Genomic DNA, 243,025 nt, shown 5'->3' with positions numbered 1-243,025 from the left:
TGACTTGAAGAATTCTCCCATAGAATTTTTCAGTGTGTTACTAAAATAGTATGCATTTGAAACAGATAAATGTAAGCTTACTGAAAACTGCAGGAAAGACATCTACCACCATTCTCGTAGTACACAATCTGGCACTCCTATATTTATTACAAATGTTCCTGAAACTCAGTGTTTACACTTGAGTGTTCTATAAAATCATTTTTGGATTTCTTGACAACCTCATGTTAGTAGTTTGCTGAAAATTGTTGAATACACATGATATTGTTTAATCAAAATAGAATGTTGGTCAAATGTCTATAATATGGAAGAGTTTGAAATTGCTTTCGAAGGAGAAAGAAATCGGGGAGGAGAAAGTGTAAGGTAGATGGTCATTCAAAGGAAAATACGTAATGATGAAGTATCAATATTTTTTATAGTTATGCAATTTTGAAAATAGTTGCTAAATTGGCTTAAGAGACTGCAGTATGTAACTAATTGATAAAATGGAAAACAAGGCTTATGATATTCATTTCACTCCTCATAAAATGTTCAAGAATTTCTGTGATACGTGAATTGTGATTTATATTTGACAAAACATTAATGTGAAGTTATCCAATTGATTAGTGAAAAGCAATATTAAATGGATTTGGAATTCATTTCATTGAGACTGTTACATAGAATGGTGCAGATGGTAAACTGATTGGTTGTGAAAAACCCAATCTGCTAACTGTATTACATGTTATCATAGGCCGAACATGAGGACTGTCCCGACATTGTACTGAACTTGCTCTTGAAGTTACATCTTCCCCTTTAGATGCACATGTAACATCATATTCCCAAAGGTTTGAACACTGGTCTGGGCAACAGTAGTGCTTGAAAGTTGTGACTAATATTCAGATACCTGGACAACTTAATTGTTGTTGGTAGCTTGAAGAGTAAAACAGGTGTGGGATAAAGAGGTAATTAGATGTCTTTCATAATAAATGTAGCCTAATCTTGATTCATGTAATACAACAAACATTACTATGAAAGACAAAGAATTTTTGGGGGAAGCGGCAAACTTTAGTTGTCTAGTCTCTCTCTCTCTCTCTCTCTCTCTCTCTCTCTCTCTCTCTCTCTCTCTCTCTCTGTGTGTGTGTGTGTGTGTGTGTGTGTGTGTGTGTGTGTGTTTTTTTGGGCGATAGTTGTTAGTATAAGTATTATTTTCTCGTCATGAAGTGTGTTTTTCTCACTGATGTTTCAAGGAGCGTGTTTCTTTTGAGTTCCTTGAACTCCCCACGAATAAACATTTCACTGTTTTCTTGAAGGAAAGCTATTTGTCTGTCTTTCTTCTTGTTGAGTTCCTCTGCTGGATCTTAAAGATGTGAATCTAGAAAGAAAAATTTTGTGTGGTCTTTGTGGTGCTTACGTGTTGCATTTATCTATATTACGTGGAGTTCCGTTCACTTCCACATTTTTTATGAATAGGAAAAGAAATTAAAATATGTGTCGGTTTCTGTTCCTCAACACACAGCTTCAATATCCTTTCGGTATTAATTTTCAGAAATAGATATGTACAACATAATTTTACAGTTGGACTATGCAGTACTTGCTGATGCACATACAAAGTAGATTAATACTCATTTTTAAAAATATTTTGATCATTTTTCTATTCTGGCACACTTTGAGTACACCTTATAAGTGACAGCATGTAACCCAGCCAGCAGTGTCACTGCCATAAGAGTTCATCAGTATTTTGAAACTGACATCTGAATACCTTGAGTTTAAGACATTAATAATGGTCCAGTGCCCTTTGCATAATCCAGAGAAATTTTAACATATTCAAAAGACTTTGGAATAAATTCCTTTTGATACCCACTGGGAGAGAGTGGTTTTATTACTGTTTCCTTTTTCTAATTTTGAAAAGTGAAAAAACTGTAGGACAGTTGCTTGATCCACAATCTTTTATTGTGTACATGACCGGTTTTGGAACACTTGAAATTCCATCATCTGGCATAAAAGGTAAAACGTCATCCTCACCCCAAATGTTGTCATTGAACCATCAAAAGGTAAAAGGCACAGAAATTCCATAACAACTGTTTCCTTGTGTTGCGCGACTGGGAACACAAACGGGAATACTAAAATTTGAGTGTAGCTGAAGGTGTCCACAGTTTCCACAATTGGCTGCTGCATCGAAGAATACCTCTCCACCTCCAAGAAAGAACATCATCCGCATTAGAATTCCTCTCCACCATCAATAAAGAACAACATACTGCATTCAGCAACCCCCCCCCCCCCCCCCCCCCCACACACACACACACGCACAGACAAATATCTGCATTTGTGCTGTGAGTGATTGATACTGGCTTTTAAACTTTTTTAAGAAAATATTGTTTTATCATTATAAGCCCTTGTGAATACAGATTTTTAAATTGAAGCGGAAAAGTGTTATTTTGATGGTGATTTTGAAAAATAAATTAGTTCTGAAAAACAATGAATAAATGAAATATTACATTGTTTACAGCTATTACTGTGTAGTAATGAAATTATTTGTAATTTTTTGTTGCATAAATTTATTTGATCATGTTACAAAAGCATAATTGGTTCTAAAATAAGGTGAAACAAGTGTTAACTAATCACAGTCGTGTTTGCAGTTCTTACGTTTGTACAAGTGCCATCAAATGTACAAATATACAACACTAGAAAATACTGTTTGTTGGAATATTCATTTTATGTTATTGAAGTTGATTTGAAGCAATGATAAAAGTGCAACACTCTTTGATACACAGCCCTGTTTGAATTGTTTCTAATAAAAAGGCAGCTGTGGAGAAATTGGAAGGGGGAGAATATGGAATTAACTATGTCATATAGTCTTCTAGATTGTCGCATCATGCTGAGATTGAGAGGGGCAGCTATTTGATATCGAAAATTCCTTCTTTAGAGTTAGCTTCCCCCACCTCCAGAAGTAACACAAAATTTATAAAGTGGCTAGACTGAATGTTTCAGAAATCCAAATAAAGATTTCTGCAAAACCATGTACACATCTAAATGCGGTACAGTAAACAAAACAGAACAATTATATTAATTTCAATGGAATATAAGTAAAGTTTTGTATTCCTGTTAGAGTTCTGCAGATTGGAGATTATGCTCACTTTTACTGGTCAGAGTAGGAAGGCTGTGGTTGAATGTGGTGGTGGTGGTGGTGGTGGTGCGGGGGTGGGGGGGGGGGGAGGGGGCGATGCATGGTTGGGTGAGGCCACCCAGTCTAGTGTGACTATTATACAGTAGTACAGTGGATCCTTGCATACCGAGCATAATTCGTTGCAGACTTGCTCTCATAGTCTCATAGTACAAAACACTTGTTAAGTGAAACAATTTAACCCATATAAATTAATTTAAAATACAAGAATGCATTCCATGCAGAAAAAGTATTAAAAGTTTTATCTTACTCATGCCATTTATTCAAAGAAAATTATACATACAGTATTATGTATTAGTCACGATACATAATTCGTTTTTACTAGGAAGCTATCTATATCCATTTGTTTCTGCCGATACTTCAACACTTGGCAAAAATAAGACACAGCATTATCGTCAATTAAATTTGTAGTGCGCCTAGCCACTGCTTTATTGGGGTGGTGATTTTCAATGAACAATGCAACCAATTCCCATGTTTTCAAAACTTCTATTATTGTGCCAGAAGATTGCTGCTTTGCTGTACCGCTTCCACCTCCTCCTCCTCCTCCTCCTCCTCCTCCTCCTCTGAATTCCTCTGCCCAACTTCCTGCAGTGGAATATGCAGCAACTCCCCGGTAGTCATTTCTTGGCTGTGATATTCCATAAGCTCATCGATATCATTGTTATCCACCTCTAGTCCCGTGCTCTTGGCCAAAGACACGATCTCGTTGACTACAGGCACAACAGGTACTGTCTCAAATGCCTCAGTCATATTCAACAATACACTCCAGTGAAAGGTTTCTTCCAAGCAGCAGTAAGAGTTCTCTTGATAACCCCTTCTCACACCTTTTCAATCATCTGACGCAGGCAACAGTGTTGAAGTGTTATTCCTAAAACCCTCTGAGAGTGAGGTTGGTAGCTTTAGCCAACTCAGCTGGCCAGAGTGGCCGAGCGGTTCCAGGCGCTACAGTCTGGAACCGCGCAACAGCTACGGTCGCAGGTTTGAATCCTGCCTCGGGCATGGATGTGTGTGATGTCCTTAGGTTAGTTAGGTTTAAGTAGTTCTAGGTTCTAGGGGACTGATGACCTCAGATGTTAAGTCCCATAGTGCTCAGAGCCATTTTGAACTTTAGCCAACTCAAAGCAATGCTTGAAGAGTGCTTTAGTGTAGAGCTTCTTAAAGTTAGAAATAATCTGCTGTCCCATAAGCTGGGGTAAAAGGGGGGTTGGGAAGCGGAAATTGGATCTTGATGAATTGAAATTTGGGGAGGAGGCCTTGTAGGCCTGGAGAATGGCCAGGATCGTTGTCCATAACAAGCTAGACATGGAATAGCAGATTCATCTTGGGCAAATATTTTTTCGCCGAAGGACCAAACACTTCATTGATCTAATCGCAAAAATGATCATGTGTCACCCAAGCCTTGTTGTTGGATCTCCATATCACATTTAATCTGCTCTTCTGGACCTTACATTTCTTGAAAGCTTGTGGAGTTTCTGAATGGCAAACAAGTAACAGTTTAATTTTCAAATCTCCACTTTCACTGCCACCAAATAGCAGTGTGAGATGGTCTTTCATTGCAATGCATCCTCCTCTGCTGTGATAAAGGTACTCTTTGGTATCTTTTTCCAGAATAGACCGTCTCATTGCAATTAAAAAGCCGCTGTGGCAGATAACCCTCAGAATGAGCATCGTGAAGCTGCTGATGAAGTTCTCTACTGTCTTTGTGTTGGAGTTGGCTGCTTCACCGTGCCTTACAATACTGTGGATGCCAGTTCTCCTCTTAAACTTCTCAAACCACTCATGGCTTCCCTTAAACAATTCTTCAGCCGCTGATGATCCTGATGTCATCTTCATGAGGTTGGCAAAAATCATTCTCGCCTTCTCACAAAGGATGCTCTCATTACTAATGTCACCTTGCAAATGCTTTTCATTTATCCATGTAAGGAGCAACCTTTTGTCATCATCCAGAATATGAAACCGTTTTTTAGATATTCTTGTCACTCCCTTTGAAGGATCTATGCCCTTAATCTTGTCCTTGTTCTTGAGGACATTGCAAATAGTTGATGTAGATAAATTATATGTGCTTGCTAAATCAGCAATGTTCACACCAAGTTCATGTTTTTCAATGATTTGTTGTTTCATTTCTAAGATAATTTTCTTTCTCTTATGGTCTTCTTCTTGAGGCTTTATCTTTAGGGAGATTTCTGTGAGGGATATTAAAATTTGCGCACACAAAAACACTGTGTGCATATGAGTTAAGAAAAATGTGCGATCACAAGCTGCACTAAGATGGTAGCAGAAAGAGTGCTAAACCCAGACTGCAGTACATACTATAGACATTGTTAAAATGGCAATGCCAACATTGAAAAGTGTCCATATTGTTGAATGTTTCCCCCTCTGAGCATGAATGGCTGGTGATGTCACACTAAATCATTGCCACTCATCATGCGGAACATTACTTGCTAAGCAAGTCATTTTTTACAATTTGTTTTGCTCATTATTCGAATTGCACATTATGGGAGGTGCTCATTAAGTGAGGTTCCGCTGTAGCTCTTTATGTCTCCAGGCTCGTGTTGCTTCTGATATACTAACAGCTGATGGGACTACCCTCACATCAGTTTAGTTACACTGTAGGAGTATATTCCATCATGGCGCATTTAATCATAACATCTTAATGATCCGTAAGAAAAGAAAGCTTTTTTAAACAGCAATGAGAATTAGAAATAGTTAAAAAAAAAAAAAAATCAGAAAAAGTAACTAACTAGAAAATTTTGTGAAGTGACTACCAACTTTTATAACAACGTTTGTTCATGTAATGATGTTTTTTTTTTTTTTATGACATCATCTACTTCATTGATTAAAATTTACTTACATGAAAGTTGCCACCTAACAAATTAGAAAATCAACAGAAATAAAATTGTCTCCAAATTTAGAATTGTAATTATAATTAATTACAATATATCATTGACTAACGTGTAGACCAACGTAAGGAACACACTTAGATTTTTGATCGGCTATTAATATGTTGTAGTGTAGACCAGATGTACGTGCCCATACAGCTGTTAAGGGGGTGACACAACCCCTTGAAAAAAAAAAAAAGACTCTTATATATCTGAATGAATACTGTTGAAACAGTAAATATATAACAGAAAACTTCAAATAAAAGTTCTTTGGTTAATAAAGTGCTTTACAACAGTACTCCTACATTTGTTGAAAAAGTCATTCTTTTCAAAATCCCATCACCACACCATTTTGTTTCTCATTTTGACATTTGACTAATAGCAAAACATATAGCATTGTTAACACCAAATTTTTATATATATATATATATATATATATATATATATATATATATATATATATATATATATATATATATATGAAAAAAAACCAAGATGAGGTGACTTACCGAACGAAAGCGCTGGAAGGTCAATAGACACACAAACATACACACAAAATTCAAGCTTTCGCAACAAACTGTTGCCTCATCAGGAAAGGGACTATGAGGCAACAGTTTGTTGCGAAAGCTTGAATTTTGTGTGTATGTTTGTGTTTGTTTGTGTCTCTATCGACCTGCCAGCGCTTTCGTTCGGTCTCATCTTTGTTTTTATATATAATTTTTCCCACATGGAATGTTTCCCTCTATATATATATAATAGAAGGAAACATTCCACGTGGGAAAAAGTATATATAAAAACAAAGATGAGGTGACATACCGAACGAAAGCGCTGGCAGGTCGATAGACTCTCAAACATACACACAAAATTCAAGCTTTCGCAACAAACTGTTGCCTCATCAGGAAAGAGGGAAGGAAAGGGAAAGACGAAAGGAAGTGGGTTTTAAGGGAGAGGGTAAGGAGTCATTCCAATCCCGAGAGCAGAAAGACTTACCTTAGGTACACACACACATATCCATCCACACATACAGACACAAGCAGACATATTTAAAGACAAAGAGTTTGGGCGGAGATGTCAGTCGAGGCGGAAGTGTAGAGGCAAAGAATTTTTTGAAAGACAGGTGAGGTATGAGTGGCGGCAACTTGAAATTAGTGGAGATTGAGGCCTGGCGGATAACGAGAAGAGAGGATATACTGAAGGGCAAGTTCCCATCTCCGGAGTTCGGATAGGTTGGTGTTGGTGGGAAGTATCCAGATAACCCGGACGGTGTAACACTGTGCCAAGATGTGCTGGCTGTGCACCAAGGCATGTTTAGCCAAAGGGTGATCCTCATTACCAACAAACACTGTATGCCTGTGTCCATTCATGCAAATGGACAGTTTGTTGCTGGTCATTCCCACATAGAATGCATCACAGTGTAGGCAGGTCAGTTGGTAAATCACGTGGCTGCTTTCACACGTGGCTCTGCCTTTGATCGTGTACACCTTCCGGGTTACAGGACTGGAGTAGGTGGTGGTGGGAGGGTGCATGGGACAGGTTTTGCACCGGGGGCGGTTACAAGGATGGGAGCCAGAGGGTAGGGAAGGTGGTTTGGGGATTTCATAGGGATGAACTAACAGGTTACGAAGGTTAGGTGGACGGCGGAAAGATACTCTTGGCGGAGTGGGGAGGATTTCATGAAGGATGGATCTCATTTCAGGGCAGGATTTGAGGAAGTCGTATCCCTGCTGGAGAGCCACATTCAGAGTCTGGTCCAGTCCCGGAAAGTATCCTGTCACAAGTGGGGCACTTTTGTGGTTCTTCTGTGGGGGATTCTGGGTTTGAGGGGATGAGGAAGTGGCTCTGGTTATTTGCTTCTGTACCAGGTCTGGAGGGTAGTTGCGGGATGCGACAGCTGTTGTCAGGTTGTTGGTGTAATGATTCAGGGATTCCGGACTGGAGCAGATTCGTTTGCCACGAAGACCTAGGCTGTAGGGAAGGGACCGTTTGATGTGGAATGGGTGGCAGCTGTCATAATGGAGGTACTGTTGCTTGTTGGTGGGTTTGATGTGGACGGCCGTGTGAAGTTGGCCATTGGACAGGTGGAAGTCAACGTCAAGGAAAGTGGCATGGGATTTGGAGTAGGACCAGGTGAATCTGATGGAACCAAAGGAGTTGAGGTTGGAGAGGAAATTCTGGAGTTGTTCTTCACTGTGAGTCCAGATCATGAAGATGTAATCAATAAATCTGTACCAAACATTGAGTTGCCAGACGTGGGTAACCAAGAAGGCTTCCTCTAAGCGACCCATGAGTAGGTTGGCGTACGAGGGGGCCATCCTGGTACCCATGACTGTTCCCTATAATTGTTGGTACGTCTGGCCTTCAAAAGTGAAGAAGTTGTGGGTCAGGATGAAGCTGGCTAAGGTAATGAGGAAAGAGGTTTTAGGTAGGGTGGCAGGTGATCGGCGTGAAAGGAAATGCTCCATCGCAGCGAGGCCCTGGACGTGCGGAATATTTGTGTATAAGGAAGTGGCATCAATGGTTACAAGGATGGTTTCCAGGGGTAACAGATTGGGTAAGGATTCCAGGCGTTCAAGGAAGTGGTTGGTGTCTTTGATGAAGGATGGGAGGCATGTAATGGATTGACGGTGTTGATCTACGTAGGCAGAGATACGTTCTGTGGGGGCTTGGTAACCAGCTACAATGGGGCGGCCGGGATGATTGGGTTTGTGGATTGTAGGAAGAAGGTAGGGGTGCGCGGTGTCGGTGGGGTCAGGAGGTTGATGGAGTTAGGTGAAAGGTTTTGCAGGGGGCCTAAGGTTCTGAGGATTCCTTGAAGCTCCGCCTGGACATCGGGAATGGGGTCACCTTGGCAAACTTTGTATGTGGTGTTGTCTGAAAGCTGACGCAATCCCTCAGCCACACACTCCCAACGATCAAGTACCACGGTCGTGGAACACTTGTCCAAACCACTCCTTTTAATATACTACACGCAGTTTTTTCGAAATTTTCCCTAATTTCTCCGTCCTCTAACGTGTTTTGCCGGCAACACAACCACCTAACCTCTTTCCTCATTACCTTAGCCAGCTTCATCCTGACCCACAACTTCTTCACTTTTGAAGGCCAGACATACCAACAATTAAAGGGAATAGCCATGGGTACCAGGATGGCCCCCTCGTACGCTAACCTATTCATGGGTCGCTTAGAGGAATCTGCCAACCCAAAGTTTGGTACAGATTTATTGATGACATCTTCATGATCTGGACTCACAGTGAAGAACAACTCCAGAATTTCCTCTCCAACCTCAACTCCTTTGGTTCCATCAGATTCACCTGGTCCTACTCCAAATCCCATGCCACTTTCCTTGACGTTGACTTCCACCTGTCCAATGGCCAACTTCACACATCCGTCCACATCAAACCCACCAACAAGCAACAGTACCTCCATTATGACAGCTGCCACCCATTCCACATCAAACGGTCCCTTCCCTACAGCCTAGGTCTTCGTGGCAAACGAATCTGCTCCAGTCCGGAATCCCTGAATCATTACACCAACAACCTGACAACAGCTTTCGCATCCCGCAACTACCCTCCCGACCTGGTACCGAAGCAAATAACCAGAGCCACTTCCTCATCCCCTCAAACCCAGAATCCCCCACAGAAGAACCACAAAAGTGCCCCACTTGTGACAGGATACTTTCCGGGACTGGACCAGACTCTGAATGTGGCTCTCCAGCAGGGATACGACTTCCTCAAATCCTGCCCTGAAATGAGATCCATCCTTCATGAAATCCTCCCCACTCCACCAAGAGTGTCTTTCCGCCGTCCACCTAACCTTCGTAACCTGTTAGTTCATCCCTATGAAATCCCCAAACCACCTTCCCTACCCTCTGGCTCCTATCCTTGTAACCGCCCCCGGTGCAAAACCTGTCCCATGCACCCTCCCACCACCACCTACTCCAGTCCTGTAACCCGGAAGGTGTACACGATCAAAGGCAGAGCCACGTGTGAAAGCAGCCACGTGATTTACCAACTGGCCTGCCTACACTGTGATGCATTCTATGTGGGAATGACCAGCAACAAACTGTCCATTTGCATGAATGGACACAGGCAGACAGTGTTTGTTGGTAATGAGGGTCACCCTGTGGCTAAACATGCCTTTGTGCACAGCCAGCACATCTTGGCACAGTGTTACACCGTCCGGGTTATCTGGATACTTCCCACCAACACCAACCTATCCGAACTCCGGAGATGGGAACTTGCCCTTCAGTATATCCTCTCTTCTCGTTATCCGCCAGGCCTCAATCTCCGCTAATTTCAAGTTGCCGCCACTCATACCTCACCTGTCTTTCAAAAACTTCTTTGCCTCTACACTTCCGCCTCGACTGACATCTCTGCTCAAACTCTTTGTCTTTAAATATGTCTGCTTGTGTCTGTATGTGTGGATGGATATGTGTGTGTGTGTGTGCGAGTGTATACCTGTCCTTTTTTCCCCGTAAGGTAAGTCTTTCCGCTCCCGGGATTGGAATGACTCCTTACCCTCTCCCTTAAAACCTACTTCCTTTCGTCTTTCCCTTTCCGTCCCTCTTTCCCGATGAGGCAACAGTTTGTTGCGAAAGCTTGAATTTTGTGTGTATGTTTGTGTTTGTTTGTGTGTCTATCGACCTGCCAGCGCTTTCGTTCGGTAAGTCACCTCATCTTTGTTTAGGGAAACATTCCACGCGGGAAAAATATATTTAAAAACAAAGATGATGTGACTTACCATACGAAAGCGCTGGCAGGTCGATAGAAACACAAACAGACACATACATACACACAAAATTCTAGCTTTCGCAACCAATGGTTGCTTCGTCAGGAAAGAGGGAAGGAGAGGGAAAGATGAAAGGATGTGGGTTTTAAGGGAGAGGGTAAGGAGTCATTCCAATCCCGGGAGCGGAAAGACTTACCTTAGGGGGAAAAAAGGACGGGTATACACTCGCTCACACACACACATATCCATCTGAACATACACGGACTTTAGTTCATTGTTGGTGTGCTGTTGTTTGTGTCTTAAAGCACGATACAATGAGTGTGGTGTTCACTTTTATGTGCTTAGTCTATTTGATTGTTCTTTCAGTTCTTCTGTTGATGGAGGCTATGCTCCAACCTCTCCTTGAGCAGCAGCAGCAGAGCAGGCACTTATGGTTGCCATCATGAACTTGTCAGCCACAATGACTATGCAGGCTTCTATACTGTCAGCTTACCCATTATCCTGTCCCCCTTATGATGATGCAGCAGAAGACTGGACGGCTTATGGGAAGTGACTTCAGCAACACATTATCGCTTTTGGTGTCACTGAGCAAACATGTATGAGGCTTTGTTCCTTTCTCGAATTTCTCCTTGGATGTGTTCCCATGTTTAAAATTTTGTTTGGGCTGTTACAACACATGAACTTGCTTTTGACTTTCAATTAGATAAGAAGCTTATTAACTTTTTTGACCATTTGATATGATAATGCAGCGTGCTAAACTCATTCCAAACTGATATGTATTTTGAGCATTTTTAATTGCACTCCCTTTTCCTTCCGTAGAGCTGTCTGAAAAAATAATTGATAAGAATTTAGGAAATACTTGGTTGTTATAATTGAAGTGTAGCTATTCACAGTGGTCCAGTGTGGACTGTATTCATCATATGGCAGCAAAACTTCACAGATATTCTAACATGTTAATGGGGAAGCGGTTTACACAGGAGGGGAGTTTCAATTTTGGCCACCAGGTGATAATATGAGGCTGTGAATGCAAGAAAGATAGGAATGGGACATGTGCAGAAAAGGTCAAATTAGTTAGAAAGGCATAATGCTGATTTTATTATTAACTGCTGCTTATGCAATTTGTTCATTGTGAGCATCGGAGACATTGACAAGATGCTGTATAGTGCCAGATTTGCACCTAGTTGCCAATATTGAAACAAATTTTTAGTCCAGTGTAAATGAGCTCTGCATTAATGCATTAGCGTATCTACCAAGTTTCGCTACCATATGATAACAGCCCACATTGGATCTCTGAGAGTAGCTGCACTTTAATTACAACCACCTTATAGACGTAATGGAACAAAAAATTGAAACTAGGTATATAATCAGAAATGTGACTGGAACAAGCTGGTAAACACAAGCAGGCACTTTATGTGCACCAGCCTAATTAGTTTTGTATCATTTTGCCAAATACTACACTTCTGCTGGATGCGAAAAAGTCATGCCAACAAGCTTCATCTCAAGTTAAGTGATACAATGAGAATTATCACTGTCATGCTAAAACCCCTTACTTTGTCTGTTATCTAATATAGCGTCAGCAGATTTCAGACAACAATCAGTAGAGGACCAAGAATAGGATAATAAATTCAAAAGAGTAGTTCTTGAACATTCTCTGATTCAAAAAACTTTCTTGTATTCTACATACCAGGCTTAAATCCAAGAAGTCCTATGTAGTATCATAACAGTATACCTGCTTTGTGTCCTTTAGAAGACCACTGAGGAGCTAAATGGACAGCCGGCCACTGTGGCCGAGCGGTTCTAGGCACTTCAGTCCAGAACCACACGGCTGCTACGGTCGCAGGTTTGAATCCTGACTTGGGCATGGATGTGTGTGATGTCCTTAGGTTAGTTAGGTTTAAGTAGTTCTAAGTCTAGGGGACTGATGACCTCACATGACTGAACACAAATTGTTATAACAGTTTAACAATAATCAAAAATAAATATTGAACAATAGAGTTTCTAACTACAGCCTTGCTTTTTTTAATGTGTTCCTTGACTCATTCCACATTGCTGTAAATTATCCTTAAGTTACCTGAGAGTCTACAACCTTCTTGATGTAGTGATTTCTGTTGGATATCTGAAGTTCAGGACAGTTGAGATTACCTTGCATAGTTAGTGGCATCCCAGACTGTCACAATAGGTGTTTTTCGATTTTTGTGCTGGATGGATCACTTTGGGAGATATCTCCACTTCTACCACGCAGCATACTCAGTCCAGAATGTGGTCAAAACTAAAGTAAGACTCTTGGAAAAGCAGATCCATTCCAGAAAGATCCATACTATGTATTTCTGTATGTACTTGCATGCATCGTGCTGATAAAGAATTATTTCAATGACTACTTCATTGTGTCACAGGGACCCGAGGACAGTCATACTAAGTTTGTGGAATGATTTTCCAGAATTAAAATATTTGGCTACTGTTCTTTCAAACCCCATTTACTTTATGAACAACATTTTTAAAATGAAGATGTTGTTGTTGTTGTGGTCTTCAGTCCTGAGACTGGTTTGATGCAGCTCTCCATGCTACTCTATCCTGTGCAAGCTTTTTCATCTCCTAGTACCTACTGCAACCTATATCCTTCTGAATCTGCTTAGTGTATTCATCTCTTGGTCTCCCTCTACGATTTTTACCCTCCACGCTGCCCTCCAATACTAAATTGGTGATCCCTTGATGCCTCAGAACATGTCCTACCAACCGATCCCTTCTTCTGGTCAAGTTGTGCCACAAACTTCTCTTGTCCCCAATCCTATTCAATACTTCCTCATTAGTTATGTGATCTATCCATCTAATCTTCAGCATTCTTCTGTAGCACCACATTTCGAAAGCTTCTATTCTCTTCTTGTCTAAACTATTTATCATCCATGTTTCACTTCCATACATGGCTACACTCCATACAAATACTTTCAGAAATGACTTCCTGACACTTAAATCTATACTCGATGTTAACAAATTTCTCTTCTTCAGAAATGCTTTCCTTGCCATTGCCAGTCTACATTTTATATCCTCTCCACTTCGACCATCATCAGTTATTTTGCTCCCCAAATAGCAAAACTCCTTTACTACTTTAAGTGTCTCATTTCCTAATCTAATTCCCTCAGCATCACCCGACTTAATTAGACTACATTCCATTATCCTTGTTTTGCTTTTGTTGATGTTCATCTTATATCCTCCTTTCAAGACACTGTCCATTCCATTTAACTGCTCTTCCAAGTCCTTTGCTGTCTCTGACAGAATTACAATGTCATCGGCGAACCTCAAAGTTTTTATTTCTTCTCCATGAATTTTAATACCTACTCCGAATTTTTCTTTTGTTTCCTTTACTGCTTGCTCAATATACAGATTTAACAACATCGGGGAGAGGCTACAACCCTGTCTTACTCCGTTCCCAACCACTGCTTCCCTTTCATGTCCCTCGACTCTTATAACTGCCATCTGGTTTCTGTACAAATCGTAAATAGCCTTTCGCTCCCTGTATTTTACCCCTGCGACCTTTAAAATTTGAAAGAGATTATTCCAGTCAACATTGTGAAAAGCTTTCTCTAAGTCTACAAATGCTAGAAACGTAGGTTTGCCTTTCCTTAATCTTTCTTCTAAGATAAGTCGTAAGGTCAGTATTGTCTCACGTGTTCCAGTGTTTCTACGGAATCCAAACTGATCTTCCCCGAGGTTGGCTTCTACTAGTTTTTCCATTCGTCTGTAAAGAATTCGTGTTAGTATTTTGCAGCTGTGAGTTATTAAACTGATAGTTCGGTAATTTTCACATCTGTCAACACCTGCTTTCTTTGGGATTGGAATTATTATATTCTTCTTGAAGTCTGAGGGTATTTCTCCCATTTCATCTTCATCTACATCCTCTTCCATTTCCATAATATTGTCCTCAAGTACATCGCCCTTATATAGACCCTCTATATACTCCTTCCACCTTTCTGCTTTCCCTTCTTTGCTTAGAACTGGGTTTCCATCTGAGCTCTTGATATTCATACAAGTCGTTCTCTTATCTCCAAAGGTCTCTTTAATTTTCCTGTAGGCAGTATCTATCTTACCCCTAGTGAGATAGGCCTCTACATCCTTACATTTGTCCTCTAGCCATCCCTGGTTAGCCATTTTGCACTTCCTGTCGATCTCATTTTTGAGACGTTTGTATTCCTTTTTGCCTGCTTCATTTACTGCATTTTTATATTTTCTCCTTTCATCAATTAAATTCAATATTTCTTCTGTTACCCAAGGATTTCTACTAGCCCTCGTCTTTTTACCTACTTGATCCTCTGCTGCCTTCGCTACTTTATCCCTCAAAGCTATCCATTCTTCTTCTACTGTATTTCTTTCCCCAATTCCTGTCAATTGTTCCCTTATGCTCTCCCTGAAACTCTGTACAACCTCTGGTTCTTTCAGTTTATCCAGGTCCCATCTCCTTAAATTCCCACCTTTCTGCAGTTTCTTCAGTTTTAATCTACATGTCATAACCAATAGATTGTGGTCAGAGTCCACATTTGCCCCTGGAAATGTCTTACAATTTAAAACCTGGTTCCTAAATCTCTGTCTTACCATTATATAATCTATCTGATACCTTTTAGTATGTCCAGGGTTCTTCCATGTATACAACCTTCTTTCATGATTCTTAAACCAAGTGTTAGCTATGATTATGTTGTGCTCTGTGCAAAATTCTACAAGGCGGCTTCCTCTTTCATTTCTTAGCCCCAATCCATATTAACCTACTATGTTTCCTTCTCTCCCTTTTCCTACACTCGAATTCCAGTCACCCATGACTATTAAATTTTCGTCTCCCTTCAGAATCTGAATAATTTCTTTTATTTCATCATACATTTCTTCAATTTCTTCGTCATCTGCAGAGCTAGTTGGCATATAAACTTGTACTACTGTAGTAGGTGTGGGCTTCGTATCTATCTTGGCCACAATAATGCATTCACTATGCTGTTTGTAGTAGCTTACCCGCATTCCTATTTTCCTATTCATTATTAAACCTACTCCTGCATTACCCCTATTTGATTTTGTGTTTATAACCCTGTAGTCACCTGACCAGAAGTCTTGTTCCTCCTGCCACCGAACTTCACTAATTCCCACTATATCTAACTTCAACCTATCCATTTCCCTTTTTAAATTTTCTAACCTACCTGCCCGATTAAGGGATCTGACATTCCACGCTCCGATCCATAGAACGCCAGTTTTCTTTCTCCTGATAATGACATCCTCTTGAGTAGTCCCCACCCGGAGATCCGAAGGGGGGACTATTTTACCTCCGGAATATTTTACCCAAGAGGACGCCATCATCATGTAATCATACAGTAAAGCTGCATGCCCTCGGGAAAAATTACGGCTGTAGTTTCCCCTTGCTTTCAGCCGTTCGCAGTACCAGCACAGCAAGGCCATTTTGGTTATTGTTACAAGGCCAGATCAGTCCATCATCCAGACTGTTGCCCTTGCAACTCCTGAAAAGGCTGCTGCCCCTCTTCAGGAACCACACGTTTGTCTGGCCTCTCAACAGATACCCCTCCATTGTGGTTGCACCTACGGTAGGGCTATCTGTATCGCTGAGGCACGCAAGCCTCCCCACCAATGGCAAGGTCCGTGGTTCAGATATCTGACAGAAATCTCATTCTGACATACAGATTTAATTTGTTGGAAGTGGTGTTTCAGAGCACACTTCACTGGTGAGTGAAAGCTTAATTTTGAAACTTCTAAGTTGTAGCTGAGTCACACCCAACTATATACTTCCTCACAGAATGGGGTGTATGGAGAGTTCTGCAGTGTTTGATAAAGTAGAGAGAGGTACAGAAAGTCTGAAGCTTCGAGAGATGGAACATTACGCAGGCTTGCATGACCAAATTTGTAGATTATTTCGTGTCAAAGGCAAAGTTGCAGATTTATTCCACCTGCCACACAGTTTTTATTCATCAAGGCACTGATAAAATTTCATGCTGTTTGGAAAATATGTTACAGACTTTTTGCCTGAATTTATGTCTTCTTTCCAAACTGAGAACAATGATAAAATTAATGTAAAAAGTGTATTTGCAGTTTGGATCATTAGTGTATAATTCCCTTAAATGTTTTGTTAGTTATGAACTTTGGGGAATATGTTTACTGCTAAGAGTCTGAGAGATGACTCAGCTGATGTTTAGTTATCTGAATACCATAAGATTTTCACACCTTACCTCTGTAGAATAGATACTGACTTTGCCTACATTGTGAAGATTAAGAAGCCAGTGGCAGTTCCTGCTAAGTTTGTTGTTAAATCCAGGGCAACATGCTATCTCCATCGTCTCTTAACAAGTAAATATAATATATTTTGAATAAGAAAAACAAACTAGGTTTCTGCTTTTCCTTCACTAGCTCTTAAGTTTTCACTTTATTTCACTTGTCATGTGCCTACTACATATTTAATTACTTCTGAATTATATACAAAATCCTCTTCTGACTAAATTTGTATGCTCATGGTCTGTTTCATAACTTTAACATTATTTATTATTAAATACAAATAAATACCAGACCAACTAATGAAACTGCTACAAGTAGAGCTTGCCACTGCTTGCCTTAAGGTGGCAACATTCCCAGTGCTGCCAAGAGTGTGCACTGTGTCAGCCTCTATCAATAGATAATGCAAGGTATTAAGTGAAAAGTAAAGATGGATGGAAGAGAGAGAAATGAAAATGGGATCCAAATGATATCCCATTTCTTTGAATCCTCATCATCTCTTTAGTCTATCTCTATTCTTGATCTTTGCAATCATGTAACAATGATCATTGTCTGATACTTCTATCTTCAGAGACAGTATCCAATACCAGGCTTTACCTAATGTATGCCCTCTCTCTTTTTCTCTCTCACTAATGGTGGAAAATCCATGATGGAATGATGACAGTATTATGAAAAGGATAGATTGCTAATCATCATATTGCAGAGTTGTTGATTCACAGATAGGCACAACAAAAAGATTGTTAAATGAGTAAGCTTTCAGAGCCAAGAAACCTTCTGTTGAATTAAACAAAACACTCTCTCTCTCTCTCTCTCTCTCTCTCTCTCTCTCTCTCTCTCTCTCTCTCTCTCTCTCTCTCTCTCCCCCCCCCCCCCCCCCCCGCCCCCCATGTAAACACAACTCACCCACACACGACCAGTCTCTGACTGCCGAGGCCAGACTGTGAGCAGCTGTGCATGGTGGGAGAAATTATCTGGGTGATGGGTAGGGAACAGGCTAGGGTGGGTATATGAATTGTGGTTTACTTGTCTCATAATGTACATTATCTAAAGCATTTGGTTCAGGTGCAGGAGAGACGTCAAAATTGAGGTACAATTTCACCATTAATATAGAACAGCTGATGTTAACATACAGCATCATGATAATGATACAATTTTGTTATGTATACGCATAATAAAATCTAACATATAATTACCCATTTCATCCTCTATTAATTCTTCTACTGAATAGTAGCATCTCTCCCACAGAATCTGCTGTAGCATTGTTTTTAAAACGTCTGGCTTCATATTAAATGTATTTTTGCCCATTAACTTGATACATATTGTCATCCCCAAATACTGGACTCGCATTTGGGAGGACGACAGTTCAATCCCGCGTCTGGCCATCCTGATTTAGGTTTTCCGTGATTTCCCTAAATCGCTACAGGCAAATGCCGGATCGTTCCTTTCAAAGGGCACAGCCGACTTCTATTCCGATCCTTCCCTAATCCGATGAGACCGATGACCTCGCTGTCTGGTCTCCTTCCCCAAAACAGCCCAACCCCAACCCCAATACTGTGGAGTCCGTGCATATAATTTCAACTGATTTGTGGGTAGCACAAAATTATTTTTAGTCTGCTGTGTAGGAAGATTATAATTTCATAAATGTATGTGGAGGAGACAGTTAGGACTTGCAGTTTCCAAAATAATGGGCTACAAGACTCTGCTTGCTGTGCAGTACAGATGTATCTGACAATTTTCTTTTGCAGTTTCAGTATTCAAAATACATTACTGGAACTTCCCTAGAAAATTATACCATATCTAATAACAGATTCAAAATAACTATGATAAGCAATTTTTTGTGTACTTAAGTCAGTGGAAATTGCTAGTATTTGCATTGCATATGCAAAACTGCTTAGTTTATTTGTTAGGAAGTCAATATGTGTATTCCAGCTTAAGTTCTTGTCTACATTTCGTCCCAGGAATTTGACCATGTTCTGGTTTTGAAATGAACCATTCACTTTCAACTCATTTAACTGGAACCAGTTTTCTAAGGTATCTAGTCTGCTTATGATGGAGCTCGGAATTTTTTCTACATTGTCATCTTCAGTTAAAACAGAAGTATCATCTGCAAACAGAACTGATGGGAATTTGTATTTCAAGGGTAAGTCATTTACATAGAATTGGAACTGGACTGACCTCAAAATGGAGCCTGGAGACTGCACTCCATTTACAATAATAATTCACTGCATTTGGGGTGATAGTTACCCTTTGTTTTCTTTTGTGTAAATGTGGTGTGAGCCAATTTAGAGCATTGTACTTAATCTCATATTTGTCTAATTTGTAGATAACCAAGTCATTGCTCACAGAGTCAAATGCTTTTGTGAGATCACAGAAAGTACCTGCAACTTTACTCCTCTGAGCCAATGAATTGCATATCTTTTCATTAAAGTCCAGAGTGTTTCCTGGTTGAAATACAATTTGGTTACTTATAATAGTATCATTTTTTACAATAAAATTTTTGATCTGGTTTGCAGCTATTTCCTCTAACACTTTTGACAGAACTGGAAGAACAGAAATAGGACAATAGTTGCCCATGTCTTCCCTCGACATTTTCTTGAACATAGGTCTGACTTCAGTATACTTTAAAATACCAGGAAAGCATCCCTGTTAAAAAAATTGGTTGAATATTTTAGTTAGGGGAGGTGCTTTGTCACACACTGCTTTAATAACTTTAGTGGGTATCCCATCCCACCCAGCAGAGCTCTTACTTTTTAATGATAGTATAACATTTTCCACATCCTTTAGTGTGACTTTTTTACAATCCGTAAAATACTCAGATTCTTGGTGGAGTCCAAAGGAATTTACATTACTCTGCTACATCACCATCTGACTTTGCCACATTTATGAATAATTCATTTGAACACACTGATATTTGAGCTGGGTTTACAATAAAGCTATTGTCTATTTTAAACCTAAATATTTCATCGCTGCTAACTCTAACATGTAATGCTGATTTGACAATGGACCACACAGCTTTTGTTTTATGTTTTACAATGAACTTATTGTTTGCCACTTGTTTGGCTACCTTCACAACTTTTTTTAAAACATAACTTTATAATGACAAACATACTCAGTAAAATGTCTGTTTTGTTATTATATTTTAGTTCACTGTGGAGTTCCGTCTTCCTGGCAATAGAAATTTTTATTCCCTGTGTTATCCATTTAAGTTTATTAATCATTTTGTTAAATGTGATTCTAAGTGGAAAAGTTTCATTAAAAATTTCAAGAAAGCTACTAAAAAATTGTTAAAGTTATTACTAATTGAAATACAGCTGTTATAGGGCCACTCAACCTCCCAACTTATTTCTAAATGTAATTGAATTTTTTTCATTGAAGTTCCTTTTTGTATGGCTTTCGTTACATGAAACTTCTTTGTTAATTATATAATTAATATTATCAACATAAGTAGCTGACTGTACATTTAATCTAGTGGGTTGCATGAAGATTATTTTGAAGCTAATGTTTTCTTTTTCAGTCAGTGAATTTGGACACGCCATTGCTTTCAAGTATGATATTAATTACTGAAGTCAGCAGCTATTGCTACCTTTTTCCTTTTTTCTTTACTGAGCTTTTCAAGCAGGCAATGAAATTTCACCAGAAAAGCTTCACTTGTAGCCTTCTCTGGTACTCTATAAATAGAAACTACTATAATTTTTAGTTCCCTCAACTCAATACAGCACTTTCAAATATACACTCTTCATTCAAATGATTAAAATAATTTCTTATTTCATATTTTATATCAGGATGAGTAATTATGCAAGAACCCCTACGTGATTTCTCTCACCTACAAAAGCTGTTGCTAATTCAAAACTTTCAATTTTATTAAGAATTTTAATATTGTCACATGTAAGCCAATGTTCATTGAGGCAAATACTTTTGATATTTCTACATTCAGATAGAATAATTTGTAATTTGTCCACTTTACAACTTTTGTTTGAAAAGTCAGCACTTACACTATTTATATTCAAGCACATTATGTAGGGACATTCTTTGCTATTTATGGTCTCAAGCATACTCTTTCTTCCGTACCATTCTGGACTTGCTGTTTTCATTATGTTCCTGACATTTCTTAAAAGTTTCCCCCATTTTTCAGAATTTTACATACATCAACAAAGATTTTTCTATGAATTTTGGATCCTACCCTACTTAAATGAAGACCATCTTTACCCAACCATTTAGTGCTTAAGAAATTATTTGTATTCATGAACACAGCTTCTAGATTGTTACAGTTTTCATTTACATCATTATATATTCTCTCTATATTCGATTACTGACTGATGTTCTGTAGATAATAACACTCACTATGATTCTAGACTTTTGTACAGGTTACTGGCAGATCAAATTAAATTTCTTGGGGAGGGATAGCAGGGCAGGGATGGGGGACGGTAAAGTACTGCTTGTGGGAGCACACAGGGACAAAGTGGAGAGAGGGTAGGGCAGTTAGATGCATTCAGTTGATTAAATATATATGGCACTGAGAGTTCCCTCCTGCGCAATTCAGAAAAGCTGCACTTTACTGTCCCCCTACACCTAGCCTGCTATCTCCCTCCTCCACACCCCAGCCTCCCCCCCCCCCCCCCCCCCCCCCCCATCCGTCCCCCAGATTACTTCTTACCATGCATAGCTGCTTGTTGCAGTCTGGCCTTGGCACCCAAGGGCTGTGGTCATGTGTGTGTGTGAATGTGTGTATGTATGTTGTCTACCTTGGAAGAAAGTCCTTTGGCTGAATGCTTACTCATTTTACAGTCTATTTGCTGTGCCTGTCTGCAACTCAACATCTCCGCTATATGGTGAGAAGCAATCTATCCTTTTCATAATGTTGTCTCTCTCTCTAATTGCGTGCACTTATCATGATGCCAACTGAGGAGCTACTAGAGTGAGAAGTAGAGGCTCAAAGGATTAAATAACTGACAATGAACAGGATAGTGGTGTGCTGACCCCATGGCCCTTCATACCACATCTAAATGATACCACTGGTAGGCAAAGAAACAGTAGCCAATCAGTATTGAAAGGCCTGTAAGGGCCAGTATGTGGAGCTGGTTATGTCATGAGACTATCAGATAACTAAGTGTTGGAACAGCCTGCAATTCATTTTGTTGAATGCCACTGTAAAATCCCTCTCTAATGTCGTCTACTCCAGTGTAGAACTCTGCATATTAGATTACATACGTCATGCACAAAGTAGAAAGAACTGAAATGAAATAAATTGTTTTTCTGTGGCTTACTACAATTTCTTGAGAGTTAAAATGATTCACTTGCTTCTCACATATTCTAAATTTAATTAGCACTTTCACCAATATTCTTTGAGTAATCATTGATCATTTGAAAAATTTTCATTACGACCAACAAGAACACCTGAAAAATATTGCCATCTGGTTTGTTTACCACAGGCAAACAAATGATTATGTATAAGTATTATTTTATTGTGGTTCTATCCATGTTTATTAAATAAACTTAGAATTAATGTCTTCATCGGATCTGATAAATAGAACTATTCCAAACAAGGTGTGAGTACGTCTCCAAATCAGAATTAGATAACTGAACTAAGGAAATGTTTTACAGCCAAGTTAACCAATGATTTAAAATAAGACAAATGCCCTATATTGCCAGTACAGTATTTCAGATCTTCACTTATATTACCGAGAATCCAGTGTAGGCTTTCGTGACCCATGTGTATTTTCATTAAAAGTTTTGGACTTGTTGTGGCTGATGTATAAAACAATTCACTGACATTTCATCCCCCTCTGTGGCAGACATCTACAGGGAGAATGGTAGCTATTTGCTGATTAATTTCTGAAGATGCCTCTCATACATGGAGACCAAATTTCAATGAATAGTTTTACACATCAACCATGGCCTCTCAGCTCAGAAGTACTGAAGTGCTTAGAATCATTGTAGTAAATTTGTTCTCCTTTCAAGAAATCATTAGAAAGTTGACAGTTAGGCAAAAAGCATAAAAACTAAAACATCTGTTTGACTTTTTATTTGTTTTTCTCTTGTCATGTATAAAATCACTTATTACAATACTCTTCCATATTTGTAAAATGACAAAATAATTACAGTGAGGAATTTTATTAAAATGTATTGTGAACTGTTCAGCATAAACTGTTGTAATAATAAAAATGCAGCAATTCACCAGGCAAGTAATTCCTGGGTATATCTCTCAAAATTGATAACATTGTTTCTTTCTTATACACTTTCTTAAAATACAGGTGTTCACATTTGGTATATTACTTAATTTTTTATATAGACATATATCATTTGCTTATTTAAATATAATAAATACTGATAGGTGCCAAATAAAATTCATTTTAAAAAGTCTCTTGCGAAGGAAAAATCATATTTACTGTCATATAGGCCTACATGCTGTGTTTTATCCTGACAGTACAAGTGTAAGTTTGATGTAACAGAAAGACACACCCATGATCCACAAGTCACCGGGAAAAAATTAAGTGAAAATCAAGAACACTTTTGTTTTTTGCTAAGCTAACTAAAGATATCTTACAAAAGCTTGAATTCTCATTTTACTCTATTTGACACTTCATTGTAAATCACATTTTGAAATGAAATGTGTTTGATTTTCCCATGTTCAGGTGAAGGCAACTGCAAGTGAAGTGGAAGACTGTGCACATCTGTCAGGTGCATTCATTTAGAAACAAAATAATACGAAACTTATTTAAAGTTATATTCAGTAGCACTGGTTGCATTTGTGGGTTACACTATAATATGTAACAGTGTTTGTCCCCATTTTAAAATCTGCTTAAGAAATTTTTCAACAATAGCTGTCACACCATAGTAGGCGTCCAGAATGGTAGGCAAAAGGGATCACTCATCCCCTCCTGGAATCGGGGGTACTGATTTCTCACACAGGCTGTTCATGGGAAAGCATGCCTATTCTTTGTCACAGTGGTGATTTCAGCATTGTCCTACATTCAAGTGAATGTAAAGTTTTACAGAACATTGCCTAAGAAGTCCCCAAGATGTCCTGTCCCTTCCAAGATATAGCCATTATTGGTCTCCAGAAATATATCATTCCAATATGCTGGCACACTAATTTCGGTGCCTATACCTAGCATAAAATTAACATAGCTGCAATGTACATGCACAACATTCATACCCAATTACCACAAAGCTGACCCCTTCTCCTACTGCCCATCTTAAACACAACAGTAGTTTATCATTTGACTGTGGTCAAGAAAGACCTGTCATTAGATGCTGATACCACATTCAGTCACACAATCACAGAGCAACTGTAGTAGACACTCAACGTTACGGTCTTGTTGTCTGTTGCTGTGTTTATCTTTAACTCGTCTGTGGACTGAAACGCACCATTTGGAAGGAGAAAATCCCATTTTCTGCAGCATAAGAGGGGAAACATTGAGGAAAGTCAAGATCAAAAAGATCTTCACTTTAAGAAGTGGGACCTTCTCAACCTTCCTAGTTTTGGAACACAGCATAACAGGTAGTCATAGTGCTACAAATTCAGAAGTCCAGTTGTGAATTAGCACAATACTGCATCAAGCTAGGGGACAAAGGTTATCTTGGTTCAGTCCTAAGCTGCTTAAAGTAGACTGTACTGGGAAATTTGTGACTGTTTTGGGAGGTTTCCTACATTCACTTCATCGAATGCTGGAACTGGGTTACACTTCATTCAAACCCACAGCTTTTAAAACATGTTTCATTAGACGTTTATTACATCAGTCGACTTCAAAAAATGAAAGGTATGAAAGTAATGCAGTAAATGCATTAACATGGCCAGATGTGAAGTTTTGTAAGCAAACAAAGGTTCCTAAATTGAATAAACAAGGCAGTTTTTTGGTTATTTTTGCTAATAGTCAGCAGGAGTTTCTCAAGTTTTCTGATATAAAACAATGGCCATCTTGCCCCCTCTTGCATAAATTTCTGTGGACGCCCACGCACACAATACACTTTAGACCATATAGTATTTGTTACAGTTTACTTCACAGAAGTTATCTTTCTACCTATATGAGCTAAGTTTTAAGAAAATATGGCACATCTTTTGTAAATGTTAAAAGATGTTTCTTGTTTTCATTTTTAGAGAGAAGCGGTGGGCACTGAAAGAAGGCTGGTGAAAAAGTGAGACTTAAGTGGAGAAGACAGTTATATATCACCAATAAAGTACGGGAGAATTAATAAAACTGAGTTAGTTTACACAAAATTAGCGTAATCTTAGAGAGATTCTAAAATCTCAGTACATATTTTTTGTGAGAGGTAAGCAGTTTCTGAATTAACAGTGTCTGTAATTCAGTGATCCCTATGCTATCTGGATGAAGATTATTAGTCCTGCAGCATATAACTTACATGTGCTTGGAAATTCATGTCATCTGCAATGCCCTCTATGTTGTAGTTGGGCGGAAAGTTTCCATCAGGCTGTAGGTGATTAAGGATTATTTACTTATTTCTGGTTACAAGCCTTATGTCTAGAACTCTAACAGGTACTTATTAGATCAGTACAAGATCACAATACTTCATTAGAAGATGGCTATATAACTAGAATAATTCCTTTATTCACATTGGCTACAAATTTAATACTCTCTTGTTGATTTTGTTGCTGCAAATGGTAGCACAAAATTTAGTGCTACAAACATATTTCATGACCATTTTATCTTTACTGTGCATAATCTGCAAGAAATTAACAAGTGCTTTCAACACTATTCCCAAAACTCATTATCTAAGTGAGTACATGTAGCTTTGTTGCTAAATTAAATCACAGGTACTCTTGCCAAAATGTCAAAATTTAGTATCCTGTTGTGCAAAATAAGTTGTCACACTTATAGTATGTAACAACACAAATGATTGGGGGTAAAGGATCACTTCAGGTGCCAAGTTAAGTAAAAATATATTTCACTTTAGACTGAGAAGTAGCTGTGATGCATATTTTAATATCACTTTATACCTAATGGGTACCTACTGTGTTCTTAGCAATTTTTATAATCAATGTTGGCATATCTCAGCAAAGAATGCCAACTTTGTTCAAGAGGTGTCTACATTGCTTATGACCCATGATTTTATGAATTACAGATATTTAAAAGTTTGGCTCATACAGCACCAAATGCTTTGATTTCTATTGCATCTCATGCCATTGTTTTATATGATGATATATGAGTATAGCATAAGTGAAATAGAGGGAATTTTTTAATCAGCTTGACAATTTATAGATTACCATAAAGTTTTGAAATGATACAGCAAAACTACCATCATTTTTGCACTAGTTTTGAAACAGTTAATTTTGTTCTTCTCCAGGAACCTGAAACATCTGCTTTACTAGGTTCATGTGATCGCAAAATTGGAAAGAGTTTTCTTTTACATTTTGTAACACTTGGTGGCTGCCTTGTTGTAGTTAGCCACAAAACTAAGTACAACTGTGTTACACCAGCCTGCTCAGATGGCTGCAGTTCAACATCCAGCTTAGGGAGAGATCACTGCTGTAATTACAAAGAGGCATAATGACATCCAGAAATTAAGATACAGCAGATTATCAAACAATAAAACTTCAGTAGTAATGACAGTGAAGGTGTATAAAAATAAATATTTGTTATGTATTTTAATTAAGGCTGTTTTGGGAAACTGCAGAAAATATTTCAGCTATGCTGATTTCATCACTTAGCACATTTCTGTTATGATGATTACTTCATTAACCACCGTTTGTTACAAATCTCCTTGTGCTTTTGTCCATATGTGGAACATCAGCTACTCATGTTTATTAGGCTTCCCTGTAAAATTTTACATCTGGTGTTACCTGCAACACACAACCATTTCTGTTATGCTGTTATTTCTTTCTAGTAGAATTTACATATCATAAAACACATTATATGACCTGCTATTTAAAATGTACACACTTCTTAGTCTGCAGGTATGACACAGCAAATATAATCCAAAAAACTATATTGAAGTCTTTAGTATAAACTTTCTTCAAATATAATAATATTTCTGCCAAGATTGTGTATTTTTGTTGTTAAACCACTATTGTCATATTTTGGCTATACATACATTTTCCTGAGCATAAACTGGTGAATATCTAACATGTTACATCCAAATGACTGGCATCAATTCATGTTGATGTATCACACAATTGGTAAACAAATAATCATGAGCTCTACACAACTGAGCACAGTACATGTCCTAACTCATGCCGAGACAGGATGTGTGTCAGATCAACTCATCCTTTCTTTTAGCCAAGTTGTGCCATAAATTTCTTATCTCCCAATCAATTCAGAACATCTTCAATAGTTATCTGATCTATATACCTAATCTTCGTCATTCTTCTATAGTACCACATTTCAAGCAATTTATTCTGTTCGTGTCAAACTGTTTATCATCCTTTTATTTTATACATGGATAAACTCCAGACTTGTATGTTCTGAAAAAGACTTTCATTGTATTTTTGACCCAATACACTTTTGTTGAATATTTATGTAATTTACTTAAGCTTTCCAAAATGTATAGATACTCAAACTCTGCTAAATATGAAGTTGCTTGACTATAATTTCTCTCTTCATTCAATGTAAATTTCTTCTCATAAAATTATTTTTTTCAGCATTCAAAGAGGAAACTATACAATAATATATTAGACCCACCAAGCGGTGGTAGGAGAACACATGTATGAAAATGGTTTTACATATGCAAGCTTTTGTTGCCAGTGGCTTCTTCTTCCAGCAGAAAGGACTGGAGAGGTTTGGAAGGGGCAGAGTGTAGAAAAATCACCCTGAACCCCAGGTCAGGGGAGACTTACCGTTCAGGATGAGAGTGAAAGACTAATCGTTGGGGACTGCAGTGGATGAGATTTGAAAACCTGAGAGCTTAAAGATGGAAGACAGGGTAATAAGCAAGCCAGAGATTACTGTTAAAACTTTGTGCATGAGTTAGTAAGAGTGAAAAGCTAAGTGCACTGTGTGTAACAGAGGTGGGAGAGGAATGGTGAAAAATAGACAGATCAGAAAATGAAGCACATAGAAAACTAAAATAGAGTGAAGAAAGGAGTAGTTACTGTGAAGAAATGCAGAGATGGAAGAAATTAATATAAATTAAGGCCAGGTGTGTGGTGAAAACCAAGGATGTGGTGTAGTGCTGGTTCCCACCTGCGGAGTTGTGAGAAAGTGGTGTCTGGGGGAAGAATCCAGATGGCATGTGTGGCAAAATAGGCACTGAGGTCATGACTGTCATGTTCTGGAGCATGCTCTGCAACAGGATATTGTGAATTGCTGGTATACACCCTCTGCCTATGCCCATTCACCCTAACTGATAACTTGGTGATAGTCATGCCAACGAGGTCACACAAAATTGAAGAGTTTACAAAAAGTGTTGGCTAATGAGAAGTGAAGGGAGAGTGTATTTGTTGGAGTAGATAACAAACTCAAATCCACTGAGATAGTAATGTAGCTTCCGTCAAGATAATGAGTATCAGGGATGGGCACAGACTTCTTATTAGATCCTGCTGTCAACCAGCAGAATTACCCTTAGACTTAACGGAAAACATCAGTTCACTGGTACATAGCCTCCCCAATCATACTGCCATTGTCAGAAGAGAGACTAGTCTTCCAACAACCAATTGAGATAGTTAGTTTTGTTAATGGTGCATGCGACAAGACACCCTGTGAAACATTACTAAATGCCTTCTCTGAAAGCTATCGAGATCAAATAGTTTAAAATCCTGCTATATAGACTCTGTTGGCAACAAATAGATCTTACTTCTTTGAGAATATCCATAATGAAACTGGTTTCAGTGATCTTGAGGTAGTTGTAGCTATAATGATCACTAAAGTACAAAGGGCAAGTAAAACAAGTAGAAAAATTTATATATTCAGCAGCAATGTAGAGAAGGATAGTTTGCTACTTACTGTACTGACGAGGGCTAGTAGAAATCCTTGGGTAACAGAAGAAATATTGAATTTAATTGATGAAAGGAGAAAATATAAAAATGCAGTAAGTGAAACAGGCAAAAAGGAATACAAACGTCTCAAAAATGAGATCGACAGGAAGTGCAAAATGGCTAAGCAGGGATGGCTAGAGGACAAATGCAAGGATATAGAGGCCTATCTCACTAGGGGTAAGATAGATACCGCCTACAGGAAAATTAAAGAGACCTTTGGAGATAAGAGAACGACTTGTATGAATATCAAGAGCTCAGATGGAAACCCAGTTCTAAGCAAAGAAGGGAAAGCAGAAAGGTGGAAGGAGTATATAGAGGGTCTATACAAGGGCGAGGTACTTGAGGACAATATTATGGAAATGGAAGAGGATGTAGATGAAGATGAAATGGGAGATATGATACTGCGTGAAGAGTTTGACAGAGCACTGAAAGACCTGAGTCGAAACAAAGCCCCCGGAGTAGACAATATTCCATTGGAACTACTGATGGCCGTAGGAGAGCCAGTCCTGACAAAACTCTACCATCTGGTGAGGAAGATGTATGAGACAGGCGAAATACCCTCAGACTTCAAGAAGAATATAATAATTCCAATCCCAAAGAAAGCAGGTGTTGACAGATGTGAAAATTACCGAACTATCAGCTTAATAAGTCACAGCTGCACAATACTAACACGAATTCTTTACGGACGAATGGAAAAACTAGTAGAAGCCAACCTCGGGGAAGATCAGTTTGGATTCCGTAGAAACACTGGAACACGTGAGGCAATACTGACCTTACGACTTATCTTAGAAGAAAGATTAAGGAAAGGCAAACCTACGTTTCTAGCATTTGTAGACTTAGAGAAAGCTTTTGACAATGTTGACTGGAATACTCTCTTTCAAATTATAAAGGTGGCAGGGGTAAAATACAGGGAGCGAAAGGCTATTTACAATTTGTACAGAAACCAGATGGCAGTTATAAGAGTCGAGGGACATGAAAGGGAAGCAGTGGTTGGGAAGGGAGTAAGACAGGGTTGTAGCCTCTCCCCGATGTTGTTCAATCTGTATATTGAGCAAGCAGTAAAGGAAACAAAAGAAAAATTTGGAGTAGGTATTAAAATTCATGGAGAAGAAATAAAAACTTTGAGGTTCGCCGATGACATTGTAATTCTGTCAGAGACAGCAAAGGACTTGGAAGAGCAGTTGAATGGAATGGACAGGGTCTTGAAAGGAGGATATAAGATGAAAATCAACAAAAGCAAAACAAGGATAATGGAATTTAGTCTAATTAAATCGGGTGATGCTGAGGGAATTAGATTAGGAAATGAGGCACTTAAAGTAGTAAAGGAGTTTTGCTATTTGGGAAGCAAAATAACTGATGATGGTCGAAGTAGAGAGGATATAAAATGTAGACTGGCAATGGCAAGGAAAGCGTTTCTGAAGAAGAGAAATTTGTTAACATCCAGTATTGATTTAAGTGTCAGGAAGTCATATCTGAAAGTATTTGTATGGAGTGTAGCCATGTATGGAAGTGAAACATGGACGATAAATAGTTTGGACAAGAAGAGAATAGAAGCTTTCGAAATGTGGTCCTACAGAAGAATGCTGAAGATTAGATGGATAGATCACATAACTAATGAGGAAGTATTGAATAGGATTGGGGAGAAGAGAAGTTTGTGGCGCAACTTAACCAGAAGAAGGGATCGGTTGGTAGGACATGTTCTGAGGCATCAAGGGATCACCAATTTAGTATTGGAGGGCAGCGTGGAGGGTAAAAATCGTAGAGGGAGACCAAGAGATGAATACACTAAGCAGATTCAGAAGGATGTAGGTTGCAGTAGGTACTGGGAGATGAAAAAGCTTGCACAGGATAGAGTAGCATGGAGAGCTGCATCAAACCAGTCTCAGGACTGAAGACCACAACAACAACAACTGTAAGGATGACATCTTAAATGGCAGACAGGCACAATTAAAAGACACTTACACACAAGACTTTGCCCATCATCATAAAAAGAAAGAGGAACACTCCAGCAGCTCAGATCAAAATACATTTCGGTTCGAGCTTCTGGAGCTGGTGGTCATGTGTGCATGAGGTGCATTTGCCTGTATGAATGAACGGTGTGTGTTTCTTTTCCTTTTTCTGATGAAGGCTGTGGCTGAAAGCTTTTGTTTAAGTTTCTTTTAATTGTGCCTATCTACAACTTAATGTGTCATCTTTACATAAGCTGCAATCTATCTTTTCCTACGTTGTTGATAACCCAACCTGGAGTTTACATTTCAAAACACTAGATAAAAGAGGCAGTAGTGTCATATCTCAATGAGGAACTTAAAGCATTTAGCTCTGCATGCAGAAGAACTGTGGCTCAAGTTCAAACGAATAGTTGACCGTGCACTGCCTACATATGTAGCTAGTAGAACAGTTCATGTTGGGGGGCCCTTCCATCATAATGCAGTTACTGTACAGAAACCTCTAAGGAAACAGAGACTACTGTATAATAGGTGTAAAACAAACCATAGGGCTACAGATAAAGAAATGTTGAATTAAACACGTTTAGCTGTCAAGAGGGCAATGCGTAAAGCCTTCAATGGCTATTCTAGCAGAATATCATCAAAAGACCTCTCACAAAATTTTAAGAAATTCTGCTCTTATGTAAATGACTGTTAGAGGTACCACAGTCAGTACCCAGACACTCATGCATGAGAAAATAATTAAAATTGAGGATAGCAAAGCCAAACTCAATTATCAAATATTCATTTACAGATGAACATTCAGGAATATTGCCCCAATTTAATTCTTGTACCGTTGAGAAGATGAGAGAAATTGATACTTGTGTCAGTGGCATTGAGAAACAGTTGAATCCATTAAAACTGAATGAACCCCAGAATCTGATGTCTGACATGTCATCCTGAAAGCCATGGATCAATGCAGTCTGGTAGATGCAGTATTTCTGATAATCATTTGACTCTAACAATGGAAAATCCAGAATGGAATCATGACAAAACTATGAAAAAGATAGATTGCTACTCACCATATAGTGGAGACACTGAGTTGCAGACAGGCACAATGAAAGAACTACTAAAAACATAAGCTTTTGTCAGAAGGCCTTTTTCTGAAATAGACAACACACACACATGCACACACGCGGTCACGCACGCGTGCGCGTCCACACACACACACACACACACACACACACACACACACACACACACACACACACACACACACACACACACACACACATATATTCATGCAAACACAGCTCTCACACTCATGACCATCTCTGGCAGCCAAGGCCATCCAGAAACAGTGGTCACGTGTGAGTGAGCTGCATTTGCATGAATGTGTGTGTATCTGTATTGTCTACTTCCGAAGAAGACGTTCTGGCCAAAAGCTTATGTGTCCAGTAGTCTTTTAGTTGTGCCTGTCTATGACTCAACATTTTCACTGTATGCTGAGCAGCAATTTGTCCTTTTCATATTATAATCATTTGACTCAGTAACACAATACAATTATTATCAAAAGATGATTGAATTCTGTATCTAGGGAAAGTGTATTGAGTATTTCTTGGTGTGGAAAACACAGTATGTTATCTTGTATGGAGGATCATCAACAGATGTTGAAGTAGATATAAGAGTGCCCCACAGAAGAGTGCTGGAACCTCTGCAGTTCATGTTGTACATCAATGACCTTGCAGACAATAGTAGTAATAACCTCAGATTTTTCACAGATGATGCAGTTATCTATAATGAAATACCACCTGAAAAGTTCTGAACAAAGATTGACTCAGATCGTTATAAATTTCAGATTTGTGAAAAAATTTGCGACCTCTTCTAAGTTCCCATAAATGTAAATTTGTGGACTTCACAAAATGAAAGGTTGTAGTATCTATGACTGCAGTATCAATGAGTCACAATTAGAATCAATACCTTCATAAAAATTCCTGGGTGTAACAGTTTGTTGGGACATGAAATAAACAGATCACTTAGGTTTAAGTGTGGGTAAAGCTGACAGCAGACTTCAGTTCAGTAATAGAATATTGGGAAAATGGAATCGTCTACAAAGGAGATAGCTTACGAGACACTTTATCACCCCATCCTGGAATACTGCTCAGGTGTGTGGGACTTGTACCAAGTACAACTAACAAGGTATATTGAGCATATATGGAGACTGGTAGGATTAATGGTCAAAGGTTTGTTTTATCCATGGGAGAGCATCACTGTGATGCTGAAGAAACTAAACAGACAGACACCTGAAGACATAACAGATTATGCAGAAAAAGCTTACATACAAAGTTACAAGACCCAGCTTTAAATGATGAATCTAGAAATATACTACAACCTTCCATTCATCACTCCCATAAGGGTCATGAGGATGAGATGAGATTAAATACAGTGTACACAGAGGTGTTTAAACAGTCTTTCTTCCTCTACTCCATACATAAATGGTACTCTGAGAAGCCATGATAACTTGCATAATGGGAAGTGCCCTCTGGCTTGCATTTACAGTTGTTTTCAGAGTAGATATAATCTCATGAATCACTTCTAATGGAAAAGTCAAGAAATATTAATTATAGTCTATAGCCAGTTACAAATAGACCTCAGGAAGGAAATAGAAAATTTTCACGTATTAAAAAACAAAGTAAAAGAGTGTCTTAATAGCCACTCCTCCTACAAATGATGACAATATTTGGACTCAAGAACATAAATTCTGTATACTTCTAGTCTTGTGTGTGTGTGTGTGTGTGTGTGTGTGTTTTGTTGGGGCTTACGGGCACTCAACATCAAGGTCATCAGTGCCCTGACACACATAAGAAACAAATGTGGACAAATTTAGTAAAATGGAAGCATACACGCAAAGAAAGCGGGGAAAAGATGAAAAATAAAACATACAAAAAATGAGAAAGGAGCATCTAGTATGCCACAGGAAATTGTCACTGGCTGGCCACTTCTATAAAATATGGGCGAGCCGGTCACCCTCTGAACAAATTAAGACCCTCTCCCTAAAATCTTTGTAAAAACATTGGACAAGTTACAGAACTTTAAAACTTTAACACATTCATTTGAGTATTTCCTAAAAGAGATGGCAGATCCACCAGCAAGTCAGCCGCAGCCCGCTGGTCAGAAAATAAAACACAGTCCAATGAAACATGGTGCAACAGGTGTTGATGTGGTCAGCAAATAGTGGGCTGTGTTACATTATATAAATGCTTCGTTTGAAGTATTAGATAAAAACAGCAACTGGGTAGTGTAAGAGAGGGTGCAGTGACTTTTCAAAGCGGCTGTTTATTCTTATTATACATGAACACACATAAAATAATATATAAGCAATTCCCATAATTATCAGTGTAACAAGATTATCATTAATCATAATTTGTTACTAGTGGCACTTACAGAAGTGGCTGCTTCTGCTGCTGTTGTTGTTATTTCAGTCCAAAGATTGATTTGATGCAGCTCTCCACTCTAGTCTGTCCTATTGAAGTCTCTTCATATCTGTATGATTAGTGAACCCTACATCCTTTTAAACCTGCTTACTGTAGATGGTTTTTGGAGAACTTTATGGCTTGGCCAAATATAAGTGCTATGATGGGGCCGGAGAGCTACAGCAATGACCTCAAGAGAACTTAAGGTAACTCAGTCTTGTGTTGCTCTGTAGTAACTAGTTTGACAGGCACCCAGCTTTCCGTCACTGGATCAGATGGATTTTCCTGCATTTAAAAGCTCCTGTGTTACAGTCTCTTTTTTTCCCTTTCTAGTGACTTAAGAGAGTCTGCTTTTCGGCTCTGATGGAGCATTAGTTGTTAAATGGCTTTCCGTGCAATTAATACCTCATGTGTTGCAGTCTCTTTTTGCCTTTGCTAGTCAGTTTGGAGAGTTCGCTTTTCATCTCTGATGAATCCTATGTTATTAAATTTACAATGCCACAGACCAGCACAATAATCAATATATTTTCCCATGCAAAAATCCTAGTTGTTAGCAAACAAAGTCAAAATAGCATTGCACTATGCATTTCTGTAGGTACTAACTGTCGGTTGTAATCACTACCAGACAGCATTTAGCAAACTGTTTTTCATGCATGAAATGAGCTGCATTTTGCATTCATGTTAGGTTTAGCATGTCTTCTATGCACAGCACCAGCCTATGTTAACATTACAAGCATCCATGTGGGCTAAACAGTTGAATTTAAACACTTTATTCAAGGTATTTATTAAGCATGGTTTGTGCCACATTTTGTATGCATGTTAGGTTTGGTATGTTTTCAATGCACTGCACCAGCCACATTTCATATTTGTGTGTATTATGAGGATCCATGTGCACTAACCAGATGAGTTTAAATGCTTTGTTCGAACTGTTTTTCATACACAGCATGGGTCACATTTTGTATTCATTTTGGGTTTAGTATGTTTTCTATGCTCAGCCTAGCTGCATTTGGTGAATGTGTTAGCATTATAAGCATCCACATGAACTAACCAGCTGAGACCAAACACTATGTTTAAATTGTTTTCATGCAAGGTATGCACTGAATTCTTGTATCCACGTTAATTTCTATGAGCTCACAAGGACTGAAAATAGTATTTTGACTTTCATTTATATTGTTTTTGTATTTTCACATTGTGTAAGACTTATTTTTCATTTTTGAAGCTCCGCGACCCAGGTATTTCATTGTTATTTATTTCAAGTTGCATTTACTGTTTGGACAACAAAGAATTAACTATTAAATGTTGGATCTACAAGTTATGCTTATTGTATCTAATCATATATGGTTGCTTGTAATAGTAAGTTGAACTCAATAAATTGTCTGTGCTTTTTATTGAACCGAAGTCAACATCCCTGTAATTCCATGTTGGAACATGCATCCCCATCTCGCTTTCTGTCGTCACCTTGTTTAAAGTTAATATTTTTTGTGTCTGCATGAGCCACATCTCAGCCACTTAGCTATTTATCTTTTCATTTTATTTTCCCTTTTAAGTACAGCTGCACACTGCCTCTCAGGCAAGGACAGAGTCATTCAGTGTAATCTGTCTTAAGTAAGTTAAGTACTCCTTATAAGCATTGGAAGTTTTGAGAGATGTACAGCAGTGTTCAAGCAACAGGTAATCCCTTTCGCATGCATTGGGACGACGTGATCCAATTCTACCAGGCGGCAGCTAGCCATCAGATTTCAATGCTAGTTAGGTCAATTTCATTCAGAGTCAGATTAGGGGTCAGGTTAGTTTTCTTAAGAGTCAAGTCACAGTCAATAATATTCACTTAATTCTAAACTTAGCAGGGAAATATCTCCTACAGCAGTTCATTTCCACAAAAGAAAATCAGATGTATTTTGTGGAATGGACTCCTCAAGCCTTGATGTGAACCTCACTGTACGACTGTGGTATGTACTGTTAGAGCATAAGTTGTGTGCCTGATAAATTTATCCAAAAACTTCATAATGACCACTCATAATGCTTCAAGAAGAAAAGAAACAAATTTCACCTTCACACTTGACTCTAACAGAGATTACCTTGTACCCTAACAGAGATTATATTGTAAATTGATAGAAAAAGAATATTTTAGATACATGCTGACAGCTTTGAAATGTACAGCAGTTGGTGTTCAGAAGCTTTTGGCATAGTGTGTGTTTAATCTAAGAATAGTACCTGCAAAGCAAATGATGTTCTTCAACATAACTGTATAAAGGCACCTACATTCCATTCCATATTATGTGTATACAAACAGTCGTCACTGGTAAGCCACACTTATTGATATATTGTGGTGTGATTTATGCATAGTAATAAGTAGAGCAAACAGTGTTACATGCTATGCTTAAATCAATGACACAAAATTTGATTTCCTCAGATGTATAATGATATAGCTAGACAAATGGGGAAAAAAATTATGAGATGTTGCTATGAAATTGTAGCATCAAGAAACCCTTACCACATTGTATGCCATCTTTGGAGTAGTATCAGTAATTGCTCATAATTCATCCTGCAGCTGCACCTGCATCAGTGGCAGGCAGGTCAGAAGTAGTCTGAATATCAGTATCCATGCTGTGCCTTTGGCATCCTCCTTTTGCCATCCACATGAGGTCACTGATACTTGACTTGTGCATTGAATACACTGCTGTGAGCACAAGAATGTGCATAATGTTGTGAGAATTCAGGCACATATCAACAGCTCCAGGAAACCACTTTTCTGGTATTTGCAGGGCACCAATAATCCCTCCAATTGCAGAAACTAAGTCCTGTAGAAGTGATCAGTTTGAATAGTATTATCTTCTGACAGAACAAGAAGAAGAGAAACAAAGGTATACCTAGAACTTAATACAAACTGAAGGCGTAAAATCAACATGACATGAATAATGCAAGAAATCTGTTTAAGAATTTGATAATTGTTGTAAAATAGTGTGCATATTAAAGTATGCAAAAATAAAAAACAAATAAAAATAATCTGGTCAAAATGCAGCGAAAGCTATGCACATCATGTGAACCAATTTAAAGATTCAACACCAGACTGATAGAGAGAAGACGGAAAACAAGGGAGGTCATATGCAAAATTTACTTTCTAATAGATGCAGAGAAAGGCAGGACAGGTTGAGATGCTATGAAAATGTTAATTGGACAGGAACTGTCAAGTTTTGAAAATTTTAAAAGTTGGAAGTGATGGTGCAATCAAGAAATAGTATATAATATAAGGAGTGCCTGAGGAAAAACATGTCCAACAAAGACATGAAACACATAAGTAAATAAATAAATAAAATAAACAAAACTGATGAGAGGAAAAGTAGAAATAAACAGAAACAATGTAATTTGTAAAATAAAAAAGAAGGAAAAAGAGATAGAATAATAATGGAAAATAGAAACAATCCGGATATTGTATACAAAATGAGGGGAAAGATATTGTGCATAACTACTTACTCCTGATTGGCGTACACCTTGTCACACAACATGGACAAGACTGCTCACATGAAAAAGGAACATTGCAGGAGGGGCTGTAACCTCTCCCCCCCCCCCCCCCCCCCCCTACACACACACACCTACACACACACACACACACACACACACACACACACACACACACACACACACACACACACACACACACTTCAAATGGGAGTTTTATTTGATCTATTGACAGAGCAAGTGAAAAAACTATGCTGGTGTCAAGAAATATGGGATCAGTTCTTTTGTCGGCAGAGATTTTTGCTTTTGACTGAAGCATCTTATAACTCCTGCTACACTCTGTCCTCTCCCTTCATCCCATTTTTCACTCTGCGACTCCTAATGGGGGAAAGCCTGCGGATGCATATGTAACAAATACTGCGTAGCACTTTTGATCAGTAGTTGAGATTGATTGGGCCCTCAGGGCCAGCTATGTCATATAGGCAAATTACAGAGTGGACAGTGCGCTGAAATTGGGGGAGGAGCACCAGATTTAAGGCGAAATCTTCGACTATAAAAAATTGGTTTTTCTGTCCCGTTACAGTGTTATTACAGTTACCCCCTGCACCTGCATAATAATATACTGTTCAAAACACGTATTGCCACCACTCTCATTACTTACTGTTTGGTTCCCCTTGAATCTAAGTCTACACACTTTGGCAGATCAGCAGGTGGTGCAAAACTTTTTTTGATCAGTTTAGTCTCAAGGTCATGCAGGCACAAGCCATGCACGGTCCTATCGAAAATGACAAACACCAGCCAACAATGCCCAAACAGCAGTCAATACGCCTTGACCAGGCTCGTCATTACAACAATGTCTGCTGCACTCTATAAAAAATCCAACATTTAAGAAAATAAAAACAATGTGATAGTCTCAATGTGAGGAGAGGCAGTATTCTAACATTCACCCTCTTTTCCCTCCCTAGACAACCACCATGCCTTCATGCCTTAGCTACATCACTATGCATTGTTGCTCTGGTAATGAAAGTGAAACGTGTACAGTGTAGCCAGTGATTTTTCTCCAGTTCTGTATACAGAGGTAAAGACACACAAATTTTATTTGCAGTTTCGAGGTGATATGAGTAAACCTTAGTGGTGAAGGGTATGCAATTATTTTATGTCATTTTTCTCTCATAAATCTCCTAGTTCAATACTAATTGTTCTCAGTAGTTCATTGAAGAACATAAATGTAATTATATTCCCACACTTCCCAGTGAGACTTTTATGGGAAGGGTGGAGGGAGGGGTGGGGCAGGAGCTATGGCATATCTGGAAGTATTTGCAAAAAGATGTCAGTCATTTCCAGTACAGTGGAAATACTTTTGAGTTAAAGGAGGTCACCAAATCTCAATACAAAAGCAACAAAACAGTACCTGGACCTACACTGGAATACTCAGAACTCACTTGACTATCCGTATCAGTAGCAGACAGATCAGCCACAGGGACTCAAGCAGGAAAAATGGAAGAAATGTTCCAGATATAATTAACAACGTTCGGTGAACAAACATTCCCTACCACTACAACAAAACAAGTAGAGGTTCAGTCAACAGTCAACAAAGGTGTCGGTAATCACTAAGTAACAATGTAAGTTAAACTCACACAGAAAAGCTCAAACTATGTACATATCACTTCGTATCGAGAACTAAGATGGAATAACTCTTGTAAGTTGCAAGAAAACTAGTGTTTGGATGCATGCATTTGAGCTAGGTGTAGACTGCAATAAAATCTCTCCATAATCCACTGCAGCTTGTCCTGAAATTAGGCATCATTTCAGTGTCCTCAGATCATAATTTTATTACACAGCAAGAGAAAGTCCACTGCTGTTGCAGTATCAGAAAAGTGAGACATATCTTACGAAATATTAGTATATAGCAAATTGTTATGAAGTTCTTAGTTCATAACATATACTACGTTCACATTTCAGTCTGAAAATTTTAATTAATTTGACTAGTGCGGTACAGATGTATTCACTGTGTAAGATACTCAACCAGTGACATGATATTGCAGCCCTGCATGTGGCCAACACATTACTACAGGCACTGATCAACAACACTTCCACAGACCACGCACTTTCAGTGGCTACCACTACAATGCCAGCCACTGCTCTGGTGTCCCTCTCTATGGACAGTGTCCACTGCAACTATCCTACTGCTCCTATAGCGAGCAACCCACTCCTCCACATCAGTAGACTGCACTCATTCTACAGCTGTCAAACCAACAAGCAAAGCAGCTACTACAATTGACACTGTCCCGCATGCTCACATCGAGCCCACACACCCTCATGCCATCTCGTCTGCTGCTGACACAGACCATGCCCCTCTCACCATCTCACTGCATGCAACAGCTTGCCTGGACTCCACACCTGCAGCTGCTAGCACAGTACCTGATGGCAGAGAATTTTCACCACCTTTGCCTTCCTATTCTACAGGTCAGTTCGCAGTTTCACAGTGCTGTATGTGATGTTTTCTGTTCTGGAGTGCCTTCCGCCTGAGTAGGCCCAGTGAGGTTCGCCATTAAAGTTATTACAAATGGTACATGTCATACGCTACAAACTACAGGAGGACTCCCTGTCAATGCAAAAGCATGCCATATGTCAACTAGGAAAATTCATGCTGCAAAAGAATGCATTCAGGAACTTTTCCAATTATGAATCAAACATTCTTCTGACAGTAATTGGTCATCATCTATTCATCTTGTCCCCAAAAAGGACTCAACCCTCAGACTTTGCAGAGACTACCGTAGACTCAATGCCCGCACCATTTTAGACAACTACCCCATTCCCCACATTCAAGATTTTGCGTTGCAGTTACAAGATGCTCGGCATTTTAGCATCATTGACTGCCATAAGGCATATCATCAGATTCCAATGCAGAAAGACGACATCCCTAAGATCGCCATTATAACCCCCTTTGGCTTGTTCGAGTATTGCTATATGCCTTATGGACTTAAAAATGCAGCTCATATTTGGCAACATTTTGTAGACTCATTATTTTGCCAGTTCCCATTTTTTTTATGCTTACCTTGATGACATTTTAATTTTCTCCACCTCTGCTAATAAACATGAGCAATATCTAAACAAAGACAAATCCCAGCTGCACCAGCCAGAAGTTACATTTCTGGGCCACACAGTGAACTCTGAATGCATATGCCCCATATCTGAATGTATCGCTCACATTACCAGTTTACCACCACCTGTCACTATTCGTGAGTTATGTCGCTTCATGCGCATGATCAATTTTTTCAAATGCCACATCCCTCATGCTGCCTTCCTACAGTATCCTCTAACTGATGCCTTGCAAGGCAGACATACCTCAGGCGATCGCAAAGTTATGTGGGTCCAGGACATGACTTCCACTTTCAGCAACCTAAACCCGGCCCTGGTAATAAAATCACACTACCCTATCCCAGCGCCGATGTGCCTATCTCAATCACTACAGACACTTGTGACACCATGATCAGCGCCGTGCTGCAGCAACACATTCACAAGACTCTCAACCATTTTGTTTCTTTTCAAAAAACTATCTGCCTCTCATGTAAATGGTCAGCATTTGGCAGGGAGCTACTGGCTATTTATGAAGCCACACGCTATTTCTGAGAGGATAAAGAAGGCACTTGATGTCACCGTTTACACAGATCACCGTCCACTGGTTGATGTGCTGCGTAACCCTGCTAGTGATCTCCCTCAACGTCACTTCAGGCATATTGATTCATCAGCCAAATATACAACAGACATACATTTTATCAGAGGCTGGGTAACATCATAGCCAACTACATGTCATGCATTAATGACATTATGAGCCTGTTCGATCCCACAGAGCTCGTGCGACTACAAACTATTGATCTGTAGGTACAGTCGTTAGCTACTAACAGTTCCGACTCTCTCCACATTCAACCATGCCCTTTCTCTGGCACCACAAACTAATTCTGTGTGATACTTCGACTAACATACCAAGACCACTTGTACTCCTTCCCCTTCGGCAGGCCATTTTCTCTTCGCTGCACAGTCTAGCTCATCCAAGCATCAGAGTGATGGTATGCCTAGTAACTGAACGTTTCATTTATCCACATATCAAGAAAGGCTGTCATGACTGTCATGAGTGGGCAAGAGCCTGCGTATCTGACAGTTGTGCCAAAGTTGGTCAAAATGCACATCCCCCTTGGTGACACTTTGAAATACCAAAGGGACACTTCAGACACATTCATATGGACCTTGTCGGCCCCCTGCTCTCTTCTAACAGCCACCATTACATTTGTCAGTCACTTACTGTATTATATGGTGGGTAGAGGCAGCTCCTTTGAACAGTACCTCAGCAATTACCATGGTTTGAGCATTCATTACCTGCTGGCCCTCCCGTTTCCGCTTGCCCTGCAATCATCACCATAGATCAGGGCAAGCAATTCGAATCTCTACTCTTCAAATGACTGTGTGTCCTATGAAGTGCCAAGCATTTCCATACAACAGCCTACCACCCCCAAAGTAACAGATTAGTGGAGCGCTGGCTCTGCACACTAAAGGCAGCATTTATGTGCCACTCCAACTCTTAGTCTGATGCACTTCCGTGGGTACTGATAGGCATTCACACGGCATATAAAGATGATTTAAAAGCCTCTCTGGCAGAGATCCTTTACTACAAACCCCTGGTAATCCCAGCAGAATCTGTTGAGGACACTACTTCTCTTCATGAAGAGAGGCTTCCCTCCTTAGTCGAGCAAGTTTGCTCTCATATCTTGCATACACGCATACTACGACCATGAGCACATACTCGCCCACCTGTCTTTTTACACAAGGAACTTGCAGACTGTGACTTTATCATGCTGCAAGATGACACCATTCACCCTGCTCTTACTCCACCGTATTCAGCACCTCACTGGGTTCTCAACAATTCTAAGAACACTATGACCATCCTGCTAAGTAGTATACCACAAATGGTCTCTCTTCGTAGAGTGAAACCAGCATGGGTCCTCACTGAACACATCTCAAATGATGAGGCCTCAGTGCTTCCTCCAACTGTCAACACAACAAGTGAACTGGTTTCTAGTGATTGTTCAGCAGGCACTTCCCTCCCACCCTCCTTTATATCTTGTGAAACCAGTGTTAGTGATCATGTCTCCCCCCAGTGACAGTGATGCGTCTGATGAACTTCCCATACCCTTCTCTTCACCGCCAACACCGCACTCAACTATGACCGCAGGGACCATGTTTACTGTTGACGTCTCAGCATTCTCAGTGAATAACATCTCAGTGTGACATCACAATGACTATTTGTTTGTTTTTTGCACACCTTCTCACGTGTGTAAATCTAAGTATGTTACCTTCACGCTCATCCTAGCTATTCACTTACCCAAAGATTTTGTCAACAGTTCCCTTCGAGATTTTATCAACAAGGATGACATAATGTCAATTGTAATTCTATGCGACCATACACAGTCCCTCCCTTCCCCTCCTATTCAGATCCCGTGACCCCGCACCCCTACACCAATCAATGTGGATGAAAGATTATGTTATGTCTTCTCTGATTGCCATCCCAATACAATTCCCTTCTCCTTTTACTCCTAAACCATGACACCATGCTCCGCACTCCCAGGGGAGAGGTGGGGGGTGGGGGTCTCTGTGGCAGTTGATGATGCTGTAGTATACAGAGAAGTTGCAGCATTAGAAAATTGTAGCGAAATGCAGGAAGATCTGCAGCGGATAGGCACTTGGTGCAGGGAGTGGCAACTGACCCTCAACATAGACAAATGTAATGTATTGCGAATACATAGAAAGAAGGATCCTTTATTGTATGATTATATGATAGCGGAACAAACACTGGCAGCAGTTACTTCTGTAAAATATCTGGGAGTATGCGTGCGGAACGATTTGAAGTGGAATGATCAAATAAAATTAATTGTTGGTAAGGCGGGTACCAGGTTGAGATTCATTGGGAGAGTGCTTAGAAAATGTAGTCCATCAACAAAGGAGGTGGCTTACAAAACACTCGTTCGACCTATACTTGAGTATTGCTCATCAGTGTGGGATCCGTACCAGATCGGTCTGACGGAGGAGATAGAGAAGATCCAAAGAAGAGCGGCGCGTTTCATCACAGGGTTATTTGGTAACCGTGATAGCGTTACGGAGATGTTTAATAAACTCAAGTGGCAGACTCTGCAAGAGAGGCGCTCTGCATCGTGGTGTAGCTTGCTCGCCAGGTTTCGAAAGGGTGCGTTTCTGGATGAGGTATCGAATATATTGCTTCCACCCTACTTATACCTCCCGAGGAGATCACGAATGTAAAATTAGAGAGATTAGAGCGCGCACGGAGGCTTTCAGACAGTCGTTCTTCCCGCGAACCATACGCGACTGGAACAGGAAAGGGAGGTAATGACAGTGGCACGTAAAGTGCCCTCCGCCACACACCGTTGGGTGGTTTGCGGAGTATAGATGTAGATGTAGATGTAGATCCATGTGATCTCTCTTTATGATGATCTCTGACCTCATTTGATGTCTGCTTTTGTTCTGTGTTGTTGCGTTTTGTGATCACGAAGTGAATAACTTATACCATTACAATGAAGTGGTGTTAAATGTTATTATTTCACCATAATATCACTACTCACCACATAGTAATACTAGTCAAAGATACTTACAAGAAATAATAAGCATTGATACTGGTAAATTAAATATTTTTGGTCAATTGTGTGTGTTTCTTCATATGCTTGTGCAGTTATACTATGTGCTCACCATTAACATACTTTGCTTGTTGAAAGCTATTTTTATATTAATGTGATGTGTGCGAGATATGTCATGTTGTACGGCTTTATCCTTAACAATTTAAGGTTGAGGTAATGAACATAAAAGTTGTGGCAAAAGAGTGTCAAAGCATGCTGAAACACCATTCTCACATAAAAACAAAATGGGCTCTACTTCAGGTACACCTATTTTTGAAACAAATTTCATCCATCAGAGAAGCATAAGCTTCCATGAAGGAAAGGGAGATCTTGTAAATCAGAACGTTTTGTGGCTTATCTGTGACTACATTATGAAGAAAAGAGTGGCAGTGTTTCTGCTTTGACTGCATTTGGTCCGTCCACTTAATGAACAATAGAAAGCCGCAGAAAGAGACAAATTTTCTTAAAGAAGGTTTCCGTAAATGGAAAAAAAAAAACTACAGAAAAGTTCAAGATACATGTGAAGAGTCTTTTTCATTGAGGGTCTCTCATAATTACTCAGCAACATGAAAATAGCATGCCTGTAATTGACTGAGTTGCGCGATGTCTGCTGACCAATCAGGAAAAAGCTAGAACTGCTTTACTAGTAATTTTCAGTTCACTCAGATTCCTTGGTCAAACAGGAAATGCACTGAGAGGTCATGAAATGGTCTCTGGTAACCTCATGACACTTCTCAATGAGAGGAAGAATGATGTGATAGAACTGAAGATATCGCTGACACACAGTGACACTTGGTTTGGGCCTGCAATATGAAACAAAGTACTGGAAATTATGGCTCATGTGATCCAGTGAGAAATTGTGCAGAAAATAAAAAATTCCCTATTTTATGGAACTATGGCAGGTTCAATGACAGACATGGCTGGCCAGTAGCGGTTCACTCTTTGTGTCTGTTGTCTTGACCCTTAGCTGTTCGAAATAAAAGAACTTTTACTGGGTTTATACAGTCTGCAGGACTCCAAGGCACAAATGCTAGGACTACCATTAAAGACTTCCTTCTAAAACTGTAACTGGAAATAGAGTTCATACACACCCTCTATTTTGATGGTGAAGTTAATATGCCTGGGGAGAACAAAGGTTTAAGGAAATCCTTCTTCAAGACCAGTCAAAGAGTTGTTACATCCACTGCAGGAATCATTGTTTGGATCTGGCACAGGAAGTTTCAAGAAGCTGTGATCCATTGGGTGATGTAATGGTAACTGTGAAAGATGTCTTGACTATAATTCTAGAATCCGCAAAAAGAAAGATGCGTATGCAGGTGCTGTGCTACCATCTGGTGATGATGAGATGAATCCAAACCAAAAGTTCAATGACTGATTCCAGTGTGTCCCACCCGATGAGCCTTTTAGAGTGAAATCTTTGACTTGTTTCAGGGAAAACTATGAGCAAGTCCACAAAATGGTGACTGAAATAGTGAATGTACCGAGCTCAGTTAGAGATGAAAGAAGTTCAGACCTGCGGGGCTATGCGAAGTGGCTCGAAAAGTTTGAAACTATATTTATATAACAGTTTGGACGGTGTGAGGAAGCATTTAATATGCTGTAAGAGAAATCCAGAGATTATTCTAAAAATCTAAATATGAATGACCCAAATATCCCATGTCTTAGAAAAATACCAGCAAAACTGCAACACATAGAAATACCATCTGTTCCCAAAGAATTGTCTCAAGAACGTAAATTCAGGAAAGATTTGTTTTAAATTCTTGCAGCTGATTCTTGGGGGGTAGTGTGAGGATTGAATCACCTACAAAGGAGTGCCTACCTTGTCACTCATTATTATCCTACACTGAAACAACTGAAACATAATCTTTGCCGGACTTTAGTTATCTATCATCATGCCCAGGAAAGAAGGAAATCCTATCCAAGATAATTGCCATCCCCATAAAGTGGCATTCCATTCCTCACACAACTTACACAACACCCTGTTCTGTCCCTTTGCCACTCCCACCCCCTACCCCATTGCCATAGGGACCATAACCAGAGAAGGTTCAAGACCTTTTCAATCCACCCACCCAGCACAACCTAAAATATAAAATGTCAAAACAAAAACACCTTCAGCTGTCTATATTTCAAATTTTATTCTATTTTTGTGATAAGTTTTGTCATTTCACTATGCCATCTCCAGGCCTCTCGACCAATGTGTAGGAAGAATACAATCTCACATGCAGTCTAAATAGAGGCCAACATTCAGTAACTGGTATCCATAGACTTCTTTATTACCAAAGCAATCCCTTGTTTCAGTGTCTTGTTGCAGGTCTTTCTGTGGATGTAAACTCAGTTTCCATGTTGAGGGATTTGGTGAGGCAAGGTTTGAGGTTAAGAAAGATGAACAGGGAGCAGGGTTTTCTGAGGTGGCATTGTGCATGCTGCTTTATTTACTAGAGGACAAGAACTTCAATGTGAGAGAAGAGATGCAGGAATTTGAGATTGTAGAGCAGGAGAATTTTGCAAATGGAGAAGAGGTATTCAAGGAGGTTTGGGCCTGCAGGACTAGGTTGGTGAGGACTATGGACTGGCAGAATTTGAACAGATGGAAGCCATTGTGAAAGGAGGGATTGCAGCTAGGAATGGGTCATTTGATGGGAAGTCCAACTGGGGGGATTCCATGAGCTAGGTGACAATGCAAGAGCAGAATGTGAGACCAGGTTCTGGATAGGGATAGGGAAACTTTTCTGTATTGGCACAGATGGAAGAAGCAAAGATCCATGGTGGAGGATAAAAATGCGTAAAAATACATAAATTACTTAAGGATACATGTGAAAAATAGGAAAAATTTTTGGGAAAAATCGTAAAAAGAAGGGAACAGATGAAGTGTGGGATAAAAAGGTGAAACCTGAGGGAGTAGAGCCAGTAGTGAAAGTCAAACATGAACTGAAATTGATGTGAAAACACAATGACATAAAAGAAAAAATAAATTAAAAGACAATAACGTGGGATGTATGGGGGGGGGGGGGGGGGGGTTATGTATGAAGAGGAAGTGAATGGATTAGGTGAATTTAGTATGTGTAAGTTGAAATAAGAGAAAAGAAAGAGAGATGGTTGAAGGTGTGTATTAGGTCGAAGTCCAACAAGTTTGTGAAAATATGTTAGAGTGAGGCAGGAAGAATGGTCAATTTGAAGGTCAAGGTTTAATTGTGTTAGTGAGAATAATGTGGAAGGCCTTCACACACTGAAATTACCCTCTGAACCTTATACAGGAACAGATCTCCTGTGCCTTGTCTCTCCCGTCACTTACCACCTCTCACATTCCTACCATTTGGCCACAAAGGAGCATTCACCTCCTGACTCAGTGCCACCCTAGACTGGAGAAAATGAGACATACTCTGTGCCAGGACTGTTACTACCTCCTGTTGTGCTCTGAAACAAGGAATGTCCCACCCACTATCCTCTCCACCCCTCTGACAGTGATATTCTGCCACCCACTGATCCTACACAATATCCTTCTCCATCCCTAATACACCTCTGCTCCCATCCCCTTGCTTCATGGTTCATATCCCTGCAGTAAATGTAGATGCAAGACCTGTCGCATATATCTTCCCACCACCACCTACTCCAGTCCGATCATAGGCATCACCTATTCCATCATAGGCAAGGCTACTTGGAAAGCAGTCATGTGGTCTACGGACTAAGCTGCTATCACTGTGCTGGTTTCTACTCGAAAATGACAACCAACAACCAATCTCTCCACATGAATGACCACCAGAAAACTGTTGCCAAGAGACAAATGGACCTCCCAGTTGCTGAGCATGCTGCCCAACACAATGTGCCGCACTTCAGTGACTGCTTCACAGCCTATGTCATCTGGATCTTTCCTACCAACACCAGCTTTCCTTAATTACACAGGTGGAAACTCTCCCTGCAATATATCCTACACTCCCTGTAACCCTCCTGGCCTCAAGCTGCTAATGTGCTTTCCCCAGTCTGTCACCTATGGACACACTCTCTAGGATTCAGGTTCCCCTTAGAATTTTCTAATAAATAACATAATTATTTCAGTTACCAACATTTACACATGCTATACCTCAAGAATTACACTTTTAGTTGAGCAATTTGCTTTGTGCTTTATATTACACATTACTAAACTGCTTTGATATTTTTATGCTGATGTTCTGAAGCCTTCAAAATGATAATGTTATATGACAGTAAAAAGACGAGGGCTAGTAGAAATCCTTGGGTAACAGAAGAAATATTGAATTTAATTGATGAAAGGAGAAAATATAAAAATGCAGTAAGTGAAACAGGCAAAAAGGAATACAAACGTCTCAAAAATGAGATCGACAGGAAGTGCAAAATGGCTAAGCAGGGATGGCTAGAGGACAAATGTAAGGATGTAGAGGCCTGTCTCACTAGGGGTAAGATAGATACCGCCTACAGGAAAATTAAAGAGACCTTTGGAGATAAGAGAACGACTTGTATGAATATCAAGAGCTCAGATGGAAACCCAGTTCTAAGCAAAGAAGGGAAAGCAGAAAGGTGGAAGGAGTATATAGAGGGTCTATACAAGGGCGATGTACTTGACAATATTATGGAAATGGAAGAGGATGTAGATGAAGATGAAATGGGAGATACGATACTGCGTGAAGAGTTTGACAGAGCACTGAAAGACCTGAGTCGAAACAAGGCCCCCGGAGTAGACAATATTCCATTGGAACTACTGACGGCCGTAGGAGAGCCAGTCCTGACAAAACTCTACCATCTGGTGAGCAAGATGTATGAAACAGGCGAAATACCCTCAGACTTCAAGAAGAATATAATAATTCCAATCCCAAAGAAAGCAGGTGTTGACAGATGTGAAAATTACCGAACTATCAGCTTAATAAGTCACAGCTGCACAATACTAACACGAATTCTTTACGGACGAATGGAAAAACTAGTAGAAGCCAACCTCGGGGAAGATCAGTTTGGATTCCGTAGAAACACTGGAACACGTGAGGCAATACTGACCTTATGACTTATCTTAGAAGAAAGATTAAGGAAAGGCAAACCTACGTTTCTAGCATTTGTAGACTTAGAGAAAGCTTTTGACAATGTTGACTGGAATACTCTCTTTCAAATTATAAAGGTGGCAGGGGTAAAATACAGGGAGCGAAAGGCTATTTACAATTTGTACAGAAACCAGATGGCAGTTATAAGAGTCGAGGGACATGAAAGGGAAGCAGTGGTTGGGAAGGGAGTAAGACAGGGTTGTAGCCTCTCCCCGATGTTGTTCAATCTGTATATTGAGCAAGCAGTAAAGGAAACAAAAGAAAAATTTGGAGTAGGTATTAAAATTCATGGAGAAGAAATAAAAACTTTGAGGTTCGCCGATGACATTGTAATTCTGTCAGAGACAGCAAAGGACTTGGAAGAGCAGTTGAATGGAATGGACAGTGTCTTGAAAGGAGGATATAAGATGAACATCAACAAAAGGAAAACAAGGATAATGGAATGTAGTCTAATTAAGTCGGGTGATGCTGAGGGAATTAGATTAGGAAATGAGGCACTTAAAGTAGTAAAGGAGTTTTGCTATTTGGGGAGCAAAATAACTGATGATGGTCGAAGTAGAGAGGATATAAAATGTAGACTGGCAATGGCAAGGAAAGCGTTTCTGAAGAAGAGAAATTTGTTAACATCCAGTATTGATTTAAGTGTCAGGAAGTCATTTCTGAAAGTATTCGTATGGAGTGTAGCCATGTATGGAAGTGAAACATGGACGATAAATAGTTTGGACAAGAAGAGAATAGAAGCTTTCGAAATGTGGTGCTACAGAAGAATGCTGAAGATTAGATGGGTAGATCACATAACTAATGAGGAAGTATTGAATAGGATTGGGGAGAAGAGAAGTTTGTGGCACAACTTGACCAGAAGAAGGGATCGGTTGGTAGGACATGTTCTGAGGCATCAAGGGATCACCAATTTAGTATTGGAGGGCAGCGTGGAGGGTAAAAATCGTAGAGGGAGACCAAGAGATGAATACACTAAGCAGATTCAGAAGGATGTAGGTTGCAGTAGGTACTGGGAGATGAAAAAGCTTGCACAGGATAGAGTAGCATGGGGAGCTGCATCAAACCAGTCTCAGGACTGAAGACCACAACAACAACAACATATGACAGTAACTGTGCTACAGAATGGAGTTATTATTCCTTTAGATTTAACAATTTTGTATTAACAAATTATAAACTCAGAAATATGTTATTACTGAGTCAGTGTGGCTCACTGTTTAAATTTATTTTTTGTTTTTAAAATCACCTGCCTTCTAGTACTCACCATGATGTCAATACCGAGATCAGATTGGAATCTCTGATCACCGCATATCTTTGGCAAGGTGGCTTCCCATGTTTTTCGAGGTGACAGAACGAGGAAGAAGGCAGTTGCTGGGAGTTTGCTCTGGACTGTGTGTGAGGAGCGACGTCGGTGTCAGAGGGCAAGGCTGCTTGGTCAGTGGGCCCCGCAGAAGCAGTTGGTTGGGGACGGAATGCCATGGGCTCAAAGATCCTAGTGTGGAGGGCCAGTGTTGTCCAGATGGCGGTCATTCAAGCACTGAGAAGTGATTTCTTGGTTCTGCCTTGCATTCTGATGAAGAATTACGGCAAGTTTAGTGTATGAGGTGAACATAAGCATTCTAAAAAGGTGCACATTGGTGGTGCGTAGGTCAGACTTGCGAGTGGTGTAAGCTTTGCTTCAGTACTGCAGTCTCCAGTTAGAGTGCTGGTTGGGAGGAGAGCACTGGTATCGGCATTGTCATCTAATTACATGCTTTAACGTAAATGACTGTTTCGGATCGAAGGTGGATCCAAGTGAGAGACCAAATCATTGCTTGTTCAAATGGCTCTGAGCACTATGGGACTCAACATCTGAGATCATCAGTCCCCTAGAACTTAGAACTACTTAAATCTAACTAACCTAAGGACATCACACACATCCATGTCCAAGGCAGGATTTGAACCTGTGAACATGGCAGTCGCGCAGTTCCAGACTGAAGTGCCTAGAACCACTTGGCCACAATGGCCGGCAGTGCTTGTCTTATTAAGAAACTTCAGTTGGCCCCCGGCTTGTTAAACTCTGTTATCTGCAGTTATAATGAGTAATTTGACACTCTGGTAGTGTCCACAAGTGAACTTTGGAGGTACTCTTAAGTGTTTGTAGTAATGGAAAGATTGACTTGAATAACCAGAAAAGACACCTTGGACAGATGTAGCTTCCAGTGTTTCTGTGTATATCACTGAAAACCATCTCCTGTGGAAAGACAACAGTTGTACGTGCATCTACCCCTGGCATATCTTACACCACAAAACTGCCATACATATCTCTTTTACTGATATGAATAGGTCAAATAGAGTATCCTCTCAGAAGAAAAGAAGTGGTTATGCCCATATGTGTATGATAACCAAATCTGTGTAAATTTTTAAAAACTGTCAAAATATTATACAGAAGAAAATCTCTTTATTAGTCTGCAACTACAGAAGGGAAAAAAAATCATAAGGTTAATCAGAGCACATTTTACTAATGGTTAAACTGCACACCAAAGTTTTGTATTAAATAAAAATAATAATAAAAAATATTAGAAAAATTGGGGAAGGAAAGAGCTAAAAGACAAACTTGTCCTGATCAAAAGCAAAATTTAAAGCAGTGAATATAGTAGTTGCATTTGACACATATGTTTCCACATTACGCTTAACACTTTGGAGAACAGGCCCAAGTATAATGTGCACACCACCTGTCACTTGAAATCTGCATTCATTTCATATGAAAGCAAGGAACAGACATCCTGCTACCTGTCACTTGACAGGTTCTGTCTTCCGTAGTCTGTTTATAGAATTACTTTCAAAGAAGCAGTAGCAAACATTAGAGCTATTTGGAATTAGACTTGGAGAAGATGAGACCATTCATTGGCAAAACAAGCAGGAAAGAAGCAAAGTGGTATTACTATGATTGAAAAATATCTATCTGCATGCCAGGGCACTTCAACCTTTCCATAGGAAAGCCAATTAATTGTGAAATTCCTCAAGAACTCACCTCACACTTTTTTAAGGATGATTGTACTTTTTGCCACTGTTATTGCATCATTTGAAATCTATGAAAGAACTAAAATAAGAATGAAAAACTAATGTTGAAGGTTGGCCTTTCCTAGTGTGTGTTACCCTTTAAGATTGACATATCAAAAACAAACGTATCATTAAGATTCTTAATAATGGCGTAAATGGTTGGTCTTCTAGGCCCAAAAATTTTCTAATTGGCTTGTCCTCAAAGTGTTAAATTTTGATTGAGAGTGAAATGCTCCATGACTTAAGAAATTCATCACACATTCTCAGACATAACGTAATTCATCTTGCATAAAAGGAAACTTACTTTGAAAGTAATGCTTCTCACACCCCCATTCTCAATATTTTCCTGAAACCTGTTAGAAATATAAACATTTTTGATGTCACACTCATTGAAAGCAGTTTGTCATTTCAAAGCATTGCATAGTCTTCAGCCTAAAGCCTTTGACACATTTTGTCAGCAGACACTTGTGTGAGCACTGTCTTTTTGTTGTTGTAAATGGCTCATTTTCTTTGCAACTAAAGTTTTGTGTTGGTTTTATTGCCTTGTTTATGTCTTATTGCTGCAGTGTTATTCTGCAATAGTAGGTTAAAGTAAAATTCTTTCTTAGATTATCAGTTCTTACCAGTCAAAATTACAATATTTAACTAAAAACTAAAACAACAAAAAATTCCCAGAATTCTAAAAAACTTCTTTTCTTCTCCTGTATTTTTGCAGAATGAAAAAATTCCCAAATTTTTCCAATATTTCCTGGTTGTCTCATGAATATACACGCTGAAAAAGATCCACAGCTCTCTGCCCCACTAAGCCTATATGGGTACTGAAACTGGTCTCCTTATTCAACTAAAACCATTACTAAACTGCAATATGATTGTTACTGTGTATCAAAGGTTGCTATTTACACTTGTGAGATCATCAGTAAGTGAGAATTAAAGTCTGAGTCATTGAACTGTGTACTATACTGTAACAGGCCAAGATTTACCACTGAGCAACACAATACAAACAATAAATATGCGTCACAATACACCTGTACATTTCACTTTTTTAAAGTTAATATTTCAATTCTTATATTGCTGCATAGTATTACATTAGTATTATTCATGTATGTTCACTTTTCTGTGATTTTTCTTTTATTTGCATTCATCACTGTCTAAATGAAATAACTGACTGGATGAAATAATGATAGCATTATGCAAGAAACTGAATTGTTAAATCTACATAATTTACGTAATTTTCACAAAAGTACATTAATTTTGAAAAGTGACAATTATTGGAAGAATGTGCATGCTAATTAATATCATAATTCTTGCAGGTGAATCCTAAAGCCCAACATAAATATGAAAAAATATTGAAATATGTTTTATGTGAAAAGTCCTATTTCATTAAAAAAAAAAGTAAAATTTTGATAAAAAGTTGTCATTGTAATCATATTAAAACAAGAAAAAATAAAGCAAATCTTGTAGCAAAATCATTTTAATTGTAAAACTATAATTATATTGTAAACCCTAACTTTCCATTGATTGTCAAGAAGTTTAAAAAATGATTGCAGCTGCAAATACAAGAATCTAGCGAAGTTTTCTCTGTCTTGCAGTCAGAGGCAGGGTCATATTGTCAAAAAATTTAGTTTGTGTGTTAAAAAGGGTTATGATGAATACATGAAGAACATTAAGAGATTTGCCATAAGAATTTGTAATTAATCAAAATCTTCCAAATCAAATAGGAATATAGAATAATCAAAAAAATTCTTCTGTAATGGACAAGAATGATATAGAAATTTGACAAACGTCTCTCAACACTCCTTTTCAACAAGATAAGTAACCAATTACTTACATAACAATTTCCTGCTCCAAAAATTTTTATCATATTACAAGAAACTCAGTATTATGGTGTGGATATCGCACATAATTAATTTTTAATTGAAATTTTGACTGAATTTTTCTCTACATTGTGAGCAGGAGTGTTTCAGTATCAATATGACTGTTGGAAAATCCCTTGCTGTGAAACATTTGCTACAATTGCTTAGGTTTATTCTCCTATAATGTGTCCACAATATACGTGGTCCAGTCACATTGATGCAACCACTGCCTGTGTTTGATATCAACAATCAATAACCACTCACTGACAGCAAGTAACAGCACTAACAGTGGAGGGTACATAAAGCGTGTTGGGGAGATGTGGAAAACAGTGCAGTCTTTGTCATAATGAAGAAATGGAGCAATTTACCTGGTGCCTAAAAGCACATCATCATAGTCTTTCAGGCCAATGCTGGAAGCTTTCCAAAAGGACTAAGTTTTTAAATTGCTTGATGCTGTGGCTAAAGTGTCCCATGCACGACAAAACAGCACTAAACAAAACTGGTGCCAAGGCAATTGTTGTGCATCATGCGCCATAGATGACAGGGGTGAACAACAGCTATGGAGATTGTGTATGGGTGAATAGATGTGCAGATGTTGGAGAACTGACTGCTCAGATGAATCAAGGGGCTACCAACAGTCTCTCCTCAATGACCATTCAGTGAACATTTCTGCGTATGGGTCTCAGCAGTAGGTGCCTCATTCATGTACTCTTGCTCATTACTGTTCATCTGCAATGAAAGCTGGATTTTGCATACCAGTAGGACAACTGGATGTGCACTGAGTGGTGACAGGTGGGCTTTCCAGACGAATCACATTTTATGCTTTATCAGTCAGATGGCAAATACCTTGCAACAATCATCCAGGCTAGATGAGGGAGCAGTATTGTCTGGGGATCATTATCATGGCATTCTCTGGGTGGTCTGATTATCCTGGAAGGCCCAATGGATGAACAGAAGTACACATATTTCCTTGGGGACCATGTCAACCCCTATATGCCATTTTTTTTTTTTTTTTTTTTTTTTTCTCTCTCGGCATGATGGCATATACCAGCAGGACAATTCAATGTGTCACACAGCTTGCAGTGTATAAACTGTTCATGCTATGGATCTTCACCAAGAAACCTAGTGCAGCTAACCATGGCACAGGAGTTGGCATGGCTCTACATCCCTGTCGTTATCTTACAAAACCTCACTGACACACTTCCTGCACATCTGCATAGCAAAAGGTGGATATTCTGGCTTTTGACAGGTGCTCATTAATGCGACTATGCCATGTACTACCAAATATAACTCTTCATTACACTGAAATGATCCTTGTATGTGATTCAATTTTTTCCTTGTAGTGTACTAGCAAGAAATGTGGCAAGATTTCTTAGAGAGGTAGCGGTAGAAGACTGTTTTCACAGTTACAATACTGCATTTAGAACACTATTTCATGATCATTTAAGCTCATTTGCAGTTAAAGCATTGACACATTTTGGCTCATGGGTAGGATACTAAGAAAATACAATCCATTTACAAAGGAGATTGCTTACAAAACGGTTGTACAACCCATCCTAAAATAGTGCTAATGTTGGTTGGGGCTCATACCAAATAGGATTACCAGTGGATGTAACATATATACAAAGAAAAGCAGCAGGAATGGTTACAAATTTGTCTGATGCATGAGGAGAGCATTGTTGAGAAGCTGAAAGGACTGAACTGGCCAACTTTCAAATAGAGACCCAAACTATCACATGAAAGCCAGCTTCAAGAACCAGCTTTAAGCAAGCAATCTGGTAATATATACTGATCCACATGTACAACTCCCATGCACATTGTGAAAATGAGATTATGATAATTACAGAGGACAGAAGTGAATGTAATGGCAAGAAACCCTAATAACAGTTACAATGAGAAGTGCCCTCTGCCATGCACTTACCATTGATATCCATAGTAATCATGAAGTGTACAAGGATGAGTGCATATTGATGCTGTATATCTACAGTCTGTTGATGTTGACTGCTATGTACAGTCTTACAATAGTAATACAGTATGGAAATAAATGTACTTTACCTGTAGTATAACATGTATCAATGTTGCTGGATCTCCTCCCCCTATAGGTGACATTCGTAACAGGCACAGAAACTGGCGCATCACAAAGGGGAGCAGAAAACAGAGCCTTCGTTCCCATGGAGACCAAGCAGTAAGTGCCTTCATATGAAATAAACAAAATTGCTTATAAACTGAATTTTCAACAAAACTATACATTGAAAATTTCTAGGGTTTACTTTATATATTTTAATGAAGATGATAATGTCGTAGTCTTGCAGCTCTTGGGGTTTGATGCAGCTCTCCACTCTAATCTCCCTTGTGTGGCTCTTTGTCTCTGCATAACTACTGCAACCTACTTCCATTTCAACCTGGTTATTGAATTCGACCCTTGGGCTATCAAATTACTGGGTATCTACCTCAACACAAAACTGAACTGGAGACCATAGACAGATAATCTACATAGCAAACTATTTCATGTGTTGTATCTAATCAGGAACTAAAAACCTGTGTTAGTGTGAAACAATTGCTCCTTGCCTATACACAATAACTATGGATAATGATGTGGGGTAACTGTATTGGAGCTAGAAGAGCTTTTCTTTGGTAAAAACGTATGGTCTGAGAGCCAACAATCCATGCAAAATGTATTTCATCAATAACAAAACAACGGCTATCCCAATTCTATACATATTTCACATACTTATACTCACCCAATGACAACTGGGATAAACACGAGACAAGAACAAATGTTCACTTTTACAGAACTAGGAACAGGAACTCTTTGAATATTCCCTGGACTAGACTGACAAATATGTGAGGTGGCACAGTGGTTAACACACTGGACTTGTAGTTGGGAGGATGATGGTTCAAACCCGTGTCTGGCCACGCAGATTTAGATTTTCTGTGATTACCTTAAATTCCTTCAGATAAACCCCAGGATGGTTCCTTTGAATGGGCCAGGCCATTTTCCTTCCCCATCCTTCCCTCTTCCAAGCTTGTCCTTCATCTCTAATGACCTCGTTGTTGATGAGATGCTAAACTCTAACCACCATCTCCCTCCTTTGGACTAACAACAACTCAAAAATACTTTCTGCATGCAGGTAGGTCTCTTTTTAACAAATTAACAAGTGGAATGAAGCAGTTAAATACTAATAAGTCCAGAAATATTATAGAATCCAGTCTGAGAGAAAAATATTTCTACACTGTTGACGAATTTGTCAATAGCAATGTAAGTAATCTACCAATTTAATTATAAAATAATAGCTTTTATCCTTATCATTCTTAAGAGTGTGTGTAGAACAACTTTGTATAAGTAGTGTAACTAAATTTAGCATAGTGTGATTATAAAATTGTACAACTGCACATTGCGCAATACAATCTGTATTTTAAAACACCTGACATATATTTTTGTAATTATGGAGGGCACCTTATGCAGCTTGAGGGCTGTCTTATGGTTGAGTGAGTAAATGAATAAATGGATCTACAAGGCCAAGATAATATTGAAACATTATGAGTGTTATGAAATACTGCTGATTTCTGGGAATATTTTGTTAGATTGGTTGTAATCAAGTGAAACACATCCTATAAACTGCTATGGGAGTGTATTTTAAATATATATGAGATCAAACCTCCTATAGGTAGGCGGCAGACTTCATTTCATTGATAGTCTAATGGCAAAATCCTGGCAAGTTTACAAAAAGAGACTGCTTAAAAATCACTTGTGCATTCCATCTCAGAATATTGTTCAAATGTGATGGACCCACACCAAATAGGTCTAACAGAGGATAGCTGAATGTATATAAAGAAAGGAGCACAAATGATCATAGGTTTGTTTCAATCATGGGAGAGTGTCATGGAACTGTTGGAAAACCTGAAATGCTAGAGGTCTGGAGAAAGACATAAGTTATTCTGTGAAAGTCTGCTTACAAAATTTCAAGGGCCAGTGTTTAATGAAGAATCTAGAGATGTTTTGTAACCTGCAACATATCACTCCCATAGGGACTGTCAAAACAAGATTAGATTACTTAAAGCACACACAGAGGCATTTAAGCAATCATTTATCAAATGGGTCAAACACGTTTGGAATGGGAAGGAATCGTGACATGTATCACTATGCTAAGTGCCTTCTGTCAAACACTTCACAATGGTTTGCAGACTATGGTTATAGAGGGAATTTTTTGTCTTACCAGCATTTTGTAACGGTATTCATCCTGTTAGACAGCTGTTTAATAGTCATACCAATATAAAAAGCTGGGCAATGATTGCAGCAGAGCTGGTATATGATGGGGCTGCTATCACAGGTGGCCTGGCCTCTGAGGGGGTAAGATAAGCCTGTGGCAGGACTGGAATAGAAAGTGCTGTTGGGTGGATTGGGCAGGTCTTTCACCAGATCTTCCACAGGGATATAATCTCTGTGGCATAGGATTGGGTTTGAGAGTGGCATAGGGATGGACTAAGGATGCACTAGGATGTAGTAGAGGTCAGAGTGTGGTGGAACACCAATTTAGGAGAGGTAGGAAAGATCTTGGTAAGATGTCCCTAATTTAAGGGTTTGGTGATAGATTATCAAAGCCCTGATGAAGGATGTGGTTCAGTTGTTCCGGCCCAGGGTGGTACTGGGTGCCGAAGGGGGTGCTTCATAGCTGGTTCTTGAGGGCAGTGGGAGGATTGCAAATGTGTGAGGACTTGGCATGGGCAATCTATTTCCAGACTAGGTGTGGGGATATTGCCTGTCTGTGTGCCACAACCAAACTGTGGTCAAGAGCAAAGTGGACCACCCTGTGGTACAACATGCAGGTGAACATAACATGCTTGTTTTCAATGGCTGTTTCACAGACTGGGCCATCTGGATACTCATCTCTAACATCAGATTTTCTGAATTTGTGTTATCACACCTACCAGTCTATTTCCCTTCTCTGCTCCTCTCCTTTCCTCCCCCCCCCTCCCCCCCCCCCCCCCCAACACATACACACCTCTCAACAGCCTCCCACTCCAATGCTGCACCTGGCTGTCTGGTGTCCTAATGCCATTTAAATCCTGCATGCCCCGACAGACAGCATTCTTCTCTCCATTTATCTGTGGACTGCTAACCCTTCCCTTTCCTTACCCTACTCTGGAGTCCTGCTTTTGTTCAACATGACATTTGCATTCTGGCTAGAGTGGCCAGCAAAAGCGGTCATGTGTGCATGAGGTGTGCTTGCTTGTGTGAATGTGTGTGTGTGTGTCTTTTCTTTTCTGAAGAAGACTTTCACTGAAATATTAATGTGTAACTGTCTTTTTGTTGTGTGTGTCCATATCTCAACATGTCATCTTTACAGTGAGATGGAATCTAACCTTTTCATAATATGTTGAAAAATGGGTCAAATGGATCTGAGCACTTTGGGACTTAACATCTGAGGTCATCAGTCCCCTAGAACTTAGAACTACTTAAACCTAACTAACCTAAGGACATCACACACATCCATGCCCGAGGCAGGATTCGAACCTGCGACCGTAGTGGTCACACGGTTCCATACTGAAGCGCGTAGAACCGTAATATGTTGAACTATGTATTCTACCAAAAATATAGTACTTCTAATTTTATGGTTATTACATCTCGGATTGGGAAATAATGGAAATGAAGGACAGACAACCATTCACTAGCTTTCAACTTTCTTTCAGTTTCCCAATTTAGCATATGCGCGTACACACACACACACACACACACACACACACACACCTTCCTCACTGTCTCTCTCTCTTACCGAACGAGGTGGCGCAGTAGTTAGCACACTGGACTCGCATTCGGGAGGACGACGGTTCAATCCCCTCTCCTGCCATCCTGATTTAGGTTTCCCGTGATTTCCCTAAATCGTTTCAGGCAAATGCCAGGATGGTTCCTTTGAAAGGGCACGGCCGATTTCCTTCCCACTCTTTCCCTAACCCGAGCTTGCGCTCCGTCTCTAATGACCTCGTTGTCGACGGGACGTTAAACACTAACCACCACCACCACCACCACCACTGTCTCTCTTTCTCCATCTCCCTTCCAGCAATCTAATCAGTTTTCATTTCTGAATAATAGTAGAAACACTCTCTCCAACACAATTACAAATCTCCAGTATCACCCACATGGTAAAATGTTGATAGATGGTTCTAGTATCTTCCGCCGCGGAAGTCGAACACGCGCCAGAGCAAATGGACGTGGTCAGCCCATAGAGGGCTCCATCTCTGCGGCGGCTATTCTGCTCAGCGGCACTCGCACAGCGAGGGCACCACCGCTATGCCTCGTGCAGACAGCGGCCAATAGCCGCTACCTCCGGTTTCGTATATAGGGACCCGCTCTGCCCTAGTCCAGCCAGTCTGGTACTCGCTTTGGATTTCATTTCTATCTTGGCGGTACTGCGTTCTGGTCATTGCTCGTTGTCGACATTTGCCTGGCTCTGGTTCTGAGTGGATTTACTGTTGGTGTTTGGTGTTGTGATTTCCACAAGCCTCCGTTGTTTATCTCTTCCTTGTTGTGTCGGTCGTGGTCGGGTGTTGTCAGTTGTCATTGGTCTGTTGTCCGACTCGTCCTGTGTTTACCCGGTGGTGCGTGCTCCACCGCCGGCAGCTTCCCTGCCTGGCGGCTCCGATCCGCAGCCCAAGGCATTCCTGCAGTTGGTTTTGGTTACTACATTGGCGACGAGGTAAACGGAACATAGGAGTATGGAAGAGAAATTGTTCATCTCTTAGAGCAACAGCAGCAGCTCATGCAACAGCAGCAGCAGTTGGAGGTCTTACAGACGTCACTGCAGTTGCTCTCGGACAGGGTCAATAAGCGAGATTCTCTCCAACCTCTTCTCCCAGGTGCCCCACTTTCAGACACATTCCCACCTCCGCCGTCGTTCCCACCGTTCAACGACGCAAAAGAGGATTTGGAAACGTACCTGAATTGTCTGAAGCAAAATTTCACGGCCTTTCAGGTGTCAGATGACTCTCTGCAGCAGTCGTTATTCTTGTCTTGGGCCTCACTGGACACGTTTTTCTTGCTCCGCAAGTTGGCACCATTGGCCGACCCCATGGCTCTCTCCTTTCACGAGATCTGTGTGTTGCTAACTAACTATTATTCCCAGCGATACCACATGGTTGCATCTTGCTTGGAATTCCATCAATACCATAAGCAGCCGGGTCAGTCCTACCATTCCTGGGTGACAGATTTGCAAGGCCTCAGCCGCAAATGCAACTTCACGTGCACCAATCAGCAGTGCAAGGCGTCATATGCAGATTCGTTAATTCGGGATGTGGTCGTTCAACTGGCGCCCGACCTGGAGGTCCGCACTGTGGCGTTGAAGTTGGACAACCCCTCATTGGAAGACATTCTGACATTCTGCGTACTGCCCATTCCTTCGAAATTGCTCAGGTGGCGAACAAGCGTCTCATGGCACGGCCGCAGGTGGCAGCGGTCGAGTCCACTTCCTGATTCACTCCTTCCCGCCGTCGACGGGGCGCAGTCTCCAGAGGGCACCGCCGTTGAGATTCCTCACTGTCTGACATCTCTATGGCGTCCAAACTGCCGGTCGCCCCTCGACGTTGGCCGCGTGGCCCCCTCCCGTCATGCCCCCAGTGCTTCTCGGCCCATATTTGAGCTGACTGTCCCCATTGCTGGAAGACCTGTTCGCTCTGTGAGAAAGAAGGCCACCTTCGATCAGTCTGTCGTAGCCGCTTGACCCGCCCCCGTCCCGCCCCTGCAGGCCAACAGGAAGCCGTCCATGCTTTACACACAGTCGCCCCTCAGACCGACACATTGGCTCAAAAGTTATTCCTCACCCTACGCATCTTTAACGAGGACGTCCGTTTCCAGGTCGATACGGGGGCCACAGTTTATTTGGTCAATCTGACGACATATGCACGTCTCGGGTCTCCAGAATTGTCCCCACCCTCTCGGAGGTTGGTCGCCTACGGCGACGGTTCCATCCCTCTGTTATGGCCTTCTACAAAAATGTTCCCCGGCCCCTTACCCTATTTGTGGTGGACCACCCGTCAGCTTCAGACATTTTTGGACTAGATGCGTTTACATGGTTTGGCTTTTCCATTCAAGACGAAGTGCAGTTCGTCTCAACTATGGTTCCATTTCAGGACCTAGACGATCTGTGCGCGTCCTTTTCCTCCCTGTTTTCGGCAGACCTGGGCTGCGCTTTCGATTTCCAGGCACACATCACTTTACTGCCGAACACACAGCCTCGCTTTTGTTGGGCTCAGCCTATTCCGGTGGCTTTGCATGCGGCCATCAAGCAGGAACTCGATCAGCTCCAGGCTGTGGGGGTTATCGAGCCAGTACAATCGAGTGCCTGGGCAACGCCCTTAGTGGTCATCAAGAAACCCAATGGATCACTTCGTCTTTGTGGGGATTTTGGGGCTACGGTTAACGCTCAGTCTTTGTTCGAAACTTATCCCATCCCTCGACAGGAAGACCTTCTCCCTAAACTGGCAGGTGGCGAGTACTTTTCTAAGATTGATCTGGCAGAAGCCTAACACCAATTGCCATTGGATGAGGAATCACAGGCCATCGTCGTCATCAACACGCCTTTCGGTCTCTATAAATACAAGTGTCTTCCATTTGGCATTTTCTCTGCCTCTGCAATTTTCCAGCGGTATCTCGAGCAACTTACGCAACCAATACTGGCTTGTGTCAATTACCTCGATGATATCTTAGTCACGGGGCACACGCGCCAGGAACATCTGGACAACCTCAATACCTTATTTCACTCCCTGCAGTCTGCGGGTTTACATTGTTGGCTGGAGAAGTGCAGTTTTTTTCAACCGGCAGTGGAGTACTTAGGCCATTGGCTCAGTAAAGATGGCATTCGCCCTTCAGACCACAATATCGCAGCCATTGATGCCCTTCCACGTCCACAAAACTTATCTGAACTCCAGGTATTTTTGGGGAAAGTCAATTATTACTTAAAGTTCTTACCCCAAGCCACCCACGTCGCGCATCCCCTAAATCGCCTGCATCGCAAAGGGGTACCTTACACGTGGACTTCTGCTGCGATCAGGCTTTCACCTGCCTGAAGACGATGCTGAAATCTGCCCCTCGCCTTATGCCTTTCTCTCCGGATCGTCCCTTGGTGGTGGTGGCCGATGCCTCAGCGTACGGGATTGGGGCAGTCCTGGCGCACAGGAATGAGGATGGGTCGGAACAACCTGTGGCATATGCATCCAAGACATTAACCCCTGCACAAAGGAATTACTCTCAGATCGAAAAGGAGGCTCTTGCCATTATTTTTGCAGTTCAGAAATTTCACATTTAGCTGTTTGGGGCGCAGTTCACCCTCCTCATGGATCACAAGTCCTTAGTGTCACTTTTCAGGCCCCATTCGCACCTCCCAGAACGGACGGCTCAGCGTCTTCAGCGTTGGGTGTTGTTCTTGCGTAATTACACTTACACCATCCGCTATAAGCCCACCAGTCAACACACTAATGCAGATGCCTTGTTGCGTCTCCCAGCAGGACCCAATCCGGCGTTCGACCAGCAGGAAGTCCTGTGCTTCCACATCGACTCTGCCCACCATGAGACTCTCGATGGATTTCCTCTGACGGCTACGCAAATCGCCGCTTCCATGTGCAGGGACCCCATTCTGCGGCAAGTCCTCCACTATGTGACCCATGGTTGGCCTCCCTACCTTACCCAACGTTTGAAAACTGACTTCAGCCCGTGGCATCACGTCTCACACAAACTTTCGGTGATGGAGGACATCTTCCTGTTGTCCACGGGCTCGGACGCCCATCGGGTGGTCATCCCTCCAGACTTACGCCATCACGTCTTGCACTTATTACACCGCGGACACTGGGGGATGTCTCGCATGAAGGCGTTGGCTCAACGACATGTCTATTGGCCAGGGATCGATTGCAACATTGAGCACCTGGTCCGTGGTTGCACAGTGTTTGCGTGTCATCAGGTTAGTCCTCCACAATCTTTCGCGCCCTGGCCAACACCCAGCCAACCCTGGGACAGGATCCATCTCGATTTTGCAGGCCCCTTCTTAGGCTCCATGTGGCTCCTCATCATTGATGCCTATTCCAAATACCCATATGTGGTCTGCATGGCGTCCACCACCACTGACGCCACCCTCACCACCTTGGCCCAGGTGTTGGCCACTGAAGGCCTTCCTCAGACGTTGGTCATGGATAACGGGCCCCAATTCACGGCGTCATCGTTCCAGGCCTTCTGCTCCGCTAATGGTATCAAACACATTCGCTCTCCCCCCTTCCATCCTTCATCCAATGGCGTGGCAGAACGCCTGGTCCGCACTTTCAAACAGCAGCTGATGAAATCAGTGGAGCCGTCAGCCACCACCTCGGCCCTCAACTTGTTTCTCAGCATCTACCGCACTACGCCAGTGGCCGGTCATAGTCCTGCCGAACTCCTTCACGGGCCTCGGACCCTCCTCCATCTGCTGGCACCATCCCCTTCTGGGCCCCACTCCAGCCCCTCCCGGCGCTACGCCCCGGGCATGGCTGTGTGGGCCCGCTCCTATGGCAGCACACCTGCATCGATGCCCGCTACAGTGACGGCAGCTCATGGGCGGCGAGTGACGACCGCACAGACACACAGAGGGCTCGAGCATCGCCACCATAACCAACTCCGACCTCGGGCCCCTGCCTTGATTCCTCCCCCACCGCCTTTCCTGCTTCCTGGTGCAGACACGTCCCTCGAGGTGGAGCCCTTCCCTTCAACCTCCATCTCCTCGCTGGCTCTGCAGACACCCCTTCCATCTCGCTGGGGTATAGAGATGCCCTTTGACCCCCTGCCCTCTGGTGACACTTTGATGGATGCCGCAAACAGTCTGCCCTCCCCTCCCCCACTGGTCCCTCTGGACGTCTCACAAACCGTGCCCTCATTCCACCCACCTCGGCACTGTCCGGGGCATTTCCGCCCCTATGCACCAATTTCGGGGGGGACAGATCTAGTACCTTCCGCCGCGGAAGTCGAACACGCATCAGAACAAATGGACGTGGTCAGCCCATAGAGGGCTCCGCCTCCACGGTGGCTATTCCGCGCAGCGGCACTCGCGCGGTATGCCACGTGCAGACAGCCGCCAAGAGCCGCTCCCTCCAGTTTCGTATATAGGGATCTGCTCTGCCCTATTCCAGCCAGTCTGGTACTCGCTTTGGATTTCGTTTCTATCTCAGCGGTACTGCGTTCTGGTCGTTGCTCATTGTTGACATTTGCCTGGCTCTGGTTCTGAGTGGATTTACTGTTAGTGTTTGGTGTTGTGGTTTCCACAAGCCTCCATTGTTTATCTCTTCCTTGTTGTGTCGGTCATTGTCGGTCGTGGTCGGTTGTTGTCAGTTGTCGTTGGTCTGTCGTCCGACTCGTCCTGTGTTTACCTGGTGGTGTGTGCTCCACCGCCGGCAGCTTCCCTGCCTGGCGGCTCTGATCCACAGCCCAAGGCGTTCCCGCAGTTGGTTTTTGTTTGGTTACTACAATGGTTGCCAACACAGACACGTGTGTGCACGAGCGCTAGGAAAGGATTGTGGCAACTGGGAGGCAATTTGAAGTATTTGGCAAGGAAGGGAAAGGGTACAGTGGAAGCAGAAGAGGGCAAGACAGATGGCTCTCATGGAAGTGGTAAAATGAGGATTAAGTATTATAAATGATAAACACAAAACTGATGAAATGGAGTGTGAGAGAAAGAGATAGATAGATAATTAGAGAGAGGGGGGAGGGAGGGGGGGAGGAACTGGAGAAATGGGGAATAAAAGTTGAGACAGGAAAGGAAATGGTTAGGGTGAGGGAGCTAGAATGAGTCAACTGAAGGTGGGACAGCATAAGTTAAGGTCAGAGGGATTTTGAGAATTGAGAAAATGTTGAAGTGACAATTCTGACTTGTGCAATCCAAAGGAGCTGGTCCTTGTGGACAGGATCCACTGATGTCAATGGCACTGCCTCATGCAGTATTTTGTGCCACCATATGGTTGAGTTTGCAATTTGGTGGTTGCCATTTGCCTGGAGACAGCTAATTAAGCGTCACACAAGGCAGAATGCTGCACAGTAAACAAAGCACAGCTAGTATGTGATGTGGCTGCTTTCACATGTGACCTTATCTTTGTTTGAGTAGTAAATAAATGTGATTGAGCTGCAAAAAGAGGGGGTGAATATGTGAAATGGAGAGGTATTGTATCTGGGTAATCACTAAGGAAGCCAGGGGATTGGGAGTAGGAGTGACTTAGGGTTATGTTATTATTTGGATGTGAGACAGACTACTACTTTTTGGAGTTTTGGTAATATTTTAGGCAGAAGTTTACTCTACTCATGTCTCCTGATGTAGATGAGTTCCTCAGTGCAGAGAAACAGCTATCAGTTTTTGGGATGAGTACTAGCTGTCTAAAAGGGACGGGATCATATATGAAAGCTGAGCTGCAAATACTGTCCAGTGTTTATGTGGGTGTGAAACCTAAACAGCTACCAGTGTGAATGGCCACTGCCAGATCACAGCAAACTGTTAATGGCATACTTATGAGTGTTTAGCTGAGTTGTTGTTTCCATTTCATGACAATATTTTGACGTCTGACCAAGGTGTTTCCTCTAGGTGCTGCGAGTTGTGCTGTTATACATACTTGCTGCCTGGACTGAAACTAGTCTGTAAACTATCATTGGTTTCATGCCAATATTTACAGCTGATTGTAGGTTCATCTTCAGATGTCCACTATGCCCTTTAATGCTCTGTGAAACATCCAGGAATGGAACAGCGAAGGGCAGAAAAGATAGTGATACTTTTAGTATCTTCCGTCATATACTATAAGGTGGATTAGCTGTTACATTTTTGTCATTTAAAATTTTACTCATGTACATAATACTTGTATAAATCACTGTCCTTTTCAAATACAAACTACATGTATCTCATTTTGTGCAGATGAGTGACAATGCTGGAATACATTGACTTCTCATAAATATAGAAATAATATGTAAGATTAGATCCTGGCTGTTGGTTGTTGACATCTCTGACATTAATCTACTTACTGAGAAGTCTAACACTGTCACATTTTAATCTATCTGTAATTTGGTTTGGTTTTTATTGATCTCGGAAATACTGCTGTGTGTTATTACACACAGACCTGGGTTAATTCATAAGAGAGCTATAGGCTGTTTATACTTAAGTGCCATGAATACAAACAGTTTTGAATTATCCAACAAAATAAGACACATTATTAACAGTAAATTATTACTTTTAAAATACGACGTCTGTTCAAAAAATTCTGGAAAATTCGTAATTTTGCACAAATAGTGTGTTGGAGTGAAATGCGGTTGGCATCCCTGCCTGTGTTTAATGTGTAACGCTGGAAGTTTCATTGCTGTATGTCTGTCAGTTATTGTTCAGTGCTGTATTGAGTAGAATGTTGTGTGACATAGTTTGTGAATACTGAGATGGCAGAGTTAGAGGAGCAGGATGTCTGCATTAAATTTTGCATGAAACTCAAGAAATCCTTTACAGAGACACACCAAATTATGAAGGAAGCCTACAGTGATGAATGATTCAGCCACAATTGATGTTATGAATGTTTCACATGGTTTGAAAATGGCAAGATGGAAGTTAAGGATGATCCTAGTTTAGGACGTCCTTCAACATCTACCGACAACGCTCATGTCAGGAATGCCAACAAAACTGTGCATGCCGATTGAAGACTGACAGTACAAGAGATTTGAGAAGAAGGTAAAATGTCAGATGGATCATGTCAAGAAATCCTGACACAGCATCTTGGAATGCATCACGTTGCCTCCCAGATCGTTCCACGGCTCATGAGTCAAGACAAGAAAGATCTTCGCCTCGCATTCTGTGAATAGCTTTTGGATCATGCAAATGAGAACAAGATATTCATTGAAAGAATCATAACTGTTGATGAGATGTGGGTCTATGGTTATGATGTTGAGACCAAGGTTCAGTCTTCCCAATAGTGGGAGAAGGTTCTCCAAGACGAAAAAAGCTTGTCACATAAGGCCAAATTTCAAAGCCATGCAGATAGTTTTCTTTGACTTTGAAGGATTAGTTCATTATGAATTTGTGTCACAGGGATAAACTGTTAATTGATGGTACTATTGTGTTGTGTTGTGACACCTGTGAAAAAATGTGAGAAGGAAACGACCTGAATGTGCTAAGACAATTCGTGGTTCTTGCATCACGATAATGCCCCTGCACATTCATCCCTGTTGGTGTGTGACTATTGGACAAAAAACGAAACCACTATGTTGCTTCATGCTCTGTACTCTCCAGCCCTGGCCCCTGCAGACTTATTTTTATTTCTAAAGTTGAAAGCTCCATTGAAACAATGAAGATCTGCAATGATATATGAGATAAAAGAAAATTCCGAGAAGATGCTTTGTGCAGTCCAGCTAGAGGCACAGCAAGACTGCTTCTGGAAGTGGAAACAGCATTAGGAGTGGTGTATCAATTGTGGAGGCGAGTATTTTGAAGGACACCATGCACAATAAGTAAAGGGTAAGCATAGAAAAAATTTGTGCACAGAGTTCCAAAATTTTTTGAACAGACCTTGTGTGATATTTTTATGAAGCCATCAGATAAGGCAGATAAATAATTACAACTTGACATTCTATTTGCAGACACTGAGTGAGACTTAATTATGTACCACACACGTGACTAAGAACCTTGTGTATTATAGGGACACTGTCTCATATTGAAAGTATTAGCATTGTCAAATGAATTTTTATTTTGATGGCTGTTCATGTATTAGCAGTAATGATAATCAGTTCACCAGGTCAAAGAAGATAGAAAAGGATATAGCAAGAAGTTAGAGAACAAGAAGAGATTGACAATCCATTCAATATTTTCAGAAATGTGTTGCCTAATTAATTTCCTTACACTTCTTAATGTATGACCTTTGACATTTCTATATAGTTAATATTTATTCTGTATTATTTGTGAGTCTCTCAATGGTACAAGAAATCTGGATAAATTTCAATGATTGACAAACATTTCTTGGTATCCTTTTTGCCATAAAGTTAACAGATTAAACAATATTCACTAGAAACTTTCCAAATTTTAATGGCTGCAGATATTTAACAAAGTTTCCTCTTCATTGTACATCTCCATATTATTATCTTCTTAAGAGGGAACAATAGTATGAAAATTGTGTTTGGAATTAAAACGTATTATATTTTGACATACCTTGTAGAGGCCCCATATGGAAAGAACACAGTAGAAACAAACTATGACATATCGACAGAGTCGTGGCAAACAATATGTGGATGCAGAAATAGCTGGAAGGGCACCTGAAACATATTCAGTGAAAATAGTTTAAGTTAGTTGTGATGAATACAGTATAATAAGTATGTAAATTACCTATTCATACTCTCGATTAATTAGAATACTTTAAGTTTTAGCACACATTTGTAACACATTTATGCTCATGATACACATACCAGCAGACTGATATACAGAGGGAGGGAAATTCAATTACTACAACAAGTAACAAATTTTAATTTTTTACATGATGACTACTGATCAGTGATTACATGAAATCATAAAACTCAAAAGAACACCAAAACAAAATATTAGCCACAACACATACAATGAAACATCATGTTGCATCATTCATCTCTAAATTATTGGAAGGAAGCCCTGTTTATCTCTAAGATTTTTCAGACCATGGAAGCCAGTTGAAAATAGAGCCTGTAGTGCAGTGCATATTTATCTGTACAACAGTTGTGGAAGTAATAACCAAATGCAAATGGTTTTCTGTTGAGTGTTCAAAGAGTGAATTCTGTACTTCCTTTTGAATGAGTCCATGTTGTTAACTACAAATACTATATGTACATGGACGACAGAGAGAGAATTACAAAAATGATTTAACAATGGGCTACATAAGTTTGGGAACTGAAATCAACATTTGTATTGACTACTCTTTTTTTGGTTAAGAATAATTTTGGTTAATGCCTGTAGTAGTTTTAAAATATGATACCACCATTAAATTTCTGTCCTAGTACCTGAATGTGATATTTCCAAGAAAGCTCTCTATTTACCTTGAGTCTTAAGAATCTTAAGTGTCCAGTTTCACATATTATTTGATCGTCCCATGTACGGTATCCTGCTACTAGGTCACGTGAGTGTGAGTGCGGCAAGAGTAGTGTCAGTGTGAGTGTGCATGTAAATCGACTGCCAACTGTATTACCACTGGCTTGCCACTAGAGACCATATGTAAGAAGCATGCACACAGGACAGTCTCCACCATATCACTTAATGGTGACTCGCTCCTGTATACACACTGAGCAGTGCTGGCTCACTCTCACTGTGTTCTTTTAGTTCATACTACTCATGTCAGTTGTTTTGTGTATCACTTATCTTACATCTTCTGTATGACGCTTTTTGTCTTCTTGTGTGTGTAGAATGAGAGGCTTACTTCCATTATTGTTCTGAGGTTTACAAATAAAGTCATTTTGTGTTATTTGGATTGGTTTTGTGTATTACTTTGTTGCTAACTGATTGGTGATAACTTTGGAATTTTGTCAGGATTAGTCATTATAGATGCTGTGTTACCAGCCCTGATTGAACAGCTTACTTCTGCAGTGCCCACTTTGGTGGTGTCCATTAACAGACAGGGTAGTGCTCCACCAGTCTATCCAGCCTCTTTTCTCTGGTATGTTGATTCAGTAGAGGATTGGGAAACTTATGAAAAAAGTCAGACAGCACTTTTTGGGTTTTGGTGATGACAGACTCCAATTTGTGCAAAGCCTTATTCCTCTCAAGGTTCCCACCTAAGGCATATCAATTATTGCATCAGCTTATGCCTTTACAAGAACTGGCAGCTCTCACTTTTGATCACATGTGCAGTTTATTGGCCAACTACCATCGCAACAGAATGCATTAAAGGAACAAGTTGAATTCTACTGGCGCCACAAGAAATCAAATCAGTCATACAGGGACCAGATAGCTGAACTTCAAGGCCTAAGCTGTAAGTGTCAATTCATTACTGGTGTCCATGGTGATTCTTATTCAGACTATGTTAAACCCCACTGACAGAATTTTTGCAAATAGCACAATTTTTTGAAGTTTCTCAGGCAGCAGGTGACAAAACTGAAGCATGGGGTGATGTGTCAGTAGTGTTGAAAGAAGTGCCCACTAGGACGACAGATAGCTTGCACGAGGAAGCGGGAGTGATGAGAGTAAACATAGGGGCTCAGCATTGAGCAGACCAAGGGTGGCCCAAGCAGCTGTGACTGCCACAGCACCAGCATCTGCATTCTCTGTCTACACCTTGTCCTTTCTGTTTTCTTCAGCACAGATGTTCGGTGTGCCCTAAGTGCTGGGCTACTCATGATACTCGCCAAAAGAAAGGCCGCAATGCCTCTGTGTGTCATTCACCAAAGGTTGCTCAGGATGTGGATGTGAATGTAAACTGTGTGACTTCAGTACTTGTGACTTCTCCCAGGTTGTTTGTCAAGTTAAATGTATTTGCCAAGTGCTCCAGCTATAGGTCAACGCAGCTGCTGCAATGAAATTATTGAATGGTCAAACCTATGATAGTTTTGGCTCACCACTGTAGAGACTGGTCACACAGAAGCTGGTCAGTTATAACAAACAGAACATTGAACTTTTGGGACAATTTAGGCATCTGTCTCTTCCAAGTCAGTGGTTTGTTCCATTACATTTTTGGTGGTTGCTGATGCCAGTGTTGAGAACTTGTTTGAGATGGACGCATTTCTGACATTTGGATCTTCTATCACCAATGCATTTCACCTTGTTTCCAATCAGATATCATATTCTCAACTGAAAATACTGTGTGATGAGTTTTCAGACCTGTTTTTGGAAAGTATAGAGTATGCTATGAATTTTTCTGCTGATATTTCTTTGAAATCCATGGCTGAGCTTCATTTTTGTCATGTGCATCCTATTCCTGTTGCCCTGAAAAATCAATTGAAAGCAGAATCAGACAGACTTCAATCTCTAGGGGTGGTGCAACCTGTTACTGCTTGTGAGCAGTGTGCCCAAAAACAAGTGGCTCCCAGGGCATATCTGTCCCCTTGGCCAGGTCCATTTCAGCCATGGGAAAGCATTCATGTAGAATTTGTGGGTCCCTTCTTGAAATGCTATTGGCTCTTGGTTGTGGATGCATTATCCCAGTTTCTTCAGATTCTCTGGATTGTGTTGATGCTGGCTGAGGTCACAATTCGTTTGCTTTTAAGACTTTTGTCTATTGAGGGGTTGCCTTATATGTTAGTTTACAATAATGAGCACCAGTTGATTTATCATACCTTGCAAATGTTTTGTTTCTGTTTCTGTCATGACATTCATCATGTTATGGCTCCACCATTTCACTCTCAGTCAAATGGCAAGGCGGAATGACAAGTGCATTGTGGATTCTTTGCCGGATGATGCCCTTCTCCATTTTTTGAGCAACTGTTGCTTCATGACTGTAAGTGAGCAGGGCCCAGGTGAGTTGCTTCATGGACAACAGCCACACATGCTCTTCCACCTTCTGTTGCCTGCAGTGCAACCACCGTGGTCAGGTTCGTGTAGCTGGCAGTGGGCGCGGCGATTTGGTCACTGGCCTAAGTGGATATTGGTGGCCACTGTTGTCCACCACTGGGGATGCCATCTTTGTGAAATCCATATGGCTGATGGGCTGGTCGATGGGCTCGTGGCATGCCTCTTTGACCAGTTGTGCCACCACTCACTGCCAGAAGCTAATGGGTTGTGGGTGTGGCTAAGGTCTCCCCTGCCCATCCAACACCCACCGTCTCAAGCCTGTTTTCATTTGCTGTGGAGGTGCCACCATCTCACTGGTTGCTTCCTCCACATGCCATGGAGATCCAGCTTCTCAGCACTGGCACCGATCCATCTTTGGCCTAGGGTCCATTGCCACAGCCTGCTGTTCTGGTCAGGCTGCCTCCACCTGCACACTCGGCATCGTTGCCTCAGCCATCATTGCTAGTGGGTCCAGCCCAGGTGATGTTGAGGGAATGAGATTAGGAAATGAGACACTTAAAGAAGATGATTTTTGCTATTTGTGGAGCAGAAGTAAAGAAGATAGAAAATACAGGCTGGCAATGGCAAAATGGCTCTGAGCACTAAGCGAGTTAACTTCTGAGGTCATCAGTCGCCTAGAACTTTGAACTAATTAAACCTAACTAACCTAAGGACATCACACACATCCATGCCCGAGGCAGGATTCAAACCTGCGACCATAGTGGTCGGGCAACAGCAAGGAAAGTGTTTCTGAAGAAGAGAAACTTGTTAACATCAAGTATAGATTTAAGTGTCAGGAAGTTTTTCTGAAACTATCTGTATGGAGTGTAGCCATGTATGGAAGTGAAATATGGATGATAAACAGTTTAGACAAGAAAAGAATAGAAGCTTTCAAAATATGCTGCTACAGAAGAATGCTGAAGATTAGATGAATAAGATCATGCAGCTAATCAGGAGGAGAGAAATTTTTGGCACAACTCGGCTAGAAGAAGGGATTGGTTGGTAGGACATATTCTGAGGCATCACAGGATCACCGATTTAGTATTCGAGGGAAGTGTGGAGGGTGAAAATCGTAGAGGGAGACCAAGACATGAATACACTAAGCAGTTTCAGAAGGATGTAGGTTGCAGTATATATTTTGAGATGAAGAGGGTTGCACAGGATAGAGTAGCACAGAGAGCTGCATCAAACCAGTCTCTGCACTGAAGACCACCACCAACAACAACATAAAACATATTATTGCTCTATCTACAGCTGTGCCTTAAAGGACAGCCAGTTTCATGACAAACTCCATGATGGACTGTTCTGCATTCAGCTTCATGCCATCACATCCCAACAGTTCACATCACCCCATTACACCAATATGATTCTATATGTATTCTCAAGCAAAGGAAAATCCAGGATAGAATAATAACAGTATTATGAAGAGGTTAGATTGCTACTCACCATACAGTGGAAATGCTGAGTTGCAGACAGGTACAACAAAAAGGCTACTAAACATGTACCATTTTGCACAGAAGCCCTTCTCCTGAAATAGACAACATACACACACATTCATGCAAGCACAGCTCACACACACATGGCCACTGTCTTGGACTGTTGAGGCCAGAATGTGCAGCCCTGCCTTGGTAGCCAGAGACAGTGGTCATGTGGGTGTGAGCTTCATTTACATGAATGTGTGTTTGTAAGTTACCTATTTCAGAAGAAGGCATTCTGGCTGAAAGCTTACTTGTTTAGTAGTCTTTTTGTTATGCCTGTCTGTGACTCGAAACCTCTGCCATATTGTGAGTAGCAATCTATCCTTTCCACATGTGTTCTTTCAAGAGTGGATCCACAGCTGAACATCCATCATGGGTTATAACTATCAAGGAGTTTGCCTTTGATCTTGATGGTGCAAAGCTTTGTGACCACTGTGGTGTGCCATTTTACATTTGGTGTTCATGTTGCAAGTTAATGGTTTGTTTTGATATTTCTTGAATGCTGATGATGTCCATTTTGTGAAGTGGAATATATACATCCCACAGAAGGTTGCTCTCTATACCTCCCAGACATCCATTTTCTGTCATTCTCATGATGCACATGGTGAGTCATTAACAGCTAGTATTTTTCGTATCATAATTGTTAACACAACACTTTTCAAATGAGTCTTACTAAACACCGAACTAGTGACCTCACCCTCAAGAGGTTCCTTGTGAGCCCTTAGATGTGTTTAATCTTCCCAGGTATAATATGTGGAGTAACTTTTCCTTAATTCCTCTGCATATTTCCAACCTTTTCTTAGCCCCTTTCCCAGCCAATAATCTCCTGGATTTGATAATTGTTCTGTTGATTATGTGTATGCCCTGTTTTAATTGCTTTTGCTTTAGAGTGGTTAAGTTGGCATCACCACATCAAGGAGTACATATATTGTTAGTGTGTTTCTTTATTACAACACACACAGTGTTTAAATTTTACTTCTGTTCCTCAATTCTTTGCCACTGTAAAGCTTATTACCACATTGTGTGTGTATGCGTGTGTGTGTGTGTGTGTGTGTGTGTGTGTGTGTGTGTGTGTGTGTGTGTGTGTGTGTGTGTGTGTTTTTTAGGAATTATTTGTGCTACTTGCTATAAAGTATATTTACAAGGACATACCAATGCTCTGGCTAATCCAGATACCAAGCATATCAAGTTGTAGTAGCCGGTAATATATTTTCTCCCCATGTTCCAGGTTCATGAACAGATGATAAATAAAGCTGCCAATCCATGGACAGCCAGCTCCCAAAAGGTGACACCAAGACAAAAAGTATGAGTCCACTTCATTCCATGGGATAAGATCTGGCCATGACATGATAATGTACAGGATTGGTGCACCTGAAAAAATGCATTATTGAATGAATTTCATGGACTTCTTATATGCCTTTAAATCCAACATTAAGTTTATACAACACTGACAAATTCAGAAATGCTTTGCAACTGCTAAATACATATGGGAATTGGATATATATCCTAATCTGGGGGATTCTTGGGAATTACGTCAGCACACAAATTATGACTCCCCACTGTGACTCTGTCCACTTTAACAGTTTGGAGCTAGGTTATAGTAAATCATACAGAGTGTGAATGAAAATAATCTCAGAACATTCTTGACTGATTTATTTCAAATTTTTACATGATACTATAATAATTTGGATGGAAATTGGCTATGTATTTTCTTACACAACACTGTATAAGTTTTCTGTTAAAACCAATTGGGAAAAAGAAAATCTGTGCTACACTGTGCAAATGATATATGGTATTGTATTATTTCCCATAGCTAGTTGTAACTATTAAAGCAGAACATTTAAACCATTAGACAAATTGTTTCTCCCATATAAATTGTTTCTCCATTTATATTATTTCAAACAAAAATTGTATACACAACAATGTACTGTTAATTTTCTGATTTGCAACCAGCTTTAATAGGAAGTGTGTACATTAGGGAAGTTGTATTTATGGATTATTGACTTATGATTAGAATACTACTGCACAATTTGAACCATCCAAAACTTTATAATGTTACCTATTCATAAATTAAAACTAGGAAAAATAATGTAATTGAAGCTACTGTCCTCACAGATCCAGTTTGGTGATATCCATAATATATTGTCAAGAAATATCTGTGAAACACGTAGCATAATGGGTAAAACAGCTGTATGAGGAAAATTGGTTAATTCTGAATTTCAAGGGCTTTTTGGTTGTATGTCAAGTTACGAAACAAATTATGAGACAGGATTCCTAGCGTGTATTTACCTTCTGGAGCCAACATGTGTTGTACTACCAATAGATATCTGTGTAAAAGTAATGCATACACGTTACCTATCTTCCACAAGTAATACTATGTTGAGTCACATTAGTGTGACCACTGCCTATGTTTGATGTCAGTGTGCAACAACCACTCACAGATGGCAGGTGATAGCACTACAGTGGACAGTATATCAAACGGGGTCCTGGAAAACAGTGCAGTCATTGTCATATTGCAAACTGCGACTTATCTGACATCCAAGAGCACGTGATCATTGGCTTGTGGGCTAACATTGGAAGCATTTCTAAAAGAATTAAGTTTGCAGACTATTTGCTTGTCATCATAGTTAAAGCATATCATGCATAACAAAATGGTGCTATCCAAAACTGGTGGCAATGTAACTGCGGTGCACCATGGGTCATGCCCTTCCTTTTTAATCTTCCCCAACATACTACTTTCTTCTCCCTGAAGAAGGAATTATTAGTTCTGAGTGCTAGGTAGCATGTCGGTCTACTATGCAATTTTCCTCCTGAAGTTACATATTGCCTAGGAATCCTGTCTCACAATGGTCTGGGGAATGTTTTTTATGGCATTACGTGGATGATCTTGTCATTCTGGAAGGCTTGGTGGATCAACACAAGACTGCATCTATCCTTGGCAACATGTCCATGCTTACATGCAGTTTGCTTTTCCTCAGCAAAATGGCACCTATCAGCAGGACAATGCAAAGTATCACACAGCTTGTAGTGTTAGTACATGGTTTGAACAGCACCAGGATGTGTTTACCATACTGCCCTGGTCACCAGACACCCAAGATTTAAAACGAATCAAGAATCTGTGGGACCACATTGATCAGAATTTTTGTCACATGGAAATCTAGCATAGCTGGTCATGCAATGGAGTCAACATGGCTCCACATCCCTGTTGGAACCTTTCAGAACCTCAGCAACTATCTTCCTGCATGTCTCACTACATGCACGTCTACCTCCCCCTGTGGTCTTTAACTGATCTGCCCTTCCTTTTTAATCTTCCCCAACATACTACTTTCTTCTCCCTGAAGAAGGAATTATTAGTTTTGAGTGCTAGGTAGCATGTCGGTCTACTATGCAATTTTCCTCCTGAAGTTACATATTGCCTAGGAATCCTGTCTCACAAGTTATTAGTTTTCTCAACTGAATTTTCCTCTGTTTCATTATGAAGTTGTGTATGTTATTACATGAAAATCTTCCCTGAAAAGAAATCATACAATGACAATATGAGCACTCAATTCAAAGATGATCAGCACACCTTATATTTTCTTTTAACTCTGCTCCTCTCAGATAGGTTATGGCATACCGTTTCTGTACCAGAGATGATGGAGCTTCTGGGTACTATTATACTGTGTGGCTTCTTCCACACTATACCTAATGAGTTACTATAATACAAACAATTTCCAAAATTTGGTGTTAGCTCCACTAGTTTGGATTATCCCAAGATTGTAATGAGGAATGTTAAATTTACAACTATGGAAAAAAATGTTTTACAACTATAGAATGATTATTTTTCAGGTAATAATACTATCAGTGCTGTGGTACTCAAAATCTTCCAACACAATTATGTTTTCATATCCACAAATGATTATAGGTAGTCTGTTGCAAACATCCCTGTGATACACATGTATGATTAATCCCAATTCTGAAAATGACATTCTATTGTGTACACGTACACTCCCCAGGTTAATATGCACTCTGAATCCTTGAATAACCAGTAAGATCCATGATGTGAGATAAATTTTAATCTATATATGTATTTTTACTCCTAAAGCAACAATGCAATGTATGTTGTAGATGTAAAAGGATCATTTTCTCCTTTCTGTTTTATTCAAGATGGAGTGCAGTAAAAGTAACTGTTAGCAATCTTCTGTATAAGACCCAATTTTGTGATTTTACTCAGACACAAAGAAGATAACTAGAAGTCAGTTTATATACACAAATATAGGTAAATACACTTAGGTGGTTTCAAGACGAACGTTTACACTAGCGTACCAAATATGAACACTGTAGTGCCAGTGTATCTCACAAAGACAATGTAAAATATGGAGCACAACAAAGAACATCTTCCACTTAAGGCAAACAGTGCATTTTAATAACTATTTATAAATACAGAATCACAAATACGTCCGCCCCCGGTAGCTGAGTGGTCAGCGCGACAGAATGTCAATCCTAAGGGCTCACATTCGATTTCCAGCTGGGTCAGAGATTTTCTCTGCTCAGGGACTGGGTGTTGTATTGTACTACTCATCATCATTTCATCCTCATTGATGTGCAAGTCGCCAAAGTGGAGTGAAATCTTAAGACTTGCACCCGGCGAACAATCTACCTGACAGGAGGCGCTAGTCACATCACAGATATCTTTGACCCTGGCCTCCATTTCTCCTTCGCATAGCTGCTTACTTTTTTGTGAAACCAGTGATAAGTCAATGCTACATCAAGAGTAGCACTCTTAAGTATTGTCCAATTTTATTTATAAAATATATCATATCTCTAAAAGGCATACAAATTCGAAATCAGTACTTTCAGAAGTGTCTTATCACTTACTCCTGTTTCAGTGGTCCTTATGTCTTTTTGGTCATATCATATCCTGTAGCAGCAAAATTACTGGCTTCAGATTCAAGTAAATTACATATCCCATTCGCCTGTTGCTAGCTTCCTTCAATGCTGGGTCTTGCCAGATGCTCAGTAAAAAAGAATTCTTTGGTTAAATACTTTGTTAATTGTTGCCACATACCTCGCCACCTCTTAAGTTTCTACAATACCACAGCAAAGTAGCAGCAAGAGCTTCATTATTGAATATGAACGAATTGGTAGGTGGAAGTTGTGTGGCTGAAGTGCAGACTCTGACCAAATGACATTGTAGAAATGACACTGTGACAACAATGTACGTCACTGGCCAAAGGTAAGGCTTCCTCTCATAGGCGGAAGATAGGAATAGGAGGGTTGGGAGAAATCACCTACCTCTCCCGGTAAATTATGAAACAGTCTCCCTTTCTTTTCACTTACTTTTTGTGCCCCCTCTGTGCCTGTGTCCTTGGCGGACATCAATCTTGCCACCCACTTGGTACAGCCCTGACCATGATTGGATTGATGGAAAACAGTTGCCACCAAAGTCAGCTTCCAATGGAAAGAACGTGTTGTTACAAGGTCGACATCAACTAATAGGGTTTGTAACAATGGGTAGATCATTTACAGAGCACCAAATCAGTCGCCATTTCAGTGTTGCACAACAGTTGGTGAGCAGGCATAGCATACTGAACCATCATCTTTCAGAACACACCACCAACTGTACTTGCCATCTATTACAGTGCACATCAGGGGTGACTGCAGGATTTTGTATCAGTAGTGGCTAGACATTTTCCCCATACATGTGGTTTAGGAATTCTGAGGACCAAGCTACCAGTATATAATTATATTAAAACCTGTTTTTACAATCCCAGATTTTACATTTTCCCGCCATTTGCGTAATTTTCAGTTTTTCCCATCATAAGTCCTAGTCTCTCAATTAACTGTTTTCCTCCCATTAAAAATTTCATGTGGATTACATTATCTACATTTTGTGCTAATTCATCTCTACCACAAGCTTCAACATTTCAGTTCCAACTTCATTTAAAGTTTCTCAAGACTTGTACAATTTATGACTCACTTTACACATGTTTTGTACAATTTTTACATCATGCTGTTGGTGTTTTGGGTCACAAAAATTGGAACCCTGCAGTTACAGATCCCTTTTCATGTTCATAAACAAAATGACTTCTCATTAGCAACTGCCACCACCACCACCACCTCTTCCCACCTTCTGCAGGCACCCCTGGAGCACAGAGAATGTAATGGGGGCAGGAATACCACCATGGAACAAGGTTGTCTAATCCTTGGTACCCTGTGATGGGAGGATATGAGTATGTCAGAAACGACATGAGGACATTGTTCACGTTGGTGGTGGGAATTTACTTTCGATGAAAATTAATGAGGGCTCTGATAAATCCGCCATCTCACCTGCAAAGAATATACGATGTACCATATGGTACCGTTCATTCATCAACAGAGCATCATAGTGTTGTAGGCAACTTGAAGATACAGGAAACTAATGCACCACTTTTTCACTCCCAAAAATTGTGAGTGGCAGAAAGGCTTAAGGGTCACTTAACAGTCTTACGCATGCATCCTCCTCCCCCTCCTCCATGAAAATGTCACTTGGCCTTAGTTGTATTGAACACGTCTGTGCCACAATCAAGTGGAATATGTGTAATACAGAATGAGTTCTAGCCAATCTCCATGCATAGTGTGTGGCAGTTGTATAGTCACAGAATAAAATGGATCACCAATGCTATCGCTGTCTCCTGAAGATCAAGCTATGACTTGTCACTATATTCAAGGCGAAAGTGGGTGCTGCACACTGCTAGGTATGTGTGTCCAAAATTACCAGCTAATGGGTGTACTGAAAGGTGAAGGTGTTAGGGAAAGAAAACATTAAAGGAGGACTAAGGATTAATTGATTAGTTTCACTAAATATGGTATAATGTTAAATAATTATTTCTTTGTTTGTTTGACAGTATGAGTGGAGTATCATGTGGCAGTTCACTTTCAGCAGCAATAGAAATGTTGCAACTATCCAGCTGATTTCTTTAGCATTGACTGTAACCACATTGTCCACCATCAAACACAGAAAATGAATTAGTGTATGATATTCCACTTTATTACTTCTTGGTTTTGGCTACCCTAGCAATGTGCCATGGTACTGTGGCACTGGGAATTAAATGTGTATCATGACTACAGACGAAAGGGGTGGTTATAATTAAAGTGCAACTACTCACGGAGGTCCTGGGCAGGCTGTAATTACAGTGTCCAGTGGAGGCTGTAATTATAGTATGGCAATGAAACTTGATAGATGTGCTGATGCATTAATGTGGAACCACCAATTTACCCTGGAAAAAATTGGTTCCACTTTTGGCCAATAGGTGAAAATCTGGCTCTATAAACCATCTCATTGATGTCTGCAGTACTCCTACTGAACAAACTGTGTAATGCTTTCTCACTTGTTTGTCCTTTTCTGTCCATCTCTTTTCCTAATCCAATATACAGGGTGATTATCATTCAAGTTAAATTTTCAAAACACTGTAGAAATAACAACACTGGTCAGAATGATGTCAAATTGCAAGGGAATATTATCAGAGAAGGGGGAAAACGTATGGCAGAAGAAAAAAAATAATGTGAAAATTGATCAATAGGTGGCACTGCATGTGTCAGAATACATAAATGAAAACACATGACATGCACATGACCACTGAAGTTGGCATAAATATGCCAGGTGCTTCTGGTCCTGCTACCTGTACTGTCACTGGTTAAGTGCTATGAGTGTCTTTTGCACAACCATGTCATTACAGTTCTCCAACAGCATGGATGTGTGGATGGTATCATTTTTCCTCTTCCTCCTTTCATACCTGCAACATTCACCATGACTTTCTCAATGCAGGATTGCACTCTACTTGTAAAGCTGTATTACAAGAATGATGACAGCGCACATGTCACTTGCAGAAGTTTCGAACAGTGAAGGGTTTGAAAAAAAGGCATTGGTCTGATGATTGCCATGGGTCTGGAGAAAATGATTTGGAAATTCAAAAATATGGGTTCTTTTGGTGAGCAACATGGTAGAGGGAGGAAACAAATTGATTTGACATCAGTGGAAGCAGTGGCCATAGCAATGCAGGGAGGAGAAGAGTGGTAGTGTGCAAATGTGTAGTGCATGGAGAATTGTCCAAACATTGGACATAAGCATGAGCATTGTGCATAAAATCCAATGAAACATCCTTCTTTCCTATTCATTCAAAATTAGCCATTTGCACAAGTTGCTTCCTGTTGACCTGCTTCAGAATTTCTTGCTCACGTGGAAGTGGACAACGATTCGCCATGGAAGATTTTGTGGGCAGACAAATCCCACTTCCATATTACAGGATATGTCAATACACAGAATTGTCAAGTATGGGCAACGGAAAATCCACATGCAAATCAACCAGAACCAGTTTATCCTGAAAAAGTCACTGTGTGATGTGGGTTTATGGCATCATTTATCATAGTGCCAAATTTTTCTAAGAGACATGTGCTTCCAGTCCTGTTACCTGTACTGTCACTGGTGAGTGCTATGAGTGTCTTTTGCACAACCATGTCATTCCAGTTCTCCAACAGCGTGGATGTGTAGATGGTACCATTTTTGTGCAAGATGGCACACCTCCGCACATTGCAAATCCAGTTAAGCAGCTGCTGAAGCGCCATTTCAAAAATGCTAGAATTATCAGCCACCATTTCCCTGCAGTGTGGCTGTCCTGATCACCTGATCTTAATCCATGTGACTTCTGGCTGTGGGGCTATCTGAAAGATGTTGTGTTCAGTGTTCCAACTGCAAACATAGCTACATTGAAGGCATGTATTGCACAACACATTCTGAATGTGACCCCGGAAACACTTTGATCAGTTGTGGAACATACTGTTTCTCAATTTCAACTTGTTGCGGAAAACGGTGGACAGCATATTGAACATGTTTTGAGCCAGTGTATTTACTTATATTTGTGTATATAAATCGACTTCTAGTTATCTTCTTTGTGTCTGAATAAATTCACATGTGTTTGATAAATTCCCATCCAAAACCTACGTGCAGAAACTTAATGTAAAATTTAAATATATTTCTTGTGTTAATTGTATCAAACCTCGGGTGTGAATCATGATATATTATTTTCATTAGCTGCGTGCTGAAAAAACATATTTCCTGCTGTAGCAGCAGTTGTAATCAACATTTGCACTTTACACTATTTCAATAGTAGTACCGGTATGTTGCTTCAAAAAAAATGTTTCATTCAAAATTTAAATGTATATTTATGCAAATAAATGTATACTTTCAGAGAATTTTCAAGTGTTGTGTATATCATATTTCCTACTAAATCGGTGCTTGTAATTTACAGTTACTGTAGCACACATTATAACTAACATGTCAAGTCAAACCCAGTTTTGAGTTTCAACAAGGGTGTACAGTGCCTGCATTTTCGTGAATTTTCAAGTTTGTTAGATACCATAATCACAAGAAAGTTTCAGGAAATCAGTAGCTTTCAGATTAGGTCTTTCTGTTGCCTTAACAGAAACTTTTTTATGCATATGAATTGCTTCAGTCCTTCGACAGAATTAGTAACAGTTCTAGTTTAACAGGTTTAGTTTATTTTAAAATTGTTGTTTACTGTTGTGTAAAACCCCACATCAGCCACAATGCAGACCCGCTGTGAATGCCATTCTTAACCACAGGATGAATTGGTTGATGTATGTAAGCAGCTATATATCGCCCTGACTACTGTCAACAATTGGAAGTAGCTCTGACTGAGTGTTTGAGGTTCCAGCGAGTCATTTATCACAAATACTGAAAGTATCTCAAGTATTGTCCTCTCCTACAGATACTGTTCTCTCTGCAGGAAGTAATGGACCTACCACTACTTATCTACTTGATCATGGGCAGTTTGTCAGTGACAGGGCTAGGTGCCTTGAACAAGGGAGCCAGGGACCCTAACCAACAAGTTTGAGATGTCATCTTCCAATGAAACTGAAAATGAGCCAGTGCAATTCCCCTCACTTGTTAGGAAATCCACTTTACCCATGTCAAGGGGAGGCAAAGGCAAAAGAGTAGATGTTTAAAACTGTGAGCTTTCAGTATCCTCACATGTCCAATTATGGCAATTTTGATACCATTTTATTTATCTTTCCAGTTATTCACATTTCTGGTGAGTGGCACTTTATATCTGACAGACATGTGTCCAACAATGAATGCTGGCAGCCCTGGCGCAGACCACACAGTCTGAATATTGAGTTCATGGAGTTAAGTAGTTAATTCTATAATAACTGTCAATTAAGTTAATATTACACCACAAGGAAATTAATTTGAGTCTATTTGATATTATCTATTGAAGGTTTCACTCGTTTCAAAGTAGTTCTGGGGAAAAAAAACGAAAAAAAAAGTAACCTAAGGGCCAGTTTCCACGTACTTTAGACATAGGTTCACATACAAATTTAAGACATTTGCGTAAGTATTAAATGAAGAATTTAGATTGTTTTCATTACAAATATATTTAGTAATGCCACATCTACTCGGGAATTAAAGGTTTTAATCTCTATCTTTTAATTTCTTTCAGAACACATAAAGTTTCATATCGCGCATATGTGATCTTAGTACTAATTTTTTGGTGTGTATAAATTTTGAATTTTAATGCTAGTTTAAGTGCATTATATTAATAGTATACACATATATTAGCATTCCACATAACGTGAGTGCCTCTTGTGATCTGTAGTTAACAGAATATTACTATAATATGTATATAATATTGTAAACAACCATGAGTGAGAAGTATTTGTGCTGCCATAGGAAAATTACATCTGGGGTTCTATACCACTATTGTGAAAGATGAAAGATGGTTACAATGGGGGGGGGGGGGGTGTAGTGGCATGGGAATTGGGGAAGTAAATGAGTCTCTTCCATGGTATTGCAGAATGTGTCCAAATGATAGAAAATAGCTGAACAGGAAGGGAACATTAGAGGCCTTTAGGCTGAACTGGATAGTGCTAGGGAGGACCTGATGAGGTTAAGAGGGGAGAATGGTGAAGGCAGGTGGGAAGTGGTGGCAAGGAACAGGGTCTACAGAAAGAGAACATTATCTGTCACCTTCATCATTGGGTTAACCAATAAATTTGCCTTGCTACCTCAGTTAACTAAGGAAGAGGCTCAGGTAGATGTAAGTGTAGTCATTACTCAACAGACTTTCACTAGGAAACCAACTGTTTCAAAAAAATAGAAAAGTGGAGAAAGTTCTGTTGTTAGGTAGTAGCCATGGAAGAGGTGTGGGCCAGATCTTTCAGAAAAAATTAGGTGACAGGTACCAAGTCACAATTTTTTTCAAGCCCAGTGCGTGTCTTAGCCAAGTGACAGAGGATGTAGGATCATTATGCAAGGGTTTTAAGAAGCAGGAGTATGTTGTAGTAGTGGGTGGAGTGGGAAACAGTACTGACAGGGATCAGGGCTACAATATTGAGTTTGACCTGGTAAAAATAACACCTGCAATGAACCATACAAATGTTGGCTTGGTTCCTGCTTTCATGCAGTATGACTGGCACCAACTGAACAGCTCTGTCAGGAGGGTCAATATGGAGCTCGATCCTCTGCTTTGGGTGGCTACTTTGTCAGGCATAGGTTTGATTCCTGTTGATGATATTTGTAGGTGGGACTTCACAAGACATGGCCTGCCTCAAACTGGAAAAGGGAGGGTAAATTGGCTGATTGATAGCAAAATCCTTAAAGGGAGCACTGAAACTCTTGAGAGGTCCTCCTTTTTAGGATAAGATCAGTGTACAATGATTCAACAGACAGGCAGGTACTAGAAATGTTCAACTATCACAAGATTTTCATAAAAGTATGAAAAATAATGTTAGTGTCACAAGACTCTGTAAAAGCACAGTGAAAAATGTTAGTACATTGTACCACAATATCAGGGGATTAAAAAACAAAGTAGATGAGGTTCTTGTTTGTTAGGAGATTTAGAAACTCAGGGTGAAACAGATGTACTATGCCTGTCTGAACATCATACAATCACAGATATGGGAAAGGTAAGTGTAGGTGGATATAAGCTTTTTTTGCACATGTAAGTAGACACACCATGGAGAGAGGAGGAGTTGCCATATTTCTTAAAAGCTACCATAATGTGAAAAATTTAGAAACTAAAATTTTTTTGTGTAGAGCAGCATATGGATCCATGTATGTGTGATCTTAAACTAAATAATTGTACTTTTATAATTCTAGCCATGTATAAGTCTCCATTGGCAACTTTTCAGCTATTTTTTAACAGCTTGGATTCTTTGTTGTGTTATCTGTCAGACAGAGGGAAGCAAATCATTGTTTATGGGGATTTCAATGTAGATTTTCTGAAAGTGTCTGATAGCTTGCCCTTGAAGTATTACTTGGTTCTTTCAATTTGATGTCAGTTATTGATTTTCCTGCCCAAGTGGTACAGGAAAGCAGCACCCTGATAGATAATGTTTTCATAGACCAAGATAAATTTAATCAAATAAAAAAAATTCATGCTAAGAATGGTCTGTCTGATCATGATGCACAGGTAGTTACAGTATATAACATAGCTCCATATAGTAATGTAAAACAGTTCTCCAAAATAGTATATTCAATTAACAATTCAACAATTTAAAATTTTATGGAAAGCTTGCAACAGTTAAATTGGCATGAGGTGTACTGGGAACCTGATCCTAATTTAAAATTTAACCTGTTTCATGATACCTTTGTGAGTATATTTGAAAGCAGTTTGCCTAAGTAAACAGTGGAATATAATTGTAAAAAAAAAAACATCTAAAAAGCCAGGGCCTACTAAAGGCATAAAAATATCCTGTAAACAGATTTGGTATATTGAAGATGCAATACCTATGCAATTTGATAAAATTGAAATTCAACCCACCTCTCCTACTGAAATTAGGAAAATAATAAATTCACTCAAAAGTAAAAGCTGACATGCAATTGACGATATTTCGAACAGAGTACAAAAAACTTGTTTCCAACAGATAAATAGGATTCTCAGTCACATATGCAGTAGCTCATTGAAGCAGGACTTTTTCCAGATAGGCTGAAATATGTTATTGTTAAACCATTGCATAAAGAAGGGGATAGGTCTGATGCTAACAACTACAACCCAATCTCACTTCTCACAGCTTTATCAAAAATATCTGGAAAGGTAATGTATTGAAGAATATTATCAAATATTTATAAAAATAAAATACTAACAAAATGTCAAATTGGTTTTCAGGAAGGCTCTTCAACAGAAAATGCTATACATGCTTTCACTGATCAAATATTAAATGCTTTGAATAACTGAACTTTATCCATTGGGATATTCTGTGACCTCTCAAAGGCTTTTGACAGTGCTAATCATGAATTTCTTCTAGATAACCTTTAATATTGTGGAACGAGTGGGACAGTGCACAAATGGTTTATCTCATATTTAACTGGAAGAATGCAGAAGGTAGAAATGAACAGTACAGGTAGTCTGTCAAAATCGCCAGAGTCCTCTAACTGGGGAGATATCAAGAATGGGTCTCTTATTATCCTTAATATATATTAATGACTTGCTACTCTATATTCATGAAGATTGCAAAGCTAGTTCTTTTTGCTGATGATACAAGTATAGAAATCACAACCAACAAACAAGAATCAGCTGACAAAATTGTATTTAACGTCTTTCAGAAAATTATTAAGCTGTTCTGTGTAAATGGACTCTCACAAAGTTTTGAGAAAACACAGCATATACTATTCTGTACAGCAAATGACGTAACACCATTGATAAATATAGACTATGAACAGAAGTCTGTTGCTAAGGAAGAATATTCAAAATTTCTGGGTGAATGCACTGATCAGAAATTGAGCTGGAAGAAAGACATTGATGATTTGCTGAAACTGTTAGGTTCAAATACTTATGCTATCAGGGTTATTGCAAATTTTGGTGATAAACATGACGGTAAATTAGCCTACTATGCCTATTTTCATTCACTGTTTTCATATGGCATCATATTTTGGGGTAATTGATCATCAAGAGAAAAAGTATTCATTGCACAAAAGTGTGCAATCAGAATAATAACTGGAGCACACTCATGATCACTTTGCAGACATTTATTTAAGGAATTCAGGCTATTCACAGTATCTTCATAATAAAAATATTCACGTATGAAATTTGTTATTAATAACCAATCCCAATTCAAAAATAATAGCGACTTGCATGGCTACAACACTAGAAGAAAGAATGATCTTCACTATTCTGGGTTAAATCTGATTTTGGCACAGAAAGGGGTGAATTATGCTGCCACAAAAATCTTTGGTCATTTGCCAAATAGCATTAAAAGTCTGACAGATAGCCAACCAAGATTTAAAAACAAATAAAAAGAATTTCTGAATGACAACTCCTTCTACTCAATAGAGGGATTTTTGGATATGAAGCAGTAACTGTAAAAGAAGAAAAAAAAGTTATTTTGTATAAAGAAAACTTGTGTTAAAATGGCATGTTCCACATAGTTAAGAAATGTCTTCTTCATGATCTATGGAACAAGTATTAACGTAGTGTAACATTACCACATGGGTAGCGAGAGAGTTGTAGCATCTCGCAGTTCATTACAGCAGGGATTTCCGAAATTTTCCTGTGATGGAACACTTTGAGAATATTGGTAATTTGAAAAAACATCTTGTTAACAAAATTAACAAAATATTAACAACTGAGAAAGACTTTGTTTTATTCAGTGATTACTTACATTTTAAATCATAACTAATAATATAGAAAAATATAATAACATTTTCAAAAAATCAGGCAAAATGTTGCAAATAATGACATGTTATTAATAGTTTTTTTGTGGAGCACTTATTTATTTCCCAGTGTTCAGTGGAACACAATATGAGATTTTGGAATGGAATGTCAATGATTATTGCTTTGTCACCAATGAAATTTATGTATCTGCTGTAATGTACTACAGTCTTTATGGCAAATACATTCAGTATGCATCACTTGTAAAACTGACTTTAAATTCAAAGAATACAAATCCAGTTCTTGCCCGATCCTAAATATGAATAGTCACAATAATGAATGGTAAATGGAGTCATATTCGTTGGCTGTGTAGCGAAGGGAATTAATGTGGCGCTATTCAGCTCACAATAGAGGCAAGTAGCATTTTATATGGTGGAATCAAGAAAAGGGCTACAAGATCTGCAAATACATCTCTGGAGGCGCTGTTCAATTGCCAACAGCAGACTTACAGAGACTACTATTCAGATTTTACTATGGCACAGCAAACATTAGAGAAGAACAACTTTGAATATGAGCAAACAATGAATTTTCATCACTGTAAATTAAAATTCATTATTAACTGTGCATGCAGAGTCTAAACTTAAAAATGGAAATCAGTAATCAAATTTCAACAATTTATGGAGACAAGTCTAGTCCAGAACCCTATCAGAATTAACCCAAATGCCAAAATGAAGACTGACAATGAGAACAAACATTTTAATTCTGGAGAAATTGAAAATTGCAAGGTAGCTTCCACAGTGTCAGTGCAGAAAAATTAAACAACGAATGGTGTAAGGCGTCATGAGTACCTATTAATTGAATTGCTGCAAAGTATAAAGAAGGGCTACGAGCAAAAAGAAGCTGATAAAAACAAACAAAGGAAAAGACTCAGCAAATAAAGAAATTAACATTCAGCAGCTTAAGAAATTGTTCCAACAAATGCACAGTGATGGACTTAAAATGAGTAGCTACACAAAACAAGAGTTTCACAACCTCATGATTGACATGAATCAAGTTAAAAGCTCTCAGACCACTTGCAAAGGAAATAAAAATACTGTAGAGAAGCTTCTATCGGCCACACAACAACAATGTGCTAAGCTCGATACGAAAGTCAATGAACTGTATGGAGCTGTCAAGGCAAAGCATGTTCTTAATATGCCAACAGACAAAAATCTGATTTGTAAGGAAGTCAGTAGACTTATTCATAAAGATTGTTGAATGAATTTGTGTACAAATACTTTTCTGGTTAGTAGAAATAGAAATGATCAATTCAAAGAATTCAAAGATTTCATGAAACAATTCAAAATTAATTTAGTTTCATTACAGTGGCAATGTAAAAGAAAAACTGTGCACATAGTTGGGTCAACTGTGTAGTAGCTAGTCAGTATCAGTGTTTGGTGAGTTGTAGGTGGCTTTTTGCAGGAAATATTTGTCACACGAGAATAAGCAAAGTGTTAAGAGAGATTGTTTTTGCGCCACAATTATAACAGAGGTTGGGGAAGTACGCCAGACATTTTGCAGAAACACTGGGAGATGAATAGCATTTGCATGACTGAACTGAAGCTGATTTCTTCAAGGCATTTTTAACCAAATACCTACCATGGAACAATCATGACAGATCGGCTTCCAGAACATTTGACAATTTTTACGAACTGTTATGCATCATGGGTCACTTGGAAGGATTAGAAAATGAAAGGAATGTGTAAAAATAAAGATTTCAATCCTCGGGATAAGGGTAGGCAAGGAGACAATGGATGACAACCTTGCTGCCAGTGGGATTCCGTCCGTCCCCATAGCTGAGTGGTCAGCACGACGGAATGCCATGCAAAGGGGACTGGCTTCGATTCCCGGCTGGGAGTTGTGTTGTCTTCATCATCTTCATCTCTTCCCCATCGACGCGCAACTAGGCAAAGTGGCGTCAACTCAAAAGGAGTGGAATTTCGGACAATCCTTTCTTAAACGACGCCTACAGTATAGGATCCACACTCTCTCCAAATTTCAGTTTTCTATCCTCAGCAGTTTGGCCGGGGTGATGATGAGTCAGTGACTCAGTCTGGACCTATCTATAACCGCATAGACAAACACAAATTTTCAAAGATTTAGCTTCAAAAATGCTTGTACAATGAAATATTTCCATGAACACCTTCATCTCCCGTTCACCCCCACGTTCAAAAACAGTGAAACATATATTTTTTATTTCTAACTGAGAAGCCAAATATAAATTTTTATACATTTAGCTTTAAAAATGCTTACATTATAAAATATTTTCATAAAAAAATCTTATCCCCTATTTCACCCCCTTTGGGTTCAGTTTCCAAAAAAACTGAAACACGCATTTTTTTATTTGTAACCGTGAAGTCAAACACCAACGTTCATAGATGTAGCCTTAAAAATACTTTGGTAGTTCTTTAATAATGATATATTTATATAAAAAAATCACCTTTCGTCCTCTTTTTCACTCCCTTAGGGTTCGAGTTTCGAAAAAGCGCGGGTATTTTACTGCAGTCTATTGACATTAGCATAGCGATGTGGAGCTGTGATGCATTTCCAGATACTATGTTATCTGTTGTAGCATTAGAACAACGCCTAAGAGAGAAATCGATAACATCGCGAACAAAACAATCGCGTTAACTGTTTCCGTTTGTCTGTGGTCTCAATACGTATTCTAATCTTTTAGGGGACATGACTGGAAGTGACGTCATGATTACTTCATCAACTTATAATACATATACGGCGGTTTGTAAGGCTAGAGTAAAAGTTGGTGCATTAGTCTTATCTTGCAAGTCCTTAAACTTCCTGAACTTCGATCTCCCAATAGATTTATCTTCCACCAAGCCACGAGAATCATGGAATCCTTTACACGTCCCCTCTTGAGAATAATTATGTTTATTCTTGGTACACGGTTATTGACCAGGGACCTGCAAATCCGAATCAGTTCCCGAAACGTCGTATGCAAGTGACAAATAATTGTAGATAAGATTGACATAGACGGCCGCGCGGGATTAGCCGAGCGGTCTTGGGCGCTGCAGTCATGGACTGTGCGGCTGGTCCCGGCGGAGGTTCGAGTCCTCCCTCGGGCATGGGTGTGTGTGTTTGTCCTTACGATACTTCAGGTTAAGTAGTGTGTAAGCTTAGGGACTGATGACCTTAGCAGTTAAGTACCATAAGATTTCACACACATTTGAACATTTTTTTGACATAGACGGGTAAACATCAGGTTATGCACCATTTCCAGTGTGAAGTACATACTATAGAACATCTCTATAAGTACCAAGAATCGTTCCATGATATTTTCCATGGTTTACCTTGTTATTTCGTACTGGCAGCTCCGATTTTCGGTGCCCTTCTTCACTTAACACGGGAGGAAATTGAGCAGAGTAATATATTATTTCAACCATAGTAAACATTATGAAGCAAGTGATGTGTGGTCTGCATCAGTTGGAAACATGTTTATGTATGTGTAAATATTATCCATTATTTCCTACGTAGCTCACACTTCTGTTTTATATTGCTTTAATCTTTAACCAACGCATTGAGTAGCTTCAACAAATCGGAGAGGTATTTCCCGTGTTTTTAAGTTTCTTGATCGTTGTTAGACTGGTGGTGAAAGGGACTCCTTTGATCACTCCCCTTTACCGAGGTTGTTTGTTGGTAATCAAGTGTGCATGGGACGAGTGACTCGAAATCGAGTGTATGGCACTCGGCTGAAATTTGAAAGCGGTCACGAGACACCCCTCGCGCGCTAATTCTGCGCCACTATATTGGATTCATCATATTTCGGTTGTTTCTGCATTATAACATGCGTGTAGTGACATACTGACATTTTAAGGCAAAGGCGCAATGGAAGTGTATCACTCTAGGTCGATTTATTATAATTAAATGCCAATTAATGGTGCATCATTTGAAAACGTTCTAAGAAAATTTAGCATAACTAGTTTTAAAGGAGTAATTTTCGTGTGTTTCCTGCGGTCGTGTGATTAAAGACGGGCTATTGTAGAGCGCAAGACAGGGTTTGAAACCACGTAGACGCTGTGTTTTCTTTTTTCTCATCTTCGCATTTGTAACACATTCTGGGAGTTTCTTATTAATGTAGCAGAAGTATGTTCTGCAATATTCGATGTTAATTGTGCATAAGAGTGTGCTCTTTCAGCAATGAGTTCCTTCCATTTTGTGATTTCATTCTGATTAGAAAACGAAAGATGGAATCGCTGTGAGTGAAACGACCAGCAGTGACATTTATATTCCTTCTTGTCACAAATATCTGACTGTCTTTTTCAATTATACCGCGGTATCTAGTGGTGTAGTTGACCTGGAACCTAAGAGAACAGCTTAAATTGCTGCACGTAAAACGAGGGGCAATAATTTTTATAGACTTGCTCGCCAATAGTACTTTGCCGTTTATTCGGAATATGTGGCGATTTTCGGGTGTGATTAGCGAGGAACCTAAGAGCACAACTTAAACTGCTGCGAATGAAACGAGCAGCAATCACGTTTATACCCATGCTCATCACAAATATTTAGCAGCGATCGAATACTTAATCGTAAATTTCTGTCAAGAGCGAGAGCCGTCACGTGATCCCTTCTCGATTTCAGCCGATTGCCAGAAGTATTTACGATATTTTGTTCTCGTTGCATGGGCACCCTCCCGCTGGGATTCGATGAGGGAACATCGTTAGTTAAGCGCGTACTTGGAAACTTAGAGTCATGATCAGGCTATGAAAGTCTTTAGCGTAACGGAAGTATTTAATTATTTTCCTTCTCAGCTTTGTTTTCGGAATCCGTGATTTATTTGGAGTAGGGAATGGTACAATTTTCGTGATTATTCAGGGGCTACCTTTGTTCCACTGTAACTTTGAGAAGTGGATGTGTGACCTAACTCGAGGTGCTTAGTTTATAGTGCCTCCATCTCTAACGTGAACTCATGGGTAATTGTGCCTTCGTATGCGTGTAATTCTTTTTCTTGCCCTAGTTCAATATACATTCACCTACATCTACATCATACTCCACAAGCCACCTAATGGTGTGTGGTGGAGGGTACTTTCGGTACCACTATCTGATCCCTCCAACCCTGTTCCACACGCGAATAGCGCGTGGGAAGAATGATTGTCGATAAGCTTCTGCATTGGCTCTAATTTCTCGAATTTTTTCCTCGTGGCCAATACTCTAGATGTTCGTGGTGGGAAATAATAGGTTGTCCGACTCCTCCTTAAAAGTGCTGTCCCGAAATTTCAATAGTAAATCTCTCCGTAATGCACAAAGTCTCTATTGTAACGTCTGCCAGTGGAATTCGTTTAGCATCTCCGTAACGCTCTGTCGCCAGCTAAACGACCCCGTGACGAAACGCGTCGCTCTTCGTTGGATCTTCTCTATCTCCTCTATCTGTCGTATCTGCTAGGGATCCCAGATAGATGAGCAATACTCACGAATCGGGCGAACAAGCGCCTTATAAACCCCTTCTTTCGGGATGAGTTTTTTCCTTAAGATTCTTCCGATCAATCTGGTGTTTGCTTTCCCTACGATCTGTTTTATATGGTCATTCCACTTAGGGTCGCTCTGGATAGCCTAGATATTTTACTGCAGACAGTGTCTCCAGCTGTTTGTCAGCAACAGTGTAACTGTGCAGTAGTGGATTTCTTTTCCTATGTATGAGCAATATGTTCGAGTTTTCTCTGTACTCTCTATTCGTGCGCATTGTCCTACTGGTCTTACGTGTTCATATTTCGTTCAGTGGGCCGTCTGTTCCATATTTCCCTATTTCCATTCTCAATCTTTCGTTATATTGAATAATCTGTGTTTAAGCTGCTTTTCCATGTGAAATTATTCTTGAATTTTCTGTGTGTTCTGAAACTTGCTTTGCTTGTGTTACTACAGAGAAGTCTAGTCATCAGTTTTTCTTGCACATTATCTCACCGGTATTACTGCGTTTCTCTCTAACTTTTTTGAACGTGTGTTTGTTACTTAATCAATTTACAACCATTTACGATAATTCGCACGACTGCTATCTTTGTTAAATTACTCAACCACGTGGACTCCTGCTTTCGGTTTTGCGTGTGAATATTTTCGGATCAGTTTTACATTAATGCTTGCTTTATTTATTCTCAGCATGAGGCCGATCAGTACGAATTTCTTTGACAGAATTGTGAGTGTACGTAATGGTCTAATTTCTTCGTATCTTTAACCTCTTTTGTTGAATACAGTTGAGAGTGTGCTAGTCCATGCTTCCCTTCCTTGAATTTCGTATTTGATTCATGAAATAGAATCCCTTTATGGGATGTAACACGATTTTAATTAAATGTTATTTAGTGATTAAATCAGGCACCATCAACTGTTAACGTTAGGATGTTATTTTTTGCATGTTAATGCCAGTTTTCATGGAAATAATATTTTATAAGCAAAATTTTGCACACTATCTCAACATTCACTTTGTCCCAATGTTCTGGCCTGAGCTTCCTAGGCACCATCCGAAGCGTTACTAAAGCGCAAATCATAATAGGGCAAATGTATTTTTTTTCCTGAGGATATAAGTGATTTATTTTAAACGTTGCTGAAGGAAGCAAAGGTTTCAATGACAATGGTGAACGTCTAAACGACATCAGTAAACTAGAAGCGCATTTCCCCCAAAATGAATAGTAATAGACTATGAGATGTGAACTGTTATAATAAGGTTTGTGCTCTCCTTGTTTTTCAGTGAGATAGTCGTATAGCCGTGTGACTGCAGTGGTAATTTCTTTCAGTCTTTTAATTTACGCAAGTTGATACTAAAATCTTCTAACTTAGTGCACTGTGGTTGGCTAAGTACTCAGCAAACATTAATATTACAGTTAGTTTTCGCCGCAGCCAGACGCACAACGTCACAGTCCACCACACACCAGCTACAGACTAAACTGACGGAAAAAAATTCGCGAAATTCGCAACACCGATAAGAAATTTATGTAAGGTACTGAACTTTCGAGAATACATTTGCCTAGGTAACATATTTAGCTGATTAACATTGCAAGCTTACAGATTAAGGTAAGCGCGATATAAGCCATTGCAAATGCGAAATGCTGGAACATTAATAACCGGTGCAGCGACCAGAACGTTCAGTGCGAGAAGCAAACGTGCATGCATTGTGTTGTACAGGTGCTGCATGTCGGTCTGTTGCACTTGCTTGATCAATATAGGGACAGTTAGTGCTGTTTGTTGATGACGTTGGAGTTGTCATCCGATGATGTCCCACATGTGCTTGATTGGAGACAGATTCTTGATCGAGCAGGCCAATGCAACATGTCGACAACCTGCAGACGTGGCCGAGCGGTTCTAGGCGCTTCAGTCTGGAACCGCGCGACCGCTGCGGTCGCAGGTTCGAATCCTGCCTCGGGCATGGATGTGTGTGATGTCCTTAGGTTAGTTAGGTTTAAGTAGTTCTAAGTTCTAGGGGACTGATGACCTCAGATGTTAAGTCCCATAGTGCTCAGAGCCATTTGAACCATTTGAAGTCTGCAGACCATGTTGCGTTACAACAGTGTCATGTGGGCGAGCGTTATCCTGTTGCAAAAGACCCTCCGGAATGCTGTTCATGAATGGTAGCACAACAGGTCGAATCAGACTATTGTACAAATTTACAGCCAGGACGCGCCTGTAACCACGAGAGTGGTCCTGCTGTCATACAAAATCGCACCCTAGACCATAACTCTAGTTCGCAGACAGGTTGGTTGCAAGACCTCAACTGGCCTCTTCCTAACCAACACCCATGGTCGTCACTGGCACCTAGGCAGAGCCAGCTTTCATCAGAAAACCCAAAAGAGCTCCACTCTGCCCTCCAACGAGCTCTCATTTCACACCATGGAAGTGGTTTGGGGTCAGTGGAACGCTCGGTAAACAGCATTTGGCTCGGAGCGTTCCTTGAAGTAACCGATATGTAGCAGTTCGTTTTCACTGTTGTGCCAGCTGCTGCTCAAAATGCTTCTACGATGCGGCACAGCTATGCGCCGAACACGATGGTCTTCCCTCTCGGCAGTGCCACGGGGCCATCAAGAGCCCGGTTTTTTCCAATCGTACATACTCGTGATCACCACTGCCGGCAATCGTGTACAATGGCTACATTCCTGCCCAGTCTTTCTGCAATGTCGGAGAAGGAACATCCATCTTCTCGTAGCCCAATTACACGACGTCGTTCAAATTCAGTGAAGTGTTGATAATGACATGTTTGTCACCTTAAAGGCAACCTTGACTAACATAAACTCATTACATTAAATCTTAAAGGCCACTTAAAGGTACTAGCGCCACTATGACGATGAAAATTTGAACAGACATGAGCTTTCATTTGAAGAAACAAGCCTACCAACTTTCGTTTATGTCGCACAACTCCTTCTCGATGTTGCAAATGTTTTTCCGTCAGAGTATATAACTTTTCACTTTTAACTGTTATGTGTATGAGACTGCAATTTATAACATTCATTGTGTTGTAAGTCTATTACAATAAAATCTATTGCGTCTTAAAGCAGCACCAATCAACTATTCTGTTTTGAGAGGGGTCTCTTATTAATGCAGGAACGTCTGAACACACTGGTGAAAAATAAAATGCAAACAATTTTGTCACAAAAATATGTAGGATAGGAAAAGCATACATATATCGTTGTCCCCAGCTACGCTACGCCGATCAAAGGGCTAGTGAGAAAAACATTATCTCTCCCTCGACCACATATGGTAGATATAGCAAGCACCAGGACATAGCTGCCGATCAAGAGACACATAAACCACGGCAGAGAATATGGATCCAGTCTCGATAAAGAGCAACTCATTAGAATACAGTCTGTATTAACCTTAATTACATATCTCCGAGAATAAATCTAGAAATGATGTGCTGTTAAAATTCCACATACTCGGAAACATAAATAGGTAATGATCTAAGTCCTCACAATACATTTACTCAATTAGGTATCTATACATGGTGTAAAAAAAAATTACGGCACGAATTCCAGACACATTCCATCTCACATAGATGCAGAAATTATATGACCATGGGTCTGGATATGCTTTGTTTCCATGTTACAACTCATTTTCTCCAACTCATTAATCATGGGAGCCACACACGAACAGAATGCGCCAGCAAACCACACGTAATTCTTTCTCAGAGGAGATGATCAATAGGCCCTATGTGGGTACTGACACATGCATCAACCCGCCGCCGTAGCGAATCTCGGATGCGCTGTTGTATCCCTGGGGTTTTGCGTATGGTCTCGCAGCCTTCCATAATATGGACGTGGAGACTCTGAACGTCTTGTACTGGGGCTGCATTCATGAGAGCTTTCAAATGCCCTGACTAATAAAAGTGGGTTTAGATCCAGAGAGCGTGGAGGCCATACAACTGGTCCATCTCTACCTATCCATCTGTCACTAAATCTGTTGTTCAGAAGCCGGCGGACGTGAACACTAAAACAAGATGGTGATCCATTGTGCATTGAAGTACATGTTTCGTCGCACAGCTAAAGGCACATTTGCTAATATTCTCTACGAAATTATGATAACTTTATCCGTTGAGCCTGGGTGAAAGAAAGTGAGGGCCTACCAAACAGTCACCAACAATGCTGGCCTAAACATTGACAGGAAATCTTTGTTGATGATTTGCTTCAACAGTTGCTTGAGGACTGACGTCTGCCCACATAAGCCAATTATGAAAATTTACAATCTGATCTCGTTGAAACAACACCTCACCCGTGAACAGCACCGTTGGACTAAAATTAAGGTTGGCGCTTCGTTCAATAAACCATTCGCAGGAAAATCGGCTGCAGATAGCGCGTGCCCACGCTCAAAATGGTACGGATACAATTGGTCCTCGTGTAACACTCGCCAGCCAGTAGTGTGGTCAATATTCAGTGTTTTAGCTACATGTCCTGTACTGACACTAGGGTCGTCATCAATTGCATGAACAATTGCCACCTTCCGTTGCTGTGTCCTCGTCGAACGAGGCCTCACCCGGTAGTGAGTATAAGGATTACATACCCCATGTTCCCCCAAGTCGATGGTCAATGGCTTCAAACGCTTTGCTGGAGGGGCACGTTTGTCCTGGAAATGTCTTCCGGTACAAAAATTGAGCGCGAGCTCCAATGCCGTCAGCTAATCCATGCATCAAATGGGCATCTGTCATCTCTGCCTTCGTGTACACTGCCACTCCATGACCCAAATCTGTGATTAACTCTACGTAGTAACCTGTGTGCTTGCAACGGTCGTGCCGACTGCTGGAACAGTTGATGTTACCTGTAAACAAGCAATGACGTACGTCGCATGGCAACAGGGACACGTAAAATAAAACACTGGCAGTGCACAATGTAAGCAGACGTCACCAAGAGTGCATGTCCCCTATGATTCTAACGTTCTATTCTTGTGCACTTCCAAAGATTAATGAGTTGGAGAAAATTAGTTGTAACATAGAAACAAATCGCTTCCAGACCCATACTCATTTAACAAATTCTTCATCTACGTGTAAGCTAAGTGTTTTACTATTTGTGCTGAATATTTTTGATGCATCAGTATATTTGCTTGCAAGACACTCAAGGCACTAAAGATATACAGCTGATCTTTGCATTCTCAGATTTACTATCACTAGAATTTTCCACGTTCTTAACACTAGCAAAAAACCTCTGTTAAGGTTTTGTAGTGCATACTGGTTTTGGAAATCTGTTTGTGTACGACGAATAGTTATCCATCAGCACAACACAGAATATGACCAAGATATAGTTTATTTCCACGTCAAATCATTAGAAGTGTCTGCCATACAGAGGATAGTTTATAACCAATTATCGGTCCTGATTACCAGGAATGTGTGAGTACTGGGGCAACAGGAGTGCCAGCAAACGTTGCAGGTTGCCTATGTCAGACGAAAGTGTATATTCAGGGACAAACCTGTTGATCTCTTTCGATTGACAGGTACTTAACCTATTGTTTTGCTAAGAGGATTAAGACTGCCTGGGGATAATCCCTGGTTTGATTAACGTGTTATGACCCCTGGAGATAATCCACCCTTTCGATTGACAGGTCCTTAACCTATTGTTCACTCAGCCCTCCCCCTCCTCCTCCTCCTCCTCCTTCAGCCCAATACCTCAGGGAACACCCTCACCGATGCAAGTACACTCTTGATATCAATTTGGTTGACCAATTGATTAAATCGACAATTAATTAAATCCATCGTCTGGAAAAAAAACCAGTACTCCCCCTTCAAATTCCCTCCCGGAAATTGGCGCGAAAAAGACTCATTTGATCGCTCATTTGGAGGGAATTCGATTGAAGTATAAGGAATATTGTTTAAAAAATTTAGACAATGTATGGTATTTACTTTGATTCTCTGAGAGATGCGGGTTTAGATCCTATGTCAGTCTGTCTTAGGTTTCGTATTTGTGTGGGAAAACACTGGAATGCGTTCTACAATAGTAATATTATCAGAAAGTCTACCAAAGCAAATGCTTTTTGCTGATACTTTATAAATATAAACTGCTAAAAATGCGGTTTTTGGTGTGTAGAATAACACTAAACGTACAAACAAAAAAACATGCAAAAACCTTTGGGTACAGGTCATGATGACAACACTTCCATTCTGAGCTATTCCTGTCTCACTTCTGATGTGGAATAAGTCTAGATTTATATAATCTTCTCGCCAATGTTCCGTAAAGGAACTAAACAAAAATCAGTCGCTCCTACCTTGTAATTTCTCTCCTACAGCTACTGTGTTCCAAAGTGCTGCGTTACGTCAAACTTCTTCTCCTGGCACTTTAGACTGAGCTGCAAAGCTAAAAGAAAACTGCTTTTATCTTCTGCAGCCTACTAAAGGACGAAAGCCTTTCTTCAACTGTCAGTCCATACTTTTCTCTTCTCCATACAAAGATAGATCTTATCCCATACGTATATCTTATTTGACGAAGCAAGATCTCATCTCCTGCTATACAATTCATTAACAAAACAGAATGACGTAGTTTCCACTGTTTTTATAACTTATCGTGGCTGACGGCACACTTTTGGCCTGCACGATCCGAGAGTAGACCGCCCCCCCTCCCCCGCCCCTTTCCTTTCAGCAAGTGGTGCTGCTTTGTTCGTCATATGCTGCTCCCATGAAACCCGCGACATCTGCTCATAACAGCATCTTACCTTAATTCTAAAATACTACGATAGCTTGACTTCTCAATCACCTTTCTTCAATTTGAAGGACATGGGTGTGATCAATCATTTCCTGCGAAAAGATGTGGCACACCTCAAGTCACCTTCTATATTTGATTGGACTTGCAATCCGATTACACTGTTTTGTGTTTGTGCTGCGACGTGGATACTCCAGAGTCATAGGACAGCGTTTGGATCCAGCAACGACAAGCAACATGCAGGTGTTTTGTTTCTATGCCTAGTGTTACAATGGACGCCAATAACAGCATTTTTAACGCTGTATATTTATGAAAGTATTAGCTCAGATGTTTATCATAAAAATGCGAGGTGCCACTCCCAAGTGAACAGCGTAGCCCAACCACGACAATTGTATGGAAGAACGAGGTAATGTTATCGTAGCGTGAAGGGTCATCATAATGTATGAATGACCTTGATACAGTTTTAAGTATTTCTAAGACGTGTACTTTGATAAAATAATACAAAAAATCTAGGCTTGAACCATCATTCCTGCGCTTATGCACCCTCTGTAGAAGTAAACATCTCAGAATACGTTATTTTATACGAGGATACCAACAGCACAGTTTGTATAATCAATTCCTACGTCAAATAATTAAAATTATAGACAAACAGATAATATATTTCATTAGATCCCTCCCCAGCTGTCAAAAACAGTTTAGCCGATTATTTGTATTTGTAGTAAAAATATCTGAGTAAAGAGCCAAGATCGCATGACTTTCGGTCATACTCTCTAAGAGTGAATTTAATTACTGTATTTTGTGTGCATATTATGACTTGAATACCCCATGGCCTTATCCAGGATAAGATGGCTGTGACTTTTTTGCACGCATAGTGTTATTCAACACATCTAAACACATACTAATGAAGGTAAATCATTTTTAACGTCGCGCAGCTCCATTTTATAACAAGAGTGTATTTGTTTGTTTAAAATAATAATAGTGCATGATGGTAAAATGTTTAACGTTGATAACATAGGACAACAGCAGGAACTTGTAGGCTGGCAGATAGTGATACTGGGCAGCTCTGACGAATCAGCAGGGGCAGTCCTAACCGTCCACACTGTAGCGATGAGATGTGAACAGCAGTCGAGCTGACGGGATTTCCGTGCCCCTCTCTTTCCAGGGTGCACTGACCCTGCACCAAGGCAGTCAACAGTAGGCCTAAATGTGTTGAAAGCAGTATATCTCCCACAACTGATACTGCCCGAGAGAACAACCGAAAAAAATGGGTAAAAGCAAGATAAATGGTTTAAAATATTCGACAAATGCAAACAATAGTACTACATGCAAATAAAAGTCACGTAGATCAAATTTATGCTTCCTATATTGCTCACAGGGCCATTTTATTCTATATCACTAACTTCTCGTGATTTCATCTGCAGTACTGTTAATATGTTATTTAAGTATGTCGCTTTTCGTGGATGCAGTCATACCAGTTTACACTGCATCCAAGTATTTTTACAATTCCAAATACATAGGACATGCAACACGCAAGCACTGGAGTGAGTACCACATTACTCAGGATCCAAATAAACAATATTGTCGTTTACTCAGGCGCACAGAACTTGTGGAAGTGTGACAACTTCTTCTTGTCACCATATCTCTTGAGAATGCACCATCTTTCCACTATTAAAGTATATGCAGTGTCAATCTCTCTCTCATCTCTACCGTTACACTAAGGACCTACAGCCCCTCTCTAATGCATATTCTGATTAGGCCACATTGTATAAAGCTTTTTTGTTTCTAGATATATGTGTGACATCATGTCACTCCCTTCCTCTGCGTAAATAACAAACTCTGTGTATTTATTTTTTTTTTCAGAGAGTCCGTGAGCTCTCTCAACATTTAGCATAGATCCATCAGTCGTTATGGGAGGACATGATACTATGACTCCAATAGTTATCGTCCTTGGTACAGACTTGAAGTTTTCTAGGGAGGTATCCAAGGGATCTTTAATACTTTGATCTAATGATTATGTCACGAAATTTCGACCACTTCTTATGTTTAAATACAAATATCCTGTATGACCATGCATACCGGATTTTCACCGTACATTTGACATTTTTGTACCGTTTTCTACATATTTTTAACACATTTTCCGTTTTTTCCTTTTTTCCGATTTTTTCATTCTTTTCCATAGTCTGTATATAAATACGCGCATACGAGTGTACATATGCTCTTACTGCATACATTACCAGGTGTTTCTTGCTATTTATGTCATCCATCTGTGATACAGAGGCCAAAGCCAGTCAGAGTACTTACACTACTGGCCATTAAAATTGCTTCACCAAGAAGAAATGCAGCCGATAAATGGGTATCCATTGGACAAATATATTATACTAGAACTGACATGTGATTACATTTACACGCAATTTGGGTGCATAGATCCTGAGAAATCAGTACCCAGAACATCCACATCTGGCCGTAATAACGACCTTGATACGCCTGGGCATTGAGTCAAAAAGAGCTTGGATGGCGTGTACAGGTACAGCTGCCCATGGAGCTTCAACACGATACCACAGTTCATCAAGAGTAGTGACTGGTGTATTGTGACGAGCCAGCTGCTCGGCCACCATTGACCAGGTGTTTTCAGTTGGTGAGAGATCTGGAAAATGTGCTTGCCAGGGCAGCAGTCGAACATTTTCTGCATCCAGAAAGGCCCGTAAGGAACCTGCAACATGCGGTCGTGCATTATCCTGCTGAAATGCAGGGTTTCGAAGGGATCGAATGAAGGGTAGAGCCACGGTCGTAACACATCTGAGATTTAATGTCCACTGTTCAAAGTGCCGTCAGTGCGAACAAGAGGTGACCGAGACGTGTAATCAATGACACCCCATACCATCACGCCGGGTGATACGCCAGTATGGCGATGACGAATACACGCTTCCAATATGCGTTCACCGCGATGTCGCCAAACACGGATGCGACCATCATGATGCTGTAAACGGAACCTGGATTCATCCGAAAAGATGACGTTTTCCCATTCGTGCACCCAGTTTCGTCGTTGAGTACACCATCGCAGACGCTCCTGTCTGTGATGCAGCGTCAAGGGTAACCGCAGCATGATCCGTTACAGCCATGCAGATAAGTTGCCTGTCATCTCGACTGCTAGTGATACGAGGCCATTGGGATCCAGCACGGCGTTCCGTATTACCCTCCTGAACCCACCGATTCCATATTCTGCTAACAGTCATTGGATCTCGACCAACGCGAGCAGCAATATCGCGATACGATAAACCGCAATCGTGATAGGCTACAATCCGACCTTTATCAAAGTCGGAAACGTGATGGTACGCATTTCTCCTCCTCACACGAGGCATCACAACAACGTTTCACCCGGCATCGCCGGTGAAGTGCTGTTTGTGTATGAGAAATCGGTTGGAAACTTTCCTCATGTCAGCACGTTGTAGGTGTCGCCAGTGGCGCCAACCTTGTGTGAATGCTCTGAAAAGCTAATCATTTGCATATCACAGCATCTTCTTCCTGTCGGTTAAATTTCGCGTCTGTAGCACGTCATCTTCGTGGTGTAGCAATTTTAATGGCCAGTAGTGTACATTCCTGCATGAGTGTGGACTCTGGTGGTGCCTCGAATGACGAAAATCGTGTAATATTAAATGTAATTTGTTATTACCAAATACCTGCGCTTTAGACCACGAGTGATGTTACTTAATGTAATTAAAATAAAAATTAATATGGTATTAACAAATAGCCACACACTGATCTTTTTCCATATGATGCACAGCATCACAACAGAATAGATACAGAACGTCAGTTAAATTACTATTAGGTAGATAAGCGGGATCACCATGCTCCGAAGAGCAATACCCAAAAAGAATGGTAGGGGCACCCAACGACACAAAACTTTCCTCAACTGACATTAATAAAGTGGGACGTGAGAGCTCATCACCCTAGTACAGAGTGGTTATAGCTAAATTGCACTGCTTGAGCCAATGTAGACGAAAAACCACTTACTAAATGGGTACCACACTTTACAGGAATAATGTTTATACCGTGCACTGCAGGATTTGCACTGTTAGTAGTGTTAGCGTTATGACTTGGCGTTAGGCCCCAGTACTGGTACAACGACATAGATCTGAAGCACGAGCAGTAATGTGCACTACAGCTGCCGACAGTCACCATGGGTCTAGCTAGACAAGGTGAGTAGCACGTTACTCGCGAAGCTGTTTTATCAAAACAGCAACAGTGCTGCTGCTCTTCGCGTGTATCGCCGCAGTAAAGAAATACGGAGAGGTCCTGTTTCCACGCTGGATTTGAACATGATTTGGAACTTCGAATTAACTGGCGATTTAGGAACGACTCCTGAGAGGGGTTGACGGTCCATGTCACCACAAATTGTTGAAGAAGTTACTGTTGCCATGGTTCTTTGCCATGGCACGCAATGTCCGCTCTTCACGCAGTGCACGAGCTCTGTCACAGTAACTGAATGTTCCATGGTCCGCTTCCGAAACATGCTGTGAACAATTGTGAAATGATATCCCTAGTGCGGTTCCAGTCTGTTGTGGATACAGGTGGTCGTCATACTGAGCAACGTTTGCAACGTGGAAGGCAAACGTGGTATGCGATTAACAAATATCAGCCTCTCATGTGGAAATTAAAAAGTGTTTCTTTCAATAGTTTTTTCGTTATTTCTCTTCCGCTTGTCTTTACAAATGTTTCATTGTGCTACGACCACTCGTTTTTCATGGGGGCCCTTTCAAGCAGCGAAAGTTTAATTATGATTGCCATGTACTGTCAAATCGCCAGAGCGATGGAACAGAAGACACCAACAATGGACGGTGAAACCCCGAGTAGGCGACAAGGTGTTGGACGTTCATCTCTCATCACAGAATGTGGATGTCAGAGACTTGCGGTGGATCTGACGACGGAGTACCTTACTGCCGCAGGCTCCGTAGCAGACGACTCGTACGTGTTCCCATATTGACGCAAATACATCGTTGCCCCGGTAGCTGAGTCGTCAGCGTGACACACTGTCAATCCTAAGGGCCCGGGTTCGATTCCCGGCTGGGTCGGAAATTTTCTCCGCTCAGGGACTGGGTGTTGTGTTGTCCTAATCATCATCATTTCATCCCCATCGACACGCAGGTCGCCGAAGTGGCGTCAAATCGAAAGACCTGCACCAGGCGAACGGTCTACCCAACGGGAGGCCGTAGCCACACGACATTTCCATTTCAATTACGATTTCAGTGGGTACAGAACCATTGAGATTTGACTGTGGATTAACGGAAACATGTCGCCTGGCCGGATGAATTACGTTTCTTGTAACACCAGGTCGATCGCCAGATCCCACAGGCGAACAGTAATCGAAACAAGTACTACACGACACACATACACAGATCGATTGACTCAGTATTATAATGTCTGCTGTGGCCTTCTCCATCAGACATCACGGCGCCTAGGGTATCAGCAACAAAACTGACAGCCTGTAGCCAAGGGTTGCCCGCCTCGCAGGCACACCGAAGCACTACACAACCGACAGGCAATATTGATCAACGGCCACAACAACAACAACAACAACAACACAGCAAAGACACCAGCGGCCACCAGGGGCCACTACCGGCCCATATAAACATAAGGAAGAGGTCGCTGCAGATCCCGGAACTATTTTCACACGTCAAACCACGTGATAGAAAATAGTTCCGAGGTACTCATCCGCCGAAGCGCTATAAAGGCCGGCGCTCGGCCGCACATCGGAGTTCCTCGACCGCCAGCAGACATGGATAGCTGCCGCCCTAGCAGCCCGGCTTGGACAATCTCGCTGATCTGTGGATTAGGCTTGGTATATCGGAGAAGTCTCTTGTGGAAACTAATAGGAAATTATTTGTTTTCTACATTATTCTTGTATGTAGTTGTGATTCGAAGGTGGATCACTGTTTTGAGTTGGAGTTATACTTGGAGCATTTGTTTAGGTTAATTGAACAGTTCAATAAATTGTTTTCGGACTTTGATCGTTAGTTTCATCTGCTTACGCAGACATATCAATGTCCGTGGGATCTATGGTAGTAATCGAAGGCACCGTGACAGCAGTGGACTTTGGGTCAGCGGTGAGACAGGTTTGATGCGGCCAAACCTGAATTCCTCTCCTGTGCCCAAACCCTTCACCCCAGATTAGCACTTGCACCTACTTACTCCGTTATTTGTTGGATGTATTTCAGTCTGTCTTCCCTCTACAGCTCCCTCTAAAACCATTGAAGTTATTCCTTGAAACGCATGTCCTAACATCCTGTCCCTTCTTCTTGTCACTGTTCTCCATTCTGCGGAGAACTTTATCTTCTTTCTTGTGTTACCAATACACCCAATTTCCTTCAGTAGCATCACAGCTTAAATGCTCAGATTCTCTTCTTTTCCAATTTTACCACTGATCAGTATTCACTATCACATAAGGCTATACTCCAAATTCAGAAATTTCTTCCCCAAACTAAGCTTTGATTTGATAATAGTAGCCTTCTTTTGGCTAGGACTGCCCTATTTGCTTGTGCTAGTGTGGTTTTTATGTCCTTATTGCTTCATCCGTCATAGGTTATTTTGCTTACAGGGTAGCAGAATTTAACATCGTCACTCATTTTAATAACATGTTTCTCGGTATTCCCGTTTCTGTTACTTTTTCGGTTTACACTTAGTCCATATCTATACTCATTAGACTGTTCACTCAGTTCAACGTGTAATCAGTGAATCTTATTACTGATATCGTTTTACCGTGAACTGCATGAAGGCCACTAGAATTCCTTCCTCCTTGATGCCTTTCCCGACGACGATGACATCTTACATCTAAGGAACTGTCCCTGCCAAATGGCCAGAACCTGGTGATAGTGGCCTGAGGAGCGTGCTAGTGAAGACACGTTGTCTTGTCTACTAAATTCGCCTTATCTGAACCAGGTAGAAAACATCTGGGATGCTAGCGGGCGCCACTTCCGCGTCCACAAATCACTGGCCCGTGATCCGTACGCAGACATTTGGTACCACATACGTCCGGAAACCTACCAGCGACTTCCCGGATTTATGCCACATAGACTGGCTGCTATACTGCGATTCAAACTTCTAAGTAGGTCAGTACAGCACGGGCAACGTTCCGTCTTGCATTATCTTGTTGAAAGGTAAAGCCGCAAAGACTTCGAAGATATGGCACTGAAGTCTTCGCAGGGCACCACTATTAAATTCAGACACGTGCAGGCAAACGTTTCTCCTTCTTATACGATGTAGAACATTCTTTTCACAAACAAGCAACATTCAAAAACGATTCCTGGAATTTTTTCCTTATATACAGAACATAGACGGTATTGCATCGGCATGCTTTGTGCGGCTGCATTGGAATACGTTAAAGGTTTTCACTGCTCAAGAATAATACGTGGTGCTCACTCACGGTCATTTTGTGGACTTCTGTTTATGGAGTCAAGTATTTTGACTGTTTCGCAGAACATAGTGTCCCAGAAGGAATCGTCAATATCGCTTATAAATAAAGTATTCATTACACAAACGTGAGGTGCAAGAATAATATTTGGTGTTCACCAAAGGTTGTTTTGTAGGTAGCTCTTCAAGGAGCTATATATATATATATATATATATATATATATATATATATATACTACGCCGTCACAAAGCAGATATTCGCAAAAGAAATAATGTCAGAATTTGAGAAGAACAATGATGTTTATACCTACAACACTATAGGGAAAAAGTAACCTTTATTGCCCATTATTAAAGTTATCAATGTCTCATAAACGTGTTCAATATGAGGAAACCAAAATTTTTGATCACTTGCTAAAAAAACATAAAATGCCAGACAGGTAGCAAAGTAAGTTTTATATCCAACTTAAATCATTATTCTTTGACAATTGTTCCAGTGACGAATTTATACTTAAAAACCTGGTAGATACCCAGTGAAAAAGTGCAGAAAAATAAAAAATAAAACCTAACTTGTTTTTAAATGTAGTTGCATTAGTAGTATTAAAATAATGTTAACACTAATCATGTAATATATTCTGTAAACTTACCCATTCAACATATTTCGATAAAAAATAGTTCAAAGGGCTCGTAGCACTATGGGACTTAACATATGTTGTCATCAGTCCCCTAGGCTTAGAACTACTTAAACCTAACTAACCTAAGGACATCACATGCATTCATGCTCGAGGCAGGATTCGAACCTGCAGCAGCAGCAGCAGCGCGGTTCCGGACTGAAGCGCCTAGAACCGCTCAGCCACAACGACCGGCTATTTCGATGAAATACTTGTTCAAATGATGTATGGGACATGTATGTAACTAACTATTAAGGGATAGGACAGGAACAACCGTTCGAAGCAAAAAAGTCTGGCAAATATGGTCTCTAAAATGCATACCTTTCGAGCAATGAGCACTTGCTGAGTGAAAGAGATGTGTGTCACAGTAGAGAAGATGAACAACGGTTCATAGGTTAAGATATTTACTTTAGAGCAGTTTACTGGACATTTTTTTCTTGTTTCATTCTATACTACCACCTCTCAAAATATCGGAAGCTAAGAGCTTGTAGTAAGACAGATTCGTTTCACAGTATCTAAGTGCTCTTGGCTCTTAAGGTAAACATTTTAGATCCCATATTTACTCGACATTTTTGCTTAGAATGATCGTTCCTGTAAGAAACCTTCCAGCCTGGAACACACTGTAAGTATTCCTCCACGAAATATGCTGTAAATAACCCGCAACCGTTCAAATGGAACAATGATGTACGGTACATAATGACAATAGCAGAAGAAAAACTGGCATTCATTATTCCACATTAAAGATGACTTTACCCAGGAACATAGTACACAGTGCTGCCGCCAAAAATATAGATCCCCTAACTTATGACACGTGAGAGAGCGCAAAGTTAAATATAAAAACAAACTGGAAAAAATCTTCTTGACAAGATTTTCTGATTACGTAATATAATATAAATGATGTGCAGAGGACAAAAGTTTTTAAATGTTCAACATTTAGTCACTTTTACATACGAATGTAAAATGAGTCGTACCACATCACGATTAATTGCACAAATAATTCGTGGAACATGAAACCAACTGTATTCCAGTCATTCACACCGATTTGACGTTTGTCGCATGCCGCCTTCTTGGTGTTGCTTCTTTAATGGCCAAGAGCCCAGCACACTCTGCATTCTGCGGTGACAGGTGGCGCGTCGTGGTTAAGCAGAACCCTGCGTGTCGCCACAGTCCCACCTGTTCTGCGAGAGCAAGCTATTGATTAGCGGGAGGCTCACGGGCACCGATAATACCGCATGCTGAAGCACCAGCTCTCTGTACTATTTCAGTCTCGGCAGTCGGTTAACGATTATCGCAACTCTATCTTCGCATCGCGGTAGCCCACGCAGAAACAGCGAGACACTTGCAAAGGTAGGAGTTCTCGAGTACACGCTGACTGACATCATTACATTACTTGTATTATCCATCTCAGACGCTGTTTTCACCTCGTAGCAGATGACTGAGGAAAGAGTAGCGCGTAATACAGTATCACGTGGCGTGAACATCAAAGACGATGCAGCTTTAAATAATAATGGCAGGAACTTGCTACGAGAAGCAATGTCGAAAAGAGGCGTCCAGAGCATCTGATCGGGGCTGAGGCAAATGTATAATAATAAAACAATCGATATGTGCACAGATCAGCCAAAAATTATGACCGTACATTCGATACCGTGGCTCATAGTTCTTAAGGTATGCATTTGAGAGACCATGTTTACCAGAATTTTTTGCTTCGAATGATAGTACCTGTCATATACCTCAATAGTTTGCTAGTTACTTACATGTTCCACATATCATTTGAAGGATTCTTTTATCGAGATATGTTGAATAATCAATACTTTGTTGTGTAATCAATACTTCATTTCTAACGATATTGACGATTCCTTCAGAGACACTCTATGTACTGCGAAACAGTAAATTACCATGGGTGAACGCCACGTGTTATTCTTAGAGCACATTCTTCCTTAACGTAATTCAGTGCAGCCACACAAGGCATGCAGGGCTAATACCATCTATATTCTGTATTTGAGGAAAGATTACGAACCGGGTTTCTCTTCCAGGAATCGTGTTTGAATGTTGCTTGTTTGTGAGAAGGTGTTATACGTTGTATAAGAAAGAGAAATGTTTGCCTGCACGTGTCTGAATTCCACAGTGGCAGAATCGTGCCCTGCGAAGAGTCCAGTGCCATATCTTCGAAGTCTTTGCGGCGCAACCTTTCAACAAGATAACGCAAGACCCAATGTTGCCCGTGCTGCACTGAGCTACTTAGAAACAGGGGCTGTTCGCCTGTTTCCCTGACCAACACGTTCTCGATCTGTGGAAACACGAGGCTACGGCCTAAGGCGAGACTGGTGCACGACCACTCCCCAGTCAATGCGATGGATGAATTATGGTACAGAGGCGAACTGGTATGGAGTGAGGTACCCATATCTGGCACCCAAGCTCTGTTTGGCTCGGTGCCCAGACAGTTTTCGCTGCTGCCAGAGTTGGCAGCTCTGTGTGCTAAATCAACTACAAGTTCAATAAGATATTCTTCGCACTATACTGTATCGTAGAATAGGTAAAATTTCGTTGCTTGTAATACTGCGTGGTATTGAAATTTTAGTGACCAAAAATGTATTGTATCTCGTGCAGGAAAAGAGTACTCCTTACTTCGAACTCACACGTGATTCAAAGGCAACGAAAATCAATATATTGCATCCATAATGCTGCAGTTCAGCTGTAGACTGAGTTTATAAACCTGGTGGTGCATAAAAAAAAATTCTACAAACACGTCGACTAGACAACATCTTTCGACACTCTGAGCAGATGAGACGCAAAAGGCACACAACAGTTATTTATTTGTATGTTAAGTGAGAGACTTTACCTTCCTGCTAAAGGCGATATAACATATTATGTGCGAACAAAATGTTTCCGTTTGAGGCAGTTGCTGCAATGTATATGCAACGCATGGCGACTCCGATGCGGGTATGTATGCAAGGACATGTAGGCAAGGGATTAGTGTGGTATCCGGTGTCTTCTCATCATGCGTACAGCAGATACGGAAATATGAATTACGGCGACGTTATTACCAAATGAGTTCAAACACGACCAACATGCTATTATTCTTATCTTGGCTGCCGAAGGACAAACACCGGTAGACATGCATCGGAGAATGAAAAATATGTATGGAGCAGCATATTTCTCGAAAAGCACCGTTGTGGAATTGTGCGCCAACACGTTCCCATATCGCAAATGTAATAACGCGGAAGTTACGCCAACTCAAGTCAGAGAAACTCGAGCACCCGCCATATACTTCTCATCTCCCTCCAAACAATTATCACGCCTTTGGTCGCTTGAAAAAGGCCTTGGAAGATCGACGATTCCCGTCGGACTAGGATATGCAGCTGGCAGCTACGGGCTACTTCACAAGCAGGTCACACTGCTTTACTAGCTGGCTATTTTCAACGTGGAGCGTCGATGGGATGATTGCCTCTATATTCATGGCGATTTAGCCTGATTGGCATAGCGATTTTGGACTGTAAGGCCTTCGAACGGAAACTTTTTGATCGCCCCCAGGATGTCAAGCAGTGTTTCAATAACAATCTCTTCCGTTATCATGTGAATTCAAGATCGTGCTGCAGAGGTCTGTTCAAGGAACTGGGGATACTAACTTCAAGTTCCAAATATATTTGTTCCTTGATTAAATTTGCCACAAAGAATATCTTCTTCGAAGTAATAGCTTCAGTTCAAGTAATCAGTATCAGAAATAAGGATTATAACTAAAACTAATATTGAAATTATACACCTGCCTGTGTAGTCGGGAAGCTTGAGAGCTCGGTTTCCAAATACCACATTTTTTTGTTCACTAGGGTGAGTGGCAGCTGCCATCCCTAGCCCTCGCTGGGTGCGCACCTGAGACCTGTAGTCCGTTAGGAGTAACCGTCAGAACGGTGTACAAACAACAGAACAACTCCCAAACCAAAGCAAATGACATAGCTCATTTTATCGTCATCGCATTTGCCCTTTATGTCAGTAAATTTCATTATTTCTATGACCTCGTTTTCTATATAAATTTTTTATTGCAGAACACAACACGGTTAAGTACTGTGCTCTATGATAATGCTAGCATAAAGCATGATCGTACATTAGTTACATTACAATACAGCTACATTCCAACTTGTGTTGCGCCGATGAGGTCGATTCCTACAAACGCGATATTAGTAAAAGTACTAGAAATGCGTCTACATTTTAGCACCGGCTGCTTGTGAGTAATTGTATATTGGAAGTACCTGTGCAACATCATTAACAATTGCGAAACGCTACACCGTCTTCGGGCTAACAGAATTTTCAGAAGTTTTCAGACATTTAAAAATCTAATCAAAAGTATCATAACGGCAAGGAGAGTTTCGGTGTATGACCGGATTTGTTCACTGGACTGATGTTAGCTTGGTATGCCTAATATCTAGGTTCGGTTCCCACCCACTTCAGGTGACCATTTTTCATGGGTATGAACAAAATGGAGGATTTAAGATCACAGAGAGGTTCCAATTCTACATGAAACTTGATGTCCCTTCGCTGTCAACTGGAGTAGAGTCAGATAACGATAGGAGCTGGCTCGAATCCGACAGTCAAAGAACTTCTCATCACATCGTTTGTGGTTCAAACACGTCACTCCTAGCTGCTGGTGAAAAGGAATTTGACAGTTAACGTCTGTTTTTGTGTAACCAACAATGGTTATACACGCAGGGTGTGTCTCCCGTGCATCACAGAACTTTTCGACAAGTTATTTCTACTTCAGATTTGCGCAACTGTCAATACTGAAAAAAGAATCCGATACCCAAATAGTAAATAACGGTGATCGGTGCCAGGTTCGAATCCCAGTTTCGCAAGAATATTTTCGAGTCATTTTAAGTTCGAACATCTTGTTAGTGGTAAAAATTTCGATATTTGCGTTATTAAGATTTCAATTAAGTGCTGGGTTCGAATCCTCATTCAACGTTAAACTTCATGTCCCATAATTTCAAATTCAAATATCTGCACATTTATACTTGTAAATGAAACCATATTTAGCCCAAATCTGATGTAATTAAATTTTTCTTGAGATACTTGAGTCTCAGCTTTATCTATGATAATGATAGAAGCTGAAGAAATGAATTAAAATTATCGCTGTGGCCGCGACTTGAACTCAGGTCTCCTTGCTTATTAGTCAGGTAATGACTAGCATACCTGCGTAGTAAGCTAAGAGATCTGTTTTCAAGTCCCGGCTGTGGTACAAATTTTAATACATTTCTTCAGCTTCGGCTGCAGCACAAATTTTAATTCCTTTCTTCAGTTTCTCTCATTATCGTGCACATTTAACGTCTTTCACGGTTGATTCACAGGGGCAGATTTACTGGATACGAGACGTATTCCAGTACAAAAATTTTCAGCGTGAAATTTCAAGTTAAGACTTGCCAACTCTTACTGGCCAAAAATTAGGTATTTCAAGTACTTTTATGCGTCAGAAAGGACGATAGGTGCTGTGTTCGAGCCTCAGTAAAGAATGACAGCTTTGTTTGGTAATTGTTGGCTAAAGGTGCTGAGTTCGTATCCATATCTGGAGCAAAACTCTTAGTAATGCCATTTAAATTTCAAATATGTGCACAACTAGCTGCTCATGAGAACCTTAAATTCTTAATGTCACTTTTTGCTAGATAATAAGAGCGATAGGTGAATTCTGAACTAGACATAAGCCATATGCCATCATGAGGACACTGGAATTACTAGTGATACAACGTTGGTGTTCAGACTTCTATAGAGAGCTTGATTCTGTTAATAGCGGATTTTTTAACTGGTTACTTTATTTATCATTTTATGCAAAACTACTCGTTAAGCTAACGAAGGGTAGGGAAAGGTGGGGTAATGTGGCCAAGATGGTAAAAGTGACCACTGCATATTTTTTGCACTGAATGTTGCTGCTGCTTACCTAGTAGTGGTCAAACTAGTTCTAATACGCACCATCACTGTTGTCAGTGAGTCTGACACAGGATGCTTGTTCCATTATACTTTAGTGTAAGCTTTTCTGATTTTCAGTAATGTGGTGTAATGTAAGTAAATTATATTAGTCTTGTTACCTCACTTTATATATATATCAGTGTTTCAACGAAGTCTGTCTGTCGTCTGTGACCCACTTTACCGCCTTTTAAAGTCATCAAATGATCGAAAACTATTGCAATGTGATTTAAAGATATCTATATGGTGTGAAAAGTGGCAACTGACTCTGAATAACGGAAAGTGTGAAGTAATCCACATGAGTACTAAAAGGAGTCCACTAAATTTTGGATACACGACAAATCACGTAAGTTTAAAGGCTGTGAATTCAACTAAATACGTCGAGCCTACAATGCCAAACAGTTTAAATTGTAACGATCACAAAGACAATGTTGTGGGTAGGCGATCTAAAGACTGTGTTCTATTGGCAAAACACTTAAAAGACGCAACAGAACCAAGAGATTGCCTACACTACGTTTGTCCGACCTCTTCTGCAGTATTGCTGTGCAGTGTGGGAATCGCCTCAGACAGCACTGACGGAAGACATTGAAAAAGTTCAAAGAAGGGCAGCTCGTTTTGTATTATCGCGAAATAGGGAAGTGAGCGCCACGGATGTGATACGCGAATAGGGGTGGTAATCACTAAAATAAAGCGTTTTCGTTGCGGCATGGTCTCTTCACGAATTTTTAAGCACCAGCTTTCCTCTCCGAAAACGAAATTATTTTATTGGCGCGCACTTGCATAGGTAGATATAATCATCGTAATAAAATAAGAGATACCAGAGGTCACAAGGAAAGATTTAAGTGTTCCTTTACTCTGCGCGCTGTTCGATAATGGAACGGTGGAGAAATGGCTTAAAGGTGGTTCGATGAACCATTTGCCAGGCGCTTGATTGTGAATTACACACTAATCATGTAGATGTAGTCGTAATACGTGCTGTGCATAGTTGCGAGTACTGGTGGGCAGGTGTGTCAGAACATGGCATATAACGGAGCGATACGTGGGTTTTTGTCCTTGAATTTGCAAAGAGTAGTTCTATTGTGTCAATTCAGCGTCCTGGAACCAAATATTACGTGAAAGCTTCAACAGACAAAACAACGCATTGGTAGTACAAAAGGAGGAGGAGGAGATTAGTGTTTAACGTCCCATCGACAACGAGGTCATTAGAGACGGAGCACAAGCTCGGGTTAGGGAAGGATGAGGAAGGAAATCGGCCGTGCCCTTTCAAAGGAACCATCCCGGCATTTGCCTGAAGTGATATAGGGAAATCACGGAAAACCTAAATCAGGATGGCCGAACGCGGGATTGAACCGTCGGCCTTCCGAATGCGAGTCCAGTTTGCTAACCACTGCGCCACCTCGCTCGGTAGTAGTACAAAACATTCCGTCAGAATGGCTGCTTATGTGGTGCGAAGAAGTTCGTCATGAGCCCGAGTAAATCATATCACAATTTGAAACTTGTCGAGATTGATATGTATCTATTTCCTGTTTTCGCACAGTCGTCTTCTAAAACCCTGGAGGTACTTAAGAGTAAGCATGTGTTTATTGGCAGAAGATTCCAGGACATGAATGTCAAACGTATATATATATATATATAGATCATGTCATTCAATTAGTCACGGAGTAAAAGTAACCTTTGTTTAATTTAGGTGTAGTTGCCCAAACAACAGCATAACGTTTAGAAGGAAATTTAAGATGCGTATAATTAAACACTGCAGTCTTACAAATCTTTCCGTGTTTTATTTAATAAAATATTTTTGTACAGTTACTGGTAATGTAAACACAGGCATTGCTATATCGGCTAGCCCTCGCTTAGGTCGCGTTATAACGGAGAAAACAACTGTACATAACCTGACTTTCTTGCGAGTGTATGGGTGCATCTTTTCTTCCTTAACGGAGGGCAGGGTATATTTTCTATACCATTATGTGAAATTTAAAGTTCTTTTAGAAATAACTTCCCGTTATATCTGTAAATATGATTTTGAATTCAAATATAAGAGTGAAGAAGATTATCTATTGCAAAAACTATTTCCCCGGTCAGGCTTTGCTAGTGAACTACAACATAGTAGCCCAGCAGTAACAGTCGTCACACTTATCTTACAAGACAGGGTAATAGTAGGCTGCAGTTGTGCATTTTTGACTCACTGTGGAGTCAACGATATATTTTGTTCGTCTTTAGCAGCGCATATATCTGCGCTTCTGGAGAGGAACTGTAAATCGTTTAATCGTCAGGTTTCAAAATTACACAAAAATTTAAAATGGTGTAACGCGGAATCGAACTGAAGTTCTCTACAGATAAATTCAGCGTACTTGTTCGGTGTTATTACGCACGATATACCCGCACAGTGGTGGATCCGGTACAAAATCATATTTAGATTTTCTCCTGTAAGAAGGGATAATAAGGGAAAGCACAGGAAAGGATCATTAGCAGAGTGTAGTGACCGTTATGATGGAGCCCCGACGGACATCCAGAAGCTGCTAGGCCAGCCACCTAATGAATTGTTTACGTTCAATCAATTAGAGAAGTCGAAACATTTCTCCTAGAAACGAGGCCAGAGAGCGGTTAAAAATGCATGGCCAATAAGAAGCGTGTCTTTGTGTCACCGGGATCGATGGGACGGAAGCCAGAACTAGGTTCGAGGGTCACTCCTGCCGTGTTCGCTTGACGAATACAACCCTGTTTGCTGAAAGGCGCTCGCACTCGTTACTGTAATAACGGGAAAGAGTTGAAATGACATGCTGAAGCGAAATCACGCTGATGTACTTCAATGTCCAGCCGACAGAAAAATAATTCTGAACGCTTCTTTGTAGACGGCATTTTTGTCCGTTCATAACAACAACCTACTTGTTAAAACTTTATTCGTTTATGCGTTTCGCGCATAGATCATCATCAAAATATCTGCCAGAAACATCATAATTGTCACGAAAACGCAAACAGAACTTAGAGATGACATTACGACGAAACACACTTGAATTTATTGACAAATAAGTATATATAACGGATGAAAAGCATCAAGTCTTAACATTAGTGCTCGACCACATACTGCCGTTACAAAAACTATCATTACATGCCACCGGTTAGCATAGTTTAGGGGCGTTAGGACCTAGCATCAAAAGTCAACGGAAATTGTTGACAAAACCGGTATCAGAAAAAAGGGTAAAAACATAAAATAGGAGTACACTCTTTGAGATTAAATGTGTACAAACAAAAGTACATAATTAAATCACGTGATCTGAGAAAGGGAACAGGGGAAGGGGACATGGTGGAACCAATCTTATCTCATACAGATAGAGTCGGCGACGTACATTGGCAAACCTGTTACTAGACTGTAGAAACAAAACCATCTGTACGTCTATTAGGTCTTGTACTTATAACACGGGAACAGCACAGCTTAGTAAATTATCTTACAAATTCTTTGTGTAAAATAAACAAAGAAGCAATAAAGAACGGTAATAATATTTACACTACCAAAGTTACTGTACAATGAAGTAAATTCAAATATTCACGTAATGTTCGCAGGCCTCCCGTGCGACTTAATGGTTCACCTTAAGGGAAAATACTTTTTCATGCAAATACCAGCAGTCCTCTTTTAGCACGAAGCAGTAATCTTCCTGTTAGCGGGACAGGTCTAAAGGTGTCCCTGCGTAGATGACCTGGGTTGTCGGCGGTTAATTACAGCGAGCAGTATCAAGAGGATGGAGAGTACTTGTTAAAGATTCTAATACGATGGCATTATGGATGTGGCAATTATCATAAGTTCGGTAATGGCTTTTTGTCCCGCTCAAGGCAAAACTGATGTATTAGCTACTGGGTGCTGTCGTTTGTAACACATTAGATAGGTTCGCTGTACCGTGACAGTAATGAATGACCAGCGTGTTATGCGCTCCCACTGTAAAGCTACTGCGAGCCGTATTAATTCCTGCAGATTTACAATTCGCAAAACAAAGGGATATCGGTTCGCTGTCCAACAATTGATTCCTAAAACGCAGTTCCGTGACAGCTACCGCTCATCGCCAATGGATTCACATACGCTCTGCTCTCAGATCTGCAGCTCACTTATTTTTTATGCGTGTACTGAGCAATTATAACCACTTAACAACTTAATTCCTCTTATTTCTTTGATGTTTGATATTTTTCCAGTACTTCATTACTTTCTCCTTGTGATGTCTTGTCCTTCCCTACCCCCTTCCCTCCCCGTGTTGTTCCTAATTTATCTTTTTCTGCTTTTAAAGCGTTTTCAGTGTTGTATTTTATTCTTAAAAACGCTTCTTTTTGTTACTTCTGATCCTTTGTTGTTGTTTATTTCCAGTTCTTTCCTTACTGCAGCAATCCATGCTATTATTGAGTTCTTTTTCCAGAAATATACGGACATTTTTTTCGTTACCCTGTTCTTATCCATCCGGTAGCGGTGTACAAAAAAATTAACCTTCGCTTTACCATTTTTTGATATTTTCTCGCCTGTTTACTTTATGTCTGTAAATGTCACTCAGACATACAAACGTAACGGTGAAAAAGGCGATCTATAGCAAAAACTACCTCCCCGATCGGGCTGTTGCTAGTGGATTCCAGTATGCAATAGTTTGAATCACAGGTTTTTTTGAATTTTTATTTTTTAGTTCATTTCTTTCAAAAGGGGGCAAAGCAGGCGAGTATACAGCTCTCCGTTATTTTCAGTCAAATCCGAGGTAACTGAGAATGGGGCCAAGGGAATTCATAGTTGGGAATATTTGGGAGGCGGCGCAAGTTACATTTGCCTCATGAGCGAGGGAAAGCTCGAGAAAATATTGGCAGCAAACGGGAACACATTTTTAATTTGTTTTTAAACAAAATATGAAGGACTATTTTACGCGCAAGTGTGTGTGTGTGTGTGTGTGTGTGTGTGTGTGTGTGTGTGTGTGTGTGCGTGTGTGCGTGTGTGTGCGCGCCCTTCATCACAAAGGTTTTAACTGCATAAATTGTTCATGTTTACAGAGAATATATAGACACTCTCAATATAAATGGTCCATAGTCGCAAACGAAAATTGGTTGCCAACATGATGATACGTTAGGTAGAATACAAGGTTGCATTAAAATTTTGTCTATTTTTAGGAGTAATCACACTATGTATTAAACGAAACAGTTTCTATCAATTTTAGCAACTATTATTTTATCGTATTTCAATCTCTAAGGTGAACATTCACTTTATTATAGCCTGTGGCTATGTAACGCATGGAGCATAAAATAGTACTTTGTTATATCTCTGTATCCTTTCATAATATCACTCCTTTTTATCATAGAGATTTATTTTTAACGTCATAAATGATTGATGCTTGTAGAGACTGGTACACACACTCTCACTGTAACTGGTCTTATTTCAAACGTAAACTTGTTGCCAACAGTATATAATGACATTAACATACCTAAGATAGAAAACATTATCGACGTAATCTTTGGTCTTGACTTTGAGTGATTGTACTTCCACCGTATCTGAAATAAGTGACAGTTCAACACGAAAAGTAGTCTACTTCGCATATTTTCATACGCTTATGTCATATGATATTATTTTTTGGGGTAATTCCTCTGATTCAAAAAGGGTATTTTTGGCTCAAAAGCGGGCTGTTCGAGCTATGTGTGGTGTAAGTTCCGGAACCTCTTGTCGACCCCTATTCAATAGTCTGCGAATTCTGACATTGCCCTCACAGTATATATTTTCTTTCATGTCGTTTGTTGTTAGCAATATTAGCTTATTCCCAAGAGTTAGCAGCTTTCACTCAGTTAATACTAGGCAGTAACCAAATCTGCATGTGGAATGCACTTCCTTGACTCTTGTGCAGAAAGGAGTGCAGTACTCTGCTGCATCCATTTTCAATAAGCTACCACAATAACTCAAAAATCTTAGCAGTACCCCAAACACTTTTAAGTCTAAACTGAAGAGTTTCCTCATGGTTCACTCCTTCTATTCTGTCGAGGAGCTCCTGGAAGAGCTGAAAAATTAAGCAAATTCCAGGGTTACATTGTTGATTTTCTTTATTTAATCTTACGAATTGTCGCCTGAATATGTTACTTATATTTCATTTTATCTGTTTCTACTATCATGTTATAATTTCATGTATTGACTCGTTCCATGACCATGGAGACTTCTCCTTAATTTGGTCCCACGGAACAATAAATAAATAAATATATTCTGAGCTACACTCAAGAACGTTAATAACATCTGATGACCGGCAGGTATCACAAATTTAACATGTACCTTATGTGATCAAAAGTATCCGGACACCTGGCTGAAAATGACTTACAAGATCGTGGCTGCCTCCGTCGGTAATGCTGGAATTCAATATGGTGTTGGCCCACACTTAGCCTTGATGACAGCTTCCACTCTCGCAGGCATGCGTTCAATCAGGTGCTGGAAGGTTTCTTGGGAATGTTATTGTCGTGTAACCATTCTGCCACAGGGCATGCATTATGAACAGGTGCTCGATCGTGTTGAAAGATGCAGTCAGCATCCCCGAATTGCTCTTCAACAGTGGGAAGCAAGAAGGTGCTTAAAACATAAATGTAGGCCTGTACTATGATAGTGCCACGCAAGACAACAAGGGATGAAAGCCTCCTCCATTAAAAACTCGACCACACCATAACACCACCGCCTCCGAATTTTACTGTTGACACTACTCACGCTGGCAGATGACGTTCACCAGGCATTCGCCATACCCACACCATGCCATCGGATCGTCACATTGTGTACCGTGATCCGTCACTCCACACAACGTTTTTCCACTGCTCAATCGTCCAACGGTTACGCTCCTTACAACAAGCGAGGCGTCGTTTGGCATTTACCGGCATAATGTGCGGCTTATGAGCAGCTGCTCGACCATGAAATCCAAGTTTTCTCACCTCTTGCCTAACTGTCAGAGTACTTGCGATGGAACCTGATGCAGTTTGGAATTCCTGTGTGATGGTGTGGATAGATGTCTGCCTATTACACCTTACGACCCTCTTCAACTTTCGGCGGTCTCTGTCTCTCAACAGACGAGGTCGGCCTGTACGCTTTTGTGCTGTACCTGTCCCTTCACGTTTCTACTTCACTATCACTTTGGAAACAGTGGCCCTAGGGATGTTTGGGAGTGTGGAAATCTCGCGTGCAGACGTGTGACGCAAGTGACACCCAATCACCTGACCACGCTCGAAGTCCGTGAGTTCCGCGGAGCGCCCCATTCTGCTCTCCCACGATGTGTAATGATTACTGAGATCGCTGATATGGAGTACCTGGCAATAGGTGGCAGCACAATGCACCTAATATGAAAAACCTATGTTTTGGGGATCTCAGGATACGTTTTATCACATACTGTACTACTGTACGATTGATGCTGTCATAGTTTATATGCACTGATGTAATGTAAAATTTCGTTATGTGAATAGGTGCATCTGACAATGGGGCCGGCAGTCCCGACACTAAAAACCACCCTTGCAGCCAGAGGCTAATCTAAGCATAATTGCAGATCGTCTTATGGCCACGTTCCCACCATCCACTACGACTGAAAGTCAAGATACAACTGCGTTTCTTAACAGAGTTGTCTGCTGTTTAGTACAGTGTAGTAAGTTATCAAATATTTTGTTGTCATTCCTACCAGAGGCATGTGCTCTTTTAGTAGCAGGTCCATATACACATTCCCCACATTACACATTGTGCTTTCGGCTATGTTCGTCAGCTCTCCTGGCCATTATAATTACATGACCTGTTCTCCCATTGAATATATTTTTCTAGACAGAAAATCACTTTGCATTGATGATGTATTAGCTATACGGAGGCAAAGTTCTATCGCCCTACTTAGGAAGATCTGTGATTTCGGTAGCTGCCATGCGAAAACCTCCGAAGCATTTGTACCTCAACCTAAATACTACCTTGCTGACAGCAGCAATTTGAGCCTCTTGTTATTTATACGAGACCCGGATCCGTTCGTTACCGGCATACAACTGCTGTTATGTTTCTGGCTCAGTTTATAGTGTCATACGTTAAAAGAAATTCTGCGTATCCCTTAAAACGATCGCAATGTCGACCATTGAGCTTAGCACGGCAACAGGGTTATGCAGTATATCAGGTAAACTTGAGATGCCACGAATAGAAAAACATTGAAAATATTTACAGATTCGGAGATAGACTATTTTCGTTTGTTTCTTTTATTTTCAGTTATCTTCCGGCATATTCACAACATTATTTTGAAGACGTCAGTTCTACGCTTATTGTATTTACTGCATATCAACAAAAAACTGCTTTTATAAGTTTCTGAATAGTTTTGGAGGCACCATTTCGTAGTCATCGTCTTCTCTTAATGTAGTTTCGTACCCGCATTGCAATGGTGCAGTACATCACATATTCTAATAAAATTTATCACCTACTATTCTGATCTAACAATACTGTCATCTAACCATCCGATTACCAAGTCCTTAATATGTAACATGGTCCCTAACTAGCAACGGCTTCCAGCATAAAACGGCGATTAGCCCTGGACTGGTAGTTAATTAATCTTACGTCTGAAGCGAAACAGTATCCACACAGGTATACAATCTTCTTCGGTAAGAAATTGTAATATTTATAACTGCTGAACAATTCTATGGAATTTACGGCATGAACTTCGGTAATTTAGCCATCTGAGGGTTGTGATCAGGACAATTTGTGCCACATGTTTACTGTATCTTTCGAGGCAAACATGCACATACATTTAAAAAAAATCGACCAACATATCACAAATTTAAGGCATATAAGCATGCAGTTAAAAAAAAAAATCACTCCATCACACACAGTGTATATTTTCTCCCATATTATATACTACAATTCATTTTTTCTACTCAATCGAATACCTTCCATTTTTGTTTTAATTACAAAAGCTAATAAGACTATAAATGAAAATAGACATACTTAATAAAATACGCCATCATGTGATTAAAATCTGCTATGTTTTCTTGCATCACGATTGATAGGAAAATTGTAAGGTTTGATGAATTTATAATACGAGTATTGCTAAAATATGGCCAGGATATTACAAAAAAAGCTTTTGTCCTTATTTCTCGTGCAGGAATCATACATATACACACACAACATTAAGTTTCTGGGTCAGCTGGAGGAACACTGACATCCTTTAAAAGTCTACACGCACGTAAGCACTGAGAATATCTCTACAAATACAGGGCTGTACGTAGGATCGATCTATAGAACCCAGGCTGGACTTTTGGTGTAGCTCCTGCCTGAGGAAATTTTGTCATAACTAATCCGCAAAAAATTGTGTTAAGAGCAATTTTTCAATAAAAACCGCCCACGTAGTATTTAAGATTTATAATTTAGTTGCATAAAATTTTACTACATAAACTAAGATTTAATGAACTGATGAGATTAAAAAGTGAAAATAATTAAAATCAATTAAGTATTCAACATGATCGACATGACAGGGAGCGCTATGAATAACTATACTTTTTAAGAAAAAACAAAGTCGGACCTATGTCGATGTAAAAACCAATATTTCAATTAAAAGAAAACAACCACTGTAACTATATGCAAAGATTTTTGTTGGGAAAATGCAAGTTAACAAAAGCAGTATAACAATTAACCATTTTATTTACATTTATTTCCCGAACAATCAGAGTTATTGTGATAAAGAACTTACTAGTTACTCAGTTGAACCTAGACTTCATATTAATGAAGCTACTGATACTCGATGTCTGTAAAATATCATTATCATTTCAAAAAGTCGTAACTTGGAAACTATCAGAGATAGAGAATCGTGGTTTGCAGTAAAATATTTAGATGCTCTCAAAAATTTCTCCCTTGTCCTTTCTTGCAGATTTGACTTGGAAAGATCTAAATGGCGACAGATCAAGAGAAGTCGCAATGTGTCATCTGGTATGCAAAATCCAAATCTATGACGACGGTACTGAGCAATTAGGGACGCCAGTATGCGAACACACCACCGGCAGAAACAAGTTTAATGCCGTGGTTCAAAAACTTTAAAGAGACTGGCAGTGTCAAACACCTTCACCGAAATGGTTGCCTCCCTGTGTCCCAAGCATGTGTTGACAAAGTGCAAGTTGCATATCAACGCAACCCCCGGGAGTCAATCCGTCGTGTATCACGCGAACTGCAAGAACCAAGACCAACTGGTCATGAAGTTTTACATAAGCGATTACTCATAGCCCTAACGATCTCCCAGTCTCACGCCATTAGACTTATTTTCGTTGCGTTACGTCAAGGGTCGCGTGCACACAACTCCAGTCAATGGCACAGTTACATTTCGAGCATGAATCAGTGAAGTAATCAGAAGTGTTATGCTGAAATGTAGGAGGGTAGAACTCGAATACTGCCTTGATGTTATACGAGCGACGAGTGAGGGCACACTGAAATTCAGGCATAACAGAAAAAACTTTGAAAGTTGCTGGATGTTTTACAACAAACCACGATGCTCTGCCTCTAGTAGTTTGCAAATTATCATTTTGTGAAATGATAGGGTTTTATGGACATGTACAACCTATATTTTTTCATTTCATCCATATTTCGCAGTTGTGAACGCGACTGCATCCGATACACAGAAGTATGAATACCGATGCCTCCAGAAACAAGTTTTTTAAATCAAACCAACTTCATTGACACTCTATATCTCTACTCTTCATGTCCAAATATTTATTTCTCAGCATAGTCACCCTGGCGACTAACGCATTTCTGGAAAAGTGAGACCAGTTTATTGATATTGTCACTGTAGAATGTTTGTCGATGAACCCACAACCTCACCTCTCCTTGCACCGCTTCATCGCTATCAAGGTGAAATCCTTGAAGGTGTTCTTCACGTTTTGGAACCTATGAAAATCGGGTCGATCCAAGTCGGGGCTTAACGGAGGATGATCGATGGCAGTGAATCCAAGGCGTCGGACAGTTGCAGATGTCGCAGCGCTCGTGTGACGTATGTCCAATCTCCTCTTTCACTGCAGGAGTGAGCACTCGAGGGTCCTACCGTCCGCAATGTTTTCGGGAACGCGGTTCTGCAGTGAAGCCCAGTACACGCTCTCGTGATATGCCACCCTTACCTGAGAGCTGTGTTTGTATTATTCGAGGATTGTCTTTGACGAGTTCGTGAAGCAGTTTCCAATGAGTTTCGTCAGTTGCCGTGCTCGGTCTTCCACACAAAGCTCTGTCACACACGTTGAGGTCAGCACCACCGCACCCTTCATTACGAGCATCAGTAACCCAACGTCGCACATTACTGATATTCATACATTCATCAATGCAAACAGCTTCCATTCTTCTACGGATTTCAATTGAAAACAAGTTTTCCACTGTTAGAAACTCTATTACAGCACGCTGTTTCTCACGCACTGACATCACGACGTTACACCCTACATTTTGGAGCTCTGAAGTGAGTGGCAGAGGGCTGCAACTATGTAGACATGAAGAATAAATCTACAGGATGTTAATAACGTTTGTTTTATTTGAAAACTTTTACGAGTTTTCATATTAAAAAATTCGGAGGCAATAATATGCAGCATGCCCTCGTATGTTCGTGTTATGAGAAGGTTAGATTTTAGGTTTGGTATTTCGAGAACAAAATGTGAAATGAGAAACAATGGAAAACTTACCGAAAAATCAATGAAGAACATTTTTAAAGTTTTGATGCTGATAGAAGTTAGTTAATCCATTCTGAAATCACACAACTCGTCTCTCAAGGTGCACAATTTTTCGTACGTTTCAGAACACTTCGCAGATGTATTAACATGAGATGACCAAAGATGAAGTTTATCAAGTAGTGTCAGAGACCTGAGTTTTATAAGAACCAACATATGCAAGGAAATAAATTTAAGATAAGTCCTTAAAATGACAAACAGTAATGGTTAGCGAAATCTGTCTCTTCTTTTAACATGTATTCATGCTTTATGATTTTAAGGAGTTATATTTCCAGTTGTTTTAACAGATTTAGGGTCTTACCAATAGCTTCATTGTCTAGTGATATCAATTTTTTTCTATACTGTTGATAAAGAGTTTGGTTTCAAAAAAATATGGAGCGCAATGACTGATTTTTTCACAATTGTTGAGTCTGAAAGCACTCATGTATTCTTGGAAATGGGTTTTGAAATTTCTGCCTGTTTTCCCTACATAGTAGGCACGACAGCTCGGACATGGTATTTTATACGTTCCACTGTTGTTGAATGTTTGGGTACCTATTTTTATGCTGTAGACTAGCAAATTTTCTAACTTATTATTAGTGGAGAATGCAATTGTTATATTTATTAAATAGATTGGCAATTTTTTATGAACTGGGGATTAGGTTCGGGATGTTCGCAGAAATTTTCTCTTCTTTTTCTGTGAGACAATTTTTGTTTTATTTAGGTGTTTTTGTGTGTCTAAATTGTCAATTGACTTGGCTGTGCAGCCACTGTCCATGCCAATACCTTTTATTGTGCCTCTTTCTGTCTTAAGGCTGTTTTCTTCCAGGTTCTGTGAATGTGCTTTCTGTAGCGTGGTCCTAATAGCCTTATGTCTCTGTGCGGTAGGATGGCACGAATAACTGACAATTTACATCTGATGGTGAACCCATAGGGCTCAAAGTGTATTGTGTGATTCTATACAACGCGAAAGAAATTGTGACCGAAGGCGTTATTATTCATACTTACTGTGTACCCTAGGTCAGCTTTGTACTTTAACTGTCTTAAAATATTAGAACTGATCGAAACCAAAATGCCGTGTCGACATTCTAAGATGGAAATTCCAAGCCCGTTTTTAATCCACTTCAATTTCGTAAACGGCCTTTCTCCACTGTCGTTTGTGGTCATAAGTGACAGGTACGGTCTTCGAGCGACATCGATATTGAAAAAACGATCTTTATCGTTTCATGGTTCCGGATTTGGTTGAAGTGAAGTATGAAAGAAACTTGCTTTTCACGGAATCGAACTCACTTCAAAATACCAGGATTCCGTTAATCATTGTTTTTGAAGTCTTAATGTCTTTGCCAACTGAAGTGACACGCATTTGACCAGATTCCACTGACAATTTTATATGAGGGAGCGCGGGGTTTAAGATGTGAATGCTGACGAAATTCATACGAGCTGTCCACTGAAAAATTCTGTCCAATAAGCCCATACGAATCAATTACGTGTACGTCTTTTATAATTATAAAAGGGCCTACACAACAGTATTAAAACACACTTTTTATTTTTATTTTTTTCTAGTCTCTGCATAAATGTAGCCCTGTGCAAACGTTTTTCAAAGTTATAAATGTTCTAGTTCTGTGAGTGACGCGTGGTGGAGAGAGCTTAGCGCCTGACGCAGCGGCAGCCCGTGCCACGCGAGTCTGTGAGCTACGCGCCTGCCGCCCACGCCACTGGCTGGCTGCCAAATGGGTCGCCACTGTGAAATGACCCTTCCGCTTTAAGCGAAGACTTCCTGCAGGTCGTTTTCATACCGCTCCCTACCGACGAGCCCACAGTTTTGCTTGAATGGTTCCCAATGATTCTTTAGTGTATTTCGATAATGCTTTGGCCAGTGGAATGGTCTTAATCAGTAATCGTAAGTATACATTCTAGATGTTCACAAATTTTTAAATTCAGATAAATATGAGATGTGAAATTAATAGCATTTGCTATAGAACAATTATGTTTATCAACATATTTATACAAATTCAGTCGCCGTCAATAATAATAATAATAATAATAATAATAATAATAATACCACAACAGATAAATGCAGACTTTGAAAACAACAAATAGAAACAGTAGATCACATCACAAGCGGATGTACAATACTAGCAAATACAGAATACACCAGAAGACATGACAATGTAGCAAAAATAATACATCAACAACTTGCCATACAACATAAACTAATAAAACAACACGTTCCCACATACAAGTATGCACCACAAAATGTACTGGAGAATGATGAATACAAATTATACTGGAACTGAACCATTATGACAGATAAAACAACACTACATAACAAACCTGACATCATCCTCACCAATAAAAAGAAGAAATTAACACAACTAATAGAAATATCCATACCCAATACAACAAATATACAGAAGAAAACGGGAGAAAAAAAAGAAAAATACATCCAACTGGCTGAGGAAGTCAAGGACATGTGGCATCAGGATAAAGTTGACATTATACCAATTATACTATCAACTACAATAGTCATACCACACGATATCCACCAGTACATCAGTGAAATACAGCTACATCCAAACTTATATATACAACTACAGAAATCTGTAATTATTGATACATGTTCAATTACCTGAAAGTTCCTAAATGCTATGTAACAATTACCGTACAGTTAAAAAGAAGTCACGCTTGATCAAGGTCCGCGTCACTTTCCATTTTTAACCAGACATAACGTCTGAGAAAGGAAAGAATTAATAATAATAGTAATAACAGTAAAAATAAAAATGATGATAATGCGCACAAATTGTCTGAAAAAGAAATAATTGTTTCTGTGGAATTCTGTTCTTGTGTGCACTTTATGGCAAGAGTGAAATAAAGTTTAAGCTTTCGCTACTCTCCGTTTCGCATTTTTGTGTAAGTGGGACTTTTCGTTCTTTGTTATTTTTTCGGACAAAAGTACAAGATCTAATACTTGTATTAGTTAACGAATTAACTTCCGGGCTGGAAATCTGACATACTTATGTTGCACCCACACAACAACTTACGCTTACTGCACACTTCTTTGTTAAATGTTTGCTTGTAGTCAGGCTTATTTGATTTGATCACTATCCCAGACAAAGGATCTGACCTGGGAGTTCCTAGTTCCTTTGCGGCTAACTTTTCTGGTAATTTTCTTTTATGTTAGCAGAGTTCATGTTGACACTGTCCAGAAAAGCCGATTCCTTCAAAGTAAACATCTAAATCAGAATAAATCGAGAATCTGTGCGACCACATCGATCGGGCTGCTGTTAACCGAGGAACCTAGCGCAGCTGGCCAAGGTGCTGGAGTCGGCACGGTCCCACATCCCTGGCGGTACCTTCCAGAACCTCATTGCCTCTCTTCCTGCATGTCTCCCATCGCTCCCCACTGCAAAAGGGGGTTATTCAGGCTTTTGACGGTTTGTCACATTAACAGTGTACAAAATGATGTACTCCACTCTCCCGAGTCCCCTGGGCGAAACAGTGACAGTTATTTTCAAATCACTAACTAATGTGTGAAACAACGCCTACTATTGTTGTTGTAGCAATGAACATCTACATCCATACTCCACAAGCCACCTCATGGTGTGTGGCGGAGGGTACCTTGAGTACCTCTATCGGTTCTCCCTTCTATTCCGTCTCGTATTGTTCGTGGAAAGAAAGATTGTCGGTATGCCTCTGTGTGGGCTCTAATCCCTCTGATTTTATCCTCATGGCCTCTTCGCTAGATATGTGTAGGAGGGAGCAATATACTGCTTGACTCCTCGGTGAAGGTATGTTCTCGAAACTTCGACAAAAGCCCGTACAGATCTACTGAGCGTCTCTCTTGCAGAGTCTTCCAGTTGAGTTTATCTATCATCTCCGTAACGCTTTCGCGATTACTAAATGATCCTGTAACGAAGCGAGCTACCTTCCGTGGGATCTTCTCTACCTCTTCTATCAACCCTATCTGGTACGGATCCCACACCGGCTCTGAGCACTATGGGACTCAACTGCTGATGTCATTAGTCCCCTAGAACTTAGAACTAGTTAAACCTAACTAACCTAAGGACATCACACACATCCATGCCCGAGGCAGGATTCGAACCTGCGACCGTAGCGGTCTCGCGGTTCCAGACTGCAGCGCCAGAACCGCGCGGCCACTTCGGCCGGCCCCACACCGGTGAGCAATATTCAAACAGTGGGCGAACAAGTGCACTGTAACTTACTTCCTTCGTTTTCGGAGTGCATTTCCTTAGGATTCTTCCAATGAATCTGTCTGGCATCTGCTTTACCGACGATTAATTTTATATGGTCATTCCATTTTAAATCACTCCTAAGATAATTTATGGAATTAACTGCTTCCAGTTGCTGACCTGCTATATTGTAGCTAAATGATAAAGGATCTTTCTTTCTATGTGTTCGCAGCACATTGCACTTGTCTACATTGAGATTCAGTTGCCATTCCCTGCATCATGCGTCAATTCGTTGCAGATCCTCCTGCACTTCAGTACAATTTTCCATTGTTACAACCTCTCGATATACTACAGCATCATCCGCAAAAAGCTTCAGTGAACTTCCGATGTTATTCACAAGGACATTTATATATATTGTGAATAGCAACGGTCCTACGACACTCCCATGCGGCACACCTTACATCACTCTTACTTCGGAGACTTCTCTCCATTGAGAATGACATGCTACGTTCTGTTATCTAGGTACTCTTCAATCCAATCACACAATTGGTGTGATAGTCCATATGCTCTTACTTTGTTCATTAAACGACTGTGGGGAACTGTATCGAACGCCTTGCGGAAATCAAGAAACACGACATCTACCTGGGAACCCGTGTCTATGGCCCTCTGAGTCTCGTGGACGAATAGCGCGAGCTGGGTTTCACACGATCTTCTTTTCGAAACCCATACTAGTCACTGAGTACTTAAAACGAGTGTAGTGTACATCCCGTGTGCCCCATACCTCTCGTTGTCGCTACCATACTGACTGGTTGGGCATAAATATAATAATTATGAGAGAAACAATGAACTGTGATCGCTCTCATCCAGCAGACGAGGGTTTATTGAACACATTGCCTTACGTCTTTGTTGCTATAACACGGAAACAGTTTGCCTCCAACACGGTTTCTTATTCAGTTCATTACCGAATGGTCTGGTGAACACTAAAAGCGCGATTAAATTTCAATGAATGGACGAAATTCCTACAGTAATCGTGAAAACATGTCAGAAGGTTAGTTACAATATGACGAACATAATATACAGAGAGTTCGTCTTAGGAGTAAAAATGCCGCTTTAAAAATAATTTTGTATCTCGAAACAGCCCGACACTGGGCGTCACATGAATCACGTGATCAGCAATATTTGTTTGGGCTGACCCCAGCTACACACCGCAAAAACTAAATTGAAGTGCTGTACATATGCATTCGAAAAAAAAAAAGGAGCTACACCGTCTGTCCAAGAAGTTCCGAGACCGAACCTCTCGTATGAGCGACATCAGCGCATTAACTACAGTGGCAGCGTGAACTTACAAGACTTCAGAACATCTGAAGAAGTGAAAAATGTGTGCAAAGTTCGTCCCGCACACCTTGACTCTCGAACAAAAACAACGTCGCGTGGACGCCTGCAGCTACTTGATTGAAATGCAAAACACGGACAATTCTTTTTCGGAAAGAATCATGTTGGGTATCCAGACTTGGTGTTATCAATACGAACTTACCACAAAACAACTAAGTGCAGAAATTCACATGAAGCATCAACGCTTTTACGACACAACCGAAATTCAAGCCAAGGTGACGCACTAGTTACACATTAACCCAAAGAAGGACTTTTTTGACAGTTTCAGATGGATGTATGAACGTTCCACGTGTTTTATTCATGTGTGGGCAGACTATGTAGAACACCTGAGGCTTTAAAACCATTATTTTAATTTTAATCTACTTTTTATTAATCCTGTCTCTAAAGATTTTGGACTAACAGAGTAGAAGTCACAGAATAAAAGTAAGGGCGACTGTCAATTAATTGGAAATAAATATACGTCTCAGGAAAAGTGGTAGCTTAACAAACTTATTTTGCACAGGATAACTGTAACATTCAAAATGAAGTCGACAAAAAATGCTGTTATCATGAAGACATCAATGTTTTACAACAATTGAGGAGGGGTGAAAAGAAAGACGACTCAGCGTAAATGAAACTGTTATAAAAAATGTAGTTGATATACAGGGCGGAGAGAAATTGTGTCACGAAATTTTAACTCTGGATAGCTGATGTCAGTAGGAACCAAAATTACTAATGTTGTGTAGGTCGACAACGCACAATTTTTAAACTACGGAAACTTGGCATCATGTGCTCCTGTTGCTGGATGCTCTGGACAATGCATGACTGCGAATGCTTTGCCTGCCGGAGATCGTGATGTTTCCAAGGCGGCCCGCAGGCTCGGTGGTAGCGCACCAGCTTTCCACTGATTGGTCCCACAGTGGTTGTAGTAGAATTAAATGGTTCAAATGGCTCTGAGCACTATGGAACTTAACATCTGTGGTCATCAGTCACTTAGAACTACTTAAACCTAACCCAAGGACATCACACACAGCCATGCCCGAGGCAGGATTCGAACCTGCGACCGTAGCGGTCACGCGGTTCCAGACTTAAGCGCCTAGAACCGCACGGCCACACTGCGGCAGTAGAATTAAACTCGGCAGCGACAGATCTTTGGACACTGGAGGTGACCATTGCATTAGGGGCAGGTTTAGAGATTTCCACGAGCAGCAAGCGAGTTCTCGGAACCTTCTCATTGCTAGCCTTCCTCTGTAGTCACCGAAACTGGCCGTGAGCCCTGCAGGGCAGTGGTTCATGGACCGCCATTCTGGCGGTCGGTCTTGTTTCGCTAGCGGCAAAAGCAAGAGGGTGGGAACAACGTGGCTGAATGTGAAATGACTCTTCTTTAGAAAGCGGCGGCGCCGGGCATCCTGGCGCCAGCCTGACCACTTTATTAGCGAGGAGACGTGGTATGTGAGTCTCGTCTCCTTATCCTGTGTGCGGATCCAGGTAAAGTGGCGTCGGGCTGGTGCCTGGCTAATGTGTTTATTACAAGAACAGCATACCTTGTGAGGCGGTACGACAAATTTCTCCTGATGTCGCGTTTCTTAGATGCCGCAGCGCCTCGCTAAAACGGCGCCCACTAAACCGTTTTGTGGACAAGACAGAGCTTGTTTTCACTAGGAAGCCTCCCTCATCTTGTGAAATGCGCCTGGGGTTTGGCTGCAGGACCTCCAGGCACAGTGTGCTGTTTTTCCGGAGTACAGAATGTGTACTGCACTGCAGTGATTGGTTGAGGAAGAGTGGATCTCCTTGCTAGAAAACAAGATTGGCATAGTAACCATTGCAGGGCCATGATAGGTTCATTCAAGAATATCAGGGGAACGGCTGGTTTTTGGAAGGGTTTGAGCAATGGCAGAGGCGGGGACTTGCTCCTCGTCTGTCATGGAGTACATTTCCTAGAGCTCTTCCGTCTCTATAGAGAGAGCAGTTAGTTGTAAACATATCTGGACACTCGGGTGAAACTTTATATTTTCGTGGACGTGAGACAATCACCAATGAATGTGTGGTCATTTCCCGCAGCATGATGCGCCACCGATCCTAGCAGCTTCGGCAGCGCCCGCACGCAGACGACAGCATCTCGTCTTTCACTGGCTATATCCGTAACGTTGTGCAGCCTCAACATATTCCAAAGCCTATCAATCGTTTTCATGGCCATTTTTTTAAAGCAGCCTTGTACTAGCAGCAGTCACTCCCAGTGTCCATTGCATGTTTAATTATATTATGACGTGAGAGACCAATCTGTGGAATGATACAGCAGAGCTGTTTGCCTAGACTGGCATTCTTCCATTCACAGTAGCCAGTCTCATCTAAACATAAATTTCAGTCAGGTTCCCCAAGTCTGTTGCCAACCGACTTGAGTTCGCGTTAATGGAATGTTACACATTTGGAGTTTCTGTTTATATGTTTGTTCTCTCTTGACCTTGATATTAGTTAATAAATCTGTTTGTGATACCATAGGTCATTGTTATTAATTTTTCAATGACGCCTCTTCTCATTCCCTACAATGTCATTTATTTTGTTGTGTATTTGAAGGCATTAACGCAATTTTATGTGAAGTTAGTCAATTCATTAGGTAATCCACGCAGGGGCCACTATTGACTGAATGTCAGATTTGCGCTACTGATAAACGTGGCACCTCTTGGGTGTGATGGTTACGACCTTTTAGTCGTTTGGCAGACGGAGGACTGCTGCCACCATAGGCTAGCTTGCAGTGTCAATATCCGCATAACCGAACGGAAAAGGAACTGTTGACTTGGATATACCGGCAAATCAGCTGTAGTAGAACATGTTTTTAAAGACAGTGATCATGAAATTTATTACGCACACATTTATAGAGAAGCTATAGAGATTCAGAAACACCACAATAATTTTAATGGAAAAGGGGAAGGCTTAAAATTAGGTAAGTTACGGCGGTCGACTTTGCATCAACGATGTGACAATTGGTTACCTTCAATCAAGAATAATGACAGTCGGCCCCCACACGACGTATGGTGGTGCCCTGTATGCGCTTTATACAGGGTGGAGAAAAATTGTGTCATGTAATTTTAACCATGGATAGTTGATGCCAATAGGAACCAAAATTACTAATGTTGTGTAGGTCGACAACGCGCAGTTTTTAAACTACAGAAACTTGGCGCCACACGCTCCGAGTGGCCGCGGGATTGCCCTGTTGCTGGATGCTCTGGACAACGCATAACTGGGAATGCTTTGCCTGCCGGAGATCGCGATGTATCCAAGGCGGCCCGCATGCTCGGTGGTAGCGCACCAGCCATCCACTCTGGGGGCGATTCCGCTGGGATCCCCACATATCCACTGTGGTTTCATGATAAGACACACCAGGAACAAACGCATCAACAGCTGTTAGTTCGTGTACAGAAAGTCTTTTACAAATTGTGTCGGCCTGAAAAGCGCCTTTTTAGTTGCTAGGACATTGTTTACTTAAAGCAGGTGCTCGAACTGGCGACACTCTGACGCGACACAATCTTGGTAACGTCGAACGGTGTTTTGCTGAGCGCTTTCAAAGATTCTTGGCATTGCCTTGATATGACTGGCGGCATGTTAAATGCAATCCGTTAATTCCTCTTCGTTTCTATGTGATTCGCGTCTGAGTGGATGAACTAGAACCTGGAGCGGAGAAATGTTCGGTTAATGAGGAAATCTCATCACCACTATCGTCGTTACTATTCTCATCATCACCATCACCATCAACCCCAACATCAACACCGCCGCCATCCTTTTGACATCCACAGCTGATTCGTCTACATCTACATCTAACGACTACTCCATAATTCACACATAAGTGCTTGGAAGGAGGTCTCGTCGAAACAATTTCATACCATTTCTCTACCGTTTCACTGTCCAATATCAGGCGGGTAAAACGAGCACCTAAACTTTTCGGTGCGAGCTCTGATTTCTTTCATTTTATTACTGTGATCATTTCTTCTAATCTAGGCATCAACAAAACATTTTCACATTCGGAGAAGAAAGTTGGTGACTGAAATTTAGTGAAAAAATCGCTGCAACGAAAAATGCTTTTTTTTTAAAGACTGCCTCACCAACTCTTGTGTCATGTCCACGACACTCTCGCCTCTATTCAGTAATAATGCAAAACGAGCTGCCCTTCTTTGAACTTCTTCGTCGTTATCTGTCAGTCCGACCTGGTACGGGTGACATACCATACAGCACTACTCCGCAAGAGCACGGACAAGCTCAGTGTAGTCAGTCCGATTACTAGAACTGTTGCATCTTCTATCGTGCGTGTTCTGCCAGTAAAACACAGTCTCTTAGTTCGCCTTCGCCACTACATTTTCTATGTGACTGTTGCAACTAAAGTTATTATTAATGGTAATCCGTAATTTAGTAGAATTGAGAGGCTTTAGATTTGTGTGATTGGCCGAAATTTAACTGATTACTTTCAGTACTCACGTGGATAACTTCATGCTTTTTATCGTTTAGAGTCAATTTTCAGTTTTCGCAACATACATATATCTTCTCTAAATAACTCTGCAATTGGTTTTGATCTTTTGTGGCTTTACTTGACGATAAACGAGGTAATCAGCAGACAATCTAAGAAGGTTGTTCAGATTGCTTCCTAAATCGCTTCTATAGATTAGGAACAACACTAACCCTATAACACTTCCTTGGGGAACACCAGATATCACTTCTGTTTAACTCTATGAGTTTCCGTCAATTAGTACAAACTGTGACCTTTCTGACAGGAAATCACTAACCCAATCGCACAACTAACACGATACTCCATAGATACGTAATTTGGTTAGAAGCGGATTAAAGGCGTTTGTTAGAATTTTCCCAAAAGCCACCCATGCAATATGTGTAGTACGGAGGGTAGCAGAAAGACTCAGTGTGCTACCGGCAGTGCAGATCGTAGAGCAGCCCATCCAGTTTTGTTACCATAAAGGATTCCAACATCGTTACTTTGGGGCTACTAACAGCTGCAAGGTTTCAAAGCGCACACCGGGTGTTGGGATCTAGCATTGTTGATTCGTATATGACGTGTAATTACGCCTCCCTCCTCCCTTCCTGTTCTCAGCGAGATAGCTTTTGCAGCCTATAAACGAGTGTACGTTACTATCTTTTTCATCAGGTTAACTAATTCACCACTGTACACAATGTTTTCAGAACTAGGACACTATCCGCACTACACATTTATATTGAGCATAATAGTCGAGTCCAATTATTGTCCCGTAGTAACTAGGGCTTTAGATAAAATATCGATGTATTTCCCTCACACACACACACACACACACACACACACACACACACATATATATATATATATATATATATATATATATATATATATATATATACTCCTGGAAATGGAAAAAAGAACACATTGACACCGGTGTGTCAGACCCACCATACTTGCTCCGGACACTGCGAGAGGGCTGTACAAGCAATGATCACACGCACGGCACAGCGGACACACCAGGAACCGCGGTGTTGGCCGTCGAATGGCGCTAGCTGCGGAGCATTTGTGCACCGCTGCCGTCAGTGTCAGCCAGTTTGCCGTGGCATACGGAGCTCCATCGCAGTCTTTAACACTGGTAGCATGCCGCGACAGCGTGGACCTGAACCGTATGTGCAGTTGACGGACTTTGAGCGAGGGCGTATAGTGGGCATGCGGGAGGCCGGGTGAACGTACCGCCGAATTGCTCAACACGTGGGGCGTGAGGTCTCCACAGTACATTGATGTTGTCGCCAGTGGTCGGCGGAAGGTGCACGTGCCCGTCGACCTGGGACCGGACCGCAGCGACGCACGGATGCACGCCAAGACCGTAGGATCCTACGCAGTGCCGTAGGGGACCGCACCGCCACTTCCCAGCAAATTAGGAACACTGTTGCTCCTGGGGTATCGGCGAGGACCATTCGCAACCGTCTCCATGAAGCTGGGCTACGGTCCCGCACACCGTTAGGCCGTCTTCCGCTCACGCCCGACCATCGTGCAGCCCGCCTCCAGTGGTGTCGCGACAGGCGTGAATGGAGGGACGAATGGAGACGTGTCGTCTTCAGCGATGAGAGTCGCTTCTGCCTTGGTGCCAATGATGGTCGTATGCGTGTTTGGCGCCGTGCAGGTGAGCACCACAATCAGGACTGCATACGACCGAGGCACACAGGGCCAACACCCGGCATCATGGTGTGGGGAGCGATCTCCTACACTGGCCGTACACCACTGGTGATCGTCGAGGGGACACTGAATAGTGCACGGTACATCCAAACCGTCATCGAACCCATCGTTCTACCATTCCTAGACCGGCAAGGGAACTTGCTGTTCCAACAGGACAATGCACGTCCGCATGTATCCCGTGCCACCCAACGTGCTCTAGAAGGTGTAAGTCAACTACCCTGGCCAGCAAGATCTCCGGATCTGTCCCCCATGGAGCATGTTTGGGACTGGATGAAGCGTCGTCTCACGCGGTCTGCACGTCCAGCACGAACGCTGGTCCAACTGAGGCGCCAGGTGGAAATGGCATGGCAAGCCGTTCCACAGGACTACATCCAGCATCTCTACGATCGTCTCCATGGGAGAATAGCAGCCTGCATTGCTGCGAAAGGTGGATATACACTGTACTAGTGCCGACATTGTGCATGCTCTGTTGCCTGTGTCTATGTGCCTGTGGTTCTGTCAGTGTGATCATGTGATGTATCTGACCCCAGGAATGTGTCAATAAAGTTTCCCCTTCCTGGGACAATGAATTTACGGTGTTCTTATTTCAATTTCCAGGAGTATATATATATATATATATATATATATATATATATATATATATATATATATGTATGTATATAGGGCGATATTTTCTTCACCGATATATCGATGAGCCGATATTTTTGTTTTATAATATATTTTTTTCGCAATTTTCGGTAAATATTTGAAATTGTTCTTTTGAAACTGTAGTAGAACATAATTTTATTTTCACCGTGTAAAGGGGCCTTATTACTTTTTGAGCTTTCATCACGATCAGTCTTTCTCTTTTGTGGTGGTAAGTTCCTATGGACCAAACTGCTGAGATCATCGGTCCTCTTTCTCTTTAACTGTGTGAAGCAGGTATAGGTGGAACAAAAGAAGTCCGATTGCAGTGCGATGGCGGTGATAATGGAATAACAAGATTTCCGATGTGAAGAAAAACATACCAGTTGGGTTAGAAAACAATTTTTAACGGAAGAAGAGTGCTATTTTTTCACAACGGCTTCTTCAAAACAGTTGCTGAAAATGGTGAAGAAAAATCTAAATGATAAGATCGGTCTGTGCCGAATAGATGTATGAGGTGAAACTGCAAAGTATAGCTTCATCACGCAGTTCTCCCATGAGCGTGGAAAAAAAGTTTATTTCGCCATGTAACCAATGACAACTGAAGAAAATGAGGTAAGAGAGGTGGTAGTTGTTATTGTTGTGGTCTTCAGCCCAGAGGCTATTTTGCTGCAGCTCTCCATGCTACTCTATCCTGCGTAAGCCTCATCCTCTCCCAGTACCTACTGCAGCCTACATCCTTTTGAATCTGCTTAGTGTATTCATCTCTTAGTCTCCCTCTACGATTTTTACCCTCCACGCTGCCCTCCAATACTAAATTGGTGTTCCTTTGGTGCCTTAGAACATGTCTTACTAACCGATCTCTTCTTCTAGTCAAGTTGTGCCACAAATTTCTCTTCTCCCCAATTCTATTCAGTACTCCTCATTAGTTATTAGATCTACCCATCAAATCTTCAACATTCTTCTGTAGCACCACATTTCGAAAGCTTGTATTCTCTTCTTGTCTAAACTATTTATCGTCCATGTTTCACTTCCGTACATGGCTACACTCCGTAAAATACTTTCAGAAACGACTTCCTGACACTTAAATCTATACTCGATGTTAATAAATTTCTCTTCTTCAGAAACACTTTCCTTGCCATTGCCAGTCTACATTCTGTATCCTCTCTACTTCGACCGTCATCAGTTATTTTCCTCCCCAAATGACAAAACTCGTCTATTACTTTCTGTGTCTCATTTTCTAATCTAATTCCCTCAGCGTCACCAAATTTAATTTGACTTCATTCCATTATCCTCGTTTTGCTTTTGTTGATGTTCCTCTTATATCCTCCTTTCAAGACAAGATCAATTCCGTTAAACTGCTCTTCCAGGTCCTTTGCTGTCTCTGACAGAATTAAAATATCATCGGCAAATCGCAAAGTTTCTATTTTTTCTCCATGGATTTTAATACCTACTCCAAATTTTTCTTTTCTTTACTGCTTGCTCAATATACAGATTGAATAACATCTGAGATAGCCTACAACCCTGTCTCACTCCTTTCCCAACCGCTGCTTCCCTTTCATGCCCCTCAACTCTTATAACTGCCATCTGGTTTCTGTACAAATTGTAAATAGCCTTTCGCACTCTGTATTTGACCCTTGATACCTTCAGAATTCGAAAGAGAGTATTCTAGTCAACATTGTCAAAAGCTTTCTCTAAGTCCACAAATTTTCTAACCTACCTGCTCGATTAAGGGATCTGACATTCCACACTACGATCCGTAGAACGCCAGTTTTCTTTCTCCTGATAATGACGTCCTCCTGAGTAGTCCCCACCCGGACATCCAAATGGGGGACTATTTTACCTCCGGAATATTTTACCCAAGAGGATGGCATCATCATTTAACCATACAGTAAAGCTGCATGCCCTAGGGAAAAATTACGGCTGTAGTTTCCCCTTTCTTTCAGCCGTTCGCAGTACCAGCACACCAAGGCCGTTTTGGTTAGTGTTACAAGGCCAGATCAGCCAATCATCCAGACTGTTGTCCCTGCAACTACTGAAAAGGCTGCTGCCCCTCTTCAGGAACCACACGTTTTTCTGGCCTCTCAACAGGTACCCCTCCGTTGCGGTTGCACTTACGGTACGGCTATCTGTATTTCTGAGTCACGCAAGCCTCCCCACCAACGACAAGGTCCATGGTTCATGAGAGGTTAACTGGAAAGAAATATTGCATGACAATGCACCATGCAGTTCTTCATTAACAACACAACAGTCGACCAAAAGAGTATTGTAATACAAGTTTTTCATAAGCACAATGTCCCACTATTAACTTAAAAATTTTCAGATTAAGTGTTTTTCTTTGAATTCTTGTTCTAAAGGGGATAGGCAGGCTGCTAGCTTGTTGATGTACAGAATATCTAATAACAAATCAGTACTTACGTATACAACTCTAAGAAGGGCAGTAGATTTACAATGTGCAGCCGATATTTTTATAGATCTATATGTTGATATTTTATCCTTCGATATACCATACTTTTTCTCGATATGTCGATGGCCAATAATGATATACTTTAAAAATATCGATGTATCGGATTCCCGAAAGTTTTAAAAATATCTTTAGTCCTAGTCGTAACCAGAATAAACTCCAAATACGAAAGCAAGTTCATCAGTTAATTACAACTCTTAGTACTGAAAGCATGTTTATTACGAACACCAATGTACAGATACGAGAGATTTAAACTCTGGATGAATTGTGCTGATATTTATACCGACATCGAATATTCCAGAATATACAAACATTGTAAACGTAAGACATTTCAACAGCCTTACAGAAATGATGAATACTATATAACAAATAACTGCTGGAGGCTGAGTTCGAACTTGTGACCTACAGCACGACAACTAGCTACGGGACCAGCTATGCCACATTGCATGCAGCACGATAGGAGGCAATATCATAAATTTATTCAGCCATCAGGCCACTTTCAGTTTTCGTGTCTAGTTCTCTGCCACACACTGAGTATTGCGGAAGAGGTGACCTCGTTTCCATTACTGGTTACGGAAGTTCATCAATAAGGCAGGAATGAATAACATCACTGTTATTTCCGGTGCTCAGCTGTAGGCGGCTGAGCGGTGGCGGTAGATTGCATGCGAGGACAGTAATACCGAAGTTCTTGTCGCCACCTGTAAAGATTAGTGTACAAACTGACGAAAGAGCACGAGCACTGGAGTATCTCCCTGCGATCAACTCTGCCATCACTATAGGTGCTTGGCGCTCGCTCTTAGAAAACAATGTCGTCGAAAGACTACACAGCGTTAGATTTAATTAGGTTTCCTCGCATCACTATACAAGAAGGCTAGGATGGTTTCTCATCTACGTCAGGGTGTAATTATTGTCTAATTCTGGGAAGTGTTCAGTCTGTATGGAACTGTTGTTGTTGATCAAAACACAGAAAAAGTAGACGATGAATGTTTCCACTTTGCCTATCAATACTGTTGCACTACTCAAAATTCTGAGACAGACGTGTAAAATTAATGGCTTAACGATCTAATGTGCTGAGATACTGTTATAGCTAGATTTATAATTTTAAAACGGTTCAGTGAGTAATAAAGTTAAACAATATGTTCTGGGAGGGATGATTTGTAATTTCATTAATATTCGCTGTTTGTTGCTTTGAGCGAACGGGTAGTGAAAGAAAGTTGGGAAATTAAAAAGGTGTAAAATCAAACAGAAACAGATGTTTAGGGGCCAATGTTCCGTCGATAATCAGGTTATGACAGTGTAGCAGGATATCGTTATTTACTTTTTCAAAGCAACATAAATTAAGATGACAATGAAGAGTTTTGAATTCTGTTCCGCATACAGATCCAATGTGTCTATCACAATCCATCGGTTTTCGGGTGGCCCGCATATGCTGACGGCAGTGGAAACTGTTACATTTATTCCCTTGGGTTCGAACTGATACGCCAATATTTCCATGTCTGTGGGGTTTTTTAATTAAAATTTCATTCACATGCTAGCTTACTTTCTGTAGAGAAAAAATCAATTCCTACATACGCTGTCCAGTCGCATTAACGTGACCACCTGTCAGTTGCTGTTGTTGTGGTCTTCAGTCCTGAGACTGGTTTGATGCTACTCTATCCTGTGCAAGCTTCTTCATCTCCCAGTACCTGCCGCAACCTACATCCTTCTGGATGTGCTTAGTGTATTCATCTCTTGGTCTCCCTCTTCGATTTCTACCCTCCACGCTGCCATCCGATACTAAATTGGTGATCAATTGATGCTTCAGAACACGTCCTACCAACCGATCCCTTCTTCTAGTCAAGTTGTGCCACTAACTCCTCTGCTCCCCAATTCTATTCAATACCTCCTCATTAGTTATGTGATCTACCCATCTAATCTTCAGCATTATTCTGTAGCACCACAGTTCGAGAGCTTCTATTCTCTTCTTGTCCAAACTATTTATCGTCCATGTTTCATTTCCATACATGGCTACACTCCATACAAATACTTTCAGAAACGACTTCCCGACACTTAAATCTATACTCGATGTTAACACATTTCTCTTCTTCAGAAACGCTTTCCTTGCCATTGCCAGTCTACATTTTATATCCTCTCTACTTAGACTACCATCAGTTATTTTGCTTCCCAAATGGCAAAACTCCTATACTACTTTTAGTGTGTCATTTCCTAATCTAATTCCCTCAGCGTCACTCGATTTAATTCGACTACATTCCATTATCCTCGTTTTGCTTTTGTTGATGTTCATCAAACCATACAGTAAAGCTGCATGCCCTCGGGAAAAATTACGGCTGTAGTTTCCCCTTGCTTCGAGCCGTTCGCAGTACCAGCACAGCAAGGCCGTTTTGGTTAGTGTTACAAGGCCAGATCAGTTGCCCCTGCAACTACCGAAAAGGCTGCTGCCCCTCTTCAGGAACCACACGTTTGTCTGGCCTCGCAACAGATACCCCTCCTTTGTGGTTGCACCTACGGTACGGCTACCTGTATCGCTGATGTACGGAAGCCTCCCCACCAACTGCAAGGTCCATGGTTCCTGTCTAAAGCCCGAATAATCAACTACTGCAGCGTGAACTGCAGCGAGACGTGCAGAAAGAACGTCAATGATGTTCTGGAAGGTACCAACAGGGACGTGGGGTCATGCCGACTCCAGTGCTGTGGCCAGTTACTCTAGGATTCTTGGATGAGGGTTCATGGCGCGAACAGCCCGATCGAGGATGTCCCACAGATTCGCGATTAGGTTTAAATCCGTGGAGTTCGGTGGCTGAGGGCGAAAGGTAAACACATCCTGGCGCTCTTCAATCCACGCACGTGTGCTGCGAGCTGTGTGAAACAGTGCATTGTCTTAATTTTACATGACACTGTGCCGAGGAAAAACAAACTCCATTTGAGTTTCTGTCCTGCTTTGTTCTGTTTTCGGGCGCAAAAACAACTAGGATCATACGCGCCCATGTCAGAACCGTAGAACACGAAGACCAAAAAAAGGAGTTAAAAACGACTACACGTGATGTCCGATCGACGGAAGGAAAGACAGCTAAAACAGGGATTTGGTGAAAGATCCATAAATTACACCGTAGAGAAACGAACGCCCTGAACGAAAGATTAAATGTCCTTCGCCATATTGCTACGACAGATAAAAAGTAAAACGCGGTCGACATCCCGCGCGTCATTAGCTAAAACGGGCGATAACTCAGATGGCAAACATAAATGACAAAGTAAGTGGTTAAAAAAGGGCATTTTGTTACCAAATGGCAAACCGTCAAAGGTTGAGGGCAATGAGAAGTATTAAGGGAGCACAGCTTAACAAGTGGCGATGGCTAAAAAAATAGTGGCCAATACGCAACCTATCTACTCTTAAAACGATCTGCCTGCGGCGAGAGGGCCGACAAGGGATCGTCCAAGCCGCTGGGACGGGTTTAATTCCCCGGAACTTGTTTCCATGAAGGAAGGACCAGTGATGATCCAAAAACCATCTGCTGACAGACTGCAAGACACAGATCATTGGAGTGTGTGGAAGAACTAGTGGGCCGAGGTACGAGCACTGCAGCCTCAGCAGCAGCGTCGTCAGCGGCCTCGTTTCTCGTCAGACCGATATGACCGGGGACCCACATAAACAACACAGTGGATCCACAAAGAGTGATCAAGTGGCAGCACTAAGGGATGGACGGTGTGCAGCACACAGAGGCTCAGAAGGGCACTAAGACAGTCGAAGCAGATGACACAACTGAAAAGCTTGTGTCGCCGGATGTACTGCGTGGCCTGATATATGGCGAAGAACTCTGCTGTAAATACTGAGCAATGTTCTAGAAGTCGATACCGAAAAACGTCGATGCCAATGACGAAGGCACACCCGATACCATGGTCAGTCCGAGAGCCATCAGTGTACGCAAACCGTATTATCGTGAAGTTCCATGTGAAGATCGAGAAACTTATGGCAATAAAGCGAGGCTGGAGTAGTATTCTTGAGAAACTACTGAAGGCCGCTGCAAGAAGCCAAGATGGTGAAGGGTTCTCACCCATTGGGAAAGTGGCAGGTAGCTTGAAGTTAAGTTGCCAGAGCAACAGCTTAAGTCGAACTCCTGGAGGAAACTGAGAACAGGGACGCGCCTCATACTAGCGATCAAAGGAGTCATCGAAGAAGGAAGCGTAAGATGGGTGGCCAAGCATGACACAGAAACGGGATGAATATCTGCTGAGGAGAAAATCACGGTGGTAGGACAGCGGTAGTTTGGCAGCTTCTACATACAGACTCTCAGCCAGGCTAGTGTAAAAGGCGCCAGTGGTCAAATTGATGCCACGATGGTGGAGTGTAGTGAGACAGCGTAAGAGGGACGGATGTGCAGATGCATAAACGAAACACCCACAGTACAGTTTCGAACGGACAAGGGACTGGTACAAACGGAGGAGGATTTTCCAATCCGTTTCCCAGGAAGTACCTCTGAGGACATGTAGGACATCGAGGGACCGCTTACAGAAGGCGGCCAGGTAAGACATGCTGGAGTATAAGACAGTTTTCTACAGAGCATGAGCCCCAGAAATTTCATAGTTTCAACGAACGGAAGAGCAACAGAGACAAGGTGTATAGAAGTTGGAAGAAACCAACTGTGGCGCCAGAAATTCGTGCAAACGGTTTTTCCAGTGGAAAAGCGAAAGCTGTTGTCGATGCTCTATGAGTAAAGACGTCGAGACAAAGCTGAAGACGCCGCTCAAGGAGACAAGTCCGTGGAAAGCTGCGATAGACAGCAAAATCGTCAGCGAAAAAGGAGCAGAGATGCCCAGCGGGTGACAGGATACAACATGGTAAATGGTGATAGCAAAGAGGATACCGTTCAGGACAGAACGCTGTGGCATACCGTATTTCTAGATCAATGTGTGCGACAAGGCAGAATTAAAAATTTCTGAAGGACACGTGGCATGCGGCCGCGTAAGCCCCACATGTAGAGACTGTGAAGAATACCAGTCCTCCAACAGCTGCCATAGGCTTTCTCCAAATCTAAAAAGAACATGGCCACAGTCTGGGATTTCCGTAGGAAACAATTCGTGACATGGGTTGACATAGTGACGAGATGGTCAACTGCAGAAAGGCGCGCTCGAGATCCACACTGTGCACTGGTTAGTAAATTGCGAGACTCGAGCGACTATAATAGTCAGGCATGGATCATACGTTCTGTCATCTTACAAACACAGCTGGTGAGAGAAATGGGGCGATAACTAGAAGGTATGGGCTTACTTATGGGTAGGACACTGGCTTCACACCAGCGTCTGGGAAACGTGCCCTCTGCCCAGATGCGATTGTACATATGAAGGAGAAAGCGCTTGCCTGCAAGAGAAAGGTTCTGCTACATACGAATGTGAACATCGTCTGGCCCTGGGGCGGAGGATCAGGATGAAGTGAGAACATGTCTTAACTCCCTCATAGTAAATACTGAGTTGTAGCACTCGCGTTTCTGAGAAAAGAAGGGCATCGCCTGAGCCGCCTCCACTCGTTCCCGATGGAGGAAGGCAGGGTGGAGCTCGAAATCTCGCAAAAAACGGCCCAAGATGATGGAGATAGCAATAGGGCCCACTACGATATCATCTGCTACAGTCAGGAAGGAAATTGGGGCTACGGTCAGGAACGAAATTGGGGAGTGGACCTTGGTCCCAGAGAGCCTTGGGAGTTTGCCCACACATCAGAAGAGGAAGTGGAACTGTTAAAAGAACTGGAAAATGAAATCTAGCTAGCTTTTAGCTATCCAGAAGAACACGAGGACACTGTGCATGCACCTGTTTATAACAAATTAAGTTCACCATCGTAGGATAAACGTCAAAACGCGAAGAGCACGTCTCCGCACTCGAATTGCGTCGCGGATCGCCTCAGTCTACCAAGGGACCAGGACATGGCGCGGTAAAGAGGAAATGCGAGGAATAGAAGGTTCTGCGGCGGTAAGGATAACGTTTGCAAGATATTCTACCCTGTCAGTAACTGGGGAAATAATGTTCATCGAAGTTCACCAGGATGAAGTAAAGCCTCCAGTCGGCCTTAGAAAGCTGCCATTTGGGTGTGCATGTAGGTGGGGTAGGAGTCAGCAAATGGATAGCACATGGGAAATGGTCGCTCAAATACGTGTTAGAGAGACTTGACCACTTGAGACAATGGGCAAGCTGTGCAGTGCAGTGCAGTGCATAAGGATAGGTCCAAATGGGAGTAGGTGTGCATGAAGACTGAAAGCAATGTAGGTGCTCCTGTGTTAAGGCAGATGAGGTTAAGATGAATGAGAAGGTCAGCAAAGAGGGGATCTCACTGACAGGTTCTGGGAGAGCCCCAAAGGGGATGGTGCACATTTAAGTCACCGAGCAGCAGAAAGGGGTGAGGGAGTTTCCCAATAAGCTGGAGGTAGTCTGCCCTGGTGACAATGAATGATGGAGGTATGTAAACGGAACAAAGGGAAAAAGTTAAGGGAGGAAGGAAAATGTGGACTACAACAGTATGAAATCAGGTAGTCATGGAGATAAATTAACTATGAACATCATCCTGGATGAGCAGCATGACTTCCCCATGAGATAGAATGCCGTCCTTGGGGAGAAGATCAAAGCGGCCTGAGAAGAAATGCGAGAGCTCAAAAGAGTCATGAAGACCCAATTTTGTTTCCTGGAAACAGATAACAAGTGGATACTGGATTCCAAGAGCAGCCATAATTCGTGTTTGTTGGATCCTAGGCTGTGAATGTGCCACTGAAAGAGATTCATGACGAGTAACGGAAAGGAGGGAAAAATGAAGGTCACCTCAGTGGCTGCCGAGTGCCAGCCTTTAAAGATTCACTGCTGTGGGGCACAGAGGCTGGAGGATCCTGCTGCATGAGATCCACAGAGGCGTCAGCATTCTCCATCTGTCAGTCTGCAGAGTCCAGGGCAGAATAACAGTTATTTATGTGCACCGGAGGCTGGCCGGATGAGGATATCATGTGGCGACGAGGATCTTGGAGTCAGCAAAGGAGAAGACCATATAACTTCGTCTGATATCTTGGAGCCTTTCTGGTTGGTGAAGGAAGACTCAGACGTTTGTTGGCAGGATGTAGAAAGTCTTCACGGGACTATTCCTTCTGTCCTTTCTGGCCTGCCGGTTGTGTAGCTGGTGACTTCACCTTGTGAGGCGAAAGTTTGGCAGCTTGTTGCACAGCTGGAAGAGAAAACTGGGATGCTGCCATGACACTGGACGATTTTACAACTATAAAGCTGAACTTGAGGTCGCATGTCTGCATGGTCATGTCATTCATGGAGTGAGATGTAGCACTGTAAGCGCTGGATGGTAGAATGCAGGGTTTCATACTAGCCAACAATTTGCGAGCGACCGGGTAAGGCACTTTTTCCTTCACCCAGATCTCCTGGATGGCCCACTCCTCAAGATACACGAGACATTCTCGGGAGGAGGCGGCATGGTCGCCATTGCAATTGATGCAGTGGGGAGGAGGAGGCAGACTATTACCCTCATCAGTATCCCTACCACAGGTTACACATTTGGTCAGGTGTAGACAGGACATTCCAGTGCGGTTGTAAAATGACACTGGTAGCAGCGCATCAGGTTCAGAGTGTATGTTTGGCCTGTGATAACTTCATAGCCTGCTTTGATATTTGACAGAAGCACCACTCTTTCAAAAATGAGAGAAAGAGAGGATGTGGGTAGTAAGGATGCGCCTATCTTTTTCATCAGTCTATGGACTACAATGACACCTAGATCAGGGAAGTACTTTTTGGATTTCTGCCTCAGTCAAGCAATCGAAGAGCCCAGTGTAAATAACACAGCGGGAAGAATTCATTGCTCGTTGGGCCACAGCACGAACAGGATAGACATGGAGGAGCAAAGCTGCAAGCAAATGTTGTGCTTGAGAATAGGAGTAGTCTCCAAAATCGAAGTGCCATTGCATAAATAAGAGCAGGATTTCACAGGGCCAGCAACTGCATCAACATCTTTCTGAATAGTAAACGCATTTACGGTAGCAAAGGACTGATCGTGTTCAGTACATGCAACCACAAGGTACTGTGGAGCAGATAGAGTTTTTCAATTGAGAGCTTCATTCAGGTTAAATTTAGTAGGCGTTAACTGTGAAGAAGATGATTGGCCCATTGCGAGAAAATCCTCCATAATTGCCAGCGTCTCCGATGGCGCGCTTCTTCAACGAGTTCTTTGTTTACAGTTCAGGTCACACCTCCTGAACACCTGACAGAGGGACCAATCGGTAATTTGGGAAGCTAGCAGCTCAGGCAGTCTCCTCCCCCCCCCCCCCCCATCCCCTCTGGGGTTGGCTTGTGCCAGGGAGTACATGCGAATCCTACCTGTCGACCCAGGGCTGGGAATTACATGTTACCCAATCACCTGTTACGCATCAGATGCATAGGCCGGCTTTCAGGAGCACACAGGGAGGAAGAAGAAAAAGAGGAACCTCAGATGCCGTAGCGGAGGAAAAATAGGAGAAGGTGAATGAAGAAAGAAAAAAGGAACGAAAAACAGTGGAGAAAGTTTTCTAATGTTGGCTACTGAAAATGCTGAACACATTCCTAAAAATATCCCAGACATGTTCCTGAAGGCAGGGGAAAAGGAATAGCAAGAGGCTAGACATGCAGCATAGAAGGGAAAAAAAGCTACAAAGGCTGGGGCCCTGTGGTAGTCAAGTACGAAACTGCCAAAGAGTGGTGAGCCCACTGAGAGAGGGGGGTGGGGGGGGGAGGGAGGGAGCGAAGGGGGGCTGCATGTAGATGTGGACATGGGGGATAGCGGTATTCTTCTGTTGATCCATTGTGCCTTCCAATAGACGAGATCACTAAGAGAAGGCCATGAAAACATTCATCAGATCATAACGCTCCGTGCTCCGGCCTGGAGCCATCCGACGATTGTTGGCGGGTGTTTGCTTTCGGACGTTTCACACCGTACGCGCCAGCAGCCTTGTGCCCGATGAACCATAAAATGTGATTCATCCAAAGAAGCCACCTGTTGCCACTCTAGTGGACATCCAGCTGCAGTAATGGCGTGCACATACCAGCCTTCGTCGCAGATGAACAGAAGTCAGAATGGGTGCATGAAACAGACGGCCTGTACGCAGTGAGATTCGCTGAACGATTGTTGAGGAGACATTGTTGGCAGCCCATTGGTTCTTCTGGGCGGTCAGTTCGTCAACAGTTGCATGTCTATTCTCCCGAATACGTCGTTCACCCCTGTCATCTACGGCCCGCGGTACACTAACAGTTGCCTCGGCGCCGGTTTCTCATAGCGCCATTTTCCTATGGACGGTATATTTTAACCACAGCAACACGCAAACAGTTTACAAAGTTAGCTGTTTCAGAAATGCTTCCACCTTTGACCCAGAAGCTAATGATCATGCCCTTTTGGAGAGAGATAAATCGCTCTGTTTCAGCATTATGACAGCGCTTGCACTGATTTCAGCGTCTTTCTAGCGTCTACCCTCCAGAGTTAGTGCTGCCACCTTCCATCTGTGAGTGGTTATTACTCATTAACTTCGAACACAGACAAGTGTCACACAAATGTGAGTAGACCGTTTATAAAGAACGGTGTGAGATTGCAACACAGCATTCCCAGTGTATGAACAGGTGCAGCTCGGGCCGGCCCCTGTAGCTGATTTGGCCGTCATGTGTGCATGACGAGTGCTTGCCTGTGTGTTTGAATGCTGTGTGTTTCTCTTTTTGCTGATGAAAGCTGTGGCCGGATGCTGTATGTCAATGTCTTTCAATTGTGACTTTCTGCAGCTTAACCTATCTTCTTTATGGTACTAGCAATCTATGTTTTCCTATAGTGTTGTATTCAAATTTGGGACTTTGATAAAGTTACAATCATTGGCATGAGGGACAGGGGAGAGTCATAGCGACGGATCGCATAACTGGCTGTAGTGCAACGACTGCAGAACGAATGATGACGAGGTATATTCATATCAACGTGGTCATGAGAACAGTGGCCACGTGTCCTTCAGAATGGACCACGCCCCGAGAAGATCGTAGAACTGGTGGACTGGTTCTGACGAACAGACATATGACAACTACTGAAATCTGAGCAGAAGTTGCAAGCAGTGTCACCATGGATCGACGGAACAGATCACTGGAATTTGGGTGGAGATCTCTAGTTGCCATGCGTCGTTGATCGCTGTCTTCATACCACAGACTACAGAGACTTTCGTGGTGTGAATACAGAGTCAACTGGGACGTTAAGCGCCATTCTGTGGTGTTCAGCGACGAATCTCGCTTCCGTTTGTGGTGGTTATATCGACGCCATGTTGTCGGATACTGCGCTGTTTCTGTGCAAGATAAAAGTGGAAAAGTGTTTGTGCTTCATCTATAAAGCGAAATTCCGAATAACAACAAACAGATGGAAAGGCAACTGCAGCATCCAAACTGCTGTCAATGTTTTAACGACGTGTTTTTACTGAAGACTGAAATATGTATTACACCAGTTGAAGATGGAGAGAGCCCTTAACGTGTATTGGCATAAATTTAAGAATGATACATAAAAAGTGGAAGATGCTGCGTTTCTTAAAACAAAATAAACCACCGAGATTCGCTGGAGTTGGCCTCAAGACAGGGTCCCAAATAACCTCGAAGCTCAAAAAATTAGTCACCTTCGTGTCAGTAGTACGCAGCGCAGTGATAACAGGTGTGATCCACAATGGGACGGTCTGCAAAATGTGTTGAATGCGTCAAACAGCAGTGACTAATAATTCCTGCCACAGTCACTTTCGCAGGTAGAATAAATTTCGTTGGTACCATCCTTAACATTTAACGAGGAATTTCAGACTTTACAAATATTATCAAGCGGGTTCAGATTTGACGACTGTATGGAGTATGTAGGATTGTGATTGATAATGGACGTTTGTCACGTCTAACAATCACAGTCTTAGACTGGTGGACGCAATAATTCTCATACTGAACGAGATGTCTGCTAATGTTACGACCCCTCGTTCAGATGAACAGGCGCCAAATTCCCTTTGTCATCAGCACGATGTAGCCGTTCCGATGCACTTCAACCAAATGTATAATTTCCGCGTAATTCAAACATTGTCAAGACATTAGAATAGCACCTCAGTTTGCAACACCCTTAGCAGTCATTCCCCCTGGTGGTGACTCCTTTCTACGGTAGTGCCGCAGTACGCAGTCCAGCCCACGTCGCTCCTGCCGAGCATTTTTCCACTTACCATGAACACATCTTAACTGGAAGAGGAGTGCCACTAGTCTGCAACAAAATGCTGACTGAGTCACACCTTCTCTTCTGAGCCTATGGCCAATGATAAAGTTACCACACAACCAGAAATGGAACACCATAAGTAGCTAACAATATAGATCTAATTTTGATAAAGAATATCCTGTTGCACATCACGAGCTTCAAAAATATTTATTTTTCCTACTGGAATTGGAGCATATAGCCCATTTTTAGCAGCATATGCAGTGCACGTCTACACCAAGTGAAGCGTCTGCCAAGCATAAAATCTTTACGCTGGTTAAAAATGATTTGGAACTCTGCGGTGCACAGATAGTGGGGTGTACATGTCGTAACTGCCAAACGCTAGCTGGCTAAACGGTAATGTTCTATCGGACACTATTCTTTTTTATTACAATCAACTCCCTTCTCTGTTTCTTAGTATGCTTGTATTACTTTCATTACTTCGGTAAAACTAGTAACTTTTTTGTATATTTTTCGTTTTTTTACGTTATTACGTAAAGCATAACCAATTATAAATCATTTATACATAAACATAAGTTATAAATGCACTCACAGTGGATCAGAATCTTTAAAAAAATTAAAATCTAACTCATTGTAACTTTTTATATAATGTCAAAAAATGGTTCAAATGGCACTGAGCACTATGGGACTCAACTGCTGAGGTCAGTAGTCCCCTAGAACTTAGAACTACTTAAACGTAACTAACCTAAGGACATCACACACATCCATGCCCGAGACAGGATTCGAACCTGCGACCATAGCAGCAGCGCGGTTCCGGACTGAAGCGCCTAGAACCGCTCGGCCACACCGGCCGGCTATATAATGTCATATTTATTCCTTGTTTCTCTTATGCTATTTCTGAATTGAGTATGATAACGCTTTGACCACCACATGTACAGGAAATGTATAACGCGTCAATTATTCTTTACATAGACAGAATTTCGTATTTTCCAGATAAGTAATTCGTCTGAGGTGATAAAATGTTGCTATCATCTGCGGTCAATCTGCTAACTGCAATCGGCAAAATTTTGTGGGCACGAGAAAAGTATACAGAGTGTAACTGTGAAACAAATATGGTACACAACTCCATTCGAAGTGTTGGTTCAGAAAGCCTGCGCATTGCCCTTCTTTAGCGGTACCTGCTATGTACGGAAGTGATTATTTTTAACGAGGTTTAATACACGCCGGCGGCCAACTCCACCGTGATCGTCTTCCGGTCACCGTTCTGACGTCAAATACCCATAGAATGCAATGTGCACAGGAGCCGTAATGCTCTTAGAACACGTAACAGTCGAGCAACTCTACGACTTCAACTCTGACTTTTGATATGCCCAGTCGTCATCAGCTACTTGTACAGGGTTGGGCAAATAAAAGTGGACCGGAAGAGTGGATACGATTGGTCGTGAATGTGTGCATATAACCACACCCCATGACAACAAAGCGCTGGAAACGGTGTGGTCACTTGTTAGCTGAGAAATTTAATGGTATCAAAATGCGAGCAAAGAGTGTCATGGAATGCTTAGTCCGGAAATGGCGTCCGACAAGATCGGTTTGAATAAATCAAAAAACATTCCGAAACGTGCCCACACATCATCAAATGTAGCTGCGGTTCACCAGAAAATACTTCAGAGTCCTACCAAATCAACCCGACGCCTGTCGTAAGAGACTGGCATATCATGTCGATCATGCGGACGAATATCTCACGGGACATGTACGTGCATCCCTGCCGAGTGTCTGTTGTTCATGCATTAAAACCAGCAGATGCTCCTTAGCCCTTCCAGTTTTGTGAGTGGCTGTTCACTGCGATAACAATGAATGGCTTGGAAATGAATCTGTTCTTTATGTCTGATGAAGCCTGGTTTCACCTGAGTGGTTATGTCAAATCGCAGAACCACTGGTTCTGGGCAGCGGAGAATCTGCATAGCTTCCATGAAACAATATTGCATGATCAGAAGGTTGACGTTTAGTATGCAGTGTCTGCACACCCGTAATTGGTCCCATCTTCTTTCATTTGATGCTGACTTCGGCGCGTTACATTGCCAACGTTTTGACAGCATGTGGGGCAGCATTAACAGAGGAGGAGAAGACCTGCAGTTACTTCCAACAGGATGGAGCAACTGCCCATACAGCCGGCCGAGCCTTGGAGCACATGCGCACATCTTCACACCTGACAGAGTTGTTAGCAGAGGTGAGTCTGGTCGCGGCCCTAGCTGACCACCCAGGTCACCTGATCTGTCTGTGTGCGATTACTTTGTGTGAAGAACTCTGAAGCCCAAGGTGTATCGTAGCAACCCTCATAGTCTTCAATAACTGCAGCTGAACATTTCGAATGAGACTGCAGCGATTCCAACAATCCATCTTCGATCCGTTTTCAGCAATTTCCTGACTAGGGCACAAAAGTGACAAGAGATAAATGGTGGTCACTTTTAGCATCTGCTATAATCAGGTTACTACTATATTTCCTTTCCTCTGCTGTCATTCTTTGTATCCTGGAAACACTGTCCTCTGGGCCACTTTTATTTGCCTCACCCTGTGCTACCTGGCATACAGGCACGTGATTCAGACTACACATGGCCAATGGGACGTATTTGTGCTGGATCATTTTCTCTTACCCTGAACAGTACTATACAGGGTGGTCCATTGAGCGTGACCGGGCCAAACATCTCACGAAATAAGCGTCAAACGAAAAAACTACAAAGAACAAAACTCGTCTAGCTTGAAGGGGGAAACTAGATGGCGCTATGGTTGGCCCGCTAGGTGGCGCTGCCATAGGTCTAACGGATATCAACTGCGTATTTTTAAATAGGAACCCCCATTTTTATTACATATTCGTGTAGTACGTAAAGAAATATGAATATTTTAGTTGAACCACTGTTTTCGTTTTGTGATAGAAGGCGCTGTAATAGTCACAAACATATGGCTCACAATTTTAGACGCACAGTTGGTAACAGGTAGGTTTTTTAAATTAAAATACAGAACGTAGGTACGTCTGAACATTTTATTTCGGTTGTTCCAATGTGATACATGTACCTTTGTGAACTTATCATTTGTGAGATCGCATGCTGTTACAGCGTGATTACCTGTAAATACCACATTAATGCAATAAATGCGCAAAATGAAGTCCGTCAATCTCAATGCATTTGGCAACACGTGTAACGACATTCCTCTCAACAGCGAGTAGTTCGCATTCCGTAATGTTCGCACATGCATTAACAATGCGCTGACGCATGTAGTCAGGCGTTGTCGGTGGATCACGATGGCAAATATCCTTGAACTTTCCCCACAGAAAGAAATCCGGGGACATCAGATCCGGTGAACGTTCGGGCAATGGTATGGTGTTTCGACGACCAATCCACCTGTCATGAGATATGCCATTCAATACCGCTTCAACCGCACGCGAGCTATGTGCTGGACATCCATCATCTTGGAAGTACATCGCCATTCTGTCATGCAGAGAAACATCTTGTAGTAACATCGGTAGAACATTACGTAGGAAATCATCATACATTGCACCATTTAGATTGCCATCGATAAAATGGGAGCCAATTATCCTTCCTCCCATAATTCCGCACCATACATTAACCCGCCAAGGTTGCTGATGTTCCATTTGTCACAGCCATCGTGGATTTTCCGTTGCCCAATAGTGCATATTATGCCGGTTTACGTTACCGCTGTTGGTGAACGACGCTTCGTCGCTAAATATAACACGTGCAAAAAATCTGTCATCGTCCCGTAACTTCTCTTGTGCCCTGTGGCAGAACTGTGCACGACGTTCAAAGTCGTCACCTTGCAATTCCTGGTGCACAGAAATTTGGTATGGGTACAATAGATGTTGATGTAGGATTCTCAACACCGACGTTTTTGAGATTCCCGATTCTCGCGCAATTTGTCTGCTACTGATGTGCGGATTAGCCGCGAGAGTAGCTGAAAAACCTAATTGGGCATCACCATTTGTTGCAGGTCGTGGTTGACGGTTCACATGTTGCTGAACACTTCCTGTTTCCTTAAATAACGTAACTATCCGGCGAACGGTCCGGACACTTGGATGATGTCGTCCAGGACACAGAGCAGCATACATAGCACACGCCCGTTGGGCATTTTGATCACAATAGCCGTACATCAACACGATATCGACCTTTTCCGCAATTGGTAAACGGTCCATTTTAACACAGGTAATGTATCACGAAGCAAATATCGTCCGCACTGGCCAAATGTTACGTGATACCACGTACTTATAAGTTTGTGACAATTACAGCGCCATCTATTACGCAGCGAAAAAAGTGGTCCAACTAAAACATTCATATTTTTTTACGCACTATACGAATATGTAATAAAAATGGGGGTTCCTATTTAAAAAACGCAGTTGATATCCGTTTGACCTATGGCAGCGCCATCTAGCGGGCCAATCATAGCGCCATCTGGTCTCTTGAAAGCGTAAAAATTTTTAGGTCATTCAATTCAATTAAAATATACTGCCTTTCATGTCACATATTTTGATACTCGAAAATTCACTCTTCAAAACTTATAGAGTACTTCCAGTTGACCTAGAATAATGCAATTTGCAAAGACAGTTTCAAACTGCGAGTAAAGGAAAATATCGGAAAAATGTTAATTTGTAATTATGTCATAGGAAAAAATACTTTTGTTATTTTTTTATCCGTCTGTTTTTCTGTCCGAATGTTATGATCCCATTTTCTCTGGAAAAGGTAGGCGGATCAAGTTCAGATTTGTGTCACATACCAAAGCTTGTAATTCCTTGGCGGGATAAAACATTTAGGCTTCTAATCAAATCTATCAAAAGATTCGGCCATTTATGACACCTACTCTGAAATTCGCAAACTCACGCATCAAAACCTATAGCGTACTTCCCGTAGACATGGAATCATAAAATTCGGTGAAAAGCAATGTTTCAGAGTACAGGTGAAGGAAAAAAATGATAAATTCTTAATTTGTGATTATGTGACACGAGCAAATATTTCTTTTGACATTTTTTATCCGCATGCCTGTTTGTACGTCTGTTAAGACCCTGTTTTCTCATGAATAACTTGGCGTCTCAAATTCAAATTTATTTCACTTACTAAAGACTATGGTCCCTTCGCTATGTAAAAAATTTAAGCTGCTAAGTCAATGCAATCAAACGATTTGGTCATTTATGTATCATATTTTGATACTCTAAAACCCACACCATCTAAACGTATAGGGTATTGTATTGTACGGAACTAATTATGGTGTACGTGTACGTGGAGAAAATATTAGCACAGCAATCGCCGATAAAGTGTAACTGAGGCGAAAAAGGGGAACCAGCCCGCATTCGCCGAGGCAGATGGAAAACCACCTTAAAAGCCATCCAGAGACAGGCCGGCACAACCGACCTCGACACTAATCCTCCTGGCGGATTCGTGTCGGGGACCGGCACGCCTTCCCTCCCGGAAAGCAGCGCGTTAGACCGCACGGCTAACAGGGCGGGCAACGTATAGGGTACTTCCCGTTAACGGAGAATCATGAAATTTTGCAAGAAGCGAGGTTTCACGAAAAAATAAAGTGAAAAAATCTGGATTTTTTAAAAATTATAATCATATCACACAAAAATCTCTTTCTGCCAGTGTAACATCCATTGCAATCATCATCCGCCAAAACCATAACAGACGAATATTACTGCAGGCGAACATAAAATGTAAGTTATGGTCATATTTTAGTAGGTACAAAAAGTATTTTATTAAATCTGCTATATCTACATATACAAACTTAAGTCCCCTGCTCGCTTCTTTTTATATGTACGAGCTAGCCTGAGGAACTATTGTAGAGATTCTAATACGGTCTCGGAATTTGCGGGACCGATATCTTTCCAGTATCTATATCGCAAACAAGCAAAAGTCGTTGAGATTCTCGATCCCGAAGATGGATGAACTATATAAATGTACGCTTAATTAAGTTTACACATAACTATTAGTGTGCGACTCGAACTCGCACTTGGCCAATTTTATTTAGTAAGTGTTTTCTTATTTAAGAAAATATTCTTGCAAATAATATGAGACACAGGTTGTTTCGTGTCAGCCATACCCCAACATTTCTCTTAAGAGCATCTTTAAATTACAAATGTCCTGCAGCAAGAGATATGGTTGAAGAAACTGTGATCATGCTTCAGTTGCTCTCTTTCATCGAGCTGGACACTTTATGTAAAGAGCACTGTGGTTCTGCCGGAATGCGAAGTACTTTCTTTGCGCGTCGGTTTCATAGTTTGGATATTTTCCAGAGTGACAGAAAGACAAATCTGCACAAAGTTCCCGTGAAAACCGCCTGTTACATATTCAACAGTCGCCATGAGCCGGTTATATTTAACTTCCCAGCCAGTAATTCTCCACAGCAGTGAGCGCCAGTCCCTGTAAACCCTCCTCCCCACAGTTTAGGCTGTGTTCGCAGTGCAGGTCACATGTATATAAGCTTTCTTATAATTAACATTGAATAACGTTAACCTAAATATCTGCATAATAAAATTGATAAACCGTATTTTGAAACTCCCCTCATTAGTACTGATCAAATAAAACTCAAAATCTACATAACTATTTTTTGTTTTTGTTTTGTTTTCCAAGTGATTCACAAACGTGACGTATACTACTGTTATAACAACGACTCTGCTGTTTTCTTAGCTAATGTTGCAGAAGATGTGCTTCCATGCACACTGCTATGTAAATCGATGTATAAGAGTAACTGAAAATGCCGCTGGATTTGGTTTTTATTCGCAAAATAATTGCCCCAGCTGCCATAGGTTCTCGTAAATAAAGAACCACTGATCTGATATTTCGTGAGCCCTAACAATATACATAGGATACTTCTCTGGATTCAAATACAGACAGGACACAAGATTCAATAACAATAGAATAAAAAAAAAGACTGAGCACTATGGGACTTAACATCTGAGGTCATCAGTCCCCTAGAACTTAGAACCACTTGAACCTAACTAACCTAAGGACATCACACACATCCATGCCCGAGGCAGGATTCGAACCTGCTACCGTAGCGGTAGCGCGGTTCCAGACTGAAGCGCCTAGAACCGCTCGGCCACACATGGCCGGCACAATGGAGTCAAGTCACAGCGGCGGAGTAAGACGTTTCGAAACGGTAGTACAGCCGCACGAAGAAAAGATGTGATTTAATGGTTTGTCTCTCAAAACTATTTCTCTCTCAATGTGTAGTTACCATATGACTTCTCGTTTTTCTAGTTCTGTAATTAGTATATGGCAAACTCAACGATGAACCTTGTCACTGATCGTACAACCCTCGGTCAGAATCGTTCGCCATTATATACTGTGGTGACAGAAATCCTAATATGCATTGAACCTCTTTTTGCCCAGCATAGGTCAGAAATTTGACGTGGCATAGACTCAACAAGTCGTTGGAAGTCCCCTGAAGAAATATTGAACTATGCTGCCTCTACAGTGGTCAATATTTGTGGAAGTGTTGCCAGTGCAGGATTTTGTGCACGAACTGACCTCTCGGTAAGGTCCCATAAATATTCGATGAGATTCATTCATGGCGACGTGGATGGCCAAACCATCCTCTCCAATTGTCCAGGATGTTCTTCAAACTGATTACATAGCGCATTGTCATCCATAAAAATTCCATCGTTGTTTGGGAACGTGAAGTCCATGAATGGCTGTAAATGGTCTCAAAGTAGCCGAACATAATCATTTACAGTCAATGATCGGTTCAGTTGGCCCAGAGGACACAGTCCATTGCATGTAAACACACCCCATACCATTATGCAGCCACCGCCAGCTTGCACAGTGCCTTGTTGACAACCTGGATCCATGACTACGTGGGGTCTCAGCGACATTCTAACCACACCATCAGTTCTTACCAATCGAAATGAGGATTTATCTGGCCAGATCACGGTTTTCCAGTCGTCTAGGATCCAACCTATAAGTCACGAGCCCAGGAGAGGCGCTATAGGCGATGTGCAGTTAACAAAGACATTAGCATCGGTAACGCCAAATATCGCCGGCATGTCCTAACGTACTCGTATTTGTTTCTCGTAGGTCACACACTGATTTTTGCGGTTATTTCAGGCAGTGTTGCTTGTCTGTTAGCGCTGACAACTCCACGCAAATGCTGCTGTTCTTGGTCGTTAAGAGAAAGATTGTCGCCCACTGTGTTGTCCGCGGTGAGAGGTAATGCCTGAAATTTGGTATTCTCGCTTTATTTTGTGGATCTCGAAATGTTGAATTCCCTAACGATTTCTGAAATGAAATGTCCCAAGCGTCTTGCTCCAAGAGCCATTCGGCGTTCAAATTCTGTTTCCGTCGTGCGCCCCTAATCACATTGGGCATCTTTTCACATGAATCACCTGAATACTAACGACAGCTCCGCCAGAACAGTGTACTTTTATACCTTGTGTAAGCGATACTGCCGCCATCTGTATACCTGCATATAGCTGTCCCATGACTTGTCAATTGAGTGTAAGTCGTGACGCACGATTACAAAGTTGCCGGTGAAGTTACAGATGACTAGAGCATGAATTATTTATTTTCTTCTGTAGGAAGGTTATCTCTAATAGCAATACGAAGATTCAACATTCAGTATGAATCCAAACGGTACTTGTGACTGGAAATATTGTTAACAACGTTTCTATATAAAGCAAACTATCGTCGTGCGTAGATAAATGTAAATGAAAAAACGACAAACCGGTCGTATCATGAGTTCTCATTAACTGCTTGGCCCACGAGACATATCGAGAATTATAGAACTTCATTAGATCCGTAAGGTAGATTACTTCCGTAAAGAATATTTGTTTTTAACACATTGCGTAGATTAATTAAAATTAAACACTCACCGTCTAACCAAAGACGTAGAAGATGATACGATACACGGATTACCTTCAAAGGTTTTTTTAAAATTTTCATTGCATTCCAGAGCGTCCTGAAATGAAGACTGAATATAGTGAGGGTTAACATACATTCCAGAGCGTCCTGAAATGAAGACTGAATGTAGCAAGAGTAAACAGAGTCTTACATATGAGCGCATATTATCTACTTAGCTATATATGTGTTTATTTGCTTCCTCTATTGCGACCACGCAGATGCGAAATGGAGAGCCATGAAACTTTAATAAATCGAAGAGTGTTACGTATAAGCTTACTGAGAGAATCGTACACTGTACTATCCGAGAATGGATTTACAGTCGATTATTTGTGTAGTCACTTCCCCTTCTCTCTCATTTTTGTCATCTCTCCATGGATGCCATGTGTTTCAGTGTCATCTAGGAGAAATTATTTTAATATTGTGGCAGACGAACATAACGCTAATGAGACAAGCGAAGCAAATTTTGCCCAGTGCTGATGCCTACAACTGAGGAAAAAGTTGCCGAAGGTGTACGTTTCGGAACAACGTGTGTATAAGTGAAATTCGGATACTGGATGAGCAAAAATGCACACATTTGATGTGTGCATCATCTTGGTTCCGAGAGTTCCGGAACTTGTACAGAAAACTGGAATAGAGATCAACGTAAACATCATTTCCGCCCTTCTTACTGCTCATGAAAACCACACCTTGCATGTTGTACCACCATACAGCGAGACCTTCAGAGGTGGTGGTCCAGATTGCTGTACACACACCGGTATCTCTAATACCCAGTAGCATGTCCTCTTGCATTGATGCATGCCTGTATTCGTCGTGGCATACTATCCACAAGTTCATAAAGGCATAGTTGGTCCACATTGTCCCACTCGTCAACGGTGATTCGGCGTACATCCCTCAGAGTAGTTGGTGGGTCACGTCGTGCATAAACAGCCCTTTTCAATCTATCTCAGGCATGTACGATAGGGTTCATGTCTGGAGAACATGCTAGGCATTCTAGTCGAGCGATGTTATCGTGAAGGAAGTCATTCGTAAGATGTGCACGATAGGGGTTTGAATTGTCATCCATGAAGACGAATGCCTCGACAATATACTGCCGATATGGTTGCACTATCGGTCGGAGGATGGCATTCACGTATCGCACTGCCGTTGTGGCGCATTCCATGACCACCAGCGGCGTACGTTGGCAACACATAATGCCGCCCCAAAACATCAGGGAACCTACACCTTGCTACACTCACTGTAAAGTGTGTCTAAGGCGCTCAGCCCGACCGGTTACCTCCAAACACGTCTCCAACGATTGTCTTGTTGAAGGCATATGCGATACTCATCACTGAAGAGAACGTGATGCCAATCCTGAGCGGTCTATTTGGGAAGTTGGGCCCATTTGTCTCGCGCTGCATGGTGTCGTGGTTGCAAAGATGGACCTCGCCATGGACGTCGGGAGTGAAGTTCCGCATCATGCAGCCTATTGCGCACAGTTTGAGTGGTAACACGGCGTCCTGTGGCTGCACGAAAAGCATTATTCAACATGGTGGCGTTGCTGTCAGGGTTCCTCTGAGCCATAATCCGTAGGTGGCTGTCATCCACTGCAGTAGTAGCCCTTGGGCGGCCTGAGCGAGGCATGTCATCGACAGTTCCTGTCTCTCCGCGGTATTGACCATCTAGACATGGTTGAACTACAGACAACACGAGCCGTGTACCTCCTTCCTGGTGGAATGACTGGAACTGATCAACTGTCAGACCCCCCTCCGTGTAATAAGCTCTGCTCATGCATGGTTTTTTACGTCTTTGACCGGGCTTAGTGATATCTCTGAACAGTCAAAAGGACTGTGTCTATGATACAATATCCACAGCCAACGTCATCTTCAGGAGTTCTGGGAACCGGGGAGATGCAAAACCTTTTTTTGAAGTCTGTAGAAAGAAATTTAAAGTTCCATGCCACAAGATGGTGAGTGGGAACATGCTATGAAGGTGTATTAAACATAATAAAAGAAGAAAGGAACATCTAACAAAGATCAGGCTAGTGAGAGTATGTGCAAAACTCTCCAGGACGAATTAATCAGACAATGTATGGACCAGTAGGTAGGGCAGTTGTGTAGCGTGACAAAGTATGGAATATTTGACATATATTGAGGTTGTCCAGCCCTTATTGAGGTTGTCCAGCCCTTAATGATGAGAAGATTGGCTTAGATCCTTAAGAATTGAGGAGACAATTGAAACAGTCTTAAAGTCTCAATAAAGTAAACAAAGACGGGAGAGAGAAAATTGAGAATGGATAGTCGACTAGTTCCTGTAACGATGGTGAGCGTTTGTTATCTTTGAGACTGGAAGTGGTGAGTTGATGTTAGTCAAGGTTGCCTTTAAGGCGACAAAGACACCATTATTAACACCTCATTGAGTTTGAACGAGTTTATGTAATAGGGCTTCCAGATGCTGGATGTTCCTTCCGCTATACTGCAGAAAGGCTTGGCAGGAATGAAGCACTGTACATGACTACTGGCAGCGATGATCACGAAAATGTTGTACGAATGCAAGAAGGCAGGGCTCTGGACGGCGACGTGGTGCAGCCGAGACGGATGGCCGTTGTTTTCTGCATATACCTCTGGCTCATCGTACTATATCTGCACCACCAATTTGAGCAGATGTTGCCACCACAGTGACACAGCGAAACTGTTAAAAATCGGTTACTTCAAGGACAGCTCCGAGCCAGATGCCCTTTCGCGTGCATTCCACTGAATCCAAGCCACCGTCATTCGCGATTTTAGTGGTATCCATCGATGGCTCACTGGAGGGCTGTGTGGAGGCCTGTTTTGTTTTCTGACGAAGGCCGGTTCTGCCTCGGTGATAATGATAGCCATATGTTAGTTAGAAGGAGGCAAATTGAGTGCCTACAACTAACCTGTGTGTGAGCTAGGCACACTGGACCTACACCTGGAGTTATGGTCTAGGGTGCGATTTCGTATGACAGCAGGACTACTCTCGTGGTTACATCACCTACGCTGACTGCAAATCTGTACGTCAGTCTGGTGATTCAACCTGTTGTGCCACTCATGAACAGCATTCAAGGCGTGTTTTCTAACAGAATACCGCTGTTGTAACACAACATGTCCTACAGAGTGTCGACATGTTGCCTTGATAACTCCACAAACAGCATTAACCGTCCCTGTATTCACCTACCAAGTGCAAAAGAGATGGGACTCGTCTCCCACAAACTGACATCCGGCACCTGTCTAACACAATGCATTCATTTTTGCATGCTTGCATTCAACATTCTGGCGGTTTCGCCGGTTATGAATGTACCAGCAGTCCTCACTTGAAATGGCTTACCTCGCGCTTACACTAAGCTGTGATGTTGCAATGCTACTCACTTAAATACGTTACCTAGACACACGTCTCCCGAAATTTCATTACTCCACATTAATTATTTTTTGGTGTTGTGATTTTTTCCCCCAGTGTATCAACAATGCAAGAGGAATGGTATCTTAGTTAACGGACCGCAAATACGTATTGCACTCCATAACTAAATAAAATCAGCGGTACATCAAGATAAGTGTGTTGCTATAGAAGCACTGGATCACATAGTAGATGAATCAAGATGATAGGGGCGATAACGTGTGGATATATGAAGATGAGCAGATGATAGAAAATGGCACTCTGATTGAATTACTGAAAAATAAAAAATGGCCTGCAGTGCTTTTGATAAGCTAAGTAGGATTTCCAAAATTAACCTAAGTGTATAATACGAGTTTTGACTGATTGAATGAAACACGGGCTATTGATACAAACACCATTCAAAACGTGAACGTTGCACAGCGAGCTATGGGATGACACTAGGAATTATTAGCAGAGGCTGGAAAACCAGCAAATGGATCGGAAAACACACTGGACAGGAAGAAGTGACTATTGCCGTAAATAAACGAGAGGGGTATGGGCGGGTGACGTAGCCGGGCCAAGATGAACTAAGGGACTTATTTGCTGGTTTGCAAGAGACAACAAAACACCGAGCCGGTGACCTTATGGAAGGATTGTAAATGACACTAGAAAACATGCAGCAGCTACATGGATAATTATAGCTGAATGCCGAAAGACGTGGAAAGTCTGGCAGCAGCATCTATCCAACAATGGACGTCCAATGGCTGATGATAGTAATGAACTAGCAACAAACGAAAACCCATAAATTCGATAATTTTTGTAAAGAAAAACTATGATTATTTGTGCAGCCGAGATCGTGCTTATAGGATGAAATCTGTGCTCCAGCAGCGAAACGGCTCAGTTAAAGAATTTTAGTGATCACACATTACAGAAAGCAGTTGTTAGATCAGCAAATGTGAAAGGTATCTAATTACATGCGAATAAACGAAGCAGTTTTTCCGAATAGTGAGTTGTTTGTAACATTAGCAGCAACTTCGTTTATACCTCATGAAGATGATAAATTGTCTTAATCACATCGTGTTAACATTTGGCAACTACTGTTGTAATGATGTTTATTTCATCACACTTTTAGGCTCTTGTTTTGTAACATATGAAATTACAAGTAGCAAATTTTCATTATTTTATAACTGATTATTTACGAGACGTATACTGTTCAGCAGTTGTATTTGGTTTCCCTTTTCCTGACAGATTTGAAAAGGATCATTGTGGATAGAAATTGATAGTTTACGACAATTTGTTTCTAATGATTGACTGGAATTACAGAATGGAACTTCTGAAAGTTGCTACAGAGCAGTGAATGAACGGATTAAAATAGTAGTGTTGATGTAAAAGTATCATCTATCACTGAAATGGTAACAATGTGCAGAACGTATGTTATCAGTGATAGCAAATGGAATTGAGAAACTGAATTTCTATTTATTTTTGTGAACCGTTCAACTCGAAATTAGAAGAAAATACAATTTTCCTAGACGATGGAGCGAAAAACAATCAGCGAACAACTGACGGGAGCAGGTGTAATTTATTGTTGTACTACGTCCCCAAAGCGTTAGTTCCGAAAGGAATTACTTCGCAGCTGCCAAACTAATAGGCCACAAGTCTGTGCGGTTTGTCCTACTTCTCTCTACAAACGCAGCTTCAGCCAAAACGTGAAGCCGCAGCAATTCCGTCGAAGCCCGCAAACGCCGCTAGCTGTATCTCTCACAGGCATGTAAGAGCATAGTTTGGCACGTACGAGCTGGTGTGGGTAAGTTGTGGAAGTATAGAGCGTGTCCTTCCTAGGGATGTACGATGTCGCCAAATAATACAGCAATAATAATAATTATTAACGTTGTATGTTCGACAACTTCTTGTATACAGGGTTTTAAAATAAAATTTTTTGAGACAAGTTTCCTCTCCTGTCTGTTGCATTGTCAACAGAGACCTTATTCTGTTTTTATGAACAGTTATATCAGAAGCTGACGATGTGTCTATATAGCTGAAATACATGGGTGCAGTTTTTTGTAACTTTAAATACATAGTGCTGATGACGTGATTTCACACTTCTAAAGGATCTTATTTAAATACAGAAGGTGATATTTCAGGTAAAGATTGACCTGTGATGATAGGTCCGTTTCTGCTCCAATTAACATTCTTGTGCTATTTTGTAAATGTACACTCTATAAATAAAATTTCGTTTCTCCGTTTTCCTGTAATGTATCAACGCACTGCCCATCCTGACTGTTATTTCGACACATGCAAACATATCCGCCGTGCTTCTGACTGTTTTAGAACATGATAAAGTATCTTGAAGGCACATGTTCTTGAATCAATGATCGAGCAATGTTAGTGTGGCTAATATGATAACATGTGCAGTTGGTCGTAAACACATTTTGCTTTCTCTTTTAATCTATATTGGTTGCGTATCAGATATTTTGATATTCAACAGTAGGAATTATTTTACAGCTTGCAAATTATCTTTCACTTCTATATACCTCAGAATATCACAAGAATCTGCCATATCCACCAGATATAAAACATGATGATATGAGATTACATTAATATTTGTACCACAGATCATTCATATGACACTTCGTAATGATGTGAAATGTTTCAGTTTAACAAAAGGTTTATCTTCATGCCATAATTTAAGGTTATTTATATTTTACTTTCATTTATTTATTTTTGTTGTCGTAAGATTACTAATTTACATCTAAAACTTCATCTACTGACCAGGAGTTGTCATTCAGAAATTCATTAAATTTGTTTTTAAATGTTGGTTGGCTAAGATATCTGTCACACTTTTGATGCTATTTGGTAGTAGGTGACCAAAGATTTTTGTGGCAGCACAATTCGCCCTTTTCTTTTCCAAACTTAGATTTAACCCAACGGAGTGCAGTTCAGGTTTTCTCCTAGCGTTATAGCTATGCACATTTCTGTTGCTTTTGAACTAGGATGAGATATTATTAACAAATTTCATAAGTGAATATATATGTTGTGAAACTATTGTGAGTTTACCTAGTTCCTTAAATAAATGTCTGCAGGTTGATATTGGCTGGGCTCCAGCTTTTATTCAGCTTACATGCCTTTCTGCAATGAATACTTTTTTCCTTAATGATGAATTACCCCAAAATATGATGCCATACGAAGTCAGTGAGTGAAAAGTAAAGCTAATTTACTTATATGTTGATCGCAAAAATTTTCAATAACACCAATAGTATAAGTAGCTAGAATGAGATTTTCACTCTGCAGCGGAGTGTGCGCTGATATGAAACTTCCTGGCAGATTAAAACTGTGTGCCGGAGCGAGACTCGAACTCGGGACCTTTGCCTTTCGCGGGCAAGTGCTCTACCAACTGAACTACCCAAGCACGACTCACGCCCCGTCCTCACAGCTTTACTTCTGCCAGTATCTCGCCTCCTACCTTCCAAACTTTACAGAAGCTCTCCTGCGAACCTTGCAGAACTAGCACTCCTGAAAGAAAGGATATTGCGGAGACATGGCTTAGCCACAGCCTGGGGAATGTTTCCAGAATGAGATTTCACTCTGCAGCGGAGTGTGCGCTGATATGAAACTTCCTGCCAGTAAGTTTCAGTATAAATAGCTGAACTCAAAAGTTTCAGCAAATCATCAATGTGCTTCTTCCAAGTCAATCTCTCATCTGTGCACACACCCAAAAATTTGGAATATTCTCCGTTAGCTGCAGACTTCTGTTCAAATTTTATATTTATTAATGGTGCTGTGTCATTTACTGTACAGAATGGTATATACTCGGTTTTACCAAATTTAATGAGAGTTCACCTAATAATTTTCTGAAAAGCATTATTTACAAATTCCTCATTTAACTCTTGTTTATTGGGTGTGATTACCACACTTATAAGCAAAAAGAATTAGCTTCCCATTTTCGTGGATATAGGGTGGCAAGTCATTAATACAGGTTAAGAACAATAAGCAATCCAGAATTGAATCTTATGGGACGCCATTCTTGATGCCTCCCCTGTATGAGGAATCTGCTGATTTTTGCTCATTATGTGAACTGTTTACCTCAACCTTCTGTACTCGTCCAGTTAAATATTAATTAATACATTAATGCACTGTTCCACTCATACCAAAATACTTAAGTTATCTAGAACAATACCATGATTAACACAATAAAAAGCATTTGAGCGATTACAGAAAATCCCAATTGGTGATGTTCAGTTATTCAGAGCATTTAATACTTGATCAATGAGAGCATATATAACATTTTTTGTTGAAAAGCCTTTCTGAAAACCAAATTGGCATTCTCTTAGTACTTTATCTTTAGAAATACATGAAGCTAGTCTTGAATACACTAGTTTTTCCAGAATTTTGGACAAAGCTGTCAGAAGTGCGGTCAGCAGTAGTTGTTGGCATCAGATCGATCACCATTTTTATACAATGGTTTAACAATAGCATATTTCAATTTATCAGGTAAACTACCCTGTCTCAGTGATCTATTATTATGTGGTTTGAAATTCTACTTATTTGTTGGGAACAAACTTTTAGTATTTTGTTGGATATGCCATCAATTCCATGCGAGCTTTTACTTTTGAATGAATTTATTCTTTTCCTAGCTTCAGGAGCAGAGAAGGGTAGAATGTCAATTTTATCAAATTTCGTAGGTATTGCTTCTTCCATATATAGCTTTGCCTTTTCTAAAACATGTGGGTTCTATTTTCTCCACAACATTTAAGAAATGATTACTAAAAATATTTTCAATCTTTTATTGTTAATAAACTTTTCATTTAGTTTGATGGTAGTACATTCTTTCTGTGCTTTTGGTTGCCCTGTTGTACTTTCAACAATGTTCCATGTTGTTTTAATTTATTATTGGAGTTGCTAATCTCATATATGATAAATATACTTCCAGACTTTTTAATAACTTTCCTTAATATAATATTTGACCATTTACGGATTATTACTCTTTCTTTTTCTTAGATGTATTTCACTTTTCTGGTTACAATATTATTTTATCCCTTCAGTAAGTCATGGTTTTTACACAGCTTTTTAAACTATATTTCACTGTTTTCTAGGGGAAACTATTTTCAAAATTACTCACAAACCTTTCACGAAATAAGTCGTATTTTAAATACACCTCATCCCTGTCTAATGGCTGCAAGCTTTCTATAAAATTTTCAATCATCAAATCGTTAACTGAATGCATTGTTTTGGAGGACTGTTTTGCATTATTGTATGGAGCAATGTCAGCTACTGTAATTAGCTGTGCATCATGATCAGAAAGACCATTGTTAACAGGTTAAATTTTATTTGATTAAATTTATCTTAGTTTATGAAAATATTGTCTATCAGTGTGGTGCTTTTTTATACTATCTAAGTAGGAAAATCAATAACTGATTTGAATTGAAAGAACCAAGTAAAATTTCAAGATCATTATTCCTATCAGACTCTTTCAGAAAATCTACATTTAAATTCCAAAAAATAATAATTTGGTTCCCTGTGTCTGTTTTTCAGAAATTTCCCAACGAGGACCTATATCAGTTATAACTGTAATATTGCCATTTTTTGTTTAAGATATGCTTCTATATGTTGCTCCACACAATTTTTTTTAGTTTCTAAATTTTTCACACTACTGTAACTTTCAGCATAAGTAACAATTCCTTTTTACATATTGTCTCTGCTTTACATGTAATGAAAGCTTATATCCACCACTTACATTTATCTTTGTTATATTTTGACTATGTGGTATTCAGACAGGCATAGTACATATGTTGCATTCTCTGTTTCTAAATCTTCCAAACAAACAAGAAGTTGATCTACTTTGGTTTCTAACCACCTGATATTCTGATGCAATACACTAACATTATTTTTCACTGTACTGGTACTTTTATAAGAATCTTGTGATATTATAACAGCTTTAGTACCTAACTGTCTCAGCTAGTCATTACACTTCATTTCTTTCAATGTTGTACCACTGGACACTGATCTTATACTAAAAAAAGAGATACTCCCGTGAATTCCAGTACCCTCCCCCCCCCCCTTTAAGGACTTTGCTATCAACGCTGTCGATTTACTCTTTCCTTTTTTACTGGGGTGCAGGCCACACCGAGTGAAATCCCACCTACCAACAGCATCAATAGGAACCAAATCACGTGTCTGTGAGCATGACTAATGCATTAAATTGGAGTTATGATATTATTAATCCGCAGACGCAGCTTCAAAAAATCTTTCAAACCTATAGAATAGTAGCTACTTCTTGAACTAACGTGGGCTTGATCCTTTATGTAGCTCGTCATTTGCTACTATACTCTGTTCTCTGTTTAACTGTTTAAACCACACATTCATAACAATAATCAACTAAGGCAGTTTGTCAGTTTTTTCAATAGTATTCTTTTTGCTACCGAAACAGCATGTTCCTCTTCTACGTGTCCCCTGAAGGAAGGAAGGAAGAAAGGTTAGTGTTTAACGTCCCGTCGATTACGAGGTTATTAGGAACGGGATGTGTCCCTTTAAACAGAGAGCGTCAAATATTTCTTACCGCAGGTAGTTTCCAGTATTTTACTAACATTTTCACCTAATTAAGCTACTTCTAGAACCCACGGCGCATGCAGGAAAATATAAATCTGCAAGCCATAGTAGTCAGTAAACGACGGAGATGTCGCAACTCACATTTACTAAACGCATTGCAGGCCGGGTTGGGCAGAGCTCCACAGTTGTTCTGCGCAAACGTCTAAAACGAACACTGTGGTTGGTCAACAAATTCATTCTGTTGGTTTATGCGATGCGTTGAAAAAAACTTACGTTCCATAAATATAGGAAAACCAAATGCACTTATCCCCGACTGATAAAATACTAGTTTCCCTAGATAGGCGGGAGACTAATTGTTATCGACGGGACAGTTTCGAGATACTAAATTCTCTAAATGCATGCCTCGCTTCTCTGAGCGCAAAACTATGCACTGAATTTACCATTAGTCGAACGAAGGCTGTTCCTTCCTATTTTGTGTACTGTAACGTTACGTATGTCCTGCAGTAATAACGTTTTCAGTAGCTGTTAGTAAGGTGAGACCTAAGCGATAACTTGAGAAACGTGGTAGCTTGAACCTCTTTGTCAAATAACTATCCACAGCACTATAAAAAGTGATTATGAACAAAATCGACACCACAATGTGGTTATCGCTCGTGGAAATTATTTGTTTTGCTGTTGGTGAGGATTATATATATATATATATATATATATATATATATATATATATATATATATATATATATATTACAGTTTTTAATTGAATGCACTACGTCGTCAGAAGTTCCTGGATAACCGACCTTTAGACGTTCTGGGCCACGTTATATTGTGCACAGAGTATTAGATAAGCGCACAGACAGCACGTAGGTGGGCAACATCACAGACGTGGTTTCTGTTGTATGAGTCAATGGAGAAAATTTAGCTGGAACCGAACAACAGAGTAAGGTTGTTGTATTCAGGATGGCCAGTGTTGAATTCACCACCCGACCATATATGTTTAGGTGTTCCATCACGTTTTGGGATAGCAGTCGGACGATATCAACATCTTTTCACAATATTTCGGATGACATTCAGGTAGCCATCTACAGATTTCATTCAATGGAAAATTTGCCTGGAGACAGCTGCCTGGTTGACAGCCGAAATATCGTGGCAATATGTCATCGGCTGCAATCCTGAAACCACATGGAAAACTTCAAGAATCACATTAGATTTAACTTTTGCAGGATTTCACTAAATATTTCAAGCCGAATGCCGAAATCGTTCGTTTAAAAGGGCACAGTCGATTTCTTTCCTCCACTGTTTCCCAATCTCAGTTTGGTCTTATGATGACTTCCTTCTTTTTAAGCAAGGTATCAAGAGAGAGATCAGAATATTCGTGCCTTTCAGATGTTTACGAGAACTCTTACAGGGAGACTGTCTGTCCATGCTGACGCTATATATGCACGAGTGTCGACTACACATGGTATAAAGAATAAGCGCAGGATGCTCTCATTGGAGTGTTTAAAGGGGACCTGCCCTCTGAACAGTTTGTCGTGAATGACAGATTACGAAGGCAAGTGAACATCCTCCCACGCCTAAAATGTGGAACTTAGTCAGCAACGTAGAAGGAATGTATTTTTGCACAAGGGCTTCTGAACTATAACGTCTTCCAATTTCTAAAACGATTAAATATGTGGAGTTAATTACAAAAATTAGACATTGCTGACTCCACCAACTGTTCTGATGAGCACCTTTGCTCTACGTGGCAATGAATTTAGCGAGACTTGAATATGACCACGAGGACTGTAATGCCATACAGTTTCCACCTGAGGCCAGAAAAAAAGTTTTGTTGGTTATTGAACACGCATCAAAAGACTGCGCACACAGTCGAAGTCAAGGTACGTTGGAAAGCTGGCGGGTTAGGTGAAGAGGTTGGGCTTAGAGTAAAATATTAACTGTGGTGCAAAGCAGAATACTTGAAGTATTGCTCGTAACATTTAAAGAACCATTGTTCTGCTCCAATGCAAGACTTTTTCATCCCAGAAGAACCCATGGTAGTCCCCGCGTATCCGCATTGCGCCATTTCTCAACGACGCTAACGGCTAGGTCATGGGACTGAAGAAAAGCTACTGTCTCAAAACTTCCCAGGTGTATAGATCAACGCAGAGAGTACCAGGAATGTGGAGCAGCCTGTAGATCATCCACCGCGATCGTCTAGCCGTAGCTGCCCACTATACCACGACTCCACACTATCGTCTGATGTGACTGGATAATGCACTCTACGAAACGACTTCATCTCTACAGGATCTCATACGTACCGTCAGCGTTGTCCTATCCGAATCAAGGCCCAGCAGTAAAGACAACTGTTTGCTAACAGTTTCGCCACTGTCTGTAATGGCCCCTCTGCAGCCAGAGAAGCATCTCATACCAAGTGGTAGGTACATGCAGTCCACATCACAACAGACACTGGCTAACTATGGAGACTGACATTGGGACATTTAATAGTACTGCTCCAATACGGCACCAGCATTCAATAATAAGTTCTGTAGTCCAAATCGAACGAGATTTTATAGATGTTAAGACACTATGCTGGAGATCAGGGTACGCTTGTTTCATAACTCAGCATGATCATTCTGAGTGCTGTGTGGTTTCACTAAATCATTTTAGAACGATGGAAAGCTTGTTCTTAAATACAGTCACGGCCAGCTATTATTATCCGTCTCTCTTTAAGCAAAGTTCGGCTCCATCTCTAACCAGCTAGACTGACGTTGCCTCAACATCGTTTACTCGGATCTGATGGATAACAATTCAGGGCTACCTTGGTGTGTGTTAGCTGGCATTCAAAATACAAAAGCTGACCGCATCTCCGTGATCTGAAAGTTAACATAGCTACTGAGTAATATGGAGACCCCGTTGCCATTCAAAGCTTTTGTATGGCGTAAGCTCTGGAAAGCGATCTACTCCAGCTTTAAGCGGCCAACTGAAATGGAACCAATAAGCAGGGGTACTTTTAACATTAGTGCTACATACATAAATAATATTTTTTGCCTCTACGAATTGTAGTTTCGATATTTATTGTGCAGTGCGATACCTGACAAGTTGGCTGATCGTCTGCCTCTGTAAACTACCTACAGTTATTCTGTTATACATTACCGTATTTAAATTTTTTTAAATGAATGTACACTATCTGATGAAATGGTGAAGTACTCAGAAGGGTAGGAGGAACCGAAATGAAATTTCACGGGGTGAGAGGTATGTTGTGTTACTTCAGTGATCGAGTCAAATTTACAAAGAACTTGACAATATGAATCCACTTATCAGCATGACGTCGCACCCCGTCTCGCCTGTACGATTGCACGGGTTCGGCTGGAAAGAAGCTGGTGCAGCTTCTCCTATGACAAGCTGGCCCACAACTGTTGTAACTGGCCCTTGATATCCTGGTACTGACACTGGGAGAGAGTTGATACCCGAGCTGGTGCCACACGTGATCTATCGGGGACAGAGCCGGGGATCTTGCTGAACAAGGGAATACCTCAACATCATGCAAAATGTTTGTAGAGCCACGTGCTATGAGTGGACAAGCATCGTCCTATCGTTCTGTTGAAAAATGGCACGACCATACTGTCGCGTGAAGGATAACAGATGAGGACGCAGGATGTCTGAGACGTATCGTTGTGACAACAGAGCTTCCTCAATAACTACCAGCTGTGACCTCAAGCCATATATGTAGGCTCCTGACACCATTACCTGGGCATAACACTGCTGCAATTCCACAAAGCCCCAAAACATTGAAGGAGTGGGACATCTCCTCAGGTTGTCCCACACAAGCTGACGATGCTCATCCGAGGTAGCACAGAACTGCGATCCATGGCTGAACACAATGCAACGCCATTCGTCAGTAGTCCATGCTTCCTGGTCGTGGAACCATTCCAGACGTAGCCTTTTGTGTTGCAATAGCACCCAACGCATGGCATGGTAATTCTCTAGTCCGGTGCTGTTATTCTCTGAACAATCATATGGTGTTAGGCAGAATGTTCCACGGGAGTACATTACCGGTTCTCGGATGACAGACGCAGATGTGAGTGGGTCACGATGTGCTCGGCGCACAGTAGGGCAATCCTCTCTCGTGATGGTCAAGAGCAGTCGACGGCGAATATGTGTGATATCACATTCCCATGCAACGCAACATCGAACCACTGTCACATCGGAGTGGTTCATAAATCTGGATGTTGCAAGATTCGACCAGCCAGTCAAATGGAAACCCACAATGAGCGGCCTCTCACACGCTATCAGGTGCAGATAAAGCTGTCTCGCACGAGTAAGCGGCACCTCCACGTCCTTCATAGCGATCACTCAACTGATGCCTCTCACAGCCCTTTTATGCTTTATCAGGCATGGTAACAAAACTAAACATGAACAACATTAACGCACTCTGGTAGCCGCTCTATCTGTCACAGAACACTGCAACTCCAATCATTAACCTGCCCGCCAATGGTGTGTAGGTATACGAAGTTACACCGACGTAAGACCAAGTCTTCTGGGTGCTTCACCTTTATTGTTAAGCAATGTATGTACACTATTTGCTTGTCATGAGATAAGGAAATGAGCTGTAACTCTCTGTATAAATATATTTGTGAATAAAACTTATTTTAGCGTGTGGTCAATCAGGGACTATCCAACATTCAAATTACTGTTTGTCGCGGAATGAGGCAAGGATGGCGAGCCACGGCAGAAGAAAGTTTCCACTTTAGCTTTAATTATGAGTGCGCGTGTTACTGAGTAACAGACATTCGTTAATCGGCAATATGGAGAAGATAATATATATGTGGAAGACGCTCATACCACTACAGGAGAAGTCCATACTGACTGTCAGATTCGCTTATTGGCGATACTGGAGGCGCCTCAATAATTTCTTACGACACAGGTTCCGTAAGATGCCGGCGGACGGCGGTAGCTCAATTAGGACCCGCACGGTTTGTATACTGAGAACGCAGTAACTTCATGCACACATAGTCTTGGAATATTGCGAGTGCAGTGTACATTGCCTTTGTACTTATGCGTCAATTATTTTGTCCCAGTCTAAAATATGTTCATCTGTTTTGGATACTAGCAGAAAGCCTGACCGATTATGGTTATCGCGTTTAAAGTACTATTTAATGAATCAGAAATTAGAAACTTGCTTGCCTGGCAGATGCCTCAAAAATATTAATCAGATCTATGTTGCACAACAGGTGGCGGCTTGCATTTGATGGTTCTAATGGCTCTGAGCACTATGGGACTTAACTGCTGTGGTCATCAGTCCCCTAGAACTTAGAACTCCTTAAACCTAACGAACCTAAGGACATCACACACATCCATGCTCGAGGCAGGATTCGAACCTGCGACCGTAGCGTTCGCGCGGTTCCAGACTGTAGCGCCTAGAACCGCTCGGCTGCCACGGTCGGCGCTTGCGTTTGATATTAAGAATTATATTAGGCCACTGTATTGCACTTATGTAGTGGGTGTTGTTTCGTCTGATTATCGTTGTTGTCTTCATGGTTGTATGGTTATGATCATGCGAATTAAAAATATTTTTGCTTACACGAATGCATGAATGAATGTGTTTCAGCCTTTTGTCCTGACTGCTATGTCTCTTGCTGAGATGTTGCTCCGTCATGTACGAATCGCTGTAGTGAACCGGCGTTGTAAGTACACGTGCTCATTCATTATTGTTTATCGGAAAGTGCTTCAGTTAATTAATCTTGTTTTGTGTCTACATGTTTTGTATGCTTATTTTGGAGGGGTAATTTTACACAGTTCGAGTGTGTTGTGTGATGCGTAACGACCATAGTAGAGCCCTCAACAGGCTACAGTGACAGTTAATTGCTAAGAATAGTTAGCTTATCAGAGGAAAATAGAATCAAAAGTGTGTGGCTGCACTTCAGTATGCTAAGTTTTCTACACAGAAGCGATGGCAGCAGCTCGTAATACTTCCAATTAATGTAATTTAGTGTGAAATTAATGTGGTCACTCCATCGTTATGCGAACTGCAAATAGAGCCCAATTTTCCCAAAAGCCTCACAATAAATGTTGTAAGACGTTGTAAAATTGTTAAGAATGTCTGAGAAAAGTTTATTGGAAAATCTAAAAGAACAATTTTTGCCTGACTTTGTCAATGTTTTCCTCGAGATTGACAAACCCCAGACAAAAATTTTGTCAGAAGGAGGGAGGTATGTAAGAAGTCGTGGTCTCCTGATCTTCATTGCTTACATATTCCGCCCTCGCAATCATATTCCGCACATCAAGACGCTTCATTCGAACCCAAACTCGATAAGATAAAGTCAATGTTGTATGAATTCATGCAAATAACAAGTAAATCGCAAAGTGCGCACCGAGGTTGAAATACTCGAGGCTGGCATACATGCACACATTCAAGACACGACGGTCACAAAAGCTTTTAGTTCGGGAGAGGCAAAACGTATGCCAGGAGGCTGGACCCTTCAGAGGACGAGTCAACCTATCTACGTCGGCAGGCAACCGCCCGTAGAGCAGAGAACGTTTGCCCGAGTGAAAGGGCGAACAACCCCGTGTTTGGCTTAAAAGCAAATTTCGCTGCACTCTGTGGGAGTACCCAGCCTACACATCCTTTACAAACATAGCACGCAGTTTCAGAGGTTTTCACAGGGAGACAGCAAACGCCAAACGCCGATGCTACAAATTTCCGGATTGGTCACCTTAAAAGAAACTTCATTCTCCCGTTTTAGAAGAGCAATGCTGATTGGCAGACGATATTCCTGACGCCTTGAGCTGAAGGAGTAATGGAAGAGACTAAAAGATATACCCTCTTCACGTCTGGCGTGGAGAGGGGCCGTTCCGTTGTCGCTCTTGGAGCGAGAACACGTAACGAGAGCGTGTGTGCTCGTACGTGTACTCACAGAGCGAGGAACAAGTCTCTCCTCAGTACTTCACTGGGAGAGCACCTCTGTCGAGAGTGAATCGGGGTGCGACTCTATACTGAATCCTTGCGATTAAGCGTTGTTCACTGTGTTGGCTGCCACACTTATTGTGCGGTGTGAATGGACAGAGTTATAGTTAGACGCCTGCGAGCGAATTTTTGAGTGGCATCGCTGTGGACTGGTTATCTGATTGGTGTACCTCGCCAATAGTTAGACTAGGGGCGAATAGGAGTCCTTGACTTCATCAAGGCGTAGGGAGAGTTTGATTGGCGAAGGTCAATCCAGATAGAACGAGAGTTATCTTATTTGCCAGCAGCGAGCGGCGCAGACAGCAGTCAGCGCAGCTTACGGTATTGTGCGCTACAGCTCTTGCAAGCCCCATATTTCCTCCACAACAGTACACTTCACTGCATTTCACACGCGACAGCCTCGACCGTACCTAGCAACATTCTAACAGATAATTATTCAAGTTGAGTAGGCATGGCTCTCAGCCATTCTGCCAAGTCAATAACAATCTTAAACTTTGTATAGAAATTTCATTAGCGACTCCTATCCTTAAGAGGTAACTTCAAATTCCGAAAAGAACCCGAAAATAACTGGTTCAGTTCATAAATAAAAGTGCCATTGTGATTTCTCAGAATTTTTGCAAAATAAATAATAATTTTCGTTAGTTTCATGTTTTTTCTTACACTAACTAGCACTACTCCAGTACCCAAGTATCCCACTAGTTACGTAAGAAATTTTGTGAATTTTTGTGTCATTTCCTTACAGCGGACGTCTCCAGAAGATATTTATTGCTGAAAGTTTTTCAGGCATTTCTCTTTAGAACGTTAGGAGCGTCTGTCTGACTTCTGTAGTAGTGTGGGGGTGGAAATTGCATCTTGCAGGAGCCTCAGGGTAAAGGGTACATCTCAGATGAATCCGTTGCGCCAAATGACAGAATAGCACCCACGTCGCTCACAATGTATATGGACTGAAACTGCTTACAAGGCAGTGCATTTAGCCACTAAGCTACCTTGGCACAGGGGTTCACCCCAACTGCAAAGATTATCCTGGCATGCCTCCCTCCTCGATCCTAATTCTCAATGCCGCCCCAATCTATTATAATTCCCCTTTACATATATGTAAATTCGTATCTGAATGAGACAAGTTAAGTCTCTGAAATTATGTCATTTCATTTATATAAGTAACTGTACCTGGGTTTCAGCCTGGATCCCCCTTTTACGTTCGATGCTGGAGTGATATTCCAGAACATCGAGAGCCTCGGCAATTTTGTTCGTGTGTAAGGGAGAATTTAAAGTAGACTGCCTCGCGGAGTGGCGACACGGTTTGAGGCGCCATGTCACGGATTGCGCAGCCCCTACCACTGGAGGTTCGAGTCCTCCCTCGGGCATGGATGTGTTTTGTCCTTAGCATAAGTTAGTTTAAGTTAGATTAAGTAGTGTGTAAGTCTAGGGACCGATGACCTCAGCAGTTTGGTTCCTTAGGAACTGACACACTTTGAACTTAAAGCAGACTGGGGCGGCAGCGAGAATTTGTGCCCAGGAGGGAGGCGTCCCAGGGTAGTCCTTGCAGTTGTGTGAACCTCTGTGCCAAGCTGGCTTAGTGGCTAACGCACCTGCCTAGTAAGCAGGAGACGCGGGTTCGATTCCCGACCTTGGTACAAATTTTCACTCGCCGCTTCAGTCTACATACATGTAATCATATCTGTATGAGACCAGTAAAGTCTCTGAAATTGTGTCATTTCACTCTCACAATACAGATGTGCAGTACTTTAAGGAGTTTTTTGACTACACACTGTTGCACATTTTGCCGAAGTTAGGTGCGGATGGAGCGCTTGCACCGCACTACAGATGTATTCTAGCTACCTCTATGGACTATCACATTCTTTATTGTGAAAAGAGCTGCAATGTGACAGTGGTAAGTGACGTACCCTAGAGAGGGAGAGAGTGAAGTCAATAACAAACTCTCAGGGGTTCTTTGCTGTTTTGTTTTAAGGGACGCTTGGTCTCCAGTGATTGTAACGTAGTACGAGGGTCGTTCCGAAACTGAGTTTCGTTACTGTTTTCCATACCGAAACTTCACTGCCAAAAGCAAAACACTATGGCACCATGAAGTATATACCTTGCACTATTTCTCGACATATTCACTACTGAGATTGAGACATTTTTCGTAACGTTCAATAAGTTTGATGAAACCACTCTGGTAAGGAATTGTCATACAGCTTGCTCCACCTCAGCATTAGTTTGGAAATGACCTCCCGGCAGTGCGGCTTTCAATGCAAAGAACAAGTGAAAGTCCACTGAGACAAGATCGGGGCTGTAGGCGGGATGACCCAATCTCTCGCATCCTAAGTGACGAATCTGATCTTGTATGAGCCTTGCTGCGTGTTGTTTTGTGTTGTCGTCCAGCGCACAAACGTTCACTCAAAGATCACTGGTCTCTTTCGTCGAATGGTGGACCGGAGTTTGAGGAGGGTGTCGCAGTAGCGTGTCGCACTGATGGTCCTTCGGTGGAGGAAATCAAGGAGAACCACGCCTTTCGCGTCCCAGAATACAGTGGCCATAACGTTCCATGCGGAGGCTGACAACAAAAATTCCATCAACAATGACGACACTTATTTTCGGAACATCTATAGTAGCTTTCTGATTTTTTTTGTTTCTCTTAGCATTGTGACGTCATTAACCTGAGTGTATACATTTTCAAGTGAATACCTGTAGTGAGAAAAGTGTGTAGTGTTTGTAAAGAAAATATTTCCATTGACTAAAGTTATCCACACCGGACATCATAGTTCCATTTACATCTATACACGTAAAGTCACATTACGATGTGTGGCAGAGAGTGCTTAACGTACAGGTTACTTCCCTCCCTATCCTGTTCCAGTCGCGATTCGTGCGCGGGAATAACGGCTGTTGTTAAGCCCTGTATGAGGTCGAATCTGTCTAACTTTACGTTCAAAGGCTTTTTGTGATATATACATAGGAGAAAGCAATTTATTGTTGGTGTTTCTAGGAACGCACGTTATCGGAATTTAATGTAACTCTCGTGAATAGACGAAAAGATAATATCGTTAGACCAAATTATAGGCGATCAATCACTGCACTCAGTCACTAAGGTCAATTATGTAGGATTGTCTCTCTGTAGATATTTAAGATGCAACGACTATATAAGAGGACCTATTAAATTTTTTATTTTGTTTTCAATATCGGTTGAGGTATTACATGTCATGCATATTACTCGGTCGACTTGCGCGCTTCGCTGACGTAAGTTGTATCCCTCTGCCACTAGAGGTCTCCGAATTGTAGCGTGTAACACGGCAAAGTGTAACGTAACTTTATCGGTGCTTGAGAAACAGCGTGCTGTAATCGATTTCTAACCGCTGAAAACGTGCCTCCAATTGAAATCCACAAAACAGTGAAAGGTGTGGGGTGATGATTGCATCGACGTCAGCAATGTGCAACACTGGGTTGTACGTGCTCGTAATGAAGGAAACAGTGGTGCTAACCTTAACGTGTGACGCAGCTCTGAGTGGACGACCGCGTACAGCAACCGACAAGACTCATAGGAATAAAGTTGGGAACTCATCAGAGACAATCGTCGGATAGCATAGAAACGGCTCTCAGGTAAGTGCGGCACATTACGAGAGCGTGTACAGCCCATCATTGCACCGACGTGTTGGGCTCACTGTCATCGATCATCCTGCATACAGTCCCGCTTTGGCCCCATCCGATTTTCATTTGTTTCCAAAACGTAAAGAACTCCTTCGAGGGCTCGACATTGATAGTGATGTAGCGATGCAAGCAGCAGTGAGTTGTGGCTCCATTAACAAAGTCAAACATTCTGCAGTGATGGTATCAACAAATTGGTCTCTCGTTGGGAGAAATGTGTTCGTCACCAGGATGACTAGGTCTACGTTGAGAAATAAATATGTGCACATGAAGAATAAAGACGCGGAATGTTAATAAAGTTTGTTTTGAAACTTCCTGGCAGATTAAAACTGTGTGCCGGACCGAGACTCGAACTCGGGACCCAAGTTCGAGTCTCGGTCCGGCACACAGTTTTAATCTGCCAGGAAGTTTCATATCAGCGCACACTCCGCTGCAGAGTGAAAATCTCATTCTGGAAAGTTTGTTTTATTTAATAAGCCTTACGAATTTTCACTTAAAACATTCGGAAGCTTTACTTTTCGGTACAACCTCGTAATTCTGCTTGTAGAAAGGCAGCTGTTTAGGGAGAACCCTTAGGAACGTTATTCATCAAGCAAATGGCTGCTTGGAAAAAAATCAGTGTACAATCGGCTCTCGAGTATTGTTCGTTGGTCTGAAATTTTTAACAAGTTTGTTGAACGGCGCCTCGTTGTTGATTCTCATTTGGGCGACTGGTCGAAATGTGCAATATCCAGATTCGTATGTGACTGTGGCACGATGTTGGACTGAATGGAAACGCGAGGGCAGGCGTCGTCAGGGTTCCAGTCGACCACCTTAATGGACGATTGCGTGTTGTGCACTAAGTAAATCGTAATCCCTTCACATCTGCAACTGGCAGCCAAGAGCAACTAATAGACATCCGGCAACATTCTGTGTCATCTCCCACCATTAGTTGGAGACTATCACCGGCCGGACTAATGAGTTACCGTCCCATGCGTAGGCTGTAGTTACCATCACAGCACAAACGTCTGCGTTTTGGGTGGTGCCATAACTGGAAACTAACGCGTGCTGATGAATGGCGAAGATTCGCAGCAATGGACTACCCTGGATGACCAACGTCGACAAGCATGAGGCGACGTAAGGAGAGGTCCCATTCTTCCAATGTTTGAAGAGTCACAGCGGGGTTACTGCTTATGACATGGTGTGGAGAGTGATCGAGCTGATAATATTTGAGCGGAGCCATCGGGTATGATTTCAGGTAATGGCTGACAGTGATTGACGGCATTCTGACGGCACAGTGATACGTCACAGGGCAGTATTCGTCCATAAATGTCACGTGTCTCTATGCATTGTCTGCGTGATGTTGAGGTACTCGCATGACTAGCAAGATCCCCAGACCTGACCCCGATAGAACATGTGTGGGACCAGCTCGGATGCCAACACTGTCCCAGCGCCAGTAGCCATGATATCAAGGATCTGTTACAACAGTCGCTAAGCAAACTGCCTCCGAGGGGGATATAATGGCTTTACGACAGCTCTCCCAACTGAACCAGTGCATGCATCGAAGCATGACAGAGTGTAACGTCACACTCAGAAATGGGCTCATACCGTCAAATTCTTTGTAAATATTACCCGATTTTGTAATCATTTAAATGACATTATATTCCCTCTCTAAGTGCGACGTTTCAGTGCTTTTCTTCCTCACCTTCTGCTAATTCACTTTTTTGTCAGGCCGTATACTTTAGGATAGACTCTTCGTCACGATCACGTGGAGGCACGGAGCAGAGCTGCTACATTGCGCTTGAAACATACACTAATCTGACATTTCATTCAGTTCACTCAAACTCACAAACTATTCAATATACAAATATGGCACTAGCACTGTATTCTGGAAGAGCTGCATCATATACTGAAAAGCCAAAGAAACTGGTACGCCTGCCTAATGTCGTGTAGGCCCCAACGAACACGCATAAGTGCCGCAACACGACATGGAAGGGACTCGACTAATGTATGAAGTAGTGCTGTAGGGAACGGACAACATGAATCCTGCAGGACTGTCCATAAATCCATAAGAGTACAAAGGGGGTGGAGATTTCTTCTGAACAGCACATTGCAAGGCAGCCCAGATATACGCATGTTTAGGGAGTTTGGTGGCCAGCAAAAATGTGTAAGCTCAGATGAGTGTTTCTGGAGACACTCTGTGGCGATTCCGGACGTGTGGGGTGTCGCATTGTCCTGCTGGAATTGACCAAGTCTGTCGGAATTCACAATGAACAGGAATAGATGCAGGAGATCAGAAAGGATGCTTACGTACGTGTCACCTGTCAGAATCGTATCTAAACGTGTCAGGGGTCCCATATCACTCCAACTGTACACGCCCTACACCATTACAGAGCATCCACCAGCTTCAACAGTCCCCTACTGACATGCAGGGTCCATGGATTCATGAGATTGTCTTCATACCCGTACACGTCCATCCGCTCGATACAATTTGAAACGAGACTCGTCCGACCGGGCAACTTGTTTCCAGTCATCAACAGACCAATGTCGGTGCTGACCGGCCCAGGCGAGGCGTAAAGCTATGCGTCGTGATCAACAAGGGTACAACAGTGGGCCTTCGGCTCCGAAAATCCTTATCGATGATGTTTCGTTGAATGGTTTGCACGCTGACACTTGTTGACGGCCGGCATTGATATCTGCAGCAATTTGCGGAAGGGATGCACTTCTATGACGTTGAACGATTCCCTCCAGTCGTCGTTGGTCTCGTTCTTGCAGGATCTCTCTCCGGCCGCAGCGATGTCGGAGACTTGATGTTTTACCGGATTCCTGATATTCACGGTACACTCATGAAATTGTTGTACGGGAAAAGCAACACTTCATTGCTACCTCGGAGATGCTGTGTCTCATCGCTCGTGCGCCGATTATAACACCACGTTAAAAACTCACTTAAATCTTGATAACCTGCCATTGTAGCAGCAGTAACCGATCTAATAACTGCGCCAGATACTTGTCTTATATAGGCGTTGCCGACCCCAGAGCCGTATTCTGCCTGTTTAAATATCTCTGTATTTGAAAATGCATGTCTATGCCAGTTTCTTTGGTGCTTTAGTGTATTTCCATTTCAGTTCTGTCCAGGGCAATATTTAAGTCAATAAACTGTAAATTTACCAGAAACGCGTATCCTGACAACGTTAACGAATTTTCTGTCTACTGGAAAATTTTTCGTTATTGAATTTAGATGGGTATATTACCCGAACAAAATTTTTAAAATGAATGATATTTTCATGTCCTCTAAACTGGAACTCTGTCAAAGACTGCTAACACGAGATAATTTAAGTTAAATGTAATGCTTAATTCTCCACTCGTGTGTCAAGAGCTAAAGAGAAACAGATCTTTGTGTTTATAATTAAGGCATTATTGCGCTTTCTGGCTGCCCTATTCATTACTTACACAATAACAAATATTAAAATTTACACTTTGTAATCGAGGTGGGAACACTATCTTAAATAAGGCTAGCGGAATTGGGGAAAAGAAGAACAGCGACCCAAAACACACTGTCTCACAGTCTGTTCAAAATTGCTTTAGGACTGACACTTCGGCAGGAACACGTGGAGGCGCGGAGCAGATTTTTCACGCCCAGCACGGAACACACGCGTAATCATACATTCCATTGAACTCACTCATACTCGCTGACGTTTCGGTATACAGATAGCGTACTAATATCAGGATCTTGTGGGGCAGTGACCGTGCCCTTCCAAAGGAACCATACTGGCATTTGCCTGGAGTGATTTAGGGAAACTATGGAAAACCTAAATATGGATGGCTGGACACGTGTTTGAAAGGTCGTCCTCCAGAATGCGAGTCCAGTGTGCTAACCAGTGGGACAGCCGCATCATGTTTAAATTTCAGTTAGGTTCTTCAGGGCAGCAAATTTTTAAGACTATATATGGAAAGTTTACGAAAATGCGTTTCCTGACGATGTTACCAAATTATGGACATGTGGGAAGTGGGAAACTTTTTTGTTATTGAATTTTGGCGAACACATTCTGCAACGAATTCTTAACAACACAATATGTCTTCATATGCATAACTTGAGTTTAATGTCACGCTTTATGCTGCGCTCTCGCGCCAAAACCTCAGCATCCGCCCGTTTAGTTCCATTCTAAGAAAGAGAGCATTAGGTTTATCATTGACATTTCATTACGTTTTCTAATCAAATTTTGCCTTTATTTGTAACAAAATAAAAATTATGCCTCTTCATTGAAATGAGGATACTTATCCATTTGGAAGAAAAACGTGCAATGTTAACAAATTGTATTACATGAGCATTGCATCAATTATAATGTAAACAGTGAAAGAGATTTCTCTTGTGCGATTAATACTAAGATCCTAAGAAGATGGTCATTCGAATTCAGTTGCTGTAACAGCCTTCTAATTATTAGTCAATTTTGTGATGATGATGATGATGGAAAACTCTTTCACATGATAAAGTGCCCCTGTCGGTTGTTTAATGGTGCATCATTTCCCACATTACAAAAAAAAAAAAAAAAAAAAAAAAAAGCTCTTTCTGCCAATTCATCATGGACTATGTGGACTGTGTATGATTGACAGTTTTCTTCCAGTCTTCGGATGTGACTTTCTGAACACCTTTTTGCTTAGTGTTTTTACTGTAGACAGTATAATTCGTTTTTAGTGTTGTTGGCAACATAACATTTATTTGGGTCCATATCAGTTCTACTGGAATGAAATGGTGATGACAGGGTGAGAACCTAATGACTGAACGCCCGTATGTTTTCCCTAGTTCGTCAATTTCGTATCAGGGAAATTGTCATTTATGAATTGACATTAGTTACCCCACCTTTTTAAAATTTACTTACTTAGACTTTGCGACTCTGTAGTGTATCATCTGCTCCTCTCGCTTTTTCATCAAACACGCCTTGTCAATAACAGATTGGTAAGCAGATAAATCACGAACAATTGTTGGTGGTTTTCCCTTATTTGGTTTTAGCGAGTACATTTCCTCGTGATGATCTACTGTCCTCTTCGTTTTGAAAAGCAGGGGAAACTTTGTGAAAAACCTTGCCTTTCGCTTTTGTGTAGAATATCTGCCTCTATTGCGTCATTTGGTTGTGTCATCTGTCGAGCCCTGCTAGAGCACGTGGCCAGAATTGATCCACTTCTCATCAAGCCACACCATTACGTCAATATTGACGTCACGTATCTGCCCTAAAAATCGACATAACCACGCTACAAGATCTTGTATCTCCGCCAACAGCTTATGGCCAAAGAAATGCCAACAGTGAAAGGCCACGTTGTACAGAACTGTAAATATCGATGTGCGACTGTAAGGGAAACTGAACGTAAATAAGCCCAGTAACATGCCGAACATTAGAATTTCCTTTCTGCGACGCATCGAATGATCAGAAAATGAAACTATGTTGCTAATTCGCTTACGCATACTTTTCCACAGAGTTTCTAGCTTCGATGAATTTCCAGCTTACTCGACTTTCTCGAACATATCCTCGACAATCTTCGCAGCCTTGTCTTTGTTGACATTCAAAGCCTTGGCCGCTATTTAGCTGTTGTATCTTGATGCAGGTACATAACACGCTTCTCTCGATTGACTTCGTACCACAGTCCCCTGAACAAGTGAGGGAAGTCGAACTTTGCACTCATAACATTCGACGAACTTGTTCTAACGTTCAGTATCAGCCGACAACCAATAGTGACAACATGTAAAATACGTTAAGACATGAAAACGAAGAAATTTACAGCGTTCCAACGAACGATCACACGAAAGCCTAAAACACAGTGTAGGTGGAAAGTGCTGTGATGGTGTGGGTGAAGAGTCGACAATCGCGGATGCTTGCTGCGTCCACGGGTCACGTGGATTGGTCTGCCTCCCGCGCAGACTTCATCCGACTAAATCCTTCGTCGCTGTCGGTCCTAAAGTAATTGTGAACAGAGTGTAGTAGTGCAGACTGCAGTGGCACGGCCGGACAGAAGCGACTGACCGTGCGTAAGGATGTTGATGGTCTCGTTGTGCAGGTAGAAGAGGCTGGCGAGGCAGCCGCGCACACCCTGCAGCGGCCGGTAGCCGGCGCGGATGTGCGGGTTGAAGCGCAGGTGCGCCGGCATGTCGCGGAAGCGCAGCAGGCGCCGGCCCCGCCCCATGACGTCACGAGCGCGCCATGCCGCCCGCACACGACCTGCCTGCTGCTGGCGCGCAGTCCGCACACTGGACAGCTTCTGCCCGCCGCCGCCGCCGCCGCCGCCGCCAACGCCAACGCACCCCTCCGATTCACCCCTCCAGTGGCGCGCGGTCGATGCTGCGCACTGCGCATTGCGGCCGCGTCACCTCACCCGCTGTCGCCTAGCCTTACATCTAGATCTACATCTGTACTTCGCAAACCACCTGCGGTGTGTGGAGGAGGGTACCTGGAGAACCACTGTCACTTCCCACCTTTCCTGTTCCAGTCGCGAAAGGCTCGCGGGAAGAACGATTGCCGGTAAGCCTCCGCGTGTGCTCGAATCTCTCTAATTTTATGTTTTTTATATCGGAGGAAGCAACTTACAAGTTGAGTCAAGAGGGAAGGTATGTATTTTGATGGTTTTTTTTTATGTCGTGTGGCTAGGGCCTCCCGTCGGGTAGACCGTTCGCCGGGTGCAGGTCTTTCGAGTTGTCGCCACTTCGGCGACCTGCGCATCGATGGGGATGAAATGATGATGATTAGGACAACACAACACCCAGTCCCTGAGCGGAGAAAATCTCCGACCCAGCCGGGAATCGAACCCGGGCCCTTAGGATTGACAGTCTGTCGCGCTGACCACTCAGCTACCGGGGGCGGACATGGTATTAGTGATTCTGAACAAAAAGCTTCATCTGGGCATGTGCCCTATTCCGAATGGTTTCCGAGAGAGGACACATTTAATGTGCTCTGTTATTTATTTCCTGTATTATTCAAACATTATCACTGTTTACAACGTATCATCAAACGGGGTGATTTCGGACACCGGGGTGAATTCGGACAGTATGGCTTATTTGCTCTTTGCCACTGCATAGAAACAAAGAGTTACTTCTTTTAAGGGGGATAGGACGTCAAACGGGCCGACTTGGAGCAGGAGAGGCACCACAGGACATTTTAATTTCCACTGTCTATATTTTTACAAGTAAATTCATAAAACTTTGTCAGCATGACCAGGAAGGATTCAGGATTCACACTCGTAGCAGCGGAAGTTCAGAAATATGGCAAAATAATTTTTTTTACATGTGAAATTTCATCATTTTTTCACTTGCTATTGGCTGCATTTGTTGCTATAGGTACACTTTTCTTCATAAGTAAGAGAGAGTGTTCGATGAATTTTGCACACCATACAAACCATAATTACATGTGCCTGAAATTCTAGAATATATTTAATGTATGAAAAAATGAATGAGCTGTTACGTTTTAAACTTTATGTTTAGAAAAATATCAAATTTTGTAGTTAATTATCTCAACTTTTAATACAGTTTTTGATAGATTTGGAAAATTCTAGAGTTTCATACACCTGTAAGTATGGTTTGTATGCTGTGCAAAATTCATCAAGGAATCTCTCTTACTTGTGAAGAAAAATATACCTATAGCAACAAATGCAGCCAACAGTAAGTGAAAAAATGATGAAATTTCATATCTAAAAAAAATTATTTTGTGTTGTTTTTGCACTTCCACTGCTATGAGTGTGAATCCTGAGACCTTCCTGGTCATGCTGACAAAGTTTTATGAATTTATTTGTAAAAGTATAGACAGTAGAAAATAAAATGTCCTGTGGTGCCTCTCCTGCTCCAAGTCGGCCCGTTTGACGTCCTACCCCCCTTAACGTCCGTGCGCCAGTTATTTTAAGCGCAAGAATGCATTTATCGCTTTCCACAACTTTTATTCTGCGTCAATTGTTTCCCTATGTGGATAACTGACGAACAGTCTCAGTGTTAAGAATCATGCACTATCGTAAAGTGGAAACTTTCTATTGTTGCGCCCAGCTGGAAGTTATTGTTACCGCAATTGTCGATGCACTCAGTAGCTAACAGCATTGAGACAATTTCTGTACAAGTTTGCCAAGTTTCTCGTGCAAGGTTATAAAATAACGACGGTTTTTGTAAAACTGTGTACTGTGTGGGTTGATTTCGGACAACGCCAAGAACGTCTAAGAGCAGGAGAGGTGCTACAGTACGGTGTAATTATGACCCAGAACTTTTAGATAAAGCGGTTCGTGATATTCAGAGTGGTAAATTATTGTACAGAAAAGCGTGTGATTTGTATGGTATACCTAAATCAACCCTACAAAATAAAGTGCAGGAAGCACACCCGAAAAAAAAAACAAAAAATGGGAGGACAGCCAGTGCTAAATAAAAAAGAAGAAGAAGAAATGTTGAAGCAAGGTATCTTGAGGGCTGCACATTGGGGATTTCCCTTCACTAAATTCGATATTAGATATTTATTTAAAGGCTACCTTGATAAATCTGTCCGAAAAGAGAAGAAATTTCGTAATAAACTGCCAGGAGAAGAATGGGTGCATTTATTCCGCAAACGACAGTCAGAAGATCTTTCCGTTCGCTTAAGCGAAAATATTAAACGAGCTCATGCAGAAGTGAACAAAGAGACTGTTAAGATGTTTTTCTCCAATATCAAGGGAAAGCTGGAAAATCTCCCACCATATGTAAAATGTCACCAAAATCAAATAAAAAGCATGTAGAATTTTAAAAAAAGGCAGTAACTGTCCGAATTCGCGCTCTATATACTGTAACGTCGGACAGAGATTTAAAAAACACATGTGTCCGAAATCACCCCAATCCATGGGATGACTTCCGACACTTTATTTAACTGCCTCAGATAAATATACCTACACATCCACTTTCTGGTTATGGGATATTTTATTCGTTACACGTATACCCTACCACTTCCATAAAACTCAATTGAATCTAACAATATATACGAAAGTTACAATCAAAATAACGACAAACCCGTCCGAAATCACCCCGTTTGACGGTACCTCAGCAACGCAGAGGAAGATGAGACGAACAATTGTATACAGGACACTTGTGGTCCATCAAGTCAGAAAAGTAACAAATTGGCCTAGAAAAATTACCGAAGCTACAGCGTATGCACGTCACGTAAATTTTCGATAATCTCGCGCTCTCTTCGCTGAAACTATTGGTCATAGACGAAAAAAATGAATACAGTCTGTTTTGCTGAAAATTTAATGTAGTTTAATTTTTTCTGCAACTCGTTTTCGCTCGAGGGTGCAGTTTTCGAGTTATTCAAGAAAAACTTACCGTTGTGATATTGTTGTGTTCTAACTAGGAAACAATTCGGAATATGGCATACGTCCATACGAAGTTGTTTATTCAGAATCAATATCACCCCTCAAAACATGCATCTGTCCTTCTGACTCAGGCTGTATTGGTTGAGTCTTTTAGGGACGTACGCTCTCGGAACTTTAACAGTGAACTTCACCGTTATGCAGAACGCCCCTCTTTCAGCGCCTGCCACTAAAGTTGTTTGTTCATCTCCATGACACTTCCGTGCTTACTAAATGACGCGCTGCTGTTCTTGGGATCTTCTCTGTTTCCTCTAACAATCTCCTCTGGTACATATCTCATACTGAGGAGCAATATTCAAGTAATGGTCGAACGACGGTACTGTAAACTACCTCCTTTGTTGACGGACTACATATCCTGACGATTCTTCCAATGAATCTCAAGTCTGGCATCTGTCTTTCCTGCGGTTAGTTTTATGTGATCGTTCCACTTTAAATCGCTCTCTACGCATGCTCCTAGATACCCGTACTCTTAGGGAGAGTAGGGGGTCAGACAAAACTATGGAGATAAATGCACCCTTGAACATGAATGCAGATGCTAGACAAGCCTGCAGGTTGCGCTGTTGTATTTGGTGAGTGATCACGAACGGCACCTGTGCCGTGCCCTCGATGGTCTGCAAATGTCAGTCATGGTCAGAACTGTGTTCTGTGTAGTTGTGAGTGCTTTATGTCGGAAATAAATGAATTCGAAAGTGGGTAAATTGTTTGGAATCGTATCGTGAGCGCTTCCGTAACCAAGATAGCCGAAGTGTTTGGGGTTTAAAGAGGCACCGTATCGAAGATTTTTGCCGCATATAAGTAAAGCTGTAAAGCATCGTCCGCTAAGTCACAACTCGGATAAAATGTATGTTTAGTGAAAACGACAGACGGTCATTGCAAATGTAGCTGTACAACAGAAAGTCGCACTCGCGAACCACGTCAGCACCAAAATAAGACGAAGCAAGCTCCATAAGGTGGAATTGCAGAGCGAGCTCGAATTACAAAACCACACATCAGTGATGCAAATGCCCGTTACAGGGCCGACCGTTGTGGCCGAGCGGTTCTAGACGCTTCAGTCCGGAACCGCGCTACTGCTACGGTCGCAAGTTCGAATCCTGCCTCGGTCATGGATGTGTGTGATGTCCTTAGGTTGGTTAGGTTGAAGTAGTTCTAAGTCTAGGGGACCGATAACCTGAGATGTTAAATCCCATAGTGCTTAGAGCCATTTGAACCATTTTGAGCCCGTAACAGGAAAACGAGGTGCCGAAGCCATGGAGCAATGGGAGAATGACATTTTTTCGGATGGGTCTTGTTTTGCACTGTTTCCAGTTTCTCGCCGAATTTAAGTGCGGCGGACGCCATTCCTTGCCTACGATGCAGTGTTCTCGCTGCCAAGAGTGAATCTAGGTGGGGGTTCGGTGACCATTTGGGCAGATATCGTGGTGTCCCATGGCCATCATGGTTACCTTGCAAGGTTGCATTACTGCCGAGGATCATGTGGCAATTTTGGCTGATCAGGTCTATTCCATGGTACATTCCTTATTCTCCCATAGCGGTGCTGTGTTCCAGGACGTCGATGTTCCAGTTCACACAGCTCGCATTATCCAGGACTGGTTTTTTGAGCACGAGGATGTATTGTCGCATCTCCCCTGGCCATAACAGTCACCAGATCTCAATATTATTGAGTCTTTGAGATTTACTTCGGGTGCGTGATCGCTATCCGTCTCCCTCATCATTACCCGAGCTTGCCATTGTTTTACAGCAAAGGTGGTGTAAGATTACTTTGGAAACTATATAGAATCTCTATCTTTTTCGAACCGAGCGAGGTGGCGCAGTGGTTAGACACTGGACTCGCATTCGGGAGGACGACGGTTCAATACCGCGTCCGGCCATCCTGATTTAGGTTTTCAGTGATTTCCCTAAATCACTCCAGGCAAATGCCGGGATGGTTCCTTTGAGAGGGCACGGCCGACTTCCTTCGCCATCCTTTCCTAATCCGATGAGACCGATGACCTCGCTGTCTGGTCTCTTTCCCCAAAAAACTCAATCTTTTTCGAGACTACTGGTAGAAGTTTTTAATGCCAACGGTTTTCCTACACTATATTAGGTATGGTAATGTGTTGCATTTTTGATGTTTCCATATTTTTTCCCACGCCTGTAGCTGCCTTACTTACCATCTGATGCCACGGAAAGGTCAGCGGAGCCGACATGACTCAGTGGTTAACGCACCGGAAACACATTCCATAGGAAGAGGATTCACAGCCCTTTTGTCATACTTATTTAGGTTTCCTGTGATACCGCTCATTGTTCGAGCCACCTGTAAGCGCCCAGAGTAATAATTAAATGGGGATATGACGCAGCTTAATATACAGGGTGGTTCTTTTAAGTGCCCCATATTGCTGCAAGAGGTGCAGAACGCTGTGATTGATGTGTTTCTTGACGTTAGGAAGATGTTTGATACAGATCCGCACTGTCGTTGAGTGAAACAAATCCGAGCTTGCGGAGTATCGGACCATATTTCTGACTGGATTCACAACTCTCCTGCAGACAGAACTCAACACTTCACTCTTAATGGAAGATAATCTACTGATATAAAGTTAATTTGAGGAATACTCCAAGGAAGTGTGATTGGATGGTTACTGTTTCCAGTATACGTAAACGATATAGTGGCTAACGTCGGAAGCTTGATGGGGCTCTTTGCAGCTAATGCGGTTCTCTATAAGGAGATAGCGACACTAGAACAGTGTAGCGAACTGCAAGAAGACCAGCAGAGAATTAATGATTGGTACAGGGACTGGTCTAAATAAATGTAACATAATGCGCATAAATAGTTTAAGAAATCCGTTGCTGTATGATCACACTACAGCTGAAAAATCATTAGAAACAGAAATTACTGTAAAATATCTAGGAGTAAACATCCGGGGCGATTTTAGAATGGTATAGCCACATAAAATCAGTAGTACGAAAATCAGATCCCCAGCTAAGATTCATATGCAATTTTATGACGCGGGGAGCCACAGTAGTTGAAATTTAAGGTAAACTGAACTAACAGCTGTTTAAGATTCATAGGAAGAATCTTAAGGAAATGTAATTCATCCATGAAAGAAGAGCCGCGCGTGGTAGCCACGCGGGGTAGCCGCGCGATCTCAGGCGCCTTGTCATGGTTCGTGCGACTCCGCCCGTCGGAGGTTCGAGTTCTCCCTCGGGCATGGGTATGTGTGTTTTCCTTAGCGTAAGTTAATTAAGTAAGATTAAGTAGTGTGTAAGTCTAGGGACCGCTGACCTCAGCAGTTTGGTCCCGTAAAAGCTTACCACAAATTTCCAAAGAAGTGGCTTGCGAAACACTGTTCGATTGATTTTCGAGAATTTTTATAGATCACGCATTTTTCAACTGCTTGATAGAGTGTATATGGCACAGAAAACCTGAATGACATTTTTTCCTGTTGGATTTTCAACAAGTCGCAGCAATTCAGTAAGAGAATTCCCAGACGAAGCTGTAAACACTGTAGCCTTCATTACCACGTAAGGTTGAGTATTCGTTTCAGTAAACTTTGTACTAGCAAATGACAGTCTAAAGCTCACTGTGATAGTTATCAAAAGTAAGTTATTTATCTGGACAAAATATTAGTTGTCTCCTTAAAATAGCATACTAGTCGCTTTGGTTAGTTGTAGATGGTGTAGAATTTGTACCAGATCTCGTGACCCTCTGTAAATGACGCAATTCATGGCTGTTATGTGGTTAATGCGTGCCAGTCGGTTGAATGGAATCAACGTAGTAGAAACGGTAGACGTGGACATGCGACAGGTAGGCAGAAGAAAGCTTTCATGCCCATGACAGCGCCATTCGTGTCCATTACAACGATGCGCATGTAGTTGTCCCATTTTTGTTTTTGTTGGCGTGCACAGTCCAACATGTCTACAAGGAATGGTGTACCACTGGCAGCTATGTAACACTGTGTAAGAACAGTGACTATAAAAAGATTCTGACTGTCAGGGACCAGAAGGAGGTGTGACGCCTTCTCAAAGACAAATGGTTTCAGACCCAGTACTGTGAGACAAGGTAACTCCATTTCAACCAATTTCCGACCGAACATTGCGAAGGGAACTTCATGCATTGGGCACTTGTAGTTAGGTGCCTCGCAAAAAGTCAGTGTTCATAGTGGCGCATAAAGCTGCGCATCGTCAGTGGACCAAAGAACACAGAAACTGGACATTAGCTGAATGGAGGTGTGTAGCATGAGCCGACAAGTCGTGATTTTGCCTCTTTTCAAGTGAAACGAAGTGCTGAGTGCAGCGACAAGCCACTGATGTGTTTAAACCTCAGTATGTTTGCGTTGTAGTTCAGACGGGAGGTGGTTCTTTGATGTTTTGGGTGTGACCAAGTCTTGTCCTTTCTTCATGCATCTTCATGATAAGTGTGCTGTGAACATTACCATCTGTCAAGATGACAACACCCATGTTCACACTGTTAGGTGACTGTTTTTTTCTGAAAACAGTCATGTAACATGTAGATTCGAAATGAGAGACCCAATTGTCGAGAATATTTGACTGACGCCGAGAAATACGATAGACAGTACTACTAATGATTGTCGGTAACCGACCACTGTAATCTTTGTCTTCATTTACTCTTGCAAGCCTTGCAGAAGCGAGAGAACGTTAAAAGTATTCTGAACAGTGCAGGGACAGTAAGAGTTGGTCACCATGCTTAGAGCCATTTCACAGAAGACCTCCTAAGGGAGAGGTGAAGTTGAATAGCCCTTGACCCCATAGTTCTTTATGATGCCGGCATATATAGCCTATGGCTTCATGGACACACACACACACACACACACACACACACACACACACACACACACACACACACACACACACACAGAACCTGCTGTAGCACAAGCTCTCAACGCTAATATTTTACAACCCAGAAAGAGAGACATATTTTAACAGAAACCAATATTAGGCACAAAAGTAGAAAGAAGAGTTTTTATGTCAATGGCATCACACAGCATTCACTAACATCTCGAAAATAAAATTGGGAACCATAGTTTTGGGCGTTTGAAGATGAGAGACCACTGGACATATTGACTCTGCAAAACACAAGCGTTTACATGATGTAAGAATTACAGGGATTCATTCACTTAAATATACTACAGGTTAGACAGGGAAGTTTGGCTGTGCTAGCAAAGACCACCTCATTGGTTACAGCGAGAGAGAGAGAAAAAGAGAGAAAGAATGAAGTGCTTTTTTCTGCATAAGATGCGAAGATGAACGTTACTGGTTTCCCAAATAGAGCAGGCCCAGAGAAGGGGACTGACTAGCATGTTCTGAGGAGCATTTTTATCGGTCAGCACTCGGAAGATGTAGAGCCTAGTCAATCTGAATTCAACAAGAAATGCAGAACGTTTCCTTGTAGCAAGTATTCGAACAAAGATCACTTCACCTTCATCTTCTCTTTCATCGTTGGTCTCATCTGAATCTCTGTCTTCTGTCCGGTCGCCCCCAAGGGCCGCCACCAGAGGTGACGTATCAAAGAACTTTGAGAAATTTTTGGCTGATTTGTACTTTGCTGTTGGTAAGGTCGTTGGTGCCGACATTGACTGATTTTTCGAGACGATATGTCGGGAAAGTAAAGTCGTTTTATAACATTTCGATCACTTCAGGCTTCACTTTGAAGACTTACATTTCGAATCAATGAACAGTCTGCTTTCAACTCCCGTCATAGGTGTGACGTATTTACTTCTGCAATATCGTATATTTTCAGTTAACATCATGACAATCACTGGAGACTTTGAGATAGCAAACAAACTTACCATTAATTCATTTGCATGATTATTACACTAAACAACCGAACTAGGTTAATAATTGGCTCCTTTTACCGACCTCCCGACTCAGCAGCATTAGTGGCAGAACAACTGAGAGAAAATTTGGAATACATTTCACATAAATTTTCTCAGCATGTTATAGTCTTAGGTGGAGATTTCAATTTACCAGATATAGACTGGGACACTCAGATGTTTAGGACGGGTGGTAGGGACAGAGCATCGAGTGACATTATACTGAGTGCACTATCCTAAAATTACCTCGAGCAGTTAAACAGAGAACCGACTCGTGGAGATAACATCTTGGACCTACTGATAACAAACAGACCCGAACTTTTCGACTCTGTATGTACAGAACAGGGAATCAGTGATCATAAGGCCGTTGCAGCATCCCTGAATATGGAAGTTAATAGGAATATAAAAAAAGGGAGGAAGGTTTATCTGTTTAGCAAGAGTAATAGAAGGCAGATTTCAGACTACCTAACAGATCAAAACGAAAATTTCTGTTCCGACACTGACAATGTTGAGTGTTTATGGAAAAAGTTCAAGGCAATCGTAAAATGCGTTTTAGACAGGTACGTGCCTAGTAAAACTGTGAGGGACGGGAAAAACCCACCGTGGTACAACAACAAAGTTAGGAAACTACTGCGAAAGCAAAGAGAGCTCCACTCCAAGTTTAAACGCAGCCAAAACCTCTCAGACAAACAGAAGCTAAACGATGTCAAAGTTAGCGTAAGGAGGGCTATGCGTGAAGCGTTCATTGAATTCGAAAGTAAAATTCAATGTACCGACTTGACAGAAAATCCTAGGAAGTTCTGGTCTTACGTTAAATCAGTAAGTGGCTCGAAACAGCATATCCAGACACTACGGGATGATGATGGCATTGAAACAGAGGATGACACGCGTAAAGCTGAAATACTAAACACCTTTTTCCAAAGCTGTTTCACAGAGGAAGACCGCACTGCAGTTCCTTCTCTAAATCCTCGCACAAACGAAAAAATGGCTGACATCGAAATAAGTGTCCAAGGAATAGAAAAGCAACTGGAATCACTCAATAGAGGAAAGTCCACTGGACCTGACGGGATACCAATTCGATTCTACACAGAGTACGCGAAAGAAATTGCCCCCCTTCTAACAGCCGTATACCGCAAGTCTCTAGAGGAACGGAGGGTTCCAAATGATTGGAAAAGAGCACAGATAGTCCCAGTCTTCAAGAAGGGTCGTCGAGCAGATGCGCAAAACTATAGACCTATATCTCTTACGTCGATCTCTTGTAGAATTTTAGAACATGTTTTTTGCTCGCGTATCATGTCATTTCTGGAAACCCAGAATCTACTATGTAGGAATCAACATGGATTCCGGAAACAGCGATCGTGTGAGACCCAACTCGCCTTATTTGTTCATGAGACCCAGAAAATATTAGATACAGGCTCCCAGGTAGATGCTATTTTTCTTGACTTCCGGAAGGCGTTCGATACAGTTCCGCACTGTCGCCTGATAAACAAAGTAAGAGCCTACGGAATATCAGACCAGCTGTGTGGCTGGATTGAAGAGTTTTTAGCAAACAGAACACAGCATGTTGTTATCAATGGAGAGACGTCTACAGACGTTAAAGTAACCTCTGGCGTGCCACAGGGGAGTGTTATGGGACCATTGCTTTTCACAATATATATAAATGACTTAGTAGATAGTGTCGGAAGTTCCATGCGGCTTTTCGCGGATGATGCTGTAGTATACAGAGAAGTTGCTGCATTAGAAAATTGTAGCGAAATACAGGAAGATCTGCAGCGGATAGGCACTTGGTGCAGGGAGTGGCAACTGACCCTTAACATAGACAAATGTAATGTATTGCGAATACATAGAAAGAAGGATCCTTTATTGTATGATTATATGATAGCGGAACAAACACTGGTAGCAGTTACTTCTGTAAAATATCTGGGAGTATGCGTACGGAACGATTTGAAGTGGAATGATCATATAAAATTAATTGTTGGTAAGGCGGGTACCAGGTTGAGATTCATTGGGAGAGTGCTTAGAAAATGTAGTCCATCAACAAAGGAGGTGGCTTACAAAACACTCGTTCGACCTATACTTGAGTATTGCTCATCAGTGTGGGATCCGTACCAGGTCGGGTTGACGGAGGAGATAGAGAAGATCCAAAGAAGAGCGGCGCGTTTCGTCACCGGGTTATTTGGTAACCGTGATAGCGTTACGGAGATGTTTAATAAACTCAAGTGGCAGACTCTGCAAGAGAGGCGCTCTGCATCGCGGTGTAGCTTGCTCGCCAGGTTTCGAGAGGGTGCGTTTCTGGATGAGGTATCGAATATATTGCTTCCCCCTACTTATACCTCCCGAGGAGATCACGAATGTAAAATTAGAGAGATTAGAGCGCGCACGGAGGCTTTCAGACAGTCGTTCTTCCCGCGAACCATACGCGACTGGAACAGGAAAGGGAGGTAATGACAGTGGCACGTAAAGTGCCCTCCGCCACACACCGTTGGGTGGCTTGCGGAGTATCAATGTAGATGTAGATGTAGAACTTCTTTCCCCCTGACCCTTATGTCAGATATGCCAAGATCTTATTATATCAACTGTAAGGTGGCAGATTAAATGAATGTCAATAACGCACCTTGCATAAGAGATTTTATACATCATAATCAGAAGATGAATATGTCACCTGACACTCGTACTTCGACGAAAATGAGCTGGTTTGCCTATTAAGCTGTACAGTATGCAATGCAAAGGGATGACACTCAGTCGACAGTATTAACACACCGAACTTAAGTCTTGCATGTCAATGAGCAAGAGGTGAAAAAAGCTGCTGTAGGAAATGCTTCAGTGTGGGGGCAGACACGAGTTGCGCCGTCACGGTCCGAGTACAGCGGAACGCTTTTAAGGCGACCTGTGACGATGGACAACGAACGGCTGGGCGACACATGGAGGAGAACAGGTAGCGGGCCAGCGCTGCATGCTACGAAAAGAATCTTTAGAAAACTGCATTAGGGAATTTCCCAGATGGATACAAACAGACCAGCAAAACAATTGATCACGTGAAAGGCGCGTGGTATGCTCATGATGTACATATGTAACTTTTAGGCATCTGGAGCAGGTTGAAATGAACTAGGAAGGAGTAAAGTGCCGAAATTTCGATGCAGTTTGATGGTAAGCTCTTTGTGATTGAAGAGAGAGTTTCCACAAGATGAAAGGAATGCTCCTATTGATTGGAAAAAGCCGTGATGTGGAGCACAAAAGGACCCAGGTGGGGGACAGTTTTGCTATGAGAGACAAGACCGAAAATTTCGGCGACTCTCCTCTGAACCAGCGTCAAGTGCAGAACAGAGCGCATCACGCTCTGTACGACGCAAAGGAGACATTTTGTGTGAACACTGCGTTCACCTCGGCTGACATTCAGCTAGATATTAGCTGTAGCGTCGTTGAGCTCCAACAGCAGAGAAACGAAACAGCCACGTAGTTAACTGTTCTTGCGAGAACTGAGAGGGCATTGTATTATGCACGATGCTCCATCCTAGCACGTGCATATCGCCGTATTTCAAGACTAGGGATGAGTGCATCTTTTCTCGCGTAACGAGAAACTTAGGACAGTTTCTGCTTATAAAATCAACAAAGATTTTGATTAGCTTTTATAGCACTTTCAGAGGACGAGAGCAGTCATGCATCACAGCTAAGGTAAATACTGCTAGCAGAAGCGTAAACTTATTGGTTCACCAGCTCACGTCCACTGGGAACTCGAGCAACCTTGAGTAATCTTTTGCTCAGCTTGTCACAAAAACTAGCCATCCTCCATAGACTTGATTGTCATCCTAAATAGCACCGAACTTAGAACTGAAATCAGATGATCTATCGTAATAATGGCCAACTTCACGATGTAGTAGTTAGATTAATTTTGGAGAGAACCTTCTGGTTAAAACTTGATATTGTTGTGTTCAGTACAATTTCGATTAAACAGGACATAATGCGTTATTGTGACAACTGTCCTAACCTTATCATGTTACAACCTATGTAAATTCGTGTACTTATTTGACAATAATCCTGAATTGAGAGGAATTTGTGCACAGCTTAAGACCGTTGTGCTCTGTCATAGAGTAAGGGTCCACTCCTAACCCCAGTCATTTATTCTATAGACGCAAACACACTCACTGGGTGTTTTTGCTGATGTCTGACGATAGACAAAAGTAGTGGAGTAACAGACAATGTTGCTACTATTTGTCGGTTTTGGGATAATTTTATCGGAATAAATCAAAGTCGTGTGATTACATTTCTAGTTTGACAAACACTTAGACACTCTCTACTGGCCCACTAAATCACCTGTATGTAATCGCACAGAAAATGTCTGACACTGTATGCAATAGCGGGCGGAACATGATAATCAACTGCCACACAATTAGTAACTCTGTGGGATCTAATCACCAAAGAGTCGCTTTAGCTGGATATGGCATACCTGAAGCAAACTTGTGAACTCTCGTTCTCTTTTAATGAAGCCATTATTAAGGCTGTAGATGGTGCTACTTTTTATTAGCGTGATGCCTCGCGGAGATAATTAATTTTTTGTCTAATGCGGATAGTATAGACGAGGTCACAAACGTGATAAATAAGACTTATCACGCGAATTCTGTCCATTTGTAGAAACTAAGATTGCTTTTTGTATCTAATCGATCAATGCGGTGCTAGCACGTAACGTTACACGTCTTATTTAATTCTTTTGTCAACTGCTGTGTAATAAATACGTTGACAATGCTACGGACTGTTTAATGTTGACGTTACTTCCCCGTGACGCAGATGTCCACCATCTACAGCAGTGGCTGTTGGTGCCTATATACGCCAAATGGAAAATGTGGACAGTACAAGAATGTTGTTGATGTGCAATGTTTAATAAACTCATGGCAGCTGTGGAACCCATCTTAACGAAAATGAATGAAGAAACAACAGAATACAAATTTTCTAAACGAGCTGGGAATGTGTTTTACCATCGGCCCATTTCATATCGTGCAGGGTATGTTGTTACGACAGTGATGCGAGGGAAAACAGTGAATAGAAGACAGCCGTGAGCAATAACTGGCGGCCACTAGACCAAGCAAAGTAATTGCAACGCAAGGAGGCTTCGTCGACCCCGTTAATTTTTCGATGATTCAATTTTTATGCTGAGAGTTGGATTGGTGGCATACAAAAGTATTGGCCACTGCCGCGAAGAACGCAAAATAACAGCATGCATATTGAGAGACATATCAGACAAATGTCAAGTGTAATGGCATTGAGCCCATTGGTTACAAAAGGCGACCTTAGTTTCTACGTATTCAGAGAAATACAAACAGCAGTAGTTAAATCAGGGAGATTTAAGAGTCCCAATCACAATGCACCTTCTTTGGTCCAGATACCCCTTATCAGTGGAGTAGTGTCAGGCAACGAGTGACAAGCCACAGGACAGGAGCTACAGTTTCAATGGCATGCACGTGAGTCTGAAATGTCGAGCGTTCCTGGGATATTGTTGTTCAACAACCTGTTGGTTACAGTTTACCATGCAAGCAAGGGTCGTGCTTTGTGTAATCTCATAGCAGTCACGTCGAAGGAATTCCTCAGAAGCATATCTAAGGTCTATTTTACTATATTCTACGATGTTTTTATGCTGTACTTGACCTTCGCACATAGTGAGTTCTCAAAATCAGAGTTCATAAACAGTCAGTAGTGTGGATCGTTTTCATGTTTTTACATAGTTGTTGTGTGGGAATCATTTCATTTTGGTGGCAAGTGTCCCTCTTGGACTTTTCACAAACGTCAGTGTTAACCGCTCAAAAAAAAAAAAAAAAAAAAAAAAAAAAAAAAAAAAAAAAAAAAAAAAAAGCTTATATCGTCGCGGTTTTTTTTATTAAGAGCCTCTTCAAAATGTTCAAATGTGTGTGAAATCTTATGGGAATTAACTGCTAAGGTCATTAGTCCCTAAGCTTACACACTACTTAACCTAAAGTATCCTAAGGACAAACACACACACCCATGCCCGAGGGAGGACTCGAACCTCCGCCGAGACCAGCCGCACAGTCCATGACTGCAGCGCCTGAGACCGCTCGGCTAATCACGCGCGGCAAGAGCCTCTTCCTCAATACTATCTTTCCCGCAGCAAATCGCAACGCAAAGCTACCTACGGAATGATATTAAAGGACTCTTGTGTTCTCAGATCAGTTCAGTAGAATGCGTTGTGTCTCCAGTTATGAACGGGACAAGCAGCTTGTTCACGTTGTTAAGTTTGATAATATGCCACCAGGGATCATATCAAGTTTAAATCGTGGACGCAGTGTCATTTTTCAACACAAAGTGTGTCGGATCGATAAGCTGTCCACCGAATCGGCGTACACCATACTGTTGGTGCTTGAACTTTCAACCACTGTCGTGAAATACGAAATATTGAACATCTGCCTTGTAGCCATCACTCATAGCAACTGATTCGTAAGAGAATACAGATGAACTATGCACAGCCTCTCTGGAAGTGACTGGGTTGGGTGCATCGAATCAGACAATACACAATTTACCAGTTTGATGTCTATATGTTTGGTGTGATTAACCCGCCTGCTCTCCCACGAGCGCCGTGGTGCACACAGAGTAGGTGGGCAAGGCAACACCTGGAACTTGAACTGAACCAAGATCAATTGTGTGGGGTTCCCTCCACTGAGACGTTCAGGATTTGTCTCTCTCCTTACTATCGTCTTTGAGAAGTTTGGAGGGTGCCTGTTACCACTGCACGTCTCAGGCACTCTGTTCTACAGGTTTAGCAAGTAAGTTATTATCATGTTTTTGAGTCGGTGTCAAGTAAGGATGTGAGACAGCGCTACCTAAAGTAAAAGGGCTGTTCAGTGTATATAAAAGATACTGAAACCTGTTATCTAACTGTACAATTAACATTTCTGCAACTAGTGTGTCTTTCAAGATAATGCTGCATAATCACAGCACACCCAACCCGTAAATAACTTCTTAGAGGTGGCAGGAATTAGCCGAATTGAATTCATGCAGTATATGCTAACATTTGTGGTATCGTCCGAAGATCAAGGCGCCACACCAAAGTGGGCAAAGCATATTGACTCCAGAGACACTAGCAATGTCTCACTGCAATCCGAACGACGAATGGGAGAGACTGAAGAATGCTTCCCTCTCTCTCGGCACTGTAGTGCCCTCACACGTTCAATACGAAGCTGAGCATGGCAGTGCTCTGACCTCAGCTGAAGGAGCCAACATCATCGAGTAGAATTAAAGAGCTAGTCAAGTCTCAGATGGAAATGTAATTTTGTAAATTTCGAAAATTGTATGTCAAGAGAAGAGTTTATTAATCAGTGTATCAAGTGATGATTTAATAGTCAATGACAGTTGTAAATTATAAAGCACTCCTATAGCAAAGGACTGTGTCAAGTTAAGCAAATCTTTGATATCGTGTAATAAAAAGAACTAATATTTCATATGTTTTAATTCAGATGAGCCATGTCCCAGAGCAGAATTAAAGAGCTAGTCAAGTCTCAGATGGAAATGAAATTTTGTAAATTTTGAAAATTGTATGTCAAGAGAAGAGTTTATTAATCAGTGTATCAAGTGATGATTTAATAGTCAATGACAGTTGTAAATTATAAAGCACTCCTATAGCAAAGGACTGTGTCAAGTTAGGCCGGAGAGTAGTAGTTTCTTCTGGTCATAACAACGTGATCCCCATTAGGCCAACTTGGGACCTTTTGAAACTTTCACTGCGTCACCACAGGAATACCCACCCCCTCTTCGCCCCACCCCCTTGCCCACCTCTCGCGTACTGGATAACGTAAGAAGCGCCGCCGTCGAAGACTGGGACAGGCCTTGTACAGCTACCTCACGAGCACCTCGTGGACGGCATGCAGAGGAGGATCAAAGAACGTTACCACATACTGGTCAAAGCATATTAAGCACTTTTTGCTATCACAGATGTGCACCTTAAAACAAACTGTTTATGTTTGGATATTAACGTGTTTCTATTGTGCGGTTAGTTTTCTTAAGGCTTGTGCTTTCACTCCCTGCTCCCCTTGAATCTAAGCCCACGCACGTTTTTGAGCAATTTTTATCTCTCTCTTACTGCGTTGCGTGCTTTCTGTCGAAGCAGGCGTATTCGTTTCAGAGGTGTAGGTGGTAGCATTGTTCAGAGCCCAACAGAATGTTCGTCGAACTTACTCTAAGGTGTGGGGAATATTTATTGAAGGTATTTTAATTCATCTTTGCAGCTACAAGAAAATGCGTTCCGGTTTATTGACATAACACCTCAGCAGTGTCCTGTAATGAAATATTTCTACAATTTGGCTTGCATTCTAGCTCGAAAAAGAGTTCGTTACAAAAGATATTGATTTCACTTAAGGTATTTTGTGACCGACTTTCGCTCACATCAGGAATGCCGTCTGGGCGATTTCATCTCAAATCATACAAGTCAAGAGTGAATGTGTCACATCATTACTTCAGTTTCCTGAAAAAAATATATGTTGAAGTACCACATAATACCTCTCCAAAACTACAATATTTTGATTTCTTTCATAACCACTTGCTGTTGACAGTCAGAGAAAGCTATGTAATACACAGTAGCAGGTTAAGAAGAACATCGATATTCTACTCGCCACATACAAACGGTAGCACAAAAAAATAATAAAAAGACTGAAGCTCCCACTCTCCCACTTGTGTCAAAATACTTCGCAATATGAGCAGCCTCTGCTTCAAAAGTGACGCTAAATCGACAAACTTTCTCGGTATGTGTACGAGCTTGTTTGAAAAACACGCGGATAAAGAAGAGTGAATTTGATAAACAAGGTTAATCGTCTAGGGAGCGTTTACTGTACTGCCTGTAGTGGAGAAAATTGGCGCTAGTTGGAATTTACTCATTTGTCGCCGAACGCTATCAATATTTCGGCGTATGTCATCCCTGGCTTAATACAAGCACAAAAAGCGGATAATGGCGCTAGTTCATCTCAGTACACTTAATGCACTCCTCTCACAAAGTGGAGTATATTTCTGCTGATGTTCTCTGCTGTACTCGTATCTTCGGCAATTTTGAGAAGCCATACTGACTTTCGTGTTATAGTGATATGTTGTTTCAAAAGTCCTGACGTCAACTAGTATCATGTTGCAAGGCAGCAGCAGATAGAAAATTTATCACAAACACATCACCCTTAGTGGCCGTGCGGTTCTAGGCGCTACAGGCTGGAGCTGAGCGACCGCTCCGGTCGCAGGTTCGAATCCTGCCTCGGGCATGGATGTGTGTGATGTCCTTAGGTTAGTTTGGATTAATTATTTCTAAGTTCTAGGCGACTGATGACTTCAGAAGTTAAGTCGCACAGTGCTCGGATCCATTTGAACCATTTGAACATCACCCTTATAATTAAATGTCAGTTAACGACGCTTCTGCGATATAAGCCTTCAAGAGATACTGTGACAGCCGACACAAAGGACGAAAACCACATGTGTTCGCCATATCGTAGTGGATAAAGATGTGTACTATAGTCGAAGAAAATGGATTCGCGTACCGCTACATGCAAAATTTTTAATAATCTTAATCTTTTTAACACATTTTGGGACTTTTTTATGAATGTAATATAAGTAGTCACATATTCTTCAACATTCGGTGCTATGTACGCATTTTCCACCCTCTTCTGTGGTGTTGGAACATGGACTCTGAGAGAACCGTTGGGTAAGCGGCTGGAGGCTTTTGAGATGTGGCCGTACAGGAGAATGTTAAGAATACCGTGGACAGCGCATGTCACAAATGTCGAGGTTCTACGAAGAATGAAGAAAGAGAAATAAGTACTGGCCACCGTGAAAGCAAGAAAGATCCAGTACCTGGGACACATCATGCGGAACAACAACAGATACCATCTCCTCCAGAGCATCCTACAAGGAAAAATACCAGGGAAGAGAAGCGTTGGCCGGAGAAGAATATCCTGGCTTAAGAACATCAAAACGTGGACCTCTAAAACACCTACAGAGCTATTTAGAGCTGCAAGTGACAGGAAAAGCACTGCCAAGATGGTTGTCAACATCCGGAACGGATAGGAACCAGAAGAAGAATTTACATTTCCACCAGTACAGAAAATGAAGGATGAAATAAATATTTCGTTGTTGATTTCAGAATATGTGGAGATTTTCAAGTGTGTGGTTAGGCAGGAGCCTAAGAGAAGAGCTGAAATTGCTGTGAGTGGACCAAGCAGCAATAAGATTCATATTCTTCCTTATCATGGTATCTTCAAAGTTATCGAAGATACGAGGGCAGGAAGGGCGCTCAGCGGTAATATGCTCCTCTTTGTGAAAGGAATGTATTAGACCCAATTGTCTTGTCTCCGCTCCCCAAGGTAAGTGGGCAAGGTACGGCAGTTCCGCTTGGGACACGACAGCGATCGGACGTGTCGGTACTTCCGCGTAGTCGTAGCGCCGCAAGCCGTGTTTATAGAAATTCTTGGATTGTGACCTGTGATATTCTCAGTGCTTCTTCACTACCTTCGTACACAAGCTTCTTAATTTACTCACAACGGTCCCGACCGTTCATATAGTGCAGTTATGGCTCCCAGTGTACCACGTAAGAATACCCTGTGTTTTGCATTTGAGAAATCTTCCAGGAACGTGCAACCGAGTTCTCTAGAAATCCATGACTGGATAGTAGGTATTATTGGCATCACATCCGATCAGGTCCACACAGCATATTATGATATGGCGGAATACTGTTTCTTTGTGAAGTTTTTAGACCAGATACAACTGGAGAAAATTTTGGTGAATATTGGTGGGAAAGCAGAGTTCCGACATCGTGATCAGTCGGTGAGTACAGTTTCAATAACTAACGCTGACATTGAGTATAAACAAGTGCGAGTGTTCAATTTGCCACCTGAGGTTGAGAATTGTTTTCTTAGAGATGTCCTCGCCAAATACGGTGACATCCGACAGATTAGAAACGAAAAATGGTCGAGCCGTCACAAACTCCAATGTTACAGTGGGGTTCGCTCAGTTGACATGGCAGTTAAAGTCAATATCCCATCCTATACAATGGTTTGTGGTTATAAGGCTCATGTCATTTACGAGGGGCAAGTAGGCACTTGTTTTATCTGTAACACGAGTGGCCATTTACGAGAGGATTGCCCACGGCGAGTTGTCGTACTTCGAAACAATCTGCAACAACGACAGAGATTAACATTGGCTGATGTCCTAACTCAAAATCAGACGCCTTCTGTGACTGACTCCCAACCGAGTGCATCTGTGTCAGAGGACAACGATCTCGGTAACAGCACCTTCCCACCCTTGCCTCAAAAGCCCGTGGCCAGTCACCCCTTAGCCACCGGTGTTGCATTATCTGTCGGTAACAAACGACGACGTACTATAAGTGACGGCAGTGGTTCTGGCGAACAGGTAGTAAAAACTCAAACCGATGACGCGGTGCCACGGGCCTCCACACAGGACACGCATGTGTCGGATGGCTCAGTTACGACCCGCCAAATCCCCATTCAACCGCCCGACGCAGAAACTGTCAATACGAGTGCAGCTGAGTGTTTACAGCAATCCGTTCCGATGCCGCTTGCCGACTCGCAGCAGGTGGCCAATACACAAGAGGCGGCAGTCAGTCAACTGCAACACGTAAACACGGCGGATGAAGCACGCGGTGTAGAGCATTACACAAACAGCCGCCACCTCGAAACTGCTTCCAAACAACACGAGGACCCGGACAGCTGTATACAAACAGCCACTGCGGCTCCAAACAAACACAGTGAGCCTACTGAAGCCGCGTCTTCGGACTTGCCGTCACCCGTTCCGAAGCAAGGACTTTCACATACTGCTTACAGCCATGACTCGCCGACTCCGCCGTCTTCAATGACACTTCGGACGCCTTTGCGACGGTAAAATAAAGTTAAGTCAAAGGACTCCGTGGCTGGAAGTAACTCAAAAAGTAAAGTCAGCGCAAAAACTGGTTCAAAACCTGCGGATGTAGGTTCGAAGTCCGACGGTGAGATGGACTGGGCTTCCTACGCTTCCCATCACCCACAAGTCTCGGACGATCATGAGTCAAGCTTATAAGTTTTTGTCCCTGAACATTAATAGAGTTAGAACAGATTTAAAATTAGCAATGCTACGGCAGTTTATCTATGAGTCCGAAGCTGATATAATTCTGTTACAGGAAGTGTCTATCTTAAGTTTTCATGTATCAGGATTTGCAACAATCGTAAACGCCGTGGCGGACGGGGGTACAGGTACGGCCATTCTATCACGAGACGGAATCCCAGTGAGAAATATCGAAATGTTGGACTCCGGTAGAGGCATAGTTTGCCAAATTTTTGAAGTCACCCTCGTCAATATCTATGCTCCATCTGGAACGACCTTAAAATCAGAAAGAGCTAACTTCTTTAAACAAGACATCATATACTTGCTACGCCGCAACCCAACCCAGTTGATAATTAGTGGTGATTTCAACTGTGTGATCCACAGGAAAGACCAATCGCCAAACTTTAATTACTGTAGGGAAATACATGATCTGGTGCGTCACCTGCAGCTGAAGAATGCGTGGGAACTAAAATTTCCTACCCTGGTAAAGTACACGTACCTGACCACCACCGCATATAGCCGTCTAGACCGTTTGTACATCTCTGAGAACATTTGCCAACATGTTCTGGACGCCGATGTCATTCCGGCTAGCTTTTCCGACCACTGCGCACTCTGTGTCACGATAAATCTAGCCAAACAGCATACTAAATGGCATAGGATTCCGTGGAGCCTAAATGTTTCTATTCTCGCCGATGCCTTGCTACAAGATGTCATCTCCACGACATGGGCGGATTGTCTCAAGCAAAGCTGCAGATATCCGAGCAAGATAGCCTGGTGGAATGCTGTGGTCAAACGGAAAATGCGATTATCTTTAAAAAACTACAGTTGGCAACGGGCGCAAGATGTCAAACGCACGATTGATTTTTACCAAACAATTCTGCGAGAGTTGTATGCGACTACGACACCAACCAACACACAGCTGACGACCATCAAACAAATAAGGCGAAGCTTACAGTCATAAAGCGAACGCAGCTTGAAGGACTGAAGATCAGATCTAAAGCAAAATCGCTTCAAGAGGACGAACTTGCATCGCTGTATCACCTCATAAAACATCGTGCCCATCGCAAGCGAGCTTTTATCGGGGAGCTGGACACAGATGATGGACTCCGTTTGACCCGACAGAGTGAGATTCTTACTGCAGTTTACCGGTACTTCACGGATCTGTACTCGCAATGCGATACATATGGTGATGACGGCGGCGATATCGTGAATGCTCTGCCCACCGCAGTCACGCCTGCGGACAACTCGGCGGTCGTACACGATTTTGCTCCAGACGAAGTCCTTGAACTGATTTCTGGCTCGCCATCAAATAAATCCCCTTGCCCTGATGGTTTGCCACGGGAATTTTATGTGCGCTTCTGGCCCATAATCGGACACGCATTTACAGATGTTCTCAATGAAGTGATGCGAGGGAGTGACGTGCCGGCCGAAATGAAGGAAGGCCGAATTGTATTGATACCAAAAAGCAAACACCGAAAAACCTTAGATAACTTCCGACCTATTACTTTACTCAATTTTGATTACAAAACCTTCGCCAGAGCACTCAACAGCAGATTGTCTCCGTTAATGAAGCAAGTGATTCACAACCATCAATCATGCATCCCTGGTCGCACTATTATGACGCCCCTTTCGGAATATAGAGATGTAATAGCCATAGAGTCAGTCACTAACGTGAATCTCGCATTGCTGTTTATCGACTTTTGCAAGGCCTTTGATCGCGTCCGCCACGAGTACCTCCTACAGCTACTGCAGCGTTGTGGTTTTGGGCAACGGGTTATAAATGTCGTGCAACATTTCGTCACGGGCATTACAACCAGAATCAGCGTAAATGGACAGCTTACTCAACCCATCGAGGTCCAAAGAGGAGTGCCGCAGGGGAGCCCTCTCTCCATGATGTTATTTGTTTTATCGCTCGAGCCACTCTTACTCTCTATTCATGACAAACTTGCAGGCCTTTCGATCGCCGGGACGTCCTTCGTGGTTCGTGCTTACGCCGACGACGTCGGAGTGTTATTGCGCAACGACGGAGACGTATCAACCCTCAAGACCGCGGTAGACGAGTACTGTCGTGCTTCCGGTGCTAAAATCAACGCCGGTAAATGCACCTTTGTCAACATTCGAGGATTCGACGCAGTTATTATACCTTAGGCGAAGCGTGTCGAAACACACACCACTCTGGGGATGATTATCGACAAATGCCCGCTAAAAATGAATGCAAAAAATTGGAAGCAGATCACCAATAAAATGCAAGGTGCCATCTATGAAAACAATTGGCGGTCCGTTAACATTCTCCAACGCATACGACTCCTCAGCACTTATATATTCAGTAAAGCGTACTATATGGCCCAACTATTTCCAGTCCCCACGATGCAGGCCAAACACGTGATGAAACTCTCTAATAGATTTATCTGGCAAGGGCATCTGCTCAAAGTGAAATACACCACGCTGACGTCTTCCAGACAGGCCGGCGGACTAAACATGCCTGACATTAACCGAAAGTGTACTGCGTTATATATTAAACGAATCACCCATTTGTTGGACAAGGAACCTCTCAGCGTAACCAGTTGGCTCTTCCGAACCTTACAACCCACCGATACGCATCCACCCATTGATGTAGGTAAAATACATTACAAACTACGACATGTCAAGCAATTTTTTCTTGAAGTAAGCTATATTGATGGACATTATTTCACGCAGGATTTACCGACGACGCACCTGTTATTAAGAAGATGGACATCTCCAATAGTCCGGAATCCCATTGAACTTAAATACCCGAGTGTTCATTGGAAGGCAGTTTGGGACAACATAAGTTTAACCGTCCACACTGCTGAAGTGGCGTCCATATGGTATAAAGTGGTAAACGATGTTATACCCACTAATGAAAGGTTGCATAGAATCGGTTTAAGTGACAGTGATAAATGCGTCCGCTGTGGTCTGGTCGACACCTTACGCCATCGCTTCACTTGTGGCGGTCATCTCATTAACTGGAAATGGGTGCAGCAGAGGCCGGGCCTGATTACCCGCAGCAGCCCAGCCAGCCACTGCACCAACATCCTGCTCTGGCCGGATGCGAAACATTTTCCCGCCACCAAGAACAACACCGTGATGTGGATGTTAGGACAGTTTGTGACATATATCATCATCCACAATAGTGAAGATAATCTCATTGGTTTCGAGGCTTACACGAAAACGGCACGCTGGAAGATGAAACGTTACCCAAATTTCAGGAAGATGTTCGCTAACATGTTAGAAATAATTTTTGAAAAACAAGGCGTTGGGTAATTCTCGATGCCGGTAAGGACACAAATCACATGCAAGACTATGTAGCGAACAAAATACACAACGAGTAAGGGGTTATACCAGTTCCTAGGACTACTCCTGACTTCTCAATGGTGTTATTAACTTCATTATGACGTTTTCATAATTTATGTTCCTGTGCATCTCTTGTTATCCGTTTGTGTGCTCCAAATGACTTTGAGTTTGGACGGTTATGAATCAAATGACAGAACCGTCATTCCAGTTAAGACAATCAATTATATATATGTTTGCGTTTCGGATCTATGTCTCTGTCTGGACTGAAGAGGCTATTGTCAGTTTACTATTTATGTTCTATTTTGTAAGCTTACAAATGGCACTATATTGAAATGTGTTATTCAGTCTATTGTAGGATACAATTCGTGTTGAATCAGTTCCAGCACTTCAATAATTTGTTTTTGTGCTTATGTACATATATGGTTGTTTTAATAAAGGAAAAAAAATGAAGAAGAATTTACATTTCCACCAGTACAGAAAATGAAGGATGAAATAAATATTTCGTTGTTGATTTCAGAATATGTGGAGATTTTCAAGTGTGTGGTTAGGCAGGAGCCTAAGAGAAGAGCTGAAATTGCTGTGAGTGGACCAAGCAGCAATAAGATTCATATTCTTCCTTATCATGGTGTCTTCAAAGTTATCGAAGATACGAGGGCAGGAAGGACGCTCAGCGGTAATATGCTCCTCTTTGTGAAAGGAATGCATTAGACCCAATTGTCTTGTCTCCGCTCCCCAAGGTAAGTGGGCAAGGTACGGCTCCTGCCGCTCCCGACAGCCACCACGCAGAGTGTCAACTTATCGCGGTCAAACCGTACAAATACATGGGAACATTTATGTTCAGGTGGATGTAGTATTTGAATGTACTGATAATTACTAGTAAACGTAATGATCAAAGCAAGGTAATCAAGAAATTAAAAAAATACCTACGATATACATTCAGGAACAAAGGCTTTGGGATCGCTGGATGCACCGATGTAAACCCGACAACAGCAGTTTGTTAAGGAGCCTGTGCGATAGCTGGTGAAGTTATTGAACCGTAGCAGCTCCAGGAACTTCGAAGCTATCTGCGAACGCCGGACGGATGTGGGTTTTTACAGTGACAGAAGTGTTGCTTTGCTATTGTAAAGTAGTAGCTGTGGTTTCCAGAAGGTGACTGTATTGGGGTTCACCTGGAAGGAAGTGGCAGGCGACATGGGATTTTAGTGCTACAATCAATTAAAAGAGGAAAAAAGCGAAGAAACATGCTGGGGAAGAGGGTGGGGGGTGGGAGGATGACGTCGATGTCAGGCTGAAAGTGTGAATCGGGACGATAGAATCAGCACAAAAGGAAGAGGTTGGGCGATATGAAGAGTAGGAAGCGTGAGGATCAGTGGAAGTTAAAATTCCGAAGGGAACTTTCTACAGTGTATTTACCGCTGGGAGTAAGTAGTTCTGTTCGACAGAAGACCGGAGGACATTAGATTTTCTGTTTAGCTGGTTTTTTGGAGGGACTCTTGAGTGTCTACCAGAGTTACTGAGGCTCAGTTGAAACTTACATTTCAAAGTGCGTAAAATATGGAAACGTTAATTTACTGTGATTAATAAAACGTCTTCACTTTTTATTTATATCTGCGTGTCCTTTTCAATAGTTAGTCTTTTCACATTTAAGTATTTTAGGTACTTTGTGTTAGCCTTTGTTTTTCAGTGTCCGCCGTAATCTTTGTGAGTTATTGTGTAATTACATTTACAGTCACCAGTGTTATGGTGCATATTTTCTTACAATTCATAGATCCTATAAATGGACGCTGGGTCCTCGACACTATCAGAGGGGCCCGTGATCACTATTTACAAATAATTGCCCTTGTCTCGCGGGGTGAACCTTTTGTAGTGGATCTGGCGACTCGATTGATTTCATCAGATGTATACGTGGAGGGCAGAAAGACGCAGGTGACGGAGATTACCTTTATTTAGGTAGCTAAACAAACGCATGGAGCGCCATAGCCTTTAGTTACGAACACTTTTCTTCGTGGTCTGTTTGATATGAGATTTGACTTCGTAGCTTCGCTTAAGAAATTACATGATAATGCTCATAGCAGGACGATTGCCCACGTTATTGGGAACCGCTACAATTGTACTGTGACCATACTCTCCCGCCTGAGAACAAGATCAATATCCAGCGAAAGCAGGGCACAAGTTCAAACCAAAGAGGATCGAAGTTACAAGACCTGAAGCGCTCCGTCCGTTCTTTGTCTTAATTTACTAGATAAATTTCTCCCATAGAGGAGAAAGAATTCTGATACAAATTCAACTTGCTTTTAGTATTACTTTCACTGCTCAACAGTATCCTTAAATCAGTATGAGCCGGGATGAACATCTGAAATGTTGCATAACTTACTCATTTCTGTACCAATTTGGGTAAGTAGCATAGTGGATGTTGTTTCGTTATAGAATTACTGTATATGAGGGCGTGCTAAAAAGTAACGTCTCCGGTGTTATGTGAGAACTCTTAAAGCTTTTTAAACAAAACAAAAGTTATTAACATTCTATTTTCTTCATGTCTACGTATTTGCAGCCCTCTGTCGCTAGAGAAATCAGAATCGTGGCGTGTGACATGGCGGTGTGTATCAACCATGAGGGTGCGTGAGAAACAGCTTAGTCTAATCCAGTTTCGAATTCGAAGAGAACCAAGTTCATTCAGTTCTTCACGTTTTTCATTTTTACCGTAGTTGCAAAACTACTCTCGCGCCTGTAAGTCGATTTTCTTAGGAGCTCTTCCAATAATAGTGATTACGAACGGCAGACAGTTCGCTAAAACAATGGCAGTTCTGTTGCAAGAAAATTTGTTTGTAGTGTGTTACCTTTCCTTTACTTTAGCTTGAATTTTATTACCTGAAAATATTCCTTCATCCACTGAAATTGCTCTCAGAACCAAAGTCATTTTTCCAAATATGAAAAAACTCACTATTAGAATTAACTTCTGATGACAAGTGATTACTACCATTAGATGGACAGTAAAAGCAGCAAATAAAGGAGTGAGCCTGACCCTGACTGCTGTTGGTAAACTAAACAAAGTTTCAAAATGAAGTTTGTAATGTGCATGAAACTGAACGTTAACAAACAGTTGGTATTACCCGTTTTAGCTCATACCAGTGGGACATGATATTTTAATAGGAATAGCATTGAAACCTTGAGGTCGGTTCATTAACAAATCGAGAACTGTATGCCGCAAATTACTGGAAGAGACAGGAAGCAAATAAATGGATTATGGAGTAGATTGGAATAGAAGGCAATTATGATAGCGATGAAAAACTTGCGAGGACATAGGTGAGTACTCAGGAAGGTGGATAGCCAAAGGAAGGCACTTTCTGGATTTCAAGAAATACGAAAACACTCAGAAGACAAACGTGTGAAAGGTGGATGGATGGCATTAGAAGATAAGCGAGAGCAATACTGAATCATATCACTGAAGATCGATGCGTGGAAGTATCAAGAGGCGGCTTTTATCCAGCAGTGGACATCAAGTGGCAGATGATGGTGGATGCACATTAAATTCTACTGAAATTTTGATAGAGACTGCATTTAACAAAATTGAGAGGTCACTAAATCTTTACTGAACGCATTTTGTCTTTACTTCTCAGAAATGTTCATTGTACTTCTCATGGGCTAATTACCCCCAGGTTCGGAACCACTGGTCTAAAGGCTAACATGTGACTGCTGGCCACCAACGTCTTGGTGCTCTCGCAAAATTTTCTTATACTAAAGAGCCAAAGAAACCGGTACACCTACCTAATATCGTGCAGCGCCCCCGCGAGCAGAAAGAAGTGCCGCAACACGACGTAGCATGGACTCAGTTAATGTCTGAAATAGTGCTGGAGCGAATTGACACCATGAATCCTGCAGGGATGTCCATAAATCCTAAGAGTACGAGGGGGTGGAGATCTCTTCTGAACAGCATGTTGCATGGCATACCAGGTATGCTCAACAATTTTCATGTCTGGGGAGTTTGATGGCTAGCGGAAGTGTTTAAACGCAGAAGAGTGTTCCTGGAGCCACTCTGTCGCAAATCTGAACTTGTGGGGTGTCCCATTGTCCTGCTGGAATTACCAAATTCCGTCGGAATACACAATGGACATGAATGGATGCAGGTGATCAGACAGAATGCTTACGTACGTGTCACCTGTCATAGTCGTCTCTAGACGTGTCAGGGGTCTTATATCACTCCAACTGCACACGCACCACACCATTATAGAGCCTCCGCCAGCTTGAAAAGTCCCCTGCTGAAAGTGCAGGGTCCATGGATTCATGAGGTTATCTTCAGACCCATACACGTCCATCCGCTCGATACAATTTGAAACGAGACTCGTCCCACCGGGCAACATATTTCCAGTCATCAACAGTCCAATGTCGGTGTTCACGGGCCCAGGCGATGCATAAAGCTTTATGTCAAGCAGTCATCAAGGGTACACGAGTAGACCTTCGGCTCCCAAAACTCATATCGATGATGTTTCGTAGAATGGTTCACACGCAGACACTTGTTGATGGCCTAGCATTCAAATCTGCAGCAATTTGCGGAAGGGTTGCACTTCTGTCACGTTGAACAATTCTCTTCAGTCGTCGTTGGTTCCGTTCTTGTTACCGGATTCAGGATATTCACCCTACAATAGTGGTATGGTCGTACGGGAAAATCCCCAATTCATCGCTACCTCGGAGATGTGTCCCATTGCTCGTGCACCGACTATAACGTCACGTTCAAACTTACTTAAATCTTGATAACCTTCCATTGTAGCAGCAGTAGCCGATCTAACAACTGCACCAGACACTTGTCTTATATAGCATTGCCGACTGCAGCGCCGTATTCCAACTGTTTACGTATCTCTGTATTTGCATACGCATACCTATATCAGTTTCTTTGGAGCATCCGTGTATTTTGGCGCGTTAATTGCCTCCTATGCACAGAGGGACACACCTCCAACTTTTCCATCCCTAACAATGCATGTCTACCTGTCTATTCTTATGCATAAAGCAATAACAGAAGCAACAGTTTTTCATACATAAACCACAAACAAAAAAAGAATTTGATCATTATTACAGACAGTAAAAAAATTAATTTTTGAACATAAAATAATACTAAAGCAATAGTTATATTAATGGTGAAAGTGGTGGTGTTACTACTGGCGCGGACAAGCTTCATCCTACCAGAAGAAAACACTTTCCTGACGACGTAGGAATGTCAACAGTCTGGTATTGATGATTATACGGATGTTTTCCTCGCTATTTAAAGTTACCTCAACAAACACTAGAGGCATACTGATACGGCTACTCACGCCACAACTATACCATGGTATGATCTGCATGTTGCTAATCGTGACCAGCACTTGGAAGAACGCATCGGTCATACCCGTCACCAGGAAAGGTAGCAGGCGGGGTCCGCAAAACTACCGTGAATATAATTGACATCCATCTGTTGTACAGCCTTAGAACACATTCTCAGCGCAAAACGTGATGAGACATCTCAAGAAGAATAGCCTTCGTGTCAACCAGCATGGATTCTGCAAACATCGGTCATACGAAACCCTTAACACGCTTGTCTCTTATGTCATCCTTTAAGCAATGGATTATGGTAGTCGAGCACAGTCTTTCTTGAGTCTTGAAAACTATTCGACTTAGTTTCACGCCAATGCTTATTAGAGAAAGTAAAATCATATGAGATATCAAGTAAAATTTGTGTCTAGATAGTGGATTTTATCGGTAGGAAGGACACAACATGTTATCTTGGATGCACAGTCATTAACAGCTGAGAGCCGGCCGGAGTGGCCGAACGGTTTTAGGTGCTACAGTCTGGCACAGGGCGACCGATACGGCCGCAGGTTCTAATCCTGCCTGGGGCATGGATGTGTGTGATGTCCTTACGTTAGTTAGGTTTTAAGTAATTCTAAGTTCTAGGTGACGGATGACCTCGGAAGTTAAGTCCCATAGTACTCAGAGCCATTTGAACCATTTGAACAGATGGGAAGTAACTTGAGGCGCGTCCCAGAGACCATTGCTGTTCATGTACTAATTTAATTACCTATCAGACAACATTAACATTAACTTCAGGTTCTTTGTTGATAAATGCAGTTGGAATGCAGCTGTCTATCATAAAGTTTTATGTAAAAGCACAAATATTCACCAAGCACCGATAAGATTTAACACAAATACAAAGACTGGCACGTAGTCAACATATTCAGATATCGGGGTGCAACAGTTAGTGGGGATTTGAATGTAATGATCACATAGGTCAATCGGGGTAAAGCAGCCGGCCGACTTCGGTTTATTGGTATTGAAAGGTCTCTGTTGGATTCCTTTCATGTTTAATTTCTTAAATCTTTTGTCATTTACGGCATAAATTCCTCTTCTAAATTTACTGTGGCGTTTCTGACTATCTTGGAGGAGACTGAGTAGTGGAACGTGTTACTTTTACACATAAACAAGAACGATCTGTCACACCACTACACTTTAAAACACAGTTTATATGTAATTCATGTCACACAGTCTCATACGGAACCTACATCCGCTTTCTTTTATATACTGTATATGATAAGATACTGTCATCCCCCTTCCCTTCTGTGTGAGAGGATGAATGAGCAAATGTATTTCTAGTTTCAAGCTTGAGGGTAGCAGACAAGCCTGTCTGCTAGAGAACAGTAGGACCAACGTCGGAACAGGTAGCTACGCTTTCTAAAAGCAAAGAGGTTTCTATCCTTAGTATGGTCCTGTCCGTCCGTTGTCATGTTGGTATAGGAAGCTGCCCCTCTGGCCACTTCCGTTTGTATTTGTGAGCCACCCCTCAGGAAGGGACCAGGCAGTCTGTCCGTGGCGAGCGTCTGAAGTGGTAAGATCTCCGGCTAAGCGCGTGTCTGCAAAGTCCGTAGGACAATGGATTTCTTAAGTTCAGCCTAACTGAAAATTTAATCACCTTTATTTCAGGTTTAGTTCTAAAATATCTAATGTTATCTTAAATTGCAACGCAGTGTAATGCGCATGTGAAGTTCAGATTATTTTCCAGTAGTTGCTTTGTCACTACTTTGTGAGTAAAGTGGAACCACGTGTTGATCAGTAACTCTAACTAAGATCATCAATCTTAAATGCGAATGTGTGTGAGATCATAACGTCTCGTCTTGACAGTATTTTTCAATATAGCAACTTTTCTTTATGTTCAACCCACGTGGGGTGTACTTTGTGAGACCACTACCACGTGCTTATATAATTGTTTGACCCATCAGGTTAATAGTAAGACGTTAGTAACCAGTTCGAGGTTTTTCTTTTGTAAATTGCTTTTCGATCTAATTTATTTTAATTATCAAAATTATTGTGGAGTTACACGCTTTGTGTAAACCAAGTTGACCACGTGAAGCATGTGGTGTAATCATCAAAGTAGCCCTCAGCTATTCTTTTTGCGAAGATTTCACAAAGAGTTAATATGAATTTAGTATACCAGTGTGTGGTAATTACATGACGGACAGGATTGTGCTATGAACGTAACTTCTTTGGGTGAAAATTGAATCGGTTTGTAGTGGTTAACTTTCTCTTGCATATGTTTCAACGTTCTTCGTGTGTTATTTTATGAATGCAGTGTTGTATGCAGTCTCCCAATCTTGGCTCCATATTTGATGTGTACCGTAAGATTGCAATCTCACATTTTCACAATCCTAAATAAGGCACCAGTTTAGTTAGGAATCAAGTTTAATATGCTGAAATTTCAATGATCAATGTTAAAATAAATTTCCAAATATAAATTGATTTATTTCTTTTTATTTAAATTATCTTTTATATATATATCACCAGTTGTCGTATGACTATTAAAAGATTATAATTAATGTTAGTCTGGTTGGGAATTTGGTAAGTGAGACTGGATACCTGGTGAAACAGTTGGTCAGTAATGCAAGGTTAACTTCCCCAGACAGCTCACAGCTTTTAAACCGCTTTTATTGCCTATCAGCACCGCTTACACCACAAAATAAAGCAACAACGTTACAGTACGTTTCTGGAACACGCGGTTGGTCTACAAAGCATATCGTTTACAAAATACTCGTGTGGCCCAACCTACACTACTGCTCAGGAGGGCTGAAAGGTAATATGTAACATACCAGCTGGGATGGGTTTCTCGGTTGAAGACTCACAGCGCGAATAGTCCGATGGAGGTGGTCCGACAGACTATCGATTGGATTTAAATCCGGTGTGTTTCGGTAAACTCATCGTTGAGGTCTCCAAAATACACACATACACTGCGAGCTGTGTAGCACGTTGCATTGTCCTGCTGGTATATGCACATTGTGATGTGGAAAAAGAAAACTGCATGTAGGGGTGGACTTGATTCGCAAGGATAGGTGCATACTAGTGTTTATCCATTGTGCCTTCCAGAATAACGAGACAGCCAGAAAATGCCACGATAACATTCCCCATACCATAAGGACTACTTGCTTTCAGATTTTTCACGCCGTACATGCAAACGCCTATTTTTCCAATGGAGCACAAAACGTGATTCAGCTGAAAAAGACACCTGTCGCCACTCGGCGGACGTTAAGTTGCACGAATGGTGTGCAGATTCCAGCTTTCGTCGCCAATGAACAGCAGTCAGCATGGGTGCATCAATCAGGTGCCTGCAACGGAGACCCGCATGCAGCTACATTCGCCGGACAGTCGTTGAGGAAGCACTGGTGGTAACCACTTGGTTCGTCTGGACGATCACTTGCCCAACAGTTGCACATCTACCTGCCTGTACACATCTACGCAGCTGTCGTTCACCCATGACACCTGTTTCCAGTGGCGCACAACAGTTGCCTCTGTGCCCACTTTGGCTAGCGCCATTTTGCCATGTACTGTGTACTTTAACCACAGTGACATGTGAACAATTTACAAACTTAGTCGTTCCAGAAATGCTTGCACCCTTGGCTCGAAAGGCAATGATCTTGTCCTTTTGGACTCTCACAAATTTCTCCATATCCATATTACAACGAATGCACTGTTTTTCCATCTCCCACCCCACACACCTTATATACCCTCTGCTGCTGTATGTGAGTGATTATTACATGTTGGTGTCTAACATATGTGGTCACGTGAATGTGACCGGACGTGTATGTGACACAACTGCGGCCTTTCCTTCTCCAGCCTTTCGTTTCACTGCAGCATCGAAGGCGAGCAGGACGATATTGCTCCTAATTTTTGCGCGTTCACAGTTCGATCAGCAAAGCCTGTAGCACCAGCGCCAACACTACAATGAGGTGACATGGCGGTAGTGTCGCCTATAGAAGGTATAAAAGGGCACTGTAGTGGTGGGGATGTATTTGTACTCAGGTGGTTCATGTGGAAAGGCTTCTGTACTGATTATGGCCGTAGTACGGGAATTAACAGACTCTTAGTGCTGAATGGTAGTTGGAGGTAGACGCATGACACAATGGTTGGTTGGTTTGTTTAAAGGCGGGAGAAGGGACCAAACTATGAGGTCATCGGTCCCTTGTTCCTAATAAAACAATGCCTTAAATGTGAAAATAAAACGGACGAATCATATAACACAAAACGGAAAGAAAGGAAAAGCCACAAGAACGAAGGGGAGGCAACGAACACTAAAAGGAACAAAAGAGGACAAGAAAACAGCAGAGGGATGCTAGAAACAGAAGAGAGTAAAACATGAAAGCAGATTACAGTGGCTAGCCAACCACGAGAATTAAAGGGAAAGCCACCCACTCTGCAACACATTAAAACCTCCACTCTAAAAGCACTAGGGTGGAGGACACAGACGGACAAAGAACATGCGCTAAAACTTACATAGAAGTATAAAACCCACTCTCACAGATAAACCGTAAAACTAAAGCTGCTGTGGAGGCATTGTCGCCCAACACCGAAGGCAGGGTGCTGGGAAAGTTGAAAGTCTGCTGCAGAGCGGCTAAAAGTGGGCAGTCCAGCAAGAAGTGGACGACTGTCATTTGGGAGCCACAGCAACACTGAGGTGGGTCCTCACGATAGAGTAGGTAACCTTGTGTTAGCCACATATGGCCAATCCGGAGCCAGCAGAGGACAATTGATTCCCTGCGAGAGCCCCGCATGGACATTCATAGTCTCCTTAATGACACGCAGATTGTTGTGCGTGCTGTTATGCCATTCCGGCTCCCAAAGCCGGAAAACCCAGCGGTGTAAGACAGAACGCAGGTCAGCTTCGGAAATAGCTATCTCCAGAAGCGGTTTCCGCGTCGCCTGTTTGGCAAGCCTGTTGGGAAGTTCGTTGCCGGGGATTCCGACGTGTCCTGGGGTCCACACAAACACCACGGAATGGCGGGACTGTTCCAGGGCATAGATGGACTCCTGAACGGACGCTACCAGAGGATGGCGAGGGTAGCACTGGTCGATAGCTTGTAGGCTGCTTAATGAGTCAGTACACAGGAGAAATGACTCGCCAGGGCATGAGCGGACGTGCTCAAGAGCACGAGATATGGCCGCCAGCTCTGCAGTGAAAACACTGCAGCCAACTGACAAGAAGTGCTGCTCAGTATGTCCTCCATGAACATATGCGAAGCCTACGTGACCATCAGCCACTGAGCCGTCGGTGTAAACCACTTCAGAGCCCCAAAACACGTCAAGAATCGAGAGGAAGTGGCAGCAGAGAGTGGCGGGGTTAAACGGAGTGCTTAGGGCCATGCAAAAGGTCCAGACGAAGCTGCGGCCGAGGCGTACAACATGGAGGCGTGCGTGAACGGACCACAAGTAGAGATGGTAAAGGGAAGGACTCCAGTTCGGAGAGAAGGGACCGCACGTGAACCGCAATTGTAAGCCCCGATCTGGGCCGCCAATGCGGGAGATGGACTGCCACGGGTGGGAAAAGGAGACGGTAATTCGGATGCTCAGGGGAACTATGAATGTGTGCTGCATAACTGGCGAGCAATTGAGCACATCTGATCTGCAGGGGAGGGACACCAGTCTCCACCAGTACGGTGGTCACCAGACTCGTCCTAAAAGCTCCTGTCGCTAATCGAACCCCACAGTGGTTCACAAGGTCGAGTAAATGCAATACTGAATGCGCTCCAGAATCATAAACCACACTCCCATAGTCAATTCGGGATTGGACAAGGGTTCGTAGAGCTGCAGCAGCGTAGAGCGATCTGCACCCCAATTGGTGTTGCCCAGGCAACGGTTGGCACCGAGGTGCTGCCAGCACTTCTGCTTAAGCTGATGAAGATGAGGGAGCCAAGTCAAGCGAGCGTCGAAAACCAGTCCTAGGAATTGATATGTCTCCACTACAGTGAGTGGATCGTCATTAAGCTAAAGTGCGGGTTCCAGATGAAAGGTACGCTGCCGACAGAAGTGCATGACATACGACTTTACGGCTGAAAACTGGAAGCGGTGCTAGGCGCTTCAGTCTGGAACCGCGCGATCGCTACGGTCGCAGGTTCGAATCCTGCCTCGGGCATGGATGTGTGTGATGTCCTTAGGTTACTTATGTTTAAGTAGTTCTAAGTTCTAGGGGACTGATGACCTCAGATGTTAAGTCCCATAGTGCTCAGAGCCATTTGAACCATTTTTTGGAAGCCGTGGGCTAGAGACCATGACTGTGCCTTGTGGATGGCTCCCTGGAGGCGCCGCTCGGCAACAATAGCACTGGAGCAGCAGTACGAAATGCAGAAGTCGTCTGCGTACTGAGAAGGTGAGACGGAGGGCTCGATAGCTGCTGCTAGACCCTCAATGGCCACAAAATAGACAAACACTCAATACATTCTCCTGGGTATGGATGGAACTATGGGACTCACCAACGTGGACACAGAAAGTACGGAGCGAAGGAAGTTTTGGATAAAAATCTGGAGTGGTCCCCAGAGACCCCACTCATACAATGTGGCAAGGATATGATGTCGCCAAGTCGTGTTGTATGCTTTACGTAAGTCAAAAAAGATGGCAATCAGGTGTTGCCATCTGGAAAACGCTGTTCCGATGGCAGACTCGATGGACACAAGATTATCAGTGGTACCTGGCGAAAGCTGCCCTGACATGGAGCCAGCAAGCCACGTGTCTCCAGGACCCAATCCAACTGCTGACATACCATACGTTCCAGCAGCTTACAAAGAACGTTGGTGAGGCTGATGGCCGATAGCTATCCACATGAAGCGGGTTTTTACTGGGTTTGAGCACTGGAATGATGGTGTTCTCCCGCCATTGCGATGGAAAAACGCCATCGCACCAGATCCAGTTGAAGATGACGACAAGATGTCGCTTGTAGTCAGATGATAGATGTTTAATCATCTCGCTGTGGAAGCGATCAGGCCCAGGAGCGGTGTTGGGGCAGTGTGCAAGGGCACTGAGGGCTCCCACTCTGTAAATGGGGCGTTATAGGATTCACTGCAGCGTGTAGTGAACGAGAGGACGTTCCCTTCCAGCCGCCATTTGAGTGTGCGAAAGGCTGGGAGGGGGGGGGGTAATTCTCCGGCGCAGAGGCTCGAGCAAAGTGCTCAGCAATCGCGTTTGCGTCAGTACATAACTCGCTATTTATGGTAAGACTAAGGACACCTGTTGGGGCCTGGTACCCCAAAAGACGTTTGATCTTTGTCCAGACTTGGGAAGGTGATGTGTGGCAGCAAATGGTGGAGACGTATCTCTCCCAACACTCCTCCTTCCGTTGTTTGATAAGGTAGCAAATACGGGCACAGAGCCATTTAAAGGCTATGAGGTGCTCCAGGGAAGGGTGCCGCTTATGCCACTGTAGAGCTCGCCGACGCTCCTTAATTGCTTCAGCCACTTCCGGCGACCACCAAGAGACTGCCTTAAGCCTCGGGCACCCTAAAGAGCGAGGGATCGCGTTTTCTGCCGCAGAAACAATTGTGCTAGTCACCTGCTCAACCATCACATCGACGTTACCGTGTGGGGGATATTCAGCGGTGACAACAGGTGAAAGTTCCCCAATCCGCCCTATTCAAAGCCCATCTGGGCAGGCGTCCTTGCGCCTGACACTGGGGCAGCGACAGGAAGATGGGGAAGTGATCACTACCACACAGGTCGTCATGTGCTCTCCAGTGGATAGATGGGAGAAGTCCTGGGCTGCAAATTGATATATCAATGGCCGAGTAACTACTATGAGCCACACTGAAATTTGTGGCGGCCCCAGTATTTAAGAGGAAGAGGTCGATTTGCGTCAGTAAATTTTCGACATCTCTGCCTCGGCCAGTAAGCATGGTACCACCCCACAAGGGGTTATGGGCATTAAAATCTCCCAGAAGTGGGAAAGGTTTAGGGAGTTGATCAATCAGTGCATCTAATGCAGTCAGGGTTACTGCACCATCTGGAGGAAGATATACATTGCAGACTGTTATTTCCTGCGTCATCCTTATTCTGACAGCCACAGCTTCAAGAGGGGTTTGAAGGGGCACATGTTCACTACAGACTGAGTTTAGGACATAAACGCAAACTCCATCTGACACTCGATTATAGTCGCTATGATTCCTGTAATATCCCTTATAGCTGAGGAGGGCAGGTGTCTGCATTGCTGGGAACCAGATTTCCTGGAGGGCAATGCAGAGAGCAGGTGTAAAGCTTAACAGTTGCTGTAGCTCAGCCAGGCAGTGGAAAAAACCGCCACAATTCCACTGGAGGATGACATTATGAGAGTGGGAAGGCATGGAACATTCAATGAGACACTTTACGCCTCAGAGTCAGCTGCTGCCGGCCAGTGTGGCCACGCGGTTAAAGGCGCTTCAGTCTGAAATCGCGCGACCGCTACGGTCGCAGGTTCGAATCCTGCCTCGGGCATGGATGTGTGTGATGTCCTTAGGTTCGTTAGGTTTAACTAGTTCTAAGTTCTAGGGGACTGATGACCTCAGATGTTAAGTCCCATAGAGCTCAGAGCCATTTGAACCATTTTTAGTCAGCTGCTGCCACCTATTTATTGCCTCAGCAGTCTATATCCATTGTGTCTGAGGGTCTGGCTTGATCTAGGTCCTCAGTGGACGCCTAAATCTCCACCCCATCCTCAGCAGCAGAGCTTGTAGGTAGTGGTGGTGTGGGTGCCACCGCAATTTCCTTGGTCTTAGGGGTTTTCTTTTTGGATTTCTCTCGCTGCTCCTTGGGTTTCCCTAGCTGGGAGGACTTCACTGGCTCAGTCTCCAGGACTGAGTATGAGCGTGAAGCCCTATGACCAGCTGCTTTCAGGCTCTTCAGCCGCTGGTGGGTATCTTCTTTCCCACTAGAAGAAACCTGGGAAGGGAGCAACCCAAGGGACTCCTTCCTAGCGAGAGAAGCCGAAGAAGACTTACGCTTCTCTGGCTTAGAAGTGGGGACGGACATCCCCGATGGTTGGGGGGGGGGGGGGTGTTGCCTCCGAAGTAGGTGGTGCAGGAGCAACAGGAAGGGAAATACCCCCACCATCAAAGGTGCAGGTGTAGTCTCCCAGCTCTGAGAGGCGACCTAGGTTGGCAGAGCTGATGGTGCCAGAACTGTTGTAGCGGCGGCGTAAGACGATGTCATACACACAGGATGCAGGCGTTCAAATTTTCTCTTAGCCTCAGTATAGGTCAGTCTGTCCAGGGTCTTGTACGCCTTGATTTTCCTTTCTTTCTGGAGAATCATGCAGTCAGGCGAGCAAGGTGAATGGTGCTCTCCACAGTTGACACAGATGGGAGGCAGGGCACATGGAATATTGGAATGTGATGGGCGTCCGCAATCTCGGCATGTGACGCTGGAAGTACAGCGGTAAGACATATGGCCGAACTTCCAGCACTTCGGGGGAGGTATATAGGGCTTTACATCACACCGATAGACCATCACCTTGACTTTCTCGGACAATGTATCACCCTCAAAGGCCAAGATGAAGGCACCGGTGGCAACCCGATTATCCTTCAGACCCCGGTGGACACGCCAGACGAAATGTACACTTCGCCGCTCTAAATTGGCGCGCAGCTCACCATCGGACTGCAAAAGAAGGTCTCTGTGAAATATGATACCCTGGACAATATTTAAGCTCTTATGGGGCGTGATGGTTACAGAAACATCCCCCACCTTGTCACAAGCGAGTAACTCCCGTGACTGGGCAGAGGATGCTGTTTTGATCAAGACTGACCCAGATCTCATTTTGGACAAGCCCTCCAACTCCCCGAACTCGTCCTCTAAATGCTCAACAAAAAACTGAGGCTTCATCATCATGAAAGATTCCCCAACAGCTCTCGAACATACAAGGTACCGGGGCGAAAAGATCCGCTGCCATTTTTAGCCTGACGTTCCTCCCATGGTGTGGCCAGAGAGGGCAACTATTTGGGATCGTACTTCTGTGCGTTGAACTGAGCTCGTGATTACTTAGAGACTGCTGATGATGGCCTACACTTCATCGTGTGTCATCTGCCCTGATACCACCCACTCTGACCAGGGGCTCTCTCCATGGGTGCCAACCAGCTGCAGTGAAGGCCACCTGGCAGGAGTCCCGATGCCCCAGGGGGATGGGCATCTACCCCTTGGCATACATGGAGAGTTAACGGCGCAGGCATCAGCAGAGCGATCCCTGTGTGGTCAGGGGGCTACAACCAATAGGGTAAATGGCGGCCTCACCACAACGGAATGGCTACTGTGTTGGATGTCAGGTGCAAAGAAGTCCATGGTCATTGGCGACGCAGAAATCGACACTGCATAGTGCATGGTGTAGGTCGCTAATATGCGATTGTGCCATAGACTAGGAGGTAGTTGGTTCGATTTCTGGTAGCGAAAATGTTTTTATCAGCAGTATTTGACTGATAAGCGATCTTGTTGCTCTTTGTACGGTCTATGATCACCAGACTCTACGTGAGAGTACTGCATCAAATTACAAACATCTCTACAGTTTGCCGGCCGGTGTGGCCGTGCGGTTCTAGGCGCTTCAGTCTGGAACCGCGTGACCGCTACAGTCGCAGGTTCGAATCCTGCCTCGGGCATGGATGTGTGTGATGTCCTTAAGTTAGTTAGGTTTAAGTAGCTCTAAGTTCTAGGGGACTGATGACCACAGATGTTAAGTCCCATAGTGCTCAGAGCCATTTGAACCATTTTAGCCATCTCTACAGTTTCTTGTTGCGGGAGGGCATGTGACACTGTTCATGGTCATTCATCCATGGGATGGGTACACTCAGTTTTGTAATCCCCTTTGTGCAATACGAAAGAAGTGGACTGTATACTAGCATCGGACTTCACCCTCTACCTTCTCTCTCTAATCGTCTCCAACCACACAAATAATACACAAAATACTTAAAGCCGCTCCCATACCGGACACGCCGCGCACAATCTACGCGGCGGTGGGCAGCGCAGAACTGCACACAATGGCGCAGTATGTTTGTAGGTGCGCAGCACCGTTCCAGCTTGCGCGCGCGTCTATAAAAATAGAGAAACTGAAAATTGCAGGTGTTGCCTTTACAATTGTTTGTTATAAGCTGAAGGGGGGAAAACAGAAAACGTCGTCAGTGGATGACGTCAGAGCATAAAATTTGAAAGATATACGGGGTAAATAAGCCTTTAAATGATTTACGTATTGGTAGTGGACGGTAGGATACCAATGATGAGGTTCATTGATGACAATGCGATTCTCAGTGAAGGCGAGGAAGATCTCCAGGACGTACTGGAAGGAATGAACTATCTACTGACTTTGGATTGAGAGAAAGCTGAAGAAAGACAAAGTAATGAGGGACAGGAGCATGATATTATTTTAAAAGATAATCATCAAAATTGGGGACCAGGAACTAAACGAAGTGAGAGAATTCTGCTGTCTTGGAAGCCAAATAACTCAAGACGAACGAAACAAGGAGAACATAAAAAACAGGCCTTCACAGACAAAGACGGCATTCCTGGGCAAAATAAGACTACTAGCATCAAACATCGGCCTTAATATGAGCAAGACATTTCTGAATACTGGAGCGGTCTGCTTATCGGGTGAGGAATGTTAAAATTCTCTTAGATTGGCGACCCAAAATCCCCAATCCTGGATGCCATCAATGTGGATCCACGTGCAATCACTGGGAACCTAAAGTGTGTCCCCAGAAAAAGCTCAGTGTTCAGTTAACTGAAACTTATTAAAACTGTCATGTGGCTGCGAAACTTCAATTAACTTTCATCACCGTGTGCGATCTAAAGAGTTTCAGTTCTCACAAACACTATAAAAAATTCAAGGAATAATAAATTAGTACTTTTTCTTGCACTTATTTTCACGTGAAGATAAAACTGTTGGTCATCTCAAAACTCCAAATCAACACTCACGCCGTAACGCCTTCACCTTAAAAGTACCAAACTACTATTGAGAACGTGTATAGCTGCTTTTAGATAAGTACAATTACATTTTCCAGTAACTACAGTACAAGCCGTGGGTCGTAATATTCCCTGGATAACTTCAGTTCAGAAATAATTATCTTCAATATTAAAGAAGAGTCCTGGTCTGGCGTATAATAAAATGAATGTGTCTGTCAAAAACAAATACAAAGACTAACTATGTATTATTTCAAAACTACATTTAATGTACAACAGCAACGGCGCCCTAACATTCTTAGGCTGCCAGTAGATTGTCGTCGCTCACATAGATAATCCCAGCTACTTCTATCTCTATAGCTTTTCTGGATACTGTGTGGCTGGTAACAAACACACAACTTCTGCAACATCTTTTTATCAACATTTCTATTTACTTATTTCGTATCAGAATCATGGCATTATACACAGTTATGACTATATAACTTTTTCCCAAAACTTGGCCACTTTTAATGCATTTCTTGTTCCTTGAGGAAGTTCATTTTCTGTGCAGTAGGGTGGACACAGCTGGCACTGAAGCTTATGATGAACAATCTAGTCTTCTCAGTGTTCACACTGAATATCATCCCGGTAAGTGTAGCTCCATCTTGGCAAATTAATATTTGATTTGTCAACTCCAGATTTCAGTCTATTCAAGGACTTCCAAATTGTCCATTTCTCGTTATATCCAGTAGGTGAAGTTTCAGAAACTATTTTCCAGCCAATGGGGAGGTAGGCCGTAGCCTTACATAGTGGCAACGTAGCTTTTCAGTAGCGATTATAAGTGCCGCCAATGTTCCAAGGAAACTACTTCTTGACTTCAGTCTTGCAGGTGCGGTTCGTCCCCATACAGAGGATGAGTTCTTATCTGGTATAGTGTCCTTCTTTCCTCTCTCGAAGTTATTTCTCTTCAAACAGGAGGTGGTGCTATTTCTGTGAATTGGTGAAACCTTTCCACTGGAGTGGATTTCAAGCTACTTGTTGTGATTCTGTTCTAGCCCATCATTAGCACAACTACATCCCCAACTTGTACTTTCACCTGCTGTCTCAACAATATTATATGAGTAATCTCCTACCTTTAAATTGCACATGAGGATCAAAAGTTCCAAACTGATGGTCGTTGTGACACAGCATTGTACGGAAGTGAAACAAGGATTGTAGAAAAATCGTAAAAGGAAGATAATCGAAGTGTTTTTGATGTCATACTACAGAAAGACATTGGGTGGACAGATAAGATAAGTAGTGTAGAGGTATGCTGCAGAATCGGCGAGGAGTAAAACATATTGAAAACATTGACAAGAACTTCTTCATGGGATGTTAGGATATGTGTTAAGACATCAGGGAATAGCATCAATAGTACTAGAGGGATATGCAGTAAGTGAACACTGTAGGAAAATACAGACATTGGAATATATCCAACAAATAACTAAGGGCGCTGCGTGCAAGTGTTACTCTGAGATAAAGAAGAGGTCAACAAAAGAGATCAATATATGTCCCAGAAATAAATAAAGGTTATGGAAAGTTTGAACATTTTTATCGTGCATCGTCAGAAAAATTAGAACATATGGTCAATTCGACTGAACCATTAATGAAGAAACAAGACACTAATTATGGAAATGCAGTATGATCAAAAGAGAGAGTGGCAATAACACTGGGTCTTTGGATTCGTTTACAAGTTTGATTTATCTCTTCAAAGTGTCCACACAAAATATCTCAGTGGTTGTTCTTGAAATGTGTAGTGCTCTTGATGATGCACTGAACAAACGTATATTCTTATTTCTAATTAGCAGTAATACATAGGAGATAAAATTATTAGCAAATTCCTTTACACATGCTGATAGGGGAGCATGTGGCGGTCTCGTTGAACAGACAATTAGATTTTTGTTCTTTCTTTATTGTTATTTCATTCCCCGTCCCCATATGGGCAGAAGACGGCTGTCAGTGGCACAGTCCACCACCACTCTGCAGCCCAGTGACAGTACAAATAAAAAGATGAAATGATACACATAAAAAGCGATAAAAAGGAGGATACAAGAACAGAAATAAGGGGAGACAAAGGGGCTTAAAATATAAACTTACTTGAAGATGTTCATTGTAGGACTGTTAAAAAAAGGTCCATATAAAGATAAAAAACACAGTTGGTGATGTGCCTAGCACATAAAAATACACTGAAGTCACACACACAAGTTAAAAAGTTCGCCACAGTATTAAAACACACCAGAACGATGACACTTTAAAAATCACTGCACAAGATGGAGCACACATGACGAAGAGTAAAAACTGCCCTGGAGAGACCTGCAGAGGTAGGGGAGCCCTGAGAAGAGGGCAAAGAGGGGAGAGGAAGCGGTAGCAGAGAGGAGGGGGTCTGGAGAGTGTGGGATGAAAAGAAAGGGGTCGAGGGGCGCACCAAGGGGCAGGAGATGAGCGGAGTGGGAGATGGAGAGGGGAGGCAAGTCAAGAGGGAGCGCAGAGACACAGAAGGGGTGCACTGGAAGGAGAGGGGATGGAGAATGGAGGAAGGAAAAAACCTCTCAGAGGAAGGGAAGAAGAGGGGAGGGGGAGCCCTGAGGAGGGGGAGAATGAAGGGGAAGATGGGGTTAGAACTGGTAGGAGGGCTAGATATCACAGCAAAGCTCATCATCCAGGAGGGGTAGGCACTGGAAGTTGCTTTGGGAAAGGTGGTGGAGGGTGTGGAGATGGAAAAAAGGGCGGGATAAGACAGTAAATACGTGGCAAGGAGCTGGGGGTCGAGAGGACAGAAAACACCAGGGGATGGTGGGGGTTCAGTCTGTGGACGCCATACAGGGTGCAGATGTGTTCCAGAAAAAGGAGAAGGTGTGGGAAGGGGATGAGGTCGTAGAGGATCCATGTGGGGATACAGACAACAAGGCAGAGTGCATGCTGTTCAAAGATTTGGAGAGCTTTATAGAATCTGGGTGGGGTGGAAATCCAGGTGATGGATGAAATGGATCAAGGATTTATAGGTGTGAAGAATGTCAGAAGGAAACAGTCCCAATGTCCAACCAGACAGGAGTTTCAGGAGGTGGAGTTTATTGTCGGTTTTTTGTTAGGTCGTAATGAGCTGGGGAGTACAGATGAAGTGATGACTAGAAAACCAAACATTCAATATAAACAGGTGAAGGGGTCAGAAGCGATTGGTGGGCCTGTGGTTCAGAATTGTACTGAACAGAATTTTACTCAGGAATGCGATCTGTACCATGTTTTTTATTTTTTTATTTGGTTGTCATATAGATGGTATATCAAAAAGAATCATCCAATTTTTAGAAAAATCATTACTCTTGTGTTATTTAAGATATGTGCATGAACAAAGTGCTGTTGAAAGAGAAAACTCACGAGTTTTGTGTGGTTACCGCTAATAGGTAGCAGCAGTGTGCACCCACTTCAGTTCTAGTAAAAATTGTGTTGGGACAACGGAAAACGTTTTGTGTTCTACGTTTTGCGCAGTGCGAGTCAGTAATAACTGTTCAGCGTCACCTTCGTACCAGGCATAGTGTGGATCCTCCTACAGCACAGAGCGTTAGACGATGGCATGAATAACTCCGAGAAAGAAGTTGTTAGTGTAACGGCAAAACGCTGGACCGTCCCCGAGTGTCTGACACACAAGTCGAACGCATCTGCCATAGTTTCAAAAAAGTCCGTAGAAATCCATTCGCCGTGTAGCTCGACAGCTCATCACGCCCCCGATATCCGTCTGGCATGTGTGCGTCGACGCTTACACACGAAACCATATAAAATTCAGCTACTGCAAGTTCTTCGTGAAGGCGACAAACAACAAAGTGTCGAGTTCTGTAATTTTGTTCTTGGCAAGATGGAGAATGACAATTTTCTTCCACACTTAGTGTTTAGTGATGAGGCAACATTCCATTTAAATGGAAAAGTGAATCGTCACAATGAGAGAGTACGGGGTACAGAACAACCACATGAAGTTGCACAGCATGAGAGGAACTCTCCAAAATTTAATGTGATTCGTGCAGTTTCACGGGGAAAGGTGTATGGTCCATTTTTCTTTTCCGAGAACACTGTTACAGGAAGCACATATCTCAATATGCTTCAGAATTTTTTCACCACCAGTTGGAGACTAATTCGAACGACTTCATTCACCACAGGATGGGATACCATCACACTGACATCTGGAAGTGTGGAAATTTTTAAATCAGATTCCCGAACGATGGATCAGTCGCACTGGACCAAATGATTCAGCCTTATATTACTGGCCTTAAAAGTCACTGGACCTGACTATATGTGATTATTTCTTGTGGGGTTACATAAAAGACTGTTTATGTGCCTCTGTTACCAACAGTGAATGAATTGAGGCATCGCGTAACAGCAGCTATGGAAGCTGTAACTCAAGACATGCTCGCTGCAGGGTTGGAACAATCTGAATACCGCATTAACATATGCCTTGAATATATAAGAGGGGCATATTGAACAGCTATGAAAGGGTATGAAGAAATCTTTTTGATTTCCCGTTCATCAAAAAACAACATTCATTGTATTTGTTTATTAGTTTCGGAAATAGAGACCGGCCAGATCGGATAGTTATTTTTAATACATCCTGTATTTCGGTTCCCACAATCCTGACTTTTTGGTAGAAATCTATGATGATTTCTATTTTCTGATGAGTCCGCTCGGAACTCAGTTTGTGTTACAAGGTAAACCAATTTACTCTTCTTCTGTTGGTACAGCACTGTCTCCGGTAGGGAGAAACCTCGTCCAGAAACCGCGTGCACGAACTAATCATTACCTTTAATGAACCGACAATGTGCGGAAGTTATTTGCAGTTGTTCAGAGCGGCGCGGTTTGCTGACCACACCGGTCGCCCGCTCGGCGCCGAACTATAGCGCGACGCAGCACGGCGGGGCCGCCTTTCGGACATGTCTTAAAGACATGACTAACGCTTCGTTCCAGACAGATGGCATGTTTGAACGCAGAAAGAAATATTTCCACGTAGGCGGATCAACCCTGCAGGTCTCTCAATCAACAATGCCATTCGACTCTTTCTATATCTATCGTTCTATATCGTTGGTCATGGTCCAGGAGTTTTCTGCCTTGCGCTCTTTGACAGCTCTAGGAACCGTTTAGACAGCATGACTTCAGTTGAGCGTGGAAACGCTAATTTCACACTTTGCAGCTGTCTACGCTGACAGCTACAATATGTTAGATGGTAGCTAGTGGTAGTACACACCATTTTTATCGACTCCACATATAACAAACATGGAATGAACAATAAGAGTGAACTATCCTCAGTAGAAAATATGAAACTAATGAGGCTTTATCGAAAAGTACGAAGAAATAAGTTCGAAGGGCGGCAAGTGAATTTCAGTTTCCCAAAAGTTCAGCGCATGGTTTATTACAAAAATGCTTAATGTTGCATGCATACGTAGCACAGATTGTTCAGTTTTTCTTGGTCGAAGACGCCGCATCGAAAAGTTAACAAGAATTGAGGACTGTACTAGCTATCTCAAGTGCACTGGCGGCTGCTGCGTAAGAACACAAGAGCAAGTAAACACCCTAACTTTCGACACATTGCGAATTTATTGTTTACTTTTCTCTGATCGCTGTTAAACGTTACAAATATGCTGCAATCTGACAGATATGGCGTGTAATCTACCGCGCTACTACTCCTTTAGACTCCTACTGCGTGAAATTTGCCATCAGGATCGTGAGGACACCTTCAGTTGTGTACATTTTAAGGAGCTTTTGCGCATGCGCAACTCGTGTGTGACGTAATTGGATTATGGGCCAAAGACACACTGATTTGATAAACAATGTGCACAGGTAGTCCAAGGATTTACATCAGTGCCACCCGATGGTAGCACATTGTGACAGACTGTTATTCCCGTTGGCCCGGCATAAATCCAGCTAGATGATAGCGCTCTCCTCAAATATGCTGATTCACTCACTATATAGAAAAATTAGATCGGACGTCAGTACATGATGTTTACTGACAGTAAACATATTTTGTGGGTTTCTGAATGAGTTATAGTATATTAAGTTATGAATTTTATAATACAGTAATCCATTTGAGGCGCTGAGAATCATAAGGGCCTCAAGCACATCACCGTCTGTTGTGAGATTGTAGCATTTATTCAGGCTTCTGAAATCTATTGATCTTTTTGTGAGTCAGGTTTATCTGTACTGTAGGGCCGTATTCTATATTTGAAAATTCACGAAAAGCTTTATCAGTGGTTTCTATGGTATTTACTTAAATCTGGTTCAAAATGTTCAAATGTGTGTGAAATCTTATGGGACTTAAATGCTAAGGTCATCAGTCCCTAAGCTTACACACTACTTAATCTAAATTATCTTAAGGACAAACACACGCACACACATGCCCGAGGGAGGACTCGAACCTCCGCCAGGACCGGCCGCACAGTCCATGACTGCAGCGCCTGAGACCGCTCGGCTAATCCCGCGCGGCCTTAAATCTGGTATGGACGGCAGTGTGCATTAGGCGTTTATAGATCTCAGCGCCACATTTGTATTCCGGTCATTGACCGTGTTAGTAGACATTACTACGTAAGTTTAATAATTTCCACAAACGGCAGTTTGTGTTTGGAGTTGGTTATTTACTGTACGCGAATCGGTTTTCGTGTGCACAATAAACATGAACTATGTTGATTCTGTTTTAAATTCTAACAGAAAAGTAAAGCTGTAACAACGGGTCATGAGTTTTCCTTGGGTAGCTCAGTCGGTAGAGCACTTGTCCGCGAAAGGCAAATGACCAGAGCTCCAGTCTCGGTCTGGCACACAGCTTTAATCTTTAAATTCTTGAACTATTAGGGATCTTGCACACACGTCTGAAAAAAATGGAAAAGCACGAAAACTCCCACTTACACAAAAACGCGAAACAGAAAGTTGCAAAAGCTTACACATTATTTCGTTATAGCTCTAAACTGTACTTAATTATGTACAAAGCAACAAAATACTACAGCAACAATTCCTTCTTTTGTCAGGTACCTTATGCATGTTATTGTTATTATCTTGTTTCCTTTCTCAGACGTTATGTCTGGTTAATAATGGAAAGTGACGCGGACCTTGATCAAGCGTGACTTCTTTTTAACTGTACGGTATATGTTATATTGCATTTAGGAACTTTCGGGTAATGGAATATGTATCAATAATTACAGATTTCTGTAGTTGTATATATACGTTTGGATGTAACTGTATTGAGTTGATCTACTGGTGGATATTGTGTGGTAAGACTCCTGTAATTGATAGTATAATGTCAACTTTATCCTGATGCCACATGTCCTTGACTTCCTCAGCCAGTTGGATGTATTATTCAATTTTTTTCTCCTGTTATCTTCTGTATATTTGTTGTATTGGGTATGGATATTTCGATTAGTTGTGTTAATTTCTTCTTTTTATTGGTGAGTATGATGTCAGGTTTGTTATGTGGTGTTGTTTTATCTGTTATAATGGTTCTGTTCCAGTATAATTTGTATTCATCATTCTCCAGTACATTTTATGGTGCATACTTGTATGTGGGAAGTGTTGTTTTATTACTTTTTGTTGTATGGCAAGTTGTTGATGTATTATTTTTGCTACATTGTCATGTCTTCTGGTGTATTCTGTATTTGCTAGTATTGTACATCCGCTTGTGATGTGATCTACTGTATCTATTTGTTGTTTGCGAAGTCTGCATTTATCTGTTGTGGTATTGGGATCTTTAATAATATGCTTGCTGTAATATCTGGTATTTATTGTTTGATCCTGTATTGCAATCATGAATCCTTCCATCTCACTGCATATATTGCCTTTTCTTAGCCATGTGTTGGATGCGTCTTGATCAATGTGTGGCTGTGGTAGATGATACGGGTGTTTGTCATGTAGTGTTTTCTTTTTCCAATTTACTTTCTTTGTATCTGTTGATGTTATGTGATCTAAAGGGTTGTAGAAATGGTTATGAAATTGCAGTGGTGTAGCTGATGTATTTATATGAGTGATTGATTTGTGTATTTTGCTAGTTTCTGCTCGTTCTATAAAGAATTTTCTTAAATTGTCTACCTGTCCATAATGTAGGTTTTTTGTGTCGATAAATCCCCTTCCTCCTTCCTTTCTGCTTAATGTGAATCTTTCAGTTGCTGAATGTATGTGATGTATTCCATATTTGTGGCATCGTGATCGTGTAAGTGTATTGAGTGCTTCTAGGTCTGTGTTACTCCATTTCACTACTCCAAATGAGTAGGTCAATATTGGTAAAGCATAAGTATTTATAGCTTTTGTCTTGTTTCTTGCTGTCAATTCTGTTTTCAGTATTTTTGTTAGTCTTTGTCTATTTTTTTCTTTTAGTTCTTCTTTAATATTTGTATTATCTATTCCTATTTTTTGCCCGTATCCTAGATATTTATAGGTATCTGTTTTTCCATCGCTTCTATGCAGTCACTGTGGTTATCCAATAAGTAATCTTCTTGTTTAGTGTGTTTTCCCTTGACTATTCTATTTTTCTTACATTTGTCTGTTCCGAAAGCCATAAATATATCATTGCTGAATACTTCTGTTATCTTTAGTAATTGGTTGAGTTGTTGATTTGTTGCTGCCAGTAGTTTTAGATCATCCATGTATAGCAAATGTGTGATTTTGTGTTGGTGTGTTCCAGTAATATTATATCCATAATTTGTATTATTTAGCATGTTGCATAGTGGGCTCAGAGCAAGGCAGAACCAGAAAGGACTTAATGAGTCTCCTTGGTATATTCCACGCTTAATCTGTATTGGCTGCGATGTGATATTATTTGAATTTGTTTGGATATTAAGTGTGGTTTTCCAATTTTTCATTACTATGTTTAAGAACTGTTCAATTTAGGATCTACTTTGTATATTTCCAATATTTGTAGTAACCATGAGTGGGGTACAATATCAAAAGCTTTTTGGTAATCAATGAATGCATAGTGTAGCGACCTTTGTTTAGTTTTAGCTTGATATGTCACCTCTGCATCTATTATCAGCTGCTCTTTACATCCTCGTGCTCCTTTGCAGGAGCCTTTTTGTTCTTCATTTATAATTTGTTCTGTGTTGTATGTGTCATTAATTTCTGTGTAATGACTGAAGTCAATATTTTGTCTATTGTTGGTTGGCATGTTATGGGGCGATATTTAGCTGTGTTTGCTGTGTCTGCTTGATCTTTAGGTTTCAGATAAGTTATTCCTTGTGTAAGTGTATCCGGGACTGTGTATGGGTCTGCAATGTAACTGTTAAATAATTTAGTTAGATGTGAATGTGTTGAGGTTAACTTCTTTAGCCAGAAATTTGCTATTTTATCTTTTCCAGGGGCTTTCCAATTGTGCGTAGAATTAATTGCTCGGGTGACTTCACGTTGCAAAATTATCACTTCAGGCACTTGTGGTATCATCTTGTATGTGTCTGTTTCTGCTTGTGTCCACCGTGCATGTATGCTATGTTGTACTGGGTTTGACCATATGTTGCTACAGAAGTGTTCCATGTCTGTTATGTTTGGTGGATTGTCTATTTTAATGTGTGTGTTGCCTATTGTCTGATAAAATTTCTTTTGGTTTGTGTTGAATGTTTGGTTTTGTTTCCTTCTATTTTCACTTTTTCTGTATCTTCTAAGTCGTTTGGCCAATGCTTGTAATTTCTGCTTCTTTCCATCTAATTGCTCTATCGATTTTTGTTTTGAGATTCTACCTAACCTTTTTCGTTTTTTGTCTGATATTTCATTTCTTATAAATTGTGTTAGCTTTCCAATGTCTTTCCTCAGCTTTTCTATTCTGATCTGTAGCCTGTGTTGCCATGCTGGTTTTTGGGTTTCATCCGTGTGTTGGTTGGTTCTGATCTCTGCCTAGTGTGTATATTTAGTGTAGTGAGTGCTCCTATATAAACCAGTAGCTGTAAATCTTCCATAGTTGTATTTTCGTTTATTTTGTTGTGTATGATTGTGTTGATAGTTGTTATTGTTGTTTCGACTTGTGGGATATTTGGGGGTCTATGCAAGAATGGTCTAATGTCTGTTTTTGTGTCTTTGTATTCTATATATGTCAGCTGAAATTTTTCTTCTATATCTAACATGTGTGTCACTTCGTGTTCTTTTTGTGCTTGTTCTGGTGGCTGTCTTAAGATTTCGTTTTCCTCTGATTGTTTAATTGATGCGTGTTGTTCTTTGTTTGTTTGCTCTGGGGTGTTTGAGTCCATTACTGTATTTTCTTCTTCTTCTGATTGCACATTATTTTGTTCCAGTATTTGTTGTACTTGTTGTTTGATGTTTTCTAATTCTGACTGGGGTATCCTGTTATTTTGGATTATTACACGGATCTGATCAGCAAGTCGTTGTTCTGTTAAAAATTTTAATTCTGGGTATCTGGTAATAAATGTTGTGTATACTTGTGATCTGTATCCAGTTGTGTTGATTCCTAAGTTTGTTGCTTGGTAATAACAGAACATGAGGTGTCGGTTAACTTCATCTGACCATCTCATCCTCTGTCTTTGTTTTCCTTCTAGAGTGGTTGCAGGAAGCATATCCTGCAAAACACCTCTATGTGGATTTAAATCATTTTCCGTGTGGCTAGCAGTGTCGTTACCATTGTGGACGGGCATAGGGTTCAAGCGTCGTCCCCGACCACGACAGCGCTTTTCCGAGGCTTCATTAGTTCTGTCCTGAACCAACTAATTACACTAAAAGGGGGGTTAGCCCTATTAGTAGTTTGTTCTTTTCGTCGCCTTTTACGATTGGCAGAACATACCGGAGGCCTATTCTTTTCCCGGGCCTCCATGGGGTTTTGTTATTATTATTATTATTATTATTACTGTTGTTGTTGTTACTGGTAGTGGCTGCAGTTGTATAAACTTGTTGATACGCATAACTGTTATACAGCGGATGCTATTAATTTCACACTCTCAGATTTATCTGCATCCAAACACATGTGAACAGCCAGGATGTATACTCACAAGCCGCCACTGCTCAAGTGTATGTCTTTCTCTGAGTGGATGAGCTTTAATATCACTGATGCAGTGAATCGATATAACTTACGTATTTAGGGAGAGGTGATAGAAATCTTCAGAAGCGGTCTAAAGAGGAACGTTTGGTGCGTTATTTGCTGTGCAAAGGATGTCGGATACTTGTTATTCTTTGATATCATGAACACACATTCATCTAGTGTCTCGAGCGTGTTTTGGTATGTTACAATTATTTGCCGTTACTCAGTTGCTTGAGTACCAGCCGTCGTTATTTTTAAACGAGTACATCGTCTCACTGACGTTTGGATGCTCGTGGTAATAGAACTTTTCATGAACGATAGATGGTTCTTGGTCTGAAGGCTCTCCTGACAACGCCATTAGACTTTTCACCCAAGTTTATGCCAAGATCAATGTCTACAGACCTCCTACACCTGATATTCAAACTCTAAAACACAACTCTCCACAACTGTCTAGGTTGTCGAGTGGTAACATCAAGGTTGTGAGACTAGTAAATTGAGAAAGTGCAATAAATTAAATCTTGTGATAAAATAATACAAAATATCCTTCTCTTCGTTCACTGTAGCCATAGCTCACGTATTAAACGAGTGATCGGTATGTTCAATTCCACTATTCTGTGCATGTAACTACCAATTGTGGCACTAGATGTATCTTTTCTGCTGCCGTACATTGGCGCTCTCTATCGGTCCATTCCTTAACAAGCGTTTCCAGCAGCAACAGTGGGAGGCTATACACTTGTCCTTCAGTCTCTTTGTTTCATTTGTGAGGTATATCATTATTTTACTTCTTTCATAGTGACATTATTCACGGAATTCATCACAGACGCATAAATTTATTCTCAGAAGGAGACTTACGACAGCTTATGAAACATCGTATGCAGGGCAACAGTCAAGCAATCTGTCTGAAACTTAAGTAGATAAACAAATACAATCAATTAGTACGTCTCATACCCCAGTTCCGCGCCATCATGCAGCAGCAGAAACACAAAAACGAGGCTGTATAATGAAGAATAATACTAAAAAATGGCGTTCACGTGATGTGGAGGTGAACGACGTCCTACTCCGGAGTGTGTTATATATGGGAAAAAAACTTTCCAGCGCAAGCATGGTATTGAATAAACTGCTGTGGCATGTTTCAATAAAAACATAAACATTTACAGGGAAATCGTAAGGCAGGTTTGTAAGGCTAGCCAAACCCACATGAGTCATGGAATTCATAATAGTATTGAAAGGTCTTGTATCTATAAAAAGGCATTTAATGTATACCGTGATCATAATATATTTACAAATGAAATATGAAAATTAACATTTCTTTAAAATTATTTGTTGCAATAAACTATCTTTTATTAATTTTAGTGGTGGGATGTCTCGTGAAACTGTATGTATTAGAAGGGTGTCGCCATCAGAACAATTTAGAAAACTCTACTCTAAAACATAGGATAGCGGTGGATATTTTACCTGTTCTACTACGACGTTTTCTAATACTCAAATTGAAACTGAATATGGATTATAGATGCCTAGTGTCAAAGTTTAGAATTATTGTTGTGTTTTCCTCCTGTCCATTCGGAGCTGGCCGGCCGCGGTGGCCGAGCGGTTCTAGGCGCTTCAGTACGGAACTGTGCGACTGCTACGGTCGCAGATTCGAATCCTGCCTCGGGCAGGATGTCCTTAGGTTAGTTAGGTTTAAGTAGTTCTAAGTTCTAGGGGACTGATGACCTCAGATGTTAAGTCATATAGTGCTCAGAGCCATTTGAACCATTGGGAGCTGCTAGTTGTGACCATTTCATTCATCATGGATTGCCTTATTGGGACCGCGAATGCTAAACTGGACGAAAAAATTAGTTTCGAGGGCTATACCATCATCACAAGCAAGAAAGCTTCTTTAGCACGACTGTTGTTAGTGAATAATATGAGCGATATATTGCAGCAGCACGCGAGATGGCTAGCAGGTTATGGTCTGTTTTGCTTGTGCAAGAAGTACAGGATATTTACTGCATTGTGCTGTGGAATATAACATATGATTTTGGCTCTGCATTAATGGAGTCAGTGCCATTACTTCTTATCACTTACGATTTTCTCTAACAAATCACCAGTATTTTTTG

At 41.7% G+C, this 243,025-nt stretch overlaps 1 protein-coding gene across 2 annotated transcripts; it reads right to left on the bottom strand.

Moving 5' to 3' along the window:
- Window positions 1-23,032: 23,032 nt before the first annotated feature.
- Window positions 23,033-188,387, bottom strand: LOC126469225 (progestin and adipoQ receptor family member 4). Of its 2 annotated transcripts, XM_050096615.1 has the most exons (6): window positions 188,225-188,387; window positions 75,514-75,732; window positions 69,587-69,690; window positions 56,469-56,606; window positions 36,832-37,138; window positions 23,033-26,809 (listed from the first exon to the last, which is right to left on the bottom strand). In XM_050096615.1, the coding sequence occupies exons 1-5, from the start codon at window positions 188,382-188,384 to the stop codon at window positions 36,878-36,880; spliced, it is 882 nt and encodes a 293-aa protein (XP_049952572.1). In that variant the 5' UTR covers window positions 188,385-188,387; the 3' UTR covers window positions 23,033-26,809; window positions 36,832-36,877. The 2 variants fall into 2 exon arrangements, with proteins under 2 accessions (XP_049952572.1, XP_049952573.1); XM_050096616.1 differs by lacking the exon at window positions 56,469-56,606.
- Window positions 188,388-243,025: the final 54,638 nt, after the last annotated feature.

The sequence above is a fragment of the Schistocerca serialis genome, chromosome 1, assembly GCF_023864345.2.
Source record: "Schistocerca serialis cubense isolate TAMUIC-IGC-003099 chromosome 1, iqSchSeri2.2, whole genome shotgun sequence".
Taxonomy (NCBI): Eukaryota; Metazoa; Arthropoda; class Insecta; order Orthoptera; family Acrididae; genus Schistocerca; species Schistocerca serialis.
Note: the sequence above shows the minus strand (reverse complement) of the source record. Positions and strands in the feature narration are given on the sequence as shown.

Coding starts and splice junctions, on each gene's coding strand:
- LOC126469225 (XM_050096615.1), bottom strand. CDS start 188,384: ATGGGGCGGGGCCGGCGCCTGCTGCGCTTCCGCGACATGCCGGCGCAC. Junction 56,607..69,586: donor CCATATGGGGCCTCTACAAG/GTATGTCAAAAT, acceptor TTTCATATGAAG/GCACTTACTGCTTGGTCTCC. Junction 37,139..56,468: donor TGATACATGTTATACTACAG/GTAAAGTACATT, acceptor TCACTTCTACAG/GACTTAGTTTCTGCAATTGG.